We start from the raw sequence: 239,412 nt of genomic DNA on the forward strand, positions 1-239,412 counted from the left end.
GGTTTCCCACTCCAATGCCACTCTCCATTTTCTTGTCATGGTCTGATTTGATGTGGTTAAAAAAAGCGCTGTTTGGAGCCTGTGTCCCTTTAACATATATTGATTCTTTTCGTCTGCAATAAGTGACAAGATCTCAGAATCCCACCTGTTGCTTGGTGCGTTGTCTTTCCTTCACTGATCTGGTTTGTGCTGATCTTCCTCCTTCCAGCCAGGTGGAGCCATTGGCTGCACATGGAAAGTGGGAACATTGCAAATCACTTCTCATTTACAGCAAGGGCAGCCCAAAGCTAGCAGTACTCCCTCCCGAGGATACAGCCTGGTCCTATGGCCTCCATCACTACAGTATTTGAGCAGCCCCTTAACAGACAAGAGGGAAGCCCTATGATCCTATTTTACAGAGGGGGCTAGGAGGCATGGAGAGACTCAGACCTATATGCACAAAGTGACTGAGCTGCCTAAATCTGGGCTTTACACACCTAAATCCCAGTTTTAGGCATCACTCTGATCCACAAGACCCCCACTCAGCTGTCCCCTAGCCCTGAAGGCCCCTCAACTCACCTGGCACCTCAACTTTTTCAGTACAAGTCCCTAGGTGCATAAGTTTCTGTCTCCGAGCATGCGCACTGCTGCCCCAAGCAGGCCTCGAGGCACCTGTCCCATGCCTAAACCCTAGCCCCACCCTCCAGCCAGGTGGAGAGAGCTGGCATGCCCAGAGCCCACCTCATGCCACACACAGTGGCAGCGGTGCAGGAGACAAGCTTCCTTTATCTCCTTCAGCCCAGTGTTAGGGTAAGGTGAGGGGCAGGGTGTAGGACCTATCGGCTCCCTGTTAGCACCTCCAGAGTTGCTGGCACTCTGGTGGGAGGGCCAGCTGAGGATGGAGAGATGCCCTCTCTTTGGACTAGCCCTTGGAGCTGGTGGAGCAGCAGCAGGGAAGCACTCTGTAAAGGGGGTGGACCTCACACGGGGGATGCACACCCTGGCATCCCCTAAGAGGAGGGCTAGCGGACTCAGCCAGCATTCCTCCTGGGACTCCAGCTGCAGCATAGCCCCTTCATCCCCTACTGGGTGCAGCAGCAGCAGGTAATCTAGCCTTGTCTGATTGCACAGCAGAGCAGGATCATACAGCCTGGGCACATGCTGGCAGGCATGCAGGCAGAGAGAACATGTAGCTTCACCTCCTGAAAGCCAGATGAGACCCGCTAGGTGCCCATGTCCTCTGCTATGAGAGCTGAAACTCTCCCTCTCTGAAGTGCCCCACACCGCATAGACCCCAGTCAGAGTATGGAAGACACAGAGATCCCAAGTTGTCAACCCGGGAAAACAAGAGAGAGGCTGTGGGGAACTGCAGCCACTCAGCATCACAAGCTGGAAGGTGGGTGTCCCAGCACCTGTCCACAAATGGGGTGAGCTCCCCCACTAGCTCCACTGCAGCCATCCTCCCCAGCCTTGGGCTGGCACTGTGAGAGCACCCCCCCCCTCCCTAGCCCCGTGCTGGCACTGGGAGAGAACCCCCCTGCCCCCTCCAACTCACACTTCTCCCCAGCCTCTGCTGGCACTGGGAGAGAACCCCCTCCCCCCCCCACTCCTCCCCAGCCCTGTGCTGGCACGGGCAGAGAGCCCCCTCAGCCTCCACACAGTGGATTCTGCTCATAGGCAGTACAATAATTGCCAGGGTCATTCTGGGGGTGGCTCCCAGTGGAGAGGATGAGCGTTGTGTGCCCCCTCCCACAGCGGTTGAGAGACCAGCAGGGTCCTCGGGCAGAGGCCACCCTTTTTGTGAGGATTTCTCAGCTGTGATGCTCCTGCAGTTTACCCCCCGCCCTTCTGCCCACCAGACACAAGAGGCTGTGGGGAGCTTGGCGCAGGGCAGACATTGCCAGACTGGTCCCTTCACATCCCTATGCTGTTAGCATGGTTCCCAGGAAGGCTCTGTTTGGGACCAGCTGCTTCTTTCAGGGCTTAGCAGATGGGCGTGTCTTGAGAGCTCCCTACCCAGAGCCTCCCCGAACACTTCCAGTGGTGCGAGTAAGCCGTGCAATGCCACACCCTTCCTGGTCTATCTCCTCAGGGATTCCCAACCACTGGCCCACGTGCCTCTCCTGCCACGTCAGGCTTGGGGGACTTGCTCTCCAGGCTCCCCTCCACCAAACCTCCAGAGACCAGTGGGGGTGGGGTACGCCTGCCGCCTGACTCACTGCCAGCTGTGCCCGCTCAAACCTGCCAGGGGGGCGGGCTGCTCCACAGCCCAGTCTCACAGGGGCAGCCCATGCTCCCGGGTGGTGCAGAATGTCTCCAACTGAATGGGAGATTGTAGGGCTGCTGGCCTGGCTCCCCAGCCCCAGGGGACTAACACCTCGCCCATGCACTGTCTCGGGGCGGGAGTTTAACTCAAACAAAAAACTCACAAAGTAACACAAAACAAAGCACTTGCCCTGGCCACAGAGGCCCTGGCCCTGCCCCTTTGCTCCAGAGCCAGGCACCAACCTCACTCCTAGAGCTCCCCTTCCAGCAGCTCTCTCAGACCTTTCTGGAACATACCTGACCCCTTCCCAGCTGGGTCTGATAAGGGAACAGGGCTGGCTGGCCCCAGGCTCCTGTCCCTTAAAGGGGCAGAGCACCCCATTCCAGGGATGGTGAGGACTGGCTGCTACAGCCAAGGCCTTTGTCTGGGAAACTAGGAGAGCGGCATGAAGAAATGGGGAACCACTTGGTGGGGGGGTCAGCTCCCTCCCTCAGAACCTCCCTCTTTGGCCCCAGCCGTAAACAGGTTGATCCCTGCACACTGTTCTGGCATGTGACTGCCACAACATTAACATCCCCGAGCTACTGCACAGGGACGCTTGTCTCTGGAGCTGTGATGTCGTGCCCAGAATCTCCACCCCCACCCCTCGCACTTCTGCGGGGCAGGGTTCCCAAGCTCTTACTAGTGCTAGTGACAGGAATGGAATAAGAGATGTGCTCCCCTCAGCATGTGTAGAACGCCTCCTCCTCCCTCTCTCCCTTCCAAAGGCTGGACAGTGGATTGGACTGATAGAATTGAAGGCATCTTCCTAGATGTGTCTGGCACTGGAGCCTTCCAAGATCTGTCACCCCCACGTAAGTATTTCTAAAGAGATTGTTCCAAATAACTCCTCAGGAAGGACCGATGGTTGTTTTGCTGCTTTAATTTGATAAAAAATATAAATAAATAAACCAGGACGTTAAAAGAGAATGAAACTCAAACCCACAGGCTGCTGGCGCCTTGTCCTACTGAAGCGGCTCTGGGCTCCTCTGAAGTTCAGGTGGGCTTGGGCGTGGAAGGAGATGTGTCTTGAGAAACAAAAATCCAACATGAGCAGGTGGTCAGTCACGGACATTTGACTGGCAGACAAAACAACCGACAGAGTCTGACATCCAAAGTCTCGACATGAGTTTCCAAGAACAGGGAGCTGTCCTGTCCTTCTTAGGTATTGCAGAAGCTTTGAGAAAAAGCTACTTGTTGCATGTGGTGTGTCACAACACACGCTCTCCGGATTCTGGGAACAGGGGGTGGAATCACAAGCAGTCCCTGCACAGAGCCACTTGTCCTTTCCGGTAATCGCGACATGGGCAGAGGCGCTGGTACTTGGTGCTGTAGCCTGCGCAGCTGTACAGCAGCGGTTCCTTCTGGAGGTAGCACTCCTGCACATTTTCAGCCAGCGCTGGGTAGAGGTGGCTCATCTCAGACTCCGTGCTGTCACAGGCAATGTGAAGCCTGGGAAACAAATACCCCAAATTGAATTTTGTTGTGTCCATCTCTGCACCTGCTCGTCAGTGGGTTTCACGTTGGATCAGAATATGACTTTAAGGAGGGCTGCTACATCTCTGGGGGAGATTTTAACACTGTTCTGTTTACAGAACACCCCTGCTTCAAACATCACTGCAGACCTGTCCCTCTCCCGCAAAAACACTAAACTTAAGTGACATATGATTCGCATAGTGAGTGCTTGGAAACTACATGTGACTACCTGAACAGCCTGAGATCTGTGTGACCCATGCAGCCCAGATGTGAACCCTGCGAAATCACCCAAACCTATGTGTGCAAGCCGCATGACCCAAGCAAACCGCACATGGAATCCAGGTGACTGGCACAAGAACACATAATAGGCTCTCTGGGCCACACTGCACTTTCAGAGGGCCACGTGCGGCTCCTGTTGATTTCAGTGGGAGTTTATCCCTTGCATCTGAGAGATTCTAGGCACTTGTGTGACACATATGAGGCGCATGTATCAGATTCAGGTGTGGTTTATTGTGAAAGGAGATTGGCCACAGGATAGGGCTAGGCCAGTGGGATGGGACACACCTCCATCCTGCTGACAGCAAGCCGAGTAGGAGCACCTGCAGAGCATGCCCTACTCGGAGAAAGGCAGCTTAACAAGTGAAGCTGGCCATAGAGCAGCAGGTGAGTTTCCCAAGAGGAGACGCTGATAGAGACAGCTAGGGAACCCAGTAGCCACGGGAGCCGCACCTGGCCAGTGACTTGTGCTCGCTTTCCCCCCTGCCTTGTTTAGGGCAGACAGACATTGCAGCCCTGAGCGGTGCTCTGGATGTCTGTTCTTCTCTGGTCCAGCTACAGGACACTGACGGAGCTGCACCAGGGACTGGAGGTAACTGGACTCAGAAAGGACCTGGGAGTGAGCTCACCACCCCTGGGGAACCGTGAGCTTAACCAGAAGAGGAGGTTCCAGAGGGGACCCAGGGGCAAGAAACACAAAGAGACAACGGCCAAACCCAGGCTGAGAGCTGGGCTGACTGCAGCCAGCAACAGCAAACTTCTTGGAGTAGCACTAGAGAGAGGAATGGACTGGATGGAAAGTGAGATTTTCTCGCTTCCTGCAATGTGTAGGTGGAGCTAGAATGCTGGGGTCTCCTCTGGTCAGCAGCAGAATGCCTCTGAGTATCTCTGTGTGCCCAATGGCTCTGCCTAATAAACTCCAAGCTAAATTACTTGACTCTGAACCAGCAATTTCATTCTGAAAGCGGGCGGGACAGAGCGGAGTGAGTGGAATCTGCGCTCCTGCTCTAATTTATCATATAAAAATGTCACTAGGACTCAAATTGCCTGTCTGACCGGCGTGACAGAAATGGCAATGCTTGCATTTTAATTGTCCACCACGCAGCATGGAATTGGGAGGCAGATTTATGCTCTATTAAAAACTTCACAGCCTGTGTGTTGAAAATGGAATGTTATAGAGAAAGGTATAAAGGGGGTGTGGGGGGGAGGGGAGAGGAGGAGAGGGAAAGGTGTCTGAAAACTCCAACATTTGTTTTGAAGCAGAAGCCCATTCAGCATAATGCATGCAAGTGACACAAATAGAGCAGTCTGTGCATGTTGGGTTGTGTACAAAGAGCACTGCAATAGACCACAGGGAGGTAGAGCCAGGGGAGCTGTGTTTGCAAAACTGCAGAAAGTAGCACTGGGAGAACAGAACAACCTCACCTTTGAGAAGGTCAGTGAGGGAGCGTTGCCTAGCAGTTAGAATAAGGGCTTGCGAGACAGGATACCTGGGTGCTGGTTTTGGCTCTGCTACTGGCTCGGTGTGCAGCCTGGGGTGAACTATGTGGGGCCAGAATCTCCAAGAAGCTCAGTGCCCGGATGCTTCCACTGTGACATCAGGCCAGAATCTCCAAGAAGCTCAGTGCCCAGATGCTTCCATTGTGACATATAGGGCCAGAATCTCCAAGGAGCTCAGCACCCACCACTCCCACCACATTCTGAGCACTCTCAGACTTACGTGAGCCATGTCTGCCCAGCGTGGCACTCTGTCCCCTTCTAGTGCTGGCCAGGCCAACTGACACTCAATGAGCCTGCTATGGTCTCAGCTAAGAAAGGGGCAGCTTTTAGCTCAGACAGTACAGGTCCCAGGTTTGATCTGTGCGGCCAACAACCCACCCAATGGGTCAGCATTATGTTAAAATTAGAGATAAGCCTGACTGAGGAGGCTGATCTTTTCTGAGTGTTCTGGGTTTAAGTCCTAATTTTCTGAGATGCTTAGCACCCACAGCTGTCACTGATGTTAGCTGGCCCTGGCCAGTGCAGCTCTGCCAATCAGACCGTTAACCTCTCTGTGCCTCAGTTTACCCATCTGTAATACAGGGATAATAATGTTGCCTTATGATAGAGGAGTGCTTTGATGCCTATGGAAAGCATTTTAGGGGCCCTTACATAGGGGAGCTATAGCAGGGCAATGGATTATTATCACCCCATCGTGCAGGGGAGCAAGATAAAGGTGCGAGAGCCATACTCACTGGAGAAACACGTCCTTCTTGTTGAGAAACTCAAAGAATGTCGGCTCACAGACCAGCCCGTGCTCCTGACAGGTCTCAGTGCAGGCTTGCCCGGCCTCAGACACCCACACCTGCATGGAGCTCACGGGAGGCCAGACATGGGGGGCGCTGCTGGCATTGTACGACCACACAAGGTGAGTGGCGTTCGGTGACAGGGTGAATGGGCTCGGAGAACTTGGCATAGCATGGCCGTTGGGCTTCGCTGGCAGAGGAGGAGAAGCTCCAGCACAGAAATCCTAGCAGGGCAGAACAGGACAGGTCAGAGAGTGCCCCGCGGGATGGAAACGGTTAAACATAGGGCTGGTCTGAAGGGAAACACTTTCTAGGCTGCAGCTGGGGCTAGTTCTGCTGCCTTGAGCTCAGGTCCCTTCCACCAGCCAGAAGGTAACACCTGAGGGCCTCCCCAGGCATTAGCAAGGGCTGCTGAATATATATGACTCAGACTCCATTACTGACTCTTGCCCTGACCTGGTGGACCTTCCCCACAACAGAGAAATCAGTGGGCTCTTCCCGCACTGCCGAGCTTTGTGAGCGAAGGATTTTGGCTCAGAGGCTGTTTCTGCTCCAGCTTTCCCAGGTTCCAGTGCAGCCCCTTGCCAGAAGCCAGCTTACAAGGGCTCCAAGGAGCCCATGCAGCAAGAAAGAATGTTCCATGGGGAGCCCAGCCCCTAGGGATTTGCTCTGATAGACACACACAGCCCTGCTTAGGAGCTGGAGCTAAACTAGGGTCCCAGAGATGAGCAGCCCCTTATTTCCCCTGTTTTTTGGTGGCAGGGCTCCATACAGAGCATCTCTCTCCTTGTCACCAGGATGTACTGATAACTGCAAAGGAACATATCCCTGCAGATACGGAGCGACTCCTCACTCGTCTCCACCCAGGCGCAGCCCAGAGAAGCGGTGTGCAGGGCTGCTAAGGTACCACAACTACAAGCACCACCTTGCTTCCCAGCATCTGTTCAGGAAAGTTCCAAAGCTGCAATTGGTGGGTGCCACCAGAAGATTAGGTAGAAGCATCCACAGCTCCTGCCAGTACCATGCCGGGCTTCAGCCAGAGCCACTGGTCCTTGACTGTCATGAGTCCTAAATCCCCTCTCAGATTCAAACAGACACCAATAGCCCACAGGGCTGTGGGCCCTGCCACTGGCTAGCTGGCTGCGTCCTGAGCCACCAGCGAGTATGTATGTCTGACAGCTACGGTTGCCAGGTGTCTGGTTTTCGACTGGAATGCCTAGTTAAACATAAGAACGGCTGTACCAGCTCAGACCAAAGATCCATCTAGCCCAGTATCCTGTCTATCGACAGTGGCCAATGCCAGGTGCCCCAGAGGGAGTGGACCTAACAGGCAATGATCAAGTGATCTCTCTCCTGCCATCCATCTCCACCTTCTGACAAACAGAGGCTAGGAACACCATTCCTTACCCATCCTGGCTAATAGCCATTAATGGACTTAACCCCCATGAATTTATCCAGTTCTCTTTTAAATGCTGTTATGGTCCCAGCCTTCACAACCTCCTCAGGCAAGGAGTTCCACAAGTTGACTGTGCACTGCATGAAGAAGAACTTCCTTGTATTTGCTGCCTATTAATTTCATTTGGTGACCCCTAGTTCTTGTATTATGGGAATAAGTAAATAACTTTTCCTTATCCACTTTGTCCACAGTTGAACAGGGACCCTGGCGGCTCCAGTCAGCACTGCTGACCAGGCTGCTAAAAGTCTGGTTTGCGGCACAGCAGGGCTAAGGGAGGCTCCCTGCCTCCCCTGGCTCTGCGCGGCTCTTGGAAGCAGCGGCATGTCCCTCTGACTCCGGGGCAGCCAGGGGGCTCTGCATGCTGCCCCTGCCCCAAGCGCCAATTCCACAGTCCCAGCCAATGGGAGCTGCAGGGGCAGTGCCTGTGGGCAGAGGCAGTGTGCAGAGATGCCTGGCCGTGCCTCCATCTAGGAGCCAGAGGGACATGTCGCTGCTTCCAGGAGCCACCTGAGGTGAGCGCTGCCAGGAGTTCGTACCCTGAACTCCCTCCTACTTCTCCAGCCCTGAGCCCTCTCCTACACCCAAACTATCTCCTGGAGCCCACATCCTGAACTGCCTCCTGCACAGCCCCCTGGCCTGGAGCCCCCTCCCACACAAATCCCTCATTTCTGGCCCCACCCCAAGCCCACACCCTCAGCTGGAACCCTCATCCGTTCTTGCACCCCAACCCTCTGCCCCAGCCCAATCAAAACGAGCAAGTGAGCGAGGGTGGGGGAGAGCAAGCGACAGAGGGAGGGGGGATGGAGTGAGCAGGGAAGGGCCTCAGATAAGGGGTGGGGAAGGGGCAGGGCCTCATGGAAGGGGTGGGGCAGGGTGTGGGGCAAAGGTGTTTGGTTTTCAGCAATCAGAAAGTTGGCAACCATACTGGCAGCACACATAATAATCACTGGCTGCAGCGCCACCCAGGGGAGGTCGCTGGTGCTTTCAGACCTTGGGCTTAAGAAGGGATAGAGATCCTGGAATGCTTTGAATGAAGTGGTTTAGCAGCAACTGCTCCTCTCAGACAGACCTTGGGCCTTGACCTACACGCAGCCCTGCCAAGAGCTCACAGGCTGTGAACCTTGGCAGTGAGGGGATCTCAGAGGGTTCCCCCGGGTCTGCAGGAAAGGGGGGTGGGTTCACAGGAGTTTCCTCTCTCCCCTTTTGTTTTGCTCTGGGATTCAGGATTCACTGAGCTCTATTAGTCTGGTTTAGAATGAAACTATTAACCCTTCCCTGGAATCAGGGGCTGTGGAAACTCACTGCAACCCACCACTACTGCCCCTCGGGTCACTCCAGTCCCCTACAACTCCCTCCCTCCCCAGCCAGGTCACTCCAAACCTCGGGCCCCTGGCTGGCTGAAAAGTATTGTGACCCTCCGTGTCCCCTTTGATAAACGTGCAGTTTGTTGCACCTCTTTACACAGCCTGCTGGCCAGAATGCCTGGCTGGCTGCTTCCCCCAAGAAATGAAGTGGGAAGCCCTGTGGGGTGGGAGAGCAGTCACGGACCTGGTGCTGAATGTAGGCATGAATCCGCTCCAGCATCCCCTCGCAGGTGTATTCATAGGGTACGTAAGGGTCCACCTGTGGAAAGGAAACATAGGACATAGTCACAAGCAGGGAAAGACCCCTCCCTTCCCCTTGGCTTAGGGTGCTCAGCTGCCCACCACTTCCAAACCCAGCTCACGATGCCTGTGGGAGGAGGGAAGTTACTGGGAGCTTGTACTCACAGACCAGTTTTCCTAATGGCTCTTCAAATTTCCTTTCAAAGCAAGACCTCCAGAAACCCATTTCCAGGTCTATCTTCATTGCGGGAGCAGCTAATGTTGGGTGTAAGGTGGGCACACAAGCACCAACCAGTGCTCCAAAGAGATGGCTTGCTGCATTGCGGCCTGCTCTGAAGTCTCCACCGGGCTGACAGCAGAAGCAGAGTGGCTGGCTCCCAGAAGAGGACAGCAGCAGTGTGGATAGGGTTATTATGCTCCAGTACTAATTAATCCATTCTTAATAATTGCTCATACTTTGCGCTAGAGCAGGGTTTCTCAAACAGGGGTCGCTGCTTGTGTAGGGAAAGGCCCTGGCGGGCCAGGCTGGTGTGTTTACCTGCCCCGTCCTCAGGTCCGGCCGATCGCGGCTCCCGCTGGCTGCGGATCGTTGCTCTGGGCCAATGGGAGCTGCTGGAAGCGGCGTGGGCCGAGGGACTTACTGGTCACCGCTTCCAGCAGCAACCATTGGTCCGGAGCAGCGATCTGCGGCCAGCAGGAGCCGCGATCGGCCGGACCTGCGGACGGGGCAGGTAAACACACCGGCCTGGCCCGCCAGGGCCTTTCCCTACACAAGCGGCGACCCCTGTTTGAGAAACCCTGTGCTAGAGTCCTGTGGGACCCAGAACTTCTGTTTCCTGGAAAGTTCCACAATTTCTATATTTGTTTTAGTGCTGAATTAGAATGAAAAAAAAAGAATTTCCTGAGAAACAACATTTTCAACATTTTTTTGTTTTAGGTAAATCAAAACAAAATATTTCAATTTTGACTGTTTTATATTATTATTATCTAACATAAAATAAAATTTTGGAAAGTCCTTTAAAAAAACCAGAATGCTCCGTTCCAATAAGGAACAGTGCGATCATATTAAAATGTAGTTGAAATCAACATGCTTCCACAGAAAGTTTAGACTGAGACAAATCAGCAGTTTCTAGAAGGAAAACATCCCACTGGAAAACTTCTGACTGGCTTTATTATGCACGTCTCTAGCCCCTCCCATCCGAGCATCTTTTTCTGGGAGCTGAGTGCACCATTGGAGCAATCTGCTGTCTGGATAGAAACATGGCCTTGTCTCCAAGTCTGCTACCCCACCAACGTTTTCTTGGGCACTTTCAGGGATGCTGGCAATCATCATGTTGGATCTGTCAGAAATGCCAACAGACACATGCAGCCATCTGCTACCAAGAGGCATGTGGATGGAGTGGGGATGTGAAAGATGGGAGCCCCAGCAACAGACAGGCTCAGCAAAACAAGTGGCTCTTCATGAGACTCCCTCGTTCTTTCCTTTCCCCTGATTCTAGGAGACCAGAGCTCAGAATGGAGCAATTAAGAATCAAAACAAAGCCTGGAGATTACACGTATGTAGAGTCCTCCCGACACTCACCAAAAGCCCCTCACGTTGGACAAAGCCTATGCCCTTTCGGAAGAGTGTGTATGGCTCCGAGCATAGGCTTGAACAAAAGATGTTGGGGATAGGAGCTTTTGAAGAGCTGATTAGTTATCAATAGCACCATAATGGATTCCTAAGTTTTGTGACACTGTAACGGTGACTGCTGCCTATCAGACTGATCGATCATCTCATGCTACCTTGTGCTCCCCTACTGTCTGTCTGATGTACCTGCCTGTTGTCTCTTAGCGTATACTTAGGCAGTAAGCATTTTTAGGTCAGGCTGACTTTTTGTCATATGTATGTACAGCACTTAGGATGATGGAGTCCTGTTCCCCAGAGGGGGCTCCAGGTGCTACCACAACAACAACATTTACAATATTTGGAGCTGCTCAAAGTTTATGTCACAAAAATGACCTGGATAAAGAAACAAAGACTGTCGACATTATCAAGATGCGCCATTTCTTGCAAAAAAAAATTTTTGTGTGTTATACCTAAACTTGCATTTTCTTACTGAAAACCGGGTTTTCAACAGTTTGGGTTAAACACAGGATGGAAAACGTCCTGGGATGTGGGCTCATCTCAAACACTGCTCAGGTGCCAAAGTACCAGCAGGCTTCTCAAATGACCTGAAGAGCACACAAAAGTCTGGCTAGAAGACAAAACCTTTAAAGAGCCACCAAGAGCTCGATAGCCGCCAGGAGAGAGACCAGGGTGCCAACATTACAGAGCATAGGGCCTGGCCTATATGGGAGAGTGCTAATCTTGTAAAGAAGGGGGACTGGGGAGACTGGGATATTCCCAGGATTGTAAGAGCAGGGTGACTGGAAGGATCGAGATCTTTAGAGCATTACCTAGCACAGCAATGCTGCTATATAGTAAAACACAGGAGACTTGGGGCAATGGGGTGATATGTGAGCTTAGAAAGGAAAGTGCATTCCCTGGGCCGGTACCTCCATATTAATCCAGATCTGTAATAACTGACATATTCTGTTATATTAGCACCACTCCGATCCAAACACTGTTGGACTAGTTTTTTTTAAAGTGGGTGACAGGTGCTCAAGAACTAGGGCCTGTTTGGGTCCAATGGGTGTCCATAGAAATGTTGCCAGTTATCTGTGTTGTATAAGAAATGAGTCTGGCAGGTCTCAGCCCAGTTCCTAGCGCACTGTGTCTATGTGATAAAAACCACCACAGCTGTCAGTCTGAGCAGGGCAGCTAAGGATTCACTGGGTCTGGGTCTAAAGCCATGCAGCAGTATGGGTGGTCCACCCGCAGGTCCCACATGAGGCACATTGACATGGATCAGAGTGGAGAAACTTGCATAGCTTCCAAGCCATGTGCTGGGCAGCTTGTGTGTGAAACAAAAGAAGCACAGGCCACATGGCAAGAGACTATAAAAGGCAGCTTCATCTTCTCCATCTTCGTTACAGTGGTGTAGCTGGTGAAGTGACCTCTGGCGGGACACTACTGAGAGTATTAATTCAGGACAAATTGCTTAGAGCAGGGTAGTCACAGCCCAAGGCTGGGGATCCTTTACTATTAAGGCACGCCAAACCAGCCAAAGAGAGGGACTTCGGTTTTACCCCACTGGCTAACCAGAAGTCATACAAGCAACTCCCTCAGATACTCCAGTTCCCTTGTATCACCACCAGCACCACACCTTATGGGGATGAACGGTTATGAAAACCAAAATCCCGGTAAAAAAAACCAACAAAAAAACGGTTCTCCCAATACCAAAGGACCGAGCCCCAGACCCAGGTCAATATACAAGTCAGATCTTTCCCACAAATCATGCTGTTGCCAATCCTTTAGAATCTAAAATCTAAAGGTTTCTTCGTAAAAAGAAAGAAATATAGATGACAGCTAAAATTGGTTAAAGGAATCAATTACATACAGCAATGGCAAAGTTCTTGGTTCAGGCTTGTAGAAGTTATGGAAAAAACTGCAGGCTCAAATCAAGTCTCTGGAGTACATCCACAGCTCGGATGGGTCATTCAGTCCTTTGTTCAGAGTTTCAGTGTAGCAAAGTTCCTCCAGAGGTAAGAAGCAGGATTGAAGACAAAATGGAGAAGATGAAGCTGCTTTTTATAGCAGCACATGGCTTGGAAGCCTTAGAGTTCTTGCCATAGACATGTCCCTGCATGCCTTGCTGAGCCATAAGGTGTATCTGCCTTCTCTCAATGGATCAGTTGTATGGCTGATGGGCCTTAATGGGCCATCAAGCAGGCTAGGCAGTGCTGATGCCAAATTGTCTGCACAAGTTTGAAATACAGACGGTACAGAGTCAATACTTATAACTTTAAATACAAAAATGATACATGCATACAGATAGCATAATCATAACCAGCAAATCATAACCTTTCCATAGACACCTTACTTGACCTTCTTTGTACAAGATTTGGTGCCACTGCAGGACCTTGGTTGCAACAATGATCTATATGGTCACAGTTCATGTCAATAATGTCACACACAGCAGGACATTTCAACAGGAAACAAGGCATGCTACCAGTGAAGTATTCAATCCGACCTAGAGACTCTGAACCCATCCAGCCTACTCACCTGCTACCTCTCAAAACAAATGCCTCCTCATTAGCCAGGCTAGCACTGTGTTGGGACAGGTTTTCCAGCTGAGTTAGTGACCATGGCTGAGTGGGACAGAACTCCTGAAGGTAATAATCCATTGATGGTAGAGCGAAGCTTGATGGGTCCAGGTCTGGTGTTGGGGGCAAGAGCAGAGTCTAGCAGCAGGAACTCTGATTGGCTCTGCTCTCCAGACCTTTGCAGACCTGCTTCATTATAGGGTCCAGTGTGCCCACTAGTGCTGATGAGGAAGAGATTAAGGCGGTAGGTGGGACCCAGAGAGAGAGACAAAGGAGCACCAGTGAAACATCTCAAAAGGTGAATAATCTTTGTGTCTTGTTTCCAGTTTTGCAGGCAATACATCATTTCCCCTCTGTTCCCCCCGCCCCTTCACCAAGCCCCAGAGGGGAAAAATGCCTAATGGAGTCTCAATGGATATTTAACATTCTGAGCTTAAGCTTTATTGCACCACAAAAGAAACGCTGTATGTAAAACAGAGCCTCTGCTGAGACCAATTAGCATTTAAATGGAAGCTATGATTAGCTTTAAAAGTGAGCAGGGCTAAAGAAATAGCAGGTGGGAGAGAGCAGGAGACTCTAGACATTAGGGCACACAGGAATAAAGGGTTTGCCGTGCAATTTTGGAATGAGACCAGGCACAATGAAATTACTGAACAACGATAGCCCGGCAGCTGGCACCGTGCCCGCCTCGCCGTGATTAATGCAGTCAACAACACAGACACTTGAACCTGCTTTGCTGATCTTCCCATATTGCATTGAATCCCACTTTGTCCCACTGAGTCACTTTTCTCATTATCCCTCAGTTCTTCATCTGCTGTGGCTTGTAGTTTGATATCTTCCTGTTTGTTTTCTGGCCCTGATTAGCATTGCCCTAAACTCCACCAGCCCCCACCGCAGCTTGGCCTGTGTCTGCCTAAAATCCAAAGGGACAGCATCTAATAGTTATCATTAGCGGCAGATGACGCATGACAGAACACATCGATGGAGAAGTCACAGATGCGCAGAGCAGTGTCATGTTGCACCGTCTCCTGGGGTGTCCCAGAGGTCGCCAAGGTGCTGGGCCTAGGAATGACTGCAATAAAGCATAGTCTTATATTTTAACTGGGAGCAGACTAATGGAGGAGAGAAGTGGCTGTCTCTTGTGAGAGGAAAGAACAGGAAGAATGGAGTCCCTGAGGTGACTTCCATTGGCTCTCAAATGAGGTCACAGTGGTGCTGAGAGGCTCCATGCTTCATGCTGATGGAAATATTTCTTCTGAAACTTTTTTTTTAATGAAACATTTTCATTTTCCTTAAAAATGATCAGAAACCATTTCTCAACAAGCTGCACCCACACTCTGGCCAAAATCCATCTTCCTAAGACCCCGGCCCTCAGACCATAAGCAGCCTGTGTTTTAAAGCCATCTCTGCAATTTTTCACTTTCTCTGGTTTGCGATGCTTTCACCTGGGCCTGGAAAGATCATTTCCCTCTCTGCTGATATTCAGTGGTGTATGCAGTGGCAGAGTATGTTTTTTCTTTACGATGTTCAGTGATGGTTAGAGCTGGTGAAAGGTGCCACAGCTCAGGAGCGGGAGAGCCTTTGTCTACATGTGCCAAATTGGAGGCAGTGTCAGCTTCCCCTGTACCCTCCTCTGCCCATGTGCCTCAATCCTGACTTAGAGGAAGCTCCTCTAGGAGCAAGAAGGAAGTTCAGTCTTCATGGTCAGTTTAGCCCTTTGTCTATCTGGGGAAGATGACCAATTTAAGTGGCGTCTTGGGGTGGACGTTTTGTGACAAAGATAGATGCCTAATATGAATTGGGCTGAGACCCACCAAACATTCATTTCACCCAGACCACTGAACAGGTCAGTTATTACAGATCTGGGGCCAGGTTTGAATGGGTGATCCAGAGATTTAAATAAAAAGACTCTCCTCTCCCATTACTGATTCTCTGAACAAGCCAGTGCCCTTGTTTGATGATTCTGATGGAGTGGAAGCAAACTTTGCTTTAGTCTTGTTCATACACCACCAAGCACAATAGCAATGGTGCCTAGAAACTACAGTGACACACACGCTGTAGCAAACATCATTCTGAGATGTATTAGCAGGAGTGTTGTAAGCAAGACATGAGAACTAATTCTGCCACTCTACTTCACGCTGATTAGGTCTCAGCTGGAGTATTGTGTCCAGTTCTGGGCACCACATTTCAGAAAATATGTGGATAGGTTGGAGAAAGTCCAGAAAAGAGCAACAAAAATGATTAAAGGTCTAAAAAACATGGCCTTTGAGGGAAGATTGAAAAAACTACGTTTGTTTAGTCTGGAGAAGAGAAGACTGAGAGGGGACGTGATAATAGTCTTCAAGTACATAAAAGGTTGATACAAGGAGAAGGGAGAAAAAATGTTCTCCTTAATCTTTGAGAATAGGACAAGAAACAATGGTCTTAAACTGTAGCAAGTGTGGTTTAGGTTGGACATAAGGAGAAACTTACTGTCAGGGCAGTTAAGCATTCAACCAAATTACCTAGGGAGACTGTGGAATCTCCATCATTGGAGGTTTTTAAGAGCAGGTTAGACAAATACCTGTCAGGGAAGGTCAAGATAATACTTAGTCCTGCCATTAGTGCAGGGGACTGGACTAGATGACCTTCTGAGATCCCTTCCAGTTCTGATTCTATGATTAGGGATAGATAGATAGATAGATAGATAGATCATAAGACTTATGGAGATGGGAATTAAAAAGGTAGGGAAAAAAAGCTGTGGAACAAAGAGATTCCATGAGTCAATTCCCTCCCACTATGCATACCTAATCCTAATAAGCAGAAAACATTCAGTCACCTAGATTTCGGGTCTTTGCAGCTGGTCTAATACCAAGGGTTGTGAAGCAGGAAGAGGCTTTTGGCAGAGTGTGGATGCTGGGATGAAGCAAATGTATTTTCAGCAGCTCTGAGTTGGTGTGATTTCTGACACACCGCCCCCGTGTTCTGTCTGCTATTTATACACCGCATTCAGCTTCTTTTCTCTGGATAGGCACTATCATTTAAATGAATGGCATATTTTTATCATGGATTATGAAACACTGCTGTCCTTATGGAGGATTCTTTCTACTTCCACTTTTAATCAGTAAAGTATTGGCAGAGGATTGTTGTAAAGCCATCCCTGTTTCCTTGAACAGTTACTCCCACATCCTGAAATTTACAACTATCCACTAGAAAATCACAGCCACTGCCTGAAACTTACAACTGTCCACTACTTATGTTAAGGTATTTCTTGCTTTGTGCACAAGTACCCTAATCGCAGTTCTCTCTCTCATAACCTTTCTTTAATGGTTGCTCAGATACTACAGTGATGAGGATAGATAGATCCATTCTTCACAAATGGGCGATGCTGCTTGCTAACTCCCTTGTAGCGTAGGCAATGATGTTTCCACTGTGAGCAACACTGCAACTCTTACAATTCTGCAGACTTATTCCTGGAAGGACGTACTTCCTGGAAGGAACTTTCAGCCCTGGACATACTGATTTTCTGGAGCTCATAGGCCATTCCTGACTGTGACCCTAATAGCATCCCCCTGCCAGAGGGCTAGAAGCTGCCTGGTAACTAGCAGTGGGTCTCAGCTGGTCTGACCAACATAGTGTATCATCCCAACTCACTGTTGTCATAATCTGTATCTAAACGATGTCATGTAAAGTATTTTATGCAAACTGGTAACACACGGGTCATTAATACTATGGTGTGGTGTCATAAACAGATAGCTAAGGGTTAAGGTCTATTTCACCTGCAAAGGGGTAACCAAACACCTGACCAGAGGACCAATCAGGAAACCGGATTTTTCAAAGCTCAGGGAGGGAATTTTTGCGTGTCTTTTGTCTGTGTCTTTGTGTTCTGTTGCTCTCGGCTCTGAGAGTGAACTTTCTCTCTTCAAGCTTCTGTAATCTTCTGTTTCCAAGTTGTAAGTACAAAGGTAGAAAGACAGTAAGCTTCTATCTTCTTTTTGTATTTACATGCTGTGTAGTTTGCTGGACGTTTAAATTGGATATCTTTTTGATTAGGCTGTTTATTCATATTTTCTTTTAAGACATTGACCCTGTATATTGTCACTGTGATACAGAGAAATTTTATGTCTTTCTTTCTTTTTATGTAAGCTTTCTTTTTAACCTGTTGATTTTTATTTTTCTAAGTGAGCTCTAGGGGATAGAAATCCTGATCCAGGAATTAGTCTCTCTCCAGGAAGACTGGGAGGGAAAAGAGGAGGGGGAAGGTAATTGCCCTCTTGTTTTGTAATCAAGAGTTTAAGTACAGTACTTCCAGGATAACCTACGGAGGGGAAGCTGGGGAGGGATGAAAGGACAAGGGGAGGCGGGTTATTTCCCTTTTGTGGTAAGACAGGGCATCTGAGTCTTGGGGTCCCCAGGGGTTTTTGGAGACCAGAGTAAGCCAAACACTGGAAATTTTTGGCTGGTGGCAGCGCTATCAGATCTAAGCTGGTAATTAAGCTTAGAGGAATTTATGCTAGGCACCCACATTTTGGACGCTAAGGTTCAGAATTGGGATTTATGCTTATGATATGCGGTGCATATGTAGGGGTGATATATGAAAAATTATAAATATGTGCTGGAAATAAGTTCTTAAAATGTAGTTGGCAGGAAAGGCTTAAATCCCCCCACTCTAGACAAAGGAGTGTGCTCTCCTCCCTGCTTGAATGTGCCTCCAATGTAGGTTGAGCAAAGACACACAATAACGGCACATTTACATAAAAGGTGAACAAAGCCATCAAAGGAGGAAGTGGGGGAGATAACCACTTAACTATCTGGACTGGGCGAGAGAGACCGCAAAAATGAACATAGCATCATTTTCCTGCTGGACATCCGGAGGGCTTCCTGATGTTGAAAACAAAGATAAACTTTGATGATATAAGCAGGGAGAAAAAGTTATTTCGGTCTCCTTCAGCTGAAGAGAGAAAAAAAACCCTGCCCTTCAAGCTCTGTGTTAGATCCTGGCTAAGAACTGGCCAGTCATGCTGGAAAAGCAGCTAGGGTGAGAAAACGACTTTGAACAAAAGACTAGTTTGTTAAGGTAGGTTTTAGTCTTAGAAGCATATTTTTACCTTTGTTTGTTTGTAACCATTTCTATCCCAATTCCTTCTACTTGGTATCACTTCAATATCTGTTCTTTCTTAATAAACATAATCTTGTTTTATCACACAAACATCTCAGTGTAATGTTTCAAACTGAAAGGTAAAATCCTCGGTCTCTTTAACGGAGCAGCAAAGCAGGCTGCTGGTGTGTCAGGGCTCTGAGCCAAAGTGCACAGCACAGAAGCACCCAAGGTTACAGGACAGGCAGTGACACAACCCCTTTATTGGTCTGGGTGAACCCCCAAAGCATCACACTGACTTAGTCTTCCAGAGGGAGATTGCCTCTGTTGGTAAAAATGGGGTGGCGGGGGAGATGCAGTAGGGTACTTGTGCAGTACTCCTCCCCGGCTCAGATGCACCTCTTCAGAGCTGGACTCCCCTACAGTAAATAGGTTCTAAACTAAGAGACGCCTACATTATTTTTTTCTGAAAATGCTGTTCCTTCATTTCACCAATAGTAAATCTCAGAATTATTTGTCTCCTTTTGAAGCACTTATCAAACCAAAACTCAAAAGGCTCAGCCTGGAGAGAAGATACTTCTAAGCAACTTCCTGCCATAAATATCTCAGCGAGACTGGAAATTACACCCATTATATCTAATTACAGGTGTGCACGGTAATCAGTTTCGACATAATGACAGGCGTTGATCCTGCCTATGAATTATTGAGCTCGCCCTGGTTTGACTTGGAAACTTGGATAAAAGGATTTGATGGGCGCTTCTGAGAGTTCTTTAAATAGTAGTTCCTCTCTCAGAGCAAATTGCAATTGCCTGTTTCACTCTCTACTGGCAGAATACTGCGAATTGTCCTCTATTTTGCCTAACGCAGATTTAAGGGCAGGCAGATTTTTTTGCCCCTTTTAATTCTGGCAGTGCCAAGGAAGTTCAGTTTATTCCTATTCATTATTTGTATTACAGCTGCACCAGAGATGCCCCCACAAGATCAGGGCCTCATTGTGTGAGCCACTATATAGACAGTGCCTGCCCCCAAAATCTCAGAACCTAAAAGAGAGGTTGTAACAGGTGGATGAAACAAGCCTGTGGTAGGTTAGGGGCAGGGAGAAGGTGGGTAACACATTATCCTGCTCCTTTTTTGTGTACCCTTAGTAAGGTACTGAGAAGGGTAAGGGATTATTAATGGGATACAGAACCTTTCCCTTGTACTGTAGGTTGGCAGTTGGAATCTGTCCAGTCTAATTCTGGCTAGATGTTTGGTGGCCTTGTTAAGTGAGTTGGATAGTTTTTCATCCCAGATCCCAGTAACAAGTGTCTACATCACAAAAAAAAAAAACAAAAAAAACAAAAAAAACCACCATGGGAATTAAATGGTGCCTCTGGTGTCAGTCCCCACCAAGAGGCAAAGGCAAAAGGTCCTGGAGGTGGATCCTCTGTATCAGAACTGCAGCACAGTGTTCAGGCTAGCTGGCCCTGCAGCTGTCAGCGCAGCGTGCTTGCTGCAATCAGTGCAGCAGGAATTCTCATTGATTTCCTCTTGGGGATCTCGGATGCTGCATGGTCCCTCCACGCTCCACTAGGGCACAATCTAGCCCTAAGTCTCTGCCCCGGCCTGGCTTTCCTGGCAAATGGGGGGGCGGGGTGGTATTGAGGCTTTCCCAGGAACACAGCAGGGAGGGGAAGGAAAGTGACGCACCAAAGCTGACTCAGCCCAAGTGGACAGGAGGTCACGATGAACGTGACTGTGAAGCTGTTGGCTAACCCTGCCCTTGCTCACACTTCAGTGAGCCTGGTCGAAGGCTATGGGACTACAAGGGTGTAACTTGAGGCAGAATCTGGCCCAATGAGGGCTGCACCCAGAGTCTTCTCCTCCTTCACAGGGAGCCTGTCACTCTTGGGACAGCCAATGTTCCTGTTGTGACGAGCATCACCAACAGCGTGGCTGTCAACAGGATTCCAGGCCTGTCAGATATTAATTAAACAATTATCTTCAAGAAATTGGCACTCTGCTGCGGTCCCAGGCTCACAATCAGAATGAGAAGCAGAAGGGGAAAAAAAGACAAGGAGCAAGTGCAAACGAGCCTGCAGAAAGATAGATAACAGACGGGACACAAGGGCTGGTGCAGAGGGGATGAGTGTTTCGATCTCAGAGTTAAGGGTGAGGAGAGAAGATGCTGTGGTGATGAGAGAAGGAGGATGTGGGCATGTGAGCAGTGGTGATGGTGAACAATCAGAACAGAAGTAGGAGAGGAGGAAATGCGATGGGTAGGGAAACATTGCCCTCACAGAACATCTCTCCTCAGGGGTGAAAGTAACTGAAAGGACTTATCGGTACTGCGGAGTCCTGAGCGGGGTGTGGCCTCAACCAGAAGAGGCAGGGCCTTTCAAGATTTAAAGGCCCTGGGGCTCTGGCTGTGGCTGGGAGACCCAGGGCCTTTAAATCACGCCGGAGGTACCAGCTGCAGAGGCTCCCCACAGTGGCAAGAGCTCTGGGCCCTTTAAATCACTGCAGGAGCCCTGCCGCTGCTACCCCGGGGTGGCAGGGCCTGGTGCTCCTGTCACTGTGGGAAGTCCCAGGCCCTTTAAATCTCTGCCCGAGCCCGGCTACTGGAGCCCCGGGGCTAGGGTGACCAGATGTCCGGATTTTATAGAGAGAGTCCCAATTTTGGGGTCTTTTTCTTATATAGGCTCCTATTACCCCCCACCCTCTGTCCTGATTTTTCACATTTGATGTCTGGTCAGCCTACCTGGGGCTCCGGCAGCGATTTAAAGGTCCAGAAGCTTCGGTCACTGTGGGGAGCCCCGGGCCCTTTAAAGCACCATTGGAGCTCCGGCAGCAGGACTTGGGCACTGCTTTAAAGGGCCCGGGGATCCCCACAGGGACCAGAGCTCTGGGCCCTTTAAATCCCCACCTGAGCCCGGCTGCTGGAGCTCTAGCGGTGATTTAAAGGGCCCGGGGCTTCCTGTAGTGGCTGGAGTCCTGGGCCCTTTAAATCACCACTGGAGAAGCCAGCCCAGTCCTGTACGGCATACCAGCTCTTGCAGGTACACCGGACCGGCTTACTTTCACCTCTGTCTCTCCCCCAGTCCAGGCCTTGCTTCCCACTGCCAGGCAGGGAACAGATGGTAAAGTGTTAACAGAAGAGGCATCAAAAATCACCAGCAAGAGTTATTGTGACAGGCGGCAGGTGAGGCTAAAGAGGGAATAAGATTTCTTAGCTTTGCTTGGGATGAGATGCAAATCTGCTCAGCTATAAAGAAGGATGAGGATGAAGAGAGAAGACAGAGACCTGAGTGTAGCAGAGAGAGCCTAGAGTATTAGGCCTGCTGCAAGACGTGAGGCCTGAACTGTGAACCAAAGTCAGGGCATGTGTTAAAGCAAATGCCTGTAAGTTCAGTGTCTTGGCACAGGTACTGCTGGCACTGCTAAAACTCATTGAATATGTAAGCACATTCCAGCAGGCTTGCACAAAAGTACACTCCAACCTAGCACAAGAAAAGACGGTTTGATAGAAGTGATGAACAGAGATATTTTGTCAGAAACAACAGGAGAAAGAAATGAGGGGAGGTAGCAAACATGCCATGAAACACAGAAGCTGGCACGTCTGCTGTTTAGCCCAGATTGTTTGTCTCGGTCTATAAACCTTGGGATACCTCGCCTTAAACCTTTGTCTGGCCTAAGGGGCAGCAGAAACACCAGCTGCTGACTGAGCTGGTCCATTGTGATGGGCGTACATGTTAGTGCACCTATAACCACTGAGCAAGGGTGCTAATATGGTGCTTAGTCAACAACAAACCTGGCTGAGCACCTTTGCCACCGAACCAAGTCTGTGGTTTTTCTAGGCAGTTCTATAGAGGTCCACTGAGCCAGCCACATGCGGAGAGCTGGGACAGCACGTGGTGAGAACTCCCAGGCAAGCCAGACTGACAACACCGAGGAGGTCCTAGAACCAAACCCCATTGATATTCACTGGACACATGACCTGCCCTGCTGTATGGGGGCCAGGGTCTCTCCATTTCCCCATTACAAGAGACGGGAGCGAATGGACTATAAGGCAGAGAAAGGTAGGTGCAGCATGGATGGAAGTAACCCATGAAATGAGTCTATGAATCTAACGCATGCTTAGATGGCCAAGGTGGTGAGTTCCGAGTGGTAAATCTTTAAAGATTTTTACTGCAGTAGAGTGAGGTGTGAGTGTGTGAAAAGGTCATACGTGGCTGGGACTCTCTGGGAAACCTCGCCAGGGATGTGACTGAGCCAACCCTACCTGCAGTGCATGACCAGAGAGGAGGGAGAGGTGGTGCTCCATGCTGATTGAGGCCTCACCAATTGCTGATGTGCATGTCCAGTGCTGGTCAGGATGGTTTTAGAGAACAGCTGTGTGGGGTGGCTTAGGGATCATTTGTGAAGCCCTGTCTCCAGCCTGCTAGCGGTACTTTGAAATGTAACCCACTGCAGCCACCGCGGAAACAAGCCACCTGTCAGGCAATCAACAGCCGTGGGCTAGGACTGGTGCAGAGAAGCAGCTGTGCTGCATCCTTCCTGACCCTACCCACACTAGATGAACTGGATTCTAAACTCTTACCAGTCGAGCATGAGCCAGATTGTCAGAAGAGCACTGCGCCCAGTGTGTCCCTGGCGTGCCGAGCTCAGCTCCACTGGTGGATGCTGAGCTCTCTTGTAAGCCTGCACACCCTCCAGCGCTCCACCGGGTCCATCACTGCACTTCAGTGGTGCAGCACAACTCCCCTTGCTTCATGGGGCTGTTTTCCCAGCACCAACAACATACAGTCACACCGCTGTGGTTTCACCCCACTCTGCAACAGCACAGCACCTCCATCACTCACCATCACTGCACAGGATGCAGTGGTGTGCCTGGGCTCATGGGAACAGAAGAGAGGAGCCCCAACTTATCCCTGTGCAAGTGTGGAGCCCAGTGCAAGGACACTGCCCCCCATCCCCAATCATAGGGCTGCTGGCAGCCAGTTCAGTACCTGGCACAGGCTGGGCAGCTCTGACTTATACGGTTATTGTGGGCTTTGCAGCAGCTGGGAAATGGCTGAAGTTTAGAATTTCCACAGGCACAATTCCCCCATTCCTGGCACAGGCCTCCCCAATGCACCTTGGAACGTCCCCTTTGTTGAGGGTGCTTGCCAGTGAGTGCAGAGCGAATGGAACCAGCCCCAGGATCCCTGGGGTGGGGGATGTGCAATTGGTTTGCACTGAAGGTGCAAAGGAGCAGCAGAGCAATGGTGAATGGAGTCCACCATTGTCAGATGGAGCATTTAGAATCCCAGGCAGGTACCTGAGGAATAAATGTAGAGATGGGATTTCTCTGTGGAGGGCTGAGTCTCCGAGAGGAATCGCAGCACCAAAGGGAATATTAAATCTCTCCCTCACAATAATAATAATTAAAGTCCAAACATCATCAGACAAATAAATAGAAAATAACACAATTGCCTACCAGCGCGTAACAGCAGACTGGGGAGATTTTAACCAGCTATTTTCATTGCAATGCTTAATATGCCACTCTCCCAAGCATAGCCTGAAATATATAATTTTTCATTATATTCCTGTATGTTTGACTTTAAAATAATGAAGCCTTCTCCCTTCACTACACCAGAATATTGGCTCTATTATATTGCTTGTGTGGAAACTATTTTTGACAATGTAAAAGCTGAAGCCCAAGAAAATGACCTCCAATGAAAAGCTCTTTCCTTCTCTCGCCTCTAAACTCCATGTAACAGCTGTAATTCATCACCAGGACAATTCTTCCAGCATCACATCTCCTGGTGGGCCGGTAATTTGTCTCCTTACTTTTCGCTCTCTTTTTGGCTACCTGTGACTGCCCGCTGATTTGCTCGCCTAAGTTTATGGTGCTTGATGCCTCCTCTGTTTGAGTTTTTTTATAAATAGGTCAGGAATCCTTAGCAACAATAAGCACTGGGGAAAACAAGAAATTGCTAAGCCTGGAACACAAAAAGTGCATCCATGACTTGTTACAGACGTTTCTGAATGCTGCAGTGCTGAGCCTGGGAGAAGGGGATGGGATTTTCCTTCTGAAACTTGAAAGTGAGCACAACTTGCCTGAGATGGGGCTTTGCCACAAACTGACCCAACGCTCAAACTAAAATTCAAACACCTGTCCAGAGAACAAAGGTCCATCTTCCAATAAATCTAAACTACTTCATGGCTTTGGAATGAGGTTGCCATCTGAATCTCAAATAATTTATTTGTGGGGGGTACATGTATAGCCACACGCACAAAAAGTCCAGCTGTCACCAGGACTTCATCCTAGGGCTTGGCTACCAAATGACCAACACAGTAGGTGTCCTTCTAGAATGATGTTGCACAAGTTTTTCCTGTAATATTCTGGCACCATGGATTGCCTTGCATCTTCCATGCAAGAACTTGTCGGCAGCAGCTACACTTAAGTGTGACTGGTCATAGAGAGACCCAGGCAGCGAGAACAAACTTTACTGGTGGTATGCTTGGTATCTAAAAAGAACACCATCACATATAACATTTCTACAAGACTTAGCTCCAACACATTCAGCTAAACCAGGGATAGGCAACCTATGGCACGTGTGCCGAAGACGGCACTCAAGCTGATTTTCAGTGGCACTCACACTGCCCAGGTCCTGGCCATCAGTCCAGGGGGGCTCTGCATTTTAATTTAATTTTAAATGAAGCTTCTTAAACATTTTAAAACCTTATTTACCTTACATACAACTATAGTTTAGTTATATATTATAGACATAGAAAGAGACCTTCTAAAAGCGTTAAAATGTATTACTGGCACGCGAAACCGTAAATTAGAGTGACTAAATGAAGACTCAGCACAGCACTTCTGACAGGTTGCCAACCCCTGAGCTAAACAGATCTAATAGCACTATCAGAAATAGCGCCATCTGGTGACCTTCAATAATGTTACACTCCTGCAGAGCAATGGTGACACCAGAGTGAGGTTGTAGGAGTGGGGATTGTTATATTTCTATCTCAAGCCTGGCTAAGTCACCCAAAACAAGTCAGGAAGAAACTCCTTGGATTTTGCAGTGAAAATAAACTGGCAATAAACTGCATCCTGATAAATGATGGTGTGCGAATACAAGCTGGCTAATGGAGAGACTTGCAGCTAAAAAATACGTTCCACACTTTCCTAATATTGCCACTCCATGTCAACAAGTGCTGTGGTTGCTCCACAGATGTTATTCAACCATGAATGGGAGGGGAGGTAGCCTGAGCAATCATGAGTGGAAGGGAGGAACCTACAAGAAAAACTCTGTGGTAAAATGCGGTCCACACGTCAAATGTTTGTGAACCCCTCAGACAGACAGACAGGATCCTCTAGATCCGGGGTTTTCACCTTTTCCATAGGATCCCACCATGTTCATGGCCCTAGAAACAGACCATCCTTGAGTGCGCACCAGAATCTTTCATGCTAAGTCCCATGACACTTCCATATATGTATCATGGCAACAGGGTACATCTGTTATCTCAGGAGAACCTGATGCCGAGGACTGAGCCAATCCTTCAGTGAGACACCACAGACAGGGCATGAGGGGACCTGTGGCTCCTTGAGTTCGTCCAGACACTTTCTAGAGAAACCCTGGGAGCTGTGACACAGCTACCCTAAGCCACCCACTCTCTTTCTTCTCCCCCTCTTCCCTCCCATGGGATTTTATTTTCTCTTCCTGCTGCAGCAAACATTATTTTAAAGACAAAACACCAGGGGAAAGCTTGCAGCAAAACCCCATAATAAGGCTTTTATGCTAGGTCAATTTTTAGGCTTAATTGTTTTGACAGCATCTCTAATAAACCAGCCCTTAAAAAAAAAAAGAAGAAGAGGAAGTTACTGTGAATTACTTTACATTCTTGCCCTGTTCCCAGAGAGTTTATATAACATCTTTTAAAAGGAGCCCTAACCTGGTAAGGGATTAGCCCCAAGAAGACACCTCCCAGTGGAAAAAAGCCAGCAAGTCTCCTCCAGAGTCATTGCACATTTTTAATAAAATTGTGACAGCTGAGCTGTAGTTTTTACTCTTTTAAAGCAAATTCAGTTAAATTCAACACCCACTGAGGGCAATGGGAGTCTTGCAATAAGCTCTGGATCACGCCCTTACTGCTGGTGAAAGACTGATAGCACCCTGATAGCCCTGAATGTCTCTCTCAATGGAACAGATTCGGGTCAAGTCATGTCAGGACAAGCTTACAAATAATGCCTTGCCAATGTGCCTCACTCCAGTGATGGGGGTGGGTCTCAGAGCCCAAGCTCCAGCCTGAGCATGAACAACTACACCAGGGGTAGTCATTGGGTGGACTGTGGGCCAGATCCAGATCAGCAGACACTTTTGAACAGACCCAAAAATCTTTATATTTACTTATTATTATCATTGTTTTTATTATTATTTTCCCTGGAGTCTGGATTTTGACTATATCTTGACCAAGAAATTTGGACCTTAAAAAATAATTGACTACCTCTGATCTACACTGATATTTGTAGCCCTGTAATCTAACCCCATGAGCTCATGTCAGTTGATCTGGGCTGTGAGACTTGCTGCCACAGGGGTATTTTTGTGGTGTAGAAGTATCCTTAGGAATTCAGGAGCCTAAATCCCATTGGCTTCCAGTGAGACATAGGCTCCTAAGTGCCTAACTCACATTTGAAAATGGGACTTAGACTCCTAAGTCTCATAGGTACTTCCGAAAATGTTGCCCGGAATCTTTGTCTTACTTGAGTGTGTGTGCATGTATGTTGGGATTCCAAGGAGCCCAGCAAAAGCCTTTAATGAGGAACCTTTGTGCACCCAAAACTTCTCCCACAGTCACCTGCTACCAGACCAAATCCCATTCTCATTTACACCAATGTCAATCCAGAGTCACTCTGCTGACTTCACTGAAGTTACTTCAGATTTACAGTGGTCTAAATGAGAGGAGAGGTGGGCCCGGCTTTGAAGTGAAGACAAGTAATGTGTTCATCTGTTTGAAGAGATTGTATAGTGTGAGGAGCACAAGGCTTTTGTCTTCTTTGTTTCCCCTTGCAGAGCTCGGAGTCAGTTTATTACTCATTAAGGTGAGAGACGAAGAGCACTAGTTTACGCTTTCTTCAAACAGTTCTGCCAAGGGACCCAAGTCTTGACCTGTAGCATCAACTGCTATTCCAATCTGAGGCCATATGCCTATATGACAGTACCTGCATCCCTCCCTGCAGCACCATCTGTTAGTCAAGTCTTGGGTTGCACAGAGCTCTGCCACTCCATGTGAATCCTGAGCCATGGCAGCATGGATCTATCCTGGTCTTGAGCTTCCCTCAAGCAGAAATTGAGGCCAGAACAGGCAGCAGCTCTGTAATACACACTAGGATGAAAGACTAATAAATTCAATGCCAGTTGTGACTTCAGTGGTGATTGGCATCCATGGGCCTGATTCAGTGTTGTCCTGCACCTTGTGTCATCATTTACTCCAGTGCAAAATAGGTGCCCAATCAGGATGGCAGCATTTTACACCCACCAGGCACTGGGGTAAATAACTGCACACGGTGCTGAGCAACAGAGAATCCATGTTTCAAAAGGTGAAAGGCTAATGCACTCACCCCCTCTGGCAGCTGATTGAGTGGGCCCAAAAAGGAGAGAATAGGCATTGTCCCATTTTATTTCTGGAGAGAGGTGGAGCCCCTGGCATTGCTGGGTGGAGATCTGATTACTTTCTCTTTTTTTAACACCCGTAGTTTTTTGCTGATTTGACACAGCTCATGGAAAGACGTGACCTCCATTAATCCATCATGTAACATGCAAAGGATGTGATGCATGTGCCCTTTAAACACCAGCTTGGCAGCTGAGACCCTCTCTCTCCGGGAACATTTCACCAGCGCAGATGGAACAGAGTCGGTCAACGCTGCTCACTTCAGTTTTTGTTGACAGCTGACAGGAAGCCCAGCGGCAGGGATGTAATTATTGAAAATTTAATTTTAATTGAGATGAACCTAATGACAAATAATTGGTATATGGTGGTTTGATACATTCTTTGCAATATTTTGGAGGAGGAGAGATGAGACGAGACCAAAACAAACTACAGCTCGCAAGTGCCTGTAACAGACACCAAAGATCCCACACCTAACAAACTGCTGTCATACGGGGAGAGCTCGGGTATGAGCGCTAATAGTGTCATGGAGTCAGCCAGTTGTCAGCTCTGGTGCTCTGCTGCCTTTCAAAGAAATGCCACTTTGGAGTGCTATCCTTCAAGGAAGAGCACCGAATACAGGGCAGCGCCTGACGCTGCTGTTTGGCAAGCAGATAGTTTATCAAGTTCCCAGGGGCACTGGAAATCAGTCTATTAGATGTTCTAGCATCTAGAGCCACAACAAAAGATTCGTTTCTATTCCCTAGAGAAGCCAGACCCAGGCCCTTCCCCAGTACTTAGAGACAAGCCCCAGTGGCATTTCCTACTGGCTACTTTAGATGGCATATGATCTTCTCTCTTTCTCTCCATGCCCATCTCATTCTTGCAATCCCTTGTTCAGTCTTTCCTCGTACTGTAAAAACACCACGCCACTGAGCAGTAGCAAAATCACAAAGGTCCTTCTTGATTTATCTATGCCCTCTTCTTTAGTGACCCATCCTCTCCCAGTCTTTATTCAGGCCTAATTTGATGGAACTCCAAAGAGAAACTGCGGAACTGGAACTAATTTGCAAACTGGACACCATCAAATTAGGCCTGAAGAAAGACTGGGAGTGGATGGGTCATTACAAAAACGAATTCCCCTCTTCTGATACTCACACTATCTTGTCAACTGTTAGAAATGGGCCACCCTGATTACGTTGGCCTCATTAGCACTACAGAAGTGATTTCCCACCCTCCACCCTTGGTATTCACCCTTTCTTGTCAACTGTTGAGAATAGCCCACTTCCACCTTCATTGAATTGGCTTGTTAGCACTGACCCCCTACTTGGTAAGGCAACTCCCATCTTTTCATGTGCTGTGTAGTTATACTTGCTACTGTACTTTTCACTCCATGCATCTGATGAGGTGGGTTTTAGCCCATGAAAGCTTATGCCCAAACAAATTTGTTAGTCTCTAAGGTGCCACAAGTAGTCCTCATTGTTTTTATGCCCAAGGAGTGTTATTGAATTAGGAATGTAAACACTTTGAGATTTAGGGATATTTTTTAATCTGATAATTCACTTTCTAGTGAGCCATTTCCCCTGGGGGAATGGACGGGGCCATGGACATGGCTATGCACTACAGAACCAGCCCCCAGATCAATTGCCACTCATGCTGAGTAACAACTAAAGAGTTGCCATCTGATGGCTGGGCTGTGATGGGAGAAGGGGGGAGGGGCTCACAATACTTCCCTTGATGGTGCGGATCAGCCTGATTGATAGCAGCTTCACAGAGGAAGCAAGGATGGAATGAGCCAAAGAAACTGAACCGATCTGGGCTGAGGAATATTGGCAGGGGAGCTCTACACTGCAGCACAGCTTGCTCTCTGGATGGAGAACTTGGATCTCTGCTGCTCTTAATCTGACATGAACACGACAAATTCACTCAAAAGAAAGACAAAAAAAAAAGAACCCTTGAAGAATCTAGCAAATTCCCTGACTCCTGTTAGTCTGAGTCAGACACAGGCCATTTTATTAAGATGCTATTCTGTAGCGTATGTTTTTGTTGTAACAACAGGGACACCTCATCCTACCAAAGCAAATTGTGAGCAAAACGGAGATCAATCTTTCTCCCCTCTAGAAAATTGACTTTAATAATTTGGACAACTTGAAAGGCTCCAGCCGCTGGGAGGTAAATATTCATGACGGATACATTTTAAAAGTCTTTGAGAAGTCGGCTCACACAGCAGTTGCTGCGCATTTCAAAGGGTTTTTTTTTTTTTTGCTGAATTTCTTCAGCCCTTCAAATATTAATAGGGGGATTTGAGGCTATTTCCTATTGAATGTAATGAAATACAATAATTATAATTAAATGAAAGCAGAGCAGGAAAACGGTAGGTAAAGTACCTGCTAGCTTTGCAGCCGTTACATGGGGAGATACAAGCAGACAAAAATACTACCTGGTTAAAGAGACAGGCTGGCAGTTCCAGACGCTTGCTGTGGAATATCCTAGCACTGGAAGAGAAGAAAGGATGAGAAATTGCATCCTGGTTAATGAGTGGGTTTAACTCCCTGGCTGATGGGGAGTGGAGTGGAGAGAGAACAGGGGACATTACTGGAGAGATTTTCAGAGAGCTCAGCTTCCATGCAGGAACCTATGTGCCAGATTTTCAAGTGCTTAAGAGCCCGGCAGCTGAATGTTTTCATCAACTTACTTAGAGTTCTACATGGGAATTGAGCTCTTGGAAAATCTGGCCCCACAGATAGGGCTAAGCTTTGGTGGGTGAAACTCAAGAGGTGTGGAGTTTGCTCCAGATAAGTTACTACAGAGTCGAGCTATCCATACTGCTGGCCTGTCATATAGTAGATAGGTAAGGGTTAATTTTCTCTTGCCTGAAAGGTGTGAACAAAGGAACCAAACACCTACCAGAGACAGAGACCATCAGAAACTGGACTTTTAAAAGTCAGGGGTGTTGAATTGTGTTATCTAGGTCTTTTGTTTCTCCCAGCTTGGAGGAAACACTTTTCTGCTAACATCCTATTTCTCTTTCTCCTACAAAGTGTAAGTACAAGGCAAATAGGCTGTTATTATGACTTTGTGTGTGAGTTATATCTATATGTTGTGGATGTGCTGGACTGGTTTAAATTTGGCTATCTAAATCAGACTTTTATTCATATTTTTTTATAAGCAAGAGCCTGTATTGATCTCTTAATGCAGATTAAAATTGTTTGTATTTTCTTTCTTTTTATATAAAGTTTTTTTTAATAACTGGCTGAGGTTTTTGGGGTTTCTGGTGAGGCTACAGGAAGAGGGGGTGGAAAATCTCTTATATTAGCTTTACTAGATTTGAAATGCATCGCCTCAGGGGGAGGTGATTTTCCCTCTTTGTTTTGCCTTCAAGGAGTTAAGATACTGCATCGCCAGGCTCACCAAGGAAAAGAGGAGGGGAAGCGGGGGAGCAGATAACGAGGAGACAAGAGGGAAGAGCTTGTTTCCCGTTGAGATAGGGAGACCCAGGGGTTCTTGGGTCTTGGGGGTCCCCCAGGGAAAGGTTGGGGTGACTCGGGGTAACTAGGAACCCTAAATAGTCCTAGTTGGTGGCAGCGAGATAAAATCCAAGCTGGGTATAAGCTTGGGGGAGATTCACAGTAAACACTCAGATGTTGAACTCTAAGTCCAGATTTGAGACAGACGTTTATTACAGGGCCTGATTCTGATTCCACTGAATGAGGTTTTCAAAAGAGCCTAAGCAACTCAGGAGCACAAATCCCATTGAAAGCCAAGAGAAGTAGCCTCCTGTCCTGAGACACTGGGATTTCTACTTGCATATGCAAACAATTTCAGAGATATGACTAACCGCTAATGCTGGGACAGTCACAGAGGGACACATGGGTTGCTAACAACTGCTTGTTCTTGACTCCTGCAAATCCCCAGCCCTCTGTTCTCTCCTTCTCAGCAACAGATGAGCTTATATCAGTGTTTCAATGAATTCTGCCAGCAATTACCTTGGTCCTCATGATGGTTTTGATAGCGGCTTCAAACTCCTCTGAGTTGTTGTAGTCCACCGTCCACACATGAGGCTTCCCTATGAAGTCCTCTGCATAGGGGTGTTGGGAGGACACCTGAGAAAGGAAACAAAAATGAACTATGTGGCATTCCCTGCAGGAGGAGCTGTGGTCACACGCAGTGACCTCCCTGCAGCTAGGCAATGCAAAAGGTGAGCTGATGGCAGCAGGAACAGTGATGAGAGCCAAAGGTGGCTACTAAAACCATTGCATGCAGAGATGGATCCAAAATGGAACCTTTAATCCAAACCCACCTGCTCTCTGCCTCTAGGCTGATATTTTAAAACCGCCTAATGGTTTTGGATGCCTAAATCCCATTAAAATTAAATTTGCAAAACTAAAACTGAGCATTCCTGTTTTCAGTGAACACTCTTCCCCTCACATTTCCAGGTCTGGGGATTGCTTTCCATCAGCAGTCACTTTTCCTTCCTGTAGATCGGGGTCGGCAACCTTTGGCACGCAGTTCTCCAGGGTAAGTGCCCTGGCAGGCTGGGCTGGTTTGTTTATCTGCCGCATCGGCAGGTTTGGCCGATCGTGGCTCCCACTGGCCGCGGTTCGCCACTCCAGGCCAATGGGGGTGGTGGGAAGCGGCACGGGCCAAGAAAGAGACATGCTGGCCGCTGCTTCCTGCAGCCCCCATTGGCCTGGAGCGGCGAACCATGGCCAGTGGGAACCATGATAGGCCAAACCTGTTGACGCTGCAGGTAAACAAACTGGCCCAGCCCGCCAGGGCGCTTACCCTGGCTAGCCGCGTGCCAAAGATTGCCGATCCCTGCTGCAGATTAATCTTCTTTCCCCTCTACCCCATGCATTTCTCCTTCATTTGAGTCTTTGCCGTCTGTCAATTCAGCCTCATTGACATTGCTGCAAGGCAGCCAACAAGCACAGGTCGTGTCTTAAGAAGCAGGGCAAAGGGTGGAAGTTGACGCCAGACTTTCAAAGGGGTGCACAGGTCAGACGAAAGAGTCTTGATGCAGAGAAGAGACATCTTCTAAACAGAAAGGAGGATGAAAACTGGCAATGGTAACAAAGGGGTTTTGAAAGCAAGAAGGATGTGACAAAGAGCATTTTATATAATGAGCATTATGCTTTGCCAGATGTGATCATGCGCTCCCAGCCCTTTGCCAGGGGAGAGGAGACACAGTATCCATTAGAGGTGGGGGCACTTGCACACAGATTGATTTTTTTTTTTTTTTGCCAAATGGCCTTAGGTGAAATTCTCCCCTCTGCAGAGGCGCCAGTGAAATCCCAGGAAGCCCATAGGCTTACGGGGTGTCTAGTCCTTGGGCTGGCCTTCTTCCTGGGGGACAGAGTTTATCATTTGTGGGGGGATTTGCATCATGGGCATTTCGGGTTTCTGTGTTTCAGCTGTTTTCCGGAGGGAGGCTGGTTTTCTAATCCACTCATGGCACTGCTTATGCAGCTGCGCTGTGAATTGAAGCCCAGCTACTAACTCAAAGAAGCCACAGTGGAGGCTTCTTCACAGCAGACTAAAGACTCTGCCCCTTGCCAGCTGCAGGTTGCAATGCAAAGCGAACCTCTGGGTTACAGCATTTCCCAAAGATGCAGAGCCAAAGTAAACCTGACAGTGCATTGAGAAGAAGACAGCATCAGCTGAACCAAAGGGCAGGACCATCCTCGAGCAAACCAATGGACTCAATCCAGGGTAAGCCCCATTCTCCTAACATATGGACCAATCAGCTGGGCTAATACACAAAACCAAACCAAATATCTACCCGAAAGACCTTCAACTTTCCCATAATCTCAGCCCTGCCCAGAAGGCTGATGTCTCATCCAGACTACCCGCCATATCGGCGGGTAGCGATCAATTTTTCGGGGATCGATATATTGCGTCTCATCTAGACACTCTATATCAATCCCTGACACGCTCCTGTCGACTCTGGAATGCCACCGGAGCGAGTGGCGGTAGCAGAGTCAACACGGGGAGCCACGGACATCAATCCCGCGCTGTGAGGAACCGAGGTAAATCGATCTAAGATACTTCAACTTCAGCTACGCTATTCACGTAGCTGAAGTTGCATATCTTAGATCGATACCCCCCCAGTGTAGACCAGCTCTGTGATACATATAATAAAGAGAGGATGGTAATTAATTATCCCTCTCTTCTGTTTCTTTGCTGTCATCAGCACACTTCTCTCTAGTGAGAGCAGCTAAGGATGGCAAGCTCGGCTATTTTAATGACACAAATTAAAAGAAGGAACAGCGGGAATGATTCCAACACCTTCCATCTCACACACAAACACACCCAAGCACCATGCACACACTCTGTAGTGGTCGCTCTGTTCACAGCTTTGCCAAGTCGCTGAGTGCGAACTGGGGCCCTCACAACAAAACTTGCATTACGCTAACATCAGCAAAACACAAAGAGGACGCGGGAGGAGAATTAATTCTACCGGAGCTAATTACGGCAGCCCTGCACTGCCTCTGCCTCTTGCCGAAACGAATGGCATGCAAGTGTGCAGCTAGCACACTGTAATGATGACAAACGGGCTGGCTGCCAAGGCAACGGAAGCGCCCAACTGTCTGGAGAAGAGTGGTTGCAGAAGATGCAATCCAGTCTGAGAGCCAGTGAAAGGGGAGCTGTCAAGGGTGGGGCAGAACACGTTAAGGCGGATTCTAACTCACTTGGTAAGGAACGGCTTCAGACTGAAACAGAAGCTGAAAAAGAGGTCTTTGATGTGGCCATCAGAAGGGCTTTCTCAGTGGGGATGTGGGAATTTACACTGTATTATCCACTTTATTAATAATACAAGGTTCAATTTTCTCAATCCTTTAACTTTTAAAGAGCTCCCGCTGCACTCGGATTAAATTCATAGCCAGCGGCAGGCCCAGGAGGAGAGTTTGCACACAAAAAAAAAGAAAGAAAGAAAAAATCAATCTTGTTTTAGAAAATCACAACCAGGAGCAATTCAAGTTCAGATCCCAATTTATCTAGGAGCCTATAATCCCAGGTTTGGGAATGGGAGGGTCAGGCTGCAGTCCGTCTCTTGGGTAACCAATTAGAACCTGGTCTGAGATTTTTGCAAAAGTCTCATTGGTCAGGTTTTGTTTTGTAGAGCTGAAATTCAAACCCAGGTCTCATTTTATGCATCATCTCCAGGTCTAGTGAGGGGAGGAATCAGATTGGGAGGGTAAGGTTCTAATCCCACCCACAGCTAACCACACCCCTGAACTGTGGGGAAAGTTTGCATCCAAAGCCTGATTTTTTCAGCTAGTTCACTCCTTTGGTTTGAATCCAAAAGCAAATGCCATGGCTCAGGCCAACCTGCAAAATTCTCATCACACAACATTGCAGAACCACTTGCCTCTCTTGATGTAGGCTTCCCCCTGAAAAATTCATGATTGAGGGAGCTGTGCGGTGGGTTGAAACGAGACTGCAGGAAAACACACCCGTTGGCTATCGCTTCCAAAGGGGCGGGACCTTCATAAGGGAATCCAAATCCGATGAAAAGCTGCAGGAAACAAAACCATGAACCCCGGCAAGCTTGAGTGAAGAACACCATTGCTCAGACCCATTGCAATCTCATGCATCAGCAGCTCTGACTCTCCAGTTCACTAATCTGAACCATCTCTCTGGTGCTCAGCTCCGCAGACCTGCAGGCTGATCTAACTGAACTCTAGGTGAAGCTCTTTGTAGTTCAATTCACAATAGCTTAAATGTGTTATAAAGTTCACCCCAAAATGATGTCTTTATCAAAGCTAAATTGTACACAGTACACCTTCACCCCTTCATTTATAACAGAGACTGTGTCATTAATAGCAATGGAAGTTGCACTTTATATCATGCTTGTATTCATCCTACTGTTTCCACGTTGAAAGCTGCTGGCTTGCTAGATATCTAATCAGAATCATGCCTAAAACAGTAGCAGATCTAGGTGGAAAAGCAGCTACATGCCCGAGCTTCTCATGTCTATAGACCTGGTTTTATTTCCTGGAAACAGGATGAAATGAGTTTGGGTATTTAGCGTGCCAGTAGGCATTTGCGCATCACGTAATTCAGACATTGTTGGCAGTCCTTACTCAGGAAAAGCCAAGGGCTGGAATATAATAGGGGGGTTGCATGCCGGTGGGTTGGCAGTGCTGGGGGTGGTCTGGGAAGTATGCACTTTGCCTGACTCTAGCAAGTGCTATGGTGCTGGGCTCAGGTTGTGATATCAGTACAGAGCATTTCAGGACCTAGTTATGCTACTAATCAATCAATCCACAGACCTCAAGCTCCTGGACAGAGCTAAGCAAATAGTGATCAAAGTGTTCTGTGAACATTCAGTGGAACCCAACGGCAAACTTTGATTTGACAATGGGTGTGAAGTAATTCACATTTACTTTCCACAAATGCTCAATCTCACAAGCTCTAGTAGAGCAACTGCTTGCAAAAAATAAATTTGAACCCCAAAGTATGAATATTTCTCAAGAGACAGTTCCAAATAGTATATTCAATTGTCAAATTTAAAATCCAAAATTTGTACCATCTTTGGATACTCACGTGGTACGGTTTCTCTTCTCTGATTGGATGTAATTAATCAACAGAAGGCAAACTACCAGTCCGACAATCAATTTGACCATTTGAAATTGGGGCTGTGTAAGCTGGTTTCTCAAGTCATTTATCTGAGTTCTAGCTATGTAAATCACATGAGTTAGTTACATATGTCACAGTAAAAGTTGCGTATCCGGTTGTAATATTCACAGTTCGAATAACCAGCAGACTAAGAGTTACTTGCTGAAGACATTAGTGAATGATTTTGAATAACAAATACATTTGAGAATGTTGTGAATTGACCACGGACAATTCGTAAAAGGGGGAAATTAATCAGATAAATTCGCTGTTGCGATTTGTTCAGCTCAGCTCCTGCCTAATTACTGCAGTTGATGTGGCCTGCAAGCAAGGGCTTCAGTGGCACTAGCCTCAGCCTCCTCCAGTTAAAAGAGCTTCAGCTAATGAATTACATTTCTCAAGGCAACTTTGGTCCACCTGCCCAGCAGCTGGTTATTTTATGGAGGAGTAACGTTGGACTTTGTCAGAAATCCACATGAAAGGGCCACACCCCTATTTTAAGTACCTTGGCTTTTCTCAGAAGCTGCTGGAACTCGTGCTGTGGCAGAAGGCCATGGTTCTTGACAAAAGCTGGGACCTCCGGAGGACGCTGGGTTTCATAATAAACAGTGCCGTGGATTTCCATGTACTTGTTAAGGATGGCCAGGAACTTTTCTTTGCCCTGGGGCAGGAAAGCAAAGAAAATCAGCTGCATGTTAACTCCAAAAGAGATATATTTGATTCTCAAATGCCAAAATAAAGGGGTATTTCCTTATTCTGATCTCACCATCCTCGTGCCTTTAAGGGTATGTCTCCACTGCAGTGTAGGTTTAAACTCAGGCTCAAGCCTAACTCTCTTTTCATCTTCACAGAAATCACGCTGACCCAAGGTCCCAGGATCCCCAGGGCTGGAGGGTCCAAGTCTGAGTCAAGCCAGAACCCAGCATTCCAGCCCTATTGCTTTGCAGTGCAGATGCAGTCCCGCTGCATTTGTGCTCTGGGAGTCTGCCAAAAATATTCCACAATCCCATGGGCTGACTTTCTTTGTTCTCTAGACAATCAAGTTTGGTGGACAGTCAAGTTTTCCTGCACTGACCTATGAAGAAAGGGCTAGAGCGGCAACATTTTGGGAGGGCATTAGGAAGCCTGGAATATGGTTAGTTGGACTTGGGTCTGGGTACTGCAGTGTGGACGCTAGAGCCCTGAGCTTGGGCCCAGATTGGAAGATTCTTAACCTAGCATTGACACTCAGTGTCGACACTCAAGCCCTAGGTTCTCTAACATCTAACCCAGGGTCTGCTGACTTGAATTCCACTTACCCTGGATTTACAGTGCAGTGTAGACATACACTAAACAACCTCCTCTCTAGCAGCGAGGGAGTCTTTATGTACAGGAACTTGTTATTCAGTTTTCAGAGTGGTAGCCGTGTTAGTCTGTATCAGCAAAAACAATGAGGAGTCCTTGTGGCACCTTAGAGACAAACAAATTTATTTGGGCATAAGCTTTCATGGGCCACAGCCCACTTCATCAGATGCATAGAGTGAAAAAAACAGTACATATGCTATTATATATATTCTGCTTACAGTTTTTTTCACTCCATGCATCTCGTGAAGTGGATTTTAGCCCACGAAAGCTTATGCCCAAATAAATTCGTTAGACTCTAAGGAGCCACAAGGACTCCCTCACTGTTTTTACTGTTATTCAGGGGAACTCAGTCTGCAGGGCAGGAAATCCCTCTACAGGGAAGGCAGACTTTTAGGATTCCTGGATTATAAATCAATTTCACTCTCATTTAATCCCACTGAATGATGCTGAGTTGCTCCTCTTTGACCTGGGTATGAGTAAGGGCAAAATCAGTTCCCTGAATCAGATGCGACATACCTGGGCTTTGGATATAGTCAGCCCCACAAAGAGAGTTTGCCTAAGAAATGTCATACTAGAACAGACTAATGGTCTGTCCAGGACAATACCCTGGCCCTGACATTAACCAGTAGATGTCACAAAGTCTCTATAATGCAACCTCTGGTTATAATACTGTATCAGTGGCAAGTGGTGGTGAAAGTATGTGTTCCTGACCTCATCCAACAATCATTTATACACTGAAGCATGGAGGTTGAGATCCCTTAAAATCTGTATACCATCTTGTGCAAATGCAAGTGCTATTATTCATATAAACACCTAATCCTCTAAAAAAAAATCATAAGATAATTGCCTTAATAAATTACCACATCAGTGAGTTCCACAGGTTAACTGTGTTTATAAAAATAAAAAGTATAGTCCTGGCTGTATACAAACTATTCATCTTTCTTCCCAGGACCCTCCCCTTCTCCTCCCCTGCAGAATGGCTAACAGAAACAGATAGATTGGATGGAGAGTCAGGTAGAAACAAAGGTGTTATCCATGTGAAATGCGTCATTGATCAGAAAGCTCAACTAGTTCTTTCTCCTTTGCTGAAGTTATTTCAGCAAGACAAAGCAGACAGGCACTTTCTGTTACTGCTGCACCCTATGACCCAAGTGGCCCGCCACTCCAGCTACAGAATGGCGTCAGTTTTCCATCTACATACATTCATGGCAAAAATGCAAAACTTCAGCATGTTTTATTTTTTAGAAGAATGGGGGGATGGTATGAAGCTGATTAATCCTAGCGTTCATTTGATGTTACCCTTTAAGGATTGCAGATAGCTGTTAAGGACTTCATTATTGCTTTATCAAACTAATAGCCCTGCAGATCAATACAGCACCATACAAGAATCCCAAGCATGGATTTCACTGAGATTATCTTTCCTGCTAGCAACAACAAAAGAGAAACAGCTTTCCCTTTGAATTTAGCTGTGATCAGCACTACACTCGGCAGTGCAGTCATCTCTCTCTCCTCTGCTTATTTCCCTCTCCAGGCTCTTTACAAGCCTTGGGAGGAAAAAGAACTTCTCAGCAGCATTAAAAGAAGAAAATAAGCCACAATCTACCTGATTGGAGGGCAGAGGCGAAGGCAGCTGTGAAGGGCTGACGAATGTGGAAAGCAGGCCGCAGAATGCAGCTGTTCCAATCCACAGAATCCCAGACATGCTCTGCTGATTAACCCACCTGACCTGGGGGCTCAGGGATTTAATGGAAAAGAGGCCATTTATTCACCCCTACTGTCAGAAGCAGCCTCATGGCTGTCAGTTGTATTCAGCTGAAAAGGCGGCTACCTGGGCACGGGAATGTGTTCTTCTCCCAGCCACTGTCTAATCCTGTGTACTCCCACAGACACGAACTTTTACTGAGAGAGGAGCATGAGCCTCTGAGTTGGGATGCCAAGTCTCCCAAGAGGGGTTGGCTAGGGGTTTGGACCCAGGCCCATCTCCCTTTCTATCCATCTGGCATTCATCCGTGTCTCTTCTCTTCTGGGGGAGGTCTTTGCTTTACACCACACTTTGCCCTATCTTTCTCTCTCCCAGGCCCCCACTGTTGCCATCTGGCACACTGGCTGGGACCTTCCTTGGAGGGGTTTGGACTCCATACTGAACCTGCAGCTGGAGAGAGGCCGAATCCTTTTTCCCCTTATTGTGCCCTCCCTGCCATTCCTGACGCAAGTTTCCCGCCACCCCCATTCTCCTCCACGATGCTGCGGCAAAATGGCCAGCAAGTGGTGCTGTTAAGTAACACAGAGCCCCGCTCACCACCCCACTCACTCCCTGTCTGAGAGCTGACAGCGGCCTCCTCTTCAAAGCTCGGACCCTCTGGTATTTCAGGGAACGTCAGAGGATGTGTGGGATTCAGGGTATGGCTACACTGGCACTTTACAGCTCTGCAACTTTTGCGCTCAGGGGTGTGAAAAAACACCCCCCTGAGCTCTGCAAGATACAGCGCTGTAAAGCCTCAGAGTAATCAGTGCCGCAGCACTGGGAGCACAGCTCCCAGCGCTGCAGGCTACACCCACCATAGAGGATGTGGTTTACGTGCAGCGCTGGGAGAGCTCTCTCCCAGTGTTGGTGCTCCGACCACACACACACGCGCTTTGAAATTTCAAGTGTAGCCATACCCTCAGTCTCTCCTCCTTCTGTCCCTACTGCTCCCTGAGGCAGCTTCTCTTTCTCTGTGTGTATTTGTGTGTGTCTCTCCCTTTCTCTCTGGCTATGGACTTCTTCTCTCCAACTGGACATCCTAGATATTTCCCCCATCTTTCATTCTCAGTAGATTCCCCCATTCTTCATCCTCTGTTTTGGACCCACTAGCCCTGTGTGTGGCATGAAGGATGCATGCAGCTCAGCAGCCATTGTCCTTTAGTGCCAATTCCAAAGCTATATTGAGGCAAAACTCTCCAATATGAAGTCAGGGCATGTTATTCCCCAGGTAAGCCAGTGAGGCCCAAAGGAACCCTCCACATTCTGTGGACTTCTGCCTCTCTCCTTGGGAGCAGGTCTCAGTGCTGCAGACAGATGGGAAAGCGTTGTCTCTCTATCCACTCATTGCAGAACTCTTCCCATGCTGTAAGGGCTAAACAGCAGTCCCAGCTCAACAGGCTGCCTGCTCTCTGCTGGCAAGTTTATCATCCTCACAAGGCACAGATCAATTGAACGTCAGGTATTTAGAATCCTCATGCCTTGCAATGTGAACAATGAGCAACACAAAACGGCATATTTACCAACATTGGAATAGCTGGGACTGAGGTGTGATAAACAACAGAAGCCTAACAAGGAAGGAGCTGTATGTGTGAGTGCTACATTTTATAAAGGACACTGTCTTTTTGTATGCAGCCAAACGGGACAGCACAATTCAGTTGGCAGCTGACTGAATGAGGAGCAAGTTTCTAATCCCAGCTCTGGTGGCCTTGGGCAAGTCAGTTCCTCTCAGGGTGACTCAGTTTCCCCATCTGTAAAAGTGTGTGTCGGGGGGACATTATCTACGGATTAGTAGCTGTAATGTTCATGAAAGGAAGAGTCTGATACCATTCGCAAAAGCCAGCTGTAGTATAGGCAGCTGTTAGGCATGTTCTCCCTCCAACAGTTCCTGGACTCTAACACCCCACGCTGTCCTGGCGGGGATCTCTAGGAGCACAGTGCTAATCATGCAAGGGGCTCTGCTGAGATCATCAACTTGTTTTGACCTAATCAGAACTGGAACGCACATGGCCTGATGTAAAGGACTAATGCACTATGCCACTGCACCAGAAAGCCTCTTCCATGCAGTACTGCGTTCTTGTTTACTGAGCACCAACAATGCACTCAGCTCTCTATAATACATAAAATAACGGGCCAGATGCACATTGACACCAGCTGAGGATCTAGCCCAACTGCCATCCCTGCCCCACAGAACTTATAGTTGAACAGACAGAAGCCAGGATGCCCTGGAGAATCCAGGGACAGCCAGTATTTAGCAACTAGGAGCCAATTCCTGCTTGCCTTACATGAGCCCACTTCAGCAAAGCGTTCAAGCATGTATGTAAGCCGCTCGCTATTCAGCAAAGCACTTGAGCGTGTTCTTAGCATTAGGCATGAGTGTAAGTGCTTTGTTGAGAAAGGAGGAACTGCTGAACAGGGGCCACTAGTGGTCTCACTGTTTGCAATACTCCTATGACTAAAGTAAACAGGATTTGGTCCTACTTGACAGGAGAGAGCACACTCCACGTCTAGCTAGCACAAAAGTGTTCTGAAGATTTTAGGTTATTAAAAAATCTCTTAATGTATGTTTTAAACCTCCTACAAAATACCCCTTGAGATTTACTACATTGTACAGCCCCTCTTCCGTGCACTTTTAAATTAAATGTCAGAGTTTAGAAACAATGACACATGGGGAGTGGGGATATTCCAGAATCTGGGAATGAGAGGCATCTGAGAAAAACAATTTTCACACTGAAATCTAGTGGAGATGGAGGGCAGGTCTACACTACCACTTCCGTTGATCTAACTTACATCGCTCAGCGGTGTGAGAAAGACCCCCCCTCCCCCCCGCCAAGTGATGCAAGTTACAGTGACCCAAGCACTGTCTACACTGGCGCAAGGTTGGTGGGAGACGCTCTCCTGCCGACACAGCTTCTGCCTCTCGTGGAGGTGGAGTAATCATGCCAACAGGAGAGCGCTTTCCCCGGCGGCACACAGCATCTTCAGCAGACATTCTACAGCAGCGCAACTGCATCAGCGCAGCTGCGTCAGTGTAGCGCTTCTAGTGTAGACTTGCCCTGGGTCTCAAAATGTTTTGAGTTCAGGTCTGGATGAAATAAGCATGCAGATGCTTATCTGCAGCTTAATCCAAATGATCTGAACTGCTTTGGCTGACAAAACTGAGCTTGAAATCAGATGTATATGGGCTTTCTTCCTTATTAGTGCTTCTACTCCTGGTGCTAGATGGAAGCTGGAAGTTCAGAGGAACAACAGTGAGGAAGGGTGGGAAGTTCATCAAATGTTTCTGAACTTCAGAAAGATTCTGTTTGAGAGACTGTATTTGATCCTGGGCTTATCAGTACTTGGCTTCTCTGGAGGACATAAATGCTGCAACTCAAGAGTAATACTTTGCATTTATATTGCACTGTGCAACTCCAGGCCTCAGGGCATCATTAGTCTTGTGTTATAGATGGTGGAACAGGGCACAGAAAGGGGGCCTGGCTTGTCCAATGTCACACAGAATGTTTAATGTCAAATCCAGGTCTCCTGAGTCCCACCCATCTCCAGCTTCTTGGACCACATGGACCCTACACTACCTACCCAATGCTAGATTGTACAGGCTGGTGAGTATGACAGGCAGCCAACATCTTGATCAACACACTGGGAATTGAACCGGGGGCCTCTGGAACTGCTGCTAAAGCACCAGAGTTAGCAGCTTGTAATAATGCCTATCTTCTGTGGATCAGCACAGAAGGGGACTTGTCACACATACCCACTGGTTTACCTGAGTACTTGCTAATCGGAGGAAACCCACTGGGCCTGATTTTCATTCACACCAAGGCCTCTCTTCATGCTCTGGCCACGTAAAATGGGCACCCTTTACCTACACACCCATATTAAACTCTTAAACTCACCACACAGGCTCTACTGGCCTGATTCTCCATTGGCACACAATATGTTGTCACTTAGAGTGGTGGGTGTAACAGCGAACCAAACCACAACAGGAGTCCTTTACACGCATTTTGCACAGGTGTGAGGAACTACACAAGATGCAGGACTGTGAAGAATCAGGAGGCAGGTATTTCTACCACGAGATATCACAGCTGCCCAATCCTGACTGGTAACTAGGGGTGGTGGACCAAGCAAGTGCTCCCGATCCACCTCACAGACTAGGGGTTCTGGAATCCAGAGGGGTTCTGGAATCCAGGCCGCTTTCTTCTGGGAAGCAAACTGACAGGGCGCTATTCCATGGACCTTTTATGGCAGCTGGTTCCCGACAGTGAAAGAGTTTTAATAACATTTATTTACAAATGTGTAAGAAGCAATGAGGAGTGAGACAATGAGAAATCAATGTAGCCCACAGAGCGAGGCGAGTGTTGGAATCACTCGCTGTGAGGGAGGGTGTTAGTAGCCACGAATATTTCTATGCCAAAAAAAGATTAAGGCAAAGAGCTGTCATTTACAAAGGGGGAAAAGGGAGCCGGGGGCGGGGAAGCCTAGCCATCAGCAAACGGTCTCCTTACTGCAAGACTGTGCAGCAAGACAGAAAGTGTATGCTGGGTAACTTCTAAATACAGGTAATTGTTGCAGGGATTTATATATTTGCGCTGCAATTGTGTGTTTTGAAAGGAGGGTTTGTTGCAGAGATATGCTGCTCTATGGAACTGCAGATTGCAGCATCCAGAACAGGCTGCGAGGACAGATTCAGTGGCGCTGGTAAGAGAAAGGGTGGGCATAGGGAAGAAGAGAACCCAGCACAGTATCAAGCTATAAACGCCCACTGGTAGCAGTGCAGGTTTAACCTACAGACAATGCGAGCTCAATTGCAGATATACATTTTCTATTGATAATTTATATTTAGTCTGAAATGCACCATTAAAAAAGGAACAGATTAGAGTAATACAATACCTGTAACTGGAACATTCCATGGAGGTGCATGGAAGAAAAAAATCAAGAGAGAGTGATAATTAGTTCCTACTTATGGATAATAGAAGCAAAAGCATTGAGTGTGCTCCAAATAAAAGAGGATGGAGCTCAGGCCACCCCCAATTACCAATGCCACTGCTGGCCACACAAGAGACGGTAGGGCTGTCTTTTTTTAAGAGGGTGTGACTGTTGAGCGGGGTTATAGCAGTGCTATTCGTCTCCCTAGCGATGAAGTGGTGTTGGAACAGGAAGTCAGTTGTCTGGCTCAGGGATGGAGTAGTGGAAAAGAGTTTTGCACCTACAGGCCACAGGCACATATCTGACCCATGTCTGTGGTGACTAAAAGTTGTTGCCAGCTGATGACGAGAGGCAGTGTGGTTCAGTGGCTAGTGCCCTGGACTACTACTTAGGAAACCTAAATTCTATTTCTGCCTGAGCCCGACCTGCTACATGACCTTGCACAAGTAACTTCCCCTCTCTCTTTTCTCCTCCATCTGTCTTGTCCATTTAGATTGTAAACTCTTTGGGGCAGGGACTGGCTCTGACTCTGTGCACTGTGTCCTGCTTGGGGCCTCTGCATGTGATTACAATACAAATACCAACAAGAAAGATATGCTACTGCTAGATGGTGTCAGTTCAGCTCCTAAACAGCGAGTGTCCAGACCTTAACTGGTCCCACGGTTGGAAGCTGAGCCACTTTATTAGATGCCTGGGATACCCATTCTGTTTCAATGTGGCTCACTCACTTCCATAGTGTTATACTGGATCATACCAATAGTTCCATCTAGGCCAGGATCCTGCCGCTGACAGGGGCCAGTGCCAGCTGTCTCAAAAGAAGGTGCAAGAAACCCTGCAGTGCAGTTGGCCAGGGGATAAACTGCCCACATAGGGAGTTTCAGACAATAGGATGCTTTCCCAAGGGAAGTGATGGAAGCCCCATTGCTGCAACTCTTGAAAGTGGACTGGACAAGTCACTAGGGGATATAATCCAGGGAATAATCCTACGTGGGCCAGTGGGAGGGATGAATTAAATGGCTAATTAGGTCTTTTCTAAGCACTGATTTCTATGCACATTAGCCCAGATTCTGGTTCCTTTGAAGCCAATGGCAAAACTTTGGCTATTTGTGGCTATTTGTTTGTTACTATGGACTGACCGTGCTGCTGCAGGCACTCACCTTCCAGATGCTGGCTTCCTTCCCGTATACCACTGCCATATTGCTTGCTTTGTTGGACTTAATGAACTGCCGCTCAGTCTCGTTGAGCTCCTCGGACACAAAGCCCATGAAGGAGTTGTCGGGAGTATGAGCTACAGAAACCAAGGGGAAAAGAAACACAGGTTTGGTTCTTGCTAGCGCACTGAGGGGGTCTTCCATAGGCCACTATCCGTCCTCCCGAAGCCTCAGCGACATGCAGCCTTTCCCCATTGAGGTCATTTTTACTGAAGAATGGGACGGTTACCAGAGTCCACCGATGAGATGAAAACATTTCCTGGCCCTATCCCACATAGCTGGAAGTTTAACTATTGAGTTGAGTCCTGGTGTCATGGAGGCACTGGGGATCACTGGGCTGAAATTCTCCGTGACTGTCACAGGTAATTCCTAGGCTTGATCCAGGATTCCCCTTTGCCTCCTCCACTGTCCTATCTGGTAACAGTCTGTCTGCGTCCCCAATCCCCGCTTCCCAGCTGAGCACCTTAACTGTGCACTCAGCCCTCAGTGCTTCCCTCTCTGCAGAGAGACAGGGAGTGGGGGTGGAGGAGCTGCCTTCAGATGCGCTCTGCAGGGGAATGTGGGTTAGGGCTAATTAGTGCAAGGAAGAGTGGAGGTGTTTGGAACCAGTTGAAGGTGCAAGCCATGAGGCTTGGATTATTCCGTGGCATTTTGAGTCAAGAAAAGAGACTCTGAAAGGTTCCCTGCATTAAAAAAAAGAAGAAAGAGGGGAAAAAAAGCAAACAGGAGCTATTAAAATATATGAGCTGTGAACTGCCTGCAGGTCTCTTTAAAATATAAGTTGCTTTTTAGGCTGCCAAATAGATTATATCCAGCCAGGGGGAAAAAATATTTAAGTCACAAAGCGTGTGATTGGTCACCAGGTTTACTGCCGACAAGGCTCCTTTCCACTTGGCAGATTATTGGATAAATCTGAAGCCCCAGCCTCAGCCCTTTCTCTAAAATCCTGCCTAGCCTTCTCCAGAGAGGCGACTCTCCCTCTGAAAATAAATTCTGTGTTTGAAAAAAATACCCCTTGTGTTTCACCTCCCCGCCCAACTCTCTGTTTGCTCCTTATCTCCAAAGGCTTTTTTTTTCATTCTCTTCCCCAACTTGGATCACGGTCACTCTCTCCTGCATGCAAGGGGCACAATTGGGCAGCTGATTTTAAATCCTCCCTTCCTCTGGCATAACCCTGGTAAATCCCACCTGTGGCACGATGGGCCTTGCTGGCATGGTGGGCTCAGTATGGGAGTGGGCATGGGGCTTTGAGAATGAGGCATGAAGCCTACCCAGCCAGAGGGCAGGATGTTCTTGTAGTTAAAGCACTAGCCTAGGGCTCTAGAAATTTGGGTTCCAGTCCTTGCTCTGCAGCTGGTTCCTGGGGTGAGTTGCTTCATCTCTCTGTGCCTCAGTTCCCCCTCTGTATAATGGGGATAATAATCCTCCCTTTGTCTATTAAAGTGTGAGGCCTTCGGGGTAAGTATGTGTATTGTGCGTAGCACAACAGGGCCCTGATCTCAATGGAAGCCTCTAGGTGTGCAGCCTAGGGGACTGAGCCCTAGACTGGGATTTGGGAGATGTTGGTTCTATTCCCAGTTCTGCTGCTGGGTGACTTGGGCAAGTCCTTTCTTGTGCCTCAGTTTCCCCTTCTATTAAATGGGGGATAATGCTACTGCCCTCCTTTGTAAAATGCTTTAAGATCTACAGATGAAAAGCACTGGATAAGAGCTAGGTACTAATTATTGGGTAGAAAAAGGAGTCCATGTCCCTGCAACTGGGCTGATAAAACTCCCCTTTCACATTAGCATGGGTCACCCAAACATGGCCCGGGTACAGCAGCTCCTTCAGCCTGCTGCTTTGTTTGCCATAACAGCAAATTCCTTCTTTCCAGCATTCTCTCCCCTGACTTTTGTTTTCTAGCCATAAAATCCCCCACTGCTGCAAGAAGGATGATTGGTCTGCTCAGACAGCTCCCTGCAGAATCCCCAGGACTGAAAAATGGCCATGGCCAAGCAAAGTCCTTCACTCCCAAAAACGTACGGGAGGAGGGGAATTGCTGGGGCAGATTGAGAATATAATTAGCAAAACAGTGGGAGTGGGACAGTAAAGTATTAAAGCTCATTAAAGTAACAGAGCCCATTAAGCAGGAGTTTCCTTGGAGCACATTGTCAAGGTTAGGGTCAGATGGAAGCAGCATGCATCCCATCCAGCATGCTTGGGAAAACAGCTTTGGGCTGTGGTACAACATAGTAATAAGCTTAGTATCTCTTTTGTGTCCCAGGCTTGGTATAGTGGGAAGGGGTGTTATTTTCTGTCTACATCCTACGTTAGGAGTCCTGTATATCTCCCGTAGGGCTCAGAGGTCTCTCAAACATATCCCCCTACTTTAATCCTACCAGCCTCAAGGGCACTTGATATTGCAGCCTCCATAGCTCTAGATGAGAAGGACTAGATGGGACTCCCTTGAGATCTTGTCAATTCACAGCTCAGCTGGCCAGAGGGCCCACTGGTGGGCCATGTAAGATGCTCACCTCCCCTGCTTGCACAGGGGGTGGGGGGAAGCCATAGGCCAGGGGACTGAGATGCAAACCCAGGTATTGACTGCTCCTGAGAAGCCGCTTACAAATAGAAATGGAAGGCCCATCCCTTTGATGGTGCCAATTGTGTGTGAAAACGCGCTCTTTCTTTTCAAGTGAACTGGACACATGTGAGCCTGCAGCTTGTTGCAATGGATAGAGGGAATAAGAGTGAACTTGAGTTTGTGGGCTCTGAGCAAATCAAACTCTGTTTTCCTTCCACTGCGGTTGCTTCAGGAGGGGGCAGGGGCAGCAGTGACATGGGTGGTGGACTGGCAGAGTAATTCAGATACATCCGAGAACCTATTTGTGCTTTTTGTGCATTGGCCTTGGCCTGCAATGATAAACTAGTGATCAAGAAATAGAGCCAGGCAAAAAATTAAAAATTGGCAAACAGTAAATTTGCCAAAAAATACATTTTTGGTGACACCGGAACTCTATGCAAATGTGGGTTGAAGTTGTTAAATACTTTTGGCCAAAAAAACCCCTGAAAACAAAATGTTTCTTTTTGAAAATGTTTGGAATCAAAATTCAAAAATATTTAATCCGTCCAGCCCACATTTTTTTCTTTGTTTTTCATTTTGGTGAAAACCAATCAGCTTCAATTTGAAACTAAGCACATTTTTTTTCCAGTTTGACCTCTGAACCACCAAATCAATTATTTGCTCAGCTCTATCACCCAATCTGCAAATACAAAAAAATCAAAATAAAACTCCATTAGAAACAATTACCAAACAAGGGATCACTTACGAAACATGGTCATGAACTGCTTGGGATTCAGGTTCCAGTATCCCCAGTTTGTCCGGTAGCCGTGCAGAGTGGCATACTCCTCAAGGTTGTAGGCTGGCTCTGTCCCAAAGGTATCAATGACCCGAACGCGACACCTGCCCAGGCAAGAGAGCAAAGGGCAATGGTTATATTCAGCTCCCATTCTGCAAAGAAGAGCATCAAGCCACAAGCTACAGGTTTGCTCTCTAGCATCAGCAGGCCAAGGAGAGGCTGTTAGTGCTGCTGAGGGCTTGAGCAGATGCTCATTGAGTGGAATGACTGCTTTGAGAGAGATCTGAGAGTCCTAGAATCCAGCCTGTCCAGGGAGAGTCCCTCACATCAGTGCCCAATTACTGGTTTGAGCATCCTTGCAACAAGTAGCATGATGTGCTCAAATGTATGTCCCATGGGATAACAGAGAGGCCAAGCCAGTGCTGCCCTGGAGTAGTGCTGTATGTTTGAATACCAAGGGCCAAAGGCTTTGTTGAAGTATATTCACTTACCGCCAATAAGCTGGAGGCCTGGGAAAAGATAATAATGCCGCCAATGCTGACAGCTGAGACAGATTTAGGGACTGTTAGTGCAAGTGCCAATAGATTAGTTACAATGGCTACAGCTGGGAGTGATGCAGATGGGCACCAAATAAGTTTTGCCTAAGCAGCTTCACCAATACAGGCCAATGATGATCAGCAACCTCTGCTACTCCATCCCGGTCCCATACACTTCTGCCAATAGACTTCGATTGGCAATACCCCCCTACGCTCTGTTGTGGCATTTAGCAATACCCCTGAGCTAGGGACAGTGCTGACCTGCACTGTCTCAGTGCAAGCACCAGGAAGCATTGCACCTCACCTGGCAGGCAGCAGAAGCACCCCTGGAACCGCACCCCTTCAGAGCATGCAGCTTATTCTCTCTACTGCTCAGTCAACTTTTGGGCAGTAATGGGCAGTCACAGTAGCCAGTGGCTACTTGGAAGTATCTGGATGGCAGGATCACTGATAGGCCAATGAGAATTTGGCCTGATGATGTAATGTTTCCATCCTGAATGAGTGCCTTTGTTGTCTGAGTATATTGCTATGTGGACAGAGTGCTATGAAAAACAACAAATGGGCATTATCCCTCTTAATCAAGGAGCTGGATTAGGCTTCTTCACTAAAGCAGCTCTTTGTTCTTTCAATTTACTCCAGAGATAGCCTGTGGAACTCATTGCCACCAGACAGTAATGCAGCAAAGAGCATTTTTGAAGAAGATTCAGTACTTTTGTGAATTAAGAAGAATATTTGCACTTGGGACAAAAATGTATAACGAGTAGAAACATGCTTCAGGACATAAACTAACCATTAATAGCCTGAGGCAGGAAGAAATGTCACCATAGGGATGGTATTAAACAACCGTCTATCCAGAGGGTTTTACACCTCCTGCAGTATCTGGTATTGCCACTGACAGGCCAGGTCTACACTACGCGGTAAAATCGATTTTAGATACGCAATTTCAGCTACGAGAATAGCGTAGCTGAAGTCGAATATCTAAAATCGATTTACTCACCCGTCTTCACCGCGCGGGATCGACGTCCGCGGCTCGCCATGTCGATTCCGGAACTCCGTTGGGTTTGGTGGAGTTCCGGAATAGATATAAGCGTGCTCAGGGATCGATATATCCCGTCTAGATCAGACGCGATATATCGATCCCCGAGCAATCGATTTTAACGCGCCGATACGGCGCGTAGTCTAGACGTGGCCTCAGAGACGACACCAGAGTAGGTGACTATGGGTCTGGTCCGCTATTGTATTTCCTAGGTGTATAACTCAGTAACTATTGCTGTAAACACAACATGCTTAGGAACCTCTGGCATTAGCTATTGTCTGAAAAGGATGACAGATTCTCAGCAAATCTGGGATTCGAACCCAGGTCTTGCCATTAGCAATGCATAACGTTACCATTAGACCCACAGAGAACTGGCATTGGGCATCAGCCTTAGGTCAAAAGGGGAAACTGGAAGCAAAGCACTGGTCCAGTATTCAGCAAAAAAGTATCCTAAATGACACCTCTGGAAAGGAAGAGATTCACTGCTCCCTGTTGCACAGGCTTTTCACCCACCCAATGTTTGGGAAAGCATTATCTATCTCCAGAAGACATTTTAATGCTTTTCCAAATATCTCAGGAATGCGGAGGTAGGCATTATCATGGCAAGAGGGAGGAAGAAAAGAGAACATGAAAAGAGAGAGGAGAAAAAGGAAGTGGCACGCACAAAGCAAATGCATTTGTAATAAAAACAACAACGCCGCCTGTCATCTTCCCCTCTAACAAAATTGTGTAGGATAGTGGAAGGGATGGGCGAAAATGTAATAAATAGCAGAACTATCAGTGCTAAATTAAATCACATACTTTGCAGGCTGCTGATGTACCACGGGGATGGTGACATTTGTGTCTCTCAGTGGCAAAGAGGAAGGGGGGAAATGGGCTGGGGGGGCGGGGTTGTCTTTCTTGCAAATACAAAGAGATCTCTCTGTCCTGTTATGATGGTGGCAGATCCCACCTACAGTGTGCAAATATACTATTTACACACATACACTTCTCCCTAAGGGTGTTTGCTTTCCATTGTAGAGCCTTAGAATGAGTTCTGATCTTAAGACAGTGGCAGGTGAGGTTGTGCTCCCTCCTTCCCGGGCATATTCTGACAGCTGCTGGGAAAGTCTCTGGGCAATTTATCAGCTGTCATGCACATAAACAAGGCTGGAAACAAAAGGCTGAACTCCTCCTCCTTATGTGCTGGAGATTTATGAGGGGCTCATTGGTAGGGGAAGGGAAAAACTGCAAGGTCAGGGGAGTTTCAGCTGGTCTTGCTACAATAAAGAAAAGACAGAGAAGAGAGAGAATTGCTCAGTACTGCAAACATTTCCCCTCTGGGAATTTGGGTTCAAATCCTGGATGGGGTCAGATTTATCTTAAAAGGTGTCTCATCCTAGTCTGTGTCTACACCCTGTGTAAAACTACCACCAATTTAGGCACAGAACAGCCTCACTAGGTTGAAGGATTGGAAGAGTGTAGGACTGGAATAGCATGGGGTGCTGCATATCAGGACTGAGGTGCACAGGCAGAGTTGGACTGGACTTGAGCAGCGCAGGAGGGGGCGGGTTGGAGCAGTGCAGGGTGAGGTGCTTTGGCAAAGCTGTGTGATGAAATTTGCAAAATCCCCGGCCACAACATGCCTCCCTCTAGGCAGAACGATTTGCCCCTCGTTTTCATTAGCGCTAGTGTCACTTGCTATTTAAAAGTAGAAGCAAAGAGTGATTTTTTTCTTACCTGTATTTCTTAAAGGAGAGCCCCATGTGTTGCTTCATTTGCTGGAGGCCATGGTAATCAGTGTAAATGAGGTCAAAGGGCAAAGGGACAGTCAAGGGACAATTGCCCCGTCCCGGAGGCACCCCTAAATTACTGAAGAGAAGGATTGATCAGCTATACAATACAAGCCCTTTCACCAACCACAGCCCCATTTCCCTGCCGTGTGATTTAAAGGTGCCATCAACTGGCTCCTTCCCGGATGTCTTGAACTCTGCTTTAATCATATGCTGTCACTGGGGCCCCGCACGGCCTCTCCCCCATGATACTAGTCCATCTCCCCAAGTCATTGCATGGGCAGAGCTGACTCTTAGGGTGTCATCTGGTAAGCGGAAGCCTTGGATTTGCATTTACTGTGCGACAATGACATCGTTTCAGGGATGCACCAGCTGAACGTGTCCAGAGAAGCAGGGCAGGGAGTCTGGTAAGCATGGGGGGTGTGGGTGGGGGAATAAGTTACTGCCTGCTTATACCTCTGACAAATCTCATTCCTGGGGCAGGGAAAGAGGAAGCAAAGAGAAGTCTGATCTGTGTTACTGAAATCATCACAGGGGTGAAACTGCCCCCTCTCCAGAGGCCTATGCCCAATTTCAGTCCCACTTTAACTCTAGCCTGGGGGCTTAAGAAGGCCTTATGCTGGTGCAATATCACCCTGTCATTCAGTAACAAGAGCTGGCCCATCCGGTGAAAAATAGAGATTTCAGGGGAGAGAGGAATGAAAAATTCACCCCAAATTGGGACAAAAAGCTAAAATTTTGAATCTTTTCTGGAAATGAAATTCCCATTTTTGTTTTGTTTGTTTTGGGTCAATCAAAACATTTTGTTCAAATTTTGTATCTTTTTAATTTTTTAATTTTTAAAAACTACAGAATAACATCAACTTTGAAAGGAAAAGTCATTTCAAACTGAAAAATGAAAAGTTTTTGTTCCAAAAATGTGAAATCAGGACACTTCACTTAAAAAAAAAACAAAAACAAACACATTTTTTCTATACAAAATTTAATCTAAATCAATAATGATTTTTGAAAAATATTCCGTTTTGTCAAAACAGCATAATCTGATGGAGAACTCATGACAAAAATTTTCTGACCAGTTCCCTTAATATCAGCCATAGGAGGGTGACCTTTGTAGGCCAACATGGAGGGAGGCTGGACTATAAGCTCTCTCTTCTCCCTCCTCTTCTCTTCTTTTGGCCTGGCTTATATGCTGGGGGAACTGGTGCCTCTGCTACCCCTGTTTGTGCCTGGCCCCTGTAGGGAGAAGGATCCTTGGTGCACAAATCCCAACCATGATCTGGCTTGCTTATACAAATCAATCTAAGAGGCAAGTTGGGCTAGTATCATCCTGGAGCACTGGCTCCGACTGAGCAATACTTAGGCCACGTCTACCACATCCATGCTAGTGTAGTGCCATAGTGTAAATGCTTCCTATAGCGAAAGAAGGGGATTTTCGATTGCTATAGCGAATCCACCTCCCCGAATGATCAATGGAAACATTCTTCCAGTGACCTAGCCATGTCTACCCCAGAGGTTAGGTTATGCTGTTAATGGGTGTGAATTTTTCACACCCCTGAGCACCGCAACTATATCAAGCTAACGTTTAAGTGTAGACCTGAAGTGTAGCATGAATTAATGGAGGACCACTCCAAAGCCAGCAAAAACAAGGATTTTCAATTTAAGGTGACTTAGCTGCACATAAATGCTTGCAATGGCTTCATTGCTCTTGTCACAAAGAATATAAGTGTTAGCTTGGTGTAGAACAGAAAGGGTCATTTGCAGATAGAATAGGCTCTAGTTTTATCACTTGTAATTTAGGCTCACTTCTATGGGCAATTTTCCACTAAGTGGCTGATCGGGGTGATGACAGGAATAGAAAGACTCTCGTCTCTGAGAGCCATTCCAAAAAGATACATAAATAAAGCAAGGAGAGACTCAGACACCAAATCTGGAGCATTGCATTGGCCTGCAAGAGCATTCCTGACCCTCCAGTACATACCTGCCAATCTAGCATCACAGTCCATAGGCTCAAAATTAAACTGGTGAGGGAGAGCCAACCCCAAAATCCTGATACACCATTCAAAGCCACTAAGATAAATGAAAAGCTTGGGGCTAATCTATAAGGGATGTCAGATGTTTCAGATATGTGTGCACACTAGATCTCTCCACTTATCTAACCTGTGTGATGGGAACTTAAATGGTTGTTCAGATTAGTTACATTCCGATAACACTGAACAGGAGGCTCTCACTTATGTTGTTCAGAGGCTAGCCCCTTGGTCTAGGGTTTAAGAGACCTGAATTCTAATCTTAGCTCTGCCACTGACCTGATGGATGATTTGGGGCAAGTCACTTCACCTCTCTCTGTCTTGTCTAATTAAACTGTATGCAATTTGCCGCAGGGACTCTCTCTCTCATGTGCCTGGTACAATGGAGCCCTTCCCTCCACTGCAATCCTAGAACCTTACCCCTCCAACGTTCCACTGAAGAAAAGGGACATACTTATGGAATAAAACACAGTTTAATACCAGGGTAGCACAATCAGGCCCTACTACAGGAGACTGAAAGTTAGGACTCCTGGGTTCCACTCCTGGCACTGTCACTGGCTTCTTCAGGCTTTTAACCTCTTGTGTCTCCATTACCCCTAACTTAAAAAGGGTATAATATGAACTATAGCTCTGAAGGGTGTGGTGAGGAGCAATTAAAGTCTGTAAAGTTCTTTGAGATCCTTGGGTGAAAAGTGTTCTCTAGAGCTGAGCTGAATTTAAAGGAAGAAATCCAGATCTGCAGACAATTTGAAATTTAATTTGGATGCATAGCCACAGATTTGGGGAAAGAATTGCTTCTCTAGCCCTATTGTTTGCATTAGTATCTCCATTAAAGACACAGGAGCAGATTTTCTATTGTCCTGCGCACCACACAGCCATTTAAACCAATCCCAAGAGGGGGACAACCTATTACTATTCCAATTACGGGTGTTTCACACCCCACTGCACTGATGCAAAAGGCGCAGACCAACAGAGCTCCTGGTCCAGCCAATCCAATGTACCCAGAATTCAGGAAGGTGAAAATATATCCCCTCTAGGACACTGCTCTATGAGTGAGGGGAGCTGGAATCTGTGTGACATGTTATTAACTTCACCTCACTCAGTCTCAATTTCCCATCTCTCAAATAGGGACAATAATCATTCCTTTTTAAAAAGGTGGGTGGAAGAAAAAAATCCATAAACCCTTGGGAGGTGTTCAGACCCTCCTGTGATGGATGCTCGACAAGGACCTAGTGAGACAGAGAGTGGTAAAATTGGGATAATGACACTTACCCTTCTTTGTAAATTGCTTTGAAATCCTCAGATGAAAAACACAGTAAATGCTAAGTCTGATTATTAGAATGAGTATTACTGCTGTATAAGTGCAAAGAATTATTATATTGCAACTTCTCTACAGCTCTATCATTATACATTAAAAAACCGATCGGACTGTGACAAATGGAAATAATCAGCGCTATCATGGAGGAAAGACATAAAGGTTATCGATATCAAAAAGCAGCAGGATAACATTTAATCTCCCTATTTCCAGAATTCCGGCTATAATTCAGTACTTGCTTCAACAGACAGCTCCATGACCTACAATATACGGGAGCTGAATCCACTGAGGATTACATAAACCACGACTGATAATGAAGTGTAAATAACACAAAATCATGCAGCTCTCTGCTAATAAAGAAAGATTCACATTTCTAAATCAATACTTGAAAAGAAAAATACACGTTATGGGGCATATTGTGCTACACTTAGTCACATGGGTGAGCACACCCTGGCAGACACTGTTGCACTAAAGTCACCACTTAGTCCCCAATATGGGTAAGAGTTGCAACGTTAGCTCTATACCAATTTTTAGCTGACATGTTGTCCAGTTGTTGTTGTTCTAAAAGGCAGCACCTACCTCTTTTGGGGTTTGGTTCTGCTCTGACCTTTATTTTATGCACTGACTTTGGTGGAGATATTTCTGATTGACACCGGTGTGCGTGAAGGCAGAATCAGGCCCTTTTAAAAAATAACAATTGGAGATATACCTATTTCCTAGAACTGGAAGGGACCTTGAAAGATCATTGAGTCCAGCCCCCTGCCTTCACTAGCAGGACCAAATACTGATTTTGCCCCAGATCCCTAAGTGGCCCCCTCAAGGACTGAACTCACAACCCTAGGTTTAGCAGGCCAATGCTCAAACCACTGAGCTATCCCTCCCCCCTTCCATGGTGAAATGCGCTCTTGTGCAGAAAGCCAGGACAAATGCTGTGCACCACTTAAGTCCTCAAAATAGATTCATAGGTCTTTAAGACCAGAAGAGACTATTAGATCATCTAGCCTGGCTTCCAGAGCTTGAGTGGGATTTAACTGCTGTTTAGTCCTCATTAGAGTTGATGAAAAAATCAACCCCTCCCCCCAAAATGCAAACCTCAACCCCTTCCTCCCCCTCCCAAAACCCAACCATCATTTAGTTTCTAACTGAAACTAAATTTGTTCATTTTTTTTGTTGAGGAAAAGAAGCCCCCGCCGCAAAGACTTAGTTTGAGTAGAACGAAACATTTAGAATGGCCATTCAAAATGTCACTTCCGTTAGAAGTGTCCATTTGAAACAGATCATTCTGATGTTTCTCCACATGCTGTTTCAATATTTGCAAACTGTTGGTTTCGGGGGAAGGGGGCTGAGTGCAGCTGAAACAATATGCCAAATTCAGCCCTCCCTCATAAACTGCTTTGGTGCCCCCCCCAATGGATTTTTGGCGAATTAACTGTTCATCTAAAAATAGCTGCCTGGCTCTACCCCTCATAGTGGCCCTCTGCTCAGGAGTGAATTTTTAGCACAGTGATCTGGTAAAAAGGTGGGACATTTTTCTCAGCTGATTTCCCGTTGAACATGACACCACAATGAAGCTCTCATCGCAATACATGCAAGATGGGGTGAAGGAAGATCAGGCACTAACTAGCCTCCACGACTGCTTGACAAGTACAACATCGTCGGCACACGGCTCTGTTCTTAAACACTGTCTTCAAGATGATGTCCAGGCACCATGGCTCCAAACCCTGCTGAAGCATTAGCTGCCCCCTCGGTAAGCACATGTCTTTGCATGACACACAGTGGGCCAGATCCTCAGCTAGCGTAAATCAGCATAGCTCCACTGACTTTAATAGAGCTACGCTGATTTACATCAGCTGAGGATTCTGCTTAAGATAAAAGCTTTTCATTAGATGGCTGTGCCCATTTGTCTCTCACTGGAGTGGATATCCCCAAACTTTAGGAGATATCTCAGTTCATAAATCCATGCACTTTAAAGCCAGAAGGGACCACTAGATCATCTTGTCTGACCTCCTGTATTTCTCAGGACATTAAATTCCACCCAGTTACTCCTGTATTGAGCCCAATAACTTGGCTTGGACTAAAGCATAATTTGTGTTTGGCTAAAGCGTCTCTTTCAGTCTTCATCTGAACATCACTTCCCTTGGTCATTTATTCCAATGGTTAATTACCCTCCTTGATAAACATTAGTGCCTTATTTCTAACCTGAATTCATTTGACTTCAGCATCCGTTGTTCTGCCTTTCTCTGCTAGATTAAAGAGCCCTCTGGTACCTAGGATTGTCTTTCCATGAAGGTACTTACACACTGTAATTAAATTACCTCTCAAACTTCTTTCTGATAAGCTACACAGATTGAGATCCTTAAGTCTCTCACTGTATGGTGTTCCCTCCAGCCCTTGATTGGTTTTGTGGCTCTTTTCTGCACCCTCTCCAATTTTTCAACCCCCACAACTGGGCACAATATTCCAGTGTTGGTCTTGCCGATGCCATACACACAGGTAAACTAACCTCCCTGCTCCTACTCATCACTCCCCTGTTTATACATTCAAGAATCACATTCACCCTTTTGGCACTTACTTCTCCACTGTGATTCCTGAATCCTGCCAGTCACTGCTTTCCAGTTCCCAAGTCTGCAGTTCCCAATCACAGTCCCCCAGTCTGCCGGCATGGCCGACATTTCTTATTCCTAAATGTATAAACATACTTTTGGCTGTATTAAACCACATTTTGTTTGAATGGGCCCAGCTTACTAAGTGCTGCAGCTTCCTCTGGATGACTTCCCACGCTTCATCATTATTTAACACTCTGCCAATGTGTGTGTTTATCCACAAGTTTTATGAGCACTAATTTTACATTTACTTCTAGCTGATTGATGAAACTGTTGAATAGGGTTGAGCCCCACGGACCCCCACTAGAGACATGCCCTTCGATGATGATTCCCCAGTGATGACAGCTACCTTTTGAGGTTTGTCCATTGGCCAGTTCTTAGTCTATTTAATGGGTGCTTTACTGATACTGTAGAGTGCTAATTTTCTAATCAGAATGTTGTGCCGTGCTTAATCAAACCCTTATAAAAGTGTAAGAATTTCATATTAAAGAATATACAAGTCTATGCATTTACCTTTACCACCCAACCTTGTCATCTCATCAATCTGTACTCTCATCAAAGAACAAAAGGTTTGACAAGACCTGTTTTCTATAAAACTATGATTACTTGCATTAATTATATTCCTTTCCTTTCTTAATTGAATCCTGTATCCATTTTTCCATTAGTATGCCTGGGATTGATGACAGATTAACTGGCCTAAAGTTACTCAGCTCATACCACTTGCTACTTTTGAATACTGGCACTAGCACTCTTATGGAATTTACTTGGCATTCTAAGATTTATTAACAATTAACATCAGCAGGTCATATTGAATGCAATGAAGCTCATGATCATTGGTCCCTAGGCAACCACCAACTTCCAGTCCAGTGATTAATTCATCTTTATCCATCATCATGAGATGCCAAACAGTGTTATCCTGCGTTGGGTACAATACCTTTTGTGTTAGAAAATTATCATCTGTAATTTAATAACTCTACCCTCACTCGCCCCCCCCCCCACACACACACACGTGCCATCCCATTTTCCAGTTTGACCGGCAGTCTGTAATAGACCCTTACCAGTACCCTCCCTCTGGGCTTTCCTATTTAGCACATTGATCCATGTGCAATAAAGATCCTGTAGTGATGACTTAGCAATGACTCTAAAACAGGTCACAGTGTATGTAATAATAAATAATCCCTCTCTCTGACTTCGCATTTTTCATGAGTAGATCCCAAAGGGCTCTACAAAGAAGGCCAGTAACATTATCCTCGTTTTACAGAGGGGAAAACTGAGGCACAGAGAAAGAAAATGACTGACCCAAGATCACCCAGAAGGCTAATGCCAGAGCCAGAAATAGGATGCAGGATTCCTGAATCACAGTCCAGTGTTTTACCTACCCCTACCCATCGTCTACCCTCTCCATCCTTCCTAAACAGGTTAAAACCAGTGAGTTTAACATTCCAATCATGCAACTTCAGTCGGCACCATCAAGTTATTTTTTTTTATCCACCCTTATTTAAACATTCTCTATTCAAGCTTTCATCATTTGCCAGTTAAGTCAACTAATTTTCTACTAAACCCAATTTCACTCATGGTTGGAGTGAAATCTCTGTAATTTTTCCTCATGCCATCTACTACTGACGGCGCTTGAAATTATGCAAATAAAATTGATGAACACAAATGCCTTTTTCTCAGACAGCTTAGCCGAGAGATTGGTTTTTAAAAAACCCGTTGATCCCCACATTCAGAACCACTTCTGAGAAACTGAATCTCACCAATAAACAATTGCCTGACGGAATCTGCTTTTGATTGAGCTCCCTGTAACCCCCCTTGGCAGCTCCAAAGCTCTGAGGATGATGTGGTTATGATTTCTCTGGCAAGCACATTTGTATTGCCCCAACTTCAGAGATTAGCAAATTAGTGACGGCCAAATTTGGCTCTGGTTTTGTTGATTAAATAAAGGATAATGCAGACACAGAGGTTGTTTCCCCCCTTAATTAAGCCCGTTAAAAGAATCATGTTCACCTATAGAGCTGTTCCTTTCTCGCTGCTCTTAGACATCTGCCTCTAACAGCTGTGCATACTCCAGAATAAATCTACAGCAGGTTCTTGTCCTGCTATTTTCCCCTTATAGGTAATTTAATCAGCTGAGGGATTCAGTCCTTTGCCAGAGGCCCTCAGAATTCAGATTACCACAGGTTATCTTCACATCCCATTGACCTATTTTCAAATTAACCCACGCTTTGCTTCCAAGTTATTGCTCCCCATGCTGAAAGGGCCAGAATCAAATTGATCCTGGGGGACCCTTCTGCAAGGCAGACCAATATTCTATATCATATTTAATTTCATCACTGCTGCTGGCCTCTGTTCTCAGCAGCAAGCGGGCGTGCAGGAGGGGAGGTGGAGAAAGGGCCGGCAAGATGGGACACAGTCCAACAAGATGATTCCCCCTTAGGGATGGATAAAGCCAGTTCCCTCCCCTCTGCTGAGGCCCTGATTAAAGGGGCACTGGTGTGCGCATGAGGGGGTGAAGAGAGCCCACACACAGGGAGGCTGCCTCCCCTACTCACACTTGCTCTGCCTCTGCCCCAGCATGCAGGAGCATTTGGGAGGAGGATTGGGAGGGGCAGGGTTGGGGGATCCAGGACTAGATGCATCCGGTGGCCATGATGGCAAAGAGCCATACTGGTGTCCTGGGGCTGCAGTGATGTCTCTGCATCCCTGCTCTAGCCCCTACAGAGCTCTCCTGGATACAGTCCAGTTAGTCAGACTGGGTGAAACTCACCTCTGTAAAAATGGCGAGTATGAGGCTTAGGCCTCATTGACGTCCCATTAGAACTTAAGTGGGACTTAAGAGGGACACAGGTCACGTAGTGTGAATGTTACCCCCTGCGATCTGATACAAATTTGCTTTAGGTGGAAAATAGCTGGGGCCAAATCCTCAGCTGGTGTCCACAGTGCTAAGAAAATCACTGGAGCTGCACTGATTTGCACCAGCTGAGACTCTGGCCTATTGTTTGTAGGTTGTAGGCTGAGATTTTTAAAGCCACCTAAGGAATCTGGATGTTCAGGTCCCCATAAATACGAATAGGAATTGGGCATGCAAATCCCCTGCGTGACTTTGAAAATCTCAGCCTGGATCTCCGACATAAAATGAGCTGGAGATTTTGAGCTTGTTTCCAGGCAAAGTCTCTGGACCTGTTAAATGGCTCAGCCCTCATCCTCTCCTGCCAGAGCTGAAGGAGCACATACTGCTCTCCTCAGAGCCCAGGAGAAGCATGTCAGTTTCATCCTGGTATTTGCCAGCATGAAGGGGCAGTTCCTGGGGGAGCATGGTCACTGAACTGCAAATGTGAGCAAGGGGGTTTCTATCCCATTGGCTTAATAAGGAATGCAACAGATGTCAACAGACCCAGAGAGACTGAAATGGGCATCTTAGCAGAGGGCACCATGGGGTACAATATCACCATCTAGCTGCTGGATTCTCCTCTCACACCGGTGTAAATCAGAAGTTATTCCACTGACATCAAGGGAGGTACACAGATGGAAAACTGCTGCAAGTGAGAGGGGAATCTGCCCCAAAGATTCATTTCTAGTTTTTTAATGTTTGTCTGTGTTTGAAAAACTTCATCTGGATCTCCCCATCCCACTACCCCAGTTCTTTTTGGCTCAAGACCTTTATGAAGGTATGAAATTCAGAAAATCCTCCCAGCTGTCCTCACTGCGTAGGCCTTGGCTTTTTCATGGGGGTGATCACTAGAGCAGTGGTTCTCAACCAGGGGAACGCATACTCCTGGGGTTACACTGAGGTCTTCCAGGGGGTCCATCAACTCATCTAGATATTTGCATAATTTTGCAACAGGCTACATAAAAAGCACTAGCGAAGTCAGTACTAACTAAAATTTCATACAACGACTTGTTTATACTGCTCTGTAGACTATACACTGAAATGTAAGTACAATATTTATACTCCAATAGATTTTATAATTATATAGTAAAACTGAGAAAGTAAGCAATTTTTCAGTAATAGTGGGCTGTGACACTTCTGTATTTTTATGTCTGATTTTGTAAGCAAATATTTTGAAGAGAAGTGAGACTTGGGGACACGCAAGATAAATCAGACTCATGAAACGTGTTCAGTAGTCTGAAAAGTTTCAGAACCACTGCACTAGAGAACAGTGAGTGCAGCACATCATAGTGACTCTAACCAATGGATAAATGGCACGCCGGGTTAACTTAAATGGCACTTCTGGTGTTTTCTGCAAAACTAGTCACAATCCATTTGAATTGGAGTTTGCCAGCATAAATACCCCACTGTGTGGTCTTTTGATCCCAGCTCTATGATTCCTGCTAAAAAGGTCATTATGAACTTGAGGGGTTTTTTTTAATGCCTGGTACCTTGCTTATTTTTAAAGCAATCCACATAACAAAAGCATCTCCATTTGCACAATATATTCCTATCAGTGATGCACCACCAGTGTTTTAACTCCTTCTTTGCCTGTGATAAATCCTGTCCCCCACACACTAGCAAAGAGACAGAGTGAGGGAGTAATTGATTCATTCATTTCCCTGGTTTAAGGAAAAAAACTGTTCTCTCAAAGCTAGAGCCAATGATGGAAGAATCCTCCCTGAACAAACTCATATTTGGCGCCACCTGCTGGAAGCAGTTAGACTATGTTCCTGGAAAATACAGCGCCAATGTAAGGCTTGAGCTGGGATTACTCACCTGAGTAATGAGAGCCCTACCAAGTACGTGGATAGCTCAGTCTCCAGTTCATCTTGTGTCCTTTGAAAGGAAGGTTGCAGCTGCTATAAGGGAATCACTTCCCCAGGAGAGTGTTATGAGAAGACTGATACTTGGTGCAACCTGGAGCATTGCAAAGGCCAATCAATTCCTCTTTGGACGTGTTTTTCTGAGCTGCAGGGATAAGCGGTGTCTGGCAGAGATGGATAATTTAACAGCATGCTGGGAGTGGGGTAAACACCACAAGAATTAAAGGAAACCCAGCCCTCCTTCCATTTTGGTGGCAGAATTTTTAACAAGGGGCTCCCACGCCAGCTGCCTCTAATGCACCTGATTTTGCTAAGTCTTTGATCCCAGAAATAGACGCCTCATTGGCATGCTTCCATTTCCACTGCTATATGCCAACTTAACAAAGGCTACTGTGTGTGAGAGAAGAGAATCTGTGCTCAGATGCTGAATGGTGTTTGATGAACATGAAGACTGCTCTTTGTATAGATGTACCCCCATGCAATCGCAATATAAATGACACAACAATTCTATAATAAGACTCTTATCACTTTTATAGGCAGAGGTTTTTGCAACTATCAAGAACCCAGTTAGTGAGCTATCATTTGGTACAAAATAAACATATTTCATGAAGAAGTGCAATTTAACAGCTCAATGATTCCCGCTAATTCAGGCACTTCCCTCTCTTATGGAATGAAACCACAAAGGTGCAAGAAATAACTCCTTTTTATTATTTACAATGGCAAGACTGTTTCTCTGCATTCCTTGAGTGGGAGCTGTCAATAAATCTACCAAGCTACCTAGTCACAGAAACAGAGAGGCCTCTCTAATTATAGGAAACAGCTTTTGCAATTATCCTAGCCTGCAGGGCTTTCATTTTGATGTATATGCTCTTCATTTTGGAAATATGTCATTGTGGCTCTGTTGACATGTGGTCTACACAATGAAAACAGCTGTATCTGGCCAGGAAAGGGAGCAGCGATATCTCTGAAGGAGCCACACAGGTTATCATAATGTGCCATTGTGTGATAAGATTATCTCTGAATGATACAGCTATAGCAATTCAGCACTGGCAAGTGGACAGCTCTGCGAATGGAGACAGTTTAGGGGCGGACTCTCACGGGTGTAACTCAGGAGTCAATAGAGCTATGCTGATTTACACCAGCTGGAGAGTTGGGCCTTAGAGTGAAATGCAGCCTTACACAGAGAGTCACACAGGTGGATTTCTCCCATACCTTTGTGCTACTCTTTTATGGTTAGCGTATAACTCCCCCTTCTATTATACCCCAAACTCTAATCATGCCAGGAGCAAGCTCTGTAACCCTATGCACTTCCAGGGAAAGTAAGCCAAACACCTGGAAGTCAGACAGACAATGGAGATCCTTTCAGAGAAGAATACGTAGATGTTCTGGCTACCCTAGCTAGTGGCAGAAATGGAATATACTGCACTCTCTGGCTCACTGGGACATTTCCCTGGAACTGAGTCATAGTCACTGCTCACGTGCTCGAAACCTTTTGACCTCACTGCAGTTAACCACTTAAGTACTGGTCTGTTCTGTGATGCAAAGCCCTGAACACATAAATGCAATCTTTCCACCCAACCTGGGGTCTTGTGCAGGGGCCAGCATACTCCCTACAGGTTCCCATTCTATTCTGCACTTGCCTGAGAGTCACTCTGCTTGAGGGCCTCCCATAGGAGCCAACCTGCTTTCTATATCTATATCTCCTCTTCCTCCCATCCTCTTCCCCTTTGATCCCCTTCCTGACAGAGTTTCTCTGTCCTGGAAACTCTCTCCCCATCTGGGCTACTTGGCAGGATTTTACAATCACCTGATCAGTCTCCACTGAGAGGTACTGAACAGTCACAGGCGAGGTTGGGCCCTCCTCCCCTTAAAGGGCCAGCTACCCCAGGACACACCCTTGAGTCATTTAGGCATATCTGAAAATGTCATCTACAGACAACTCCAAACTCTTTTAGGTTAAAAGCTGCATTTCCAACCATCCGCTTCTTTTTTCCCCATTGTGGAAATAGCCATTTTAATCCTATGGTCTCCATTCCCTGTAGCACTTGGCTGTCCCATTGCACCACTCTTCCCTTGAGGACGAAACCCATAAAACTCACCAGCCACGCTGGAAAGGAAAGCAAATGAAGTCAGTGCCCATGTGAATCCTCTCCTGCTAGCACAGGATACCAAGGAATCATGGGCGCTGCACGGAATGCAGTGAACGAGTCTGGAGGAGGAAGAGAGAGGCATGCTATGCATATCCAGCAATTATTTCGGAGGTTGGCCAGGAGGTGTGCAGCATGAGAGCTAGGCTTGAAAAATAGCGCTTGCAATTTACCAACATGCACTCACTCACAAGCTGCCTCATTAACAAGCAAACTGGGCTTTTCAGAATGAACCGCCCTTCTCTCCACCCCCACCAAGCAGTCACACACCCAATGGACCTGATTCTTATCTCCACGAAGTCTCCAGAGCAATGTAAAGAAGCTTCAGTAACAATGAGAATCAGGCCCATTCTTCGCTCTTAGTCTTCTTCATGGCCCAGTTTATTTCTGTCTTGGCTCCATCTGAAGACGTTACCAGAAGCGCCCGTGTCCCCTTCTGACTGCTTTACATACACAAGATGCAAGTTACGGGGAAGGAAACTTGTGACTAATTGATTGGACTTGATGCTTTCGCTTTTGTTCCTGGAGCTGCAAATTGTGGCTGATGTTCTAATACATCTAACAACCGCCCTATAAGCAACCGGAAAATTATGCATGTTTCACCTCCTGCCTGTCAAGATGCATAAGATAGAAGCTAAGAAATTCAATGAGAAATGCAAAGGCGGGGAAAACAGAAACACCTACATATAATTGAAGTACAGAAGGAAAAGTAGCCTCTGCTAAGAGTGAGCAGCATGACTCAAGCATCTGGGGGAGCTACATGTGAAAAAAATGCACCCATTTTTTTTATTTGTATTTGAGTAGCACCTTGAGTCCTCAGTCAAGATCAGGGCCCCACAGCGCTAGGTGTTGTACAAACACACAGTAAGAAACAGTCCCTGCCCCAAAGAGCTTATGGCTTAAAGAAACAAGGCATATCTAAAAGATACGCTCTAGCTTCAGCAAGGATTAATTCAGGGAGGTCTTAGTGCCTGTGTTGTAACAGGAAGTCAGACTAGAAAGATCACAATGGTTTCTTCTGGCCCTTTAATCTAGGAAAGCAAACAGAAGGTGTGAGGGGAAAGAGAAGCCCAGAGAGATGAAGTGACTTGCCTGTGGTCACACAGCAGGCCATTAGCAAAGCCAGGAATAGGACCACGTCTCTTGGCACCCAGCAAAGTACCCTTTCCATTAGACTATGCCATCTCTCTTATGAGATGGATGATTGTGTCATCTAGGACCCGAGCCCATGTCTACGGAGGTCCACAGAAAGTCTCTCATTGACTTTAGTCAGAGCCGGATCTGTCTTCTGGAGCTAGAGGGTTCACAGGTATTTCGGTGATCACCAGTTTAGTTGTGAAAATATCTGAGAATCCCAGGAGTTATATGGCTTTTAGCACAAATTAATATTTGTCCAAAAATTCACAGGGCAGGGCATTTTTCTAGGTTAGCCACTATTCGCTAGTCACTATCCATTATTCTCCTCTTCAGAGTGTTACCCAGTCAGGAAGCAGCTGCAATACTCCATCACTAAGTTGGCCATTCACTTCCCGTTAAGGTCCTGATTCTGTGATCTGATCCCTGTGTGTGGACTCTAGTATCTGTTCACTGACTTCAGTGGGATTCCACATGGGTGCTATGGTCCTCCGGCTTGGATCAGATCAAAATACTAAACCTTGGAGCAAGGGAGGGAATTGTGCCTCAGAGGGGTGACTCTGAGTCCCAGTATGGCCCCGGGGCTACTCCTGTGATGGTACAGTCTGTACACCCCTTACCCACAGCTGTGCCTAAAGACCCAACTGAGCCCCACAATTATTTATTAGTATCATGTATTATTAACCCTATGTATTCTATTCAGTTTCCCATTGCCTGTATTAGCAAAGGCTTTTCTAAGCATTCCTCAGATCCTCCGCACAGCCCAGAACAGAAGTAACAGCAGGGAAGTTTCTAGGAAGAGCTAGAGAACAGAGAAATGGCTCGCTGGGTCCACTCAATCCAGTGCTTTTCTCTTGTCTTTTACATGTGACAAGAGGGAAGATTTCTCAAACTCCCTGCTGCACAATGCCAGCCCTGCAGCAAATTAAGAGAGGGGCAGGAAAAATTATGCTTTTCAGAGCCGCTGCTCAGGGAAGCTGCTTGCAACAGAAGAGTCCAGCGTCAGCTTGAGCGGACTTGGCAGCACCAGAAAATTAAGCCCTGGCAGAGAAAATGACTGGCAAAGGGGAGGGGTTTCCCCTCCTGGTGGGGATGATGACAAGGAGAGCTAACTGCTCTGCCTGAACTGGAGATAAATTATAACATGCAGACACAGGATTCTCTCGGCCATTGCCCTGGCCTAGGAGAGGGTACGTTGTTCTCCCACCAGGGACGCTCACAGTAGTTACCCTAGCTGAGCCAGCACGCTACAGGCTGAGCCTCAGGGGATGCTGTGCCCTGCAAGAGGGAAGGGGTCTGCAGCACACATTAGTCCTCCTCTCTTTGCCTGTCAAAGTTTTTGTGGTGTGGGGGAGCGTTCCTGTGGCCACTGTACCCTGCCACACAGAGGTATGGAGCTTGGAGATCCCTGACCCAGGTCAGGTGAGGGGCAGCAGGCACTAAACGTCAGTCTCTTTGCAGCCCTGCTGGGCTGCAGGGAACTCTACTGCCCATGCCTCTTTCCCCGACATGGGGGTACCCCTGTGTCTCTCTGCTTGGTAAGTGTTGTATCCGACCCATGGCAGCTCCTGATTCTGATCTCTCCTTCCCTCACACTGGTGCTGTTGCCAGATCTGGGAGGTTTTTTTCTCTGTAACATCTCCAGTGTTCATCCCTCCCACCCCCAGTGCCAATGCCCCTGGCCAAGCTCCAATCACCCCTCTCCTCTACAACTGCAGCCTTCCCCTCTGTCCTCCCAGACCTCCCTCCCACCCCGCTTTTGAAATGCTGCTGGGAAAACCACCTGCTTTGCTTGCTGCTTGGGCCCTCTCCTGTCCTTCCACTGATCCCTTCCCTGGCTTCCTCCTTGCTCCTCCTTGGCTCTATTGAGGCAATCTGCACCCACAGCACATATGCCCGGAGCAGCCCCCATGCACTGACAGCCCCTGGGTATTGTGAAGGGTGTGCAGGGGGGAAGGGCTCCTTGTGATCGCACATGCACAAACCCTGAGCAAAAGACACTCTGTGCACAACCTAGCCCTTAGCTTGAGGCATTTCTGGGTAGACGCCTTGTCATGATGCCGCCTTCATACCTGTCTGCAATGCACTTAGTGCAGTGTGGGAACTAGACAAAGAATCAGCAGTTTAATTAACTGATACAAGTAGAAATCATTCATTACAATGCTAATTAATATGCTGCTTCCTGAGAAGGCTCAGCCTGCACCTTGGCTCCTAACTAACAGCATGAAACTGCCTCTCTAGACCCCTCTGGGTTTTACATGAATAACCCATTCCCAAGGACAGCAATTATCTCTGTCCTTTCGGCCCATCGGACATGGGTAAGGAATTGCCCTGGGCAAACAGCACTCCTCAGGGAGCCAGTGTCTGGAACCCTGCTGGTGCCCACGTGTGCAGTCCCCTGCACGTGACGTGCCAAACTCAAACTGACACGGATCGTGCCTACAGTGCCGTTCTTACCGGAGGAGCCATCCAGTGGCATTTACACTTGCCTTGGAATATATGCCCTGAATGTCCAGGCCAGAGGAGAGAAGCTGTGTTGGCCTCTGATACTGGAAAGGGGAGACCAAAAGGTGACAAGCTTGGGCAACGAATCAGCCTCAGGAGGAAGATAAGGCATGCAGGTCAAGATGAAGTTCCTTTTTGACTTGGTTGCCCCACAATAAAATCCATTCAGAGGCAGCAGTCCCAGTTACAAGCTGTATTCTACCGCAGAGAACAAGGGTACGCAATTTTGCAGCCAGAGTCCAGGAACTCTGTGCTCCCAAGCCCAACTGAGATAGTGAACCATGGCCTGGCTGACTGGTAGCTGTTCTTCACAGCTTCATTCAGAGGCGTCTCAGGGGAGGCACTAGAGTCAGTTTAGAACAGGGGATTTTGTCAGTGCTAATGGATGTCGAAGCCACCAGGCTCTGTAGAATGGCAAAAAATGATGGATTATGATGCCCGCTGCTCTGTCTGAGTCCCCTGCTGATGAAAACAAACTTCTTGTAAACCCCACCAGGACTCAGCTTGCTGTTTCTTGTCATTACCCATAAGAGCAAGCTCTTCATTACAAAAAAAAATTGGCATAACTTCAATCACTCTTGAGTACGCAGATATTCTTTAGGAGGATGAATTAGCACAGTACAGAGTGCGCCTGATAACCTGAAGATTTTGTGATCTGTGCATGCTGCTTTGAAAAGCCGCTGGGGTTTGCAGGATTATTATTTTTTTAAGATAATTAGTCGGAAGCTAATTCTGTTCGTTAATTCTGAATGCTACATTTTTCCCACCCCTTCACTCTGCCCCAATGAACCTTTCAACCATGGATTGTTCTGCAGTGGATGCTGGCTTAGCGCTGCCCACACACTCACTAATCGGTCAATGGAGTGACTCTGGGGGTTGTTTGTTTTTGCCTCTTTTCTTTGCGTCACCCCTGCCTTCATCATACAGTCACTATCATTCACCCAGTGAGTACAGCCCACTTTGTAGGGGGGAACACTGAGATGTTCTACAGAGCAGTTCTGCAAAGGGCCAGCTGATGATGCAGCTGCATAAGTGGTGATTAGAGCTGAGTGAATAATTGATTTTCTGGTTCGGTGACACTTCCAAAAATAATCGTGGAAAAAAATTGAAGATTGAATCTGAAACTTTTTGGAATTTTCAGTGAATTGAAAAAAGGTGGTGCCGGGATTGCTCCCGAGTGGGAAATTGAAACCTGCATCTCCCAGCGTTCAGGTGAGTGCCCTAGTTGATGGACTATAAGCACACAGGAGGTGAGACTGAGCACAATAGCACCCCCCTCCACTCCCACTTCTGGCCCTTTTGTGAATGGCCAAAACTATTTGTGTCAAACTCACGCATGGTTTTGGGTCAACGGAAACGGCATTCTTCATCGAATAAATGATTTATGTGAAAAATTTTGCCCAGCTCTACTGGTGATATATGTATAATGCTAGAACCCCTTGTCCCTCCCCAGCCCTGTTTCCCCCCACCAATTAATATGCAGGACAAATTAATAACTAACACTGAGACAGGGTGGCTCAAGACAGTGTCTCATAGCAGAAGATCAACTAGTCCTTGCAAAATGAATGGATCCTAGATACAAAGTTGTGAGGCCCCATCACTCAAGTAATTTGAAATTATACTGCACAAAGCCCTCCATAATGTATTTCAGTGAACAATCCGATGTTTGTGGAGGGGCCGAGCTACATGAACTAATAGTTCTTTTCCATCTCTAATGTCCACTGGCCTGATTTTAGAAGATGCTTCAGTCACTCAGTGCCGCTGACAATCCAGAAGACCCATTGAGTGAAATCTGGTGGGCCCAATTCTTGTTTACACTATGGCCTCTTTATGCCACTCTGGCATGAATGGCATTTGCTTTTTAAGGCCTCTTAAAAGAGAATGAGGCCTGGCATGCTCAGAAAACATTCCTGGTGCTGTCACAGGTCTCCGTTCCCATCACCCCAATCCAGGGCCTGTCCAAAGAGGTCACCCAGTGTTTTGAAGCAGCAACTCTGACCTAGCAGTGTTGTGTGGTGGGCTTGTGAAGTCTGCAGCCTACTCTGTGTCTTTGGTTTGCCAGCTCTTTGCCATGTTGGTGTTCCTCACCCCCCTCCATCTCAAACATGCCTCTCGCCGACTCAGGATGAGTCCAGAAGGGGAAGCCTCTTCTCAGGCTGCCGGCAATTCTACTACCAAACGGGGCTACAGAAGTTGAATGCAAACTCTTTGGGGCCTTTCTACATGGAAGCTGGGAGTGAAAGGCTGATGTTATTGCCCAGACATGGAACTGACTCGGCCAACATCTGGGTTAATAAGTCTGAATAGTGCAGTAACACTGGAAAACTTCCAGAGGTGGGATTTCAAAACTGCTCAGCATTGGTCTAACTCTGCTCCCATCCAAGTCAGTGGGAGCCTTACTGTGGTCTCCAATGGGAGAGTGTAATAAGGCTTTTGAAAATCCCAGTCACACAGCTCCAGGAGGAGTCTTATCCACACCCTCAGAGTTCTTACTCTGACACGTTGTGTCTCTCTGCAGAAAGGACCCAATCCTGTACTCATCAATGGCAATGCAAATAACCCCGAGGCTTCCGTGGGAGCAGGATCCAACTTGAAGTCACAGCTGAGAGGCTGACCAATGAGGGGTTAATTCATAAGAACGGCCATACTGGGTCAGACCAATGCTTCATCTAGGCCAATATCCTGTCTTCCGACAGTGGCCAGTACCATTTGCTTCAGAAGGAATGAACAGAACAGGGCAATTATCGAGTGATTCATCCCATCATCTAGTCCCAGTGTCTGGAAGGGAGAGATTTAGGGACATACGGAACATATAGTTGAATCCCTGATCATTTTGGCTAATAGCCATTGATGGACCTATCCTCCCTGAACTTGTCTAATTCTTTTTTGAACTCAGTTATACTTTTGACCTATACAGCATCCCCTGGCAATGAGTTCCACATTGACTGTTGACTGTGCATTGTGTAAAGAAGTACTTCCTTATGTGTGTGTTAAACCTGTGCCTATTAATTGCATTGGGTGACCCCTGGTTCTTGTATTATGTGAATGGGTAAATAACACTTCTCTATTCACTTTCTCCACACCTGTCATGATTTTATAGACCTCTAACGTATCCTCCCTTAGTCGTCTCTTTTTTAAGCTGAACAGTCCTGTTACATCTCTCCTCATATGGAAGCTGTTCCATACTTCTAATAATTGTATTGCTCTTTTCTGTATCTTTTCCAATCTAATATACCTTTTTTTGAGATTGAGGCAACCAGAACTACCTGCAGTAATTAAGATATGGGCCTACCATGGCTTTATATAGTGGCATTATGATATTTTCTGTCTTATTATCTAGCCCTTTCCTAATGATTCCTAACATTCTATTAGCTTCTTTGACTGCCGCTGCATATTGAGCAGATGTTTTCAGGGAACTATCCACAATGACTGCAACAGCTAATTTAGATCCTTCATTTTGTATGTATAGTTGGAATTATATTTACCAATGTACATTACTCTGCTTTTATCAACATTGAATTTCATCTGCCATTTTCTTGCCAACCCCGTTTTGTGAGGTCCTTTGTAACACTTTGCAACCAGCTTTAGACTTAACTAGCTTGAGTAATTTTTTTATTGTCTCCAAACTTTGCCACCTCACTGTTTACCCCTTTTCCCAGATCATTTATGACTATGTTGAACAGCACTGGTCTCAGTACAGATCCTTGGGGGACCCCCTATTTACCTCTTTCCACTGTGAAAACTGACTATTTATTCCTAACCTTTGTTTCTTATCGTTTAACCAGTTGCTGATCCATGAGAGGTCCTCTTATCCCAGGACCACTTACTTTGCTTATGAGCCTTTGGTGAGGGATCTTGTCAAAGATTTTCTGAAAGTCCAAGTAAACTATATCCACTAAATCACCTCTGTCCATATTTGTTGACCTCCCCTCAAAGAAATTTAATAGAATGGTGAGGCATGATTTCCCTTTGCAAAAGCCTGTTGACACTTTCCCAATTTATCATGTTCATCTATGTGTCTGATAATCCTGTCCTTTACTATAGTTTCAACCAATACGCCTGATACTGAAGTTAGGCTTACTGGCCTGTAAATGCCAGGATATGCTCTGGAGCCTTTTTTAAAAATCAGCATTACATTAGCTATTCACCAGTCATCTGGTACAGAGGCTGATTTAAGCAATGGGTTACATACCACAGTTAGTAGTTCTTCAATTTCATGTTTGAGTTCCTTCAGAACTCTTGGGTGAATACCATCTGCTCCTAGTGACTTATTACCATTTAATTTATCAGTTTGTTCCAAAACCTCTTCTACTGACATCTCAATCTTGGACAGTTCCTCAGATTTGTCACCTAAAAAGAATGGCTCAGGTGCGGGGATCTGCCCCATAACTTCTGCAGTGAAGACTGATGCAAAGAATTCATGTAGCTTCTCCGCAACAGCCTTCTCTTCTTTGCGTGCTCCTTTAGCACCTCGATCATCCAGTGGCCCCACTGACTGTTTGGCAGGCTTCCTGCTTCTCATGTACTTAAAAATTCTTTTCAAAGATTCTTTTGCAGCTGTTACCTTGCTTTGCCCTTGAGCTTCTTGTGCTATTTTTGACAGCTCACACCAGCTGCCGTGCTCTCCCTCTTCAGCAGGAAGAAGGGGAAGGAAGGAAGGAATGGGCTTAAGGAGCATGGAGCTACTGCCTTTAAAACAATGCCAGTAAAGTCACTGGAGACGCGAACTGGAACTGAAACGGCCATGGCACAGTGGGAGGAGCAAGCTGGCCTGCAGCACACCTGCATCCTCTCTAATACCAGCTATTCTGGGGGCTTTGTTCAGAAAGATTCTAACTGCGAATGAAATCTGAGTCTGAAACAACCAAAGGGGGACTTTCCTGTGCTCCCCTGGGCCACACCCTGGTGAGCTTCACCTCCCACGGGCTCCCAATAGGTGTGGCCAGAATCTTTCCCTAGCGCGAGGTTAATTCAGAAACCATGAAAAGCCTCATTTGCCTCTCCTTTACACTAATTTTAAATCGATGAAACGCAACCAGCTTCAGTGGAGTTACTCCTGATTTACACAAGTATGATTTACTCCTGATTTACACTTGGACCATAGTCTCTCTGCTGTACACACCTCGGTGCACTAACCCCTGCTGTCCTCTCCCACTGTCTGAAGGACATGATGCAGAGCTGGTGCTTGAAGGAGAAGTGGCTAGCTCCTGGGGGTGAACCCGGAGCAAGCCTGGGCCTCTTACATAACCAGACTCACAGGAGTGACCCTTGGACAGAGGTTGGCTCCTCTGCCCAGTGCAGGCACAGGACAGGGGAAAATGAGAGAAGGGGAGATGCTGGCATGGCAGGGAGCTGCTCACCAAGAGCTACAGGGACTGATGATTATTGCTAGAGTAATACAGGGGGCAGATCCTCAGCTGATATAAACTGTCGTGAAGCAATGGGAGGTAAAGCTCACCAGGGGTCTGACCCAGGAGTGTACAGGAAAGTGCCCCCTTGGTTTATTCCATTGGAGCTATGACCATTTACACCAGTTGAGGATTTGCCTCTGAATGTCTCCAGCCTTGTTTACATTGGGGAGAGCAACCACTGGTGCCCAGTCTAGTGCTGCCAACTCTCCAGGATTGTCCTGGAGTCTCTAGGAATTAATGATTAATCTTTCATTAAAAACTGCAATGTGATGAAACCTCCAGGAATATGCCCAACCACAATTGGCAACCCTAGACCAGTTATGGTGCAATTGTATCAGTGGAAAGCCCTAATGTAAACTATTCTAAGCCAGGATTTGCGATGCAGCTGCTCATCCCTGCTGGAAGCCAGGATGAACTGTACTAGTGCAAACCATGTCTTTGCTTGTCTGCACTAAGGACTTACAGTGCTGAAATCAGGGCGAATTCCCAGGCAAGGCCTAAGTCAGCACATGTAGCATCATGCTTTGCAGAGTCCTTCATTCGACAATCTCGCAAATCTTCACTGAGCCTCACGATGCCCATGTGAGGAAGGTAGAGAGTACTACAGCCATTTTACATATGGGGAAACAGAGGCACAAAGAGCTGGAAGCAAATAGAGCAAGATAACACAATGTGTCTGTGATAGCTGAGGCCCTGACTCCTCATCCTCCAGACTACACCGCTTGCCAGGAGAGTGGCAGGGTACGATAGAGAGACGGACTTGAATGTGAGGACAATGGGAAAACAAAGTGAAGCGTCTGGCTGCTACAGACATTTCTATGGGATCTCACACAGCAATCCCAACAGCCACAGTCTAATGGTTCAAACTAACCCTTGGATGCCTGGAGGTACAGCCTTCCCATGCACACAAATAACAGCCCATCAGACAACACCAGCCTGCTCCCAGGGGGGCTCCTGCTCTACTGGCTGGGATCATTTCTTTGGGCATCAATATGGCACTTACCTCTGCAGCTCTTTCAAAGAAACCGTGACTTTCAGGCTGTGTCCCAGAATGAAGAGGGCAGCTAAGATATCTGCCCATTGGACCATCTCGCCCAGAGGTCCCCCCTTCAGCACCCTGGGGCTGAAAACATCCCCTGACTCCTCCGTCAGGAAGCCGATGTGAATCAAGATCTAGAGAGAGAAGGAGGGAGGATGATGCTCTTGTGGCCCAGGCAGCATGGAATGTGGCTGTGTAGGCAGCACTCAGACATGAGGACGGTGTGCAACAGAAACTATGCAGGGAGCCAAACTCTAAGGTCCTCACTCGCGTTTTACTCAGTCTTCATCCAGGCAAAACTCTCAGGCTGATTCTTCCAAACTTGGGTGCCCAACTAAATCCATATTTTGGCATCAAAGCAAGAAGCCTGCTCTTCAGAGGTGGCCAGCTCCTGCTGCCTGCATGGACTTCAAAGAGCACTGCGGGTGGTGAGCACCGGTTGGGATCAGGACCATTGACTGCAATGGGAGTTTTGCCTGAGTGATGAATGAGAATGTGCTTCAGCATTTGGCCCATGGACTTTAGGATCAGTGAGTGACTTACACAAGGAACAAGAAGCCTTGGAATTGTCTGTCTCTACGCTCAGCCTAGCACAGGTGACTGGAATGCTGACCTAGTCTGCACTTCCCCATGAACGACACCTATAGCCGTCTCCCCAGCAATCTCCAAAGGCACAGGCAGTATGTGGCTACTGAATCCATACCAGCCACTCAGTCTGGCTTTCAGCTCAGCAGAAGCTGGAGGCTGAGGTGTTCTGAAGGTAGTTAGGAGGCTTGCACATGACCCACTAAGGCCAACCAAACTCATTTCCCCAACGGACACAGGCTAGATGGAAAGGGGATTTCTATTCATTAAAGTGCCCTTTCCCACTCATCCTGAACAGCCTCCAGTTTACTGCTCTACAGTTAGTGCAACTGGCTCTGGAGGCAAATGCAAAGGACTCGTCAGCCCACAAATAATTCTCCCTATGTTCATCTTTCACCTGTTTTTGATCCCGCCATCTGCCTTTCAGTTTCTGCACCAGGCTTCGGGTTGCCAGAAGCCACTGTGAGGCCAACTGCCGGACTCTCTTCTTCATGAAGATCAAGGATTCCTTGCCACTCCCGATCAGCTCAAGGAGGTAAGAGAGGTTGCTCCGAAAAGCTGCCTAGGAAAAAAAAGAGAGTCTTCTTTTTAGGTTATGTCTACATGATGAGCCGGGGTGTGATTCCTCTGCTCATGTTTTCATTTAACCTCTCATCATGCTGGTGCTACGAGAAATGGCAGTGTAGCCACAACAGTATGGATAGCAGCAGTGAAGGCACAGCTGAGCTGTGCTGAGTACAGCTCTGCCTGAAACTGGCCTGGCTGGCTCCTTTCCTGGAGCAAGTGCCATCATCCTTTCGCTGATCTGTCCGAAACACATGGGCAAGGTAATCTGAGTAGTAAGGGAGGGTCGGCCCTTAAGTGTTACACAGAAGGAACTGCCCCCTTGATTGGCATCAGCTCCCCACTTTGGCTGTGTCAGAAGAGAGTCAAGGAGAAGAACAGACTTGCAGAGCTGGAATGGGTCTTGGGCCCTGCAGGGAACAAGGTGAGATTAGAGGAGCCCAGTAGGAGAGCAAGAGAAGAGTCTCAACTTCAGGACAGTCCTGCTTTAGGTGGGAGCCTAAGCCGCCCAGCGACGGCTAAGTGGGACTTCTTGTTGGGCCATACAGTCTCCTCCAGAAGTATCCATGGGACGCTGGAAGTAAATGGAGACTCCATTCCTGAAATGACAGGCAGAGCCATGTTGACAGCTGAGAGCTCCAATATCTTCAGGTGAAAGAGTTGGCAGGTGAAGCATTTAAAATCTCCCATAGGGATTACGCCAGAGCAAAACCTCAGTGTTCCCCATCCCACTAACCAACTGGGGTCTCCTGACTATCTGCTGGCTCCCCCAAGGATAAATAAACTCTTTCCCTGGCACTGCGGGCTACAGAAACTTACATTCATGCATGGAAACATCTCTAAGTGCGCAGCAGTTGATCACTGGCGCCACTGATCAGGTGCACTCAGGAGAGCACAGGTCAGTGTCAGAGGGCCATGCTAGTCTCAGGTTTTACTGTAGTGGTGCTACTGCCCTACGGTGATGCTGGAAGAATGGCTAGTGTTAAGGTTAGAGATAAATGCATGTGCTTGGGGTTTACAGTGCCATAGTCTCACCCAAACAAAGGCTAACCGATCTCCAGTCTGACATGGATGTAGACACCACCCATAATACAAGGCTCTTTGCACTGATAGACCCTCTAATACAGATTTTCTTCAGGCACCATTTGTAGCTCGTGACCATTCTGTAGCTCTTGCCTAGAGACGTTGAATCCAGCAGCCCACGTAGGAATACACCTAAAGGAGGATGCTGGACTGGCACACAGACCCTCACTGCCCTTACCTGCACTCTGGATGGTGGCTTTGAGGATGGCATGGCTGCTGTCTGATTTCTCCAAGGCAGTGGAGGACAAAACCACTCAACTTCGCTGAGGTAGATGAGGAACGAGCATTCTGTGCCGTCCACGCCGAAAAACGCATAGCAGGGGTCGGACGTCCACCTGGCCCTCATCCACTGCAAGACAGGCAGCGACACAGATTAGCGGGGTGAGCTCTGCAAACCCCACTGCTGGAGAACTATGTTTTGGGCATCTTGTGCAGAAATCTAAGGATGCTCAATAGGTGGCCACTGTGAACCCTGTCACATGCAACCTTCCAGACCTTTCTACGTGGAACCTTGGGGGCAGGGGTAATAAAATGGAAGAAAACACACAAAGACTTATACTTCCCATATCAAACAGAACTATTGGCTCACTTCCAAACATGAGCACCACAGAAGGACACATATTTAACCTAGGATTATTAGCCTCCACAGTAAAACTAGGTTCACACAAACACTACTGCTTTGTAACCAGCTTTGCCAAGAAAATATAAGCGGGAAAGTAGTGTTGGCATAGAGGCCTCAGGTTCTATTTCCATTCCATCTGCTTTCTTCTATCTACATTACAACAAGACCCCACAGCACTTTCCTATGTGAGTAGGAGTTTGTCACACTATTCTTGGCCATATTTCCTGTGCCATAACTGGCGCAGCTGGCAGCCTGGTTTATCCCTACAGTGTAAGTTTCCAGGAACTTGTGGCTTGCTAAGGAATGAATAAATCATTCCTTAAAATGTAAATGTATAACTATCAGAGCATAATACTTTGTCCTACCCGCAGGAGTAACGTATAGGACCATTATTCTAGCACTAGGACTGGCTGGAAAAGAAGAATTCTGTTTTGTGAAAAATGTCAATGTTTGGACGTTTGTTATCATTGCACATCGGAAGGAAAAATGAGACCTTTCAAAATGTTTCATAAAAACCCACAAGAGACCTACATCCGAATAGCCAATACCACAGTGTTTAGGGCACTCAGTGGGAGGTGGGAAGCCCAAGTTTAAGTCCCTGGTCTGTCTTGTCTCTACTTTTAACCAGAAATTTCATCCTGGATCTGAGAAACCTGCCCAACAAAAGTTGCAATGAGAACAATACACTTCCACGAATGTTTCAGTTTTGACAAAAAAAAAGTGTCAAAAAATTCCCATCCAGCTCTTATTAACGCATCAGTGATGCATAATATAGAAGGCATTGAATGTTACCGTTGTGCATAAGTATAAAACATTGCCTTTCCAGTGGCATTACTGACATGATAGGCTAGAGCCTTAGCAGGTGCAAGTCAGTGTAGATCCATGGAGAAAGCCACCTACTTGAAATCAATGAATCTATGCTGAGCTACGGCAGCTGAGGATCTGGGCGGTGGTCTTTACAGAGTGTTTGGTCAGGCCCTCCTCATACATCACACTGGGAAAATAAAGATTGAACACAGAGAATTTGAACTGACAATGCCTTCTTGATTTGAGGTTACACTCAGCTTTGGCCAGAATATGTGAGGTCTCCAGTGATGCAACCACCAATGCCTGGAACAAGGGGCGGGGAAATTCAAAATAATGACATATCATGGTGCCTCCTTCTTCCTGACCAGTGAACTGACCTCCAGGTTTTATAAACTCTGGGAGAATGGGGAGCCAAGAAGACAGACATCTACTATACTTCCCAGAGAGTGATTCTGCATGGAAGATAATACACGCAGGCCCTCAGCGCATATCTCTCATCCTCTAGAATTTGCTTGTGCCAGCCTTTTTCTAAATTTAGCTACAAAAACAAATCCACTCAGGAGACAGGTCTCCGTGCCCAATATTTAAAACTCACCAATCATCCAGACAGGAGATCACATTACTGCTTTTGGCAATTAAATTACGCTCAAAATTTAACCAAGGCATGGAAGAAGATGGAAGAAAATGGTGGTTAGCACAGGGAGAAGGGATAATGTAACTGTGCTATCCTATTAATAAGCTCTTTAACATTTTTTCACATGGACTCAGCAAGGCATAATTTTAAGTGAAGTCTGAAGTAGGAGGCTGGGTGAGCTTTTAACTAGTTTGTGTAAAGTTACTATCTGACAAAGCAGCATCCTGCTCCAGGCCAAATGCCAAAGCTACACTCAGGTGCAGAGAGCAAGCTGTGTTAAAAGTTGAGACCAGTGTCACATTACCTTAATGAGATACAATGTCCTTTGTGATGCCTAAATTATTTCCCAGACCCTCGATAATGCTCCAGATTTAAAAAAAAATAAATACATGTGATGGTTCTTTCCCTTACATGGCTTCATGCTTAAATAATTCACCAAGAAATAACAGCAGGGCCATATTAACCATGGAAACCCGGTGCACTGTAGACAAAGGATGCCCATCTCTTTGTCCACCCTTGATGAGTTGCTTTGTTCTGCGCTCTCCCTCCACAGCACACATACCATGTGCTCTGCTGCCTGATCCTCTAGTGCACTCTGAATGGGAGAATTATGTTCTCTCCTGTGTGAAGGGTAAATGAGCCAGATATAAGTTTGCACAACGAGAAAGAGAGAGAGAATTCTACTTGGTTTTAAAGGGATCAGCAACCATTTCCTAAACCATCCACCCTTTGGATTGCTGCTTCTCCAGTCTTACCCTGGCAATTGCTTTGCACAGTTGCTGACTTTCACACGGTAAACAAGCAGTCTCACTTTCACAATAAGCCAAAAATCAAGCTAATTCCATTTCAAAACAAGGCCCAAACAAGCCAATCCCTAAGAACCCCAACACTCTTGTGTGACTAGATTCTTGCAGTGTGCAGTCTGGGACTGTGGTGGGCCCGCTGTGCACCACTGACTCCCGCCCTTGCCTCTGCTTGCCCCTTGCCCCCCTTACCCCTGCTTGCCCCCCCTGGCCTCTGCTTCCCCCTTGCCCCTGTTTGCCCCCCTTTGCCTCTGCTTGCCGGGAGCTGATCAAAAAAAACGAAGCAACAAGCTACAAGCCAAAAACTAGCCAACAAGCAACTCACAAGCGAATTAAGCCAAAAACAAGCCTAATTTCTGCATTTTTTCACAGGTTTGGCATGTTTGTTGCCATTGGCAATAGCTTCCGTACAACCATTTTTTTTGTCCCAACCATTAAGACCTATTTTTAAAGGACAGTGGGGGAAAAAAAATTAACTCACCAGGCCCTGAAGTACAGTAGATGACTCTGCTCTCCATAGCATTATGAAAATCTCTACTTAGAAGGGAAAGAGGTACTATGCCCATTGGTAGCTGGTGATCTGATCCCAGGAAGAGGGGTCACAATTTTATTCATAAAAATGGGGATTAACCCAGTCTGCACCTAATGGGAAAGAAGATATCTATCCCTTCCTGGCTGGCATTGGGTAAGAGGGTTGTTAGGATGGAAATGGCACCTCTCGCAGTCCTTGGCTTTCTTCTGACCATAGGAAACCACCTCAAAATCAGTTTCGGTGTGTCTGACTCACCTCCACTTTTCCAGAGCAGTCAGGGTATTTGGGGTCCCTGGGCACCTCACATTGGTCCCGTCTGCCTTCTATCACTGTGGAAAGAGAATTCAGATACAGGGAGAAGAAGAAAACTTTTAGAATAGTGGAAACTCTAGAACTTGGGGGGCAGGACACTGATCTGTGGTCAAAGTTTGACATTCAGTTTTCACCACCCAAAAATCAATCCTTTCAACTTGATGCAGTTGAGCAGCTGTTAGTGGTGCATGTGACAAAGGAACAAGCCTCCTCTGAAACACCCTGCCAGCTTGAATGAGCCTGAGTGAAATCTGTGGGGTAGGGAAATAGTCACATGCTGTTATACCCACTTATAGAATCACTGGAATTTATTGCAACACTGCACTGAGCTCCAGCACAGAGACAGAACTGAACGTCCTGCTAAAACCCCCAGATCAGATACAACAACATAAAAACATAGAAGACAAAAACTTAACATTGAGATAAGGATACAGCACCACCTGTTGGTGGAGGTGCCTTACAATACTCATTTTCCAGAGAGAGAAACTGAGGCACAGAGTGGTAAAGTGACTTGCTCAAGGTCACACAGGAAGTGTAGTAGGAGCCAGGAGACCTGACTTTCAGTCCTTGCTCTAAATGCTAGATCACATTTCCCTTATATTGCCTTTTTTTTTTTTTTTTGGTTTGGGTTGATGCTTCTGTTGGCTTATATTTCTGCCGTTCTTTCAGCCCAAATTCCAGGGCATTTTCTAGAAGGGGAGCAACTCCAGTTCCAGATCCAACCTCTGATCACTCCCTGTACATTCTTTTAATAATCTGTAACTAGGCTTCTGTATCTAAGGCTGTACTTGACAGCCTTCCAGGCACAAACTGTAAAATTGCAACAAACAGTCCCACTGAGCTGTCAAATATAGAGCTCACCCCTGGGGCTAGTGCTGCCAACACATTCAGGTCAATTTGTACTCTCAGAATAGCTTACACACACACAGAGTAGTAGTTCTGAAACAGGTACTGACAAACAACGCAGAGTGGGTGTAACGCACCAGACCTTCAGTGGGACACATGCACTCAAGCAACCTGCCTAGAGAGAGGCCACCAAACCAACTAACAGTGTTATTAGTCCAGGATATATTTTAACTACAGGTGGGCCCAAAGAAGCTACATGCACTCTCTTTAGGCTTTGGGCTCAGGGTTTGGGCTTAAGGCACAATTGAGGCTGACGTCCAGGGTTGTAGCCTATGCTGCCAAAATCTTCCAAGCTATTCTTGCAAGATTTAAGCCCCAAATGGTAGAACTCCTGCAAGAATTGATCTTGGGGAATTTCTGACATCTTGAATTATAGAAGTCTTGTGAGACAAGCTGTTCTCATATTTCAGCATTATCTGAAGCAGAAATTTGGCCCCTTCTGGTTTTGGATACAACAATCTATCAATCAAGGTTTTTATACTGACACCCCTCACTGCAGGTCACTGAGGACCCATGCACCGCTACAGGCTAGGGACCGACTGGCTAAACAGCAGTTCTGCAGAAAAGGACCTGGAGATTACAGTGGATGAGAAGCTGGATATGAGTCAGCAGCATGCCCTTGTTGCTAAGAAGGCTAATGGCATATTGGGCTGTATTAGTAGGAGCATTGCCAGCAGATTGAGGGAAGTGATTATTCCCCTCTGTTCGTCACTGGTGAGGCCACACCTGGAGTACTGCATCCAATTTTGGGCCCCCCACTACAGAAGGGATGTGGACAAATTGGAGAGAGTCCAGTGGAGGGCAACAAAAATGATCAGGGGACTGGAGCACATGACTTATGAGGAGAGGCTGAGGGAACTGGGCTTGTTTAGTCTGCAGGAGAGAAAAGTGAGGAGGGATTTGATAGCAGCCTTCAACTACCTGAAGGGGGGTTCCAAAGAGGATGGAGCGCGGTTCTTCTCAGTGGTGGCAGATGACAGAACAAGGGGCAATGGTCTCAAGTTGCAGTGGGGGAGGTCTAGGTTGGATATTAGGAAACACTATTTCACTTGGAGGGTGGTGAAGCACTGGAATGGGTTACCTAGGGAGGTAGTGGAATTTCCATCCTTAGATGTTTTTAAGGCCCTGCTTCACAAAGCTCTGGCTGGGATGATTTAATTGGTCCTGCTTTGAGCAGGGGGTTGAACTAGATGACCTCCTGAGGTCTCTTCCAATCCTAATATTCAATGATTCTATGACTTTCCAAGTATTAAAAATACACAACAGTAATCTCCTTTTTTCCTTCCCCAGTAGGTAGGAATAAAATGCTTGAGGGGGCAAGTGAGGGTACTTATAATGTGAAGGCTAGACTGAATCTGAGTTTGGTATTTAATTCTGATTGTGATTAGATCCATGGTCATTCCTGCCCCTTTTGGAACTGAATTTCGCAGACTAGGTTTTGCTCCTCTGAAGTTCTGTCTCCCGCATGCATAAGTCTCTCTCTATTGGGTGATTCAGTAGACTGTCGTTGTGAGAGACCATGCCCTCTTATATACAGATTCCCTTCCCAGAATTCCTTGCTGTAAGCCTGTAAATCCTACAGATCTCATCAGCCCTGGGAACTACAACTCCCAGAATTCCTCAAACCAGGGCTTAATCCAGGGTCAGGGCAGAGTTGGACCTGAACCCCTTCTAAAAGGGCCACCTAACTTTTTGGGTATGTTTACACTATAAGCTAGGGGTGTGATTCCCAGCTCGCGCACACATACTCACACTCACTCTCATGTGAGCTAGCAGTAGCCCAGGCAGCTGAGGCGTTGCCTACTGCCCCAAGAGATACCCGCAGAGTTCATGTGCGTTTGCACTGGGGTGACTAGCTTGAGCCACTGCCGCTGCAGCCCGTGGCACCACAGCTGCACTACTATTTGTAGTGTGCTAACTTGATGAGAGCTGGTGCACGTATGTGTAAATGAGCTGGGAGTCACATCCCTCTAGCTCCGACTGTAGACGTACTGCTAGATAGATGATTTTGGTGTTGTGAGCGCCTGTTAATTAGGAAGTCATCAGAGATGGCCAACTCATTTTTCACTGAGACAGTAACAAGTTTCAGTCACTACTGACCTGGATCAAATTTGGACTGCCATCCATTATTTATAAGCCAAAGAGTAAAGAGAAGAAACAAGACGGCGGTGCAATAAGATATGTATAACGTGCTCCAGTTGTTTTCCTTAACATGCTGCCAACACCCAGGCAGTTACTCACGCTATTAATGTTAAAGAAGGTCTCTGCTGTCCCTGTTCATTAGGAATCCTGGCTCCATAATACAGATGGGCATTAAACATTGATATTAGGACATGAATGGACAATATTTTACTGCCTCATCTACACCTCTCCTGGTGTCAGGGGCCCAGGTGGGGGCTGTTCAGAGTATTGAGCTTCGAAGGCTGGAGGAAGAAATATTAGCAGGATGATAAATATTTCATACTCTGGGGACAGGCTGAGTGCAGGCTGAGGAGGCCAGCACTGATATGCTCTTGTGCCCACCACATTAATCTGGGGTTTTTTTTAATCAAGTGCATTTGCAGTTTCTAAAGCTCCAGCTTCAAGGGAAGACAAAGGGGGGACAATGTGGCATGCAGTGATCCTAGCTTGCTTTGTTAAAAGGTGTTTATTGAGAAGATCACTGCAACATCCAGGCACATAATAACACTTCTAGGGAAAGCTCCTTCCTCATCCTCTCTCTGCTCCTTTCTGCTCTGGAAGCTCTTTTGAGCTCCACCCCATGGAGCTGAGCAGTGTGGGGGGAGCAGGACTGTAAAGCCTCTCTTGCCAGCCCTACTACGCTACCACCAAACATCTCAGCCAGCTGGGCTTCAGCTGCTTCCATTCATTCAGATTGCTGCCCGCACCAGCTGCAGATGAAAGACCCAGTGGATGTTCTAGTTGAAATCCTCAGCTGGCTCCACTTGGCCAACTAGGGTTTGGAACAGAAGTACAGGTTAGGTCTCTTTGGCTACTGGTTCCTGGTGATATCGGTTCTCCAGAAGAAATCAAGATCAGCTGGGGAGTTCTAGGGGTGCCAACTGGAATTTGCACTATGGCAGGAAAGAGGGAGACAGCCAAAGAAAGGAAGAAGGGGGAAAAAAGGAATGAATGGGCAAGGTTTAAAAACAGGAATGTAAGTGCTCACCCTCAGATACAAGACAAGGGTTTTGTATTGTGCCTACTGGGGATTATTGTTTTAGGTAGATTAATATTAAATAAATGCATTATAGCTGCCTGATCAAAAATGTCAATAAATGGCACTGGAAGCACAATAATGCACTCAGGATGTGCATTTGCCAGCCAGTGTACACACTCCAGGAGCGTGCCGTGGTATAGCTTACAGCAGAATGCCTTAGCACACCCAGGGTGCATGTAAATGGGCTTATGAACATGTACTATGCATGTGTTAGTGCTTACTTAGAAAACGGCTTTGCAATTCCAAATATCAGTGTGATAAGCTGCCATTTTGGTCAACACCCCGGGGATTGAATCAGGAACCTCCGAAGCTGAAAGGGTAAACTGCTACAGCTTGGGCTAACATGTCAAGGCTTGCTAATGGGGACTGTAACAGACTCTTTTCCTCTGAAGAACAGGCATAGAGGGGAACCTGTAACATGCTCACCAGCAGTTTACATTGGCTCTAGAACATAGTGCTTTACTCATTAATTCCCAAAGTCTCGTAGGCTCTATCCTAGTCTATAATTCCCATTTACAGGTGGGAAAACTGAAACAGAGAGATTAAATGACTTATCCAAGGCCACTCAATAAGTTCAATTGGCTGTCAGATGAGTGATACCACACCCACATCTGTAGCACCCAGTAAATGATGGATTTTTTTTCTTATTTTTGCTAGATGCGAGCTAATCATCTCAGATAAAATAACCTCCCTCTCCCCTCCTCCCCTCACCCCCACTGATCTTTGGTCCAAAATGTGAATTGAACCAAAGTGAATAATTTGGGAGATGTGAAATATTCTGATGTTTTTCCTCCATGTTTTTCATTTTTTCTGTGCCTCTGCATTTCCGACTTTCGGCCAGACTCAGATCCAGATGGAGCTATGCTTAAATCCCACAAGACAGTGTTCCACTTGGGGTCAGGAGATGATGGCTCAGAGGATCAGTGCTAGGAGAGACAGTAGTTTGATTCTGAACCAGCTCACTACTAATTGAAAGCAACTAGTGCTCAGCTGACACCATATAACTGTGCTAGGCATCTGAGAAATACACAAGACAGAAATATCTAGCAGCTGTTCAGAAAGTGAGAAATGAGTTGGGGTCTCAGTCCAGTCCCCCCATGACAGGTATCCACTTCACCAATTACTGCCCTCTAGCATAGAAGATAAGGCCAAGATTTTGAAAAGTGCCTCAGGTTTCAGAGTGGTAGCCATGTTAATCTGTATCAGCAAAAAGAATGAGGAACACTTGTGGCACCTTAGAGACTAACAAATTTATTTGAGCATAAGCTTTCATGGACTAAAGCATGGACTTCATCAGATGCATGCAGTGGAAAATACACTAGGAAGATATATATACACACAGAGAACATGAAAAAATGGATGTTGCCATACCAACTCTAATGAGACTAATTGATTAAGGTGGGCTATTATCAGCAAGAGAAAAAAAACTTTTGTGGTGATAATCAGGATGGCCCATTTCAAACTGTTGACAAGAAGGTGTGAGTAACAGTAGGGGGGGAAATTAACATGGGGAAATAGTTTTTACTTTGTGTAATGACTCATCCACTCCCAGTCTTTATTCAGGCCTAATTTAATTCAGTTTGCAAATTAATTCTAGTTCTGCAGTTTCTCACTGGAGTCTGTTTTTGAAGTTCTTTTGATGAATAATTGTGACTTTTAGGTCTGTAATTGAGTGACCAGGGAGGTTGAAGTGCTCTCTGACTGGTTTTTGAACGTTATAATTCTTGAAGTCTGATTTGTGTCCATTTATTCTTTTGTGTAGAGACTGTCCGGTTTGGCCAATGTACATAGCAGAGGGTCATTGCAGGTACATGATGGCATCTATCACATTGGTAGAAGTGCAGGTGAACGAGCCTCTGATAGTGTGGCTGATGTGATTAGGTCCTATGATAGTGTCCCCTGAATAGATAAGTGCCTCAGTTTTTGAGACACTTTAAAGCATCTGCTTTCTGAAAATCTGGCCCCTGTAAAAGTTATTTCAAGTTGGGCCTCCAAAAAGTGAGAGACCTAAAGTCACTATTCCCTTTGGAAACCCATAGCCCACATCTCGACTGAACTATGCAGACTGAACTCCTCTTCCAGACCAAGCTCCGGTCCCGCCAGGTGAGGGTTGAGACACATTGATGATGCAATAGGCGCATTCAGCACTGCTCTGGCCAGTGCTGCTCCTATTCTGGAAATCCCTGCATTTCACTAGCACTAAATTCACACTGAGCCAGACATAAGTAGTAGCAGGAAACTTGTCAAACAGTCCATTTTCCTAAGATATCCAACCTAATTTTGCCAGACACAAGTGATTTGGGTAACTTCAGCTCAGCATCCAAACTCCTGGATCTGTATCCAAACCTATTGTGGTTGGCTTGTTTCTACCTTTTCCCTACAACACCTATACAGCAATTAAGAGTTCCTAAGTGAACCTGCCCAGCATATAGAATCAGTGAATGGGCAGAAACGTCAGGGCACTCTTACCTTTCCCATTCATGAGGCTGTTCCGGAGAATCTGATCTACTTTCACTGCAATGTCAGAGACATTCTGAGCAATAGCTTGGATCCTCTCCATCAAACCTGCTGCTGGCTGGAATCTGCAAAGTAAATAAATAAACCCTGAGAACATAATTCCTTCCTGTAAGGTGTCCAAGCTTGTTAGAAAGAGCCAGGAGTGCTTTCTGCCTAAATAGCGGCCGTTCTTAGGTGGCAAAATAGGTCACCAAGAGGAGCAGCAATTCCATTTGCTTCCATGAGAGCTTTGACTGAGGGAGGACTGTGGGATTTGACCCATCATTATTTCCCACCCGCCTGCACATGCGCTCACACACAAAATGCAAATACTCGCTTCGGCTGGGGAAACTTGTTTTGCCTAATTTCAAGCTTTCTCAAACAGCCTGTGTCTGAAATTCCTTCCTAAAGGTCATTGGGCTTGTGGTCTGCTATGGGGACACTGTAAAAAAGGATGTAGACAGGGCAAAATCCAGGAAAAAATGTGAAATATGAAGGAGAGCACAACAAGAGAGAGAGATGAAGAGAAAGAGGCAAAGGAGCAGAGCAGGGCAAGAGAGAAGAAATGACTACAATATATAGACCATACACAGGGCAGCTGCTTGGGTCAAATTGGCTTTGCAAGCGCTAAAATGAGCTTGAGAGCTTTACAAAACCTTAGCCACCACAAAACCCATCCCTCCCCACCAACAGCTCAGCTGGTAACCTGAACAAAGATGCATTCCCACCTGGGTGCAGTCACAAAGCATTCCCTGAAAAGTGTTGTGTCATTAAAGAGCAGGGACATGACATTTTTGCTGGGGAGTTGAGTGGTTGCCAGAATACGTTTAATCTTTGAACAAATAATTACTGGCCCCTAGGTGTCATGACCTAACAACCTATGAGAAGAAGAGGTTCTGATTACCATTCAGCCAGTGGGATTGGCCATGTAATCACGGAGCAGATGCTAGTGACTTGTGATTAAGCTATTTTGAGGAGAGGTGCAGGAAAAAGTCAGTTCTGCCCAAAGTCCCCACCCCTCAGTGAGAAATTACAGCAAATCCCCCAGGAAAAATTCATCCTTTAAGCAACTGATGAGGAGCACCAGACCGGGGTGTCTGGACCCCAGGGAATGGAGGGATAATCTATAACAACCCCAGTGGTCAATGGGAAGGCTCTATTCCTGTTCCTCCTGGGTCGGATTCTGACATCCAAACTTGCGATAGGCCTCATTCAGAAAGGCACATAAGCATGTCCTCCATTTTAAACCCATGCTTAAATTCCACTGATCTGAATGGAACTTAGCCATGTGTTTAAGGGGTTTCCTGAATGAGGACCGGCAATCTGGACCACGCATGCTCCACCAATGGTGCCACTGAAATCAATGGGTCTTATTCTCATTTACTCTAAGGTCCCAGTGCATTGCTTTGGCAGTGGAAAGGCACCTTAAATGGATGGAAACAATGGAGCAGTGCATGAACCTTGTGCAACACACCCGAGGACAGAATTTGACCCTCTATGAAGTGTCACTCTTGGGACACATTTGACGTGGACCAATCTTTCCATTTCAAATGTTCTGCTCTCTGTTTCCACTGCAGACGATAATATCTTGATGAGGTTGAATACCACAGTAAATCATTTCCCTTTCCACAATGTCAAGGTGATAAGATTTTTCTCCAGCTATGCAGAGCATTAAAAAAAAAAATGTCGTAACTTGTGAGTAAAATTAAAAGGGCAACCTTAAATGATCACAGAACGAAAATATGCCCTGATTTCAGGTCCTTCTCACTAAAGTTTTACATTTGTTCTCTAGCGGATCAGTGAACCAGCAGGCTAGGATTTAAAGTGCCTCTGTCCTCACGGCTAAAAAAAACCACTAGTTTTATGAACCCACACTACTTCAGTTGTTGATTTAAGGCTGCTCTCTAGCAGCAAACGACTCACATTTTTCCTTCCAGGATGGTTTATGACCATCAATACTGGGCCTTCACACTTCCATAGGGGAAACCACATATCCTGACATGCAATCCCTCCGCCCCCTCTCCCCCAAAAAACCCTATTTAAAATCCAGAGGCTGTCACTCCCCCATACAGCCACAACCCTGTGAAGGAATAAGCCAAGGGTCTAAACTATACCTGCCAGCTGTTTTAAATGCTAAAATCAAGGGATTCTTCCAGTAGTTTTGGCAACATCCGCCTGTCCAAAGAACATGGACCCTCAGCTGGTGTGCATCACTGAGGGTCCATTGACGTAAAACTCCCCTTGACCTTGACAAGGGTCGAGTTAGGAAAGCTTGGAGGGCTTCTGAATACCCCACACTTAAATTGCAACCATTATCCAGTCAGGGAGCAGAAATCATGCCATGGAATCATAGAAATGTACACCTGGAAGGAACCTTAATAGGTCATCTAGTCCAGTCCTCTGCCCTGAGGCAGAATTAAGTATTATCTAAACCATCCCTGACAGGTGTTTGTCTAACCTGCTCTTAAAAATCTCCAATGACAGAGATTCCACAGCCTCCCTAGGCAATTTGTTCAGTGCTTAACCACCCTGACGGTTAGGAAGGTTTTCCTAATGTCTAAACTAAATATCCCTTGCTGCCATTTAAGTCCACTACTTCTTGCCCTGTCCTCCATGGTTAAGGAGAACAATTTATCACCTTCCTCTTTAGAACAATCTTTTACATACTTGAAGATGGTTACCATGTCCCCCCTCAGTCTTCTCTTCTCCATATTAAACAAACCCATTTTTTCCCAGGCTTTCCTCATGAGGTCATGTTTTCTAGATCTTTCAGCATTTTTCCCATGTGGTGTAGGCAACCAACCACACACCACTGGTGGTGAAGAGTTGAAAGTAGCAGCTTGCAAACAAGCAGTAGGTCACTCCAAGAATTCAGCAGTTACTTATGAATAATAGGCCCAGTCCTCAGGTGCGCTGAGGCCCATATGAACCTGGTGGATCTATCGACCTGAGAACTCCCCCCATGTAAACCCTTCACAGTCTCAGGCAAGAGGAGCATGGAAAAAGGAAGTAGGGCATTGATGTAGCAATTCTGTGCTCCAGCCATTCACAACTACTTGATTGGCCTCTGGAGGCCATAGGTAATAAATGTATTAAAACAGGCTCTAACTCATCTCTCTGACTGCTCTATCACAAGCTAAGGTCTGACCAGCTCCAACCAGGATTACGGAGCCATAAAGTGTATGTCTGCACTGCACACTAAGTCCGGGCTCTGAATCACATTTGAGTCCAAGTCCTGCTTCTGTCCACACTAGGGTTGCCAAATTTCTAATTCCACAAAACCGAACACCCTTGCCCTGCTCCCTTTCCGAGGCCCCGCCCTGCCCTGCCTCCCTTCTCCAAGGCCCTGCTCCCACTCACTCCATCTCCCCTTGGTCATTCACTCTCCCCCACCCGCATTCACTCGCTCATTTTCACCAGGCTGGGGAGGGGGTGAGGGCTCTGGCTGGGGATGCAGGCTCCAGGGTGGGGGCAGAAATGAGGGGTTCAGAGTGAAGGAGAGGGCTCTGAGCTGGGGCAGGGGTGCGGGAGAGGGCTCTGAGCTGGGGCAGGGGGTTGGAGTGTGGGAGAGGGTATGGGCTCTGGGCTGGGGGTGAGGGCTCTAGGGTGGGGCCAGAAATGAGGGGTTCAGGGTGTGGGAGGGGGCTTCGGTCTGGAACAGTAGGTTGAGATGCGGGTGGGGTGAGGGATCGGGTGTGGGGCCAGGGATGAGGGGTTTGAGGTGCAGGAAAGGGGCTTCAGGCTGGGGCCAAGAGGTTCAGAGTGTGGAAGGGGATGTGGGGTGGAGGCTCTGGGAGAGAATTTGGGTGTGCCAGGGGGCTCAGGGCTGGGGCAGGGGGTTGGGGTACAGGAGGGGGCTCAGGGTACAGGCTCCAATTGGCCAAGTTGGGGCAGGGAGTGGGGGTGTGGACTCCATCTGGGGGTGTGGGCTCTGGGGTGGGGCATGGGATGAGGGGGTTGAGGTGTGGGAGGGGGCTCAGGGCTGGGGAAGAGGGTTGGGGTGCTGGAGGGAGTGCGTGGTTCAGGCTGTGGGTGGTGCTTCCCTCAGGCAGCTCCCGGGAAGGGCAACATGTCCCTCAGCTCCTAGACAGAGGTATAGCCAGGTGGCTCTGCATGCTGCCTTCATCTGCAGGCACCGCCTCTGCAGCTCCCATTGGCTGCGGTGCCAGCGCTCGAGTTGAGTGACATACGTGGAACCCCCCTGGCTGCTCCTAGGCCTAGGTGCCGGGGACATATTGCCCTTCCTGGGAACCACATGGAATCAGGTAGGGAGCCTGCCAGTCCCGCCAACCAGACTTTTAATGGCTTGGTCAGCAGTGCTGACTGGAGCCACCAGGGTTTCTTTTCAACCAGATGTTCCTGGTCACCTGGCAACCCTAGTCCACATAAATCAGTGTAACACCAGCCAGCAAGTACTCAGGACCCCTGCTAGGATGATGGGTCATAGCCTGAATCCAGCTAGGACTTGGATCCAAGCCCTTTCATTTTGAAGTATGAATGCAGCTCAAGCCACAGATCTCAGACAGAAGGGCTGCATGGTGCAGTATAGACACATTAGCATAGCTATGAGATCTGGGTCTGGCAGTTGTAAACCCATGTTTACAATGCAGTGTGGATACTCAAATACAGACTTGGAAACACCAACCCCACAAGACCAGGGCTTAGTGTGCACTGAGGACGTACCCAAAGGATTAAAGTCACCTTTGGCCTCCATCTTATCTCTTGTGATGAGCACAGCTGAGCCAGACCTGAGACATAGGGTCAACAAATACCTGCAAATGAAATCAGGATCAGCTCCCGAATGAATCGCTAACCAGGAAAGTACTACAATAATGAGTCAGATTCCCAGCAGGTGTAAATCTTATCACCCCAGTGGTGCTGTGGTTTACACCAGCTGAGGAGCTGGGCCAGTAGTCATGCCCGATAGTGTGACTAACTCTACTACCCCGCAGCTGTTCCTTCAACAGAAAGAACTGAAGTCAAAGATCTTGGGTGTAAAATGTATGTGATTATCACCCTCAAACAATAATTTCATTTCTCTTTCGTTGTACTGCAAGGCTTTCCATGAAAGGTGCTAAGGAAATTTATGAGGAAATGTAAACTGAAGTGACCAGGATCAAGAAGGCAAAGGAATATTCTCCTCACTTAAGCTATTTTGGAGCTGAAGAATGTCCATCATGATTCTTGGAGTTTTGTCACATATTAAAGCAATCAACAACGGTTGAAAATGTTAATTTTAAATCAAATTAACCAAAATCTTGTGCCAGTTACGTTTGCTATTTTGCCACATTGGTTCAGACACAAGTTGATACAAAACAACCATCTATTACATCAAGATATTTCATCCTGGTTCCTGAATTTGCATCCAGCATGCAGTTTAGAAACACTTTGATTTGAGCTATTAAACAGATGGCAAGAAAGGTTAAGCATAAATTACTAAAACCATCATTAAAATGATTTACAACTTGGGCAAGAGGACTAGAAAATAAAATATTTAAACTGGGAACCGCATAGAGATAAAAGAGTTTTGCTGTAGCTTGCTGGAACATTATGCTTTATTGATAGTGACTGAAGACAATGAGAAGAAAAATGTAAGTGATCTGCCCTGGTTAGTGATAGCAGAGTAGGATAGGGAATATTTAAATACTATTATTCACTACTAAAGAAGTGAAGGAGTTCAAGAACTATTCACCAAGGGTGACATTCACCCCGTACAGCGGGTCAGCACGAAGCCAACACACCACTTAAATGTCACTTAAACTCTGTTTTAAGCGCTTTCATCTATTATCTAATATCATTAATCTATGGAACTGACTACTGCAGGGGGTCAATGACATCTGTCGGACTCCATACAGGTTCAGGGATCAGGCTGCATTACATTATTGCAGGATCAGAACTTACATCAAAAACTGTGGCTAGAATTTTTAAAAGGCTGTATAATTTCATGACTGGTATTAATTGGCCCAGATTTTCCAGGATTGGAGCCTTAGACTGGAAGCTCTTTGGAGCAGGGAGGGTTGTCTTAATTCTCATTTCTACTAAGAGCAGCCATTTATGCAGGTAGATCAGCAGCGTAAGTGACAACCAGGACTCTACCCTAATCTTTGTATGTTAAGGGCCAAGAACAGGGGTGGGCAAACTTTTTGGCCCAAGGGCCACATCTGGGTATGGAAATTATATGGCAGACCATGAATGCTCAAGAAATTGGGGGTTGGGGTGTGGGAGGGAGTGAGGGCTCTGGCTGGGGGAGGTGGGGCAGGCTCTGTGGTGGGTCCAGAAATGAGGAGTTGAGTGTGTGGGAAGGGACTCCAGGCTGGGGCAGGGAGTTGGGGTGATGGGGGGAGGGGTATGAGGGCTCTGGCTGGGGGTGCAGGCTCTGGGGTGGGGCTGGGGATGAGGGTTTGGGGTGTAGGAGGGAGCTCCGGGCTGGGACCAAGGGTTTCGGAGGGCAGGAGGGGAATCAGAGCTAGGGCAGGGGGTTGGGGCATGGGAGAGGGTCAGGGGTGCAGGCTCCAGGAAGTACTTACCTCAAGTAGCTCACAGAAGCAGCAGCATGTCCCTTCTCTGGCTCCTATGCAGAAGCACAGCCAGGCATCTCTGCATGCTGCCCTATCCACAGGTGCTGCCCCTGCAGCTTCCATTGGACATAGTTCCCAGTCAATGGGAGCTGCGGGGGTGGCACTTGGGGTGGAGGCAGCGTACAGAGCCCCTTGGCTTCTCCTATGTGTAGGGGCTGGAGGGGGAACATGCTGCTGCTTCCAGGAGCTGTGTGGAGCCACAGTTCACCTGGAGCAGGGCAAGCCCCTGACCCCGCTCCCCAACTGGAGCATCGGAGCAGGGCAAGTCCCGGACCCTGGTCCCCGGCGGGAGCTCAAGGGCCGGATTAAAATGTCTGAAGGGCCGGATGCGGCCCCCGGGCTGTAGTTTGCCCACCCCTGGCCTAGAACAATGAGGCCTCAATCTCCGCTGAGCGCTCTGAGAAAACAATTGATTTTCTGGTTCAATGATGAAACAAAAAAAGAAACAAAGAAAAAAAAATTGTTTTGTTTCAAACTGAATTTGTTCAGTTTTTCTTGCCAAAACAAAAAACTGAAAAAATATCTGTTTCGGTCAATTCAACATTTCAAAACAAAATTATCTGTTTCTAAACAAAATGTCAAAAAAAAATTCATTTAGAAAATGTCAAAATGAACCATTCTGACTTTCTAAAAAATGAAACTACATTTTTCAGAGAATTTGCTATTGGCCAAAAAAGAATTGCTCACCTCTACTTATGATGGCATAGCCGGATTATCAATATTTCCTACACCAGCACAGCCAAAGGGATAACCTGCTTCCCAGAACATCAGTGGGCAGGGAGTAGGAATGAGCTCTTTTAAAATATGCCTCTGGAGTGAAGATATAAATCCTACCAAACTGTGCTGGGGATTTGCCAGCGAGTGAAACTATAGTAAATTACTGTAGGTTTTCTAGAATAATTTTTCCCTGGGACCTTAAAAACGTTTACTTCTGCAAATATAGCACTTTTACTTCTAACCATCCACATTGATTTTACCTTTATTATTTTTAGATTTATATTTCCTTGTGTTTGATTAAGATTCAGATCACAATGTCGTTTATAAAACACCATACACAGTATTTATCTTGTTTCAAAAACTCCTATGAAGATATATCTTTCCCCACTGGCAGATCATTTTCGGGATAATGTAGCTTGAGGTCAATTGTTCCTTTACTTTTTGAAGGCATTAATTTGGTTCCCCTTGCTTTGTCTCATGCCTCCAACTTTGCAGCACCAGTTTAGTTATAGCACATTTATCCCTTTGCAAGGTACTATATATTTATCGCCTCTTATAAAATGAGTATTATGAAAAGATGAATGTTTCTATTTGTGTGTTGTCTTGATAATACAGACCCTAAACATACTTGCTTCCTCATCTTGTACGTTTAGCTATTAACTGTTGTAAGCAATGATTTAAGTGAGATCCACACACTTGGAAGTAACGTCGGTATTTCCAAGACAGGACATTGTCTGTAGAAAGTATATGACGATATTAACAGTTGTGTAGCAACATTCACCAAAGGATCTCAAATCTCTCTTCACAAAGGTATGTGTTAGTATCTGCTTTTTCAAAGATGGGGAAACCAAGGCACAGAGCAGTTATACTACAGGTACAAAGTCATACGGCAACTCAAAGTAGCAGAGCTGGGACCAGAATGAGGAAATCTTGACCCCTAGGCCTCTGCTCTAGCCAGTACACTACACTACACTACCACCTCAAATAGGGACAAGTAGTGTGAACCAGTACATGGGGCACTAGATTGGGAGTCAGGAGATCTACATTTCATTCTCCACTTTGCCATCTGTTCCCATTGTGCGTGTTCCCTAGTCACCGTGCCGCTCTGTGACTCAGTTTCCCTCCCACCAGAAAACAAGGATAATGATGCTCACTCATCTTTGTCAAGTGCTCTAAGAACCAGATTAAAAAGGCTGTATAATTTATAAGCATTACTATGTTCCATAGAAATAATAATAAATAATAATAATAATACCACTCAGCTCTTACATTGTGCCTTTCATCTTTAGATCTCAAAACCTTTTACCGAGGAGGTCAATATAATTATTCCCATAGGCTTCATCAAATCAACTTCACACAAAAATATTATAAAGCAAAGTATGTTTCAAATGCGTATTTCAGTAGCTCTGCATTCTGCAATAAGCTGCATCCCATCCTATTGAGGCGAACAGCTCAATCTTGTCTCCATGAACATCTGCTTGAATAAAGAATTAAATTTGCTCTGGCTGTGTTTGTGCACCTTCCGCACTCACTTTCTGCAAACATTCTAACGAACATGTTCCATGCCAGAAACGTTCATTGAAACAGCTCGTTTTCAGCAAATATTAGATGACAGGCACCGAGTCATTTTTGAATTCGTTTGATACCAAGAGTTACGCTCAGCCAACACAGGAAAGAAACAATGTCAGGTGACATATATATCCAGTCAGAACCAATCAAGGAGCTGCTACTGTATACATTTCCATGAGTCACTTTACTCACAGACGTAGGCCCGGTTACTTTAACGAGATGACTCCGAATAATATTACTAACGTGAGTATGTTTGCAGGATTGAGCCCCAGCACAGCTGAAACTTGAGTTTTCCATCCAAATGGTCAAAACATTTTGAAATTTTGATGGGGAAAAAAGGGGAAATGTCCATAAAATTTTTGACTCATTTTTGGGCCATCTCTAATATCAAACATCTGAAAAGAAAATTCCCCACAGCAAAATAAATTTACTGACTATCCACACTCAACTATTTTCAAATCAGTTGAAGAAAATCATAAGATAATTCATGACAGGGCTGAGGCTAAATTCATAGACTAATGCCTTGATCCTGCAATGGACTGTGATGACAGACCCCCCTGAGTCTGAGGCAGTGCTCCACTTACTTCTATGGGATTTACTCCCATGAGCAATTACACACACATATATGTGTCAAGATCAGTCACTCGGATGGGGGTACTCACAGTGCATGAAGTTAAGCATGGGCATTAGTCTGTAAGGACTGGGCCTTGGATACACGTGTCAATCCTTTGACCCCAGAGGGGCTCCATGCAGCCTCAGGGCTCCATTTAGAATCAGTTGCGGGATCAAGGCCAAAATGAATTGCTACAAGTTATTTGCTTATCTCCAATACCGCAGGAGTTAAAATCTCAGTATTTCCTACCTACACTGCATACATTACACTATGTGTATGTCTCTATATTCTGTGCTTTGTATGTGGCTAATCATCATCAGTGCCAAACACGTATTCTTTGAAACTGTTTTTTAAATAAGTAACTGGGCTACTTTTTGTATAAGTTGCTGTGACTGGGTGGTAACGAACTTGTCCTCTGGTGGGCAGCGGGCGGTTTAATGGCCACGGCACATATGCCTGATCTTACTCCAGGGACCCCAGCTAGGAAGTGGAGAATCAGTCAGAGCAACTGTCCCTGAGACTGCAAGAGTGGGGTCCTGAGAGTTCCTGGTTTTGGGGCTGACCTGGGAGCAAGTCTCCCCCATGGAAAGAGAGCAGTCTGCAGGATCCCATGATTAACTCCAGTGCACTGTTCAGTTTGTACAGCAACCCTTAGGTAGGAGAATCTCTCCCGCCTCCATTCATTTGCTTCTACTTCACTCGGCCTTTAGCTTCCTTTGCCAGTTACATATTTTATATACGTGTGGAATTCAGTGGCTGGAACCCATGGGACCGGATCTGCCCATGTGACAAACCAGGGGAGAGGGGATTCAGGGCAGAGGGGAAGGATTCCAGATGGAAACAGCACTGATTTATACATATGGGAGGAAGGCAGAGAATTATCCCCTCCCTAAACTATCTCCTGGGTTGCTATGATCAATAGCTCCCCAGCCTGGGGAAGCACCGCTCTCTGTCTTCCACATTTTAGTGTGGCTTGCATGATTATTTGCTAGCTGCACTGCAAGGCATTATTTCTGCCTCCGCTGGCAGCTTTGGGACATTCCTGTGGCTTTCTTCTGCCTCCCCTCCAAACTGGACATTCCACTAATAAGAGTCCAGCATTGGTCTCCAGTTGATTAACCATGTGATGATGCTCAGACATCCAGGTGGGGCTGCCACTCTCAAGTGGTCTTAAATCAGAAGCATCTTAGAGCACACTGAGGATTCATTGGTGCCCGAGTCTCCTCTCACACTGGTATAAATCAGAAGTGACACCACTGCACTCAAAGGAGTTATAGTGGGAGAGGATACTCAGGACCAGGGCTGGCTCCAGGCACCAGCATTCCAAGCTGGTGCTTGGGGCAGCAATGTGCAAGGGGTGGCAGTCCCTGTTGTTTTGCCCCCAAGCAGCGTGCCGAATTGCCGCCAGGGACTGTGGGGGCAGTCCATGGGCCCTTAGGGCGGCAGGCGGGTTTCTGCGGCGGCGGCAGCTTCTATGTGTAGCTGTCTGCGGCAGCTTTAGCTAAACATAGAAGCCGCCTCCGAATTGCTGCCTCTGTGGAAATGTGCCTGCCGCCCCAAGGGCACACGGACTGCCCCCGCCGCCCGCGGTGGCAATTCGGTGTGCTGCTTAGGCGGCGAAAACTGTAGAGCCGGCCCTGCTCAGGACACTGGTATCTCATCACCCCAGGGCTTTCTATTCCCCTTATCTGACTTTTGCCCCCATTTATCTGCTCTCCAGACCCACTGGCTGCAGTTCAAACCTCCCCAGCTCAGTGTGGTTTCTGCTCAGGACCAGGCCTAGAGGAGGAGAGTTCCTCACCCAGCTTAGTTTGTCAACAACAGTTCTGCACTGGAAGGCAGCTCGGAGGTGTTCGTTTGTAAATCATCTGAGAAAATGTGACAAGCCCTGGCTCCAAAGGGCCAGAATCGGCGCTTTGCCGTGGAATGCTAATGTGCAGAGAAGCCTAATTCATGCAGCCTTGTGATAAACGGGCTCCTGGCGCACTGACATATAGGGCTGAAAGCAAACAAAAAAATAACCAGCAAGGGAGGACTATTAAGGAATTAGCCTGAGCAAACTGAATTGGAGGGGATGAGGGGGAAGGCTGGGTAGTGCAGCAACAATGGGAATAAAGGGAGCCCAGGCATGGGCGGATAAATGATCCTAATTCAACAAGATGAGAGTAAGTAAAGCCCAGATACCAGAATGACTGGTAGTTTAGCGGCAAGGCAGCCTGGTCTAATGTCTAGGGCATTGAGAGATCTGAATTCTATTCCTGACTCTGCTGTTAACTTGCTGCATGACCTTGGACTGCTCCCTTCCCCTCTCGGTGCCTGTTTCTCCTTCCAGCCTTTGCCTGTCTTGTCTATTTAGATTCTGAGCTTCTCAGGGAAGGGACCATCTCTTTTGATGAGTATGGGCAGTGTCCAGCGCAGTGAGGTTCTGATCTTGGTTGTGGGCCTGTCAGTGCTACTGTAATGCAAATAATTAGTGATCATATAAATACCCATGTCGCTCACAGCCCTTCAGTCTCTCTAGGTAAAATGGGAATGAAATAAGTAATGGTGTCTCCCCCAGGGCCCCGGTGTGATTCGACCCTTAGTACCCAGTAGTCAGAGGGAACAAGGAGGCTGAGACATGGGCTATCACCTTTCCCGTCCCTCTTTGAATGAGAGAGCGATTTACCAACCATACCTAGGGAAAATCTCACAGCCCAGAGGCCAGGGATCTCCTCAGCTTTGTCTTCTTTTTTCCAACTCCTCTCCTGGGTGGGTAAATGGAATTACAGATGCTAGAAATCTGATACTGTACTTCCCCTAACTAGGTTGTCTTAAGTGCTGTCTAGCTAACTCCAGGCAGAGTTTCTGCTGGAGAAGAAGTGATATAGGATGGAAATTACTGTGGCAGCTGAAGGGAAATGACTGGCTCCCATGTAATCCGAGCCACATTCATGTTTTCTTTCTTCCTCTTGACAGAATGAGTCTATAGACCCTGGGGAACAGGGCAGGAAAGGGAGAGGCTGGGAGAACACTCACTGCTGCATTTTCTAGTGTCTGGCTTTGGACATCAAGCGATTTATTTATTGATACATTTATTTATTTTTGTTGTTACGCTAATGCAGGCCCTGGACTGTGTGCGTTAAAACCAAAGAAGAAGTTTACCAAAGAGCAGAGTGGGGTTACCAGAAATACCACCACCACAAAACGTGGGCCACAGCCTACACTTACTAGCCAACATCATGTCTAAAGACAGCAGCTAAATGATTTCCGCCACCAACTGAGCCCCATTTTGCTCCGCCTCCATTGGAAGACCTTGAGTACAATTCTTCTCCACCTTTATCTTCGAGCAATTTTTGTCAGACCTTCCAACAGTCACTTAAGACAAGCTTAAGTGACTGTTTACACAGCCCATTTTCATTTGGGGATCACTATGCGCTTTACAGCCATTAAATGAACCACATGAAACCACCAAATGACCCCATGTGAATTACAGATGGGGAAACCGAGGCAGTGGTGGGCACATCCTAGTCATATATCAAGCTAGTGCCAGAGCCAGGAGTAGAATATAGCAGTTCTGACTCACCAGCCCCTTCATCTGAGGATCATAAAGCACTTTGCAACCATCAAGGAATCCACATAATATCATAGAGAGGTAAACTTGGGTGTAGCCGAGACATAGGCATATGCCAAGGGTCACACTCCAATTTAGGGCCAGAGCCCTGAATAGAACCCACTCTCGAGTCCTGCTTTATAATGCTTTTTCACACTGCCTTTACCCTGGTGCAGAAACAAGACCCTGAGGTAGCTGGAAATGATGATCAAGGCTAAGCCATATAACGTCTGGCAGCATTGTATCTTAAGCCAGACTATCAGTGGCAACAATTTAGAAATTAATAGAGCCAAGCTGGCAGGCAACTGGATGCAGGAATGTCACTCACTAAGTTTCATTTTGTAAGACTTTAATTACAAAGGAAATCTGGAGTCATGTAACTATTACAGAAATGAATGCTTAAAGCATGAGGAAATTAACTGAACTCTGGCAGTAATTAAGCCTCAAGCTGAATCGTCATTAGCAAATAGTATCTTTCACGGGCCATCCGGTGGGGGGGAAAGGGGACACCAAACAGTGATGTCCCCATATGCACCACATCCAGAGGTGATGGTACAGCACTACCAGGCAATCAGCCTTCTTGACCTCATCTCTGTCACTTCCAAGGAGTCCCCATCCTCCGTGTGGCTCACAAGGTTGGATATAATTTCCAATGCAAGCTAATATTTCCCGAGCCCAGTAAATAAGCTCTCCAGGATGCTTCCATAAGTAGTTTTAATTTTGCTTCCCTCTGATGATTTACGAGGGTTGCATTCAATTAACAAGGGTATTGATTTTTCTGCAGCTGGCCAGCACGCTGACTTGGAGTTGTTTTATTATGAACCTTTTCTCTCTCTTTCTCTGACATATACTTTTGGGGGGGGGGCCCCAAGGGAAAATAAAGACAACCATAAAATATGGAAGGAGACTTAGATGGATACAGAGTTTCACAAGGTATAGGATAGAAGCCAAACTCCTGAGGCGGTGCACTCAGAGAGACCAGAAGAGGGACAGAGACGCAGCTAGTCCTGTACCTGTGACAGCCATTAAAGATACCTTGGTATTTTTCAACAGAGTAGAGCAGTTCACCTGCATGTCCTAGCAGAATTCCGGTGCAGGTAATTAATTACATTCTGTTTACTTAAATTCCTCTTGCAGTTTCTTCTGGAAAAGCCAGTCTTCCTGTTCAAGAAACCCTGGTTGTGCAGTGTGCCTAGATGAGGATTGCTGGCATGTAGCCACTTCAGAGGTAGCTGCATTTCAGTGGGGTGTCTGTGAAGTGATTGGTTATACAGATATTCCATAAAGCATCTGGAGGGCCCATTCTCATTCTTCTCCATGAAGGTGCCCTATAAATTTGAATTGGGATCTGGTTGCAAGTAGCTGAGCACATTGTAAAAAGCTATGTTGATATAGTGGGATTGTGTGTTGCGGTTGTTCCCAGTTTCACAGCATTAGGTGAGAAATTGATGTGTCAGTATCATTAACCAGAAATGCTTTAAAAAAAAAGAAAGCCCTTTGAAATTAACACAGTTTAATTGCATAATCTTCAACTGACACATGAAAAATCAGTCAGTGGCACTCACAGGGACAAGCAGCAGGCTAGAGGGGAAGGACTGTCTAGTGGTTACAGCACTAACCATGGCTTGGGAGACAGGGTTCAAGTCCCAGCTCTGCCACAGACTTCCCGGGCAAGTCACTTAGGGAAACTGAGGCACGGAGACACTATCTGTAAAAGGGGGCTAATAGCACTTCCCTGCATCACAGGAGTGTGGTGAGGGTAAATAAATTAAAGTGTGCGAGGTGCTTTGTTACTATGTAAGTACTGAAAGATAGATTAATCTAAGTGTACCAGGAATTTTGCAGGGTGCTGAGATGGGCTGTATTTGAACAAAGAAAACTTGCCCATCAGAACATGCCTATAGAAGTGATAGGGCTGCAGAGAATTTCCTCGCCCATTAGCTAAGCACTCTGTACAGCTAATCCCAGATGCACCGCCTACTCTTTCCATGGATGATGTGTTGGGAAGGATACACGAAGGGAATTAAAAAACCTGGCATGAGTAGCAGGTCCACATTCCCCTTTCAAAGCCATCCTGGGGCATTTCAAAGACATATACTAATGTGGCCACCGATGCCTGGGGAAAGTTGGCGGAGGCCTGAACGGAATGGAGAAGTGCGGTCAGGAAGGAAAGGGCCACCTCTGAAGAGAGCAGAGTTGGGAATTTCAGACTGAAAAAGGGTTGTTTATGAGGACTCCAAGCAAACTGATCTCTCTTGCCCACTGCGATGGTACTATGTGACTCAGCATAGAAAGGGGACAACTGAGAAAAGCCAAAGAGATGAGCCTGCATGGGGCTATTTTTAATCTTGCTCCCAGCTGCTCCTGCTATTATGGCAGCGGGTCCTGTGGGATCCTGGCCCCACAGCAGGGTCTATATTAGTCCCATGCAGGGCTCCACTGACAGGTCACAAGATACTCCTCAGTGGGACAAGTGTATAGCAGACAATGAGCCATTCCAAAACCACTGTGCCTTGTTGTGGGAATAATACTTTGTGTGTCTGTTAAACCTTCATGAGAGGATCTCAGATTCCTGCACAAACATCAGGCCCTGCAAGACCTCTGAGGGAGAGGGAGGGAGGTGTTCAGAAACACATGACTTCGGTACAAAGGCGACAGGTGACTCAGAAATACTGAAGATTTTTTAAAGCTGAAGCAGAGTCATTCATAGAACCCAGGAGTCCTGGCTCTCGCTTCCCTTCCCTAACCAGCAAGAAATACATTTGACTAGAATGTGGGGGCTGGGGGGGAGAGGAACTTTCCCATTTCTCTGGATCGTCAGGTCCACTCAGGGCAACCAAGTCAGGGAACCTGAAGCAGTTGCAGAGCTGAGAACTGCGCAAAGTTTTGTAATTCTTCTTGTATTTAACCCCTGTGCTGCTGGCAGACTGTGCAGCTGCTTCAGACCAGCAGGACTTACTAGGGACAGACCTCTCAGACTCTCTGCACCTCAAAGTCTTTAAACCACAATTTGAGGACTTCAGTAGCTCAGACATAGGTTAGGGGTTTGTTACAGGAGTGTGTGAGTGAGATTCTGTGGCCTGCGCTGTGCAGGTCAGACTAGACGATCATAATGGTCCCTTCTGACCTTATAGTCTATGATTCTTCCCAGGGGGAACACAGAGACCCAAAACAGAGAGAGCTTTAAAAAAAATCCCTCAGGCAGTAAGCTTACAGTGATGCAGGATTCATTTCCAGAAGGACAATTTGACCCACGTGCTCAGCCTCAAGTCAACAATTTGGATTCAAAGAACCGACAATAATAGAAATGAGGGAATTACGTGGGCCCCAGGTATACTGGGATGTGATTGCACTGAGTAATTCTAGCTGGCCTGCTTCCCTCGTGCAGCTATTGTGTGAGATATGTTATCACACGGCCTCATAGTGTGTTAGGGGTGCCCGGGGGATTAAGCATTTGTGCTTCAGTTAAATGTTTTATTTGTGATGGTTCCATACTTGTATTTCTAGATTATATTTCTGTGTTTGCATTCAGATTTGCTGTAATGCTTCAGCTCTTTGTTTCTATTTGTATTTGGGTTTATTTTCCTAGGCCATTTGAAACCCCCATGGACACATTCAAGGAGCCATTACAATACAGGCTCTGGTTTTCCACCATCCAGGAACCCAAACAGTAGGAGAAGGTCAGATCTGCCATTACTTCAGTCTCAAAGATGGTTCTCTGAGGCAGTGAAATGTCCATGGGAAAACATAAAGGCAACACAACAACAAATACGCACCCAAGGGAACACAACTAGACACGCCCTGTGCACGTAGCCTGAGGATGCATTGCTCATGGACTTTAGAGAGTAGCCCTGTCAAGAGGTGCAAAGGCAAATGAAAATGGGTAAAAGAACATCAGACTGGTAAGGAGTCTGACTGGCTGGGTGGGTTACCTTAGGGAAGCATATATTTTAAACATACTTAACAGAGCTGGTTGAAGCTCAGAATTTCCATTCTGCAGGAAACCTCTGACATTCAAATCAGAATGAAATTTTTAAAAAAATCCAAAATTTCACACACGACATTTTAAAAATGTCTCATTTAAGGTCAACCAGAACATTCCATTTCAATAAAATCAAAGTGTTTCGTTTCTATTTAGAATTTTTAAACATTTTTACACTTTCTATATAATAAAAAATAAATTTGAAACAAAAAATCAAAATGTTCCATTTAGACCTTATCAAAATGCAAGAGAGAAACCTGATCCTCAAGTGTCTGAACGGTGAGGGCACTCCAATCTTTCTCTGACACCAACACAAAGTATCAGTGGCCATCTTGAAATGTTATCGTGGTATATATGAGCACCCATCCCTTAGGATCTTTCCAACAGAGGTCACCAAAAGGTCATCAGATTTCAACCACTCAACTGCCCTTTTAAACTTAAAATCTTGAAATCTGATACCTATGCATGATGGGTCTTAACTATGACCATCGTAGGTCAACAAAAGACTACCAGGCTTTCTAAGGGGATTGTGATTGTTCAAAAGCCATTTGAAGTGATCTTCTTAATGTTCTGTATGCACTTTCCCAAGAGGCTCTAAATACAAGAAGTATCCTGGAGTTGAAATGTGATATTTCTATCCTACATCATCAGGCTGTCAGTTTGCCAAAATACTATTAATTTCTTCTGCTGGTTGTGAAGCCGCTGAGACTGAGACATAAAAGTCATCTGAAGTTACTGGTTCTATTCACCAGCTATTAGCCAAGAAAATCATTAGAAGTGAGTGAGTCTACCACATGTGCTGTCATGAATATTCATGTCCACCCCTATAGTGGATTACTGTGTGTATAGATGACAGGTGGTGCAGGTGGTTACACAACACTTTCCATTATATATAATGTAGATATAAACTACATTTTTTAAATGTTAAAACAACATTACTTAGGTTGCTTAAGCCAAGAGCTAAAAAGTCAGGAAATGCCAGACTTAAGGTTGTCCATGCAACTATCATTAGATTCCCCTTGTGTGTATGCTTATGATACAGTCTTTAGTTACGTGATCATATACTACTTTTTTCTACCAAAGTAATGGTCAGAAAAGTTTTTATAACAGGAAATGTTAAGCACCCTTAACATAGTGCTTCTATGCCCTCGATAACACAGATGTGTGCATTATCTTCATCTCCTGTTTCCAACATCAAGGTTGAATAGAGCTGCCTTCTATTGGTTTCTCATCTTAGGTACCTAGACTGCCAGCCACCTCCCATTTTACAGATGGGAAAATGAGACAGAGAAAGGCTAAGTGACTTACCCAAGGTCACATAGGAACTCTGCAGCAGAGCAAGGACTTGAACCCCAGCTGCCCACAGCCCAGGTTAGGGCCCTAACCACCAGACCATCCTTCCTCACAAATCTATGTATCGACATGTAAATATAAATACAGGGATAGGTGTGCGTATAGCTGTGTCATAAGAAATTGCATGATTCTGAGACAGCTCTGAAGGTTTGACTGACACACGATTTGGGATATGTGCGTTGTTCACAGGTAGCAAACAGACTGCTGGGGGTCATCCCTCCCAGGCTACACCACATCGCCATGTATTTTGTTTGCAACACAATTTAGAGAAAAGTTACTTAAGGCTACGTCTACGCTGCACGCTTCTTTCGGCAACATATAGCTATGTACTTGGGTAGCCCCCCTAGCACGGAGTTAAGTAGCAGTGTTGACGGTGAGGAATGGCTCAGACGAGTACAGTACAGATATGCCTGAAGGGTGCGGGGATGCACTGAGGATATACTTGCCACAGCTCTCTACTTGGCCAAGCCGTACTGTCTCGCTATGCTGCTATTTTTAGCAGAGTCGTGTCCCACTGCCTCCCTCCTGCTGGAACCTTCCCCCCGCACTGAGAAAGAGTCCAGCAGCGGGGAATGGCTCTGGCAGGGGACAGCAGTGGGCAAAGGCTCCAGCTGAGCCTTTTCCCGCTGCCTTCCGCCTGCCAAGGCTTGTTCTTGCTGCAGTGAAAGGCTTTGAGAGCAGGGAGCCGCTGAAGCCTTTTGGGAGCAGGGAGCTGTTGAAGCCTTTCCCCGCTGCCTCCTCCCTGCCAGAGCCTTTCACTGACCCATGGAGCTGCACACCAGAGTGTGGACACAGCCTGGTTTTCACTGCAGCATGTAGCTGCACGTACCCTGCACACCACCGCAAATGGGCCGTAATGTAGATGTAGCCTCAGACATCTCTTTTTATGAGTGCTCTTTCTCAAACGTGGAAGTTCAGGTTGCTTTAGTCGCCATTTCTGCAGGCCTTGGAGTGACAGAAACAATGAGTGTTAATAACTGTTGAAAGCCTTTCAAAATTATGTGAAATGTCTTTTGAGTAAATCATCATGTCACACTTTGAAGGTCTGATGGCATCTCTCGAGATGTCAGTGTGAAAATGGATGCAGCATATGTATCACGGGGGAGCTGCGAAAGCCAGCTCTGCAGTGGGATGTAGCAAGTGGTGCTAGTCCTGGCAGTGTGCATATATTTCATTTAAAATCCATGTTTGTTCTAAGGGTGAATGGTACCAGCCATGGACCTCAGACTAGAATAAATGTCAGTCTCTACATTTTATTCGATCCTCCTTTGGGGGAGGACAGAGGCTGAAACTACAGAAGGATGGTCTTGTGGACAAGGATCTGGGCAGGGACTCAGGTGATCTGGGTTCAATTTCTGACTACCACAGACGCCCTGTGTGGCCTTGAGTCCTTCAACTCTCTGTAAAACAGCGATAATAATCCAGTATCTCTAATGCCTATTTAGATTGTAATTTCTTCAGGGCAGGGACTATCTGTAACTAGGGGTTTGTATAGTGCTAATAGAATTGCTTTTCAGTCTTGGTCGAGACCTCTGGGAAATGACTGTAATACTGCTGCCACTATGACTAATTTTCTCATTTGGATTATAGGTGTATTCCTGGAAGGGAGAGGTTATTAGGCAGTTTTGATGAACTGGTCAAAGGTGCAAAAAAAAAAAAATCCAATTGATTCCATAGTGCCAGGGTTTATTTAATAGTCCAGTGGTTGATTCCAGGGTGGCAGAAATAAATGTGTTATATAGAAGTGTGGTGATAGAAATGTATTATATAGACATGATATAAATGTGTGTATGTTTTCCCTCTTTCTCTATCAATATCCCCATACATGCTCATCTATCTATCTATATCAGTAGATCCAGATAGATCTGTTTTTCGTAACATTTAAGCTAGTGGGGTTGTAATGAAAAGAACAGTTGAAAGGTATCAGTGTGTCACTGGGATTTGATGGGCTCCATTGGTCATGGCTGATTACTGTCATTTCTCAAAGGGTTACTTCCTGCCTCTCTTCCCTGAAACCCAGAAGGTGGCAGGAAGGGAGAGAGAGGAAAAGCCAGAGAGACTTTTAACCCAGAGGCAATAGCATCCAGGCAAAGCAGAGAAGAAAGAGGGAGGAAAAAATCTGAGCAAACCTGCAATCTTCATAATATTCTGCCACTCAGTTATTTGCTGCTAACTTAATCAAACCTTAACTTCAAAGAAGTCAGCAGCTACATTAAGTGGGAACAAGGCCTCAGTCTTATTTAAGAGTAGGGCTGGACTCCGGAACTGGAATGGAGCCAAGCACCAGGATCTTATGGGCCTCCTTACCCTTTCTAGTCTCAATGAGCTTTTAACCACTGTGTTGTGAGCTTGGTGTACATATCTCCCTGGGAGGGGAAAGGCCAGGAAAGAGCGAGGACAGATAGCTCCAGGACAGATAGCTCCACTGTAGGTGGGAAAAATAAGATAATGGTGAGGGAGGGCGAGTGGGCACCATGGAATTAAACTCCGTGTAGCTGGTGATAATCAGAGACGTAGCTTGCTAAGACAGCCTATGGGGAGCTGTATTACAGGCAGGGATTCAAATGTTTTCTGATTTCCTGTCTCCTCTCTTTCTTTCTCTCCTTCTTATCCCTACCTCTCCCCTTTCCAGGGCTCAGCAGCCTCTCTGTGGGCACATGGTCATGATTATTCATGTTACCACAAATGCCTAAAGGCCCAGTGAAGATCAGAACCCTGCTGTGCTAGGTGCTGTACAAACACATCATAAGAGGCAGTCTCTGCCCTGGAGAGCTCCCACTTTTGAAAGGGTTAGTAAATAACCAATAGAGGTTTTAAGAAATGACTATTCAACAATTAGACGTTGTTCTAGAGTCCAACCACTTGACAGGTGGCTTATAATCCTGGCTTATATCTATTTGTAATATCTTCTATCAACGTGCTTATAATGTTCTGTAACACATGCAACTCGCCTCTGGAGGTTGCTTGTAATATCTATTAATCCTTCTTAAATGAAAGTTTAATATCAAGGGTGACCTATTTAAGAATGTTACATTCTTTCTTTTAAAATGTTAGTTTAAATTAGAGGGGGAGCACCTGATTCACAAAGCTGGGATCCAGAGATGTTCCCCTCTAGGAGGGGGGAGAATGGCCCAGTGGACAGGGTGCTAGTTTAGGACTTTGGAGACCTGTGATCAATTCTGTGCTCTGCCACAGACTTCCTGGGCTTGGCTACACTCGAAACTCCAAAGCGCTGCCGCGGGAGCACTCCCGCGGCAACACTTTGAAGTGCGAGTGTGGTCATGGCGCCAGCGCTGGGAGAGAGCTTTCCCAGCACTGCAGGTACTCCACCTCCCCAAGGGGATTAGCTTAATAAGAGTGTTTTGAGGACGAAGGCATTAAATGCTCTCTGATACTACAGTAATGAGAGCCATAGAAGTATCATAGACAGGGAGTCTGTTTTGGGTTCAGCTCTAGTTTAAATAAAGGGAGGGAGGGGAGAAATGTTTTCACAAAATTCACAACTGTTTAATGGAATCCCAAACTGACAGAAAGACAGATACACACACACACACATTTCTAACAGTTTCACAGAACCCCAGACCACATGGGCTCTGCCATTGCTGCTCACAGCAGCCCTGCCTGCTGTGAGTGATACCATGAAGGGGCGGCTTTAGCGTGGATTCAATGACACCTAAAAAAAGCATGAAACCAAGGCTGCAAAACCAGGCACACATATGCTTCTCCTGGCCCAGTGCAGCGGGGAGGCCCTAGGAGAAGGGGTTTAGAAATCGAACCCACCCTGCATTCACCCCGCTGTGGTAGCTCCTGTCCCACAGGGCTGGGCCTGGCTTCCCGCTCCAGGCATTGCAAACTGGCACATGAGCTCACTGCACCGCTCAGGTTTGCCCTGGCTGCCCCTCTGTCATGAGTCACAGGGGGATGGCTGGGCCAAACTTGGGTGGTGCTGCAAGTCCACACACCAGGCTGCAACCAGGAGTTGCCCTGAGTGGGGGAGTGCTTTGCAGCCCAGAACCCTCCGGGAACCTCCCTCCATACCAGGCTGGGATTAGGGCTGCAGAAACATGGAAGAGGGTGCTGATACAGAGGTCAGTACCCCTTCGGTAAGTTAGTTTAGTGCACCTATTGAATCAGGAGGCTACATTCGTCCAGCACCAGGTAGTGGTAATGTCTGGTTCGCGTAGCTACATTCTGGCAGCAGTAGTTCTGCACCTGAGAAATGATTCCAGTTTGAGAAACTCAGGCGGGAAACACGCTTTTACTGGGGATGTGCTGAGCCTCCACAAAAGAACAGCAGCCCACTAGTAGCAGCAGGACCCCCTAAGCATTCATTGTCTGGATCCTGCAAAGTACTGAGCATGCCCAGCTCTCACAGACAGCAATGGCACTGGAGAGCACCCAGCATCTCGCTGGGATCAGACCTTTCAGTGTGGGATCAATGAGCGACTATCTTGTAAACAGAGCCAGGTGGGTTTGGAGGAAGGGGTTCCCTGATCCCAGCCGGCTCCATTCCCTTCTGTCACTGACCTGTCCAGAGGAAAACGTGCCTCCTCCCCTCTCCGGAAGTCAGTGCTATTCTCCAGCCTGGCTAGTACATCCATCCTCTTCACCATCATCTCCAGCATGTCGCTCATCTTCCGCAGCACCCCTCTGGACTCCAGCGCGCCCATCACTGCAATCACACAAAGAGCAAGAGAGAGGCTAGAGCAGGGCTTGGCACTCAGGGGGACACAGTGATTTTTTTGTCAAGATGGGAAGGAGCGGGTCAGTGACCATGAAAGTGACGGATTATCAGCACTCGCCTGGGCGAGGGAGCGGATGAGATGATGACGTGAAAGCTTCCCTATACATCCCTGCCCATGCATCTCAATCCTGTCCCACAGCAACCCCCTGCTATTCCTAGTCTGGGACCCACAGCTCTGCCAGTCGTGACTGCATCCCCCCAACCCCTGCTCTTCCATTCCGAGGCTCTCCACCCACAGCCCTGCCAGTGTATCTCAATCCTGGCCCACAGCATCCCTGGCTATTGCAGCCTTGAGTTACAACACTAGGAATGCACCTTAGTAGGCAGATATCAGGTCTCCTGATCTGTACCGCCCTGCTGCTATTTCACTAGTGAGCACTGAAGGGCTATGGGGTTTTATAAACATAAACCTGGATTCAAATGTCATTTGGTCACAGGTATCATGAGTTTGGTGGTCTCAGTCTAGATGCCGTGTATTCATGTTGCAAAGGCAGGACACAGCTTGACCTAATGAGCTGTCTTTGCTCATGTCACCAAGAGATGCTGCTTCCTAGAATAATCAAGCAGATGTGAGGAGGGCAGGGTTGGAGGGGGCTGGAACTCAGGTCCTGCTTTGCTCAGGTGTGCCAGTCTCTATACGGAAATGCATCTGCCTCTTCCATGTAGCTGTCTGGAATTTTGACTTGGCAAAACCCCACTCAGAACACAGGCCCAGTTGGCTCACCGTGGATGGAGCATTCCACCATGCAGCCCTTGGTAAACACCTAAAGATTGCATGCGGGGCAGCTTGTAAGCTTCTAACCCCAGCTGGAGTTCAGCTGGTGGGATTGGCAGCCCTTGTGACTGCACCATCTCTCTCTCTCTCTATATATATATATATATAAATGTCTAGCTCTTTAAAAAAATATATCACCACGTTATTTCCTCACTAGTATCCTGCAGCGGTGAGTTCCACTGGTGAGTTCCACTGATTTCTTAGGCATTTCCATCTATCCTTTTAACCGTGCTGCCTCCTATAACTTCACAGAGTGCTCCCTTCTTCTTGTAGAAAGGGGCAGAACAAATAGGATCTTTTTTTTCTAGATCCACCAAGGCTCCTTATTTCCAGCCTTGTCCTCTCATCTTTTAGTGACCTGTAGTCCCTATTATGGAGTCAGTGGAAGGGGAATAAGTTCCTATTTCATCTCACTTCAGTTCACTCCAGGCTGATCTAAAAAACAAACACCCAAATAACCCTAACTAATCCTGTTCAGCTTATCTCCTCTATTCCACACCTGTGCACACTTTAAAAGGTACCACACATTTCATTTATGAAGCAGCAGGAGGCTAACAGAGGATGCTGGGCACCTCAGAAGTACACTGGGCATCATGGATGGATATTTAAGTTATGCACATCTTGTCCCTTTGAGATGCAAACCTGGGATCTAGATTTTGAACACCCCCCAGAGCTCCAGTCTGCGGGGCAGGGGGATCGTCTGAGCTGGGATTTTGGTTGGCATCTGGGCTTCAGCATTGCTCAGACTTCTTCCCCCCCATATCTACTACAAATATCACCCCTTGGTGTCCACTGCACATGCCTTGTGCCTGTCATGTCGCACATGCACTCATATTACTGACAATAGCACGTCGGCGCTGCCAGCCCTGCGGAACCTGTCCAGGTGAGGAAGAGCAATGGTGTCAGGCTGCCTACAGGAGGGGTGACCAACATGCAGGCCAAAGGCCAGGGTACACCCTGTACCAGCTCGCTCTCTTTAACCGTAGGGAGAGGACATAGCTAACCAAGGCAGCCTTTACTGCTGGTAAGGTCAAACAAGAAGCAAATTCCATTCATCAAGGCAGGGCCGCCCAGAGGGGGGGACAAGTGGGGCAATTTGCCCCAGGCCCTGCAGATGCCCCCACGAGAGTTTTTCGAGGCCCCTGGAACAGGGTCCTTCACTCGTTCCGGGGGCCCTGGAAAACTCTTGCAGGTCCTGGGCCCCTGGAACTTCTTCCACTCCAGGTTTTTGGTGGCAATTTGGCAGCAGGGGGTCCTTCCGCTCCAGGACTCGCTACTGAAGTACCCTGAAGACTCGCGGTGGGGGGTCCTTCCACCCCAGAGTGCCCCAAAGTGACCCAAAGACCCACCACCACCAAAGACCCCAGGCCCTGCATCAAGGGGGGACAAAGCCCAGCCTGCATCTATGTGCTCAATTTTATAGTCAAATGATAGGCATGTATATAGATGTTAGACCCCACCCTGGGGGAAGCTGGGAACTTGCCATAGTTGCTCCAATGTTGCAAAGTCCTTCCCCATGCTTTCTTCTGACTCATGCATCAGCCACAAGATCACCTGCCTCTACCACCTGAGGTTAAGAAGAACTCTTCTAGCAGTGAGTAAGCAGCAGGCTTACTGGGGCTATTTAGTAGATGGACATGATCATACACACTAGGATGTTGCAGGGGCATCATTTGCTATGGGAAAAGGGGGCAGTTGCTCCTAGACCTTGGTTTGTCCCCAGACCTTTCATTGGTTTATACGCTCCGCTTCTCCGCTGCCACCAACTTTGCAGGACATAATATAATCTTCTATTTGCTGACATCGTTTTGCCCTTCCCCCATTCCTCCTGGGATGGTGTGTCATGTTATGCGGACAGATTTGAAAGTCAAGGATCAGGACTAAGAAGAGGGCATTTATAAATCATTTTTCTGAACATCAACGCTCTTTGGAGAGTCATATTGATACAACAGATAATAACTGTGAAAGAGCCATCACAGTCAGCAGGCTGTAGACAGTAATCTGCACTGTATGAAACCTCGACAGAGCCACTTGATAAAATGTTTGCTCCAAAACAGCCTAGCTAGTGAATACATGACACTGTAAAAAGTCCTTAAGGGGGATTAACAAGATAACCCTCAGCAGCCATTGTACAGCTGTTACTGAACCCTGAGACTCACCCCTGAGATGTGTCACCTACCTTTGACTGAGATTTGGTGCCCGACACACCATTTTATGACATCATTTAAAAAGAAAAAAATCAGACCCAGAAAAAGCAAGCAAGCAACTCAGAAAAATAATTCCTATCTCATGTGGGTTCAACCCGGCCTCCTCACCCTAAATATTCAATGCATTAATTATGTGAGAATGCAGCTGTACCTCTTCTGTTGAAATCAGTGGGTGTGACAAGTTTCAGGCTTCCTGCAGCTCTGAAACTGTACCCACATGGCTACGTTTGCAAACAGCAGAACCTATCTTGCATTTGCAAAATATTTGCATATGGAAAAACATGAGTGCACAAAACACATATTTTGGGGGAGCAAAATAGATCACCAGATTGAAAATAAGACACAGATTTTTCTCAGGCTAATTAACCACTGGAATAATTTCCAAGGGCTGTGGTGGATTCTCTCTCACTGGCAATTTTAAAATAAAGATCAGATGTTTTTGTTTTAGTTCAGGGGTCGGCAACCTTTCAGAAGTGGTGTGCGGAGTCTTCACTTATTCACTCTAATTTAAGGTTTCGCGTGCCATTAATACATTTTAACGTTTGTAGAAGGTCTCTTTCTGTAAGTCTATAACATAACTAAACTGTTGTTGTATGTAAAGTAAATAAGGTTTTCAAAATGTTTAAGAAGCTTCATTTAAAATTAAATTAAAATGCAGAACCCCTCGGACCAGTGGCCAGGACCCAGGCAGCGTGAGTGCCAATGAAAATCAGCTCGCATGCCGCCTTTGGCACACATGCCGTAGGTTGCCTACCCCTGGTCTAGTTCAAACAGGAATTAATTCATGGAAATCTTATGGTCCATACTCTGCAGAAGTCAGACTAGATAATCACAGTGCTTCCTTCTGGCCTTAGAATCTGTGAACTGCAAGTTCAGTGTCACATGGATTCATGTGACATGTCATGCTTATGCACACACCTGTATGCAGTTGTATTGCATGCTTATTTTCACAATGGCTAGTCAGTGCTGAAGTATTGGGTTCATCACAAGCCATGAATTATTAACCACCTAGAATTGCCTAGAGACAAAATGCATAGCATTAATTAAATCCCTGACTACCACCTGGAGTCCTGATTTTGCAGAGCTCCATGTGGGGGCTGGAGTCTGCCCAGATGGAGTTTGGAGCCAGGTCAGAGCTCTGAAGAGCTTCCTAGGCTGTCAAGATCCAATATTCAGAGCTGCTAAGTGCCTACCACACCCACTGACTTCAGTTACAGTTGCAGACACTGGACCCTTCTAAAAAGCAGGCCCCGCTACGTGTCTCAAGCTGGGCACTCAGCATGAAGGGGCGCTTTTGCAAAATGTGATCCTGAATAATTGGACTGCATTTTGGTGAAGGGCATTCCAGCCAGGTGCTTTGTGATGCCTTAACCAACAGTGGCCTGTCAGGCTTCCAAAAGCCAGCTTCCCACATCAGAGAGGAACTAGCCCTGATTGCTTCCTCCCGCACAGGCCCAAGGTCACGGGCACAAATCACAAAAGAGAGGACACAGGCTGGAGTGAAGAAGGTTAATTTTCTTTACCACATAAAACATTTGGAGAAGTCCTGTTTGGTGGCCGTACTGGTGAGGTCAGGAATTTAGGACACAGTGGAATAACTCAAGGTGGGAGACCGAGGTAAACGTAGACGGAAAAGCAAGGATGGTTGCTCCTAATAGCAGCCAGTGGAGGGGAAGATGGATTGTAGCCACTGCATTTTTATGTCTCCGGGGGAGGGATGTGTGTAAAACCTCCGCTGAGAGGGATTTCTCAGAGGGGAATACAGCTTGAAAATGCAATAGCTAGACAGCCTGGATGATTCACAGCTGCTGCTGTGGCTGCCACTCAGGGCTGGGCTGTCGCCCTGTTTTATGACTGGATTGTGTTTGTTTAATTAGAGGGGCTCAGTTAGCATTGCAGTTCATTTGAAATCTAAATGGCTGCTTGCAAGGCCTAGGCAGAGCAGCAGAGCTGTCCCTCTACAAAGACCAAAAGAGTCTGTCATCAGCAGAGACAAATCGCTATTTAAAGTCCTGAAACAAGGAGGTGAAGCTGGGGGCGGGAGGGGAGAGGTATTTTCAAGTACTTTAAAGGAAATGGCTGTAATGTAACCTCCTTCCCAAAGGGAGAACAAACCCAGCTGGTCCCTTTGCTCTTCCTGGTGGGTGACTTTGAAGGAGAACTACACAAAAAGTCAGCCCTGATATGGCAGAGTGAAGCAGACAGGACAGGAGCGGAGGGAAAATACCATTAGATAAGTACATATATCTGTCCAGTCTGGAGATCTGACTATTTGCATATTACATTTATTGATGGGTTTTTCTATGCCCCTAACCCATCACCTTAGTCTGAAAGCCTCAGGAACAATAAAGATTTTCTTCTTTTCATTCCTCCCTCTGCCCCATCCCGCTGAGGTGGGTCAGTATTAGACTTGTTTTGCAGATGGGAAACTGAGGCACAGAGCCATTATGGGACTGGATTTTCCAATGAGTTGCACTTACATTTAGGCATCAAAATAGGTAGCCAGGTTTCCCAATGTGCTCAGCATGGTTGGGTGCATACCGGAGCTGAGCTCTTTAGAGAATCTGTCTTTACAGGGCTCACCCAAAGCTCTTGCCATCTGACAGTAACTCTCCTGTGTGACTGAGATGAATCATCCAGGTTGTTTAGGTGATAAATTCCTCAGGGCAAAGGGCTGAGTCTCCCATTCTATTGTACAGCACCCTGCATGCTTAATCATAGACTATCAGGGTTAGAAGGGACCTCAGGAGGTCATCTAGTCCAACCCCCAAACATGTGATCAGCACAGCCCAGATGGGACTTGAACCCACAAACCCCACTTCCAGAGCCTGATACCTTATCCATTAGGCCACTGGGTCATACTGCTGACATGCTGTTTAAACCACCTGTGAGGAAAGCAGCTGTTTTGCTCCCCAACCCACCTCTTCCACCATCAGAGACCCAGTCTCCCTCCCCTGTGTTGGGGTGAGGCTGGCCATTTCTGCAAGCACAGCTCCCAGCAGACTGGCATCTTCAGGAGAGATGTCGAGAGGCTTATCTCCTAGGATTGAAACATCAGTTTGGAAAGTTCCTCCAGCTTTAGAAAGTGCTTCTAGGAACAGCATTGGCATGAGCAACGGATTAAAGAGGGCAAGTGAGCAACAGGCAATTCCCTGCATGACACACACACACATCTCCAACTGCAAGAGAGTGGCAGGACTACAGGGTCAGGGGCAGCCACTGTTCGCAGATGCCATGTCTGTGTATGGATTATAATTGTATAAGCCAAAACCTGGATGAGTTCCCAGGTCCTGGGCAGTGAGAATAATACCCTCTGGCAGGTAGAATATTTGATGAGAACGCCTGTGAAAATCAAATCAGCTTGCAGCTAAGTTTTAGCCTCCTCTCTCCCCTCACACACTTGATTTCATTGGGCTCTGCAGTCTGCCAGAATTTTCCCGGAGGGCAACAGCTGCTTAGTGAGGAGAATAAAGTGAGCTCCAGATCGGCCCCTTTGAACAGGGCCAGAGCAGGCTGTTTGGACAGGGTGGTGTAGGACACCTCACTACACACTTTCTACCTCTGCTTGGATGGGTAGGGCGGCTGGGGTTTATCCAGGAGAGGAACAAGGGTGCTTTCCATTTCTGTGCCACTGTTAGCCTGAATCCAGCCCCTGGCTAACAATTCCAGCAGGAAGAAGTACATTTATTTTATTTATTGTTATTATAGGAGCACTTAGAGCCCCCAGCCCCACTGTGCTAACTAAAAGGCAGCCCAAACTGCTTCCACTCTAAATAACAAAGATTGTCGTCTCCTATAGACGGACAAGAACCTGATGACCAGAGCAATTAAGTGATTTGCCCAAGGTCACATAGGAAGTTTGTGGCAGAGTAGAGGGCTGAACCTATCCCTTCTAAGCGCTGTCTAGTGTCTTAGCCACCACCCATTCTCCCATGAGCTGGAGTGCTGATTTAGCAGATATATTAACCCAATCTGTTTATAATGATCCACTTTCACAGACATTTTTTGAGAGATTTTAAGACACCTTTCAATAGCAAAGCTCCCCAGGCTGCACTGTCAGAAACTGATGGGGAATTTGCTCCTTTTTAAAAAAATGGGGAGGAGGGGAGAGAATATTAAAAATAAACAAACAAAAAAACCTTCCCTGGATAGTCTTATCATGCAGCACTTTCCCTGCCAGAAAGTGAAGGATCGAGGTGGGACACATCCCCCTCCTCTGAGTCTATAACAGGGAAAGTTTGAAGCTCCCCCTTGCTGAGTGTTCTCTGATTCTTTGGGTTTTGTACCAGCAGCTTAAGAAGGATAACGAGAAATATTGGACGTTTCTTGGCAATGGTTATTATGGCTCTCGGAAAGTGTGTCTCATTAAAAAAAAAAAAACAGGAAGGTGGGAAAAGTGCTGAAGCCGCTCTCTTAAAATGCAAGAGCCAGGATTAATTTGCTCTAAACCCGAAGCACTGTTCTGGCCACCCGCAGAACTGATGCTCAGCTGGGCTGACAAAGGAAGAGCAAATCAAGTAACACAAAAGGGATTTCTGCAATCAACTAGAGCAGGTAGAACTCATTTACCAGCCAGGAATGTAACTCAAAGGGTACGTCAGCAGTGCAGCTAGGGGCCTGCTTCCCCGCTCAGAGAGATAGACTCAAGCTAGACTCGAGCTAGTGTGCTAAAAATAGCAGTGCAGCCATGACAGCAGAACTGGTGGCTCAGGTTAGTGGCCCAATTACATGGACCCAGGGGGTTGGGCTAGACAGTACATGGGTGGCTAGCAAGGGCTGCTCCCCATGCTGACATGGCCACGCTGCTATATTTAGCATACTTGCACAAGCAGAGCTAGCACATCTGGGAAGCACCCTCCCTGCTGCACTATAGACACACCCAAAGAGAGACTCTCAGGCAAATGCTTCGCATCTCTTTATACAGGGATCCATTGTGGAGTCACCCACAAGTCCTGTGTAAAGGGCAGCATAGAACTGTGCAACCCCAGAATCAGAGCAGGGAATGAATTGCCTCAGACACTATTGTGTCGCAGTTTGGTGCCTGGTTTCCTCTTTGTTCCAAGGGGGGAAGTAAGCTGCATGAGATCTTTCTTGGTGCCTGGTAAGGGAGGGAGTCAATGTTTTGCTTCCTCTCTCCCGACCCTTGCGCTTCCAGCGCCCACATAGAGGCTTCTCACCCCTACACTATGTGACCCATGATGCTGGCAGAGCACACAGTACGGGAGAACCTTACAAGCTCCCCCACATGGGGGTACACCACAGCTCACAGTTTAGCCAATGGTGGTGTACAAATTTCCCCGAAAGATAACCTGCAATTTTCCTGCATTTTCTTTCCCACCATCACACTGAACTGTAGCATCACAGCCTGAAAGAAGCAGGAGGAACAACCTCATGATTAGAGCAGGTCATACATGTCAATACAACAGTGTTCCTTATGGAACTAGATCCTTTTGCAGCTGGGATGAAATTCATCCCAGGGAGAAGAGCCAGCTCAAGGTCTATGCACCACTAGTGTAGGTGCAAAATGAGCCTTTTATATAGACTTTGTGCTGCCCCTCTACAGTGGGGGGAATTAAATTTACTCTCATTGAATACCATTTGGATGGCCATCTTCAGCCTATCGATGGGTGAACAATTCACTGTCAATAATCAATCATGGCCATTTGTGCAGTGATTGGTCATCTGAGTCACAGGATATTTCTTCTGTTTTTCTATCTAGAAGGATGCAATGTTTTAAACAATCAAATACCAATCAAGGAATTACAAATAAACTGCACTTCCTGTTACACATTTTTGGGCAAAAAATTAGTTCTGCTGAAATGTGTGAAAGCATCGGGGTTTGCAGACATTTTCGACAATGGTGAAAATCACTGTGAATGGTGAAAATTCATCAGTAGTTACTGAATCTTCACAAACAACAACTAATAGGAATCCAAACCCAACTCTACGCAAATGTTAGTTGATCAGGGTTTGGGGGTTTGTTACTATTCAAACAGCACTGCTAAATACAAAGGAGAAAGCTCCTAACTAGCCTTGATAATCAACAACAACGGTAAAGAAAACACAGATAGAACTACGCAATGGATTAATTGGAGTTTGCAAAAGTCTGACAGTTTTTTGACAGTTCCCCCAAGTGACAGACACTCTTTAAAGGCAATCACTGAATCAACAAAGTTTTTCATAGCAGGGCTATGAAATAATGATTGCAATCAATCACATTTTATTATATCTCATGAGACATGCTAGTCACTGCAATGGAGAGAGGGGCATAGTTTACAGTGCTTCAAGGGGGTGTATACTTAAGTCAGTGGATGGCACTGGGAAAAAAGCAACCATGTCCTAAGTGCCATGTGTATTGAAACATACAATAGTTTCCCTAGGAAAGTGTTGGCATCTCAACAGTGTTGTTGAAATTTGGACTGGCCAGAGCACTGGATTATATATCGAAGAGATCAATCTTGTGCAGGAAATGTGCTGGTGCTGAAATGAGCTCTGTGACATGCACCCCTATGCAGATGTCCCACAAAGGCCTACTCGTATCCCATTTAAACCTCTGAAATGGGGGTTAGGTAGGACACCGCTGTCTCTCTGCACAAGGGACAATTTCACTCTCTGTGTACCGCAGCGGCACAGACATAGCAGAGAGGTGGCAGCCCCTTGTCTTCCTTGGACTGCCCTGAAAAAGGTGGGGAAGTTTATGTAACATCTAGAAACAGAACAGCAAGGTAAGGGCAGCATGGCTGAGACCATGCAGAAGCAGAGAGTAGCTGAGAAAACTCAGATGGAAATGCCAACAGCACACTGATGAGGAGACTGGGTGGTTTGCCAAAGCCAGAGGTGATTGATTAACTGAGCAGCATGAGTATCTCTCTGTTCCTCCACTCCCAGTTGCATCATGTCCTACTGCAATCATTCCTGTTGTAGAAGAGCGGAGGAACAGGGATTCGGAGGTCAGACACTCTTATGTTCTGTGTAACCTGAGTTAATACAGGGCGGTTCTTTCAAGATTACATATGGGTTTAAGATGGGCTTTCAAAAGAGCCTAAAAGAGTCCAAATCCCATTGGAAAATTCAGTATTATCTGGGCGTGTAACTCCCTTCAGCATCCTTGAAAATCCCAGGCTTGACTTTTCTAATTGCTTGTCCTATGAGCCACTGGTACCAGGAAACTGCCTGAATTCTCAGAGTCCCTTACCCCTGCACTGCCCACCCATTGCAGGGCCAGTCTTCTCGCTCTGCGCTGAGGCTACCAAGCATTGGCTGATCAGCATTCAGCACCATGGCCAGGGACCGAGGGAGAATGCATAGACCAGGAGCCTGTGAGCAAAGGGAAATAGTAATAGGGAAGTTGACATTTCCTAATTACATTATGGACTTTTGTCTAGTAGATTCCTTGCTCCTTCTTCCTTTCAGATCTCCCCGTGCTGCCAAAGGCACCAGATATACAGCAAGGCCACAAGCATTTGATCTGAAATTTGCCTTTGAACCCAAAGCTGTGGTCAGTTTTGGGGTGCCAGGAAGGGGACAGGGGAGGATTCCCACAACTGTCACAGAGGAAGGGAAACTGCTGTCTGCTCACTTCTTCTCAGGCTCAGTGACTAAGCCACTCCCCTTCCCCTCTTATTCCCCCAGCCATCAAGTCACTCTTAGGTTTTCTGGCCTGCTGTTAGGCACTCAGACTGATCCCAATCAGACAAGTAGAGGTATCATCACTCTCATGCCTCCCACATAACATTGGTAGGTTCTTCAGTTCCTGTTATGTCTCCAACAGTAGGTCGTGGTCTCTTAGTGGGTCGAGAAGTGGAAGAGGGTGGCAGAGTGAGGCTTGTGCGCTGTTCAAGATTGTCATCGGCTTTCTCAGTTCATCAATCAAGCGCTCACACTGCGCTGCATTGTGGGATACGTTCTGTCACTGCGCCATGCCACAGTGACCATGGATGCAGCAGCGGGCTCCACAGTGGTAACTGTAGCCATGAGGGTTGTTTTTCAAAAACCTATGGAACTCCCTGGTGCAGGATGCCATTGAGTCAAATTCAGAGACCTGACTGCTAAAGAGGACTGCAGTGAGGAAGAGTGGCCTCCCTTGAAGTTTGGGGGGAGGGACCACTCTCTGCCCCCTTGGGAGGGTGGAACCAGGCCGGGCCCAACCCTTGTGCCAGAAGCAGAGAGGCAGAGTAGGAAGTATAAGAGGCCTACAGCTCAACTGGGCCAGAGCCAGGGAAAGAGTCAGATGCCTCTGCCTTGCTGTTGGCCCCTAGATCAGGGAGCGAGCTGGCCCCAGAGGAGGAACCACCATCTGCCGCATACCCCGAGGAGCCAGAGGACCCTTGGACTACTGAGCTCTATTCTTGGATTGTCCTATCCCCGAAGTAGCCCAGGGAAACCAGGCTTTAGTCTGGTTTTGTTGTCAGAGCACGAATCAGCATGTTAGCAGGATCCCCGCTGACTCAGTGGCAGAACCGATGAGAGCTGTGGAGGATCAGCACCTTTGAAAATCAGGCCCTAAATCCTGTGTTGCTTCATTAGTGAGCCATTGCTAACTCCAGTGAGGGGCAGAAGGAGACGCCTGGCTCTGCTGTGATTTTCGTTTCTCCCTCACGTGAAGTTACAAAGCTGGGGCATATTTTCTTTTTGGCCTGTGAACCCTCCCCAGATAAATGCGGAGGGCGTGGGGCTGCAGCCATTTGGACAAGGCAGCCCTTGGAGTCTGGTTGGAAGAAGCCCTGTTGACAAGTAGCTACGTGAATATCCATTCTGTCGACACTGGCTGCTCAGAGCTGAGGCCAAGCTGAGCCACCGCTGAGAGGGAGTTGGGTGCCGAGTGGCACCTATGCCCCTTATCTTCCCAGCACAGTTCAAAGGGACTAAAACATCCTGTGACATTTCAAACACGGCTACACAATACTTCTCCAGCACGCATAACATGGCGGATTAGTTGTTGACTCTCTTATAGACATAAGTCATATTCCAGTCTAGCTGTCCCGTAACAGCTGAATGCTCCAGTACGAGGAGGGAATTTGTTCTGAGATGCCGCGACATTACTTATGTCTGCTGAAAATGCCAACTGCATTAATTCCAGTCCAAAATATTATCTGGGTTTTTTTTCTTAAAGGGCACTGCCAGCCTATATTTACCCCCCAAATGTAGGATTTACTAATGAGGGGAAGAGTGCTCGGGGAGAAGGGCGTAACAACAGTGAATACAAATAGACCAGGAATAACACAGGGTGAGTAGATCACATGTGAGGGGCAGCAGCAGAGCTGTGGGGCATGAGGGGAAGCCCAGAGCTGGAGAAATGCAGCTCAGGAGTGAGGGACACGAACAGAGTTCTGTGGGTGGCCCGCATGGCATGGGCCTGAACTCTGCCTCACTCAAACCAGTGCTCCCAATTCCTTACATGCTAGCTTTACCCAGAAATATACGAGTCAGACTCTTGGTTTGGGAACTGTCAGTCCCCTGTCACCACAGCTAAGATATACAGTCCCTTTGTCCCCTTCAGGCCCTGTGCATGAATTTTGTGGCTGGCTGCAGTAACTCTGGCTGAGGGACGAGGCAGGTCAGCATGGACGGAGAATGCTTTGCAGGCTCTCCAACTGCTATGCTCTGTCAGCAAGCTGCTCCAGTTCCACCAACTGGCGGTTTCCTCCCTGCCGACTCCCATCTCAGGCACAGCCAGCTCACAGCCAGTAACTTGGCTCTTCAACACAGAAAGCTTGGCCTGCCTCCACAGAGACCCTGCCAGGGTTCAGGCCTCTGGCATACCAGGGTTCAGGCCTCTGGCATACCAGGCTGATATGCCCAAGTGCTTTCCCATTCGATCCCCTTTGGTACCGGATGTGTAGCTCCTTTCCAACTCCTGTCTCCTAGCAGCTCCCTCAAGTCTTTGGAAAGGAGAAGAGTGTCCAGGTTTATGCACCAGGACCAACTTCAACCCACCACCACACTGATACTGGGACATCTAGCCCATATCATGATGGTGGGGAGACGCCATCTCCCAAGTGTGTGCAGGGGGAAAGAGAAATAGAGATGTGGGGGGATGCTGTCCACCAAGTGTATGTGGGGGGGCGGGGAATAGAGATGGGGGGAGGCCATCCCCTGAGTTTGTGGGGAGGGAATAGAGATGGGGGTGTCATCCCCTGAGTTTGGGGGGGAGGGAGGATAGAGATGGGGGGATGTCATCCCACAAGCTTGTGTAGGGGAGGATAGAGATGAGTGGATGCCATTCCCTGAGTGTGTGGGAGATGCCATCTCAAGTGGATGGGGATAGCTACAGAGGTGTGGGGGGGAGAGTTTGACACCTCACCCTGATGCTGACTGGCGAAATCTCCACAGGGGGAGCCACGGAGCCGGGTGTGACAGTCCTCCGAAAACGGCATCTGTGACTGAACATCGGTTTGACAGGCAGTCAGAGAAATCCATCCTGCCTGAGTGACGTGCGCTGTTGCGGCCCCAGCAAAGTGCTGTGTTTAAAGGGAAATGGAGAACACCCTGGACTGTAGCAGGCTTGACACAGAGACATCAGGGGCCTCACTCTTTAATCTCCACTATGAGAACTCCCATCACTCACCCCTGATTGCTGGTCTCTCGCCTGCTGTCAGCTGCAGAGATGCGCTGCTTGCTGGGCCCATGACAGCACAGGCATCTGCGGTGCTGGAGATATTAATAACAGGCACCTGAATCCTCTCCTTTAGCACAATCATTCCCTTCACAGCTGACTGTGTGAGAGGCTGTCCGCAGCTGCTGCAAGCTCTGCAGGCTCCCAGCTCTGCTCCAAAGCCGGGCCTTCAGCTGTCTGGGACAGGTACCAAGAGCAAGGCTGTGCTGGGGCAGATGCTTCCTGGCTGATCCACAGATAAAGGACTTTTCTGCTCCTATTTCAATCACCCCATAGTCCTAACACTGCTCTGCTACCTGGTTTTGCTCTTATCTTCAGTAGCTTCGCAGGCTTCATTGCCGTAGCATTGAACCACTTTCAATCTTTAATGCGGTTATCCTCTCCACTCGCCTGGGAGGCGGGTCAGTGTCATTAACCCCATTTTACAGATGGGGAACTGAGGCACACAGAGACAATGACTTGATCAAGGTCACACAGGAAACCTGGGGGGGATCATGAACTTGAACCCAGGTCTTCCAAGTCCTAGGCTGATGCCCTAACCACTGGGACATCCTTCCTCTCATGGAGACCCAATGCTTCAGAGGTACCTGCCATCTTACAGTGGAAGCTGAGCCCTCACTCACCATTCCCCTTTTTTCTCCATCTCTGCTTTTCTTGGAGTTTCTCGCTACCCGATATTACTTTGTGCTTTTCCTCTAACATTAGCACTTCTTTGTTTATTTTCTGTATTGATTTTGACTTGAACAGATTGGAAAGACCAAAAAAAGTGACCTAGCCAAAGGCTGTGGCCATCCTGACAGATAATCCATTAAAGCCACAGCCCATAAATAGCCACAGCAAACCCAGAGCCGTTCCCATTCTCTCTCCCTACCCCCAGCAACAATAAAAGGCACCTGGCAGTGATGACATAACAAACAAAACCTCCCATCTCGGATCTCAGCCATCCTCCAGTGCCCATCCCAGCAGGGGAGCTTTGCAGCGCTCCCTCGAGGAGTCAGCCTGTTGGGGCTGTCCTAGACAGACAGGAGGATGGGATTCGGTTCCAGTGCTGAGAGCCCTGCCTGCAGCTCTTTCTGTCATAAACCAAGAGGGCTCTTGTTTGCATGCTGCCTCTAGCTGATCACAGCTAAGGCTGGATGGAATGGGGAGAGGGTGGGTCATTCAAGCAGCCGTGTCCTGGGCCACTTAGGCTTTTAGAGGTCAAACACCAACACCTGAAGCTCCACTCAAAAATCCACCAAAAGCCCAGGCAGGTCATGGAGCATTGGTGCCAGATGATAGCCACCGGCCACATGCCACACCAGCCTGAGTCTCCAAACGGATGTCAAGTGTAGCCCAATTCAGGGTGCATCACATTAGCCTGAACTGGAGGGGACAAAGGCATGTATTACTGTAGCGATGGCTGCACTAGAGGACACAACCTCCAGACTAGACCCAGATGGGAACAGGCAGTCCTGCTCACCACTCCTAATTAGGTTAGCCACAGGCAACTGGAACCTAAAAAGACTCAAACTGCCAACTCCAGGGACCAATGGTGAATGGGGACTCTCATCGGGGGCTGATACATCATCTCATCACGTGCTTTGTTTGCTTCCTCCACTTCTGTCTCATGCAGACTGACCACTCGTGCCCCAGCCTCGACCTTCGGCCACAATCTTTGGGTGGGACAAAAGTCATACAGAGGGGACACTGCAAACACCTCGATTGAGTGCCTTTCCTCTGATGATCTCAAAGAGCACAGTGAACCTAATTACCCCATGTAACAGAGAGGGAAACAGACACAGAGGAGGGAACTAACTGTCAGTGACAGAAGCAGAAAATCCTGTGGCACCTTATAGACTAACAGACGTTTTGGAGCGTGAGCTTTCGTGGGTGAATACCCACTTCGTCAGATGCAGGTAGTGGAAATTTCCAGGTAGTGGAAAATTCCTGCGTCTGACGAAGTGGGTATTCACCCACGAAAGCTCACGCTCCAAAACGTCTGTTAGTCTATAAGGTGCCACAGGATTCTCTGCTGCTTTTACAGATCCAGACTAACACGGCTGCCCCTCTGATACTTGTCAGTGACAGAGTTAGCAATAGAAATCCCCTAACACCCTGCCCCGTCTTTTAGCCACTAGACAACACTGCATCAGCTTTGGATAGAAGCATCCAAACTTAAGGGACGGGTGCAGAGGGAGGGCTTATACAACCTCAGCCTTTTGAGATTTGCTATCAATATTTATACAGAACTATGCTGAGAAAAGACTGATCTGTTTAGCAGGCACAATAAAGCAGTAAGGCAGCATAAACTGAACAAAGAGCTGCGCAGCAGGGCCTGCATACTAGCAACATTGATTCGCACCTGTAAACTCCTGCAAATCAGCTTGTGGGCCTGCTATTTAAATTGACTTTTCACATCAGTTATGGATGTGCCATTAATCTATTGCTAAGAGTCACTGAAATGCATCGGCAAGTAGTCTGTTCCCTTGCAATCGGCCAAATTAAGCAGACTTAAGCTGGCTATGAGTAGTGTTGAGTAAGTGAAATATTCTCTCTCTTCCTCTCTGTCTGTCCTTGCGATCTATCCATCCATCCATCACCACTGCCCTGCCCTCCAGTACAACCAATGGAAACAGATAACTTCATTGGATCATTCTTGCTCCCTTTTGTGTGACAATTGATGGCTCTGCTGCTGTTACTGCCTTGTCATCCAGGTATGCTGGGCACAATGCACCTGCTGTCTTGCCCCTGTGCAGATACATCACTGGGGAAATGCTATGCCTGACCCCTCGGAACCTTTCTGGCAATATCTCAGCACAGACACGAAGGGCAGAACTTTTCAAAGCCCTCAGCCTTGGCCTGGTTCTGCTCCCATTGAGTTCAGAGGTTAAAAACTTCATAGGAGTGGCCGGGAGCTGAGCTAGACTCACACTGAGTGTTGTTGAAAATCCCACCCCAAATTTCCAGAGAACAACTGGCACCATCTTGAGCATGGGCCTTCATTCAGCCAAGTGCTATATTCTGCTCCCTCGGGAGCCAGCACTGCTCCATACCTGGAAGGAGGAACTCAGCCAGTTAAAGGACCTCGCCCTTTATATTTGTACTGGGATATTTGGGCTCTTATGTGCCAAACTGTGCTGCCACTGAAGTCAATGGCAAAACCCAGGTTGTCACACTGGGACAGTTTGGAATGGCTCCATGAGCCAGTACTTCCTCCAGTGGCTGTATGTTGTGCCCCCAATATAATCTTTCATTCTTAAAAGAAGTCTCTTGTCCTCATGAATGCAAAGACAAGGTTTTTTGCCTCTTCCAATTAAAGCATCTACTATTAGTCCATTGTCAGAGACATGATCCTGGATTACATGGAGGCTGGTCTGATTCCGTCAGGAAATTCCTATGTTCAAGTGTAACCCAGAGTAACTAATGGAGTGATATCTACCTGAGTATGCATGCAGCCTGAAACAACAGCTCAAAGAGGTGTGAGGTAACCCTGTTTATCTCAATAGGGTATTTATTCTGAAAATTAATGATGCTATGTCAGTCAACATTTAACTACTTCAAGATTGATCAAAACACACAGCTAAAAAGAGAGAAAATTATATTATCAAGATCTGTTCTACCTGCTGTGTATGGCATCACATCTGGGTGTCATGAATGGGTGGAGTATGAGTTAGAGGTGGAGCTTCGAAGAGTATCACCACTTTCCCCGGATCTTTATTTGAACACCTGGATAAACTTCCGTTGAGTTAAGAAAGTATATTATCCACTGAGAGTAAAATCTTTGGGGGCAGATACCAAGCCTTTATAGAGGCATTCAATAAAGAATGGATAAATAATACCAACATGGAAAGCAGCTGTACTCTGTTGTGGCAGGGAATGTGAAAGGAGGGTGACCAGGAGAGCAGTTGAAGTGACAGTGCAGTGAGAGGAGAGGACACTCTCTAGATGGAGACAATGCCAGCTGGCACTGGTATTATTATTTCATTTGTATTACTGTATCAGAAAGACATGCCAGCCAGAATCAGGCCCTCATTGGGCCGGACACTGACAGACACATAGTAAGAGACAGTCCCTGCCCCCAAACAGTTTACATAGTGAATAGACATTGGGGACAAAGAAAGGTTTATTACTCCTGATCTACAGAGGGGATCCAAGGCAGATAGAGATTAAGGGGATGCCTACACTGCAATCAGAGGTGTGACTGCAGCACCTGTAGACACACCTGTGCTAGCTTTGATCTAGCTACCTTGAATAACAGTAACAGTGAAGTCGCTGCAGCACGGGCTGTACAAACCCACTCGGGACCCTGGGGAGGTACTTGAGTGGTTCTGCTTACCTGTCCAGCTGCAGCTTCACCAAGCTAGATCAGCACTAACTCAGGTATGTCTCAGGAGTGCCACCAGCTTTTTTGCTGCCCTAGGTGGCAGAAGGTCCCGCCCCAACAGAGGTGGCGGAAGGTCCCGTCCCCGAAATGCCGCCCCTGACAGAGGCAGCGGAAGGTCCGGCTGCCCCTTCCACAAATATTAGCGCCCTAGGTGACCGTCTAGGTTGCCTAATGGGTTGTGCTGGCCCTGGTATGTCTACACCTGCCGCAGTCTCTGGTTGCAGTGTAGACATATCCTGACCTTGCCACTAGGGGAGTCTGAGCCACAGCCTTGCCTTGAAGCCTGGTCACTAGTGCTTTCATCACAAGACCAACCCCTGCACAAGTGATGGTGGACAGCAGCAAAGTATCCCCGTATTCAAACCTTCGGGCACCTCACCGTCACTGCTTCTCCAGCAGACGCATCCACCTGGCTCACAAATCTGCCACTGTAATTAGGGTAGCCACAGAAAAAGCTCCCAACATTGTTTTCCTGGCGAATAACTTCACCTCTTTCAGTGCTGGCTAAATTGAAATGTATTTAATATTAGACTACAGCTATATATCTCCATGCTAACACATGTTCACTCCATATTTCCATATAAATAAGAAAAGCCAGGAAGCTGAGCAATACAAATGGACTCTTACGTTTATAGAGAGGGATGTTTTCATTATCGCTGTGCAGGGAGAGTTTGTTGGTTTTTCTCCTTCTTCATTATTTTGCTTTCCCCCCCCTCTTCTCTCTCCTACTCCCCACCCCCAACACACATACACACAGTTATAGACTGCAGACTGAATGAGCCCCAATCACTGCAGGTAACTGAGGCAGCCTTGTCATTCCTGAGAGGAGCTGTTGCTTGGCATTTGTTGGCAGGGGGAAATTAGCTCAATTGTCTCTCCTTTTCATATCAGCTCCAGGAGGCCAGCGAGGGGGTAGGGGAAGGCTGCTTGTTAGAGAAGATGAGGTATTGCAGGGAACATATATTATTTTCTCCTCCCCGATGGTGTCACTGCTACTTCACGTGCAAAAAGTGAGATCCTGGCCCCACTGAAGACAGGAGCAAAACTCCCCGTGACTTCAATGGACTGGAATTTCCTGCCCCCCATCCCCAGACAGCAAAGAATCACCTCTGGAGGAGCCTAGCAGGGATGGAAGATTGCTCCCTATGTCCCCAATGTGCTGTAGCAATGAGCAGCTCCAAATTTCAGCTCCTGTGCGTGCGCTCCCCCTCCAACCTGCTACTCAGCCATTAGCAGGCAAAAGGAGATGACAGCCATGAAAGGGTTGGGGGGATGAGCAGAGGGTTTTCATCCTTCCCCACCCCCTCCATCCCTTGCATTCTAGGCCCCTGTTTCCCTAGTATGGGACCTCTAGGGCCACCCCTCTTCACTCAGCAGCCTGAACTTCCAGCCCCCACCCACTTGAGCAGTGAGGAAGGCTCATGTCCTGCACTCAAGGCTGGGTCTCAGTCCTGGGACAGGTGTGTGCCGTGTGTGCTCTCGCTGTCTGTCACCCGGGTGGAGGGTGAGCTCTCCGGCACTTACAAGCCTGTCCTGAGCCACCGCTGGTCAGAGCTGGGATGGAGCATCCTTCCGTTCAGGCTGATATCAGGAACCCAGCTACTCACTTGGCCTCTTGAAGGCAGGCTGCATGTCCCAGACGGGTGTCCCCTTCCCATGTCGCACCTCACTTCGTGTCTCCTCCTCCCATCCACCCAGGAGGCCAACCTTCACCTCCTGCAAGTCCCCTTCACTCCCTAGTCCCCTCCTCATCCCCTCGCATTCATTACCTGCATGACGGATGTATCTATGGACACAGACAACACTGCATGGAGAGCATGCTTTGCTGCTTCCCATTCAGAAAGGCCCCCACGGAATGGGCACAATGCAATCGGCAGCCCTGCAAGACTGGGGAACTGTCTCCTGCAAGGTCTTCCCCAGCTCGTCGCTGCTGTCCATTTGGACATTCGGCCTGCCAGCCATGCACACAGCTCAGGGTGGCTCCAACAATCCCTGACCCTCGTACTCTCACAAGAGGCAATCATCAGCTGCTGGGCAAGCTCAGACACTTCCTCCGTCAGACAGCAGCGAATTCACTCCAACATTCTTAGTTTTGCTTGTGGTTAAACAGTGAGGAGGCGGGTTGCAGGGGCTACTGAGATGCTTAAATGCAGCACCATGGACATCAGAAACGTTTCCTCCATGCTGAACTTGGGCAGTGGAAGCAGTTCCAGGAATGCTGTCCCCAGGGCCTGTACATCATGACTTGAAATGGAAGCAGACCTGTCTTTGCTGAGTTTTCCCAGCCATTTCTGCTCTTAGCAAAAAGCACAACACAGTCCCTGGGCCAGATCCTCCATGGATGTAAACTGATACAACTCTGCTGGCTTCAATGGAGCTATGCACATTAACATGAGCTGGGAATCTGGCCCCAGTGTCTTTACAGCCTGAGTTGGAAAGCCCTTGGGCCCCACACTGCTTGACACTTTTTTCCACCAAAGCAAAGATGAAAGCACTACTGTCTTGCCCCAGTTTCAGTTCGATCCATGACCTTCTACCAATTGAAACCCCTCCACTAGTTTCAACTGTAGAAGTCTTATCCTAAAGTGCTACGTATCTCCCTTGGTGCCTGATCCACAGAGGATGACAGTCTGTTACAGCCCCCCACTACACAGCCTGCCTCAAGCTTCAGAGTCATCTTTCAACTGCGGAGTACCCCAGCTCATTCATGTCCAGCCATCCTACGTGCACCTTGTGCGGCAGATCCAGACACAACCTAGTGTAACGCTGACAGAGCCCAGTCATCTATCGCATGAGCTAAAAGTCAACTGGCTGTTAGCTAAGGCTGTAGAACAGACTCATTTTCTCTCTCTCTCTCTCTCTCTCAGTGGTCTCGGTGCCACTAGATGGAACAGAACACTACACCCAGGAGGTGTGTGGATTACACTAGCACAATCTGTGCATAATCATTTCTTAAAGTGACTGCTGTGCTGGTGCAATGCACCAGGTTAGCCTCCCCCAGCAGATATTCACTACATAGTTATACACTGTGCAGGCAAGGGCAGCATTAGCTTCTCCACCCCACAGCATCCTACCAAGGTGCATGGGCCCAGATCCACAGGTACTAACTTCAGAAGAGGGGATAGCGCTGTCCCCATGGCCCATTCAATCCTTGGCTTCTCTGCAGAGACAGCCAGTGTGGGAGTCAATGAGCACCACTGTGACGGCGTTTTTCACAACATAGGCGTCTATCCAAGAGAAGTTGGACCGAGCCCAGCAATTCATCCCACAAAACAACTATCAGATCATAATGACTTTCAGGCACTACTGACCCAGGCTGGGTTTTATTATTATTCTTAGGAGCTGATATACCGAGGGGAATTAATTATAATGGTGTCTAATGCAGCTGAGAGTCAAGGAACAGTAGCCTGGCATCAGAGAGAGCACCACGACCTTGGAGAGAGAAAGGAAAGCATGGGTCTGACTAGCTCACAACACAGGCAGCCTCTCATCCCACCTCCTCTCTGTCCAGAATCTCCCCCTGAGGTCTGGTTCAGTTTCCAGAGTACTGGCCCTCTCCCTGGCAGACACCTGACAGGTACGTGTTACACAGGTAGGTGTTTGTGTGACATTGTTTTGGCATTATTAAAGTCAGAACTATCAGCACACAGCAGCTCCATTTAGAAAACCTGACCCTGTGTAGTATTGTGCAGAGAATTGACAGGGATGCACGAAGCCCAGCAGTAAGGAGATAAAATGCACTGGGCCTTGCACCACTAGTAAGTGGAGTTTACAACTCAATGAGGTCACAAGTGAGCTGAGGTTGCTCAGGTCTTAGCCTGCTCCCATTTGTCCACAGCTTAAAACCAGGGTATGATCCATCACTTTTGTCAGCCTATGCTCATGAGAGGCTGATAGGTAGAGTGCTAACTTGGGGGGTCTCAGCAAGACAATCCCCTGGAGAGGTACAGTCTGCATTTATTTTGTGGAGGGAAGGGGCATTGTACAAGAAAGCACGATGCCAACATGACTACCCTGTGCCAGCGATTCCTTTCTAGCACCACACAGCGTCTAGCAATAAAAATGTACCCAGCCCCAGGGCACTGGGGGAAGCAATACAAGATCGAGTCTCCATTCCTCCCATGTCCAGTCCCTATGGAGCTGTCCAAATCAAGCAACCTGGAGGCCGGATTCTGCTTTCCACAATACCAGGGAAAATCCAGAGTAATGCTACTGAAGTCAATGAATTCACACCCGTATGACTGAAGGCAGCATCTGGCTTGGGATGCTGAAGGTCAGGAGCACTGGCCGAGCAAGGTGAACATCTGGGAGATGGCGTAGGCCAGGGTGAAAAGGCACTAGCAGAATGAGGTGGGACAGGGCTCAGAACAAGAACACAAGAGGTTTGGTCAGTCTGCATTGAGGTGCATTTCCAGTGTACTGGGGTGGTGGTGGCTGCGGAGGGGATGGGGGGAGACTTAAGATTGGAAGAGCAGAAATTCTCGTAGCTGGTGTCAAGGTGCATTAACAGTCCAGAACCAAGTTATCAGGAGAACTACAGTGCAGCTCAGGATAGAATTGCAAATTAGCAGTGCTCCAGCTGGGCCTCAGACCTGGAGCAGTAGAAGTGCTGCAATATAATAACAAAAGCGGCGGGAACACAGAACTGGGCTAGCAGGAGCACAGATGTGCGATAGCAGAGCTGTTCAAAGGGGGCTTGCCCAAATCCTGGCCACACTCCACATGCCCAGTCACTTGTTCTGACTAGCATTAAAAAAAAAAAAAATCCCTGGGTCTCCTGCTTTGACAAAGGCAGCTGCGGTTCCCAGCATGGTAGTTCTACTTTTGAGAGCACCTGTCGGTCTCTGGGTCTCTGTAGGAATTTTGATTTCAGAGTGAAAGAGGCAATAAAAGCAGAAAGTCCATTAACATCCCTGCTGGCCTTGGAGTGGTGGTTGCTGATAGCAAGCTGATGGAAATACCATTTGAGTTTTCACGAGCTATAGAAAATCAATTAATTGATTTAATCGTTCCCATGGAATTGTTGCTTATGAAAATAATGAACTGCCCCAGGCCAGCTGAGGAAGTTTCGTCTTCCATCCCTGGCGCTGGCAGAAAGTGCTTTCCTATTCAGACGTTTCTGTGGGGAAGGGCTGCAGCTAGAAATGCCAAAGGAGCTGTGCAGTAGGTGGGGGATATGTATGACCAATACACACAGGGACAGAGCAAAGTGTGTGATTCAGGGCAGTAGAAACCACTGTCCAGCAAGCCTCTAAGAGCTCTCTCTCACCCACAGCCCACCTCAGATGGTACTAATAGCATCTTGCCTTTAAACAGTACCTTTCGTCTCCAAGTACGTTCCAAGCCATAGGCCAAGGGCTGAAGTCCTTGCTGTCATGGAAGTCAGTGAATAAGGACTGAATAAACATGGAGAGGCAGAGCATGCCTGGTTCTGCGTAGGTTTAGAAGTGGGGAAAGGGCACCAGAAATTTGCTCTCCCCTTGCGTGCCACCATTGTAAGAAGTATTCCAGGCTCATACATTTGCACTGCCAGCCATCACAAAGGAGATAGTAAGGGGATGGCCCCAAGCCATCCTTTCCCTTAGCAAGCAAGTGCTTGGGGCAGCCACTCTGGAAAGGGGCGGCAGGTCCAGCTATTCGGCAGCTATTCGGTGGAGGGTCCCTCACTCCTGGTCAGAGCGAAGGACCTCCTGCTGAATTGCCGCAGATCGCGATCGCGGCTTTTTTTTTGGCTGCTTGGGGCCGCAAAACTCCTGGAGTTGGCCCTGCCTCTGCACTGGCCAGCCAGCGGCGGCTCCAGGCATCAGCACGCCAAGCGCATGCTTGGGGCGGCAAGCCACTGGGGGTGCTCTGCCGTGCTTGGGGCAGAAAAATGCCTAGAGCCGCCCCTGCGGCCAGCACTGCTGAATGGGACTGGGGAAAGCACATGTTGCACCCTTTGAAATGGCGATAACCTATTACACTGTAGAACTGCTCCTTTCATCCTCCAGAACAGTTCTTGCTGAGCCAAGTAGAATTGCTCCGGAGGGTCCCAGTGCAGCATGGCCCCTCTTCAAACAAACACGCGCACATGCACAGACTTAATAAACGCAATGGGTTAAAGCCACAAACTGGGCCTGAGTTTAGATCTCCTGCTTCAGCCCCACAGAGCAACCATTTCCCCACATAAATGAACCCACCTTTCCGGTGGGACACAGCAGCTGTTTTAGAGCTTACTGCACCGGGTCACCACAGAATAGCCCCACAAATGAAGATGCAGGTTATGTCCATCTGAACTGCAGGGGGAATTCAGGAAGGCTGAATTTATAGGTTCTGAGGCCAGAAGGAATCACTGTGATCATCTAGTCTAACCTCCCATATAACACAGGCCAGAGAGCTTCCCTAAAGAATTCCTAGTGTGTATGTAGATTGTAATTATCTGAGCTGAAATTCTGGCTAGGATGCAAGAAATAGCTGTAAGTGAGATGTTTTTTCCATCCCAATTTGCTGACATCAGTTTAGGACACTTGCATTAACACGTCTACTCTTTTAATAAGGGCAGTGGGATTTTTAAGTCTGAAAAGTGACTTCCCAGAAGGGCATCTCTGTACTCCGTAGCCTGCTCTCTGAGCATGTTCAGTCTTAAAAGCTATTTTAGTGATAGAGACAAGTTTTCACTGCTTTTTACTCCTATTAGCCCTTCAGAGCCAGGGCAGAGAGACTGAGCTGCCTGTTAGTTCTTTTTGTGCAGCCTTAACAGAATTGTGCATTATGCTCCAATCATTTACATCAGCAGTGGGCCAGACTCTCCATTGGAGTAAATGGGCATTGCCCCACTGAAATCAATTGAGCTATGCAAATTTACAGCATCTTAGGATCTGGCCCTATATGTTTGCACAGGTCCCTAAATTGAAGACAATGGAATTGTACTTGGCTGCAGATCCTTTATAAAGGTGCTGATGCAGGAGATGGAAAGAGTTCACACTGACTCTGGGAGCCCAAGCTGAGATTGCAGGGCTAGCAGTTAGAGGAATTCATTGTGTTATTTATAAAGAGAGCACATTTGAGGAGTCACTGAAAGACAATATAAACTCGAAACCCCATAATGTTGTTTATACCACGTTAATTTTCCATAATAGAAGAGCACTTTAACAGTAAACTTTTATATTTACATTTAAAAATCCATTTTAAAAGCTGCATCCTAAATACACTCCGACTGCACACATTTCGCACACTGATTAAAATGGGTATTTTATTATTATATAAAACACTAATGGATCGACCGCAGGTGGGGGGAGAGAGATGACAGATGCAGGACTTGCAAAAGCACCAGTATATCAGAAGGGTGCTAGGAGCTAGCAAAGGCATTGTGATACAAAAGCTAAATAACAGAAGAACCCTCGAATCACTGGAACGTTGGGACACGTCCCCAGCAGTGCTGATTTTCACATCAAACTGAAGTCACATGAGCACAGAGATTGGCTGTTCCATCTTCTCAGACCAAGAATTGGGAAATGCAGGTGCAAGAGAAGGACTGGTATATTCATGAGCAACCACAGATGTTTTAAATTTTTCAATTAAACACCCAACCGCTAAATTTAAAATGTGGTTCTGCTCTGAAAAGTGAAGGTGGAAAAATGACCCTGTCCTACTTTGCCAATCTGTATCCTAGATGTATTCAGTAACGTCTGCAAACTTCAGACCCTGAAATATGTTTTTACTGCTTTTAACTCCTCTTAGCCATGCAGAGTCAACACAGCTGCAGGAGAAGGAGCTGGAATTTATTCTGGTTCATGCATATCATCAAAACTGTTAACTTCATATCAAATTCCAGAATCTGTTTTGTTGGAAATGCATGAGCCAGAAAGAAGCCAGCTTGACTCTCAGATCCCAGGGTGAACATGCAGGGCTGCTAGCTAGTAGAAAAACATCTTTTTAATTGTGAACTAAGCAGATCTGAACTGGAGTCAATCACTATGGAGCCTCATGGTGCCATTTTTACAGACATTTTTCAAAGCACATCATACTTTAACAATCATTAAAGAAGCCTCCCAGCAATCCACAGGAAGAGTGGAATAAGCCATTATTGCTGTTGTATGTGGCGTTAGCCCTTTAAGATCGAGCCCCTGGAGTGATTTAGTATCTGCCAAAAGCAGAGATGGAGCAGAGCCCAGAGTTATTCAACATTTTAAATCCAGGAATCCCTCTCCGCTCTTGTCCTTCTCTTTGGCTGTCTAGATTCAGGCATTTTTCTGAGTTCTCAAGAAACTAGACAAAGGGCTGCAGTGTGTTTATGCCTAAGTCTGCATGGGATGCTGCATAAATACCTTCTGTAAAGCCTCTCCCTGGAGTGGGGCATGTTTATAGCTGATCAGAACACAACTCCAATGTCACAGCACTGTTGAGAAACCTCTGCACTAGCTCGGGAAGCCAGGAGCATCACTGTACTTCACCAGTAAACTGTGTCTTCCCCTGACCTTGCATCTACAGCTTCCAACCTGAACTGGGCCTGCTAACGCTTTGTACTGTACTCCCAGAACTAACAGAGCCATAGCACAGCTGCCCATGTCTGTCTTCTGTGGTTAGGTTGCTTCTCTCCATCCACCACATATAGGTCAGTGTCTTAGCAGCACTCAGACACTCCCAGTGAGACTAAGTACGGGCTCCTCCACTAATGCATCGGATGGCTCCCCCGTTCCTCTGAAACTCTATTCATTTGGGCTATTAAAGATATTACACGAATAGATTTCAGGATTAACACAGCTGTAATGGCTAGAGCTGGCCAGAATGTTTCCCCCCTGCAGAAAATTTCAGCTCTTAATTGAAAAACCAAAAACTTTTGATTCAGAAATTTTCAATCAATCGAAACCCTTTGTTTCCATTTGTGGAACCAAATTCAAAAATTTTACTTTGGCGCAGTTTGACATTAAACTGAGCCCTGCAGAGTCACCTTAGAGCATTGTGGGAATTGTAGTCCCTGTGCTTTATGTCTGTTCTCTTGATGAGTTGCCACAGTGCATCATGGGAGATGTAGTCTGGCTGGGAAGCCAAGTGCAGCCCATAGAGGAGAATGGGGCCACGAGGTATCCAAACTACAACTTTTGTGAAGCATCGTGAGATTCCAAATTAAAATGCGGGGGGGCTAGGCAAAACAATTTTTTATTTTTTGTGAAAAGGATCTTCTTTCCATTAAGCATTTCAACTCTCCATTGAACAATCAACACCCAAACATTGAGAATAATTCTGAATTCAAGACATGAGCATTTTTTGTCAGAAGACTGATCAAATCAGAAACACAGCATATACCTACTATACAATTTGAATCAAAACAACTGAAGTTTCAAAGTTAGATACTGACAACAAGCTGCTTTTGACCCAACTACAGACAGAATTATTCACCAAAGCTATTGGGAACTCATTTCAAACAATAAAAGTACTTTGGAGAAATAATAAACTGGTCATGGATAAATTGAGAACAGAGAAAGAGGAGAAAAACATCAAGCTAAATATTTGCCCAGCTATGCCCATTTAAATATGTGTATTGTCCTCAACACTGTAAGATCCGGACACCTGGTTATAGAGGGTTATGCCACATTGTTCCTTTCCTGTGGCTCTGAATTTCCATGGATTTTAATTGCAGCCTTACAACTCAAGTAACTCATTGAAAATGTTGGGAATCGTGTGTGTCTTCAGAAACTGGGAACTGGCATGCAGATGTGCTAATACTGAGCTCATTTTTGCTGCCTAAATCCTTCCTCATCCTCTTTCCCATGATATTTTGTGAGGACCCAAAACTGGTTAGACAGTGAGGAAGGAGACCCTGGAACCAACTTAACCCTAAGCAATGTCATAGGCCGTGGTCCCCAATCTTTTCTGTGGGGTGGGTGCTGGATGACTAGCTGCCGAGGACCAGGGCCATCGGACAAGTAGCTGCCGAAATGCCACCATGAAGCTGCAACATCAAAAGGTGTCACCGTCAAAATGCTGCCATGAAGGAGCATCATCAAGAGGCATCACCACTGAAATGCCGCTGAAATTTGGCAGGATTTTGGCAGTAGGACGTCTTGATGTTGTCACTTCGTGGCGGCATTTTGGCATCTGCTTGTCTGGTGGCCAGTAGGCAGGCGAACATGGATGCCTCAGTGGGTGCCATGGTGCCCGCGGGAACCATGTTGGGGACCCCTAGTCTTAGGCTTCTGCTGGCCCCAACCCAAGGTACTGCCGAAAGAAATCCACACTCCTTCGTGGAAGCGGCACGTGAAAAGAGACAGGCAGTTCCAAGCATTGACACAGAGCTTGATTAAATCAGCAGTTCAGGCTGCCAATCAGCCACAAATACCCTCCTGTATCTGCCTGAGATGCATCGAGGAAAGGGGTTGTGCTGGTGAGGAGAAGTCTTTTTTTTGCCCCACTCAAGCAGTCAAGCGAAGAAAGGGCAGGTTGGGGATCACCAAAGATTGCTTGTGTCAATCACCCTAATAATCGCAGCCGGATTAAAAAGACACTACGGTATCTGCAGACTGTTTCCTTTCAGGCAGCAGATGTTTGTTTAACGGGCAGCTTGTTTGTGCGCAGTGCCTGCACGTCAAATCCTCCATCGTAAATTATCAACTTATGTCTACAGCTTTGTGCTTCTTATTTACAAGGGCTGGTTTGGTCCTTAGCATCATAATGAAGTTAGACACATCCTCAGACAGCATGGAGTCCATACCATCGTCAGGGGGCAACGCAGATTCCCCCAAGAGAAGGCATATTAAAGCAGCACCGCATTGGCTCTAATCCGTCTTTTAACTCAATCAGTCCTGAATAGCAGCTGGCAAACACTATCCTCCAGTGCAGACCACTGGTTCTGAGGTACACTCCATTCCAATTGTCCTTTCATAAGAAGCTGCTGTCGACATAGCAGTACATTCTGGCTTAAACCGAGGGAGTAAGATACCATCCTGCTTTCACACTCTTGGTAGATCTCAGGTATTCCTAAGAGGCCTCTCACCTTCATCTCTCAGGACCTTAGTATTTATTGCCCCTTTCATACCACATGGCCCTTGCTATTATTTTTTCAGATAAGAAAGTTTGGCCCTGTCTACACTAGAGGAGTTATTATGAGAAGAAAAGCTACTTTCATGGTCAGTGCGGCTACCCCAGTGGTAGCTACAGTGTAAGGGTGAGTGCAGAGAGAGCTGGATGCTCGGAGCAGGTTTTCACAACATGGGGCTCTGTGTCCTATCTGTCTACCCTCCCAGCACTAGCTGGCTGCTGCTGTAATAGGGCTATCCATTTGTTCTAGCAAGGGAAGGAGAAATAACATAGCTGGCCCAATCTCCCACCAGCCAGGTGTGGTATCAGGACAGGTTGCCACAAACTGACCCAGCTGAGCAAAATGCCATTTATCTAGTTATCGTTATCATATTCTGGGCCCATCCAAGCAATAGCACATGTTGCCCGAGTGCATGACAAAGGGCAACCCCTTTATTTAAGGGCAGTTATTTATTACCCTATCTTGACCGGACCATAGGAAAGCTCAGACAGGTCAGCGACTCTTTCACTGAAGGCCCCCAGCTGCACACTTAATTTAAAGGGACATTGAGCTGCACTGCTTTGTCAGTCTTTGACCTCTGGTGCCTCCTTATCGTCACCTTTCTGCAAGTTTCATTAAAGAAAAACAACCCAGGTGTTAAACCACACAGAGCAAAGTCCTGGCGATAGGATCTCTGCTCATGCACCGTGGTGGGGAGGGGGGTTGGGAATCTTATGGGAGAGAGAAGCATGTGTGAAGATGGAGATTAGCGTGTCTTTAACGGGAGGACATGGGGTCAGTATTTCTACTTGTGGTTGGTCATCACTCGTCGTTGAGACTTCAGGGAGCCCTTAACAGGGTTGGAATAACATGAGCGCCAATCGTTTCATAGTGCTGTAATTCCTGAGTGCTGGAAATGCCTAGCAAAATCCTGAGCACCTTTCAGGATTTGACCCATATTGAGGCGATGAGATGTCCTGTTATTTGCACTCCATTTATGGCTTCCTGAGGTATGAACATCCCAAGAGAAATAGAAGCACAAATGCAGAGGTATACAGCTTTATTGCACAGCCCTAGACACATGCTCTCTCTCTCTATTTATATGTTCATTTGTTGGAAGAAATTTAGTTTTAAGCAGATGAGAATCCAAGAAGTGGAAAAGCAATGACAGTGCTGCTGAGTGTAGCTGCAGGGGCAGATGGCTAGTATGGCAGAGAAATGGTAGCGGTATTAGACTTTAAAGAGATGAAAGGACACACTTTCTGCTGAAGAATACAAGGGAATGTTGCAGGCCTATTGTCTGTCATTAACCCTTTCACAGCTCTTCTGTGTCCCAATACGTCAGCCTAGCGTGGTTGAAAACTTGGAGACTAAATATTTTTTGGTGGAAAGAGGCCCTTCTCTAAACCGAAAGGTTTTGTGAAAATATATACATTGCACCAAAGGTGTCCAGGGGATGGTTTCTCACAGAACATGACATTTTGATCCAAATGCCCTCAAGGCATTTCAACACAATTGTGTTCCATGAAAACCCTCAAAAGGTTTTCTTGTTTTTCTTCCAATGCGGAATGAAACCTGATTTCAAAGCCCCAAAAGTTTTCCCAGAATGGAATTGTAACTATGTCTGGCCTTCTGTCAGACATCAGCCTTTGGGCTTTCTCCCTCTCACCTTTTGAGCAATGTGATTGCACCACTATGCACCAAAGCCTACGATCAACCTCTGCTGACTTTTCCTGCGTGTATTCAAGAGAGGTGGGGAAATGCTGGTAAGAGAAGGAAATAAGCTTTAATTTCCATTCCCTTTCCTTCCCTTCTAGATACGATTATTTAATTCTCTAGGGATGCTGAACCTTGGAGTCTATGGATGAACTGGATGCAGGCTCCTCTTACGTAATTAGACGTTGAAGGCCAGGGCACGTGTCAATGAAAAGGCAGTTAAGTGCCACTGATTAACTCACCTACTGCAAAACTGGCCCTAGAAAGAGTTAAGATGTCACATAACTGCAGCTGGGAAGTTGTTTGAGAGACCGAGTGGGTTAATTCACTCTACCTTGGCCAACACGGCCACGCACTGAAAACTGCCAAGCTCCTTTGTGCTGAAAAGGCTCCAGAGCAGGGAAGAGAGGGAGGGTTAATGGGAAGGTCATGGAGCCTCAGATGAAGAGATCCTCGGTAAAAAGCACAGGGAGGCTGTGAGCTGCAGCACAGCTGCTGGGTGTGAAAGATCAGCTTTGCCACGAGATTATGCAGGTGCCCCTAGAGAGAGGCAGTGACAAGAGCTTCTTCTCTAGGGCAGGTTCTTGGCTGCTACCAGTCCTACGTCAGAGAATGGGGCTTGTGTACGTTTTATAAGTAAACTCTTAACACTATGAAAATAGCTGGCTCCAGGTCACTGAATCAGCTCCAAACGGAAAACTGTCCTGCAAGGGCCCTGAATAGCAGCTACTACGCAAAGGAGCAACAGTATTATGGTCGCACCTAGAGGCTTCAATCAAAATCAGGGCCCCCAGTGCTAGGTGCGGTACAAAGACAGACAGACTGTCTGACCCACACGTTACATCATGTAACAGCCTGGTAGGACTTGGGTCTTCCAGGCAAGGGGTGTGGTCAGACCCGCCCAGACACACCGACCACCCACCCACAGGACCTTGACATTGCGCAGTCATTCAAGAGAACACGCTTCTCCCTCTTACAGGATCCACATCAGCACCCAGTGCCTCCTTTACCTCCCTCAACTGCCTTGAGCCATCTCGCCTGGTGCCAGCCAGTGCGATGGCTTTAACAAGCATGGAGTGGCTGGTGCAGCCCAGCAGCATGGTCTCCAAGCAGTAAGGGTAGGATCTTGCACTCTAAGGGGTGTTGAGAAAGACATGGGCCACTGAAATTCACAAGAGTTTGAGCCATGACTACTTGGAGCCTGTTTCCGTCGCACTGACGTCGGCTTCCATGGGAGTGGAAAGAGCAGTTGTAGGGGCTGGCGGCAGCAGTGACAAACCTATTGTAAATTTCAGCAGCTGAGAGCTAACAACTACAGGGTTTAGGATCTGCTGGGGTTGGGGGGAAATGAGAGAGCTCAGATGATCAGAGAAAGGAACAAGGGAGCAGAGAAAGCCCTTTGCCATTAGGGTACAAGGTGGAAGCCAGCCCCAAACAGCAGTCACTCCACACACTGTGAAGTCAGGCTGGTGGTATCTGACTGGGAACTGGACAACACTGAACATGGCTTACTCCAGGGCAGTCTCCATAGAGAGGCCAAAGATTTACTTGGTGATGGAGAGTGAACTCCTGTCGCATCTCTAGCACTGGTCCCTTCGGTGGCATGTTGAGGCAGGGACAGGGAAGCTGGCTGCCCAGTTCTGTGGCTAGAAGGTTTCCACCTGCAGGGCCATTATAACCAGTCCTGAGCTCACAAAGAGAACAGATCCACTAAATGGCTTTTGCTATCCAGCCCTGCATCCTAAGAGGTCCTCAAATAGAAACCCCAGCGCTGCATCCCAGGAGCACCAGCGCAGCCATCAGTCAGAGGCAAGCAAGCTGTCAGAAGGAGCCCTGTGGTCTGAAAGGAAAGCCTCGGGGACCAGCCTCGGTGGGCTCTCTGAGCTCCAAGAAGACAGATTCCATCTGGTTTCAAAATTGGACAAGCTGGGCTGACGTTCCAGGCTCCCAGATGTAACTAGGGGGAAGGAATGAAAATAAAGAAGCTTTCCATCTAAGTCAGCGAGGTCAGAGGCAGAGAAAAATGAGTCTTGTACCGGCCAACCGATGCCCTTCTGTGTCAGCAATCTGTGACTCTGTCTCTTGGCCGCAGCCCAGCACTGAAATGAGCCAAACTCCCTGTGGAACTTCTTTTATATATTTCAGAGACAGTGCTGCATATGGCTGATGGAGGTTATAGGCAAGAGGTCTGTCGGAGGGGGACTTTCACATCCCAGTGTGGAATGAGCACATTTTCATCTCATTGAACTTCAAAGAAATTTAACCCCTTCATGCCCTGTGGCTCAGGAGAGCTGTCAATGCTCATGCTTTGTGCATTAGGAAGCCCAGCTGTAGGTATAAAAGGGTTAATTACCTCTCCACGCTGGTGACTGTGCAGTAATTATAATAGCTGTGTGTTGAAAAGAGCTAATAATCCTTAATGCGGATCTTATATTTATAGTTAGCTTCTCTTCCTAATGGATCTTAAAGCACTTTATTAACTGGCTGTAAAAACGATATCTATTACGTAGAAGTCACTTCACCTGCTGCAAAAGCACAACTAATTCTGCAGTATGTCACCCGTTAAACAGTGCCCAGCAAAACTACACAATAGATTAAGAGAGCAAGTGGAAAGGATACTGTATCCAAATTCTAACTGCATGGGGAATTTCAGAGATACAGACTAATTTCCTGTGTTGGAATTTGGCCAGGACATCAGCGCTAACACCCCTAATCTTAAATAACCACTGAGGACACAACATACTGGAGCATTTCACTATAAGCTTAGGTGGCATCCCTCCCCCTCCTGATGCCTGGAAAGGGACACTGTGTTTGAATAGCTGGTAATATACTGACATCCCCAGACCTGGCCCCATGCTGTGAATTTAGACAGCTGTCTCAATAAGAGAGAAGCGATCTGAGGACAGTCCCTTGGGGATCCCTTTTGTGTATCCGATTTCTGCTGAATGGCATGTTTGCTCCATAGACAGCAACAACTGTGCCAAACCTAAAGCCTCAACTGGCAGATCCAGCAACTCATCACATTCCCATTGACAAAGACCAAGCTGTGGTCTTCAGGGAAGTTCTTATATAGTCAAGGAAGCAAGCACCTTGGAGATAAATTGTAGATTACTCAAACATTTGCCTACTGGGAACCATGTCTCCTGGATACCAGCCCTCCATTTGCCATCATGCAGATCATCTCCTTTCCTATCCACCATCTCAACTTCTGAGACAACGACAGTAACTGCTTCCACGGGAAAGTGATTTTGGAAAATCGGGCCCTACATATTTTCTACAGAGTCCTGCACTCACCAGCTGTCATTGTTCTCCATAAGCAGCGCTCTGTGTTGAGCCGTTCTGAAAGTCTGGCCAAAAGGGGAGCAGAGCTCTTTTGAAATCCTCTCTCCTGTTGTGGGTTCTGGGCATTTTTTAAAAATTAGCTCTCAATGAATTTTCAGGATGCAATTTTCAAATGCATTCAGCGATGGCCTAATTCTGCTCCCACTGAAGTCACTGAGAGTTTTACATTTAGCTTCAATGAGGGCAGCGTTTGGCCGACGCCAAGAGCTTTTGAAAAATCTCACCCTCAGTGGCCTACATTTCCAAAGGTACCCCCTGAGGTCTGGTGCCTCTGGTTTTTTGGAGTCCCAACTAGAGACATTCAGGCGCTAATTTTCAGATACCTGAGCATGCACAACATTGGCTGCAGCCCACTGATGGAAACATTTGCAGTCACAAACTGAAGTGATTTGGAATCGTGGGTGCTCAGCACTTCAGAAAATCAGGCATTGGGTGGCTCAGGCTGGGCACCGAAATACTGAGTCACCCCTAGCCAGTGAACGCATTTGAAAATGGAAGGCAGTTTCACTAAGGAAATTTAGCAGCTGGACACAAGGAGAAGGAGCCAACACCATATGACAGGCTGGCTCTCAGCAATACACCACCCCGCCTTCCCCCCCTGCAGCTCAAGAAGTGCTCCAAGGACCACAGCTTGGAAGCCGCTGCTCGAGGCCCCAGTTCAGGAAAGCACTTAAGCCGATGATTAACTTCAAGCACACGCTTACATTCCATTGACTTCAGCATTTGTGAAAGAGCTTTTCTGAATAAAGATGCTATCCTGAATGGGGCCATAAGAAAAAGACATGAAAGTGGATGCATTGCTCTCTATAAATACATCAGGAGGGCCAACAGTGGGGGACAGAGAGAAGAGCATTTAAGTTATGGACAATTTTGGCACAAGAACAAATGGGTATGACCTGGCCATGAATAAGTGCAGGCTGGAAATTAGAAGGTTTTTAAGTCATCAGAAGAGTGATGTTCAGGAGCAGCCTACCCACAGCAGTGGAGAGTCTGTAATAATTGAGCAGGCCTACTTTAATTGTGAGACTAACTGGTGGAAGGTGGGTGAAGGTTCACAAAGGGTCATGATTACCGTCATAAAAAATTGTGTAACAAAAAAATTTGAGAGACAAAGAGATTTAAACAGAGGTTCTACTGGCATCACTCTAGGACTATGTTAAGACTATGATTGATAAACAAGAGGAGTGGAAGACTGGAAATCAAGGGAGCAGAATTGGTGCTTCTGAAATTAGGCCTAATTGGTGGACAAAATGAGAGGACAGACCACTCCACCTCACCTTTTTTGGGGCCCTTGAAGAAAGACTTGAGGGGAGGAAAGGGTGAACTTCTGCCACCATCATGGCTGCAGCAGAAGGATTTTTACTGGGACACCCAGACCTTGCCATCATTGCCACACAAGGACCCCAGCCTGCTATATCTGAGATCCTGTTCTGACTTTCCCTTCTTTATATGTCTCCTTCCATTCCCCATTATCTTCCTCTTGTCCTCTCCCTCTCTCTCTCTGCTTTTCACCTTGTCCTGAAATCAACCGTACTGCACGGTACCAGCACAAGAACAAGATGAGATGGCCCAGCCAGCTCTGCTTGGTTGAGAAGGATCAGTGAAGCAAAGAGACCTGACCTGACCAACCAGATGATGTCCCTGACTGGGGAGGTGAGCCAGGGTCCAGAACACAGCTCTAGTGACCAACCTGCCAGCCCCATGCATCCGTCTGTGACTGACAAGCTGCCCTGTATCCTCCAAACATCAAGATGTATTTCCCCCATCTTTACTAAGTAAAGGATAGTAAAGATGGGGGAAATACTGTTTTGTCAAAATCAGGAAAGTGTCTGTCATTCTCAACTCAAACTTAAATAGAACTAATCCTTTCTTCTCCAACCAGAAAGGCTGTTTGACAGAATAAGAGATATTAACCAATATTCACCCTCTTTAATAAGAAAGAGACTGACAGGTTTGGATTAAGTTTGTTTGCAAACTCACTCAAGTTTGGTTTTAATAGTTTTTGTTGTGTTCTAACTCTTCTTTTTTTGTGTATTTCGATAAATAAATTTCTACCCTTTGACATGAAGTTCCTAGTATGTGTTTGCCATGGTATTAAGCAGGCTGAAGTCTCTGTAGTCCAAACTTTGTATAAAACTGTTTAAACTTGGACAGCAGCACAGACACATTAACACCTTTGATTCTTTAGGCCCATTTATTCCAGCTACATGATTAGAACAGGAGCATACAACCTAACTAGTTTTAAGATGGAGCTTGATCAAATTTATGGACAGGATTATATGACAGGGTTATCAGCAATAGCAGAGGCTTGGAGTTGATCCAGGAGGTCCCTTCCAGGCCTATGCCCTAAAACTACCATATTAGAACAGACTTATGATTAGGGCTCCATGTCTGTCACAGAGGTCATGGGCTCCGGAGGTAGCGGAAAGTCATGTGACTTCTGTAGCAACCAGTGTGACCGAACACGCAGCCGCCCCAGGGAACAGTCACACTGGCCACTGCTGGAGCAGCTCTGCAGCCAGCCAGCCAGCCCCATAGCCAGCCACACCGGCCATTGCTTGAACTGCCCCAGGCACAATCACACTGGCTGCTGCTCGGGCGGCCCCAGGGACCACCTGAGCAGCGGTCCTGGGGGTGGTGGGAGCAGCCACAGCTCAGCAGCCCCCAACAGCAGCAGTCCCAGAGGTGGCCAGAACAGCAGCAGTGGTGCAGGAGGCAGCCCCAGAGCAGTGCCCTCCAAAAGCAGGGCTCCCCTCAGAGTCCCCCCCAGCAGCACTCCCCCCAGCAGTGGCCCCAGGGGCCTGCCCAGCAGCGACTCTCCCAAAAGCACCCAGCCAGCAGCGACTCTCCCAGGGGCCCCCCAGGGCAGTGTCCCTCCCCCCACAGCTAAGATTAGTCAGGGATATTTATAGTACAGGTCATGGACAGGTCAAGGGAACACATTTTTATTTATTGTCCGTGACCTGTCCATGACTTTTATTAAAAACACCCATGACTAAATCGTAGCCTTACCTATGATCCGTCTATTACAACAGTGTGTCTCTGGCACAGGCCAATGCTTATTGCTTCAGGCCATGACATAGAGCCACGTGCAATGTGGGGGGAAGTATTCTACTAAACTCTAGGGAGATCTCAGTTGATGGTCATTAGTTTGTGCCCTGATGTATGAGTATCTAAAGCCTTTTTAATTATAACCTAGCTAGAGCAACTGCAGGTCGACACACACCATACTTCAGAATGGCACCCTGCAACCCCCCATATTCATATTTCATATATGGTTGCGATATTTCATACAAAGCATGCCACGTAAAGTATCATATGAAAGGTCATGATATGCTGAAACCTGTTGTTCTGTCCAAATATGTGTATCATTAGTGTGTATAACGTTAGGAGATTTTGCTGTATGGCTGTTATGAAATACGCTGTAAGTTTGCTAGTGACATACAAAGGACCCCCACCCAGGAGGGTGCTCCATGACCATTTCATCAGCAGGGGATTTGTAATCAAGGGATTTACAATTCAATGACAGTTGCTCAAGTCCAGACACTGGGGTTTACTCGATCACTATGACTCAGCAAAGGCCCCTAGGACATGTCTGGGCAAGTGTTTTCCAGGCACGTGGATGAAGGGTATAAAATAAGGAAGAATTGCAGCATGTCTTGGCCCTTCTCCTCTCCCATCTATGTTGGCAGCATCTAGAATGCTGAGAAAACAAAGATTTCATCTGAGGAGACTGCTCCAGGCTTCAGGGAAGAAGTTGGTATATCCTGAACTGTAACATCTAGTGAGGTGAAAAAATTGCTGATCTAAATACTGCCAAACATAATAAGGTTTAAGATTTAGATTGTGTGTTTTTCTTTTATTTTCTTTGGGAACTTTCTCTGATCTTTTATGCCTACCACTTATAATCACTTAAAATCTGTCTTTTTGTAGTTAATAAATCTGTTTTATACTTTACTTAAAACAGTGTAGTTAGGTTGATGGGCCTGGGAAATCTCAGCTCAGGTACAAAGGCTGGTGCATGTCCTCTCCACGTTGCGAGAGGGGAGGATTGGGTAATAAACTTACCCTGGTCAGGCTTCTGACCAGAGCAAGATGGTATAGGCCAGAGGTGCAAAGCTGGGGAGCGGGGGATAATTGGCTGGCACCTCTCTATTGTCAATTCATGAGTTGCTGGGAGAAGCATTTACCCATGTAACTCAGTTGGGTGTGTCCCTGCCTGTGGATGTCTGTGTAAGTGCAGTACCTGCCAGAGGTTTGCTGCTTGTCACAGCATCACAGGGTGAGAGGGAGCCCAGGCTGGTGGGACAGAGGGCTCAGCTGTACACCAGTTCCAGGTTGCACCCCAGGGATGCTGTCACAAAGATGATATTTTGATCCATATCTAATCACTTTTTAAAACTTACTATTTAACTCTGATAACATCCTGTAGCGGCAAGTTCCACCAGCTGATTATACATTTGCAATTGAAAACAAGAGACAGCACCTGCAAAAGGGCAAAGTCCTGATGCCAGAGAAGGCAGATGGAATTCTAATGATTACCCTGATCAACAACAGTTTGAGCTCTTGCAATTCTCACCTCATTAAATGATATTTTTTGTTTTAAGTCAAAAACTCTGCCCCGAGACAGCTTTTCCCAATGGTAGGACAACAAAAGACAAAAAATAGACTCAGGGGGTGGGAGGGACAAAAACAAAATCCTCACACATTTTAAGTTACGAGGGGAAAAAAAATTAAGACTTTCATGTCTAGGATCGTTCCCGAAGTGTCATCTATATGCAAAATTTTGATGGTTTTCTTTTTTTAATCCTTATTTTTGTTTGCAGAACCAATTCTCCCAGTGACCATTTCAAAACAAAGGAAGCTCCCAGTGTTTATTCCACAGCTGAGGACTAGGTGAAAGTAACTTGCATTTCAGAAGGAGTTTTTAGAAAAAAGCAATGAAGTTGCTGCTGCTTCAGATCATCAAGAGTAGAATCCCTCTGAAGACTGATTATTGGCACATGGAACAAGCTCATGGTTCTTAGCAAGAACCACCTACAAGATGACATTATAAAGTCAACAGAATTAACTGGAGGACGGTGACAGTCTATTTTTCCTCTTCCATTCTTCTTCCTCATTTCTCTCTTCGTTTAAAGTTTGATTTGCTGTTCAGATGGCTCTGAAGCCAAGGAGGCTTTGAGATGAGTCTGAAGCATTTTCTGACACTTCCTCCAGCTACTTCATTTCATCCTTTGCACTCCCTCTGCCTTCAGCAGCTCCCACACAGAATCTCAGCTTGCACCGCACGGTAGTGTGTGACTGGGATGGCAATCTTTATGAGGAGGAAGTGTCCAGTCCCAAGCCCTACTGTAATGCTCCATGATTTAACATAAGGCTTCGATTTTCACGGTTGCTTTGAGGAAATAGATACCCAGCTGGAACTGGGTGTGCAAATCTTTTAGAAGTAGGGAGACCAGATGCCCTGTTTTTATAGGGACAGTCCCATTTTGGGGGACTTTTTCTTATACAGGAATCTATTACCTCCCACCCCTGTCCCGTTTTTTCACAGTTGCTGTCTGCTTATCCTACGTAGGAGGCTTTTAAAAATCTCAGCCTAGATTTCTATGGCAAGTATTGTATTTTAATTAAATCCTGGGGTTAAATCCTGACCTCACTAATGTCAATGGGATTTCTCTCATACTTCAGTGGGGCCAGGATTTCATCCTAACAATTTACTTAAAACCAGCATGAGGTCTGATCCTGCACCCCTTACTGACATGGGTAATTACAGTGGTCCTAATATTGCAAACACCTACGCACATCAATACATTTATTCATGGAACACAAAGTAAGAGATCTGTACATGCATGTGTCTGCAGGATGGGGCCCAAGAGAATGACTGTGTGAATAAGGGTTACTCCTGTGATTAAGGATTGTAGGATCAAGCCATTGTTATTGAACAGACATGTATTAGATACATAATGGGCAAACCTGAACACATACAACTGTCACTTTATTTATAAAGCAACACAGACCCCAGCGTATTTGGAGATGGGGATGCTGCTCAATTAAATACAATAGTTATAAATCAATAATGAGCATCTCTGAAGGAACATTTAATCAGGAACTTTAATGAACAAACATGGAGAAGAAAAGCACCAGGTACTTTACTCTGCACTCCTCACTCAGGCAAAACACCCCACTGAAGTCCGGATCAGACGCTAGGGGCCTGGTTCAACATGTGCTTGGCTTCAGATAATCATTTTGCGCTTACAGCAAGTGTTGCAACTAGTGGTACTTCATTGGGATCTGTAATGCATGTTAATTGAATATCTGTTGAGGCTTGATAAAACTGTAATCAGATATGTATCCATTTCTGTTATTGTCAACCCTCTTTACATTAAATATGCTCTTAATAATCCATCACTCCTCATGCAGCATACAGGCCCTCTTTCTGAACTCTAAATGAACTGCAGAAGTCATATACCACAGGACCTGATTCGGGCCCTACAGGCATTGGTGGAAATCATGGGTAACTCCAAGCTCAGCAGAATTACCCTGTTGCAAAGCCAGCAAAAGCAGCTTCAGAATCAAGCCCCAGTTTTCAAAAGGGTCAGCCTCCCATTGAGTTACTGCGTTTTGTGCCCACTTGGAGTTTTGCAGGGCAAATAGCCGTTGGTGTTGGCATAGCAGTACTGTGCCTAGCTCCCTTATCTCCAGGCTCAGTCACCTAGTTAGCTATTTAGGCATCAGGTACCATGGTGATGGGCACAGTACAAAAACATGAATAGAAGAAAATATCTGAGCCCTATGAAATGCATCCCTGAATTACTTGTGCCTGACAAGTCCTGGGTACAAAAATCAGAGGCCACTTCTGACTGTCAGGCCCTCACCAAAGAGACTTATTCATAGCCTGGAAAAAGCTTTTGTTTATGAAATTCTATACACATTGCAACAGCTATTTTCTTGTACACAAGAAAAATAGGGAGACAACCACATCCACAGTCAATACACTGGAAAGAAGTCAACAGAGGGTGGGGGCTTAATTCTGCTCCAAATTATATGACATAAAGCCAAAGTAAGCCTATTGACTTCAGTGAGTTTACACTGCTGTTCAATATCTTCATCAATGACTTATATATTGGCATAGAAAGTACATTTATTAAGTTTGCAGACAATACCAAACTGGGAGGGATTGCAACTCCTTTGGAGGAGGGGGTCATAATTCAAAATGATCTGGACAAATTGGAGAAATGGTCTGAGGTAAACCGGATGAAGTTTAATAAAGACAAATGCAAAGTGATCCACTTAGGAAGGAATAATCAGTTTCACACATACAGAATGGGAAGAGACTGTCTAGGAAGGAATATGGCAGAAAGAGATCTAGGGGTCATAGTGGACCACAAGCTAAATATGAGTCAACAGTGTGATACTGTTGCAAAAAAAGCAAACGTGATTCTGGGATGCATTAACAGGTGTGTTGTAAACAAGACACGAGAAGTCATTCTTCCGCTCTACTCTGCGCTGGTTAGGCCTCAACTGGAGTATTGTGTCCAGTTCTGGGCACCGCATTTCAAGAAAGATGTGGAGAAATTGGAGAGGGTCCAGAGAAGAGCAACAAGAATGATTAAAGGTCTTGAGAACATGACCTATGAAGGAAGGCTGAAAGAACTGGGTTTGTTTAGTTTGGAAAAGAGAAGACTGAGAGGGGACATGATAGCAGTTTTCAGGCATCTGAAAGGGTGTCATATGGAGGAGGGAGAAAACTTGTTCATCCTAGCCTCTAAGGATAGAACAAGAAGCAATGGGCTTAAACTGCAGCAAGGGAAGTTTAGGCTGGACATTAGGGAAAAAGTTCCTGACTGTCAGGCTGGTGAAACACTGGAATAAATTGCCAGGGAGGTTGTGAAATCTCCATCTCTGGAGACATTTAAGAGTAGGTTAGATAAATGTCCATCAGGGATGGTCTAGACAGTATTTGGTCCTGCCATGAGGGCAGGGAACTGGACTCGATGACCTCTTGAGGTCCCTTCCAGTCCTAGAATCTATGAAAAAAAAACATTTAGCCCTGGGTCTTTGAGTTCCTTTCAAGTAGTTCTTTCTCCACTATCACCCATCTGAAAGCTGCAGGAAAAGTTAATGTTAATTTGAGCCAGCAGGAACACTCATTTCTGATCTGCAGTTCCTCCAGGAGCTCTACAACCGATGGAGAAAACCAAAGGCAAGTCTCAACCAGTGAAGAAAAACTTTATGTTGAATTCTTTACTGAGCTTTTTAATTAGGTGGTAACTGTCCTAGACAGATCTACAGAACTAAGACCACTAAGTGGATAACAATTGACTATTTCCATCAGAGTCAACATTCACTGCTTCTCCCAGATACAGGAAAGGGGAGCAAATCTTCATCTCTTCCTACCTGCAGCTACAAGAAAACTGGACCAGTACAATACAAGCCACCCAACAGATTGTGGGTGAAGTTTGTCCCTATACAAAGAGCCCATGGAAGATTCATCACTTAAGCCCCAGGGTTTGATGCTGACCCAGTATGATGAAGTGAAGTTTTTCACCTTGTTATGTTGCATGTGAATCTTACTGTCCTATACTAATACTGTGTGTATATCAGTTTCCCTGTCTGCTGCACCAAAGCCTACACAGTGACTTTTGCTGAAGCCCTCAGAGCAGGTGAAGCTGCCCAGCTGCCTGCTCGTAAGGTATGGCTGATGCCCATCCTAACCTGAGACCCAGGAGGGGGAGGCGACCAGGTGATACTTTGCCAGGAAGCAGGACAAAGACCAGAGGAGGAGCAAGGGGTGTTGCGGAGGCCAGGCAGCAGGGTCCAGGGCAGTCTCCTCTCTGGGACTTGGAGAGCGGGGAGTCCAGGGCGTCTGGCCTGGGGTTCCTCCAGGACAGACTTTGCTGAAAGTTGCTGGTTTCTGTGCTAACAAGCTCTGCTCTACACTGTGTACCTGTTGACTAATAAACCTTCTGTTTTACAACAACGCTGGCTGAGAGTCACTGCTGACTGCGGAGTTGGGGTGCAGGGCCCTCTGGCTTTCCCAGGAGTCCTGCCCAGGTGGACTCACTGAGGGAAGTGCATGGTGTGGAGGGGGATGCTGAATGCTCCAAGGTCAGACCCAGGAAGGCCAAAGCAGTGTAAGCTTCTTGCCCTGGGGACAGTGTGCTCAGAGACAGGAGGCTCCCCCAAAGTCCTGACTGGCTTCATACAGAGCCATTCCAGAGCATCGCTCCAGTGACTCTGTGACATCCAGCACAAGTGTAACTCAAGATTAACTCTACTGAAATCCAGAGAGTTAACACCAGTGCAAAAATGGAGCTAGCAAGAGGAGGATCAAGGCTCATGACTGCACATTTTCCCTCACTTCATCTGCTAGAATCTTTGAAATGACCCACTCCAGAGAAGGGCTGTGCCATGGGCTCCTAGGAAATGGTCCGGCAGTGGGCCGGTTGAATTTATTATACCAAATTCTTCTCCCAGGTTTAATGGTATAAATTGGAGGTCAATTCACTCAAGTCTAGGATGGCCCTATGGTTCTACACTGATGTAACCAAGAATAGAATTTGGCCCAGAGAACAAACTCCATGGCTTAAGGTGTGTTGCAGAAAGGGAAGGAAGAAACGGGTGGACTTGAGTTTCTCTCATCCTGAAGATGAAGCAGTGATCAGATCCTTACAGTCACTAAGCCAATTACAGCCACTCAAGGAGCTATGGGAGACTTAAGTGGTACATGGCCAGCTGCCCAGGGCTGAATTTCCTTTACCGACGAACCGACTTGTTTTCAGCTGTGCTAGTTGTAGGATGGGGGACACTTCACATCACCTCTGCACTTCTCCAACCCCAGGGCTGCAGGGAGTCAGTTCAGAGTTTGAAGGTTGCTTTAATTTACAAACACCTGCAGCAGCCTCCAGGGGCTGGATACTCCAGGGCTACAGAGAAAAATCCTTAGCTAGCAACTTAGGGTGTGTCCACACTGCAAAAGAAGGCGTATTTTTAACTTTCCTTAGCTGACACCGTTAACTAACTCACGTTAAAATAGCTGTGAAGACACAGCAACTCTGCTTTTAACTTGGGTTAGCAGCTTGGTTCAAGCCTATAGGGGAACCAGGGATTGCATTCTAGTTGCTAACCTGAGCTGCCATATCTTCACTGTGATTTTAACCCATATTAAGACCACACCTTTTTCCTCCATGTAAACAGACCCTCAGGTTAGCTGTTAGAGTGGCACAAAGAAGCCTTATTGTGACTAAGGTGCTGACCCAAGAGTCCAGGCAGCTGGTGATCAGACTAAGCTGGAATGGCTGAGGCTGCCAATCTGTTGAATGAGGGACCCTGTTAGAATTTGCCTGTGTTTGAATATAACACCTTTTGCTACTTTGCCTGGAAGTTGCATCCCAAATGGATTAAGGTGCTTGGAAGAGAAGTCTTGCTGGGGAAAAAAATCAGACACGCAGCAGCTGCCATCATGTGATGAGAGTCAGTGTACTCTGACTCCAGAGGTTATTGTTACAAAGGCAACTACATGGCTAGTGACCACACGACATGCTCACACCCACCTGCGGGAAACGTGGGTCTGTCTCTAAAGGGAGACAACTTGACTTCAGTGAAATGTGCAACACAGAAGGAGAAGGCGTTGATCTCCCAGCATTCTATTGCTCCGGCTACCACCAGCCAAGTAAACACTAATCCCTGGGAGAACAGACTTAACGGAGTTCATGATAGCAACAATTATGAAAGGAGTGGGGAGAAACAAAAACTCCTTTGTATTCTGTCAGGGAGAAAACCAAGACAAGCGCCAAAGGCAGCATTACATGTTAATCTCTTTTGAAGCCAACTAAGCAGTTTACCAGCACCGGCAGCGTTTTGGAACCCATCTCCCTAGCCCCTCCATACAAATGCAACTAACAGGACTACCTCTTCAATTGACCCAAGAGGCGGATTTAATCCTGGAGGGAGTACAAGGAGCTCTGGAGGAGATTTAATCCATCTCACCTTAGCAACTTCATCCCCAGGGGAGACTCTTCTCACCCCTAGCTGGGCTGGCATGCAGAACGCCACTTTAATCAGCTCTCCCAGGGAGGAAGCGTTGTTGTGTCATTTTACACAGCAGACAAAGGGAAAGGGATATTATTTGTGTTTTCTTTCTTGCTTGGCTTCAGCACATGATGATTCAAATGCTGGAAATGCTTAGAGGGAAAAGACACAGTGAATCTCAGCACAGCAGAGGCAATGGGCCAAATTCAGCCCAGACGGTGTAAAGTGATGTAAATGATGCATCCCTGAACCTGCTAATCCACAGATGACCTAGTGGGGGGCTCAAGGCAGGGGAGCGCAGTCTGTGGTACTGCTGCCTCCCTCCCTCCTGCACTGTTTTCTGGTGTATGGTGGCAGATTTAGATTTCACCAGGGGACCAGCTTCTCAGCTGTAGATCACTGACTTTGAGAGCATGACTCTGATTTACACCAGCTGGGGATCTGGCCCAGGAGCCTTGATTTTTTGAGGGGGAGAAGGTGCACTTTGATTAGTACAGGGATACCCTAGCCACGCCCACTTCCCAGCCCAGGGTTGTGCAGAGGAGAGGCCATGGCCAAGTCCCACTTCTCCTCCCCACACTGACTTTCTGCCTCAGGGGCTTCTGCAAGCGAGGCAGGCCTCAGGCTGCATTTAGTCCAGGTTCTGCTACCTCTCCCTCTATCCCTCATCACTTAGATTTCTGACTGAAATGGGGGATTTTAGTCGGAGGTCCCCTCACTCAATTAATCAAGGGGTGATGTGTTTATCACCACAGCTGGGAGAGAGCATGAGTGTGTGTGAGGGGGGTGTCTTTCCTTTGCTCTGGGACTGTCTTCTGGCCTGACCAAATGTACGTTGGCTATCCCAGGCTCTGGATTGGGCCACTTCTCTTGAAAAGTTCTCCTTTCCCTGCTATTTAATTTGTACCCAAAGTACTTAACTGTCCAGAGATAAATTGGAACAAAACAAACAAGCAGCTGTTTTTTATCCAGAGCTAAATTCAATGACATGAGCAAGCTGGAGCATTCTTTGGACTTCAGAAAAATTTGGACTTCAGAAAGGTCTGGCAGAAACTCCATTCAGCAAATAGTACTGGGTGACAACACTCAAATACAACATACGGATAGGTTTGCCAGCTTTCTAAATCACACAAAACCAAACATCCCTGCCCCGCCAAGGAGAGCTGCAGAGCTGGTGCTGGGGGCGGGGGCAGCGCATGGAGCTTCCCTGGCTGCCCCAGCACCTACAAGCCGCAGGGACCTGGCGGCCACTTCCAGAGGCAGCAGGGAGCCAGCACAGGCAGGGAGCCTGCCTTAGCCCCGGGCCACCATTATGCCGCCAACCGGACTTTTAACGGCCTAGTCTGCACAGCGCCAGGATCTCTTTTCGACCGGCCATTCTGGTCAAAAACCAGACATCTGGCAACCCTGCGCACACTGTCAGAACAAACTCCCATTAGTTGATCAGTGATCATGAGGGCAGAATATTTCTACTTAGGAAATGCCAATTGGCTCTTTCACACGGATGACAACATGTATCATATCGGCTAGCACTGTCTGCCCACCTGTCCTCTGTCTGAAACTACTGCTACACTCTTTACTGTAGCAAACCACCCACTGATGTCACCAATAGATTTTAGTGGTTCAAGGCTACTGGAGTGTGGCAGCTTTTGGCCTGCACGGCTACATAGTACCCCCACCACACACTTATCCCACTGGATAGTGCTTGTAGGCCTGGCTGGAGCCCTAGGCATAAACTAACAGTATGAAGCAAAGTAGGCCATGTCAGTAGAGTAACACCAGGTATTGGCTAAACAAGTGAGTGCATCTAACCAGAGAGGATGATACAAAAACACCCAGAGTTCTTAAATAATCACACACACAGATTCCCATGAGATTATACAGGAACACATCAACCCCTTGTAAGATAAGAAAGGGATGACAGGATAATGGATGAGGAGGTTTCATTTGAACTAGCAGGTACAGTGGTTTCAGCATTGGCCTGCTAAACCCAGGGTTGTGAGTTCAATCCTTGAGGGGGCCACTTAGGGATATGGGGCAAAATCAGTACACCTCTACCTCAATAACACGACCTGATATAACACAAATTCGGATATAACGTGGTAAAGCAGCGCTTTAGGGGGGCAGGACTGCACACTCTGGTGGATCAAAGTGAGTTCAATGTAACACAGTTTCACCTATAACGTGTTAAGATTTTTTGGCTCCGGAGGACAGCGTTATATTGAGGTAGAGGTGTTCTTGGTCCTGCTAGTAAAGGCAGGGGGCTGGACTCAATGACCTTTTGGGGTCCCTTCCAGTTCTATGAGATAGGTATCACTTCATATCAGGGTGATAACAAACAACATGGAGCATAATATGTCACTTATTTGTATCAATGTATAAAAGGAGAAGTCATGGGAGGGGCATACATTGGCTGAGGGGACAGCATCCTGTTTGCTGACTGAGCCCTTATCTTGTACCAGGCACATGTGTTAGTGCCCCTGTAGGCTACTCAACAGGGCTCTAGTAACGTGCTTTGTGGACAATAAACCTGGCCGAGAACCTTCGTCACCAATCCGAGCCTCTGGGCTTTCTTTCTGAACAGCACCGAGGTCTGCTGAATCAGAGTGTGCTGCGCACTTTGCTGGTGCGGCTAACACTGGAGCTCCAAGAATAACAGCATTAACAACTCTGCAGCACCAGCACTAACGACATGCACCATCTTCAGCTCCCCATCAGCTGTCCCATCCGGCACCCAATTCTCTCTCCACCCTCCAACATTTCTGCTGTGCTGCAGCCCCATCTCCTGACCCCTCAGTCAATTATGGGAGGTGAGCAGGTGCAACAAGAACTCACTCCACAAACAGATGAGCAGGATCCCTACATGGCCTGGGTAGGGGGGTGGAGGCAACCAGAGATTGGAGGTGTCAGAAATACACAAGGGTGAGGAAAAGAAGGAAATGGGTTACATCCCTTCAATCCTAGGACCTGCCCTTGTGAAACATTTCTCCCAATGAGCTTCTCCATTAGAATCAGAACCCTTTGCCTATTCCCTCTCCATCCTCGATAGAGTAGTTTTATGGGTATTAACATGTAACACACACACAGTTGATCCCCTAGTTTCCCATCATAGTGTCTCCTTTTGAGACAAAAAATAAAATAAAATGGCAAAAACGTCACTCGCCACACTTCCACTCCCTGGAGACCAAACCTGTCTACAACCACAAAGCCTTACACAGTCCTGAGCCAGAACCTCTGGTGCTATAAGCTGGCACAGTCAATGGAGCTACACCAGCATATATCAACTGAGAATCTAGCCCCTTGCATTCAGATCACCCAGGTTCTCTATACACCAGGTGCCATTAAAATGTTGCACCAAACACTGCTAGAGATTCATGGTTTACATTCCCCTCCATACACTTTGTCATGTTCTCGAGAAGGCTTTGTGAAAATGTCAGTCTCCATCTGATTTCCTCCCTTTCTGTCCTCCTTGTTTATGGAGCATGTAATGACAAAGAGTTGAATGGAAATAGTCAAGCAGCCCATACACTTACCATTTCAACCAATTCAAGGTCTGTGGCTCTAGAAACACAGGCCCCTACCCAGTGAGCTAGTAGAGGGAGCTATTAGACATGGGTAGGTCTGTCACACTCCAGCAGGAAGCAGCAACAGACAGGCATTGACTAGTGCACTACCACTTCCCTAGACTCATTATCCCAGAAGAAGGATTTATTCCCCTACTAGTCACAAGGAGCAAAAACCAGTACAAGTTCTCCTCTTTTAAAATAGTTTTCAAAACAGTTAAAATGCCAGTTACCTTCGGTTCTGATGGTGAAGGGAGAGTCTCCCAGTCTTTTGGCTGAAAACTGGCCTCCCAAAGACGTCATTAAGAAGCACAGGGTGAAAAATCCAATGCCCAACACAAATATCCTGAGGGAGGAGAAAAAGAAAAGATAATGTGAGACACATTCAGTAATGGCTTTTCTGCTAAACAGGTTGTCCCACCAATTACTAGTAAGATATGGGTCTCTTCACTGACAGGCCCACATGTCCTATGGTCTGATTCTCAGCAAAACCACTTCCACCCAACACCCCCTTCAAGAGCTCACTTGCACTGACTTTTTTTTACTAAAAATTCTGTATGAGGGGGAAAAAAGGAGGGGGAGCATTTAGAGGTGGAATGGGCAATCATGCCATGTACCTGACCTCTAACCCTCAGCAATTGATTCTTAATCCTGGTCCTCTTGGCCATTCAAAAGCGGTTGGCCAAGTCACCAGTGTTGATCTGTTTTAGTAACATAGGAAATACCAAGCCAGATCAGACCAATGGTCCATCTAGTCCAGCAGCTGGCCAGGCTTAGAGGTGCACTAGGCACTGAGCAGCTCATTGCTGTCAAGACTTAGGTGGCTTTGTGTATGCCACCCAGCAGAAATTTTGGTGCCTAGGGGACTTTACTGGCAGAAACAAAAGCACCAACAGAACATAGGTGCCTACTGGGTTAGCTAGTAGCCAAGTGGGGGTTCTGAGGATCTAAATTTTGGACCTAGGCACCTAAAGTGGCAGTGAGGCATTTAAATCTCTTTGTCAATAGAGCTTTTTGTGGTTGGCTTATGCCCTGAAGCATGAGGGTTGATATCCGTTGTAGATATTTTGCCTTTAATGACCCTGTGGATGCTCTCATTATTATCTATCCTCTATTGAATCCTAGTGCGTGGCCTCAGTGATATCTTGTAGCAGTGAGTTCCACAGGATGATTATGTGTTACATATGATCACTCTTAAATATATTGCCTTGTAATTTCATTGGCTGTCCTTTTGTCCCATTTTGCACAGTCGTCCACTGTTATTTTCTTTCTTTCTCCTCCCTAGGGGAATCTGTCCAGCCAATACAATTTGAGCTAATAAACTAGAGGTGAAAGGCTTCACATTCTATTCCCAAGACCTTAGCCATCCAGCACTCCTGCTAAGAGGTGTTGATGAGCACTGTACAAATCCTTTCTATTGATAATGTCTTCATCATTATGCAAGGCCTTGTTTATGCATTTTAATTTTCATAATTATGATCTGGCAAGAAGCGATGGTTAAACTCCGCATTTAATTAACAATTTAGATCATGGGGGAAAAGAAAGAAGGGAACCCCCACCCCTACAATTACTGAAGAAAAAAATTCAAAGGGTCCATGCGTTCTAGCATCTCATTAGAAGGAAAAGCTTCACAATTTCAAATGGATTGCAGAGGAAGGGGAGGAAACTCAAGATTTTACATACTTGAAAAGATGCACCAGGTCAAATCCTAAGTCGGTTACTTGGGAGAGAAACAGCATTTAGCGCGGTGGGATTTCTTCTAGGAGGAAGGAGATTTGGTGGGGGGTTACCCTTAATTTGTAGGCTCTCTCTTATTTTGTTCTGATTTTTTCCCCTTCTTATGGGGAGGAAAGTGGGGCCGGGGGAGGCTCTCCGTTCAATCACTCATCTCCATGGAAGTTTGGACTGCAGTTCTTTGTGCTGGCGCCTAGTATTGGGGAAGTGGCCAAAAGATACCAGGGGCCTGACTGAACCTCACACTGGTGTCAGTCAGAATTATCTCCATTGAAATCAGTGGACTTCCACAGTAAATGAGAGCTGCATCCAGGCCCGTTTCCAAAACTAGTCCATTAACTTCACCCGTTGTTGAACGTAGAGTTGATGACCATGTAGCATCTACATTCCGAGCTGGCTGTTCATCATGTGGACTGTCACCACATATTAATTTAATTCAGGATGCTTTGATTTTACAAGGTTCTGGTGACAATTCTACCTAGAATTCTACCCTGGGACTGAAGTATTTACAATCCCCTGCTTTAGGACTATGTCCAGGAGGAGAGTGCCAAGTTCTGCCCAGTTTATTTACTGTCAGTTTGGAATAGCGGCATAGTTTTTAAATAGAGTTATTGAGGATTCACACAATTATAACAGAGCAAAATCTGGCCCTGGGGACTTGTATTCTGATGTTCTACATATCATTTGGTATCTGGAAATGCATGCAGGAAAAGACTGCAGCATCCTTTGGAACCATGAGCTTTCCATGGTCCTGAAACACCAGAGGCCTCTCACACTGGGTCACCAGCCAGCAAAATGCTAAGCAGCATCATTAAACCTCCAAGGGAACAATGCATTCTTAGCCCTGGTCTACACTGGGTGGGGGCGGAATCGGTCTAAGTTACACAACTTCAGCTACGTGAATAATAATAGCTGAAGTTGACGTACTTAGATCAACTTACCACGGTGTCTTCAGCGCAGTGAGTCAACTGCTGCAGCTCCCCTGTCGACTCTGCCTGCGCCTCTCGCGGCGCTGGAGTACAGGAGTCGATGGGAGAGTGCTCAGGGGTCAATTTATCGCATCTAAACTAGATGCAATAAATCGATGCCCGCTGGATCAATCGCTGCCCGCCGATCCAGTGGGTAATGTAGACAAACCCTAAGGTTCTAAGGAAAGAAATGGCTTTTCTACTTACAAGCTTTCACAGCACTCCTCTTTAGTTCCCCAAAGAGAAGTATAGAGATGGCTGGGGTAAGGCGTTATAGCTGACTCGTGATTAACTTTTGGCTCCATCGGGTACTGCTGGGTAGAATCACTCACTGAGGTATCCTTGATTTTGAAGTCAGACACATTAGAAGTGAGCCATTCACACAAGTTTCTATAAAGAAATTCTCTTCTCCATTATTTTATCTCCTCCTGCTATGTTTACAGAGTGCAAGCAATCAGCAACTCTTCTCTATTCCCAGGGTACGCTCACAGATTTGGGACTTTTCCCTCACCATACTAAGCTTATCCGGAGGATGATTAATGAATTCAGCCAAGCGCCACTTTGATTTCAATGGGCCAAAGCTCCAGTTGGTGCCTGGCAACTTCACTGATGCTATGCTGATTTGCACCCATGTGGATCCAGCCCATTGACTTGAGTGGAGATAAGCTGATCAAATGCCAGCTGACATGCGGTCTCAATAGATTTAGGTGACCACTATGAACTGCAGACCAGCCACATTACTACACAAAGCTGGGGGGAGGCATGTCTAGATTCCAACGATTTGCCTACACTGCAGCGCTAACTTAAGTGTGGATAAGAGCAGCCAGCTGCTCTTGAGTTAGTCTAGCTCACGTGAGAGAATCCACACAGATGTTTGGATTTGCAGCACATTAGCTACATCCCCACTGCATTAGTAGTGTGAGCATCAACAGCTCTCAAGTGTCAACCCACACCCCCAGTACCTTGAGATTAAAGCACCACTTGAGCTAGAGACTCGTGTGCGGACAGGAATCGGATTAAGGGAGCACTTGAATCATACCTCGAGCTAAAGCTGCAGTCAAGACAAGGCCTAAGAGCATATGCAAGTCTCACCACATGGTCACTACATGAAATGGTGGCTCGGGATCTGTAAGGGCAGAGTTCAAACAACAGGATGTGCCTCAGGTGAGGACTGAAGTGCGCTGGTAAATTGGTGGAGGTAGGGAGAAGTAGAGCTAGAATAGGAGAAAAGCTGCAGATCATGACAGCTTTAGTTGATCTGTGGGATGCTCAAGGCCTACACTAGCAGGGAGTGAAGAGCATCAGCAAAGCTGGGGGGCAGGGCTTAGACCTAGAAAATAAGCAGGTGCTGCAGGTTGGGCTTCCCTCACCACCTCAGTCCTACCACACTGGTGTTTTTAGCCTTTCGATTCCGATGCTTCAAAATATTCCCACCAAACACCAGTACCGATGAGTTAAACCAGGGAGAATCCTTGCCACCGATTTGTCTAAATTACTGGGGGGGGAACACCCCCTGAGGTGCTTTAGCCACAGTCAATCACATCTATTTTCCTGTGATATAAAATCTCAAGGAAAAAACATCTCTTAGAAAAGCCTGATACAAGTCTCACACTAGTTTAACAGCTGCATAACTCTACTGATTTCATTTGCTCCCAATTTACACCAGTGTAAGTATAGAATCAGGCCCTAGTGTACTGAGAACACTGTCCAGATACCTGAGTCTCTTAGCAAGACCAAGCCCCGAAATTGGTCACCTGGCCCCATCCCCAAATCCCCACATACATTTCCCCTCCTATTCCAGTCTCAGGCCTAATTTGAATCAGATTTGCCCAGTGTGCTATGACTCATTGCTGTTACTCCTACTTCAAGCCTTATTCCCAAGATACTGCTAGAAATGAGATTTTCCTGCTCCCAGAGGGGGAGCCCCTTCCACTAATTTCATCTTACTGTTTAACAAACATATTTTTGGAAGTGATTGAACAGCCCCTCTCAAAGTGGCGCTGGCCCTGTCCCCCGCTGAAGGCAGTCGCCGAGCCCAACACAACGCCTTGGGCGCTGCTGTTCTATTAAGCAGAGTGTCATTCAACAGGAGCAAAAGCGACAGCTCTAGATGACGGCTGCGTATAGTGTTTGACACAATTGGCACAGTTGGTGAATTGCTACAGAGTAACTGCTTTCCTATAGCCCCCTCCCTGCCAGTTCAGGGTGTGCCCCGAGCCACCTCTGCTTTATCCATGAGTGTTGCACCTGTTAAGTCAATCAGAGTTTTGCCCTGGACTTCACCAAGGGCAGGATTGGCTCACAGCAGCGAAATGAGGATGAGCGATATGGGAATTTTTCCCACCCCCTCTTCAACATGCAGCCCAACTGTGGTTAGGCACCTCTCCCTTCTCTTCTATCCTCCTTCCAGGAGGCAAGCTCTGCTATCCAAAAGCAACAGCCTACAGCACAACCTCACGGGCGTGCCCCTTCTACCCATTTGCTATCCCCCCAACCTGCCTGCCATCAGATTGGAGACAAAATCCCTACCAAGCCAACAGGGAGGTACCATCCCCTTGCTGACCCACTCCCAAGTCCTAGCAGAGCTACCTGTCCCACCTGTTTGCCTGGATGGTCCAAGAAAGTGGGCAGTCCAGTGACTGGAGCACTAACCTAGGAGTTGGGGAACCTGTGTTCAGTTCTTACTCTGCCACAGACTCCCTGTATGGCCTTGAGCAAGGCACTTAGCCTCCTTTGTGTCTCAGTTCCTCATCTGTATAATGGGGATAATCACACTCCCATACCTCTGAGAGGTGTTTGCAGGATAACTACATTAAAAGACCGTGAAGTGCTCAGATACAATGGTGGTACGTGGAGGCAGATAAACTCTTTAGACAGATGAAATTTCAGCAGCAATAATTCTCAAAAGCTATCCCACATGAGAAAAGATAACTCGACCCTCCCTTCCATCCCCCCCAAACCCCATTTCCTTTGGTCAAGTTTAAAACCCAGCATCCTGGTTCGTGAAATCCACTTTGAATGCTTTTGTGTTCTTTGGACCATCAGAAAGCACTGTGATGGGTTTGTTTTGATTCAGATCTAACCTTTATATTTTTAATTCCTCACCCATAAGACACAAACAAACAATGCCCTTTGGAGGCTGGATGTGCACAAAGCATGACTCCTCAAATCAGTTTTAAAGAAAGCACACAAGCATTAGAGAAGACTTTGCATGTTAATGGACAGTCCACACACACACAAAGACGTACAGCAAGGAGTTTATGCAAATCAATAGTCCTGGAATCAAAAAACTTTGTAGTTGTTGGGGGGGAGGAGATCAGTAAGTAGAAATGCATAAATTCAGGTGGGAAGGGGAGCTTGGAAGGTCTGACTTTGGATGAGATTCTGCTCTTGGTTAAAGTTTGAATCCGGAGCAACCACATTAACATTATTGGATTCAAACCAGTGTCACTGACAGCCAAACCTGGCTTTTAATTTGAATGCATCGATTCCCCAGGGGGTGCAAATATCACCAAGAAAGGTATTAAAAACCTGTAACTAATACCCAGCTGATATTGGCATAACAAATGAATTAGCAGGCCAGGTACAGTATGCAAGAACCACACATCAGCTCCCATCAAGCTGACTTAAAGGCAAACTTGCTTTGATTCTTGACATTTCAATCTGGGATTGATTCCCCTGGAAGACAGTGAGTGCTAGGAAATTTATTTAGATGAATTATTCAGTTTCAGCTCCCTGAAGCTGAACAGCAAGATGGGGTGCAAAGGCCAGGGGGAGGGAGGGACAAAGGTAAATAGAGCAATAAAAAGAACTTTACCTAAAAGGTCTCAAGGTGACAAGACATCTTCTGATCATTATTTTTCCATCTGAATTGACTGTGATCATTGTTCAAACTTATATAAGAAATAAAAAGGAGGCAACCCGACACTTTAGCCAGCCATACGCTGTAGTTACACAGTGCCCATGAGTAGGACGATTTGTATACAGAGTGGAGAAAGCACCCCAAACCAATCTAACTTCATCGAGAGGGGTTTTAGCTCTTCTGCTCCAGGTAATCTACTTCTCTTCCAATGGAGCAACGCTGGTGAACGTTTGTCTGCTCTGAATGAAATAGATCTTAACAGAGCAAGCACGACTGAACCAGGTTCTGTTGCAGGATTTTCTTATTCACATTTTGGAGGCAGGTTGTCGCAAACAGCAGCACTTCTGTCCATCCGTCTCTCCCCACAGCAGATAGAGCAGCTGGGAGACACCCTGACTCCTTCATCACATCCACTTTTTGCTCTTCTTCCTGTTCTCTCCAGATTTCACCTTAATTGGAGTCAAATGCCAGACCCTCACACCACCACCACCTCCCCCTACACACACAAACCAGCATTCAGCACCTCCAGCTAGTTGCTGTCCTCTGGGAAGGCTTCCCAAGTCAAAAGTCTGCACTGTTCTGGATTCAGATGGTGTTCCCAATCCTCTGTGTCCACAGATGTGATATCAGAGCCAGCTCCATCTGATCCTGGGAGCTCCCTTGCACAATCCTAGGTACCCAGCCTCTTGCTTTAATCCGAGCAGGCACTGCATTGTTTCCACCAGAGAAGGCTGCACTGTTCCAGCTGGGATTGGCGAAAACCTTCCTGTTAAATTGTGGATTGGGCACCATCTAGTGGTAGCCATTGGATGGCATCAGTTGCCTTTTGTTAAGGAGTGATTATGTTGGTAGGGCTGAGCCAGCAGTTATGCTGGCTCTTGTAACTTCTTCGTTCCAGAGATTTCAATGTTTCCTTGGCTGAAGACCTATATTTTGAAATCTCAACCCCTGGCATCTTTTACCAAGACAACTGAGCCCCCATCCCTATCAGTGAACTCCTAAATTTTAATAGCAACAGTAAATCTCACATTAATAGAGTACCCTTTATCTTAAACTGCTTCACAAACTACCAACAGCAAGCACCTCTAAAATGCAGCCACCTCTGGGGTGAAAGACAGGAGTCAACCCAAAAACCACCAGGCAGCACAACAGATGGGAGGGCAAACCCCTACTCTGATGAAAAGTGCCTGGGGATATTTAAAGCTTGGAGCAGAAATGGCATGGAGTCCAACTCTGCCTCCCTCACATCAGTGAGGTCACTGGGACTGCTCCTGTTTTACACTGCTGTAAGTGAAATCAGAATCCATCTCCTTGTCTATTGAAGTTTCATCCACAGAGGCCCTCAGCTGCTGATGCACAGGGCTCATAGCATCTGTGGCAATGAGATAGACCTGCTGATCTTCTGCATTGTTAATAAGAGCATGGCTCTTTGCCGTATAGAAAGAGTGAGATTTATCAGAGAGGCAGCACAGCGGTGCCGATCACCTCTCACTAACCAGCTATCAAACCCATTTAGCAAAAGCACTTGAAAGGGAGTTACTCCAGATTTACACCAGCATACCTTGGGGCAGAACTTAGCCTAGCAAGCACATGTGTGACACTCACAGATCCCAGACATTGGCAGGCAGAACTGAACCTACGGCCTCTGGCGCTTAGTGCATGAGCCTCTATGGTGTGAGCTAAAAGCCAATTGCCTGTAGAGCAGACTCATCATCTCTCCCCAAGTGGTCTCAATGCCACTAGATGGGACAAAACACCACACCCAGGAGGCGCATGGATTACACATATATAGGTTCTCAACCTCCCCACTGAGTAGCAGCCACCCTTAGTCCTGCCTCAGTGCCGGGGATTGCATTTGATAACCTAGTGAGGTTTCTTCCAGTTCTCTGTTTCTGTGATGAAAGTAACCTTAGCACCGATGTGATAACTAGTCATTATAGATAGGCCATTGTAGGACTTGTCTGGGAGATGGCACATAAATGGGAAATACTTTTAGTAAGAACATCCTACTCTCATGGAAGGGACTAAATCCCCAGGAAAGGACTGATCACAGCACTGAGAGCTACAAACAGCTGGAATTTGCTGACCTTCTGATCATACTGTATAGTTCATCTCTTGGGCCCAGTCCTGGCAGGAGGCTGAGGGTGGAATCTCTCTAGCAGGGAAGAATCAGGAGGGGTTTGGAGCCATACTGGTCACAGACCTGGAGATCAGCTGATGTGTGGTGTGTTGGGAAGAAATGAGGCAGCTGTTGCTTTGCTCAAAGTTTATTGTGGATCACCCATGCTCTTGTAAACCAAGGGTGCCCAGAGTGACCCTCTGCCATGGAATTTAAGAGCAGACTCTCAACTAAAATGCCATTTTACTCCCACCAGTGCAGATAAGACTATCTCTCACTACAGTTATCAGAGCCCTGCCCATGGATGTCTGCCCCTTCCTCTCAGATCTAGTAGAAGGAAGGCCCTACTAATTCTATGGAAGCCCCCTCTCAAGGGAAAATGGTGCTTGGGGTGGTGTCAGAGTGGAGCTTGAATTGGTGGAAGGGTGATTTCCCACACACAGAGATGTAGATAGTCAGTTCCAGTGTAACACCAACAGATCCTGGTCGTCAGCAGGCGGGATCAAACCTGGGATCTCTGGAACTAAACGCATGAGCCTCTACTGCATGAGCTAAAAGCCACATTGCAGACTCCAAGTGGTCCCAGTGTCCCTAGGGTGGACAGAACACCATACCCAGGAGGTGTGTGGGTCACACCAGCACCCACAGGCTCGGGCATGGACCAGCACACGGCTGGGTGCCTCAGAGCAGCGCTGAGCAGTGATAGCACCGTTGGCTCACAGAGCATGTTCAGGTACTGGATTAGAGCAGAGCTGGGGGTATTGCTAGGTGAGCAGCACTAACAAATAGGCAGCCATGCAACTCCAAAGGAATTCTGCTCCCGTGGTTTACAGTGCCACCCAAAGCCCTCGCTGGAATTATGTCTTTGCATGATTGCTTTAGGTGTCATTTTGATTGCAGCATAAGGAACCCACAGCCTCATTATGTACAGTTGGATGTAATTTTCATTGACCTGACCGTACCAGCTCTGCTTCTGCATACCCAACTAGCCCACTAATGAGCATTTCTTGTATGAGCGTGAAGCATCCCAGGAGGTGGAATCAGAGACAAGAGTCACTAACCAGAATTAAATGAAGAGGGGCAGGTTCTGCCTCAATTTACAATGACTCAGACTGTGAGCCTGGGCACAGCTGGGTGCAGAGTCTGGCATACTGAAGAGGCAAGCTCTTTGGGGACCTTCTCTTTTCCAGCATGTGTACACACACCACCTTGCACAATAGCACCTGATCCCACACTGCTGCCTCTTCATACAGCTAACAGTAACAACCAGAGGACGTGACCTTTCTATAGTGGATGTGCTTCCTTCGATGAATGCATGCCTCCTTCCTCCTCCCTTCCCCATTCACCTGCTTTGCTTTTTTCACCCAGAAAAAAAGTTTGAAAACTATTCCCCTTCCCCAAAATGCCTTATCAAATGCTTTTCTGCCACTGCTTTATTAATAGGACAGTCACTACAACAAGAACACCACCCACTCTTTTATAAACTAATTGCAGACTTCCTGCACTTACACAAGTGCCCCACATTTTCCCCATTAGGCTGATCAAGGTAAAATGCCATGTTATGACTGCCCTGACATCGCAACGCCTATTTCCATAGAGACCTGGGGCATTGACTCTGCTCCTGTTCGTGCAGCGTAAAGCAGGAGTAACTCTACTAAAGTCAGAGTTCCACGGATATATAGGCATCGTAAGCTGCATTGCAATCAAACACGGGATAGCTCAGATCAGAGACAATCAAAAGTTTTCCATCAAAACATTTTTTCCCCAATTGAAACATTTTTTCCATCAATAGTATTTTCATTATAAAATAACCCCCAGATCAGATGTTTCAGCAAAAACCTGAAAATGTTTTGGATGAAAATTAACTAAGGGTGGCAATTAATCACAGTTAACTCTCATGATAAGCTCAAAACAATGAATCACAACTAATCACAGTTTTAATCACAACAGAATAGAATCTTAATTTAAATTTAATAAGCATTATGGATGTTTTTCTACATTTTTAAATCTATTGGTTTCTATTACAACACAGAATACAAAGTGCACAGTGCACACTTTGCAAATATTTGTAATAAAAATACTGTAAAAATGATAAAGTAGTATTTTTCAATTCATCTCACACAAGAACTGTAGCGTAATCTCTTTATATTTGTACGTTGCACTTTCACAATAGACTGCTACGTAACTGCACTCAAAAACAAAATGTTAAACTGTAGAGCCTACATATCTGCCAATTGCTTAGACAAAGAAGTTTGTTTACATTTACAGGAGATAATGCTGTCCTCTTCTTGTTTACAATATCAGCTGAAAGAGTGAGAACAGGGATTCACGTGGCACTTTTGTAGCCAGCATTGCGAGGTATTTACATGCCAGATATGCCCAACATTCATATGCCCCTTCGTGCTTTGGCCACCATTCCAAAGCACATGCTTCCATGCTGATAATGCTTGATAATAAAATAATGCAATAATTACTTAGTGACTGAACTCCCTGGGGGAGAAATGTATGTCTCCTGCTCTGTTTTATCCACATTCTGCCATATGTTTCATGTTATAGCAGTCTCGGATGATGACCCAGCACGTGTTGTTCATTTTAAGAACACTTTCACTGCAGATTTGACAAAATGCAAAGAAGGTGCTAATGTGAAATTTCTAAAGATGCTACAACACTTGACCCATGGTTTAAGAATCTGAAATGCCTCCCAAAATCTGAAAGGGACAAGGTATGGTGCATGTTTTCAGAAATCTTAAAAGAGCAACACTCCGATGCAGAAACTACAGAACCCAAACTACCAAAAAAGAAAATCAACCTTCTGCAGGTGGCATCTGACTCAGATAATGAAAATGAACATGCATCAATCCGCACTGCTTTGGCTTATCATCAAGCAGAACCTGCCATCAGCATGAACGCATGTCCTCTGGAATGGTGGTTGAAGCATGAAGGGACACATGAATCTTTAGCACATCTGGCACATAAATATCTTGCAACACCAGGTAGAACAGTGCCATACAAACACCTGTTTTCACTTTCAGATGACATTGCATTCAAAAACAAAACAGGTTTTTTTGGTACATAATTCTACATTTGTAAGTTAAACTCTCATGATAAAGAGATTGCACTGCAGTACTTGTATGTCTTTTTCAATTCACCTCATTTTTTAGAGTGCAAATATTTGTAATCAAAAATATGAAGTGAGCACTGTGCTCTTTGTGTTCAGTGTTGTAATTGAAATCAATATTTGAAAGTGTAGAAAACATCCAAAAATATTTGAATAAATAGTATTCTATTATTGTTTAGTCAAGCGATCACACGATTAATTTTTTTAAATCGCTTGACAGCCCTAATCCTTTTTGCTTTCTTTCTAGAAACCACAAGACCTAGAAACTTAGTTTTTTTAAAGTGAGATCTCAGATGATTATATGACTTCCAGAGCTGGGGGTTTCAAGAGAGCACTGAATATTTGGAGACTCAATAAAATCGTGGGAATTGGTAACACTTCATTAAATTAGTAATAGGGGTAGCCGTGTTAGTCTGGATCTGTAAAAGCGGCAAAGAGTCCTGTGGCACCTTATAGACTAACAGATATATTGGAGCATGAGCTTTCATGGGTGAATCCAATGAATGCATCCAATGAAGTGGGTATTCACCCACAAAAGCTCTTGCTCCAATATGTCTGTTAGTCTAAGACCATGTCTAGACTACGCGCCGTATCGGCGCGTTAAAATCGATTGCTCAGGGATCGATATATCAATTCTAATCTAGACACGATATATCAATCCCTGAGTGCGCTTATATCTATTCCGGAACTCCACCAACCCCAACGGAGTTCTGGAATCGACATGGCGAGCCACGGACATCGATCCCGCGCGGTGAGGACGGGTGAGTAAATCGATTTTAGATATTCGACTTCAGCTACATTATTCACATATCGATTTTAGATATGCAATTTCAGCTTTTACCCCGTAGCGTAGACCAGCCCTAAGGTACCACAGGACTCTTTGCTGCTTTATTAGTTAGCAGCACCTAGAGGCCCCAGCCAAGATCACGACCCCACTGAGCTAAGAGCTGTGCTAACAATTCCTGGCCTAAAGAGCTTATAATGTAGTTAGACAAGACAGACCAAAGGGCATGAGGGGAAACAGGCACAGAGAGTGAAAGGCCACACAGCAGATCACTGGCAGAGCAAGGAATAGAGCCCAGGCCACTTGACTCCCACTCTGTTGCCCTGTGCACTAGATTACAGTGCCTTCTTATCAGCCTGCCACAGACAGACCCTTCTCCTCACCAGCAACTGCCACCTCTGTGAGGGCAGGGGACACTAGCTAGAATTTGATTCTTAGCAGCAAGCAAGTTATTTGATCCCCTACATTAGGGGAGTCCCAGCTGTTTCTCAGCATCTCTCAATGCAGTTACTTCAAACAAGGCACAGAGCAGGACAGGGCTGGATTGCATTGTCAGAACCACAGGGAGTAGCTGGTTCAGTGTGCCTGCCAACACACATTACAGAATTCTGGCAATTAGAACTGCACAGCAGAGGAGATCCAAGGCTAGTTTCTTCAGGGTACTGCATTTTGTACAACTAAGAACCACTAACCTGCTATACAAGCCCAATGGAAACCCCTCCCCTCTTGTGCCCAGGCTTTCTCACAATGGTGCAGTAGCATAGCCTGCCTCCCCAGCCCAAGGACTGACACCACACCCTGTCAGGCCCTACCTGCAGGGCACAACTTTAGTCTTTAAGCACAAACTTTAGACAAAACAGCCAAACAAAGCAGTTTCTCTATCCACCCTGAGCTATAACCCACTACTACTTGCTACGCTAAAGGAAGACACCTTTCTCTTCACACCTGCTGCTTTGGAGTCTGCCACAAAAGTCCATCTCCATCCTGCAGCAACTGTGCTGCTTGCTGGCTTTTATAATCACTTGCTCCCTTCCCAGCTGGGTCTGATAATTGAACTGGGCTGGCAGAACCCAGGGTCCCTGGCCCTTAAAGGAGCAGACAACTCTCTTACAGCCCTCATTCTCACAGATAGCCATACAGATGCACACTCTAAGCATGCATCTTAGTGGCTAAGAAGAAAGCATGAGAGCAAAAGCACTGTAATCATTTCAGTAGTAGGAGGTGCTCAGATACTCTGGGGATGAGGGCCAGTTTGAGACAGCTAGCTTACAAATCAAGACGGTACTCAAAGAGCATCAGAGAACCCTGGCCCTGATTCTCTTGGTTTTACACCTGTGAACTCCATTGGCTTCAACAGGCTCAATTCTCTTTTGCACCAGGGTGAGTGAGAGCAGGACTGAGACCGTTGAGTACATTGGAGTTATTCCTGGTATGCACCAGGCTGAGAGGCAATAGTTAGGCCACCATCACCACTAGTAATAATAATCAAGTAGAGCTTTCTGCCAAAGGTTGCCAGGTGCCAGTCTAGCAGCCAGGGATTGCCAGGGAGGTAAGGAGCTCTGGCCACATCTCCTTTTCCACACTCATGCTCCATGCATTGGTAACCAGCAGGGCGGCAGGAATAGAAACAGCCCAGTATCTCTCCCCCTTTGGAGGAAGTGCCTGTGCAGACAGCATGCTCCGGTGGCTGGCTATGCTTGCTTAAGGGCAGCTTGATGCCAGCAGAGCAAGACAGAACTGTCCCTGCCCAATGCACTGGAGGATCCAGACCAGACTGTAAAAGAAACAGCAGAAGTGAGAGGAGAATGAGACCAAATGCCACACAAATCAAAAGCCCAGTGAACCAAACTCACCTGAGTTACTCCTAGCAGAACAAGCGAGGCAGAACGCACATTAGAAGAGCCTGGAGTCAGCTGTCTCCTGGGTTTTGCAGAGTACTGGGAAGGCCATCTCATGGCTTGAGAGGTATCCCTGCAGCACCTGGCAGAAGGAGCTGATTCCACAAATTAGCTCAAGTCAGACTCCAGCCTCTAATTGTGATCGTCCTTGGGTTTGACATATTGATTGGGAGCCCGAGACTGCTCAGATTCCAGCTGGAGACAGCAGACAGATGAAAAATCTAAATAAATAAATAAATAACAAGCAGTTTATTGTGTTTGAAATCGCCATTTAATGTGCTTTCACTGTGGCTCCAGACAGCATATCAAGAGGCAATTGTCCATTATCTTATGTGGGTGTGTTGAGGCATTAGTAATGTCATAATAGCACCCACAGACAATGTGCAAAAACTCATAAACACTAACATTAGCCAGGAAACCTAGATTTGCAGGAACATCTCCATGGTGTGATGAGGAAAGTGGGAAGATGAATCAAATGGATACAGTTGTTTCTCTGATGCATATTTCATGCCTGGTGTTTCAAAAGATGTACGTTAATCCCAGGAGTGAGAGGAAATATGTCTGTCTGATTTTCATTTATAAGGGAAAGGGCATTTTTCATGTTTTCAGAACAGCCTGGGAGATTTGGTGGGAGAATTGTTGCACACACTTAAAACAACACAGCAAACAGAACATTTTTCCAGCCCAAAGATGTGACAGGGAGACTATTGCTAGTGCTTCATGTCTCTGGGCAGCTGTGGGATCACCCATGAAATGCCTTCGAATTGTTACTCACAATATATTGATATAAGTGTCTGATCTGCAATACATCAACCCCACCACATATTCACAAATCATGGGTCAGGCCCCCCACAAACCTTGAGACCAGTTTAAAAACCATGAGATTTTTAATACAACAACAATGAACTTTTGCTTTCTGCCTGGCTTCTGAGTCATGAGGGCACACACAGGTCATGCTTTCAAGCTTTTCTCTGCAGCCATTAAGGCCAGAAACATTTTAAAGAAAAAAAAATAGCAAGCTGAGATTCTTACCAAATCGCTTGGCTCCAGGAGCTGAAGCTTTAAGTGAAATATCAAATATTGCGAGACTTGCACTCAAATGGCAAGAGTTGGCAATGCTGAAATTGGGTCCTCAGTTCAGCATATGAATGCTCAGATCAGACCCCAGGCATTGGCCATCCCCAGTGACTGCCAGCACAGATTCTTTATGGGTCCAGTTCAGCAAGGTACTTAATCACATACGTCAGTCCAGCCCTATTCAGCAAAGCACTGCTATGTCCAAATGGTGACTTGGATGAGGGACTCTCCAATTCCTTTTGACTTGCTATCCAAGGCAGGATTTGAATTCACGTCTCCAGAGGCGACCAGACATCTGTATGGTCCAGCCCTCCCTCAGAACACATTTTCCTGATGACAGCCTGTTTCTAGCCTTACAGGGAAATTGATCAGCTGTTGCTTTTCTATTTCAATAGGCACTTGAAGTGCCATATTCTATTTATACCTCACTTATGTAAGCTTGCCGTCTCGGCTGCTGCTCAGTGTCGCTTTCTGGTGTGGTGGGGGAGCGGGTGGCGTAGGAGGCCTGATGCTTCAGGATACTCAAGAGCTGGAAGTGGTGGAAGCTGCGTTGTCTATGTATATTCCTGGCTGGCCAGAAATAGCAGATGGAGCGGCAGAATTAAAGCTCCAGCAATGCCAGGCCTGTCATTTCTACTCATGATATACCTGAGGCTAGAGAGCCTGGGGCATTTTAGTGTCCTCTGGGAGGGTGAGGAATGAGGGGATTGAGGAAAAATCTAGTGACCTATTTGTCAGGGGTCCCCCAGCCAGAAAATAAGAAATATGCACCCTGAATATGCCCAGAGGAGGAAATGTCCCCAAAGTTTCAGCATATGGCTATCGCTGATTTGGTCTCTGGAATGAGTATGTGTAGGAAATCTACCAGCATCATCTTGGGTTGGTCACATGGATGGACAGCAAAGAATCCTGTGGCACCTTATAGACTAACAGACGTTTTGGAGCATGAGCTTTCGTGGGTGAATACCCACTTCGTCAGATGCATCTGTTAGTCTATAAGGTGCCACAGGATTCTTTGCTGCTTTTACAGATCCAGACTAACACAGCTACCCCTCTGATACTTGTCACATGGATGGGGGGATCCAAGTTCAAGGTCCCATGTTTGGGCCCCTTATTCTCCCAGCCTTTGGGGTCTGGGAGCATCTCCTTTGGTGCTGTAGCGACCTCCTCTGGGTAAATGAAGGAGTAGTGCTGGCTAGTTCTGGGGAGAGCAGCATCTGCCCTTCCTCACCCGAGGAAAAGCTGTTAAGTTTCTGGGCTGAGAAGAGCGAGTGGCTGGATACAGGATTGTGGGTTCTCAGTGAAACTATCTTCTTCAATGACCAGCTCCTGCTTGCCAGCGGTGGGAATGTCCGTGTTGGATTCAGAATGATCCAGAGCCAGAACCTTCTTCCTAATCTCTGATGCTCACTGGGGGAGAAGAAAAGAGGGGCATAGGAGGCAGGGTTGATTTCTCTGTGGCTCTGGAGGGCTTGTTGTTGTCAATGTTCTAAACTTGACACAAGGCTGCCGGTCACATCACGATTTCACTCTGGATCCTTTTCTCCAGCCTCACTTACGTACAGCAACAAAGAGAAGCCTGTCTAACAGTCCATAGACAGAGGGGAGGGTTCTGCAGTCCTGGTTCAGGGAAGCACAGGCCATGCCAGCTTGGCCCATCGTGCTGAAGAGGGGCAGGACTTAGGTAGCCAATCACAGTGTGGGACAAATCATCAAAGGGGTGAGGTTGAAAACAACACAGAGGCCTAAAAAGCTTCCAAGGGAGGTTGTGGAATCCCTGTCACTGGCGGTACTGGAGACCAGGCTGAACAAACCCCTGTCAGGGATGGTCTAGGTTTACTTGGTCCTGCCTCAGCGCAGGGGGTTGGACTAGATGATTTTTTGAGGTCACTTCCAGCCCAACATGTCTATGATTCTGTGAAAATAATTCTCCAGCCTATTGGATGAATCCTTGTGCAGGAAAACACCCCACAAAAAAAAGGGCTGAATCCCTAAGGTCAATTTGCCCCTTGCCCCATTACTTACATCTGCTTCAGCCTAGGCCTTGTGCAGGGCTGGCTCTTGCTAGCAGCATGATATAGTGGTTAGGCCAGCCTAGAAGTTCGGAGAGCTGGATTCAAATCCCTGCTCTGTGTGACCATGGGCAAGTCACATGATGAGCTAGGGCTGTGATTGCCCTGCTTAGGCACAAATACTGGGAGTCACTCTCAGCCAGCTAGCATGAGTGCAGAGAGCAGTGGAGCTGCAGTAGCACGGCTAGCAGCAGCGGAGACATAGCTGATTACAAACCTGCCTGACACTGAAGCGCTCCTTGAGCTAGCATGAGGTTGTGTACCCAAGGAATCGCACTCTTACCTCATAGGATAGACTGAGCCTTAGCTTACCTGTGCTTCACTTCCCTCTCTATAAAATGGGAACAACAGCACAGTCCTGCCTCGCTGGGGTGTTGTGAGGAGAAATCCATTAAAGGGCATGAGGTGCTCAAAGTAACAAGGGACATATGAGTCTGATAGGCAGTGTCCCAGATCTAGAGGATAGGTGCTTTGCCCCTGGCTTCTGAACAGTCTCTAGGAAGAACCTGCTCAGTGTGCCAGACCCCCACAGGGTCTCACTCTTCCTTCAAGGAAGGACACAGAGCCTACCGTCTCCTTCCATTGAACCTCTGGGTCTCCAGCATACCATGAGCTCTGTTCGGCGAGTCCAACTGAGACCGACTTCTGGTTGAGACCTGTCTACTCTCAGGGCTTAATGCACCTCCCCAAGCATTTGCAGTGACAACCAAACAACAGTGTCAAAACAAACAGGGCTATTAGTCAGCTGGAACGCAGCCTAGGAAGTCTTTACAGCAGCACAAAGAAAGGAAGGCTAAAGCTTAGGCCCAGCCAAGTGTTCAGGTTCTCTTTGTCTGTCTCCATCTCCCCTCCTTATCGGTTCCCAGGTGAAAGTCAGACTCCCTCCAGCAGCCCTGAGAGACATACCTATATTGATGTAAAACCCTAGCGTAACCAGGCCTATGTCTCCCAGCCTGCCCTGAGAACACATAGACCCTTTTCCCCCTATGGGTAACAATGCAAAATATAGGGGAAACTAGGCATACATAGGATTCTTAAAAATATTACAGAAAATTCCCACTTCATCACAGGTAGAATTTCACCTCTGATGAATGGTTTGGCCAAATCCGTTGTCCATAGGATTACTTTTTCCCAGCCAATGAAAACAACATCACATTAGTCAGCTGTGGAGGTTCTCTCTATGTATTCTGGGAAAAATCTCTCTCAGTCCCTGTTTGATCATTCCAGCTGATTCCTGTTCCATGGGGGCAGAACTGCTAATAATGGTTTGTTATTAGAACATGCAGGAAATTCTCTCTGAGGAAAAGCATTACAGGTGCATTATCTCTCTTCACTGTGCCTCTTGGTGAAAGTTAATCTTAATTAACTACCACTTCACTGCTTCTTTAATTTGATAAACATAAAATCCAAGCACAGTAATAAAGTGATAAATCATCTCCTATTGAGGCAGCCCGCAAAGCGAAGGGCCCTAAAATCAATACTTTGAAAAAAATATATTATTATAGTTCCAAATTAAGCAGCGTCTGGGAATGGTGCAAATGGAATTAACAGCTGGTTGAGATAGAAAAGACCAGACTTCCGCAAGGGGCTTAGACTTCTTGCCCAGGCGTGTATAAGGAGAGAGACATCATCTTTCATTACGTACAGCAGAAAGATAATGCATTAGGCAACATGTCCAGTTGTTACAGCAGAGGAATAGGAGCCAGCACTGTCTGATTGTAGTCCCAGCTTTGCCACAATGTCACTGCAAGCAAAATTCACCTCTGAGCATTAGGTCAGAACAAGGCCTATGCGAAGTTAAGTCCCATTGACAGCAGTAGGCTCTTTTGGGTTGGCCTTCTGGGCAGGAGTGAATTTTACCCTGTATGAACTTGGTCAATGTCACTCTTTGTGCCATCAGTGATATGGGGGTAAAGCTATCTACTCCACAGGGGAGTTGTGACACTTTACTAATATTTGTAAAGTGCTTTGAGATGGATGCATACTCACTCTTCTTTCTTCTTTATCTACAGCCATATCATCCTATGTCCTGGCGTAACTTGTCAGCATAAACTGACATTGGTATTGCACTAGGAGATGAAGTATTTCAATGCCATGCCTAACAGAGACTCATCTCCGTATCTATTACACTTTGCTACTTCTTCCTCCTCCCTGCTCGGCTAACACAGCAGCATGTGAGCCTCCGGCCAGTCCTGACAATAGATCAGTGCGCCTGCTCAATGTACTGTTCTTTCCAAAACGAGAGTGATGGATTCTGCACACATTCCAATTTGGAATCCCGTCCCCATCTTAGATTTGCTGCACCTTTGTGCAAAAACAATAACAGAGAGAACTGTAACAAAACAATAAACTATAATGCAATAAGACTGGCTGCTTTCCTCAGCTCTACCTACGTACAATTTTGCTCTTGAGATAGAAAATAGAATTTGATTGTGGGAGCTATGAGGTCAAAGGCTTTGGGCATTGTATCATGTAGTCTCAGCAACTTCTGTCTCTCCTGTGTGAGATTTTCCTGCTGTCACCCCAAAGAAAGGCGCTAGTAATTTATAAAAGCCAATTTAACCTGAAGCCATTTGATCACTGGCTCAGTTTCAATAGCAAAGTTCAAATTAGCGTCTAATGCTGTGTCTGAGAGGCAGAAAGGCACTTGGGCTAATTCCAACCTTCATTGCACTGGTGAAAATCAGGTATGATCCCACTGGAGTTGATGAACCAAATTGTCATTTACATGGATGTTGTTACTTTGGCACTATAAAAGGACCTTTAATGGACACTGGTGTCCTCCGTGGCCAGCACAGAGTCAGTGTTAGGGATATACGTATGGCCCTGCTCCCAGTCCCCTGTGTAGAGGCCAGATTTCACCAGTGCACTCTGGCTATTCACTGCCTCCCAGGACCCATGGGAAATGGTGTAAGCGAGAGTATCCACACGGTTGTTCGTACTTACACCACGGGCCAGATAGGCTGCTGAACACTTCCAGAATACTAGGAGAACAAAGATGGCTTAAAGCCACCGTCACCTCTCCTACCCCTTCCCCGTGCCACGCTTAGGAACCTAGGAGCTGAGCATGAGATCCAGCAGAGCCACTTGGTGTAAATCAGATGTACGAGAGATTCAAGCAAAGCGTTCCACTCTCTCTGCAGCAGCATTGTCCCCAAATCAGCCCATCTCTGTGGTGCTTTATAGTTTAGTTGTCCAGGAAGCACCACTGAGATCTATCTTTTGATAGGAGAGAGCATTTGGCCAATGTTTGTTGTTAAGCAGATTCAGCTGATATGTTTTCAGGAAGTGTCTGGAGAGCATTCTGGGTTTTATGAGTGGAGGCACTTCTGCCATAAAGTAGGGGTGTCATCTGCAGCATAAATATTCCATGTGGAGAAGTGAGAGTTATTTGTATATATCCTGCTATATTAATCGAGGGCGCAGCTAGTCATTCACAATTCGAATTGAGTCTGTGTTCAACTCCAGAGTTAGTTCAGGCTAGAGGTCCAGGTTTGTGATTTTTGGCACAAGATAGCAGTGGTGCTGGAAAGGGGGAGGGGTGGGGAGTGGAAAGGGACCATAGCCCTCCCACTTTTTGAAAGTGGATGGGCCTTGCTCCAGCTGGGGGGAGTGGAGGGTGCTCGGAGCCACAGCCTCACCATGTTAGGAGCTGCGCAGGCAGCTGTGGGGAGCCACAAGAACCTTCCCCTGTCCTGGGCAGGGCACCTGGAGTGCAGGGACATGGGCCAGGGGCTGTTCTCAGTGGGTCCTCCGCATCACAGACAGGTGGAGGGTCCGCTGTGGCTACCCACTGCTGCCCACCCAGCTCTTATTATGGCCAGGCTGTGACTCCAAGGCCCTGCCCCCCAGGCTGAGCCCGGTTGGGGAGAGCCACGTGGGCAGCTGTGTGGAGGCTGGGTCCCTCCACCTGCCCTGGGCATGGGGCCCAGGGGGTGGGACATGGGCAGGGGGGTTCTTTTGGCCCCACTCAGGCAGGGCAGCTCCCTAGCCCCGCTCTGGTTTCCAGCTTGGCCAGAGTCTCTGTGGGAAGAGGAGGTGCAGAGCCTCGGGAGGGGCAGGGGCCCCTGCTCCCCCCTCCCCCCCCCCACTTTTGGAAAGACTCCAACACCCTTGCAAAAATAGCAGAAATCTAGTGAGATCAGCTCTGTTGAGCAAGATTTCTGCCATCTAAAGCCAAGATCACACAAAACACCTGTTTTTCTGTGACTTTGACCACTATCAACCTAGGTGGGAAACAGGCTGGTTTGAGTTTTGGATCCAACTTGAAACCAAAAGTACATGTGTGAGCTTGGATCTGGGGTCTAACTCCATCCTCCTCTCCTTGAAATTCAAAAAATCTTGCATTCAGAGTTTGGGTTTTAAGCCAGCATCTACCTCTTTTAGGGTTTTATATTGCTACCTCAGGATCTGATCTCTAATAGTATCTAAAGGAACCCCACACAAGGATAATGGCTCCAGCATGCTGGGCCCTGTACAGACAAGTGAGTAAACAGTCCCTGGTCAAAAGGGCTCACGATTCATACAGCAGACAGGATGCAATAGGTGGATGAAAGAGACAAATGGGGTTGGGGGAGTGGGTTGGGAGGACGAGATAACAATAAAGCAAACGGAGTTCAGTGGGCAAACAGTATTCGGAGCTTGCCATTTGCCTAATCAATGCCAGAGAACCATAGTTGTGGCTAATGTAGTTTTATAACGTCAGGAATAAGAGCTGGGGGCAGAAAACTGTCTTATTTGGTTTTGTTGCTGCTTACACAGCTGCCTACACAGTGATACAAAACAATCAATCAAGTTAGATCCACAACCCAGCCAGATGAACCCCCATTTCCTTCTCTCATGGCACCACTTCAATTTCACACTCTCAGGATCCATTTTCTATCTAGGTCAGCCTGAGGCTTTTATACCAAACCCTCCTGGGTGGTCCAGCCATTGTACAAAAATTCTGGATTTCCACCTGTACCAAAAACCTTTATTTGATCAATAGATGAAACCCACATCTGAAGCTGCGACCAACAGCACGTACTATCCCAGGACCTTGAGAGAGGCAAGAATTGCACTGAACATGGACGCAGCCTCCTGCTGCATAAGAATGAATCTATTATATAAAGCCAGCTGTTCACACACTAGTGATGCGAGAGGTTTTGGCAAGAACAGAAAGGGTCAAAGTCAGACAATAATTATTTACCTGTGATGGATCATGCTTTCAGTGAAGGCATAACGTGCCGCTGTGCAGTACAAGGGCATTTCACTTAGAATTAAAGTCAAATAGGAAATATCAGCTAAGGGATGAGTTCTAATATTCTCCCGTTGGACATTTTATTCATTTAGCATCCAAGCCATTAGGCCCCAAAGATTTTTAATATCCATTGCTTTCAGTCACTTTCTCGCCTGTCAAATGATCTAAAGCAAATGCAGCCAGATGCTGTCTTGATTGAAAGATTTTTTTCTGGTTTTAAAGTAATCTCTGGGAGGGCTCTATCCAGCCATCCTGCTGGAGGCTGAACACCCTCAACAGCAGTGGAAATTGAGGTGCTTGGTATCATGCAGGATTAAGCTCTGAGGTTTTGGGTGTGATCATCCACTATATATGCAGGCTGGTGTGTGGAATTACCGACGGGGCACATTCACAAGCCACATGTGGAATTGTCACATTGGTCTCTGCAAAATTTAATCTGCTGGGGTTGGGGAAAAGGGGGCTAATGTAGATGCCAAACAGCCTGCCAAGGGTCCAGGCAGGAATTATTCCAGATGTGGTTGAATCATTTAAGTAGATAAATTCATGGAGGTTAAGTCCATTAATGGCTATTAGCCAGGATGGGTAAGGAATGGTGTCCCTAGCCTCTGTTTGTCATAGGGTGGAGATGGATGGCAGGAGAGAGATCACTTGATCATTACCTGTTAGGTTCACTCCCTCTGGGCACCTGGCATTGGCCACTGTCAGTAGACAGGATACTGGACTGGATGGACCTTTGGTCTGACCCAGTATGGCTGTTCTTATGTTCTTAAGTGATAAATTATACTTGTCTCTAGGGATGAATTTACCTCTGTGCATAGAGGTGCCTTACAAAAACCAGAGAGAGGTTAATTGGATGGAGCACTGCCACACCTCTCAAGTCTACATATATATTCCTCTTTTACTAGCACTGGTCCCTGTCTTTCAGCAATATTGGCCATTCCTCCATTTGGTCCCTGCAGAAACCTCTCTTGCCCAAATACAATGGCAAAATGAATGGTCGGAGAACACAGGTTGAAGTAATAGAGCTGTGCAGCCTGCACCAGCCCGGAATCCAGTGCTGTGCATATAGTGTGTAACTTGCACATTAATGGACAGGAGATGGGGAGTGCATACCCAGCACATAACTTACACAGCCGTTTACATCACTGCTGTATTTGGCCCAATGGTTCCATCAGAGATGTATCATTTTATTCCCGCCTGTAGTTTGCTTGCTGTGTTCAGTGCATTTCTATGGAGTTCAGAGGTGCACTGCTATTTTCACACCGTTAATAACAATTTCCAGTGAGGGCAGGTTTGCAAGGGACCCTATAAAAGTGGTTTCCTAGCAGCGCATGACCTTGGACACATGGGCATATTTTAACATAGGGCCCCCTAAGACAAAAGCTTGCCTGTTAGAGTAGTATGCGTAGTACAGACTTCACCTCTACAAAGTGATGTCACTAACAACTTCCCATCCCTTGTAAGTTTTGTTTGAGATGTTCTGAGCCAAACCAACAAAACCACACAGGTCAGTGCAGGTTGTCTGGTGAGATATCAATGATTCCAGTCCCACCCCGAAGCTTTCACACAGCTGCAGTATTGGGGACATGCTTCTCTTTGTGACACTTAGGCCAAAAGGGATGACTCATTGAGGGAGCCTTCCTTTTCAGGTATCCTGCCTGAGACACCTTGGGCCTGGTTTTCAGAAGCACTGGGCACCACAGCTCCCGTTGAAATTATGGGGGGCTCTGCACCCTTGAAAGCTAGCGGTAAGGTGTCTCAAGTCAGGCACCCCAAGAATTGAGGCTTACCTTTGAGTGAGAACTTTTGAAAATCTGGCCTAAACTATTTCACAAGATGCATAAACCAAGTTGTCCCTCCAGCTGGAGAAGGAAGAATATCTGTTAACTTTGATAGAGTGGGAATTTTCAGTAATATTTTTGTGATCCCCATGTGGGCCTCAGTTTCTCCTGTATGTTGCATTGTCAACGGGGAGGGGCAGAGGAGGACTGTTTGCGCTCAAGGTAGGCTAAGAGACATAGGTATGAATGTTGCCTGACCGTCTGAGCTCGAAATGGCTCATTAAAGAAAGGACCAGCCAAGGTCCACGCCGTATCAATGGAGAATCCAAGAAGATAACGGCAAGACATTGACACCTACCAACCAAGGACCCAGAGGGAGATGGATTTCCCCACCTCTCAGCAGAGAAGCTGTGGAACATCTCCCAGCTCAAGAACAAGGGACTGGAGAGGTGTGAGCTGAGGAACAACAGTTGGCTACTGGAAGGAGTCGGGGGTCTCACCTGGGCCTTGACCAAGGAGGTCAGACTGAGAGACACAGAGCCTGAATAATGGCATTCACTACATCTTGGCTGGGCTCCAGGCTAACCAGAATGGTCTATGCTTTACCCTTTCTTTCTCTATGCTAACCTAAGGACTTCGTTGGCTATGTTCCAGTTGACTAATAAACCTGATTATTTTGACAATGCTGTTTGAATGTCACCAGTGGTAGATTAGGATTTCATGGGGCGGGGCCAGAGTAAGTGGTGGCCTCTCCCCACCTCTTCTGCCTGCAGTCCCTGCTGCCCCCCATGGCGTTCCTGCTGGGGATATGGAGTCGGAGTGCGGAGGCCTGCCCCACTCCACTCGTCTGGCACTCCCATGCCCCGACCCAGCTCCCTGGTGGGAGTGCCAGGCAGGCAGAGTGGGTATGGGCATGGGAGGCACCCATTTTTTCAGGCACCCCCAACTGGCTGGGTATGTGCCCCATTTGCCCAGTGACTAACCCACCACTGAGTGTCACTGCACGTGCTTGGGGAGGTCCATTAAACCCTGATGGTTGAGAAGTCTCTAGCAGAAATCTGTCTCTGCTGGACTAACTGGACAGAGATCATGGTGTGAAACAGGCGTGCTGGAGCCCCTGGGCCAGGGTTCAGTGGAAGGAGGCAGTGGGGCCACATGGCTTACCCTGTGCAGGAGGAGAGAGACCTCATGGAGATCTGGCACACTGAACAGGTTCCTCCTAGGACAGTCGCAAAGCAAGGGGCATAGCACCAGACGGGTGGATCCGTGACAGTATCCCAGTAATTTATTCCACAGGACACACATATCTTCAGTTACAATGGTAACTAAGCTACACAGGTTCCACCGTAACTGCTGGTCCCTGTCCATGACTCTGTGGAATGACACATAGCAGGTACAAAAATAATTACTATTCTGAATAACTCCGACTTAAACGATAGATATAACCATGGCTCATATATCCCACTGGATCTTTGCATGGAGAGGGATGCTCAGCAAGACGTCTCCCTGCCTGCCTGCAAAGGGAAGTACTCACTCCATGGTACTGTCCCCACCCTCCCTGGAACTCCATGGACTCAACTCTCCTGAGGCTCTGCTCCCAGCCTTGCACCCGGGGTCCCAGCTGCAGGACCCACGCCGGTGCTCTGCTCCCAGGCCCAGCTGTGGTGCCAGCCTCAGCCCCCTTACCCCTGTCTGCGTCCCCCCCACCCTCCTGGAGCCATGGCACCAGCTCTGGGGAGAGGGGGCATGGACAGGCACAAAGGGGTGTAAAGTAAAAAGTGTGGGGACCATTGGCTTTCAGCACCCCCCCCCCCGTAAAAAGTGTTCCACCACCTCTGAGCAGAGGTGTTGGGGAGAGGGCTGTGCACTACTGCAGGGTTATATTACACATGGGTGGAATCATTTGTCCACTGCATTTCTGGCCTCAGACCCTCCTTGTGAAGCAGGCAGATCCTCTCCTTCTCAGAAGAGAGTAAGCTCCTGTGTTTATGCCTGGCTGCTCACAGCTCACATGCTGAACCTTCATATTAGTTTCTGGAAGCTCACTCAGTCTTGATTTGATTTAAAGTGACCATGCCCTGAGAGCGCTAATCTCCATGTCAGAAACCATAAGTATTTCAGTGTCCATTTGATAAACAATGAGAATCAAGACAGAGTGAGTGAGTGTAAAAGCATCAGAGGGGTGGCAGTTTGCTCTGTGATTTCTTATTGTCACCTGCATCCTGGTTTCACAGGCATTTAGGGGGGAGATGGGGTGAATGCCTTCAGAGGTCCTTCTGGATCCAATGAGTTTGTTTTGCTGTCATTGCGGGACAATCTCATAATCTTGCATCAACCTAGCGCTGTCTGCACTGGGGGCTAGATCGGCTTAACTACATCTCTCAGGGGTGTGGATTTTTCACATCCCTGAGAGCTGTAGCTAAGGTGACTTAACTCTTAAGTACAGACCAGGCTTTACAGTGTCTTTGTGCCATCTAGGTTAATCCACTTTCAGTTAACCCATGTAGTGTGGAAGAAAAGCATCCACACCGGGAGCTAGTGCAGCACAGCTATTCAGCAACAGCTATTCTCAGATAGTTATTCTGGCTTTTTCCCCTTGTAGACAAGTCCCATTTTCAAAAGTGACTTGAGCCCAGATCTTTCATCAAAGGCGTTCTGTGACAGAGTTGCCATCCAGCATGCCCCCGTATCCAGTAGCTGTGCCTCAGTTTCCCTCATGTTCTTCCATCTATTCTGTCTGAAGCGGCTTCACTCTCTGGCCAGTACACACTCAAGAGTCTGACCCCTTCCAGAGCCACTAAGTTCTTTAACACATCCAACAGAACTGTAAAGACAACTGAATCTTCCTCCCCAGTTGGGCTCAGCTGGCCTCACTTTCACTCAGGCGATCGTCAGCTACTATGTGATGTCTTCACAGCTGCCCTCAACGTCCTGTGCCTCACTCCACCCCTGCAGTTTAGGGCTCGCACCATTCTCTACCTTCCTCAGGTTCAAGCAGGCTGCTCTTCATCTTGCTTCAGGCTCACCCCAGGAGCACACTGGCTACCTCTCTGCCCTTCCAGCAGACCCCTTCCCAGGGACCACAACACCCTTTCTCCAGGTCTCATCCCCATTGTCCTCCTCTCTCCTCTTTAAAGTCCATCCCCTTCAGCTGACCACACCTCCCTATGTGCAGTCAGGGAGGTTACTAGAACTCACAAGGTCCTTTAACCCTCTGGGTGCCTATGTGGGGTTTATACTCCATCACAGTGACTCACTCCCATTGAGTTTATAGGGAGTAAGGAAACAAAATACCTTTGAAGATCTGAGCCTTCAGACCCTAAATCCTCTTGGCCTTCAGAGATCCTTAGGAGCCTAGAGTGCCTAAGTCACTTTTGAAAATGGGATTTAGGCTTCTAAGTCACTTGGGCACTCTTGAAAATGTTACCCTCAGCCTCATCAAAAGACAATAGGACTTCAACTCCTAAGTCACCTAGATGCCCATAAGCTGACCATGACCCAAACCATTGCAGTTACGTGCAAACCTTGCATTGCAATGACTCCAGGCAGGTGAATCCACTCCAGAGCTTGGGACCTCAGCCTGGTAAGCTGTATTATTCACCCCACAGCTTGACCAGAAACAATGGTGAAGTGAAGCACACAGGCCCCATTCAGCCCTGGTATAAATCTACTGACGTCATTGATGGTAGGACACGAGTACTGTTTTCTTAAATATGCAACTGGAAGCCAGGCAGAAGGGGGCGGGACTAGAGAAGGTGCTGAGGAAAAATACTGCAGTGAAGCAGAGAGACAGTGCTTTAGGAATAACCCTGCCCTCCTTATTCTAATAAAGTGCCTGGTTTAGTGTGCTGAACAAAGTGACTTTTTCCCTGATTCTTCACCATTGGCATCACTTCAAGTTGAGTGACACGTTTACACTGCACCTGAATTTGACCCTAAGAATTTGACTGAGCATCATCTAGTGGATGGAGCAATGGATTGGGACTCAGGTTTTCTTCTCAGATCAACCACTGGCCTGCTGAATGACCTTGGGTAAGTCGCCTCCCCCACACCAGGCCTCAGTTTCCTCATCTCTAAAATGGGGATAACAACACTGACCTCCATTGTAAAGTTCTTGAGAGATACTGATGAAAAGTACTCTAGGTATTACTGGCATTATTATTAGATGCAGAAGGAAAGCAGCTTCTGTGGGTTCTCAATAAAGTAAGGGTTGTGATTTAACGCCTCCACCATTGTTCTCTTATAACCAGAGGGGGACACGACAAACACAACCAAATACATACACACCCTTGAAATAGGACTTTCCCAGAGGGATGCAGCATCCAAACTATTCTTCAAGGGACACTTTACAGTCCTTGATGAACTAACAAATCTCTCATCTATAGAATAGCAAGGGTGCTACAGATCAGTAGACTTATAGACCTGAGGAAGAGCTCTCGGTGGCTCGAAAGCTTGTCTCTCTCACCAACAGAAGCTGGTCCAACAGAAGAGACTACCTCACCCGCCTTGTCTCTATAATATCCTGGGACTACGGCTACATCTACACTGCACACATGACCTACAGCATGGCAGTTATAAAGGTCAGCACAGATGCAATGGCAGAGCGACGTAATGGAAGTTTGCAAAGAGTCTGCCGTCACTCTACAGCCCGTGCTATTATTCCTTTTCTTTTGTTAGCAATAAGTTCACTTAGAGCTGAAATAATTAATAGAGTTAAGCATCAGTGTGTGGCTCCAAACACAATTACAGAGAGAGACGGAAGGGAAATTGAGTTTTGCCTTTTCTGGCCCCAGCACATTTTGCATTCAGAGTTAATCAAAAGCACAACCATCCTGGTGAACAGTGGAATGCGTTAAAATGAGTGAAAACCTTAGGATCTGCTTTACCTTGAAGAAAGGTTTAGACTCTTCCTTGCTGTAAAGGGAAAGAGCGCAGGAAAAACAAAAGCAGCAATTATAGAAAGATGTGCAGAGAATTAATGGGGGGAGGACGTGCTTGTGTGTTCCATTCTGTGCAGCTGGCTCTTCTATTCCTTCCCGGCATTCACACAACTAGGCTCTCCCAGGGGGGCTTTAAACACTCTTTAGTGAGCAGCTCTGACAAGCAATGAGGGCAGCTCACAGATCATTCCTGACTGTAGCAGCAGGGCCATTCTGCCCAGTTCAATCACAGCATGTAGAGAGGAAAGATGAAACAGGAGAGGACAAATTGGGAAAACCAAAAAGGAAGACAGACAGGACAGCAGAATGGAAGGGAACTATTCACTATCAAGCTGAGTGAGGCTATGTCTACACTACCTGCCGTATCGGCGGGTTACAATCGATTGATCGGGGATCGATATATTGCATCTCATCTAGACGTGATATATCGATTCCCGAGTGCACTTATATCGATTCCAGAACTCCACCAACCCCAACGGAGTTCCGGAATCGACAGGGGGAGCCGCGGACATCGATCCCGCGCAGTGAGGACGGGTGAGTAATCCGATCTTAGATATTCGACTTCAGCTACGTTATTCACGTAGCTGAAGTTGTGTATCTAAGATCGATTTTTCCCCGTAGTGTAGACCAGCCCTGAGACATGCTGAATTGGGAAAGATAGAAGGCTCCCTGGACAAATGACTGGCATGGTCTGTTACCATAAGAAAGCATTCTCTCCATTGATAAGAGGATGTTCAAGACTAAGACCCCTAGTAACCAGTTAGAGATGGGACCAAGCCATGGGATTCTGAGTTGGATACAGATCCCCAAGAATTCAGATCCAGGGGTTTGGGTCAGGCCCATCCCCCATTAGAGATCTCATCACAGCAAGTTGAGGTCTTCTTCCTCCTTTCCTTGTCACAGTCAGTTAACCAGCATTCTCCAACTCAGTGCAACCTCCACTCCTCACTCCTCATTGGCACGGCAAGAACACTGGGCAGGGGAGTGAAAGATAAAAGATGGCCTTGGGATCTCTGTGTGACTATTAGTATGTTTAATTGAATGCAGGCAATGGAGGCCACCTCCCTGAACACAGGAATCAAGTTAAGTGAATAGACTCTTCAAAGCAGCAGCTCCCTTTCTCCGCCCCTCCCGGGGACAAAGTTACACCCTGTTTAGAGCTGAATGGATATTGCCATGAAGGGTTTGTGAACATCAACTCCAACTGCAAACAGCTGTTTGATTCGACCACATTCACATCCCTTGTTATTCACTGTGAACATTCGGGGGGGGACTCTTCCTTCCCCAAAGACCGATACTCATTTGCAAAGGAAGGTATCTACGCACCCAGTAAAGTATTCACTATTTGCCAGTCTCCTGCTTAAAACATTTCAGTCATCCAATCAGGGGGCAGGAGCAACAACATGCGATGCAGGTCACTGTTATGGGACAGACTCACCTTTAGAGCGCCCCCTTGTGTCAGTGAATAATGTAGCTGGCAACCTTGGCTCCATCACCTCCTGCAGCCCATCTGCCTCTTGCTGGGTCTTCTGTGGTTTGGCCCTTCAGGGGGTACTTCCAGAGTACTCAAAGTCCCAGCTGATGTAAACAAAAGGTCCTTTGTCCCTCCTGGACCCAACTCATGGTTCTTCCTCACTCTTATCAGGGCACTGACTCCCCAGGCTTTCCCCCACTGGATGTTCAAATACAACCTAAACTGGTGCTTTGCCCCCACCAGGCTTTTCTTCTATTCCCTCTTTCTTGTAGGCCCCAGCTCAGGGTCCCCCCACAGGTACCTATCCTGCTCCCCTGTGAGTTTCTTCTGTTCCCTGCTCCCCTTTTGGAACACTGACCCCAGAACTGCCTCTCTGGACACCTGACCCTTTGTCCCAGGGGCCCAGCACAGGAGTTAGCTCTACTCCTATGGCTCAGTTCTCCAGCCACAGGCAGCCCCGAACTGCTGGGCCTCTCCAAAGGCACCCACCAGCTCTCTTCCCCCAGCTAACAACCCGAGGACCCCTATGCTCTCCCTTCTGACAATCTTCCTTTGGGGCTCTCCTAGTTATCTCCAAGCCCTAACAGAGGGCCCCTCTCCTACTGGAGCCTGCACTGCTAGTCCCAGGCCTTCCCCAGGGAGAGCACACTCCTTCCTCTCACCTGCAGTCTCCTTCCCAGCTGAGCAGCTTCCTAGTTATACTGTCCAGGAAGTCTTCTTCTATAGCTCAGCTGCTCCCTGGCTAATTGACTAATGAGCCACCATCTAGAGCACCTACCTGCTCCCTAGTGTAATTGATAGGGTCTTCACGGGCCATTTAGGCCCTGATTCTCCCTGAAGAGCCATGGGCCCCATGACAGAGACCAATCACATACTATGTAAAAATAAACAGTTGAAGCAAAGAGTTCATGAAAAGCCTATAGGCTGGTAAGTTGACTGAACCTGCAGACTGGTCCAGCTCAAATTTTGGCTCAGGCTGGCTGCTAGTTTATCTGATTTAGTCCTTGACCCTTCATGTCCTTTGATACTTCTTAGGCCCAGCAAGGCTGAGGCGCCCCGCCACACACACACACAAATGCAGTCTTTGGACATGTGGTCCCCAGTTCTCCAGTCTCTCTAGATTCACACCGTGCTCAGCGTTTTCATACTCACTGATTCAGCCTGTTTTGCTTCTGGACGGGTCTCCAGAATGAAAAAACCCTTCCTCCCACCATGAGGCACCATTTTTGGCTTCCAGTACGTCTCCCATTCTCCAGGCCCCTCATCCGTCCACAGTGTTCATCTTCTGATGAAAACCATAAATAAACAAAGATTATGCTTTGAGAATGCCAGGGGCATCCGAACAGCGACCAACCTCCCATACTGCACATCAGGTTTCTCTCCAATGGAAGGAAATAATACATTTGAAAAGATAAGGGGATTTTAATCAAGGGACCTGAACAGAAAAATGGCCACTTAGTCACCAGTCCCTCGTTCCAGTTTTATGCCAACAAATAATTGCACTTATGATGGGCCAGACACTGCAGAGTCCATGTTTGTACTAAGGAGCATTTACTCATGTGAGCAGTGCCACTGTAACCAACGAGTAACCGCACATCAATGAGTAAGGGCCACAGTATGGCCTCAAAAACAGTTTGACTGGGTAAGCTGTTGAGGATCAAACCTGTGTGTAGGGAATTAGACAGTACATCCTGCAGCACTTACTCAAGGCACAAGTCAATGGCCTACTCTGATGAGTAAGTGCCAATGGGTGCGGGAGGGTTGCAGGACTGAGTCCTAGTTTATTCTCCAATACTAAAATATCAATTAATTAATGAAATCAAATCTACTGACTACAATAGCATCTGACAGTACAGACTCTGGAGTGAGTCCGGCCACATCTAAGTTGTGTTTGTAAATGGGTATAGAAATATGGGGAGGGGGCTGGTGTATGTGCATGTTTACTATGTATATGTACATGTGATTGTGTACATAGGGTTTGTATGTGCCAATGCCAGCAGGTGTGTGTGTGAGTGAATGTTCAGACATCCATGCATGTGTAGACATGCATTACATACATACATGCATGCTATCAGAGAAGCTGGACCTAGAGGTGCTGGGGGTGCTACTGCACCCCCTGGCTTGAAGTGGTTTCCATCATATACAGGGTTTACAGTTTGGTTCAATGGCTGTCAGCACCCCCACTATACAAACTGTCCCAGCACCCTTGCATGCTGTGTGTGTATGAGAGAAAGTACAGGACACCTAGACAAACTGCTCCCCTTTTTGGCCTCTGATCCTGAGTTACATCAAGGCATCTAATTCAAACCAGACACCGTTTCAGTCATTTCCCATAAAATCACAAGGAAGAAAATTGTACCTGAAAATCAGCGTTCTGAGGCAGCTGCACCTCTGCAGGAAGTGATGGGTTCTGAATACACTCCCAGGCTGAGTCTGGAGATGAGCAGAAATTGCAAACATAAACCTATGTAAAGGCAAAACATCTGAGGATCCTTCCAAGTGTCTGTCTGCTCAGTGTAGATGCCAGTTGCCTGCTGTGAACCAAACAGAGTCTGATCAGGTGACATTCATATCATCTGGTAAACACCATTTTAAAAATGTGCTGATGAATATTATGCTTTATGAAAGGGAGAGGCTGAGTGCAAATCCAGGCACAATGCAGACAGGCACCAAACTATACACACTTCCCCTACATGGCTCTGCCAGTATAACTGTGTTCTACCTACAGCACCCCTTTCTGTACCCATCCTGGATTGGCAAACAACTCTGCCAATGCATCTCGGTCCTGACCTGCAACCCCCACTGCTATGCCACTCCTGAAACCTCTATACATGCCCAGTTCTGACCCACAGCAATTGCTGCCATTCCAGTTCCAAGCCATACTTGAGCAAAAACTACCAACCATGCTGAATTGCCTGGAGCTGCATGGCCCATTTTTGATGTGGAGAAAAAACATTTAGAGGCTAAGTTGAGACTGAGACTGTGCAACTCATTTTCTTTGATGATTGATCTCCAGTAAAAGGCTGCTCTGTTCTCATCTCGGAGACATTCTGATGTGGGCTTCCTTAAAAACAGCACTTTTTTTGGCCTCAGTTTTCAAAAAAGTTAGGCAGGTCACTGTGCATGAAAAACGTATGTAACCGTGCATCTGGTTTGTACATGTAGTTACCATGATTGCACATGCAAATCAGGATATTGCACAGGCAAATGTTTCTAGTCAGCTATAAAGACACTCACTGAGGCTGGTCAAAATTTTCCAATAAGACTATTTTCCATTGGAAAATGTCATTTCAATGTTCTCGAAACCTCTGGGGGAACGTGTCGATTTTGACGACATTTTGTTCAGAAAAAAACCCCTAACCAGTTCATTTTGGTACAGCGCAAACATCATGTTTCGACCTTTTTGTTTTACAACAACCTTTTCATTGTGACTATATCACCTCTTATATTATAAATGTCAACATTGAAATGAAACATTCTGGCTTTCTCAAAAAAAAACACTTTGATCCTCCCAAAACTTTTTTTTCTTTAGTACACCTCTACCCCGATATAACGCAACCTGATATAACATGAATTTGGATATAATGTGTTAAAGCAGAGCTCCAGGGGGGAGGGGGCTGCGCAGTCCAGCAGATCAAAACAAGTTCAATATAACGTGGTTTCACTTATAATGCAGTAAGATTTTTTGGCTCCTGAGGACAGCGTTATGTCGGGGTAGAGGTGTATTTCCTTTTGGGGGAAATTCCTCTTGATTTTTTTGATCCAGTTTGGAAAAAATCAAATGTTGATGGAAATACTGGATTGCGCTCACCTCTAACACTCACGTACTGTAATGAACCAGGGTCACAAACCCACAGGCACTTTGCCCATCGCCCACGGATTGAACCAAAGCCCTTTCACTGACCAGTGTAGTGCCGTCTAGATAGCTGGCCTTTAGCTGGGCTAAAGGAGCTCTTCTTTAGCTTAATGAGCAAACAGCTATGCTTTTTGTACTGGAGGTCCCAGATACAATCCCCACTGATGACCACGTAATGTGTATGCAGCCACGTTTGTTATAGTTACGCCCCACACAAGTCAAGCAAAGATTGACCAGCTCTGACTTGTAACTCCATTTGGTTTGTAAAGGGATCTGTTTTCTGACCCGTTGCCCTGAAATTGTATGCTACACATTATGTGACATGAAACACCTGCTGCCTGGTTAGATAGAAAAGCCATGACAAAAATCAACTCTGGATCTATAATTACCACCAGCTTCTGTATGCGCTCTGACAAGGGCAGGGTTCAGGAGGTTGGTGCTTCCTGCTCTGCCTGGCCATGTTGGGGAGACTTATTCATGACCTCCCAGTTCCTTAGACCTTAGACAGGCAGAGGCTGAGAGCTGTGTGGATGGAATGTGAGCACGGAAAACCTCATGCCAGCTGATAACGGCACCTTGAGCCACCTAAAGATCAGCACTTGTGGGCTCCAAAGTAAATCCCATTTCACTCTCCTCAGCCAGAGTTGTGCCCACAAAGCTGAAGCCGCTGGAGGGTGTACGCTGGACTCCACAAAAAGCTCCTTCCCAGGATACAAAGAGCATGATCTCATGGTTAGAGCACTGGACGGGAACTCAGGAGTTCTGGTTCCACACCTGACTCACTGCATGACCTTGGGCAAGTCACTTCACCCCTTGGCCTGAGGTCGCACGCCTGTAAAACATTGTCATGCTTAGTTAGCCGCTGTTTCTAAAACACTTGGAGATCCTTGAGAACCAGTGATACAGAGGGGGACATATACAGAAACAAGACCAGCCCTCCACTGCAATTCTCTAGTCAGCCCCCAGAGAGCTGTCAGGTTTCTGAATGAGTGAGGGGATGGTTTGTGGTCCAGCACTGCTGGTATGAGCTACATCTGCTGCACAGCCAGGGCCGGCGCAACCCATTAGGCGACCTAGGCAGTCGCCTAGGGGGCTAACATTTGGGGGCCGGAACGCAGAGGCCGGATCTTCGGCCTCCCCAGTCGTCAGTGGTATTTCGGGGGTGGGACCTTCCACCGCCTCTGTTGGGTCAGCATTTCTAGGGCAGGACCTTCCGCCACCTCTGTTCGGGGTGGCATTTTGGGGGCAGGACCTTCCGCCACCTCTGTCAGGGGCAGCATTTTGGGGGCAGGACCTTCCGCCACCTCTGTCGGGGGTGGCACTTCAGGAGCGAGACCTTCCACCGCCTATGATGGCAAAACAAAGATGTGTAGGGTAGGCATGTAGCAGGGTAGGCATCCCTGGGCTAGCTTTAATCTAGCTAGCATGGGGCAAGAATAATAGCGTAGATGTGATTCAACATGGTCTAGCAGCCAGAGTACGTACCCAGGGTCCCTGGCAAGCTTGTATTCTGGTTGCTATCCAGTACTGCAGCATCCCCACCACTCCTGTTACCCCGGCTAGCTAGATATGGGCTCCAATCACACCTTCACTTGCATACTAGACATTAACCCCGCGACACAGGAAGGAGTGACACAGCCCAGATTAGGAGTGAGCCAAATCCACAGCCTGCAGTCAAGGCGTTAGCAGCAGGCTTGGAAAGGGACGTTTGTACCTAAATTAGGCAGATTAAGAGTGAACCTTTGTGTTGAGCTTCAGCTATAATTAATGAAATTAAAGTCCGGGGCTAAGGGAGCAGGAGCTCTCAAGCCTTATAATTAGGGTGGGAAATGTACTAATGCTAAAAGGGAGTTGCTGCACCTGCTGCTGAGATTTCTAATGAGTAAAATAAACTGTGCTCTCTCTGCTGTGAGCCCGTTCTTCCCCCAGCACTTCCTGGCCGTGCAGCAGGATTAGTGCAGACTGTCTCTGAGGCAGCAGCAGACAGCTGTCCAGGAGGATGAAAAGGACATGGCCACTGTCTGTCCCTGGTCTGGGTGGTGTTGGAAACTGTTCACATTTGAACATAAGAATGTGTATCTGGGGGCTCGACTTTCACCCCTAGAGCTTAGGAAGGCAAAGGTCTGTGTTAGCTCTGACGTGCAAAAGCTAAGGGTCTGATCCTGTAAGGGGCTGAGCCCTTGATTTCAGTGGGAGCTGAGGGTGCTCAGTCCCTCACAGGGTCATGCCCTAGGAAAACTTCTTCCGTGTGGTTCAGTTAGTGGGCTAAGCCTCTTTCCCCTGCTGGTGAGGGACTGGGAGCCAGCCTGCTGCACCTCCATCAGGCAGCACCCTTCCACAGTGCCTGCTGCCCAGAGCCTCTGTCTTTTCTTCATCTCCATCCCCTTCTGCCCAAAGCCACAGATCCCACTCCACCTCTGGAGCCTCTGGCTTGCTTCACCTCCTCCAGCTAGCTGACATCCAAGAGAGAGATGAGAATGCCTCTAACCAGTGGGCAGAACCGCTCCTAGCTCTGTCTGAACTTTGCATTCTGGGCTACGTCTGAATGGGGGAACCCTCTTAAACCCCAGGCTGAGGCCCAGTGCCCCTAAGGAGCAACCCTCCCAAACTCCAGGCCAGGCCAGACCAGGCTCTATACCCAATGTGGTCTTTATCCTTGAGTCCTCCACCTAAGGCATCTGTTTAGCCTTCAACTCCAGGACTTGAAAATGACTGCGCTGCCAGAGACGTGACTACAAAAGGAGCTGCAGTTGACAGTGGCTGTCCTGAGCAATGGCAGAGTTCTCTTGGAACGCAGATTTCTGCCACTGAAGTCAGTCAATCATTTCCAGTAGGTCGAGCGTCGCAACACCAGAAACCAATAATAAACCGCAAATAAAGAGTGAGCTGCAATCCAGGGCTGTTATCATGGAGGCAGCAGGGGAAGAAAAAGAAACTGACATTAGAAAAGGTTGGCTGCATACAGACGTAGTCTAAATGGAAAGCCTTTCCAATGGAAATGTCAGAGGTGGTGTGGGCTCTGCTGCCCCCTTACCCTCACCTACCAAGCAGGACTCAGTGGGGGGACTTGGAGGACAGGAGACAGGACCTTCATTGTATATTGGTAGGTATTTTGGTGAGCACGTCTGGGTGAGAAGGGAAAGATGCAGACATTTCTGTGTTTCCCAAGAGATTCAGGATTTTGTCAGAGAAACCAATGAGAAACTGATGTGTCAGTGGGGGCTGCTTATCCCCCCCAAACAGACCCACAACTAAACAGACAATTACCCAAAACACCCAGACAATTGCTTTTATTTGCAAACCTATATTTTACACTGCAAGAAAGAGAGACACAGAGAGACGGAGAGAGAAAGGGAGCCCTAGAGCTGCCATCTTGCTCTGTAGCTGTTGGAGCAGCGGAGCCTGTACTAGGACCTGGGCTAGGCTTCAGCTACGAAATTCTGATCCAGGTTGTGAACCCCACAGAGATCAGGGCAGTGTCCAGATCAGGTTCTTGGCTCTGTCTGTTATACAGAATGAGGGGTCATTTGCAACAGGGCTGGCTTTAGGAAGTGTGGGGCCCAATTTGAACAGTTTCGACGGGGCCCCAGCAGAGATGACTTAAAAAAAAAAACACATGTAAAAAAACATGTGGGGCTTGTACTCACCAGGCAGTGCTCCGAGTCTTCGGTGGCACTTCGGCGGCGGGTCCTTCACTCACTCCAGGTCTTTGGCGGCACTGAAGGACCCGCCACCGAAGTGCTGCCCAAGTCCCAGAGCACCACCAGGTGAGTAAAAATTAAAAAGGCGCCTCTAGCCAGGGAAGGGATTCTCACAGGGCGCGGAGTCCTCTTAGGCGCGGGGCCCAATTCGGGGGAATTGGTGGAATAGGCCTAAAACTGGCCCTGATTTGCAAAATTCAGTCTGGCTTTGGGTTCTGAGTGCTGTGAAGTTGCGGGATTTGGAAATGTCTGCAGGCAACTGTAACGCCTGCCTGCTCCTAAAAGAGTGAAATAAGCAAGCAGGGGCAGCCCGCCGGTTACCGCAGATTGGCTCTGACTAAATAAATCTTCATGTCAGAGGCTTTGGCGGTAGAGCCTTGCAATTTGTTTGAAACAATCCCTGAAACTTTGTTTCATGGTCCAAATCTTGCCTGGGGGACAGTTTTTATTTTAAAAAACCCTAGTTGATGTACTGGTTGCTGCTGAGAAGCTGACGGATTTCAGTGCTACCACCAAGGCTTCCTCCACACTGAATGCTAACTAAACAAAGGCAGCCAGCCCAGCTGCTCCGTCTCCCCTGGTGCCAGGGATGGCCTCGGGTCTCAGTGTTTGCTGCATCAAGCTAGAATGAGCAAGGGCTGCAGGAGCATAACACCGCTGACGTCTAGGCAAGGGGACATTTTTACCATCCCCTGGAAAAGCATAAAGAATTTTGTTTGAACGCAGGTCAGTTTAATGGGGACTCATGTTAGAAAGAACCAGCTGCATAATGTGCTGGTGCTCCAGGGAGAGGGCAAATCCTCCTGCCACACCACTCAGAAATCTCTCCATGGCTTGGCAGTGTGGAAGAGAGATCTGCGAAAGTCACAAAGGCAGAACGGAGCCAGGTTTCAAATGCTCGGGCAGAGAGAGGGAGAAAATGCCTTTGAAGGAAAGGTGGGGTTGGAAAATGCCCCAGGGTTTTGTGAGGATAGTGGAGAACATGGCAAGAGGAATCTGCGAGGGCCCTACCTTCTTAGGGCCTATCCCTGCTCATCTGACACAAGCAGTCCCAGGGAACCTACCTGCACGTATAAGGCATGCAGGATTCAGCACCTATGTGCTACAGAAATCCAGGGGGCCATCCGTCCAGCAGCCACCCTAGCACACCTGTGACACACCTTGCACCTTCACGGAAAGGTGCACAAAGGCAATCACATGTCCATGAGAAGACTACCCTCCCTGCTTGTCTATGCCACCATCATGAGGTCAGACACCATAGCAATCTCTCTGGTGCAGTGCCAGAGTAAACAGCTCCAACAGTGCAAACAGTCTCCCACCCATGGCACATTTGTCACTGCTCAGTGGCTTTCTGGTCTGCTTTTGCATGTGCCAAAGGTCTCTTTCTCATTCAGATAACCCTGTGCGCACCATGGAGCTCACTTGCATGCTCTTTTGCCACTATCATCTTCTTCAACATTGGTCTACTCCAATCTACTCCATTTCTCCCTAGCCAGTCTCAGAAGGAGCCTTGCTATGAGCCTGCTGCCAGCGGGCCACTAGCCAACATGCAAGCCCTGGTTGATAAAGAGATCCAGGCCCAGCTGGACTCGGTGAGTCAGAACACCAGCCTGTTGGGGAAAAGTCAACACACCTTTTGTAAAGGGAAATCACTCCTCACCAATCTATTAGAATTCTTTGAGGGGGTCAACAAATACGTGGACAAGGATGATTCAGTGGATATAGCATACTTGGACTTCCAGAAAGCCTTTGACAAAATCCCTTACCAAAGGCTCTTAAGCAAAATAAGTAGTCCTGGGATAAGAGGGAAGGTCCTTTCATGGATCAGTAACTGGTTAAAAGACAGGAAACCAAGGGTAGGAATAAATGGCCAGTTTTCAGAATGGAGAGAGATAAATAGTGTCCCCTAGGGATCTGTACTAGGTCCTATGCTGTTCAACATATTCATAAGTGATCTGGGAAAAGGGGTAAACAGTGAAGTGGCAAAATTTGCAGACGATACAAAACTACTCAAGACAGTTAAGTCCCAAGCAGACTGCAAAGAGTTACAAAGAGATCTTACAAAACTGGGTGATTGGAAAACAAAATGGCAGATGAAATTCAGTATTGATAAATGCCAAGTAATGCACATTGGAAAACATAATCCCAACTATACATACAAAATGATAGGATCTAAATTAGCTGTTACCACTCAAGAAAGAGATCTCAGAGTCAGTGTGGATAGTTCTCTGAAAACATCCACTCAATGTGCAACGGCAGACAAAAAAGTGAATAGAATGTTAGGAACCATTAGGAAAGGATAGATAATATGACAGGAAATATCATAATGCCATGATATAAATCCATTGTATGCCCACACCTTGAATACTGTGTGCAGTTCTGGTTGCCCCATCTCATAAAAGATATATTAGAATTAGAAAAGGTGCAGAGAAGGGCAACAAAAATGATTAGGGGTGTGGAACAGCTTCCATATGAAGAGAGATTAAAAAGACAGAGATGTTTCAGCTTGGAAAATAGATGACTCAGGGGATATGAGTGAGGTCTATAGATTGTGAATGGTGTGGAGAAAGTGAGTAAGGAAGTGCTATTTACCCCTTCACACAACACAAGAACCAGGGGTCACCCAATGAAATTAATAAGCAGCAGATTTAAAACAAACAAAAAAGTACTTCTTCACACAATGCACAGTCAACCTGTGGAACTCATTGCCAGAGGATGTTGTGAAGGCCAAAACTATAGCAGGGTTTACAAAAGAATTAGATAAGTTTGTGAAGGATAGGTCAATTCATGTCTATCAGCCCATGTGGTTAGGGGATGCAACCCTATGCTCTGGGTATCACTAGCCTCTGATTACCAGAAGCAGGGAATGTATGAAAGGGGATGGATCACTCAATGATTGCCTGATCTATTCATTCTCTCTGAAGCACCTGGCATTGGCCACCACCAGAAGACAGGATACTGGGCAAGATGGATCATTGGTCTGACCCAGATGGCTGTTCTTATGTCCAGTTATCCATGCCTGGTGGTGCTGGGCCTCACCCCGGGCAATAAGCAAGGCTGTGAAAAGACCTGGGGGCCTTTCAGTCCATCATAGGAGGGTTAAGACACTTTGGAGTGAGGTCTAGGATCAATGAAGGTGAAAAACTGACCACAGAGACAAGCGTGCAGGTAGGTGCTATGCAAGATCATCTCAGTCAGCTCTGCCAATGATTCTCAGTCCTGACCTCCAGCACTCCATTAGATATCCCAGTCCCGGGCTGGCACTGTAAGTGCACCTCCATTCAAGCTTGCGATACTCCCCCTCCACTAGCAGGCCCATCCTGAGTACAGATTGATAGTCCTGGTTAATTGTGATGTCTACAAATGTCTGCTAACGCCTTGCTGAGGCTGCCAAACATTGCACACACGACCACATCTAGATTTGAAGCAAGATCTCCAGAACCAAAAGTTAGTTACATTCCCCACCCCGAGTGGGATGGAAATAGCACAGAGGGAACTGCCACTATCCTGGCAAAGCAAGACAGCCCAGTTTCAATGCCCTAGATTGCCACCTTCTCTGTTACAAGCCTGTTATAGAGTCCTTAGTACTAAAATAAACTGCTGTATTTCATGCAAAGTAGTTTCCTTTGCCTTTGGATACATCGATGGCCATATTCAAAGCGAAGGCAGTCAGAATAGCCCTATGCATCACAATTCAAAGGGGTGATATATCTTCATTTCATGTCTTATTATTCAGTTCTGCTCCCTCTGTTTTTATTTGGCTAACAAAGCCATGTATCACTGTTTCACGCCAGCCTGGGTTTTTGTTTTGCACGCAGGCAGCTATGGGAAAAGAAGCAGTAATATAATGACGTGCTTCAGATTTAATTTCTCTTCTCACCTCCTGCCCCAGCCTCCTCCTCACCCCCGAAGGGGAGCTGGGAGTTTTATGAAGCAAGAGCAAACGTACAAATGAGGTGACACAAGCTCTCCGCTTGCAGCCAGTGCTCAGCAGGTTGCATTTCCTCTGCTGCTTATTAATCCTTGTTCATTATACACAAGCAGGGCATTCATGTGTGTCGTCTTTGCAGTGTGAACTCTAGCATCTCATTTCCCTTATTAGAAACTTTCTCAGATAACAGGAGAGGCCTCTGAAGTTGCTGCAGCTAATTCTCGTAGGGGAAAGGAGGGAAGGTTGGAGGGGGGCAAGCTGATATATGAAATGATCATCAGTAATAGCATTGTGAAAGCCTCAGATGAAAGGGGCTATGAAATGCAAAGAGCTTTACTGACATTACTGAACTTAGTCTTGCAATCCCTCCCCCACTCCTGTCAGGCAGGGAAGTATCTTTATCCCCATTACACACAGGGGGGAAATGAGGCTCAGTGAAGCTAAGGCCTGTTTGCAAATGTGCCCTTGAATTTTGGGTGCCTCCTTTATTGGGTACCCATCCTGAGGCCAACTGAGCACCCACAACTCTGGTTGACTACATTATGAGCTGTGGGCACTCAGCACCTCTGAAAATCAGGTCAGATGTTCCAAGCTGTGCACCCAAAAGCTGAGAAACCTCCAAATTAGTACGCCTGAGTGACTTTCTCCAGGTTACCCAGAGAGTCAGCAGTGAGTAGAGCCCATGAGTACTAGCTCCCAGTCCCCTGATCAAACCATTAGACAACACTGCCTTCCCGCTCATGCACATAGTGATGTGACCTGTGTTTATGTGTTTCTAGAACTTAATGGTAGGTACAAGTAACTATGGCAGGGGGAAAAGCAGAGGAAGTGCATTGCAGATAGGGACTGAGACACACTGGCAGAGCTCTGTGGTCCAGGACCAGGATAGCAAGGATTGTGCAAGCTACCTGCAGCATGACAGCTCATGCTAGCTAATGACAATTTGTGGGCTAAGGCAGACATATGCCATTTACACCACAGCTTCCAGTTTCATTCCCGGGAGACAACATTTCTCATGGAGACTAAGTACTCAGATACTACTGCAATAGATAGATAGATAGATAGACTGACTGGCCCCTTTAAGAAGTAGTAGGGTTTGGATCCAGCCAATACTATTGCATAACCTGGCCTCTTTAAGGAATAGGTGTTTAAGAGAGCAGCAGACAAGCTGGGAATGGAGTCCAGGTGCTACCTCCTGATCAGGATAAAAACCCACTACACAGCCCAAGGAAGGAGGGCTGTAGAATCCTTTAACCAGGGGGAAGGATTTGGGCCAAAGGGACAATGGAGACTACATTTTTATAAGGAGTTACTAAATTGACACCCCCACCCCTCCCAGAAAGAGGAATGTTACTTCACATCCTTTGGACTGTAAGCAGGAACAATAGTCTTCTTCCCAACTGCGCGTTTTCTTAATACATTTCTTGTCAGTGTGCTACCGCATCAGCTCTTCTAATGATCATCACAAGCTAAATCCTGCTTCCAGTTACACCTGGAGAGTTAACGGGGTTACACCAGTGTGAATGAGATCGGACTTTTGTCCTTTGTGTGCACTGATCAGTGTATCAATGGCACATCTATTTTGGGGATATGTGGGGTCAGGTTTCCAAAGGAGCGCAGCCCCCATCATGATGCTGAAAATCCTTCCGTATTTTTAGGTGCCTAAATGGGAGCAGAGCTTTTTTGAAAATCTTGTCTACCAGGTCAGTTCCGCTCTCTGACATACTAGTGTGAATCTGGAGTAACGCCGTGAAATGAGTGGCACCAGTGAACGGAGGCCTATAGCTATATTGCAGGTAGGAGCACTAGCAAAGTGAGTCTCAAATTGCTAGCTATTTACAAGGCTGACCTGGCCTATGAAATTCAGCTCACTAAATGCTCCTGCGGGTGACGGAAATTGGAAAAAAAAAAACATTCTGAACCCTCCCAAAAAGTTGTTTTTCTAAAATTACCCCAGGAAATAATATACATCCCGACCTATTGAAATTCATAAAGGAACAAAGTAAAAGCTCCAAGCTGTGGTCTGAGATCAAACAAGCAGACTATACAAAAAAAATTTAAAAAGCTTTTAAGACCCTCAGACATTTAAATCTGATAGACTGTATAAAGGAAAATGTTCACTTTTCATATGCAGTGAGTGGAAATCATTTTAGATTTTTTTTAATATTATTATTATTATTTTAGACAAGGGTAGGCAAGAAATAAGCATATTTCAACCCAATCAAGGGTGAAATTAAGTTTAACAACAAAACGATTTCTATTAGAGGAGGCCCAGCAAAAAAAATATGGATGAATAGAAAATTCACAAAGGCTGAGAAATGTGTCAGACAATGGCAACATTAAGAATTAAAAACGACTTTGCTTCAGTGCAGATAATGTAACCGCCTAATGATACACCTCACAGCTAATGTGTTCCCTTCGCAAATAAATATTGTAAAAGCTCAACAGTGTAGAAGATGATTATTAAGTTTTGCACCATTCCCAACCAAAAAAGAAAAAGTGATGCTTTAGGTATGCAACCATAGGCCTAACTACAAGAATCGCTTGGCAACTGACAAATCAGTGATGGAGGAATTAGAGATGAAGAGTTGAATAAAAAGCCAGATGTTATTGAATATATAATGGACAGCACCCTACATAGAAAACATTCAGATTATCAGTGTAGGTACTCCTAGGAGCCCCATCATTGTGGGAACTGACTGCCTCCCATATATGAAGGAATTTACCCTTCCCATGCCCTTGTTTATTAGGACAATATTACTATCCCTATTTTATAGATGGGGGAACTGAGGCACAATGCAACGAAGTAGTTTGTCCAAGGTCACAGAGAGGAAGAATGAGCTTGTGAGTTAAGAACTGCAGTGACCCTTGTGAAGTCTGGTTTCAGCTCCTGTGACTTTGTCTTGGCCAGTCACTCAACCTCTCTGGTCTGTTTAGACAATAGATTTTCAGGGCAAGGATTGCCTGTCTATGCATTTGTACACTTCTTGGCTGGTGCTTCTAAGTGCTACTGTATTACAAATAATGAATAAGCCAGATAAAGCTTCCACCTATTCCACAGCTTCCATGTTAATGGGAATTATATTAGTGTGTGGCATTGGAAGTCACATCATCTGGGAAGCCTGTGGCAGTGTGCGGGATGGACTCCAGATCTCCTGGGTCTCAGAGCTCACTGTCAGAACCTCCCCTGCTTCAATCCCAGTGATAAATTACCACAAGTCGTAACTGATCAAGGTTTATTCTCCTGTTTCCTGTCCCCATCTCCAGATATATAATAATGAATCTTCTCTACTATTAAACTTCATCCAGGTCAAGTCATGCCAGAGCTGCCTGCTCTGAAGAGTGCTGAATTAATCAACATGGCTCTTCCTAAGCAGGATAAAGACTTTTATCCAACATGAAATGTTCTCCAATCAATAATATCAGGATTTGCAAGAAGAGGCTTTTCGAATCAAATGCTAGGCAGATCCTATTGCTGTGTCCAAGACAGCTCCAGCCTGCATCCCTCCCCTTTCTGCTTCTCAAAGGGAAGGGATCAATAACAAAGTATGCAAATTCTTTGCCCGGTTCTTGTGCATTTAGACAGCACACACTTCATTAGAGCGTGCTGTTCAGTATGAGCGCTTGCTCTGGGTTTTGAGTTAAAATTCATGTTCTCGCCGAATGGATTTTTCATGACTTTGCAGAGAGAAAAAATGAACCTCTCTGTAATATAGGCCTTTTTTCTTTATTATTGAATTTTAGTGCTGGTGAAAACCACACCTTTAACATCCCTGGTGTCTGACATTTCTTATTTGTGTGCAGAACAGGTACAGCAAAAGGAAACAGTAAAACAAGCTTCTCTCCCTGCACCATGGTGCTCCAGTCCTGGCCCCTATGTACCACCTCTGGTAGGTCAGGGGGTTTCATAGAATTCAAGACCAGAAGAGACCATTAGATCATCTAGTCCAGTGGTTTTCAACCAGGGGTCTGGGGCAGCGAGCAGGTTTCAGGGGGTCCACCAAGCAGAGCCAGTGTTAGACTTGTTGGGAGCTCAGGGCAGAAAGCCAAAGTCCCACGGCATGGGGGTGAAGCCTGGGGCCTTGAGCCTTGTCACCTGGGGCTGAAGCAGAAACTTGAGCAACCCAGCTTCACAGTGCCTTCTGTGGCATGGGGACCTGGGCAGTTACCCTGCTTCCTGCCCCTTAATGCTGATCCTGGCTTTAATATGCAGAAAACCAGTTATTGTGGCACAGGTGAGCCATAGAGTTTTTATAGCATGTTGAGGGGGCCTCAGAAAGAAAAATGTTGAGAATCCCTTATCTAGTCTGAGCTCCTGTATTTCACAGGCCATTCACTTTCACCCAGCTGCCCCTATAATGACCCCAACGGCTTTGGTGAGACTAAAGCATTTCAATCCTCAGGAGACTAAACTGGTGTGTGCTGCAGGCAGAGACCAGGAGACAGCGAAGTGCCACCAGTGCCTGAGGCCCCTGCAGTGGCAGGGAACTGATATGGGAGATATGCCCAGATGATCCCAGTAGGCAAATCAGACCCCACGCTGCAGAGGAAGGTGAAAAAAACACCAGTCTGACCTAGGGTGAATTTCCTTCCTGACCCCAGGTGATCAGTGTGTCCCTGAGCAAGACCCGCCAACCAGGCATCTAAGAAAGAGGATTCTCTGCACCACCTCAGTGCACATGTTCGCCTGTCCCATTCCCAGTTGTCTCCAGTCTCTAGTTTGTCCTGGTGCTCCATGCAGTCCTTGATCTCTGCAGAAATTGCTAATGAAGGGGTCACAGCTAGTATGATGAATTATTTGTATTAGAGTTGAGCCTAAAGAGCCCCATTCCACGAGGCAGTGAGCAAACCCAGAGTGGGAAACACACTTTGCCATGAGGAGTTGGTAATCTTCATAGTAGACAAAGGGTGGGAGGGGAATTAACACAGAGAGCTGAAGAGGCTTTACCAAAATTACAGAGCTGGGAATTGAAACGAGACTCCAGATTCACCATCCACCAGCCCTCGCTGTCTCTGTGGTGGTGGTTTTGGACATCGGCCTAGTGACAACTGGGCTGAGCCCTCCCCAAAACTCATTTCACACAGGGTCACCCAAAAACCATCAGAGGGGAATATCTTTCAGTAACTCCCAACCTGCTCCTAATGCAGATAGGTCACCTAATGGTGTGGGGCTCCATATCCTATTACCAGTCTTCTGAGCAACCTAGTTCCACAATGAACCTTTTGTTAATGAGACAGTGGAGGAAAGTGTTACATCAAAGATACTGCAAGATGAATAATGGATACATTTGGCACTAGCAGGCATCCGCTGCAGAGGCCGGGAGGGATAGAATCAGTAAACAGTGTATTTTATACCAACGTGTATCCCCTCCATTATGGAGATAAATGCAAATTACAGCACGAAGAATGAGTGTGGCAGTATACTTGGGTGCCTGTTGATTGAGAAATCATAGCATTTGTACTCCAGCTTTAATAAAACATAGAGGCTTTTCTTTCTGGTGATTAGATTTGTGAGACGGAAAGGCATAAACTATTGCGGGTTTTAAAGGGCAAACCAGCTATAAAGGAGTATAAAAGCTTTCATCACCCTTGCGGGATGAATATTCCTTTGATAGGCCACACTGAACAGCCATCAACAGGCCGCTCTGGGCATGCTCAACGTTGGGCACTGCACACCAGTTCTGAAAGGGTTCATGTTGGTCAGAGAAGCCAGTTAACACACTGGCTGCACCTGGTAAGTGGTCCAGGTTTATGGGATCATGAAGACCAGCTGGGTGGTTAGTTTAACAGGAAGCACAGATTAGAAAGAGGGTCCAGGCAGGAGTTTTGTGGTCACTCTCTGGGGTTGGGCAGTAGGAGGACTTGGCCCTGGGATCTTCTCCTGAATAGTGAAGTCTGGGAGGCAGCCAGGAGAGACACAGAGCGGCCACTGGGTTGGGGAAGACTGTGGCAGGAAACCCTGACAAAAGAGCTTCCTGGGAGACATTTAACTGAGGAATGAAAGGTCGAGTCTGAGGAGGGCAGAAGTTGGTTTTAAATTTTGGTGGTCTTGGTTTGAGCTTTATTGGAGAGCCCTGAGAAAAGGGTGAACCTAGAGAGGTTGTAGGGAGAAGACCTGGGAAGAAGCCTGGAGAGGCAGCAGGGGCAGGTTGGATACACAGACCTTGCCTGTTCACTACGGGGTGCCAGGGCTGGAAGCCAGAGGAATGGGAGGACCTGGGCTCCCCTACCAGCCACTGGAGAAGGTGGTAGGAAGGCCCTGCTCCAGACATAAGGGGGTAAGGACACTCAAAATCCTGAGCTAAGAGGATGCAAGTCGCAGGGGGCCTAGAGTGAGGGCTGAAGACCTGCAGTAAGGGCATAGGACTGTATTTGAGGGGCTCTGCTACCCCAGAAGAGGCAGAATTAAATGTGACCTGGCTGAAGGGCTGAGTTATGGGAGGAAAGACCACAGCAGAGCCAGATCAGCTGTGGGCAGGGGGTGCCAGATGGGGTGAGCGCTTGCTATGTCATGCTTAGCCACAAAGGGGCAGGTCAGCAGTGAGTAAATGCTTCCGAAGTTGGCCAGACCTCCAGCAGCTTCATTAGGCTGAAGGGTACTGATGCCAATCTCCCCTTATTGTGGTGCAATAACAAAAACAGCATGTAGCCAAGGAAAGAATAATCCTGCCTCTGTGACAGCTGCTTTACTAGTTATTCTATGGAAGGGAATGTATCCCAGGAGCAGGGGCAGGGAGGCAGCCTGATTTAGGGTTTTGGGCAAATCACATAACCCTTCTGTGCCTCAGTTTATCCAGCTATAAAATGAGGATAATGTGGGGAGAAGGTCATTTCTTGTTAGACATCTGCAGCTGAAGTGGGGTTCAGTAAGGCTGAGCACCAGAGGGGTTAAAGAATCAAGAACTGGGAACGGGCCTCTCCCCATTCCAGTAAGCTGTTGAAATGGATGGCAGCAGCAGGATGGGACCTTGGGCAAGTTTGCTCTGAAAGGAGGAACTTTAGGAGATCCATGGGTCAGTCTTTATGAGCTTGATCCTCAAAGGTATTGAAATCAAATGGAAATCATCCCCCTTATTCTCCAAAAATGTTGGTGGAGGGCCCTGGCATTGGTTCCGAGTTTGAGTCCTCTCCACGTCCGTGCAAGGATCTAAGCACTGGGTTCAGAATTGAAAGTCTGAAAAGTCTAATGCATCACGTCTTAAAGTAATTACACTGCCCTAAACCTTTATTGGCTTTCAAGATTAACTTCCCATCTCTGGCAAACTGGCTCCACTAGCTCCTTCTCTGCAGGATTCACAATTTGAATATGAAGACAAATGAATATTGATCATCCTGAAGATTATTAAATGGGATTTTTCTATTTCTTTTTTGCAATTTAGATTTAAAAAACAAACAAACAAGATAATGTCACTAAAACTGTTGTAGGAGTGAGAAAGGGATTCACTAACCACTGTTTACGAGATAGGCAAAGGATCACAAAACCCCATTTACACCAAAGCCTGTTCCCTGTGAAGTCAATCACAGAACTCCCATTGACTTCAGTTCAGTGGGAACAGACTCAGGCCATTAGAGAAGCAGGAGCAATTTACTAAACACTGGAAAAGCAGGGAGTGATTCACTAAAACACTGCTGAACCAGTCATCCAATGATGTTTTGCGACAGCATCGTTAAGGAATAAATAATAATGATATCTGATGCTTATGAAGTGTCTTTTACCTGGAGAATCCTATCATGCTTTACAAATTGTATATATCAGGGCCTCTTAGTCACCACTGAATTGCAGGCAGTTCTGGGATGGAATGCAATGGGCATTCTGTGCCACCAAGAATATAGCAGGAGGTGCCGGGAGAGGGAACGAAGAATGTCATAGCCAACTGACAGTACAGGGAAATGTTCTTTCCCAGACTGGTATTTGGCCAGTGCAGCAGGTCTCACGCTCCTGCAAATGTACGGTGTCACATTTCTCTCTAAGTAATCAGGCGGAGTCAGGGCCAAAATCTGACGTCTTCTCGGTAATGGGGGAGGGAGATCGCTATCGTTGCTAGTGCAGTGTCCAGAAAGTTCTCAGGTACCAGTGAAATTACATCCAGAACCTAACGGATGACACTGGATTTAGTTTCTTACTCAGAGAGACTTTATCTGCCTCCATGTTTCTCTGACACCTACTTCCTCCCTGCTCCTTTACTTCCTGTTAGCTACATGTAGTGTCGACAGTTGGCACTATGCCACAAGGCAGACTTTCCTCCTTTCTTTCAACCTGCCACAGTCCATGTTTTGGGGCCCTGATCCCCAAATCAAGAGAGACAAGAAAAATTCTCCAAGGAGGAGAGTTCAGGCAGCCTGGGAGGATGTTTTTACTCTCTCTCAGACAGTATTTTCTACAGCTTCAGATTCCTGGCTCAGCATTGCCCGCTGTGCCTCGCTGACAAGAGGGAAAGTGCAACAAGGGGATGTTTATGCAGGACACAGGTTACCATGAGGCTAACAAGTGAGGATAGTGTCAGTCCAAAAGAGCCTCAAAGGCAGCTGAAAGTAAAGTTGCTAATACGCAGATCCAAGGACCTGATGGTCCTCCATACCATCGTGATTGTATAGACCTTTATCATATCCCCCATCTCTTTTCTCAGCTGAAATGTTCCAGTCTTTTTAATCTCTCCTCATATGGAAGCTGTCCCATACCCTAACATTTCTGTTGCCCTTCTCTGCACCTTTTCCAATTCTAATATATCTCTGTTTAGACGGGGCAACCAGAACTGCCCACAGTATTCAAGGTGTGGGCGTGCCATGGATTTATATAGTCACATTATGATACTTTCCTAATAGTTCCCAACATTCTGTTAGCGTTTTTTGACTGCTGCTGCACACTGAGTGGATGTTTTCAGAGAACTGTCCATGATGACTCCGAGATTTCTTTCTTGAGTGGTAACAGCTAACTTAGACTCCATCATTTTGTATGTATACTTGGAATTATTTTTTTCAGTGTGCATTTCTTTGCACTTATCAACACTGCATTTTATCTGCCATTTTCTTTCCCAGTCACCCAGTTTACTGAGACCCCCTTGAAACTCTTTGTAGTCAGCTTTGGATTTAACTACCCTGAGTAAACTTGAGTAGATGCTGCTATGACTGACAAGTGGCCATCCCTTCTTTAATATCCACTCAGAAATGCAGGTTAAGGAAGTCATATTGAAGCCCTGCACATCTGAATTCACATGGACTTTGCAAACCTAGGGCTGCATTCACGGAGAGAAAACTGTTAGGCACCAGCCTGGTGGTGCCTGAAAAGGATGGCAAGCTTGGCACTTCTATTACTGTTCAATCTGGATCACTTCCCCTCTCTTCTGTTGCTTTCTTATCTGCCTCACTCCCAGCTTTGTGCAGGACATTGAAAAATAGAGTAGGCATTGCCTGGCAGGGGTCCATCTGGGCATAACTATACTCCGTCTAGAGGAGAAGAAGAGAATTAGCAAACTGAAGAACAAGTCAAAATAGCATCAGCTCTGCAAAAAGATTAAGTAAATAACCAGACTCTCTTCCCCTAGGTCCCTCACTCATAGAAAAGAGGTGGGCAGGTTCTTCAAACACCTGCAATAAGACCTCTGCAGTTATTGTTTTGTCTCCTAGAAACTGATAAATAATTCAAAAGAACTTTTTTTGTTTTGTTTTTCATTTTAATTAATCCACGTAGAATTTAGTCCTCCATGCATAATCATTTCAGCCTGGAAACAGCAGGTACAGAGAATCTCATTACCAAACTTAGCAGTCAGATCCTGGAGCCGTTATTAATAGAGACTTCATTGCTATGAAGAATTAATAAAACCCGACTATAACAGGGAGAAAAATGCTCCATTAAGAATGCGCTGCCCTCTTTGTTTTAGACTCCGAATATTACACTTTAGAGACCACTCATGCTGAGAGACAATGCCCTTTCCTGTTTGGCAAAGGTCTGGGAAAGCAACAGAGAGTTTGTATTCAGCAGACTGTGCGTTGCCATAATTAGACTACTACTTTCATTTCAGCTGGGATGGAGAATGCAATCTGTTCAGCTGCTTTAAGTAAGAAAATACACACAGTATATGAGGGGCAAAGCTTGTCTCTAAACTCAAGCTAGGATTGGGAGAGCAAAGTCATGGTACTGATGGCTCTTGTAAGGATGCATGGTCTGGCTAGAGCAGGGACCTGAGAGTCAGGAGACCTGAACCCAGACTGCATATTCCATGGCAATATCCTAGTTACTTGTATGATCACAGAATCATAGAATATCAGGGTTGGAAGGGACCTCAGGAGGTCATCTAGTCCAACTCCCTGCTCAAAGCAGGACCAATCCTCAGGGGGAGGTCAGTGCTATTATACTTTTGGCCTCCGGCAGTTAGTCACCCTGTGGGTGTTCCAGCTGGGAGCAGAAAGTGGTGGCAGTCAGGTATTTCTTTGATTATTTACAAAGAAAGTACAAAGCCCTGTATCTCTGAGCGTGGAAGGAATCAAATAGCAGGACATAGCTTCTTTTGCTCACAGCGCCAAGATCACTTTTTCAGTCAGCACCCATGGCTCAAAAATCTCTCCTCAGATTTCTTCCAGAATTAATCACCATGCTTTTAGGAGTTCCTCTTTGCTCTCTTCTCCGTTTCTTTTTGTTTTGCCTTCACACTCACCATCCTGACCCAAAACAACCCACAACAATAGCTCCTGGGCAGGTCCTCAGTCTCCTTTTGTCTTAGCTTTGGGCTTATGCTTACAGTTATGTTACGTGCAGGGTGAGTTCATGCATATCAGCCTCACTCCCATAATAAGGTTTCACCCTGCTCATAACAATCCCCATTTTACTGATGGGGAACTGAGCCACAGAGAAGCTAAGTGACTTGCCCAAGGACACACACTGTTTGTGGCATAGTAGGAAACTGAACTGGCTGTTCCAAATGCTACGTTACCGCCCTACCCACAGACCCATCCTTCCTTGAGATCCAGGACACAGTGCTCTGGGAGAACTGAAGATTCTCCCTGCAGAGTTTCCCTAGGATCTATTGAAGGAAGAGGGTTTACTCGCCTGGAATGGGCAGCGGTTCGGCACCAAAATGCACAAGATGTGCCGGAAGCCAGATCCATCTGTACTGAGCTCTCCAGTCCTCCATCTCAACTCTGGGACCCTCCTCTGGCCCCCCTGGCAGTGCAGATTCCCCCAGTGATCCCTGCTCCCAGCCTCTGCCCAAGGAAGTTTGCTTAGCACAGGAGTTGCAGAACAGATAATACAGCCTATAGCCTCAAAGGAATTACTCCCAGTTTACTCCAGTGAAACTGATAGCAGTAGCTGATCCTTGGCTTTTACTCACTCAGGTCCATGTCAATGAGAGCTGAGAGCACTTCACACCTTGCAGGATCAAGGTTCTATGTTAACCACACAGAGCGAGGAAGGATGTTTCTGTATCATGCAAATCAAAGTGGAATTCCCAGGCAGCATTATTCATGTGTTCTGGCATCCAGAAAACACCTTCTTCATTAATAACAGATGATGAGTTTCTCCTTGCCTCTGGAAGGCAAGTAAGTCATTGATCAGATAGCATTTAATACACGTTAGTTGCCTTAACAATGAGCTAGAGTCTCTGAAGTTTTCAAACTTCACTGTACCGCGACACCCTTCTGACAAGAAGAATGACTACATGACTCCAGAACGAGGGACTGAAGCTCGAGCCTACTCAACCCCCATTGCTCCAGGGAGGGGGGAGGGGGACAAAGACCAAGCCCAAGGACTTCAGCCCTGGGCAAGGGGCCTGTAACCTGAACCCCACCACACAGGGCACTGGGAGGTGGGGCTCAGGCTTTGGCTTTGGTCTCGGGCCCCAGCAAGGCTAACACTGGCCCTGGCGACCCCATTAAAACACGGTCACTACCCACTTTGGGGTCTCAACCCACTGTTTGAGAACTGCTGTCTAAGTGATTCCAAAAATCAATCTCTATTCTCTTTATTCTCCAAAATAAGAATACAGTGAAATATACGGGGTTTGAAAACAGCCAGTCAGTGCTTTGGAAAGAAAAGCGAATGGTGGCAATTTACTAAGAGCCCAATTCTGATCCCCGCACTCCCATGTCCCAGGTATTTCTAGTGGAGTAAGATGGTGTCCAGTGAGAGTACAATGATCAGCCCTTGGCCATGGATCTGGGGTAGATTGTTCCCTGCTTGGAAACAGCCTCACATAAGGGACAGGAACCTTCGTGAGGTCCTCCTCCAGGAGCTTCCATTAGCTCATTTTTCCAGGGTATGAGGGTACAGAGTCCCCCCCAGCACTTCCCTCCCATGCACAGAACAGCCTGGAGTTCAGCCACCAAAACCCACAGAGCTCGTACGATCTGCACAGATCTGAGCAGAGCTGCTACAGACAAGAGCCATTGGAACAGACCCCACGCTCCTCTGCATGGCACCACAGCCTCCAGGGCATCACAGCCATGAAGTGCTGCTGTTAGGGGCTCACCTGAGGTCACTAACCTCAGAATATGGGGCAGTGCCACACCACAGAGGGAAACCACCTGATGTAATGCTGACTCAGCATTAACAGGTTGGCCTGCATGGATTGCTAGGGGAAGGATGGTACCATAAAGGATGGCAGCCATCCTACCCCCAGACTTGCCCACTCTTGTCCAGCCCCCTGTCCAGATGCAGAGTCCACGCCCTAAAGAGAACCTGCCACATGGCGAGAATTGGGAACCATGGCATAGAAACTCCCCACAGCTGTGTCCACAGGGCTTTCTTCCCCTCTGCCTGCAAGAGCAGCCTGCACTGGGCTGCAAAAGTAAAGTCTCCCTGAGAGAGCACCATGAGTGGCTCCTCTGTACCAGTCTCCAGGAAACCACACAACACAGCTGCCAACAGCAGAGTCCTTAGAGGTTTAAAGGTGCAGCACGCCAGAAACAGAGGTATAAAAGCTACCAGCCAAACAGACTGTATCCGTGAGAAGAATGTCTGGAAGGAATGATCCAAGTCCTGCCTGTGGGGGAGAAGAACCATCACACCAGGTCTCAAGGGTGGGAGAGGACTAAGAAGTGAGGGGGAAAATTGACTGCACCAAGGATTCGTGGTGATGGGGGGTATCAGTATTTAGTATTAAAGGACTGATCCTCAGTGGCCCTACACCTATACATAAGCCCTGTGGCCTGAAGTCCCTAGAGAGTAGGGACCTGGCTATTGATACCTGTTGGTGAAAAAGAAGAACAGTCCAGAGCTATTTGAGAACTCCAGATGGACAGGGACTCCATAGGAGAGGGGCTCTCTGCCGGCCTCTGTTGGCGAGCAAGGGGAATGGACTGAGCGGGCCAAGCCTCATTTGCATTTGTATTATGTGACAGTTTGGGACATTTTGATAAAAGTTCAGTTAAGTTTTAAGTTTGGAGGTGATGAAACTTTATCATCCCTGTTGGAAAAGGAAGGGATCAGTGAACTGCATTAAGCATTTCTGGAGTGAGGGGTCACCCTGACCAGGAGTGTAGTCTGGCACGGTTGGGTAAGGGAGCCCGGGAAGGCTAAAAAGGAAGCAGTAGAAAAGGGATGTTATTCTTTATGGGGAGTATTTTAGCTGTGATAAGGATTGTGGTATGGTCTCATGTATTACTGATCCCTCAAGATATTACTGAGATGGGTAGTGATACTCATGTAACTTGTGTTGAAGCTGTAGAGTGAGCTATCTTGCTGATTGACTCATGTGAGGGCCTCTCTATCCAAGCTGTAATTACTTCAACTGGGATAGGTGATAGAGCCCCTAGAACAACCCAGGCAATTCTTCCTTTTGGAGCTGCAGAGGGATCTGCCTGAATTTTGGACTCCGTCAACACTGGATAACAAATGTAAGTGGGGAGCAGCTAGCACCAAAACATATTGTCTCAGCCATTCACAACCATGAGAGCAAGACTGAGGGTTAAGCTATTGCCAAGACTCCTGGGTGGGGGTGGGAGGGTCTTACCTAACAGAAAGTGTTGACTTATTAATTGCTGACTTTCCCATGTTGATTCCATGCTCCCTCCCCACATAAAGTTCTCTTGGTTTGAGACCCCTGGATTCAGTGCATGAGAGTGGGGAAGCATGGCCTATCTAAGATGCCATGGGGAGGTAATTTAGTTTTCCCAGGTTTCTGGCTGGGGGCTCAGCTGATGTTGTTTAAGCTTTCAGGAGGGAGCCGTAGATAATTGAACCTGGCCCTTTTTTGCTACTAACAATGCCTGGTGAGGGGTTATATATATGCACCCAACTCACATTGATGTAAATGAGCACTCAAGATGCTTGGCAACAGAGAACCAGGCCCTAAGACTGCATTATGGGTGGATTGGACCCTGTAAGAGGGAACTGGTCAAGCCCACCTGCACTTGTGATGGAGCTGATAGAGGGAAGGTGGTCTCTGTAAAGGACCAGAGAGGAGCAGAGAACAGGAGGAAGAGGCGCTAGCAAAGACTGTAGAAAAGCTGCAGGAGGCTATTGCAGGAGACCCTCAAGTGGAAGAAGAGTTTGGGCCTGAAAGAACACTCCAGCTAGGAACAGCTGGGAGTGGCCAGCTAAAAGCAGGGAACGTAGCTGGACTTTGCAGACTTTATTTGGGGACTTCGCTATTAATAAACCCAGAACTTAAGGAGGGATGTTTGAATGGAGAGAAGCCTGTGTGTGAAGTTTATGGAAGTGCCTGAAAGAAGGGAAACTGAGGCAGGGCACCGCAGAGCCACCCCAGCCACAAGGAGATGCTCTGGAAATGGCTAACCCAGATACAGACTGCATTACAGAGGGAACCTTTATCCCAGTAGATTTTGTATGCACTGCATGCCCATGTAACGAATTACAGGGATGACAAGACTGGTGCCATCTGAGCTCACCTGCATACAGACATTGCTGATTGACAGGACACAGTTGTCCTGCTACTTTTCCCCAGTTGGAGTCTTTTCTTCCAGTGTGCTAAAGCTCATTGCAGTGGATCCGCACATGAGTTCAATCTGCATTCTGCTGTACTGTGGTACACTGAGGTGTGATTCACTTAGGCTCCATGGCATTTTTGCCTTGATCAGCTACACTTATACAAACAGCAGTACATCAATAAGCAGCTTTAATTAGCGGTGTTAATAGCAGTGGGACCGTGGGGTAGCCCATCACGGCAGAAGGAGAGAAATCTGCAATCCAAAGAGGAGTGAGAGGAGGGGCCAGACCAAATAGGATTCTCAGAACCCTATTTTCCTGTCACAGGAGAGTCAGTAAGTCATTCCTATCCAGCGGGTGGGTGAATGACGCCCTAGAAGACTATGGGTAATTGCCAGAGAAATATAAACCCCATGCTGGTTATTCTGAATAATTCATGCAGATTGTAGCATACATTCATGTTTTATGGATGAACCATAAAGCCGAGGCCCTGACCACTTGTGATCATAAACCACCTCCTGGAAAGATCCTATATGATAAAGTGGTACAAAGCTCAGGAGGGGATCTGGAGCTAGGTATGTGAGACCTGGGCGCTGGCTGTAACTCTCCTAGGGTGCGTCGAAAGAGGTGCACTTTCCCACGTGGCTGGGACAGGTAGATTTGTTGTTCAGTAAAAGTGTTGCCTCAAAAACGAATCCCTTGGGATCTCAGTAAGAGAAGGGGTGCCAGCCTTGGGGGATCCCCATGGAGGATTCCTTCCTGACTATCTCCAGAGCCCCTCTGCCCACCCCACAACCACCTGCAGCCCCTAGAACCTCCACAAAGCGGGTTCAGACCACAGAGGGGGAAACTGGGTAGTTTAATGCTGATTAGGTCAGTCCCATGGGGCAACAGTTCCCTACAGAGCAACTGTCTGCCTGGGTTCACCCTCGCCTGATCTCCGTGGATTCCACGCGTGACGCACTCTCCTATTTCATAGACATTTGCATCTGCAAAATCCTTGTCCCCTGGGCCTGAGGCCTTTAAGTGACTTGCCAAAGGCCACAGAGGGAACCTGTGTCAGAGTCAGGATTAGAACTTGCTTGTTCCTGACTCCTGGACCAGCACCTCAGACTATTTTACAATTGTGTAAACTGAAGTACAGGGTGAGTCAGCCACCTGCTTCAGGTCACAAGGGAATCAGCAGCTGAGTTGGAAAACAACCAACAGTCTTGGCTTCTGATTTTAGAATTGCACCTCTAAGATACAGAAAAATTGCCCCCCCCTCCCCCAGCCACAGCCCTTAGGGAGCCTCGTCACTGTCCCCTCCCAGGAGCTCCTGCTTTCCCCTCCCCAACTCCTTACCCCTCCCTCAGGTCTATCTGCTTCCACTGTCTCTGGCGCCAAGCAATGCTGCTGCAGGTCAAGAGCCTAACATGCTGAGCAGGACCTGGATGCTTGCTGCATTCCCAGCCATGCGACATACACGGTAGTTACAAGGCACCCTGTACGCACATACAGCTTAGAGGCAACATTGGGATAAGTATGGGGGGGGGAAACAGCCCATTAAATCTTTCCACCAATTGGCAAGTCAGTACAAAAACCATCCAGATGGCTACTCTATCTGGTCTCCAAGCCCTATGCCATGCAGGGTCACAGTGCCAAACAGGTTTGCCCTGGTGGCCCTCGTTTGGCCTGGTAGCCCCTCTGTCACTGGGCTAAACCTGAGTGGTGCTGTGACCCCACATGCCAGGTCGCAATGCCCAGAGCCAGGAACCAGGCTTAGCTGGGCTGTTGCTGTGAGGTGAGCATAGCATGGGCTTGCTCTCCAATCCCCCTCGCTCCAGCTTCTCCTCAATGGTAATTTTTTCGGAAGGGGAACTGGAACTGGAGTATGGTACTATTCAGCACAAGCAAAGGTATCAAAATCCATCCTTTAATGTTCTCTTGTTAGCCAGGATGACTTGCACTCTTGTCCATTGATGGAGCAGTGTGTGGAGGGGAGGGGAAAACAGCATTCTGTGAACTAAGCAGGTACAGTATGACTGACTTACTGTGTGACCGTCAGCGGCCGCATTAACGTCTCTCTGCCTCCATTTTCCTGTCTGTAAAGATAGCAATGATGTCACTTCACCATCCTGTTAAAAGCGCTGTGTGATCGATGGGGAAAAGGGCCATGGAAACATTAAGATTTCGTGTTCCTATTAATCGTAACAATCCCAACAGAAAACTTGTCACATCCCTGCTTAGAATGAAATTATTTATTTTCAGCACTAAAATTATCTTTTAAAAAGACCTGCCTCTTCAAGGGAAGAGGGAATTAACGCTAACCCTCCAAGAAATCACTTGCCCCTGGATACCTCCCGGTTAAGTCTGCCCTCTCATGCGAGAGCTTCCCTCATATGCTGTCTGAGACAAATTGCTGAGCGGCGGAAATCAAAGTGACTGTCATCATTCGGGGAATGCTTCCCAGCAGCCCCAGAATGAGCAGATACTTGTAGCCCTGGCCCAGGCATGTGGGAGATGCCAATAGAGGAAGCAGATGCTATTGAGCTGACACTCCTGGATGGAAGGCAGAGGCTGTGCTTAATTAGAGATAACTGCAGAGCCAAGGGTATAATGGAAAAGAGAAGCTGTAATGAGAAGGGGTGGTCGCAGTCACTCCCAGGCTGCTGGAGGTCCCATGGAAACATAAGGAGTCTGCTCTCAGTGCCAGCTTTCACCAGCTAAGGGGGCAGGTGCTCGCAGCTTCTCTGCCGTGGCTGTCCACTCTGTTGGGCAGAGGCAGCATCGGAAGTGGTTCTCAGAGCCAGCCATGGGTCTCTCCGGCAAGCAGCTCCTGGAGAAGGATGGGATCGCGGCTTGGTGGGGCTGTTGAGAGGCAGGGTGGTGGGCAGGATGCTACGTGGCCAGGTCCAGGGCTGAAGGGGCAGATCAGCCTATCTGGGTGTGAACAGGGCCTGCTCTGATCCCAGTGGAGAAAGTCATGTTAGATACTGAGGCTGGTTCTGGACATTTACCCTCCTTAGTCTCTAGCACGAGAAACAGCTGGAGATGTCTACGCATAAAACCTTGAGCTGCCTGGGATGCTCTTAGGTATGAATGGGATTCAAGGACATTAGGTTCAAATAGCACATTCGGTTAGGTCCTTGGAAAATCCAGGCCCGGGTGTGGTGTGTGCACAGGCCCTTCTGGGGCTTAGGGGAGTCATGTCAGATCCCACTCACAAGTGGTGCTGGAACCATTTTTATAGTGCGGGTGCTGAAGGCAGGAACCCTGTTCTTGGGTTGTTATTACTACTTCAAGCCAGGGGGTGCAGCAGCACCCCCAGCACTCCTAGTTCAGCACCTATGCCACACACCCACTAAATGGGGAGGGTTCAGCCACATGCTCCAGCTCTTTCACCGCCTGCCTCATTTTTCCTCTTAAAGACATACGTTCCAGTGTGTCTGTAGCATCTGAGGCATAGCATAGGGCTGTAGCACCAGGCTCCCATTCAAAGAGCACATAGGTTCTGGTAAAAGAACGAGGAGTACTTGTGGCACCCTAGAGACTAACAAATGTATTTGGGCATAAGCTTTCGTGGGCTAAACCCACTTCATTGGATGCACGCGGTGGAAAATACAGTAGGAATATATATATATATATATATATATATACACACAAACTGAGAACATGAAAAAATGGATGTTGACATACCAACTCTGTCACTAATCAATTAAGGTGGGCTATTATCAACAGGAGAAAAAAAACTTTTATAGTGATAATCAGGATGGCCCATTTCAAACAGTTGACAAGAAGATGTGAGTAACAGTAGGGGGAAAATTAGCATGGGGAAATAGTTTTTACTTTGTGTAATGACCCATCCACTCCCAGTCTTTATTCAAGCCTAATTTAATGGTGTCCAGTTTGCAAATTAATTCCAGTTCTGTAGTTAATATCTGGTCACCCGGCCCTAGGAACTTGCTTTCATCAGAATGGGAGAAATGACCTAGGGCTCCATGCAAACAGCCACGAGGCCAGCCCCTTTCATGCAAGGAGGCTGAGCGTATGTGCATGTCCCCATAAGGTGCTGATTGGTGAGAATCAAAGTGAGCGTCAATTCGCCCACCACACACACATTTTCCCACTGGAGAACAGTCCCCTCGCTTCGCTGCTAGAACACACATGCATGCTGCTGAAAAATGATAATAAATGGCCTCCTAAAAGCACCTTTCATCCACTGATCTTGGCATACTTCACTGACACTATCTAGCCAAGCCTCACATCTCCTGTGAGGTAGATGAGTATTCTTATCCCCATTTTGCAGATGTGGAAACTGAGGCACCAAGTGATGACAGGACTTGCCCACAGTTGTGCTGAAAGTCAATGGCAGAGCTCAGGAACCCTGACTCCCAGCGTGTGATTCTCAGATGCTCCCTTGCTGAGGTGGGGGCAAAGAGTACTCCATGTCCCAGGGCTGTTCTGGGTCGTGTCCAGCCCCTTCAGGGCTCCTATAATTTATACTTTTCTTCCAGAGGGCCCCTGACATGGCCCCTAGGCCAGGGGCTGGGAGCAGGGCTAGCAGATAGCCCGCATGCTAGTTATCCCTGGATGGGGAGCCCCCCTATATAGGGGATATTTTAAAGAGGCTAGAGCAGCTTCATGGGACTTTGGTGTCACTGAGAATCAGGCCATCAGTCTCTTGCGCTAAGCACCAAACGCAGCACTGCCTAGAGTCTTCCCTATGGATCACCTAGGCGCAGTGTGGAGGTGCAGGGGCCATGCTGTCTACTGCCCATTTGTTAGCTGCCTTCAGACAGGAGGCCATTTGTCTTAGGCCAGCATGGGAATACCAGTCTGCTGTGCCAGCAGCACTTCCAGTGCGGGCACAGCTCTTCTGGCAAAGCTGTGCTCTGACCCAGGAGAGTGCCGCACAAGTAAAAACAAGCTGTTCTGGTAGCCACTGCAGCAAGCACAGCTACGCCCTCAGAGATCACACCTCCTCACGCCCTGGACAGACGTAGCTGTGCCAGTCGAAGTCTGTAGCGTCGACCTGGCCTGACTGCACAGACAGCAATAGAGCGAGGCCGTGAGTGCTGCGTTCACTCCCGGCTTGGAGGCTGCACAGGCCCTCTCCTTGGTTTTCTCTGTTTTCCTGTAGTTCTGGAACTGAGGAGTAGGGCAGCGTCCAGGAAGCCTGAGGGGGCTGGGCTGCGGTGACGGCCTCACTCCGGAGGAGGAGCACACAGGGAAGGGGGGCTCTTGGAGCATTTTTTTTATGTTGAAATGTGCAATCTTCAATGCTTTTAGCGCTGGTATTGCCCTTTCAAGTGCAATTGGGAAGGATGCTCACCTACTGTGTGCTCTAAGCATAAGCCTCCGTCTCCTTGGAAACAGAGCTGCAGTAACTGGCGGGGGGGGGGGGCTATTATTTCCCTTTAGAAGACATGTGAAGATGAGTTCTGGGTCCCTCCACATTCATCTTCCCCCTTGATATCCCTCAGCTGGCAGACAGAGACCAGGAAGTGCTCCCAGTCCCTCCCGTTCCCCAGTCTTGATGTGCGAGGCAATGAATGGCACCAGCAGTGAAAATGACTTTTCTTACATGGTGGATCATCAGGGTGAGGGGTTACTAGAAACTAGAAATGGGCCCAAACCAAAGATCTGGATGTAAACAAACACCCCCTGACCATAGGGACACTCCATTCAGAATCCAAGTCCAAACGTCTCAGACACCCTGCAATATGCTAGTAGTCCCTTTCATGAGCACTGAATCTGGGACAGGATTTAGGCAGACCCAGAGTGATGACCTTAGGCAAGACACAGAGTTGAGAGGTGAAGCCAGAGGATCAGAGGACTTTTCCTAGGGAAAGCATGCAGGGAGAAAAGAAGGGAGCTGAGAACAGAGGCCAGGAAATGTGGGAGAGGCTAGAAGAGAAGCCGCTAATGGACAAGGTAAAGGGGTAGCCAGTAAGACAGGAGGAGAATCTGAAGAGCAAGCTGTGGAAGAGGGCATGGAGGAGGAGGGAGGGACTGAATGTCCCAAAGGCAGTGGGAAGATGGAGGAGAATGTGGCTGGAAGATAGTCCCCTATCATCTGATGGGCTGGGGCACGGCGTACCCTCCTTGGATGCCACTGGGGTGGCATGAAACCAGTGAATCATGCTCAAGACTGTGAAGTCAAAATGTCAGTCTCTGTTCTGTTCCTCCTGGAATAATAAAGGCTGATGAAATGCAGTAATGTTTATATTAAGATAGTGTGGGGGGATTTGTCACATGGGCATCCTGACACCGCCCCAGCTATCACGTTAGTAGTACCATTAACATTCATGAAGGCTTTTCCTCTTGATGCAAAGGACTCAGCCTGCCAAAAGATAAACCTGTGAGGGCACCCTTTAAAATGTCTGAGAAGGACATCTAATAAAGGACGCGACATTTCTCTATCCCAGGCAGATCTACCTTTGATCTCCGTTTCCTCGTTCAACAGTCCTGACAACTAATTTCCCTTGATAAAAGCTAAATGAGGGGGCAGGTGGACTAGTGTCTGAAATGAGCAGTGGCTTTCTCAACATAGGATGTGCGGGAGACAACAGGGTTGAAAGGGTTTCTCAGAGACACAGCATGATCTTCCGACCTGTACCCTGCAATCTCCTTCCAGAAAACTGCCCCCTCCAGCTCTGCCTCCTCCTGTCGCCACCACCATGTTCTGAGGAGATGGGGTGGGAAGACCCTCCTGCACTGATGCAAGGAAAGAGGCTTTGAATGTACCCAATATGGCCTTGTCCACATTACAACCTTTAGCCGAGTCGGTAACTACTTAGTAGCAAGACTGGCGCTAAATGTGGTTGTGTCTGCACACCACATAGCTAATAAATACCTTGTTAGGAACTGTGCCACCTAACCATGACCCCTGTTTGGCAAATCATCAACTTTCAAAGAGGGCTTGAGTCCATCCCTGTTCAGCAACGCACTGGAGCATTATTTTGCTTAATTTGAAGCTAGGACTAGTCAGAAAGTTTTTGTTGAAACAGTTTTCCATTGGAAAATGCTGTTTTTGTCTAAGCCAGTTTCTTTCCTGAAATCATATCTATTCTGATGAAATTTCCCACAAAAGTTAAAAAGTTGAAACAAAATTTTTATTTTGAAATGAAATAGTTCAGAAACAAAATGTTCAGAATAGATTTTTTTTTAATTTGTTTTGTGGGAAGTTTTGACAATGTTTGGATTTGTTCTGATTTGGACCAAAAACAAATTCCAAAACGTCCTGTGAAATGGAAATTCTAGGTTTCAACCAACTCTGTTTGAAGCATGTGATGTCAGTGGGCCCAAAGTTGTGCTTAACGTTAAGCCCATGCTTAAGCACTTTGCTGAGTTGAGGTCTGGGCCTAGGCTGGCAAATGGTAGTTGCCTTGAAGCAGATCATAGCTTGGGTTTTTTGCAGGGTGGATGGCATCTATCTATCTTAGAGTTTGACAGTGAAGCCCGTCACAGTAGTATCTGAACGCCTTCCACATAAAAGGTATAGGAGCAGTGAAGCCTCTAGTGGACTTCCTAGAGTCTGTGACATTCCTTCCTCCTCAGGGTCAAACCTCTGGGGTGGGCTTGTTAGGGAGGTGGGAGTTTGGTGATAAAAGGGGGGTTTAAACTGTGAGTGTCACTTATGGTGGAAAGGCTTTTTCAAAGAGAACTCCCAGGCCTATGCACTCGGCTGTGTCAGCTCTTCTTCCTCACAGTGGTCTGTGCAGTGGAATGTCTCAGCACCCATTTTCCCATACCTGCTTGGAAGCATCACTCTTGTGTGCGTGTCCTCCGAGCACTCTGTCCCCTGCTGAGGCATTGCGGGCCAGCAGCTTAGCTTCTCCCAGAATGCACTGATACAAATACAGTGAGGCAGGGATGAATCTACACACACCATTGCGACGTGGCTGTGGTGTGAGGAAAAACCGGGGCACAGGCACAGCTCAGCTGTTTGTTGTAACCGAGTCAGAAGAGACTATCACAACCGAAAAGTACTCGTAAGCTGAACCAGAGCCTTCATTCCAGTCCCTCCAGTGTGTGCGGCTCTGTTAATGACCGGTGTAATTCCACCACGGTAAACCAATGCAGTCACAATTTACACCAGTGCCACATGTCTACACGAAGGACAGCAAAGCCCAGCTACACTGTGTAGCTATGCCAGTAGCACAGACAAGGCTGGAGGGACCTGACTCCATCGAGTTTTCTCTGACAGACTCTGATGCCCCCTCCCTCATCGTGTTACTCTTTGTTTTGTTTTTTTAAAGAACACCAGGAAAAATTCAGCTGAGCCAGGCCATCTCTGCCTGCAGCACGTTTCAGACATTTCAATTACAGAGCCTTCCTCAGAAGGAAGGCCAGAAACCTGAGCTTCTGAGATGCTGCTGGCAAGGAGGACAAAGATCAGTAGTGCTGCTGTGCATGAACGCTGTCCTCAGCCCTCATCTATCATTTTCAAACTATCTGTAGATAACATCCTCCTGTCAATAAGTGTTAACTGAACAGGATTACTGTAGCACAGCATTGATCAGGAAATGGCTTGTAGCCATTTTTAATGAGCATGTTGTCTACCCAGTGATGAGTTATAGCATTTGGTTTATCCAGAGACAAGTCACCTCAAGTTGTTCATAGGGAGATGGGTCGTCACGGCATCAGTGATTTATACAGATAATGAGTTATTACAGAAGTTGCGGGTTATAAGGAGTTGGATCATTATACCCTCTGGTTTATAAGGGTATGGGTTATTAATTATAGTGTGTGGTTTGTATGGCATACAGCTTGTTATAATCACCGGGGATTTATAATGACATGGGCAGAAATCCTCATCGCACTGAAGTCAGTGGAAGATTTGTCATTGATCTAAATGGGATCCAGATTTCACTCATAGTTTATTATTGTGTAATGCCCCTAGATGGGTCACCTATGGACACTGAACCTGGGACCTCAAAGCATGAGCCACCTTTGCTTGACCTGAAGGACCACGTCCACTCATAAACTACTATATACTCTAGTGACCAGAGGGGGAGACAGAGTGCCTGCCCCGTGCATGAGGTACATTTGTAGAAGAATTATTATAGGCTATGTCTATACTATGAGCTGGTGGTTTGATTCCCCCTGCTCACGTACACGTGCTTGTGCTAAGCTCTCGTTGAGCTGACATGAGTATAAATATCAGAGTAGCTATGCTACCATGGCTAGGTGTAGTGGAGGTTCAGCTGGGCCATGCTGAGTACGTACCCACCGCCATGCTCTGCTGCTGCCACTTGTGCTACCGCTGCTACATCCTGCTAGCGTGGACATGTGTACGCGAGCAAGGGAATCACACCCCTAGCTCGTAATGTAGACGAAGCCATAGTAGGAAGTTGACAGGGTTTGGAGTATTCTGTTTGTGGGTATTAAAAGCTCATGTAAAGAGCTCCACACAAGAAGTTATTTGCATTGCACCATAACAAAACCAATCCCAGGAACGTGTTCTTGAGCGCCATCTACTGGCACTTACGCTGTATGTAAACAGACCTCTCTTTTTACAGAGCCCTCTTGTACCGGTCACCATTAAAGAGAAACCACAGATTAGCAGCTAGATCAGACAGACCGACATGGGTTAATATAGCATGGAGTTTGTATGGTTACAGGCTCTTGTAGCTTGTGGTTTATAACTCTGCCGGATGTTACTGCATGTAGTTTATGAGTAAATAATTTGCACATGACACTTCACACGTGACAGTCGGCAATGCAGCGCTCAGACTAAACACATGTACAGTGTAGGCCAGTTCTGTTCTGTGGCACTGCTGTCCTGGTGGATGGCAGAGAATGCTGCCTCCACCATCATTCTGGCATCTTAACAGATGTGTTGTAAACAAGACACGAGAAGTCATTCATCCACTCTACTCTGCGCTGGTTAGGCCTCATCTGGATTATTGTGTCCAGTTCTGGGCACCGCATTTCAAGAAATATGTTGAGAAATTGGAGAGGGTCTAGAGAAGAGCAACAAGAATGATTAAAGGTCTTGATAACATGACCTATGAAGGAAGGCTGAAAGAATTGGGTTTATTTAGTTTGGAAAAGAGAAGACTGAGAGGGGACATGATAGCAGTTTTCAGTTATCTAAAAGGGTGTCATCAGGAGGAGGGAGAAAATTTGTTCACCTTAGCCTCTAATGATAGAACAAGAAGCAATGGGCTTAAACTGCAGCAAGGGAGATTTAGGTTGGACATTAGGAAAAAGTTCCTAACTGTCAGCGTAGTTAAACACTGGAATAAATTGCCTAGGGAGGTTGTGGAATCTCCATCTCTGGAGATATTTAAGAATAGGTTAGATAAATGTCTATCACGGATGGTCTAGACAGTATTTGGTCCTGCCATGAGGGCACGGGACTGACTCGATGACCTCTCGAGGTCCCTTCCAGTCCTAGAGTCTATGAATCTGTGAATCTCCTTATCTCTTTCTCTCAACTTTCCAGCTGCCACTGTCCAAGTGCCCCTCAAACAGCACAGCAGAGACAGAGTTTCTGCCATGGCCATCATTAATTTACACCTCTGAATGCTGCCTCCAGAGGACACTGGGGTCAGCTTCCCTTCTCCCTGTTCCCAAACAAGTCCCCAGCTGTCTGCCGGCATTGTGTCACCCCAAGAGGGTGCCCTTCACTTAGGGGTGCAAGCCAGAGATATGCTGGGCACACAGGCAACTCCCACAGATGCTCAGCAGCTCTCGGGATGTGGCCCTTAAAATCCAGCTCTGCCCAGTCAGAAAGGGCCTGCTCTGGACTGAGCCTGGCACTGCAGGTCTCTTGCTCTCAGCAGCATTCACTTCATAATACATAGTTTGTAGGCCTGGTTGAAATTTTTCTAATGGAACAGTTTTCTGGACACAAATGCTGAATCAACTAAACCGAAATGTTTCACAGGAATGTATCAATTTTGTCAACATTTTTGGCAAAAGATTATCAAAATGTTTCATTTTAATACGGTCGAAGTGCTCCATTTTGCCTTTTATAATACGATCATCAGAACAATACAGTTGAAACAGAGGAAGGTTGTTTCGATATTTCCTAAAGAATTTTGGCAGGAAGTTTTGACTTTTCGTTCCCATTTGGGATGAAAGGAAATTTTAAACTGTCAGGATTTTTCACTGAATGGAAATGCCGAGTTCTGGCCAGCTCTGATTTTTGGTGTTGAGGACACATCTGTTCTTCTCACTTACTGCTGAAAGGTGGCTTATTCCTGTGCAGGTTGCCGGAGGTTCACTCCCCCAGAAAAGATGTTTCTGTGGGTTAACAGCATAGGTGCTAGAACTAGGGGTGCTGGGGGAGCTACCACACCCGCTGGCTTGAAGTGGCTTCTATTATACAGGGTTTACAGTTTGATTCAATGGCTCTCAGCACCCCCACTATAAAAAATGGTTCCAGCACCCCGGTTAGCAGCATCCACTGCTAAGCAACCCTCTGTCACAGATACCGTCTAATGTGACACACATTGATCTGGTTCTACTGAGGGAAGACAGCATGGCATGGAAGAATGGGGTGCTCAGATTTTTGCTGTATTTGCCCACACACCCATTGAGAGGATCCATGCTTTGTCACTTTCACTGCCAACTAATTATCAGGCCATAAAGATACGTATTTCTGCCTTTGCAATCAGCTTTCCTTGTGGTCCGGGCAATGAGTGTAGGGTTGCTGCAGAGCTGGATTTTTCTACTGCCTTGCTGGTTGCAGTGTGTTGGTGTTTTTTTGTTGTTGGGGTAGGCGGGTGTTTTCCCACATGTAAGCAGCACACATGCATGGTGGGGCCAGCAGACGCACAGCAGTCTACTAACTATGGCGTGCTGGTCCCATGGCTGGGAGTGCTGCTGGAACAGTACAGGTCCTGCTCTGCGTGCTAGGCCCTCAACATGACAAAACGGTGGTAGCTCAGGCTCCTACTTCTCTCAGTGCCAGGGATCAAAAAGCAGGACAGATTGGCCTGAGGCTCGCCAGCAGGGAGGGAAAGGAGAGAGGACTATGGTGGGGGAGGCAGGAGCTCCTGGGAGAGGATGGTACTGAGGCTCCCTCTTGGGCTGAGGTTCTTTGGATGGGATGGGAGTAGAGCAGGGGTAGGCAACCTATGGCACGTGTGCCGAAGGCAGCACACGAGCTGATGTTCAGTGGGACTCACACTGCCCGGGTCCTGGCCACCGGTCCGGCGGGCTCTGCATTTTAATTTAATTTTAAATGAAGTGTAAACATTTTAAAAACCTTATTTACTTTACATACAACAATAGTTTAGTTATACATTATAGACTTATAGAAAGAGACCTTCTAATAACGTTAAAATGTTTTACTGGCATGCGAAACCTTAAATCTGAATGAATAAATGAAGACTCGGCAGAGCACTTCTTAAAGGTTGCTGACCCCTGGCGTAGAGGCTCATGGGCCAGGGATGTTTAGGCCTGGGTGGGAGAGGTGTCTAAGAGGGGAAAAGGAAGGTCAGGCTGGGGGGCCAGGGCTAGTGTCTGTTTTTTCTGCGTCTTGGAGATGGCAACTCTAAATGGGTGGGAGGAGAATCAGAGGTGGTGACTTGACCAATGTCACCCAGAAGATCAATGGCAGAGCTAGGAATAGATCCCAGGAGCCTAACTCAGGCTAGTGCCCTAGCCACACTTGACACAGGTTGGTTTAGTGGTTTAACTCCATTGATTTCAGTGGCACCCCTGAAAAGCAGAATCAAGTCAGTGGTGTAGACAGGGCCAAAGTAGAAAAAACACACCCCCCCTTCAAAAAAAAAAAAAAATCTAGGGAAAATTCCCAGCAATTTTTTGTGTTGTTTAAGGTTATTTCCCCCCATGCAAATGCCCACTCACCTGTCTCATACATCTTAGACCCACACAAAGGCCAAGATTCAGCCAAACACTTATGCATGTGTTTAACTCTAAACATGTGAGTAGTTTATTTGTCTAAGGTACTTCTCTGGCCCCCATCACTGGAGTATCTTAGCGCCTTACATGTTTTAAACATTTATACTCCTCACCCGGTGAGGGAGGGATGCATTAGCACCTAGAGCTAAGCAAATCACTGATCTTTTGGCGTGGCGGTCTGAATTTAAAATATCCAGATTTTTTTTTTTCAAATAAATTTTTGGGGTTTCTCTTGACAAAACGAAAAACAAATAGTCTGTTCATGTCAAATCAAAGCACCATTTTCTAACTGAAATATCAAATCAAAATGTTTTGATGTTTCCCACATTTTTGTTTTTCAGGATAGTTTTTTCCAGCTCCCTCAAAATGCATTTTTCAGCAAGTTTACCATTTGCTGAAAAAAATTCGCCCATCTCTTCTAGTATCCAGTATTACACTGTGGGTGTGAGAGAAACTAAATGACTTTATCAAGATCACACAGGCAGTCTGTGGAAGATCAGGAAATTTAAGCCACGTCTCCTCAATCCTAGGCTAGAACCCTAACCACGGTGAATTCAATGGGATTTAAGCATATGCTTAAGTGCTTTGCTGAGCTGGAACCCAAGCAACCAGAGAGCACTGCAGCAATGAAGGGAAAAACATATGGGTATGAGGAGCCGACTTCAAACTTATAAGTGAGCTTTTTCCTTTCTCCAGGACGCTGGCTCCTGTCGAGCCAGCAATCAAATCAAAGAGTTGCATCCAACTGCGGGGCGGGGGTGGGAGAAACACATCCTATTAAAAATTATAAAAACCACCTTGACAGAGCTTTTTAATGTAATTAAAAACCTATTTACAAGCATGCCAAACATTTACTAATTACACAGCCACTTTATACAGTAGTGCCAATGAACAGAATAATTGAGGTATGTAACAGCGCGCTGACTCACCACCGTGGCACCTCCTGCGGGTTGCTCTGGGAATCAGCTCGTCTGCTGTGGAGCACCCTCTGTGCGGGGTGTCTCGCCCGTTGTCACTCTGCTGTTTGTCTGGGACCCGCGTCGTTCCCTGGCTTGCAGCGTCCTCATCTGGACATTGCCCTCCAGCCATGCCCACTACTCGGTTCTCTCCCCTTCCAGGGGGTGTCCGCAGTCCTCAGTCTGCATCTGCCCTCGTGGTCAACTGCAGCCCCAGAGTCTGGCCCCTTGCCTCAGGGACAAGCCACAGTCAGTATCAGGCCATGCTCCTCTACAGCCAGGTGCAGTGTAAGCAGCGAGAGGGATCCAGGCCCGCCCCACTACTCTGGATCCCAGCCCAGCGATCCTCTGGCAGCAGCCATATCCTGCCCTCCTTCTCTCCCCTCTACTGTTCACGCTCCCTGGGCAACTTCCCTTTGGCCCTTGCACCTTCTCGGCCCTTTCTTTCAGGGGTCTCAGCCTGGCAGGTATCAGGCTGCAGCTTTCCCTCTGCTCTCCTGAGCCTGCCCAGTGCCCAGCACTGCTCTATCTAAGGCTACGTCTTCACTACAGGATAAATTCGAATTAGCTTAAACCGATTTTATAAAACAGATTTTATAAAGTCAATTATGTGCGTCCACACTAGGCACATTAATTCGGTGGTGTGCGTCCATGGTCCGAGGCTAGCGTCGATTTCTGGAGCGGTGCACTGTGGGTAGCTACTGTAAAATAATGAGGCCAATAACGTCAATTTGCATCCACACTAACCCTAATCCGATATAGTGATATCGATTTTAGCGTTACTCCTCTCGTTTTGTAGGATTACAGAAATCGCTTTAAAGAGCCCTTTAAATCGATATAAAGAGCAGTGTAGTGTGGACGGGTGCAGTGTTAAATCGATTTAACACTGTTAAAATCGGTTTAACAGCGTAGTGCAGACCAGGCCAAAGGTGCTATCCCTGGGAGCCAGTTCTCCTCCCTTGATAATCAGGGACAGATTTCCTCACCGCTCCGCTGCAGCCTTTATATACAGCTCAGCCTGACCCTGATGGGCTGCCTCTTTCTTGGCCTTGATTGGCTCCCCACAGGCCTTTACTGATTGGCTGTCGGTCTGCATAGCCTCTCTGGCCTGTTCCAGTGCTTTTTCTCATGGAGTGGGCCAGCTGCCCCACTACAAGGTACTTCCAGTGAATTCCAGTTTTTTAAGAAATAATCATTTGATAGGAAATGAGTTACTAAACTAAACCATTCTTTACCCACCCTTTATCCTGTGGGAGGGAGGGAGGGGTGTTTTTGCTGTGTTGTTTCTTTCACTAATGTTAACTTAGTTGTTGCCCTTAAGCCCCCTCTCGCCCACCTAGGCTCAGTGGTGATATCTGTGACAGACAGACTACATCCTGCTTGGGCTCGGCTAACCAGAGTGCTCCAGCCTGGGTGCTGATCACCTGAATTGCCCAGAAGACATACCCCTAGAAAGGAGAAACTGGAAGCGGATTGCAGCTAGCTGATTTTCCCAAAGTCAGACAGCCAGTCAGGAGCAGATCTGTGAATGAACCATTTCAGAGTTAGCCTGGGGTACAGAGCCAACAGGAATTAAACCCAAGTTGGTTCCATAACTATCTGCCAGCTGCTGCCAAATGGACCGAGCCTGTCCTGATTTCCCTTGGAACTCAGACTGGGACTGCAGCGCTGGAGTGAAAGGGTCAGCAGAGAAAACCAGCCTCCCAGAAGACACTGTCACATGTGGCACTCCTGGGCACTGGCTGGCAAGCTCATCAAAGAGGGCAAAGATTAGGTGGGCCATAGAAAGGGAACGCTCCCTCCCCACAAAATGAGCCCTCCTGGTCAGGTTGGAGGCATAGAACAGGGGTGCCTTGCTGAGGCGACTGTTCTGAAGTGAGAGGAAGGACTTCAGACTCTACGGCTTCCATTCTGACTCCTTAATGTTGTTTAGTGAAAGAAACGTAGGTCCGGCTCACCCCCTCCCATAGGAGAGGCTGCATCACCCCCTTTCTGCCCATCCCAACTCCTCCATCCGCCTCACCCTCACCCTGACCACTGAAATGGGCACAAATGTATGCAGAGTTCAAAATAAGAAATTAGCAGGAGACTGAGCAGTCCCATTTCCTATTCAAGGATCTATTTCCAATAGACGGGGGGCAGCTCCTAAGATGGTGTAAATTAGGGGTCGGCAACCTTTCAGAAGTGCTGTGCTGAGTCTTCATTTATTTACTCTGATTTAAGGTTTCGCATGCCAGTAATAATTTTAACGTTTTTAGAAGGTCTCTTTCTATAAGTCTATAATGTATAACTAAACTATTGTATGTAAAGTAAATAAGGTTTTTAAAATGTTTAAGAAGCTTCATTTAAAATTAAATTAAAATACAGAGCCCCCTGGACCAGTGGCCAGGACCTGGGCAGCATGAGTGCTGCTGAAAATCAGCTTGCGTGCTGCCTTCGGCACGCGTGCCATAGCTTGCCTACCCCTGGTGTAAATCAAGGTATCTCCATTGAAGTCAGTCTGGCCCTACAGCACTAGCCTATTATTCTACAACTGAACTTACTACGAAAAATAAGTCAACCTACACATCTCCATTGCTACGGAGCATAATATAGTTAAAAACACGGGGCTCAGCTGGCGTAGATCAGCCTAGCTACGTTGCACACATATACATAAACTCGCAGCATCATATAATCAGCTCTGTTGTTAACACGGAACAGAATCGATTGTTCCAGTTCTATACACACAAATGTGTCCTGCTCCACCTCATGTCACCCCACAAGGAGACTAAGAGCTATGATGTGACATAAGGTCCTTTTGGACTCCATCCCTCCCGAAATCTTTTCTGCATACTTAGGCCCAGATCCTGCAAACACTGGGGAAGGGTGGAGGAGGGTGGGGGTGGAAGGGGTCATCCTGTTGAACTCATTTCTCCTCCCTCGGTGGATAAACTCAGCCAGCTCTAGTGCGATCTCGCCTCACAGTGGTGAGCAACGCACAGTGCATTCTACATCTCCCCACTGTTAAGCATGGCTGCTAGCAGGCTTTCCTTACACTAGTAGCCCAGGGCACGTGTACAACCAGGCTTTCAAGTTGGGACCAGACTTCCCAAAGACCTCGCTTGATTTTATGCACCTCAGTGAAATTTTCACAAGCCAGATATTCACAAGCGCTCCACATGTAGCAGTTTCTATTCTCATTTGCAGCTACTGGTTGCTGAGCTCTATTGAAAATCTGACCACTGAATGGATAAAATGCTGGAAGGATGCTGTGTTCAGAACCTGTTCACAAATCAGCTAATAAAATCCTGCTCTTCCCATCCAGCAGCGCAGAACTATTATAAATAAAATGGAATGTAAGCAGTCTAAATCTGCCTCCTCCTTCTGCAGATGGCACACAAAGCTACTCCTGGCCAAGGACGCCTCTTACTCACCCTTCTGCGTGCTAGAGTGTACGGCACTCCATTCTATGTGGGCACATAAACCACCTGCTTTTTTTTCATCTGAGTTTTGTGTACATGTTTCTCAGCCCACCAGACCCACTGGCTCCTTCAAAGGGGAGGCACAGACTTCTCTGCAAGGCCAATAACCTGAGATAGCACTGTGCCCTCATTCGAGGGGGAGATGGAGACGGTGAGGAGGAAATGAGGCTATTGTGCATACAGCTAGCTTATTATAAACTCTTAAGTGTGGCTGGCTTGTCCGGCTTTTGATAGCAGATGGGGAGTCTGATTGCATTTGCTGATAATGGATTAGGAGGCTTATCGTTGATCTCAGCTTTCTCCTGGTTAGCCGATTTCCTGAGGGGCTCTGCTGAGGGGTGAGGTGTTAGATGAGATTTGTTAAGATGAACTGCAATGGGAGCAGCAGACACGACTTCTGCAAAAGTCCCTTTTTCCTCATGTATGTTTAGGATTGGGAGCGGGGCACGGGTTGAAGTTGCCCACATGAATAGGGCCAGAACCCCGCCTTGTTGGGGAATTTTAAAGGACATTCCTCACAGTAACTGCTCCCTCCCCACTGAGATGGGCAGAGCTCTAGGGGGAAATTATCAGTCATGTGGCTTTCTTATCAGCCAGTCCCCAGCCTGGATCACTCAACATCCTAGAGAACTTTGCCAAGAGTCAGAGGTGCAACCAGAATTTTTCTAAGGAGGGAGCCCAGGGAGAGGTCTCCTGTCCCAGAATGCCCCGCAGGCATGGCTCAGCTTGGTGCATGGCTTGCTGAGGGCAGACCCAGCCAGGGACAGGCTTGTGGGTCTGCAGCCAGGGAAGGAAAGTGCTGGGACTTGCTGAGCCCAGGCCCCAGTGCAGAGGGAGGTACTTCCTAGCACCCAACTCCCTATGGAAACCCTGAGATCTGGACTGTGACCGCACTCCTTGCTGCTGCCTTGCCCAGGGCAGGAGGCTTGGGAAGTGCTGAGGCCACCCAGCCCAGCCCACAGCACTGGGATTTTGGCAGGGGCTCCAGCTTGCAACCTTCTGTACAGGTGGTGGGTCCCCAGACACAGGGCTGTCCTGCACTGCTGTCTCGGGCATGTCTGGGAGGAGAGGCTGTAGCTGCAGGATCTCCACTCAGAGCCAGGTGGGCGGGGAGGGCTATGCCCCCTGCCCCCTCCCTTCCTGTTCTGCCCCACTAAGGGTATTTGACAATATTTTCAAACATAGGTGCCTAAAGTTAGGCATGGAGAAGCCAAAGTCCTACATACTTCTAAAGAGACTTTGATTTCTAGTGCCTAAAGGCAAGAATTCTTAAACACATTTAGGTGCATAAATCCCATGGGAGATAGGTGCCTAAATACCTTAAAACAGTCTGGCCCAAAGTCACTTTTGAAAATGGGACTTGGGCGCATAAGTCACTGAGGCACTTTGGAAACTGTGACCCTCTAAATAACAGCAGCTGGCCTTTCCGAGGTGCTGAGCACCCTCGGCTCCCCCTGAAATCGGCGGGGAGCTGCCAGGGGCTCCGCTCCCTTGGAAATCAGCCCACTGTTCTTTAGGGGTACAGCTTTAGCCATCTGAATTTGAAAATGTTGCTCACTGTCTCCAGCCAAGTTCTGTCTTATTCCAGGATTTTTTTGCCAGACATCTACCCTAAGATATAAGCACAGCTCAATGTCTCCAGACACTGGTCGCAAAAACAGCAACAATGTTAATGACCAATGGGAAATGGCCAACAGCCCACAGGTGTGTGTCTGGGAATACTCAGCTCTGCTGTGTGCTCACAAGATGATGCTTTCAAAGAGATACCTTTGAATCCACCGCAGTATGGGGAGATGAGAAACACAGATCAGCCCTTTCAGCCCCAAGGAAGTTGGGAGGGAAAGAAAACTCAGACTTCAGAATCTCCCTGATTTTCCTGCTCCAGCAGGAGCATTGGTGCATGAACAAAGCAGGGGTAAATCACTATGGTCAAGTCCCTCCTGACATATGACACCCCAAACAATCGCTCCAGACCTTTCACAATAAGAAGCAGCTCCCAGCTGCCTACTAGGTATAGCATCCCCTAGAGGCTCTCACAAACCCTGGGGAAACCATCAGTTCTTAATAACCTTACATCCGGGGAGCAGACAGTTCCTTAAAGATTAAAGTTGGTAGTAGAGTTCTCAGCATATCTGTTTACAGCCAGAAAATCCCAGTTATAGTCCCTCCAGAGTCCTAAACACTACCCTGCTAGCATGGTGTGGGTACCCTGTGTCAGACTCGAGCAGCTCCCAATAAAGGTGACACCTAAACCAGAACAAGAGTCACAGATAGCTGCAACTACATATTAATTATAAGTAATACTTTTCTACAAAGCAGTAATAAGTGCAGCGTGAGGATTTTAGTAATATCCCCATCTTGCAGATGGGGAAACTGAGGCAGAGAGGGATACAGTGACTTGCTTAAAGCCAGACAGAGTCGGGATAAGCACTTGAGAGTTCCAGGCTCAGACCAACAGACTTGTATCTCTTGTGCCACTCAACCATCCTGAAAGTGCTAACTTTGCTGCTTTTTATTTCAGCCCTGGTTTTAAAAGGCGGCTGTGTCCCTTAGCTGTTTACTAAGCATTACAAAAAAGAAGGAGCCAGAAAGTGGGGGGAGGAGAGAGAGAGAGAAAGAAGTGATGGGTGAGGAAGGAAAGAAGCAGAGGAAGGGGAGGAGTGAGAGAGGAAAGCTAGGATGATAAATGTGCAATGAACTCGAGTCCAGATGGGGTTTTTACAGGCACAGCTCAGCAATGCTGATTTTTGCTGCTAGAGAACTAAACTGCCCTGTTTGTATTTGTGTCACTCTCAAACCTTCCAAAGGCTTTTAGCACAAGTGAGGTGGTGCAGCTGCCTCAAAGGGCTGTGCAGCTGGCGTGCCAGGTGCTTGTCCTTGGAAATGTTGGGTGTGGACTTTGGGCCAGATGCTGTGCTGCGCCTCTCAAAGTGTACTCACTTTTCCCACTGGTCCTCTCCAAGGAAAATGGTCAACGCCTAACAAAAACACAAGTCCCTCCCAGCGTGAGTTATAACATCTCTGACTAGCCAGCAATTTCCATCACCTACAGTGAAGATCTACAAATTCCTCTTTCTCTTCATCTGATGAAACAGCACATCTGGAGACTTTAGTTCTGCACAGAAACTGAAATTCTTTGTGAGTTATTACCACTGGAAGCATATGCCCATCTTCTGCCTCAATACAGTATGATGCTAAAATATTTTTATAATTTCCTGTATTTCAGTAAGCCTCAGCCAGGGACTTCATTGTCCTGGGCACTCCACAAATGCTTCCCAAAAGATCTTACAATTTTACTAACTAAATAAGTAATTTGTAAGACTCTCCCAGGCCCTCGAGTCTGGTGCCTGTGCTGTATAAATATATACGGTCCCAAGAGGGACCAGGTCTGATTTACATAATATTTATTAATAGCAATAACAGAGTTCCGCAGTGCTAGAGTGAATGAATGTTTGATGATGCACCAAGTGGGGGAGCAAATTGCTGTTCCAATTGCTTTGTGCCTCTTCATTCATTTAGCTTGATGGGGCTGTTTTGCTTCACAGGCAAATGTTTCCCTCAGTTCCTGCGTTGGCTTTGTACCAGCCCAGGCTTTGGTTTGAGCTTTGCACTCCTGATCTATCCACGAAGTCAAGTATCAGGGGGTAGCTGTATTAGTCTGTATCCACAAAAACAGCAAGGAGTCCAGTGGCACCTTAAAGACTAACAGAATTATTTGGGCATAAGCTTTCATGGGGAAAAAACACTTCTTCAGATGCATGGAGTGAAAATTAAGATGCAGGCATTATACACTGACACATAAAGAGAAGGGAGTTACTTCATCAGGGAAGAACCATGTTGACAGGGCCAATTCAATCAGGTTAGATGTGCTCCACTCCGAATAATTGATGAGGAGGTGTCAGTTCCAGGAGAGGCAAAGCTGCTTTTGTAGTGAGCCAGCCACTATTCAAACCCAAATTAATGGTGTTAAATTTGCAAATGAATTTTAGTTCTGCAGTTTCTCTTTGAAGTCTGTTTTTGAAGGTTTTTTTGTTGCAGGATGGCTACTTTTAAATCTGTTATAGAATGTCCAGGGAGATTGAAGTGTTCTCCTACTGGCTTTTGTATGGTACCATTCCTGATGTCCGATTTGTGTCCATTTATTCTTTTACATAGAGACTGTCCGATTTAGCCAATGTACATGGCAGAGGGGCATTGCTGGCACATGATGACATATGTCACATTAATAGACATGCCGGTGAATAAGCCCTTGATGGTGTGGCTGATGTGGTTGGGTCCTATGATGGTGTCGCTAGAGTAGATATGGGGACAGACTGGGCAACAGGGTTTGCTACAGGGATTGGTTCCTGGGTTAGTGTTTCTGTGGTGTGGTGTGTAGTTGCTGGTGAGTATTTGCTTCTGGTTGGGGGGCTGTCTGTAAGCGAGGACTGGCCTGCCTCCCAAGGTCTGTGAGAGTGAGGGATCGTTTTCCAGGATAGGTTGTAGATGTTTGATGATGTGGTGGAGAGGTTTTAGCTGGGGGCTGTGTGTGATGGCCAGTGGTGTTCTGTTGTTTTCCTTGTTGGGCCTGTCCTGTTGTAGGTAATTTCTGGGTACCCAGACGACGAAAGTAGGCTTGCAGATCACCACAGAACTGTATCATGTTCGTGGGGGTGGTGGAGC

General features: G+C 47.0%; 1 protein-coding gene across 1 annotated transcript; it reads right to left on the reverse strand.

Moving 5' to 3' along the window:
- Window positions 1-2,462: 2,462 nt before the first annotated feature.
- Window positions 2,463-167,304, reverse strand: MGAT5B (alpha-1,6-mannosylglycoprotein 6-beta-N-acetylglucosaminyltransferase B). The gene is made up of 17 exons (XM_075071713.1): window positions 166,554-167,304; window positions 160,268-160,380; window positions 111,207-111,351; window positions 88,249-88,361; window positions 81,597-81,670; window positions 78,122-78,292; window positions 76,694-76,858; window positions 75,676-75,845; window positions 52,726-52,857; window positions 49,405-49,538; window positions 46,037-46,173; window positions 37,383-37,538; window positions 35,631-35,777; window positions 32,245-32,361; window positions 9,326-9,400; window positions 6,271-6,545; window positions 2,463-3,736 (listed from the first exon to the last, which is right to left on the reverse strand). The coding sequence occupies exons 1-17, from the start codon at window positions 166,619-166,621 to the stop codon at window positions 3,538-3,540; spliced, it is 2,391 nt and encodes a 796-aa protein (XP_074927814.1). The 5' UTR covers window positions 166,622-167,304; the 3' UTR covers window positions 2,463-3,537.
- Window positions 167,305-239,412: the final 72,108 nt, after the last annotated feature.

The sequence above is a fragment of the Chelonoidis abingdonii genome, chromosome 13 (genome assembly GCF_003597395.2).
Source record: "Chelonoidis abingdonii isolate Lonesome George chromosome 13, CheloAbing_2.0, whole genome shotgun sequence".
Taxonomy (NCBI): domain Eukaryota; kingdom Metazoa; phylum Chordata; order Testudines; family Testudinidae; genus Chelonoidis; species Chelonoidis abingdonii.

What these genes read in the sequence shown, in the direction of transcription:
- MGAT5B (XM_075071713.1), bottom strand. Translation starts at nt 166,621, where the DNA reads ATGATCACAGTCAATTCAGATGGAAAAATAATGATCAGAAGATGTCTT. An exon ending in GATGGCGGGATCAAAAACAG is followed by an intron (nt 75,846 to 76,693) that starts GTGAAAGATGAA and finishes TTCTCTCTCTAG; the next exon opens with ATCTTGATTCACATCGGCTT. An exon ending in GCAGTTCATGACCATGTTTC is followed by an intron (nt 46,174 to 49,404) that starts GTAAGTGATCCC and finishes TGGTTTCTGTAG; the next exon opens with CTCATACTCCCGACAACTCC.